Source organism: Diadema setosum, chromosome 20 (genome assembly GCF_964275005.1).
Source record: "Diadema setosum chromosome 20, eeDiaSeto1, whole genome shotgun sequence".
NCBI lineage: Eukaryota > Metazoa > Echinodermata > Echinoidea > Diadematoida > Diadematidae > Diadema > Diadema setosum.
This window is the reverse complement of record NC_092704.1, coordinates 35,077,490-35,332,941: the sequence shown is the minus strand read 5'-3', so window position 1 is coordinate 35,332,941 and position 255,452 is coordinate 35,077,490. Positions and strand designations below refer to the sequence as shown.

Below are 255,452 nucleotides of genomic sequence, written 5' to 3'. Positions count from 1 at the left end.
TGTATCTGTACGGATTCTTTGTTGGTTCTTCTTCTTTCTTTATTTCTGGACAAAATTTGCGTATCGATTAGCTCAGAAAGTGTTCTTTCTATCAATGTCAAAATTATACCATCTATGTATCATGTCCCAAAGACGACGGGTCAAATAAAATCATAGTGATCAGTCGACCGTGACGTCACTATGACGTCATTATATGAAAACACATTTTCATTCATATCTCATTAATGGAATGGAATTTTTCAATGAAATTTACGTCACATATATTTCAAGTTATGCGCATTCTACTCATATTATCAAAATTCATATTTTCTCTTAAAACGTGCGCGTACGCGCGTGTTGAAATATTTGTATGCTCAAATCGAGCTGAAATTTTTTTTGCACACGTTTCAGACCATTTGGAGCATTTTTTTGAAAAATTGAAAAAATCGGACGGACGCGTACGCGCGCACGCATATACGCACGCACAGCTCATATGCAATAGAAATTTCCAATTTTTTTCACACGGATCGGATGTCTGAAATGTCAAGGAATATTTCTACCAAGTTTCAAGTCAATCCGACTCAATATGACGTCATACGGGCCCGTCAAAGTTGAAATTCCGCGCGCGCGTCAATGGCGATATACAGTGCAAGTATGCCAAAAAACCGCCAATTTTAAATCCGATTTTACTCGTCAGGATGGACGGTGACCCCCCATTTTCTTTACATATTTTGAAAGCTGATGAGTTGTACATGTCATTTCATGGGTTGGCGATACTGAAAAAATGATTAAAAGATATCAAATTTCTTAATAAAGTAAAAAAAGTAAATTTTCAAAATGACGTCATCAAATTTCAAGTTCACTCGAGCGTATCTCACTTATCCTTTGTCGATTTTCACCCAAATTTCAATATGTTGTAGCTTATTAAATGTTCTTTCATAATTGTAATAACATAATTTTGATTGGAGGATGGTATCACCTCGTAAAAATGGATTGAAGGTAACCTTTTCAAATTTGACCAGTTTACGTGTAATCTCTATGGGAGTGCAGTTTTTCTGGAAATGAAAATTGACATGACTATCTTTATCGAGCACTAGCTCGCTTATGCTTCGGTGAATTTCTCCCAGATTTTAATATGTTGTAGCTGAGACTTTGTGCTATCGTAAGTGTTCCCTTCGTTTTTTCATACGATGTCTGCATCACGTCAAAAAACTTGGTTGAAATTAAAGCTTATCTTCGATGTATTGAAATATTTCTTTCTTTCTGCAACTTTCTTTGCAATAACTCAAGAAAAACATATCATATCACCCCCATATTTTGCACATGTTTAGTTCATGTCACGTACATTATTTGATAAAATAACAACTACTTGATCAGACGCCAGCTTGGGTATGTAAATTAGGGTCAAAGGTCATAAATGTTTTATCCTGTATCTTGGTGAATACATGTCCTATCTTTCCCATATTTTGCACACGCAAAGACCATGTTACAAGAATCATTTCACAAAATAACCACTTTTTGCTCAGATGCCACCTTGTCTGTGCAAAGTGGGTTCAAAGGTCAAATGTACTTTTTTCTCTATCTTCGTTATGACGTGTTATCTCTATGGGAGGAAATTTTTCTAGATGTGAAAATTGACATGATTGTCTTTATCGAGCACTAGCTCACTTACCCTTCCGTGAATTTCTCCCAGATTTTAATATGTTGTAGCTGAGACTTTGCGCTATCGTTATGTGTCCTCCATTTTTTTCATACAACGTCCAAATCATGTCGAAAAACTTCGCTAAAATTAAAGCTTTTTGCTCAGATGCCATCTTGGCTGTGCAAAGTAGGGTCAATGGTCAAACATACTTCATTCTGTATCTTCGTTAGTGTATACGGAATTTGGTACCAAAGATGGCAGACCTGACTCCATTTTCTAAATGAGAATCCAAACATCACACGGCCAATGTCCCTAAACACAGATGAAACCTGTATGGTCATGCCTAATGGGATCAGGACTCAAATCATTGATTTTCGAATACATCGGATCACCTAATTTGTCAACTTGATGACAAATTCCAAGTCTAGTAATAAACTAGAAATGTTTGTTGCCACTGTTTAAAGGAAACATATCCCCTGGGTCTTCAATTTAAGGGGTGATAGGATACCATAATGGTTATTATCAAAAGTTACAATGTATAGGCAGCAAGATATTTTACTTCTCAATGCTAAATAAAAATTTTGTTATGAAATATGGCCGGAGTTTTGTACAAAAAATGTGTCGGGGTACAATATACATGTACATTGTGGTTGCATAGCACTTCTGAATCCAAAATATAGATCAATGTTATGTTATTTTCTAGCACAGACTTTTATTCCATTTTGGGTACGTACTGTAGGGCTATTAGTATTAAACCCATGAATCAAGGGATTTTTTAGCACATGAAATATTACCTTTGGGTGCAAAATCTTTCATCGTTAGTATTTTCAATCATCTTTAATAAATTAATGTTTTCAATACTATTTTCTTATTGTATTAGATGCCATCAGACATGAAACCTTGTATGGTGATTTAGAATATAACAGTGACGAGGTTGCTGAATAGTCTGGTAATCTAATGACATGATCGATAGATATTGCTGTTTGTAAACATCAGTGGCACAAAGACAAAAGATGTCCATTTGATAGAGTACATGTATGTTTGTAGCTCCCACTAAATACACTGGACAGCAAAAGAAAGTACCCACTTCTGTCAAAGGCTGCACACAAAAGTTCACCACCTAGAAATAAACAATTTTTGTACACAGGTATGCTGCAATCGTAGTAATCACATACCCAATAGCAAGTGATTATCTTTATCACAAAGAAAAAAAAAATGACTTGCACAGCATCTTGGTCACTGAATCAAAAGTCACAAAATGTAACAGAATGAGCCTTACAAGCCTTACAAGACATGGCATAATTTTCCTGATGGAAGCTTGCTTAGAGCAGAGAAAAGTAATGTCCAGTCTCAAGAGCTAACTGATTTTATTCTGAGAATTACAAATAGCATAATCAGGAAGGATAGCATCCCTAAGTACAGAAGACACTCATTAACATCATTTGACAAAACAGGTGTTCACTTTGACATATTAGTTGTTTAAAAATGTTATCCATTCAGTGACCATTTTTGCATGGTGGAAAGTGCTGTTGTGTGGGACTTTTGATTCAATATCCAAAATGCTGTGCATGTCAAGTTCTTCTTTGTTATGAAGACATTCACTTGCTTATGTGCATTGATAAGTAAGGGGCATTGTAGCACACCTGTGTACAAAAATTGTATATTTCTAGGGGGTGAATTTTTGTGTGCGGCCTTCGACAGAAGTGGGTACTTTCTTTTGCTGTCCAGTATATTTAATTCAGCAGTTCATAAAAGCATTTCTTTAATCTGATCAAAAGTGGAAAGCAATTAGCTTTACAGAGAACACACAAACAGTTAGATTTGAAGATACACTACATGACAGTAGTGCTTTGAAAAATGATAAAGCAAGGGAGATTGACCAAAATTCACAAACAGCTGTAACAGTGTATTAAAGCCTAGATGAGGATTTTTTGGGTTTTCTCTTGCTGTCTGACATTCTTCTTTGTGGTTTGATGTCATCACCTACAAAGTGATGCATGTGCCCAGTTAATATGCATCCACAAGACAAACTGCGCCAACTCTTGTAGTGCGAGATCTGCTGAGCCCTTAGTTACCACCAAAGTCTAGCTGCTCAGTAGTCTCCATGGAGATTAGCGTGTCATCCAAAGTCACAGCTGCTTATCATTCAAGCATGCTTAATATCTCAAGGAATGAACAGAAAAATAAACAAACAAACAAACAAACAGATATGACTTTATTGCCATGCACAAAGAAAGGACACAGAACAAACAACATGCTGTGGTCCACACTTTGAAAGCATAATAATACACATTAGTATGAACAGATGTAATTCATACGATACGCATGCCGATATCGCACACATGGAATGCACAAAGCAGTGTTAAAAAGGCCATAGCATTCCAGATGCTTAACCCGGTGAGGACGAGTCACGAGTATACTCAGGCAATTGTTTATGGGAAATGCATGTTGTAGCAAAATCAGTTCGTCCTCAATGGCCCGAATTCACGAAGGTGGTACAAATGAAACCATGGTTTAAACCATGGACAAAATCTATGGAGCGCCAAGTGTCGCATGGAATATTTCGTTACGAAATCTGCCATTTCGTCAATGAAATGATTATTTTGTAACGAAATGACAACGTTTGGTAACTAAATGAACACTTCGTCCACGAAATGATAATTTCGTTAACGAAACGGTCATTTTGTCGACGAAATGACCAATTTCGTAGCGAAATATTCCGTGCGACACTTGGCACTCCACAGTTTTTGTCCATGGTTTAAACCATGGTTTCATTTGTACCACCTTCATGAATTCGGGCCATTGGGTTTTAAAAACAAAAGACCCTGCAATTTAGTGATACCATGGAGTGGGAAGGCTGGCCTGGCTCTGATTAGACCCCGTTTACAGTGCGAGGCTCGGCCGCGGCTCGGCTGCGGCCGAACCCACCTTCATTTCGGTGTAAATGCGCAAAAGGCCAAATGCGAGGCCAAAATTGGCCTCGCAAATGGCCACACTCTGGAGATGGTCTCGGCCACGTACTCGGCCACGGCCAAGCCCAGCCTTTTCTCAGTGTAAACGCAAACTGGGCCAAATGCACGGCCAATTTCAGTCTGGTTTCCAAACCCACTGCCTGTACTATTTCGCTATTCAGGATATTAACCCCCTAAACGTCGAAAACTAGTATAGTTTAAGATAGTTTTGTCCTGCAAAGGATTTTTTCAGTTGGCAAAGGGTCTGAAAACCAGACAATACCAAATTGCGTTTGTTTACAAGCAGAGCGCCACTATGACAAAATATTGAAAGGTTTGAATTAAAAGCGCGGCCGAGCCCAGCAGTGTAAACGGACAAAATTGCGAGGCTCGGCCGCGCAATTGAGGCCGAGCCCGGCCCCGCACAGTAAACGGGGTCTAATTTGAAAATCACTAATAGGTAGCAAATTGTGTACACTTAATACTGATCTCTGTGTGTGTACACAAATAGCCAAAAGAATCTCGACTAGAGTCTGGTTACCAATGACCTTACATTTCGATGTTCTAATTCGCTGACACATGGCTGACAGGCGCTATTAGCAGTATTTCATTACGAAATTGGTCATTTCATCGACAAAATGACCGTTTCGTTAACGAAATTGTCATTTCGGGGAAATGTTCATTTAGTTACAAAATGTTGTCATTTCATCACAAAATAATCATTTCATCGATGAAGTGACTGATTTCGTAACGAAATATTCCGTGCGACACTTGGCGCTCCATGGTTTTTGTCCATGGTTTAAACCATGGTTTAATTTGTACCACCTTCGTGAATTCGGGCCTTAGTGTACATTATGAAACTATTAAAGTCAAGCACAAAAATGAATCTTTTTAAAAAGAATTAATGATTGCAACATTCCACTATCACTTACTCTCTGGAAAATGGAGAAAATTAAAATCATACGTTGTATGTTGATAAAATAAAGCACAGATGACAGGGATATTAGGTACCATAACATCTTTGCAGGATTAACAACTGCAGGGGAAAGGTATACCTTTCAAAGCCAATTGTTTGTCTATAATATACCAAATCTTGCAATGTCTTGATGTACCATGAAACATACTTCCACATTTCCTCTTAGTCTGAAAGGAAAGCTCTCAACATATAAAGGCTGACATTCTGTTCACTTCTCTTGTCATATCTAGTGCTGAAAAGAAACCTGTTTTCCCCTTCTTTTTTTTTTTTTTTTTTGCAGAAAAGAAACCTGTTATCCCTTCTTTTTTTCTCTCAAGACATGACCCAGACCTAAAGATATTGAATCCCTGACAAAGAAAATATTTGAGTCTGTGCCTGGTGAACACTCTTGTTAATGATAATGCAGGCTTCCTCCTACGGGATCCACCAAGATTTCCTCTTCTTCTGAGGACAAAGCCTTCACAAGATTTCAGTCAGCCTTGAGAAATCCCCCTTCACTAAATCTCCCTTCCCTGACTTCAACACTACCCCTCCCTCTCTGGCCTTACGGAGGAAAGGAACGGCAGCTCTCATCACTCTCCCCTCAAAAACTTCTGTTTACATGAAGATTCTTTCCCATCACACAATACATGCACATAGTAAATCTTCACCTCTGGAAAGTTCTTCCTCCAAATATAAAAATCAAAATAAGCGCACTTTAGATTCTTACTTTTTTTTTTCTAAATAAACAAAGAAAAGAGTCTATTGTACTTATTATTGTTCTTTTCTTTTCTGAAGCTCCATTACTTACATTTACAATTTCTTTCTCAACTTTTTAATTTCTTTCATCACATGCAACAAACAGAATGAATCTACTGCATATACAGTTGTACTTCACTATCTTTTACAAATTAGTTTTTCAATATCTCTATAATCATAATTTCCTAATTTTTCAGTTCTAACTTTATAGGACCCTAAATCTATGTCTGTTTCTTCATCTTGTTACCATCTCTTTTATGCTGTTATACACCACCTATGCTGTTCCTGTTGTACCGGTATTTTGAAGTACATTTGTACATGATTACAGTGCTTTTCCTCACCTCTTTAGAGTTTTGAGTTACAGTAATATTTCATCCATTATCACTTTGTATCCATTTGTCTAATTGTCTTTATTTTTTACCTATTTTTTATTTAATTTATTAATTTATTCATTCATTCATTCATTCACTCATTCATTTATTCATTCATTCATTCATTCATTTATTTATTTATTTGGGTTTTTAAAATACAGAGATTTGTACACATGCAGGAATGGCTTAAACCTATCCTTTGGCAAGCTATCCAGGGGTTCCATGTCAGGAGAATGTGGGTGTTTAACAACATGCTTTACTTATAATCTTTATATTTTTTGCACACCATTGTAAGCACTATGCTAAATTTGATGTAATGCTGAAAATACAAATAAAATCCTTGTATTACAGTACGAGTCAAATTTGTATCCAAATTTGTAATATTAAGAATCTGGGTCATGACTTGGACTGCAGCTCATTCACCGAGTTCTAATATTAAAATAACACTAATACCCTTATACCTAGTACACTCTGGAAATAAAACACAGAGAATCACTCAAAAGTCTGTGGTAATCACAACACACATTGGATGAAGGAGGCATCCATGTGCCTCCTTGAAAGGCAATGCTTGAAGACCTCCAGGTCCCTCAAAATACTATTGTAACTCTTTGCTTGGGATGGGGGAATACTGTATACGTCATATATTTTGCGAGTCTAAATTTTTGCGAATCGAGACTTCCCGACGATTTCGCGAGTGGTTAAATTCGCGATCGTTGAGTCCTGTACTGAACGGAGAAATGTGTATGCGTACATCACATTCATATCAGGATCAGAGTCAATATTTTTGCGTGTTTTTAATTTCGTGAATAGCACCAGACTCGTGAAATATTCAGCGCATCACCGTATAACAAAACGATACAAAAATACACAATAACCTTGCATTACAGTCGCATATTATACACAGCATAGGACAGAAGTAGACATGTGTCCATCGGATACGATATGTGTGGGCTGGGCTGTGCTCTTACAGGGTTTTCTTTCAAACTTACAAAGACGTTTTAAATGAATTACTGCTTTCATCTCTCAAATATGTCAGTGGTGTAAACAATTCTTTGTTCTCTTGTTTCTTAGAATAATCATCAATAATTATAAAGAAAATATCATATTATCGGCAACATTGTCAATGCCAACCAGAAAGGGACAGTAGAATTCTTGGGCTTGGGTAAAGGGAAATGTGTGTTAGGAAAATTAGTCAGTCTTTCTCTTTATGTGCCATACCCCACTCAGTCGACAGCGTGCCAAGTTCGCATGTTCTGCTCAAACACATAATCCAGCCCAAACGGATTGACAAATCGCCAAATGACACAGTGCAATGAAAGCATCTCTCATGAATCCATTCCTGTCACACGTACCTTGCATATATGAGTAAATTCTAATTTTCTGTCACTGTTTTGTGTGCAAAAGTCATGCCTATTGTTAACCCCAGGACGCTCCGTGTACACAGTTACACACTGTGGGAGCGTCCTGAGTCAATAGAGTGCTATATCGGTAAGCTTGAAAAACATACACAGTCTGTCACAGATTTTCGCGCCTCCGTAAGTTTCGAATTTCACTAGAAAAAAACTTACTTTTATAGTATACATAAGATTCTTATCTAATTCCTACCATACGTTCACCTTGTTCTTGTTCACACTGGTCCAATGATCTTGAAAAAACGTTTTTTTTTACAGGTCCATATCCTAGCTCCCCATCCCATTCACCATTTTCGAAATCAGTATGCAGTACACTGCGCACGTAAATATTCATGAGCTGGGCGGAGTCACAATGCTTTTAGCCTTCTGACAAGGCCTGCGCGCGCGTACCCACCCAGAAAGCAACGCAATATACAGCGAGAGGGTTTGCCACAACAGTATGATACGGCCTTGCCATAAAGCTACAGCTGTACAGATGAATTGACGGCCAGCGCATGCGCACAAGTTTCAAATCCATTGACTGTATAAGATGTCGTTCTCCCAAGTTCCTTTCGACCGAGTCGTATTTAACTCATCAATTCGAGCAGAAATGGAACATTGGCAGGACCAAAAGTTGAACGCAGTCAGTCTTCAACATTATAACTTCACCTGTAAGTCTTCATATTACAGAATTTTTGCGTATTCATATTGATATTTAGGCGCTATACTTCGCCTGTCATGATCATATCTGCTACAATGCGCAGCCCCAACACTGCGTGTTGGGGCTGGTCACAGTTAGCCTATTGTATGAGCTACAGTAATGTATAATCACATGCAAATGTATGTGCAACAGAAATGGTCCCTTCGACCAATTAGGGCATGGCTTTAATACGTATGTACGTACATATTACATGGCGACTTACAGCTAGCGAACAGCGATGTTGTGATATTGCTCGATGTGGATACAAATTTCTGTGATCTAAACTCGTTACTGTATTTAGATTGCATAATGTGGAAAAGTTATCTCAAATATGGCTACATAATACAAGTATGTCATGTCATGTCAAACTTGTTTGAATGTAAAAAAGCTGTGCATGGTAATGTTTGGTCCATGCGTAACGGCGGACAGAGCAGCCCCTCGGGAGCATCACTGAGCCAGTACTACTTAGGTTAGCCTTTGGTCTGTATAGGACCATAGGAGGATATCCGTGAAGCCAGACGCAGTCTCCGCAGAACATATCCCCGACAACCAGATACAGCTAGACGCAGACCAATCTTTCGATCAAGCTACCGAGTAGATAATCCAACGTTAGTCTACGTACATTGTAAATACAGTACCACACCACAGCCCCATTTCTTAAAGGAACATGGTCCCGGTGGCTTAGTCGAATGCGTACACGGGCGCACAGCTCAAGTTTCCTATAGAGACCTACGCTATCGACTCCTCTTTAGTGCTTACGCTGTGACCCACTTCCCCGAGTCCTAAGAAGTCCGATCCACAGTGTAGTCAGTGGTCGATCACAGTTCGGCTCATGATTCGGCTGTGGGGGATGACAGCTTTAGTAAACTTCTTTTGTGATGTCATAATATTAAAGAAGCACATAAGCACGCACCCTGGCATTACTACAGACTGAGCGATGCGCAGAGAAGACGACAACAAAGGCAACGTTACTTAGCAACACCTACGCACTTTACTCTTGATGACAGCTCAACTTCGGTAGGCACCTAGGGTAAGGGCACCAGTATTCGGTCAGGCACCGGTATTCGGTCACTTATCACTAGTCACCAGCCAGTAAGTTCAACTGTCACAACACACGCAAATCACACTAATTCACATACTTGTACACTCATTCACAACAGGAAACTCCCTTAGCCCCCTCCAAAAATCCATCCAAAATCCCAAATTTTACCGTCAAAAGTGCAGAATCGGCGCTACTTTCCAAAAGCGCGCACGGATAAGGCCCAGTTTTAAGAGTACGGGTCGCCGAAAAAGCGCTAAAAATCGAGAAATACGCCGTTCTCTCGCGGGATTTTTCGCTTATCGCAAGCTTGGAGTGTAATGGTATCCTCAAAAACGCAAAAGAAAAACAAAATGTCCGTACGTGCCGATACAGTGTCCCAATGTACAAGGGTTGAATGCAAGTGCCGAGGCCCCAGTATTCGGTCACCAACGGTCGCCGCAACGTCCCCGATGCAATTTTGCGCCAACAAGGTAGCGCGCGCGCGCGTTTTTCAGCTGCCTTGAACACGCATTGACTTTGAACGCGCACATCGCATGACCGAATACTGGAGCCAATGACCGTATACTGGGGAATTTTCAAGGTGAAATATTTCGCTATTCTGTGCAATTCTGTGAGATATTTAACGAAATGAAAGTTGAGATTAAAGAAATTTGATATATTTCACATACATTGCTGTAGATATGATGTATGTATGTATTATTTTAGTTTGAAAAATATTGCAAAAAAGCTTAAGTGACCGAATACTGGGGATGTTACCCTATATCTTCATATCAATGCTAACAGTAGGGTGTCGGATCGTGCCCTCCCTACCTTCGGACCATTGCGCGCCCTATCTCACAACACGCAACTCCCATAGGACGCCGTGCAAACGCGAAGTGCGCCGATTTTGGCAAGCGATTTTGAGCCGGACTTCGCCTTTATTGAGTTTTCCACAGTCGATGCCGACCTCAAATCCTAACAAATTTGGTATCATATGAAAGAAGGAGTTTGTCTCCATCATGTATTAGAGCGCTGGTACATGAATCCGCCAATAAATAGGTGTAAATGTCGGTAGAAACACGTTTATCCCCATATCTCAGCATCTGCTTCGGTACTTGCACCAGCGTGTAGCATGTAAGTAGTTTAGGATATGCTGAATCCGATGGTGTGGTTAATTTTTCGCTAGCTCCACGTCTTCGACTGTGGATTTTGTCTTGAAAGCACCCCTTGCAATAATTTTTCGGCTGCAGCGAACGTTCGAGGCGTGGCTTCGTATGCAAGGATCCATGGTAACATTCGCGTATTTGGGGTCATGCATATTTAAATTCAACACGCAACGCAGCCACATGGCGTTCGCGGCGCGAAGCTGGATTGCGTGTGCATGATGTGTGTATGTAGGAAGCCTGCGTGTGTGTGTGTACGTGTGTGTGTGTACTATACGTATACATACGAGTGCGTCTGTAGTGCTACTCCTCGCTGTCGCTGCACAGCCAGGCCAGGCAGCGCAGCGGCAGGAACATGCCAGCTACGCAGGCATGCATGGCAGGGCACGCGCTGTCGACAGCTAGCTTGTGTTGCTACAGCGCTACCCCGGTCGAACAGCATGATCGTGCAACACTGATTCCACAGCTTACAAATGGACAATGCTAAATGTCACGTACCTTCGTGTAGACTCAATACATACAACCACAGTCACAAACAAAACACTATTGACAACATTGACTCTCGCTTTTCTCAGACAGCCGATGTGGCAGTTATCGCAAACAAATAAGTTGTATGCATACGTAGAGCCACAGATCGATCGTAAATGAGCAGTATTCCTTCCCAGGCTTACGCGTGGAAGACACGATTGAACAGGAAACTGTGAGTACGATCGAGTAGACCTATTACGAGGTTTTTTTCAAAAGATTACTATAGCCTGTAGGCTCTTTAATGCTTTTATGGATGGTGGTAATTTGGCATCATTTTCATGCAAGAAGCTGCTGGACGACATACTTCCTGTGCAGCGCTGGCATCACATACATGATATGAGGACATGATCACGGTGCGTGCGTGGCGGCGATCCGCGAGCTGCTAATGTACTGATACTGCCGCGCGATGGCAAGGCTAGCTGCCCGAGGTAGCAATGCGCGCGCTGTGAAAAAGGCATGGGAACGGTCGGCTAGCTGGCGCATATATTCTCGTACGCCGACAAGAGCATGCTTTCGCGCTAGCTTTATCGCGATGATTGGGGGTTGTGTGGGTCTGTAATGTAAACAACTGCGCTGTGTGGCACGGTACAGTAAGGGTAGTAGCGAGCACATACAAATGTGTACACACACACACACACACACACACACACACACACATACATTCACAAACACCACATGCGGTGTGACGACATTGTGGGGGAGTGGCTTCAGCGCTTGTTACGCGTATTTTCTAACCGCTGTACGCTCATTATCCGATTGCTTGAGATCCACACGCGAATGCAACTTTCCGGCGTAATGATTTGGACACATTTTGGAGCGTTCTCGGAGAAAAGTGGGGTAATATTGCTGTGATTTGAAAGTTAAATTTCTCGAGATAGAAACATCGTTTCGCCATGAAATTTGAAATGTGTCTTAATGATGCAATCCTCTTTCATATAAAATAATTCACAATTCGTTTTTCAGAGAATTTCAAAAGTTACAAAAATGCTTCAGACACCCTACTAACAGTGTTCGGCAGTATCATCAACAACGCCCTCTACGCTACTGGGACTATGCGCCTTTAAGATGTCAGGATAGCAATTCTTGCTGGAATGGCAACATCCCATACCAACGACCAATCAGAAAGCTGGATTCTTGTCATCACCATGACCATTGCCATTCCAGCAAGAGTTGTTAATACAATCTGGACAATCATATCAACTTTTAAGTTTTAATGGGGCCCAGCCCAGCTGGTCAGCTCGACACTCGGGTTGGCCTAGACTCTAATTTAGACTCTAACTATCAGTTAGTGGCTAGGCCTGGGCCCTACCACTACCACTACCAGTACTATTAACGTTAGGCCTAACGTTACCAGTTTTCCACAGGGCCTACAACAGACCGTAGTGGGCAGTGAGTGGTCATGCACACATGCTCCATTAGCCAAGGCCAAGGGAAAAAGAATTGGCGCTTGTCCTACAAACCACCACTGTCATGTCCTTTCTCTGACTGAATGTGAATCTCACGCCTGCGATGTCGCCTTGCCCTTATCTGGTTCTTACCATTTATCTTGTCCACACCCGTCTCGTCTTCATCTTCTACGGACCCTGGCCTGGCTACGCTAAACGTGACACCATGTAACGTAGTGCATCATGGATGGGTCATGGATGGGCCTAGCCTGCACTGTGTGGTGCTCTCTGCAGTTGTGTGTAAGACGTCAAGCTCAAGGCTTCCAGCAAGTTAAGCATGTGATATCGCTGCCTTATGCTCCACAGTCGTATAGTACACCCTCGAATATTTTAAATCAATGAACAGTACTACCGAACTCAGCAGAAAAAGAAAGATACTGTAATCGACATTAATAATTGATAACAAACACAGTATCAGTAGCCGCCCATTGTGGTTACTGGATGGGAAAAATCAAAGATCCTAACCCAACAGGCAGAGGATATATGTTTGCTGCCATCAACGTTCAGATGAAGGAAATGTGATGTGGGATTAGAAGAACACTGGACGCTTTATCTGTAACAAGGAGGTTCAAGAGATGGAGTTACAACAGTGTTACTAGTATTTCCTTTGATCCCATGTTGATGCCGCCACTAAGAAATATTTGAATTATGTTCTAAACTGGAGCTGCCTCACAGATAGTATGACAATTGATTCATGAGGCGTTGCATCAGGACTCATCACTCTCACTGGAAGATATGTCTTTATGATGATATAATTACTTTTCGCTGTCCCTTCTTATGACACATGAGCGGTACATAAAGATACAGACAAAGGGATGTGCGAATAAAAATTCCACAAAAAATTGATGAACTAAAAATTACCCGACTTTACATGTTTTTACACTAATCTAACATATGAATTAATAAAGAACTACAGTTGAAGACTATACCATATAGTTTCATTTGTCGAAGTGATCGGAAAGATGATGAAATTGACTTTCCAGTAAGGGTGCAGTTCAAATATTTTCACAACGTACGGCTCAGATTTACACTTTTTGACATAATCCTGGACAGGAGTTACTTTCTTCATCATATGCCTTATCATTAGCTGAAATTTAATTTCCTTTAATACGAAAACAAACAAAATATAGCCGACATCATGTTAGCGTTCCAAATGAATCATCTCTTTGCTCGGAAAGACGGCGGCATCGAACCCCGATCATGAAAGTCACAAAAATGCACCTGTAGAATTCTTTTGTACGTCAAAAGAAAACTGTAGCAAAAGGGGCTGCTGAAAACTGCTTATCCAATAAGGCGAGCCAATGGAGTAAAATGGAGTCAAAAGGGGCCTGTGCTTATTATGCCTTGCCTGCTTATCTACATACAATGTATACAATTTTCTCCCCCCCCCCCCAGTTTTTCATATGTGCTTTATTTTATTTCTTTTATCAATATCTTTTTCAATACTGTCATTTCATTGTCTTTATTATTACTGTGTGTGTATATGTATACACTTTGACATGTTTGATTTCTTCCTTTTGTTGCCTCCTCCTGGTACACCATTCAGGGCTCACTGTTTACTCAGCGCCCCCCCCCCCCCCTTCCCTTCCCTTTGCTGTTGCTTTTTTCACTCTTTCCCTTTCTTTATCCCTCTGGTGTTCCCTAACTTCTTTGATGTTGCCTCCCTATTCACCCTTTTCCTTCATTGGTTGCCTCCTTGATCCTCATGACCATCACTGACCCCCCTCTGCCTTTTGTCTGTCCCCTCTCCTCTGCCTTTTGTCTGTCCACCCTCCTGCTTTAATCCTCCTCCTTTTACCTGTTGGGCTCCTTGCCCATGACCTCCCACCCTCTCCTTTGTTTCTTTGTTCTGTGTACCCAGCTTGTCCCTGTCTGTTCTTGTTGTGTAAAGTCCTTATATGTGATTGCTTTCCCTGCATGTTTGTCATTTTGCCTCTGACGAAGATTCTGCTAGGATCGAAAGCTCAGGCCCCTTTCAAAAGAAAACTGACAGCTGTTTGAATGTTTACAGGCAGTTGGAACTCCATTTCTCAAACCTCCTTGATTGTACCAATTGAATACATGTAAAAACTCCTGTAGATCTGGTACATTGCACTGTAACCATGCAGTTATATATCGCAATGCTCTATCGCAATAATGTCACAGTGGTTGGTTTCATTTCCAACATGATGACACATTAAGTTGTATACCCCCCGCCACCACCCTTTATCTTACAGGGAGGAAGAGCTAGTTTCTTGTAAGCATCCTCATGACATAATCTTTCATAGGCCTTATTTCCAACTCTATTCTAGCCCAAGCCTATCAAATGCAGTCAAGTGATAGATACGTACCCAAAGTTGGCATACACTGTATAATGTTGCTTATTATTTTTTTTCTTCGAGGACACTTACATCATGAATGTCATCATGACACTTCTAAACAAATTTGTTTACTCGTATCTAATGATTCGTTTATAGGCCCCATTTTTCTTAAAAGCATGGTAAGTTGGGGTTGAGATGGAGATTGAAAATCTAACATTTTGTGAGATAATTACAAAACACTTATGAAACATGAAAGAGCATGCAAATAGAGGAATTACGTTTAATTGATAGAAATTGGTTTTGAAATGGCGGAGATATCCAAAAACGAAGATATCCTATTATAATAAAAGGTGGGACTCTTAGGACCACTTTTACATTGATTCGATACCTCAGCCATTTCAAAACCGATTTTTATCAAAATATTCCTCTTTGAAAGGTATGGTCTGTAATATTTCATATGTGGTTTGTAATTATCTCGCAAGAAGTAAAAAAAAAAAAAAAAAAAAATCTGAATCACCCATCCCAAACAAAGCTATCGCTCGCTTGCAAACAGCAAGTTCGACCTATATATAATGCATGATTCAGATGGTGTAATAAAAACAATTAAAGTGCTCCCTCCCTCAGCTTCTCTTTCAGCAAATTAAATCACGTCATCATCTCATTCAAGCATGCCTAGGAGCCGCGGTTTTATTTTCAGTATTTGTATTTGTGTTGTGCTGGCTTGTATTTGATGAACCTGCTGAGAATACAAAGTGCAGAAAGGACAACTATGAGTGAGGAAACGATCTTGAATACGAGCCTTTTTGATTGGAGACTCAGCCGTATAGTAAACATTGTCATGCATCAGAAAACAGGTCCACCGACAATGATGCAATATTAAAGAATTTAGCTGCTCTCCATCGAAGTGGGGAAAGTCTGCACAAGGTACCAAATACAGTCATGTATAGGTTCTCGTTATTCATTATATGAAAATACTATAGGAAACGTTGTCCTCACTGTAAAACCATGTTTTATAATAATCATTCATCCCATAATTTGTATACTATCAATATCTCTATCATCTTATTCCCCGCGAGATCTTCTCGCGATATCTTAAGAATTTTGAACAATATTTCGATATGATTAGAGGAGTTTTACATGGAGTCAAATTAAAAATGCTTTGACGTTTCTTTCAAAATAATGTATATAGTTTATCTTTAATTCTTATGTGCGTGAACGGACCAATTATTCTTCTTTCTCTCCCTCTTTCATCTATCTATCTATCTATCTATCTATCTATCTATCTATCCTTACATTCGATTTCGTCTGTCATTTTGAAGGGTGATGTTCGTTATTCCGAAAGTTTAATCCTATAATTTAGATAAGGATCGTTATTCCGAGGGTCCCTTATTCCAAAACACACAAATTCTGTATAGTTACCTGGATGTCTTAAATTCGAAAATGAAATAGGATTCGTTACTTCAAAAATTCTAAGGTTCTTTATTCAGAAAGTTCGTAAATTTCGAAAACGAAATAAAATTTGTTATTCCGAAGGTTCGTTAATCCACACAATAACATGAAAAAGGTTCGTTATTCCATGGGTTCATTAATCCGAAAATGACCCCCCTCCCCCCGAAGAGAGAGAGAGAGAGAGAGAGAGAGAGGGAGAGAGAGAAGATGGGTATGTGCCTTAGAAATAACGAACCTTTCTTCCATTTTCGGAATAATGCATTTTATTTCATTTTCATATTAACGAACCTTCAGCTGATAACAAACCCTGGGAATAACTAATTGGTAGCCTGTTATTCATGTTTATGTTAGAACAGCAGAACAAAAACGAATTATACAATTTTGAACTTACGTATAATAACGCATCAATCTTTTAGCATGTCCATAATTATGTTGTACCAACATTCCTTCCGTTATCCAAAGTTATTTCTGTTCAAAACGCACACCAAATACAAGCAAAAATGTTTAAAGAATTGAAATTGAAAAGTCTTTTGAGATTGAAAAATACATATGTTTTGTTTGAACAAAAAGTTTTACATTATATTATAAATACACTACTAAATCCATGCAGGATGGCTATTCTTTGTATAGATATGGATAACTGATACGACTTTCGTTGCAATTTCTGTTCGTTAAGTTGGTGTTTTCCCTTGTTTGTGTCCAATAATCAATCCCATAAACATCATTTATTTTTGTAATGCTCATTCTATGTTCCTACTAAGGAGTATTCGACCAAAAATTGCGTATATAAAATTTACAAAAGATATCGCATCATTTGATCTGATTCATGCCCATCGGGACAGTTTTTTTTTTTTTTTTTGATTTCAAATTGCTTTAAAATGAGAACGAGGAGAAGAATTACAGTGTTATATTTTGTTCTGATGTAATTCTATTCCCATTTACAGGGTGATGGTCCTCTTAGTTAAAAACTGACTGTTAAAGGGGTTCACGTAAAAACAAAATAGCGTTGTATAAAAAGTAAAATAACGAAGGCAACAGACATTATTATATTGTAGTATACAAAACAAGTAAACGAAACTAACTAAATAAATAGAAAGACAAAGGATATGTTCATATCTTAACTGAAGAAAAATAAGATACAACTAAAACTAATTTTGATAATATTTCTGTACAAAAAAAAAAAAAAATCATGAATATTACATGCTCTCACTGTCATGTGACCATGCGTGCTGTGTATACAACCTCTCCTTCTAAATCTAAAGAATGGGTTATTGCCTCATAATATTAAACTGTTAACTTCTCTGGCATTTTTCCACGCGCCTTTCACGCCTCTGATAAGATAACAAGAGCACAGTGCATTGCTTCGGAAGTGTAGATTAAAAACAATTACTCACGCTGGCTTTAGAATACCAACCGATTGTGTAAATGGCAACCTTCTTGAACTGCTTCCAAGAATATTGAAGGATAAGGGATCTTGAGCTCTTATGGCGATATAAAACGAGAGGTAAAAATCTGCTGAAAATGGAAAATGGAGAATGTTAAACATCAGCAGAACACAAACTTATGTAGCTGAATCTAAATTTATCATGTCAGAAAAAATTTTTAAAGTATTTAGATAGTTACTTATAGTTTGTGAATAATTTCAAACTTTAAACTTTTGCGACTCAATGTAATTCAAGACAGATTATCCAGTTTTTAAGCTAGATAATTTTTCTTTGGTTGTAATGCCATGCAGGAGGAAGAGATCACGTAGTTATAAACTGTGTTGGTGGTTTTTATTTCATTTCAATTTAGTTCACTGAGTGTTTTTCACTATACTTCCATCAACGCAGTTAGTTGGACAACAACAACAACAACAACAACAACAACAACAACAACAACAACAAACAACAAAAAGCAAATCATCCACTCTTACCATTCAAGCCCAAAAATCAACTTTTCCGAAGAACGTGCTTTGGGCTTCTTTTTTTTTTTGTTTTTTTTTGGGGGGGGCTTTATTTTTTCAATCTAAATGAAATATAATGTAGGCTTATGCATGTTATAAAAACCTTGCCTTGTAATAATCAACTGGCATGACAAAATGTCCTTTATTCTTGTGTTATCTTCATTATTTTTCGATACGTTTTGTGAAAGCATCTCTGGTCATCATGGTCATTATACATTGTAACCATGTTTTTTGCTGTCATTGTGAGACACAAAATACAATTGAATAATTTTCTCATTTATCTCATATCTTTTCATCTTCTGCGCAATCACGCGACAAGGAAAAGAAGAACAGGAACACGAAATTTCATCTGCCACATAATGCCAAAATATATCACAACGTGTATAGTTTATATTGCCATGTACTGTAATTCTAAACAAGCAAATGTTTCCAGCCTTTGCATTGTGGGGATTTTTTTTAATTGACACAGATATCAACGTTAAGAGAGTTGTCACAAACACACACATACACACACACACACACACACACACACACACATTCATCTCTCTCTCTCCTTCTCTCTGTCTGTCCGTCCGTCTGTCTGTTACCTTCCCTTTCTCTCCCCCTCTCTCTCTCTAATGAGTAGATTCTTCAACAAGATCATGAGGTACAGTATTCCAAGGTGGAGTGATCTACAGTTCAGTCAACCTTCTGCAAAAGTTTATGCTGCCCTCTACTAGTGGTTTCCGTCACATACTCGGCCTGTGTCATATGAGATAATCATTGCCAATACACAACAAAGTACATCCAAAATCAAATAAATGTGTATGAAACATCATTGCCCTCATTGTGTTGACACAGTCGTCAGTAGATTTTTCAAGGACCGAAGTAAGTGTAGATTGACAATGTTGGATGTCTTTCTCTCCTGCCCTTATTTTTTCCCCTGTTTGACACCGCGCGTGAATACACATATCATGCCGTGAGAGGTTACATACTTTTGTATTTTGGGTCTGCGGTATGGCAGGCCCGTAACTAGGATTTTTAGGGGGTTCAGAATTAGAAAGAGTGGACCTTTTTAGTTACAGTTTATGTTCAGTTCCGTTATTTTACACATACGGGGGGAGGGAGGGGAACGTTATGGCACATTTTGGTAAATCGGCACATTTTGGTAATTTACCAAAATGTGCCGATATATAGTGCACCTATACCTGACGGGATCAACTGTCACCAAAATGTGCACTTAAAAGTGGATTTGCCTGCACATTTTGGACAATCTACACATTTTGGTAACTGAAGTATAAACCCATGGATGGGCTTGAGATTTATAATACGGTCAACTGAACGTGTAAACTTTAATATCATTATCATATTGTATTTATCATCATTACTACTATTGTAAAGTAGTTGGAGTGGTACACATACACTCTGTAACTTTCCCTCTTCCCCCTATACCGTAATACCCTTCCCTATTTCTCTCTTTCTCTATTCCCTATTCTATCCAGAGTAGGTAAGCATAAATTATAGTCTCCATACCGTCAAGCCTCGGCTTATTTTGGAGACCCTTCTGTTTAAGTTCCATAAGCTGTTTGTATTTGTCTCGTATAATTGTACTAAAAACTAGGGGTTCGATATACTGTTTGTCATAAATGACATGTACATAATCATTATCTGATGTAACGGAATTAAGCAGAAATAAATCAAATCAAATCAAATCAAAGTCAAGGAGTTAAGGTGATATGGTCCTGCTGCGGCAGAAAAGACAGGAAAGACACTCATATAGCTCACCCGAGCTGAAGGCTCGAGTAAGCTTTTGCGATTGCTTTTCGTGCGGGTATGCTGTGTGACCTGCGTGCCAGGTGCGTGGGGCTGACAACTCAGTGAAGGAATTCCTCTGAAGGAATGTCACAAAGTATACCACAGAATGTCATTAATTTGGCCGTATACGGGGACTGCGAAATACATGAGTGGGAGTTACCTGCGAGGTGCTGCCGCTAAGGGCCTCCTACTGGCGTTCTGCGTGTACCTCTGCGGGCAATTCCCACGACTCACCTGGAAAAAGTTTTGGTCATCCTGTAAACTTAAATGCGGTTAAATCGGACTTGCGTGCGCACCTCCGGGCAAATACAGGTGAGATACGCGCTATAGGTACTGCCAGGAGCGGACCAACTGAGAGCTCAACTGCGGAGAGCTCCGGGTAGCAAATTTGCTTCCCCGCAGGTCAAACTTCCCCAGATACGGTATGACAAGGCCTTGAGCATGTTCAAAATATGTTCTGAGTGAGTTGCGGGGGTACACGTAGAACACCAGTAGGAGACCCTTACCGGCAGCACCTTGCAGACAACGTACTCCAACGCAGATACTTCGCAGTACCCGTAAGTTGCTCGTAACAGAAAACGGTTCGGTTTCAAAGTTCTCACGCAGGTCAAACGGAATACACGCAAGTAGAAGGCAAGTAGCACGCGTCTAGCAAATAAGACACAAGTGCGAAACTCGTAAACATTCTTGTCCGCCCGCAGAAAATTTTCCTGCCCGCTGAAAACATCCCTACTTTCAACAAGCCCGCGTAGCTTGCCCCGAACGGAAAGATGTGACACGGCCTGTAAGGCCGTGTCACATCTTTCCGGGCAAGCCTTGCGTGTGACTTGCGAAGAACAATTTTTACTACCCAGAGGTCCCCGCAGATAACCTGCACGTAACAGTACCTTGCACGTATCTCACCCGTAGTCGCCCGGAGGTGCGCACGCAAGTCCTTTTTACCCGTAACCATGATGTTAAGGCCTTGTCACACCTTTCCGGGCAAGCTGCGCGGGCTTGTTGCGTGTGAGGATTTACAGCATACCGGACAATTTCTGAGGGCGGACAAGGATTTGCGCCAGTTGTGCATATGTGTCTTACTTGCTGGATGCGTGCAACTTATGTTCTTCTTGCGGGTATTCTGTGTGACCTGCTTGCCAGTCGCGTAGGGGCTGACAACGCAGAAATTCATCTGAAGGAATGGCAGAAGTCCAACAGAAATGACAGAATGACATTATCTTGGCCGCGCTGACCGCATACGGGGACTGCGAAGTACCTGCGTAGGAGTTGCATGCGAGGTGCTCCTCAAAATTTGGCTGCGGGTAAATCGGACTTGCGTGCGCAGCTCCGGGCAACTACGGGCGAGATAATTTTCCTGCGTGCTGGGAAAACCTTACTCGCAACAAGCCCGCGTAGCTTGCCCGGAAAGGTGTGACACGGCCTTTAGGCTGCCGAACTCATTCGGTGGGGACAAAAACCAACTGCATGCACTTACAATTTGTTTTTGTGATGATTGTGGAGGAGCAGAAAGTTACCAAAATGTGCAATTTACCAAAATGTGCCGTAACAGGGAGTCTGCTGCATTCTTGGATGGAATGAACACAACATTGTTTCATTTACAGAAGTTTGTGATCATTGCACATTGCATCTATTTTGCAACTTTTTCATCCCATACAAGAAAATAGAATGAACTTTTCCCCACGAAACGGCAATAAAGAATGATAGAGAAAACACTGTTTTGAAGTGAAATACAACGTAGTACACCATACAGTAAAGACGAATGATATCCAGTGTTGATTGATTTTTAGTACCCCAGCGGCGGATCCGGGGGGGGGGGGGGAGGGGGAATCATCGGGGCGCCCCCTTTAATTTTTTTTTTTAATTAAAAGAAATATAGGCCTAAAGAAAAAAATAAAGGGGCGCACTGGGTGCGTGCCCCCTCTAATTTTTGTTCTTTTTATAAGATAAAAGTATGCATGAAATGATGACCAATATATAAATAAAAAAAAAGAAAGATATCCCTACCTTGGGAGGGGGACACCTCCCTTGACAGCCAATGTTGTAGTGGCGCCAGAATCTGTTTTTGTTTTTGTTTTTGTTTGGGGTTTTTTTCCCCTTTGTCAGCCGATTAACCCCGGAAGTGGTGCGAGAAAGTTCATGCTTGCTTTGCACCCCCCACCTTTATGGAATTCCTGGATCCGCTCCTGTAGTACTGACTGTTTTTAATAATAAACGGGTCTATTTCTAATCTCGGATGACAAGAATGTACTCTGAATGGGTGTGCATCAGATACCGAGTGAAGGTAACAAACATAACAGTGGTTCTAAATCGCTTGAATATTTCTTCGCCTTGCCTTTCGTCACCTGACTGGTACATGTACATGTATTGCATTTTCATGTCATGCAGCCACGTATGAGCTACCATGCACGAGAAGGCGACTCTGGGAGGTGACACCTCCGTGGTTATTCGGTACGAATTCACTCTTACTAGCAGCACCATCTAATACCCCCAGCGCCCTCTACGTTAGTATATCGGAAAGTGGCTGAGGACAACACCGCACTGAGCTATCAAAACATCGAGAAGTCTTCGTGAATTTTGAACCTCGTGATTTTCCGTCTTCACTCTTCACTGGCAGCCAAACTACTCGATACTTCAGTTTTCGAAGTTAGGGACCAGGTCCCTGCTGCGCATGCGCAACAAAGAAGGAAGAGCTTGCCGTCTGACAGCTTATGATTGTGACGTAACAATGCACACAAGTGCGTTCCAACGAGCGCGCACTTCGGAGGCATCGCCCGCAAACAGGTGGTGGATTGGTCACGTGACAAACTTGGCAAAGTTTCAGTTGGGAGCGTTCAGACTTGACAAACATTGAGAAGATGGGTCCGGGAAATATCTCTAGTTTGAGTGGGGAATTTCGCGAGAAGTTACGCGAGAAGTTTCGGTCACTGGCAAAACTTCGAGGTCTTAAACTTCGACAACTTAAAGTTAGCTATTTTTTTTCTTTTTTTTCAGCAAATAATGACTGTTCTATTTATATAGAGAGCAGCGCAACACTGTCAATCATTGCTTCATGCTTGGTGTTGTAATTGAAATTTAGAAAGGCATCTGCAAAGAGGGAATGCAAATCTAGAAGGGAAATAAAAATCTAGAATTTGCATCTAATTTGTACTGTCTTCTTTACTATTTGGGAGTTCATTAACAACATCCCGGCTATCTTTCCTGTTTTTAAAACGGTCGCCGCAAAATGTTGCTTGTCGCGGTAACTTTTGCCAAATTCTACCCTTTCCAGCTATGGTAATTACCCAGACATTACCCCCGACAACCCTTTCTATTAAGACGCTCCCGCGGAGGAACAGATTCAATAAAAGTTTGACATGTTATAAACCCGTAAAGTAGGCCTATTACAAGATTTATAGAATAATTGATTTTTAAACGGATAATATTTCTATTCATCTTCCTTGATTGCTTTTTCCGGATGCTCTTATTCCCATAGCAACTTAACTAAAAGAATAAACTATAGAAGGATAAACTTTGATACAAAGGCGATATAGATGCACAATAATAAACAATCGACGACGTAATATCAATCATTTAGGTGTATTCCTAAAACTCTTCCTGTATCGGTGAAAGCAAGAAATTATAATGTCATTGATAGACGAACAAAAATCATCATGCTCAAAGTTTGTTGAACGAGCTTTTCCGCTCCTCTGTGTTCCAACATACGAGGGCAGGTGTGTGGATGAGAATCACTTCCAAAAAATGAGAGATTCCTGTATTAAATCATTTTAAAAAGCTCATTGTGCAGTTATTCAAAGGATTTAAGTGACATATCCACACATTGCTCCTAGTTCATCAAGCGGTGCGTTCAGTGCTCCGTAGCCGGGTTTAATGGGTTTCGGTATACCTTTGAACTTTTGGCAAGGGAGATGTTAGAAACTCAAGAGGAGTCTCAAGGGATTACCGTCAAGGGTAACATGCATCTCCTTCTCCATCTGTCATCACACACCTTTTAAGAATGTGTGAAGTTGAATGAAAAGAAAAGGGACATGTGTGCGTGAGAGAGAGAAAGAGGAAATGGGGGGGGGGGTATAGGAATAGGCAAAGGCCCTGAAAGATATGATAGCCTTTAAAATACAATATTGATTGGTTTAAGTTGACTGAAACAGGCTAAAAGTAACGTCAAGCAAAAATACATATACGGTTAAAATCACGTGATTTCACGGAATAGTGATCTTAGCGGTAATCAGCAGTAGAAGTAGCATAGAGAAGATGACGATGTCATAACCTCACAGGTCCTCCATTAATTTGACACCAAAATATATAAGAATTGCCTTCTTTTTTCTTCTTTTTTTGTTGTTCAGTAAATTCAAGAACTTACTCTTTTAAATCGTTAGTGATATGTCGTTACAATGGTCCAAATATTCGATATGAACGATAAAGTTTCTTGTGTTTTTTTTATTTCATTCCTTAATTAATGTATAAAAAGTGAACACTGGTGAGCATGTGCACCGTCATAATAAACCAGCATTAGATATTATGTCTAGGATGATTTTAGGTATTATTAAATACGTTTGGTCTCAATGTATTCATGTGTCAACTCGATCCGACTCGACCCGACCCGACCAAGCCCTTTCAGCATGTTCAGGATTCTGACCAATCCGTATGGCTCGAAGACCTTTGTTTCGTGATGACTGACGGCTGAAGTTCGTCTCAATCGTCTGACCAAGGAGGTGAGAAGCTTTTCGCCTTCCTGATTTGACACGGACATAGAGAAACTGTGTAATCCTGACAACATGCATAGAGAAACTGTGTAATCCTGACAACATGCTTCCTTCATGTATATCTTTCTCATGTGAACGAGTGAGAGAGAGGAAACCACCTACCCTCTCCATCAAACCTGACTGGACTCGAGCAGCCTGATACCTGTTCACACGTGAAATGTGAACTGATCACCAAGAAGATCATATTCCCTTCAATAGCATATGTCCATTATTACAGAGGAAATTTCAGCGTACTATTTGCATCCAGCTTATACGCATGATTTCTAAAAATAATAATTATTGTATATAAACGCAAACTATTTTTGTAATTAGTACGCCTACGCACAGACAAAGTTACTTGTAATTTCCGATGAACAGAACAGGTCAAAATTTGAAATTGCAATGAGGTATATGAAGTACGAGGGATCATCTGCATATTCCCAGGCCTGTATATATGGCGGCGTTAAATCAATGTCCTCGGCAAGAACGATTAGTCATTATCGCCTGTTTTCCGGCTGAGTGAAGTCCTGTATCTACTGAAGTATATTATAAAATCATGCTTTTGTTATACGTTATATGCCTGGTTCAGTCTTCTTTATAGAGCTCTCAAGCTCATAGCTTCAATGACAGAACTTATAATAGAATGCAGTGAAAGTCACAAGGTTTTGCTTGTTTGTTTGTTATTGTTGGTGTTGTTGTTTTTGTTTTTATGGGAGAGTTAAACACAAAATGTCGTCAGCAAAATCCATAAAGGCGTTACTTATTACGATGAAATGACAGTTTCTTGACATTCCTTTGGTTCTTATGATCTTAACTGTGTCCATCATCGCAGTAATGACCATTCCTTCTCTCCGATTCATTACTTTTGCTTTTCAATATTTCACGTAAAATTTTGCAATAAGCTTCGGTAATAGTACTGCCATATAATATAGTAGAAGCTTAAAGTCCATTAATCCAGTCATACATACATACATTCATTCATTCATTCATTCATTCATTCATTCATTCATTCATTCATTCACCTATTCATTCATTTTCACTCAATAAAACAGGCATATACATATACATTACTTGTTTATTTATCCAAACCAGAGTTGATATCTTTATGATACTTGTATTCATGCTTTGTTGAAAATTACGTGATTGAAAGTTCCTCTTGATGTATGTACTCATGTAAGCGTTATGTATATTACTTTGTATTACTTTATATGGAAATAAAATCATTTGAATTGAAATTGAATTGAAAATGTGACAACAATACAACAAACATAATGACGATATAGGACAGAAGGGGCTAATGAGAAACAATGTATAAAACCTATAATGCAAACTAATCCCAAGTAAGATATACCCAGTGTTTTGGTTAGTGTTATCCTACATGTTCACCCATCATACAAATAAAAAGTAAAATAAACATTGGCAACCATTGTATGGTAGCCGGGCTCCGCAATATTTCATATTGCCCACAGAGGTTCATACACATCATCAGAGATATGGAGTGAAACTACGCATTTGTCCTTTCAGCATTACCATCGCCAACAGGGAATTAGTATACAGCTACTCTTCTTCTTCTTTCTCCTTTTTCTGGTTAATCTGCCTCCTTCAATAGGCTGGAGATTCTTGCAGACTGCAAGAATCAAAGACCCAAAGACTTTTTACAAGTATATGTAACGTGTATGCGTGTAACTCCAAAGTAACAGCATTGTTAGCTACTGTAGTTCATCTGCAGAAAAACAAAATGATGTGGGAAAAGGATGTGGGTTGACGGCAGACGTTGCTTTCTTCGATTTGTTAAATTCTAAAACTTTCGATCACGTGGCCTTTGCCGCGGGATCAAAATGTGATCATAATGATTGTGAATGTATCTCCAGGTCTATAACTAAGCGTACATACACATACATTATCATGTGTATACGTGCGTGTGTATAGTGTGAATGTTTATACAGATTGCATTGTGTCCTAAACAAATAAGCAAAATGGTTAACGGTTAAGGTACGTAGACATACATATTCATCAAATGACATTGCAATACAAATTGCGGTAAATATTATATATACACACGCAGACACACACACACACGTATATATATATATATATATATATATATATATATATATATATATATATATATATATATAGGGCCTTTGTATAATGATCTTCATTGTGATTCTGATCTATTATGTACCCTATTTTTGTTTTTCAGGCAAATTTCTGTTTGCTGATGCCTCTTCCACCTCACCCCAAAGATATGGCTAATTTACTAATTTGATAAAAGATAAGAAAGAAAAATTTCGAGTTTTTTTTCCCTCCAAAGAGTGTCATCACTGTAAAATGTTCATAAATACGCACGCACACACACACACACACACACACACACACACACACACACACACACACAAGCAGACATTAATCAACAAACGCGGGACCAGACGTGCTTGTAAATTAGTTTTTCGTTGCGTCTGCGTAGAAATGAACACAGCTCACGCTGATGTGATCATAATGACCATCAAACTTTAATATATTATTTATTTCAGCACCAGGCCTTCACTTTTCACATACTGTAATCCACCCCAGTGATATTCCAGCCCCCAAACGCGCCTTCTTCCGAATGTCGGAGCTTTCCATCCTTGACTGAACAGAAAGCCGGAAGAAGACTTATATTGGTGTCAAGGAATCGTCCTTCCAAATATTCAGAGGTCTCCTTTCTCTGTTCCTTTAGAATTTTGTCTGCAATCAGGGACTTCGTGGAAGGCACAAAGAAATTCGATCCCTCATTTGCCATGTGTGGCATTATGGACAATATATCATGCATCGAGGAAATAGACTTTGTTGGAAGATATCTAGTTAACCCGCAAATTGGCCACTTTCCTCCTCCCCTCAACCCTCTGGACGCTGTGTGCGGATACAGACTTGAACCTGGCTTTCAGGCTAGTTCGGGAGAATTGCGTGACTCAGAAATAATTTCCTATTTCTGGAATTCCTTCGAGAATCGAAACCCCATGAGATTGGTTTTCAGGAGCAGGTTTCCTCCGGGGTTTCTGGATGTCATGACTTCTTGACGGCTATCGTGACAAAATTTCATCCAGGATGTTTCATGCGAACCCTAGAATTTTAAGAGACAAATTGTCATGTGAAAATGCACTATATAGATTAGCGACCTATTTTCTCTGAGATCTCTTCCCGATATTGCATGAGGCAAGTGTTTCATAATAAAAGAAAGGCAGTCAAGCCAAACTGAAAGACGAAAATGAAAGGAAAATGACACTGTATATGAATAATATGATTTTGTTCCGATTTGACTTTGATATTGGCATCATTGAGAGTAGTCCCATTCATAAATCAGGTGTGTGGTTTTGAGTTGGACTAATGAAAACAGTTCAATTGGCAACACACAACAGGTAAAATACCTGTTCAAAAATAATATTCTTCTTTAATATCTTAGCACCCTCTTCCTCAGAAAAGTCATCATTTTTTTTTTCCATCATTACTTCGCTATAGGCCCAAATACTTTGATGCGAAGGATATATGTTTTTCCCATTTTGTATTTGGTTCAAGAAGGAAATTCGTTAAAGATGATATAGTATTTTGTTTGAAAACCAGCGGGATGAGTTTGGAAGACAACGACAGCATTAATCATCCCATTTATCCTGCGTATAACTTTGACCTGTTCTTGAAAAAAGTGGAAACAAGAATTTAGATTATGCTTACATGTCCTATTCCTCAGACAAAAAAAAAAAACAACCCACAACAACAACAACAACTCCCTGTAAAATCTACTCGTAGATGGAATATAAGACAGGCAGAAGGGATGAAAGGAAATTCAACGATCTTACTTTCTGACTCATTATCAAAGCTATATATGCACGAGGTTAAAGTGAATATCAACTCCACATTCAAATTGACCCCAAAGTAAAATAAAAACAAACAAAACAGTAAAAGATACATCATTCATTCATTCAATCATTTATTTTTCCATTTTCAAGAGAAACACATAAATATTTTACAGAAATTGAACATATATATTTAATCACAATGCATGATAAAGGATAGGTTTACAGGATATTTTAAGTATACGGTAATACTGGAAATGGAGAGGAATGCTAAAAAGCAGTACTTGTAGGGTACATTCTCCCCACACGTAATACAACAAATTATATGATTGCAATCAGGCATCACAATCAGACAAAAATCCAAGTATTATGGAATAGGAACATTTGACATGATTTTACAGAATTTTACTACCGGTGACCATCAAGGTGTTAGTTTGATGAAGTGTAGATGATTTTTTACAAGTTTCCCATTCACTTGCACACAAGTCTTCACTATACATTGCCAGTGATGTGAACTCAGAAGAAGAAGTCATATTCTTCACAAAGAGTTGTATTACGATTCAGCATCGATGAAACTTTTGTATATATGGAAGGGTTATTATAGTCGTTGAATTATTGACAAAAGTTACCTCTCTGTATTTCTGTGCTCAGATGTATAACAGGGCCTACAACTGGATATTGTAAGGCTAGGCATTATCACCTTTGTTTAACTTTAATCATGTGTGATTGTCACTGTTCTTAATAATTTCATAGCTTCTTTATCCATCTTGTTCGATTTCGATAGTTTTCAATGCTCTGTTTATTTGACGTTACTCTACCCATAAAATCAGGATTGAAGTCAACTTAAATACAAGTTAAAGTTCAAGCTCAAGAAACTAGTTTATTTTTCTCCATCTCCAACATAAGCAATAGCACATATACGTACAATGTGAATATAAGAAAAGAGATGTCAACATAAAAGAGGAATGTGAATCCAGATAGGAGTGTCCTTATAACATTTCACTAAATCTGCATCCAACAAGCCCTTGAAACTCAAAGAGAGCGTTTAATATAATTGCCCGTTTATAGTTTTATGCCTTCAAAAATGAATATACGTATAATAAAGGGGTCTACTTCATTATTATAGAGCGCACGTTCTCAACTAATGTTTGAAAAGCAGTAGGACCGTACTCATGAAAGTAACAAGAAATGTTGCAGTTCAGTTGATTTTTAACATAAATATAATGTGTTCATTGTTTTCTTTGCAACATTATCTTGATTATTAAGTGATTTCAAATAAGGTTCACAATTTTCGCTTGGTCTGATTCAAACTGACTGTACCTCAGAGCTTGTCCTCATATTGAGTGTATAAATCAAACGATTCCTGGAAAGTTCCATTTTGTTGATACCTTCTCAAAATGAATACCATGACCTGACTCTTATGACGGACTTGAATTCTCAATAATTCGCAGCAAAGTAGCCCAAGTGAATATCATTGATAGAGGTGCAATAGATGATAACGATAAAAATGATTAAGAAATGATAACCATAACTTACATAGTAACTTCGGTTGAACAAAGAATTCATTTTCTCTGGATTTTTATATAATTTATTATCTATATTTATTTTTATTCTTGTTTGTACTTTTTTTTTTAGGTGGGGATAAACGGCTGGACTGCATGTGTTTTACTAAGCGCCATCTTTTATACCAAAACTGAAACTGTTTTCATGAGTCCCATGCTAATGGTCGCTTAATAAACTCACTGTGACTGGATGATGACTGAGACTACGACGTAATTTTTAAGGCAGGGAACAGGACTACAGGTCACAGATACAATTGTAGTTTCAACACGTTATATTGCTTTATACAGGGGTCAGGTCATGGCTAGAATGTATTGCTCGTTTGGGAATTGTCTTTTGCTTCTTCTTTTTTTCTGAGTAAAGTGTTCAGTAAGAAAAAAGAAAGAAATCATCTTGAATATATTATTTCTATTTACTCGTAAGCTGCTGTGATGTCGTTGACCTGTTTACTATGCACGCACTGACGTTTTTATCAAGATAGCGCAACGTGGGATTTTCAAAGGCAATGTCGCATCGTGTGAGAATCTGTGGCGCTGATTGAATCGATTTACCCATGTATGTGTTTCTATCTATTAAAACGCATTTGGCTATGTCTCAACACACGAAAGCTTGACCACATAATTCAAACACAATGCCAACACTAACAATACAAATGTCCAGAACCTTAGCCCACGTACGACGATCATCTTGGCGAAATTTCCAAGACTGCTTTCTTAGCGGCCACGTACTACAAATTAGTTCGATTCAGTTCAATGAAAAAAAAAGAAGTTAAAGTAGTAAAACAGAAGTAAATAAAGCACAGCGAAAGTAGGAAACCATCTAAGAGACCTTTCCCCCAGTCAAGCGTGTGTCTTTTAAATGGTTTGAAAAAAAAATAATGTTATATATCATATACATATGCCAGGAGTCCTTGGTTCGATTCGCCCAGGGAGGTAGAAAGATTGATTCGCTCCTGATTACTGTAGTTCATTCGAGATGAGACGAGGGATCTCCCACCCATGTTCATACGAAGTGAAGCTGTACAAACACATAAAAAGCTAACTCTAAAACCTTTCTTATAAAATAGAATTTGATTTCACCTTTGTATATTTTCAGAAGTCACATAATTCTCTATTTTCTTCATCTAAAAAATGAATGCCCCAAAAGTAATATCCACAAACACTATCATTCGTCATTATTTTGGTTTCTTTGTGTGACTTTGAAAAGTTCGGAGGAAATGTTTGGTCTTTGTGGACATGTGTTTGAAGTTTACCCAATCCGTGCTTACACCTAACGCAGGGAGCTAGGTGAGTCCCGACAGGGGTGCCGAGGAACTCATACCACCTGACGCTAGATGGTTTTCCCAACACCACGGTAGTTTACCCCTCCGTGCTCCCCTTCCACTAGCCACGATAGGATATTGCCGTCACACTCTGTCTGGTCTCCTGGGGCGTGCAGTTCAGTGCAGGCGCGCGGCCAAGTTGCGGGAGTTACGATCGCGACAAAGTTAGCGACGACCATCCTGAAAAACTTTCGGTAAAGAAAAGTTTGGAAGTGTTGAATGGTCAGACAACAGTCTTTGAAGGCTGATGTTTCTTACTTCTACCTTCCGGACTCATCGTCAGGTACAATTTATGTCTCACTTCAGCTGCTTACGACTGACAGAAAACAGAACGTGACGTGCCCATCTCTTGGTGACCACTGTCTTGTGCATTTAAAGACCTGCGAGACTCTTCCAACAGCCGCATCAGTGAGTGTGTTTACCGTGATGTGTGGGTTTCGTGAGTTCATGGATGTTCTCGTAGTAGTTTGAAACGTGGATAAGTACCGGTATTGAACGTTGTCTACTGGACACACTCCATGTTCGTACGCCGACAGAAATTTCATCTCTGTGACGCCAGCAGTTTTGGAACACTAAAACTTATTGCAATGTGTTGACAGGAATTTGACCATTTAGAACGCTCAGGTATGTAAACATTGATTACAGTACTGACTCAATAGCAGCCGACAAGTCTACCCGAAGTGGATCACTGATATTCATGTAGGCCCACTTGTTTTGTTTTCTTAACTACCTGATCAATGATAGAGTTGTCTAGTTGGTAAATACGCAGAGAGAAGGAATATGTCATTACTTGAGATCCAAACTGTGCTGTGTATCATCTAAAGAGGAGTGTGTGGGTAGCTTTGATTGACCTTCCTGACAGGTGAGGAGGAATTCTTAATAAAGTTGGCATCAGTTTTTAATTCTCACCAAAGACAAAGTATTCAGGACATGATCACTGGACTATTCCCCTATCCTGCAGATCTGGATAATGAGTGCTTGGTTTCAGATTTTTGCTTTCATCAAATGACTACTTACTTGGAGTACTGCCTATGAATAGAGCTGAATTTGTTTTTACTCCTGTCAACCTGCGTTGAGTAATTGAAAACGGTACGTATCATATTAATTAGTGGTGCAAATTCAATAGTACTGGTAATGTATTTTCTTCATTGGGTTATTTCATCAATTGAATCCACTTCACTCAGAAAGTGTTAACGAAATGTAAGAGAAACTATGTTATTCTTTGTTTTTAAGAGAAAATCATGTGTGGGACAATGTATCATACTATTCACTAACCAGCAAGTTATAAAAAATGCCACTTAATGACTTTCTTAGCTTGTCATATCAGAAGAATTTTCATCTCTAAACATGAAACAGCAAATACTAGGCTTACTAACGAGTTTATTGAAAATCATTGCTTGTAAATCCAGCTTGCTTATAGGAAATAGCAAAAGTAGTTGCCTATCAATGGCAGTATCAGTCAGTTTTCCCCCAATCATTATGATACTAGTTAAAGCTCATTATGATTTTTTTCATTACTCATATTAGTTGTATCTAAACACTTTACAGAAAAAAGTTAAACAATTGATAAAGTAATGGTTATTGAACAAGAATACTGACGAGTCAGGATAACACCAGTCAGTAATCAAGCACAATCATATAAAAATAAATAGAAAAATTACAAGGTCATGATTAGGCCTTTGATTTAAATGTTATAAAAGCCATAATGCTAGAAATGGGTTACCCTGAATTTTGCCCAAAATAATGCATTGTCATTACTTTCAATGAGACTAATAGGTAAAAGTAGTATAACAGATGCTTCTCTCACTCACTTCAACATTTCATGAAACCTACCCTATAGAAATGGAGAACTCAGAAAAAAAAAAACACATTTCTCATGCTAATGTCAGTTGTTATGCTCCCATGAAAGAAAGATATTAAGAAAAGTAAATAGCTGATCTTCCTGACCAAGAAACTTTCCTCTATGTCCTGTACCCTAAGCACGTACATACTTACAGAAAGTTTGAAATGGTGGTGGTGGTGGGGGGGGGGGGGGGGGGCAAAGGGGATGAATAGATAAGACCAAGAATGCTGAAAGCAATGCTGCAGTCACTTGTACTTAAGATCTTCTCAAAGGCCACGTAGAATGTTACGTGACATAATCTACCTTTCTTCTTGGTATCAACTTTTTGTTGAAAAAGTTTTGTAAATAATTCATTTATTTACAGAACTTTTATTCTACATTCTATGAGAAACTACATTGTAGACATAGGCAACTTCCCGATCACTTCCCACAGATTTTAGCACACAATCACACTACCAACAAACTACAACTGTATGCATAGTTTGAGAGGTGTGAAACTACGTGTAGCCTTTTTTTTTTTTTCAAGTAACAGTGATTTTCATTTTGAACAAATCGTTTTATAAAGATTATGCACTTATTCATTTTCTCTTCCACTTTCTAATGTTTGTGTATGAATTTGTTATTACAGTGATTTTTTTGTAATTTTTATATTGAAAGAATTTGTGATATTGGAAATTAGATTTGTTTTGATTTGAACTTCTATGCCTATTTTCTCTAAACTGTTTCATGGATGGCTGTATTTTATTTTTATTTTTTGATGGCTTTTCATAAGTCAAATAGGACAAACGACGTATGTCATTGGAAAGTATGTTTGAAGTACAAATGTAAGTGTAGAAAATGACAGTGTGCATTAAGACACACTGTTTCACAGAGCATTGGTGATGCTGATCTTTGTTTCATCTTGTCATAAACTTGAGGGGACATGATGACACTGTTTCACCTTACACCTGATTATTGGTGAGGCCATGTAGCTCCATGGTGAGGCCATGGAGGCACAGTGTGATACCTCCTTGAAATGGTGGGACACACAGTCTACCTGTTGCACCTTTACTAGACCAGTAACTGTGATACCTTTACTAGACCAGTAACTGTGATGGTGCCAAACAAGTAGTTGAAAGCTAATTAGTCAATGACTATTGAACAACAAGCATTTTAAGCACATGACTGGGGTAGATTCATACTCAACTTGTCTGTCTTTCCATTGCTCTATAACAGCATCATATCTTATTTCCTGCCTGAATCTAGAGTTGATTGGAAAATTTCCCGTCAGTCACTTCATGGCACATATGCTGCTATACCAAAAGGGTGGAGTCCTCATAGAATTTCCCTCCTTTTTTTCTACTGCTTTATGATGGAGGTCAGTGCACTTTGTTGAAGGAGAATTTCACCCCCAGTTGAGTTGTTATGTAGATGATGTATGATGGGGAAGTAGGGTGAATCATTTTGTCAATATGCAGTACAATCCTTGGTGTCTTCCTTTGGTCTAATTTCCTTGCCTCTGTGTGGAAGTGTCTGTCATCACCTCATATTGAGCAGTGTGTTAGTAGGGGATTGTCCCTACTACTGCAAGGAAATTAGAGAAGTCGGTGGACTAAGAATTGAGTTAGGTGTCATTTTATGCATTGGTGTTACCTACGAACAATGATATCTGTACAGCCAAATCTGTCTGCAAGGACCACTCAAAGGTAGGCAAATTTGATGTGGTGGCCATTGTGATGAATATATTTAATGTTCATTATGATTATGTACACCATGAAATTTCATAGTTCTATGTATGCCCCTATATAAAATCATTTACATAAATGTGAACTACAAGTCTTGAATAATCACTGTTGCCTGTTTTATTTTCTATGAGTCAGTACAGTTGTATCACAGCCATCTCCACATAGGCTAATGAAAAGTACACATGCCAGTGACTTGTTACTGATATATAAGAGTAATATCATTTCCCCTGCCTTCTGAAAGAGGTATCAAAAAAAGTCAAAAAACATCTGCCCATATAAAAAAGAACAAACATGTAGTTTGATCTCCATACAGATGGTATGAGTAAACAGGATTTTTTTCTGTATTTCCACAATTCTCGCTATCGCCAATGACATAAAAAGTACCCAGATGTGGCTTTTTCGTCAAGATTTAGTGCACTTCATAGCAAGGGCACTTCCGGCGCGGGGCATAATTTGCACAGCGCTAGCGTGCGCGTACGTGTACCTTACCTATAGACCGATTCAAGCGACTGTTCATGGAAGTGCGCCCTCTTAAGGCGACGCCATAACTGGGGGCCAAACAGGCCAGGTCGGCAAGCGCCCTGCGTGCGTGACAAGGGCGCCAGCGGCAGCCAGTGCTTTTACCACCCGGCGCCAGCCGGCCAGCTAGCTATCTCTGGCGCTGGCAGCGATCGACGCATCTCACTGGCTTTGTGACAACTAGAGTCTACTTTTTTTTTTCGCTAGGTAATCAAAAATAAACAAAATCACACAACTTATACCGACTATGAGCCAATGGGTAGATGACAAACGGCTGTAGCCAAAACTTGAATTTCAAGGTAAATATCGGTACGATCCGTGAATGTTTGTAGACTATTTCTTTGGCGATGACTCGGGTACTCGTGTGTAAGCCCCGTATATTCCCATTTGTGTAAGAGAATAAAAACCGCTGGGGAGAAGTATTGCTAGGCGCCGGCAGACGTCTTGCTAATAAGCCTAGGCTGTTGACAAGTTAACTGATATAATTAAATACAAATAATGAATAAGAATCTTGAGCTAGATATGGCGCAATAAATTGCAAGCTATCAGTTAACTTAACCTTTTTAGGGCAGGCTTTTGCCTTTACTCGGGAGTGTCGGGCCCGCAGGGTAGAATCTGTCTAACGTTAGACCTTGTCTAGAAATCTAGGCAAGAGTCCAGACTAGATCTAGACCTATTGACTTCTAGAACCCTACATCCTATTTCATTTTCGGTTGTCGATAACTTTAGGCAAGCCTAACTAAGTAAACCAAACGGAATATAAATCTAGGCGTTTCTAGGCCGTATATGCCTAAACTTAAGTTACGACTACGTCGCCTGATGTCTACAACCAAAACTTCTACTGTTTTAGGTCTAAGTAACCTTGCATAACATCACGCTAACGCCTAATATTATAATCTACAAAAGCGATTTTAAATCATACTTTGTTAGTATGATTATGAAACGGATGTTTGCCACCATCCATGGTTTAATGTCTATAAGTATCACTTTATCAAAAGTCAAATTCAGAGTTCCAAGCCAAAATTGAATAGGCTTATGGTCAATTCAGTGCTGAACATTGAAGAAGTGAAAACAATATAAGAATTTAATGCATCTTGAAACATTTATTTAGCTGTAGTGTAGGCTGTAAAATGTTTGTCAAAATAATAAAGTCTATCCAGGAAGTGTATTCTAACTTTGGCAAATACAACACCAAGGATTTAAAAAAACAAAAAAACAAAAAAACAGTGAATTATCAAATTCTTTGATCTAAACTTGTCTTCTAAGATGAACAACATATTTTACGAATATGCAGTGATAACCTAATTAAATAGAGAATCTAGTAGACATAGTTTGTTTCGAAATCTGTGCATTTTTATACCGTTAAATTTCATTTAATTGTCTTTAATTTTGCCTTAATTTATCATGCATCAGCGGTGTCTGAATTTCACACACTGCCGTGCAGCTTCCATTTCCATTTTTTCTGTTATTTGTGCACCCAACAACTGCACAATGTGTTTTCCTTTCAAAGTAGATCAATATGTCTGAATCACTCAATTTGTCCAAAAGAAAGGTATTAAAAGCCGCTGAATGACTCTTCCACAATGAGTAAACAATCACAATATTAGCGCGGCGCCGGCGGTCGCTGGCCGCGGCGCAGCGGCCGCACCCGGCTAACTATGCGCAATGGGTACGCTAGGCTGCTGAGCTGCAAGTGCAACTCGCTGGGTAGCTAGCTCGCTGGAAGCGAGCGGCGGCGGTAGGTGAATAGGTCATCAAAATTGAATCGGTCTATAGCGCCGTGCCGACCACGGATACTATTACTAGTACAGTATATAGGCAGCTGTACCGCCCGAGCCAGCGAGTGGCCAGGCCTGTCATACTCGTACACTGTAGTCCCCGCATGCATTGCCCTGGGCCGGCGGCCGGCCTTGCATTAGCATGCACCATACACCACTGCACGCATAGGCTAACACATACCGGTACAGCGTACTGCTTGATCATGTGATCAATGTGCACATCACAGATCAGTCATCTCTGCATACGCTGAAAATATGCTGGAAAATATTCACCCACCTGGATATCGTCATGGAATGCCCATCTTTTTTTTTTATTTGTTCTCTGTCGAAATGTCGCGAACAATCAGGAACGAACTGTGATCTCAAACTTATCCTGTCTCCGAAGCAACTTCTTCCAAGTAAGTACGTACAGGCACTAGGCCTACTACCACTACTAGTAAGTCGCGCGTGCACGTACTGTGGAGTCACCCGTGCACGTACTGTGGAGTCACCCGCAAACTTCACCCACGCGGCCAAGTCACGTCTCGCATGCCAGTCAGGGTCCTATTTCTGCACATTTTTTTCATTTTTTGTCATGCGAACAACACATGGCAGCTTCGCAGCAACAACCAATAGTCGTATTAACAGCAATTTCTTAAGAATGGAGAAATTTCAAATCATATCAAAGCTGTAATTCAAGTCGAGAAAACAGGAAGTACACGTAGAATACGGTCGGTTGTGTGTGTAAATAGCATTAGTCACGTATCACGCGCGTACGAACGGAAGTGACTTTGCTACCGGACTATCCCATAATGCACCGTAAATGACGCTTAAATCAACATCCGGGTACTTTTTACGTCATTGGCGATAGCGAGAATTGAATTCTGAGATTATTAATTTGTAATTGATAAATCAGACCTACAAGTTTCAGACCTAACTCTGAGCAGACCTGTGGCAAAAAGGAGGAATATGAATCATGTTCAATACATTTACATTCAAGACCATGAGTTTTGTGTGATTTAAAGCAGTTCCCTTTAGCATTTTTTTTTTCAAGTTCTGCTCATCTAAAGAACTTAGTACTGCCAAAGTTACAATGGTACAAAAAGATCTAGTTCTTCAAAGCTCTAAACAATGAAAAGGCCTAAACCATTTTCCTTCGTTCACATCAATCTAACTATCACAACCTGGCAGGCACTTTGGCAGAAATGAATATATCAGAAGAGATGAGATGATCAACTGCAAAAAAAAGAAAAGAAAGATACCTCCATTTTTTTTACTGCTTTTTACTCATGGGGCCATTTGTTGCCACCTGGCTGTTGTCCAGGTGATGAAGGACAGTGGGGGACAACTGGTCAGAGAATTGACAAAGAAAAAGGAAAGAACAAATTTTTACCATGTCATGAGGTACTGACATGAACCATCCATGGCTGGAAAAGAATTTGTCCGTTATTGTCTATTAATTAAGAAAAGAAGTGGGGAGAGGCATGTACCAGAATGAAAAGAACCATGGATAGTTTCTTAGATGGTTCATACCGTATGAAAGTGACATCAATTCAGTGCAGGGGCAATGAGCTGGCTCATTGAGTGGCCCCCACTTGAATTCTATGTTATCAGTTTGTGCATCATCATACCAGCCCCTCTTTGTTACATAAATTAAATAGTATCCCCTGGATAAGACCATCAAAACCAGAAGTTTCCTGTCAGTAAAATTCATAACCCATTAACAGTGAAAACTACACTTCTTGCACTCTGTAGGATAAACACCAGGTGAAGCAGTCCATTTCACATTATCAAAACAAGGAAAATCACTTACTGCCTATTAGTATTTTGTCCAACATGTCCAGTCGATCATAGTGAACAGTGGGAAATAGACACTTGATGTGCTATAAAAGGAAGATGACTTCTTGTATTCATTTCTGGCAGTTTTGTATTTGTTTTGTTTTGTTTTTCTTTTCCACATTGAAAGTAAACACTTAGAGGAGCCTGTTTTAAATCTTGTAGAAGTTAAGTCTCATAAGCAAAGAAAACATATGATGAGAACAAATTGCGTCATGTATAGTTATATACAAAAGGCTGTTAAGTTGTATGTACAGGTACTTTCCTTCAATGATTTATTTCAGTTTGTATTGTTTATAATATCATATTGTATATTCTTCATGTAGTGAAACAAGCCAAATATCTAGTTGCAGTGAAATGAAATGACATACAGGAATGAATTAATGATGAATGAGCAAATGAAAAGTAAATATTTCTTATTTCCCCTTCTTTTGCCATGATATGACATATGCACAAGAATTTTAAATCAATTCTTATATATTTTTTGTGTGTAAGTCACTGCATGCATGTAAGTCAGTTCATAAACTTACCAGCCTTATTACAAGGTATGTAATATCAATAATGAAATATTTTTTTCAATTCAATTCAATTCAATTCAATAGTTTATTTATTTCCATCATCACAAAGAAAAGAAAAGAAAAAGTTGACATAATCCAAAGTGATACAATTTTTTTTTTCATTTCTCTTACACTCGTCCGATTTCTGCAAGTGTATAATTTATCATTTTCATCCCTTATAGTTGAAACTTTCAAAAGAGCATTAGGGAATTAAAAAAGTGGCAACATACCATTTTATATTAGTGTTGAATTGATATCATTTTTTTGTCTGCACCACAACACTTTGTCTACACAGCAAACAGTGGCTCATCACTCAGGAGGCACTTCTCTGGTACACACTTGTTCAGAAACTGTCAACCATAAAATCGTCATTGTTGCTTTTTGTCTGCTAACACCAAGCCATGAGAAGAAATTAGTTCATCTCACATCATCTGAATGATGTGGAAGTAGTTTAATGGCTTGCATTTAGATCACCACCTGCTTGTTCAGTGACTTATTCAATGACTCAGAAAGAAAGAGACATACTCATTATTTGGGGGGAGACTGGTACTGTGTCGCTGTTTTCACTTTATAAGAAATGTCGGGGTTGGCCTACAGAGAGAGCAGAATTAGCCAGTGAGATTTAGCCACTATTATGTCTCATGGTCACACGATCACATTTTTCTCTGTTTCTTTTTTAGACCTGTTCCATGTGAGGTGTCTGAGGGTACAGGATGTCTGCCTTGCAGCCTGCCCTTTCCCAAAGTCTCGATTCTTTGAGGATTTTTGAGTGCTTTACAAAAAAAAAAGACAAAAAAGACAAAACTGGTACAGTGACAAAATGGGGAAAGAGTGTGGTTACAAATTCAGGTTAAAATCTGGAATTTCACTCCATATGAAATAATCAAAGATATTACAAAGAACACAAATAACAATTTACCATACTTCAAGAATATAGTTTGAATAACTATCAAACAAGTTCAGATGTCGGTGTTATCTATACATACTTGGAGTTGCATCTGTATCGACACTCTTAACAGTTATACTGTTCTGCAAAGTTGTCTGATTTATGTTAACCCTTTCTGTATCAGGGACTTTAGACATTGTATGCAACTCTATGTGACCTTGTTTTTTGTCTCTGTCAATTGGCACCCAAAGTATGCAAATTAACTGTACAAGTCATGTTACACAAGTCCTAAAAAAGTGCAACAAAAAGTTATACATGCTTCGCTCCCTCAAACGTTTTAACCTCCCCACAACTGATTTAATTACTGTATACTCAGGATACATACGTCCTGTTCTTGAGTATGGCTGCCCAGTGTTCAGTGGCTCCCTCACAAAGAAACTTGAAAGTCAGTTGGAAATGATTCAGAAAAGAGCCTGCAGAATAATATTAGGCAAAAATTACACATCGTACATTACAGCTCTTGAAACCTGCAAGTTGGGCACTTTAGCCGGAAGGAGAAGACAGCCGAGTCTAGAATTTGCTTGTCGGATGGTTAAAAACCCGCTTGTATCCCACTGGCTACCTGCTAAATACCAAGGGAATCAATACACATTGCGTTCGAACACAAGGTACCAGCAATACAAATGTAAAACAAAACGGTTTCAGGACAGTGCAATTCCATATTTCATTAATCTACTGAATAAAAAAGATTAGAAGTTTTTATGCATTTGTATAAGTAGCATTTCAAGTATAATGTTTTCCGGCTGTTTGTTTATCAGTCTATTTGCCTGTGTTGTCTTTTGATATGGTATTATTTTGTAACAGAAAAATATATTGCGGATTTGAGTAAATGACCGGATATTTGGTATATATGAAATAATAGTGAGGATTTAACTGATTTTTTGAGTCATAATTTTCATAATTGTTATAGCAAAGACGGGTAGATTTCGTTTTTCCTTTTTTAATTTCGAATATTGTTTTGTTATGGTAACCACATTTTTTTATAAAGAAAAACAATGAGTGTGGATTGAGTTGATCTTTTTTTTCATTTCAGATTTTGATTTGAGATATAGTTGTTTTTTTTCTGATGGATATAGTTTTTTGATATGTAGGCCTAAAAGATGTGTTTTATTTATGTTGAAGGATGAGCTGTTATGATGATAATAGTTGTTTAAAAGAAAAGAAAGAAATATTGTTTATTTTATTGAACTTTGGCACATGTGATTAATGTGATGTGTAGGTGTAATTTTTTTTTTGAATTAAAATCAATATATGTAGATGAAATAGTAATGACATTTTTTTAATGACTAAATGTGTAATGATATGTTGACAGTCAACTTTTTTCCCCCTTTCCTCATTTCTTCTTTTTTGTTTTTCTTTTCTTTTTGAAAAAGTAATCTGAGTATTGATGGGCTGGTACCCTCACTAATTTCATTATCAGTTGTAATAGTAATGATTTTTTTTTTTTTATTCAGTGTAGAGCAGTGTTGCCATGTTGAGAGGATATTTTTTTATCCCCTTTTTTTCATTTTTGTAAAAGCAATTTCAGAATTGATTTGGCTGGTACCCTCATAGATTGATCACTTCTTGTGATTTACCACATGTGACCACTGTAATATTTGTTCTTTTTTTATATATCATGTCGTTATATCATTGTTTGTACAGAGCACCGAAATAATCTGTCTGTTTTTATAACTATGATTGTAAAACATGTGCAATTCAGCCTTTGGCTGCCAGACATGATTTTTAATAAAACCTGTTCAATAAAAAAACAAACAAACACAAGTACAAGTACTGTACAAGTCCATGCTGTAGAGATGTGCTACAGAAATATAATTTGAAATGCCCAATCGATTTAGTGACCTATTCTGAGGCACATAGGGACACATAAAGTGAATAAAGAAGTTCTCTTGCATATCTAAATCCCTTACTTGGACAGATTTTACATTTAGTGCCATGTTGAGGACGAGTCCAAAGTATACTTGGGCAAGCGTCTGTGGGAAATGCTTGTTGTAGCAAAATCAAAACGTCCTCAGTGGGTTAAAGTAGCCACATCCCTTTATGTAATTTTGAGCTGGGATGCCTTGTTAGTCATCCATACACCAGTACCCAAGAACTTTGGAGGAATAGGTTGCTTTTTTCATGTTGATAATGTATAATACTCAGGTTACATATTAATCGCAATGTAATGAAACAAAATACAGAGTTATCAGCATGGATATGATAGTAGCAATACATCATAGATCAAGAGCAAACATCACTGTACCTTGCATGAAATTGTACAACTCAAACTTAATTATAGAAATTATTGAATGATTATCTGCCTGCAATTGCAGAGAAGTCGGTGAAAGTTTAAGGTCAGAGGTCCTTGAAATGTTGATAAATGTGTTGTCCATGGATGTGACCTATTTCCTATTATTACTGTTGTTAGGGCATTGAAGACATTTTACCTTATTTCAAAGAAATATTTCCTTTGTGAAGAGAGGATTTTAGTTCAAGGTCAGTCCTCAGTCATTGTTCAGGTTTAATAAACTTCATCAAAGTGTAAGTGAAAGGCTGCTATAGTACATGTTGTACTCATGGCAGATACAATGATTGCAAGAGAAGCAAAGACCATTCACTCCACGGCCTTGGCATTGCTCTAGTTTTTGTCTTCCATGAATCATGCCCTCTGTCACAGTTTGAATACAGTCATATCATTGGTTGCTTTGTCACAGTTTGCTTAGCAACAAGACTTCTTCCCCATCCATTCACATGGTGTGTTACCAAGATTGAATACCATAGAAACTGGTCTCTAGAAACAGTTTTCTGGACATAGACTGAGCTCAGATCAATTGGGGTTTGTGAAAGATGAATAGATGTGCCTAACCTACAGAGTTTTGAACTAATTCACATTTTGACACCCCCAGCAATGCCTCCCTTGCACCTGTGAGCACTGGGGGAAACCCGGGAATGAACAGCTTCCCCTTATTAATCCCCACAGTCCCACTTGGCTACCACCCTTGCCTTCAGCCCGTCAGGTTGGGTCTTTTCTTTGGAGGTTGGATGGGTGGGGCAGAGGGGCTTCATCCAGGAGCATTGGTCACTCCCCTGACTCAGGTAAAAGGGAAAAGTTGGCGTGGATATGACCTGGATTCCTCAATATCCAGTGTTGATGAATGGAACATATGTTGAGGGCAAACCAAAGTGCCAAAATGGTGACACAGAAGTTTGTGTGATTAAATGATGCAACCAAGTTGGCAAGAGTTTCCCCAATGGAAGACAAGCTTTGAACAAGAAGATCTTGATATTTGTGGATACCATGTATGTCGATGATAATTTGCTTAACTGTATTCATAGCATGTCAGTTTCTCATTATTTGAGAGATAAAAAGTTGAATAGTGATCAGAGTGGCAGAGCTAGGGGTGAACTTGTCAAGGAAATAAACATTGTTGCAAGGACTAGTTTTCAAGAGCATTCTGTTTGTAGCTTGCAATTCATTCAAGTGGTTCCTTTCTTTGCTGTGGTTAGCTGTAGTGTCTGATTTGTTTGTTTGATCCTCAATCCCCCTGGCCATCCATCCATGCCTCCATATGTTTTCATTGTTTGTCATGATATCATATGTAGAGCGGTTACACAAGGTCAAAAATTCGTCATTTGAATGATGATTCCAGTGAAAAATAATTCTAATGACAAATTTTTAGCACGTGTGGAAGCAAATTAGAATCACGAATGCTAATCACAGTCACGAATTCAAATTCTATCTAGTCCGGAGGTGAATTCCAGTGAAGTTTCACTCAAATTACGGTGCGAAATTTGCATGTGTAATGCTTGACCTCCAAAACATCTTTTGAGGGGCGGAGCTGAGCCAGCTAGTATGAAAGTGCGCGCTATAGAACCTCGTTGTTTTGATTGACAAGTCACCAAGGATTACGTAACACCTTCGCTCGAGAATTCAAATTCTAATCACAGTTTTTGAGCGAGCGTGTGTAAGGTCCGATAATTCTAAAGACGAATTGCAATCATCATTACAATGATGATTCAAGTTACAAATTTTCTCTCGTGTGTAAACGATCACAAACAATGCCTGGAGATTTTAGCTGGTATGTGAAAACGATGTGGTAAAGACAAATGACATATTCAGGATTCAAGAAACACGTCTGTGTGATGATAGTATCAATCCATCCAGTTTTGATGTAGAACTGGTGTAGCTTGATTCCTATTCTGAATTTCTCTTCAAAGGCAATATTTTGCTGTATATATTGTAAAGAAAAAAAAATGACAAAGAATTGAATCTGCAGTAGTGCAACTGTTACAGGTTGATAAGTGATTCTGATATACCAGGTCTAAGGAAGGCGTGATTATACTCATGCACTGGCTTTATCTTATGATCACATCTTGTTCAAAGTCTAATTATATACTGTACATATAACCAGATTTTTCAAACCAGCCTCTCAATTTCTAATTCTTTTTTTTTTTTTTTTTTCATTAGCTGCCACAATATGAGATTTAAAAACACAGAACTCGGTTCCAAAGCTTTGGAATGACCATACAATTTCTCCTCCATATGCGCATTTAACACATCTCTGAAAATCTCTGAAATCCTTTTTATTTTGTCAGATTATTCTTGTATATATTGTTTTGTGGAAATAACAGTTTATTCTAACATTCTACTGCTACCTACTACCTACTACTACTACTACTACTAAAACTACTACTGCTGCTACTACTACTACTACTACTACTACTACTGCTACTGCTACTACTACTACTATTACATCTACCACTATTTTTAATCATTATAATTTTTATTTTCACAGTTTAGTCTTTCATTTGTAACAGTATATAGATGATGACTGGCGGGGGAGGGAACATACCGAATGTTCCACCTGAAGGGTTTGAAATGCTATTGAGGGAGGTTATAAGTCCCGAGACGAAGTCGAGGGACTTATAGCCTCCTGAAATAGCATTTCAAACCCTGAGGGTGGAACGTTTGGTACATGTCCTCGACAACAAAAGTCATCATCTGTTATATTGTATGGGTTAGTCAAATCACCAGCACAGCGCACTCGATCGCTCGCACAGAGCCAAATTCACTCTGCGCGGGTCCTTCAAATCACACTTTCGTATGCATCACAATAATTGGTTGTCATTTGTTACGTGAAAATATTTTCCCATGGGAAAACATTACAAAAATGTCCTGCCCATGGGCGAACATAACCAATGTGCCTCCATCACATGACTGTGTTTGGGCCATTCTCAGATTAAGTGTTCAATTCCATGTGAGTAAAACCGAAAAATCAACCACAAAGTAATACATTCAAAGATGTGTTTTCGGAAACTTCAAAACCGGTCAAATACGAAACAAAAAGTGGAACATTCTAAATGATGGCCATTCATTGAGTAAAAATGAATTGAAATAGAGCATCATATATGATTTTTGATCACCAATCAGATACGTTACTGCAAATTTACATGTTGTAATGGACTCCTAACTCTGAATTAAATTTATTGTTTTGATCCAATTTCTGTTTAGGAAAAGACATCTGTCCCCCCTAAAGATATTGGGGTTTTTCAAGAGGTAAAGATGTTGTCATCCCTTGCTAATTGGTAGAAATTATTTCTGTGTGGTAGGTTGAAATATGCTTTTTGCTGAAATGAAATATAACCTTAAGATTCACTTTGTATTTTTAGCAAATTTCGCTTACAAATAAAGTTTCGAATCCCACAAATCATGCAAAGGGAACGATCCAATTTGGAATTTCACAGGAAACAAATATGAATTGCTTTCCTAGGGAAATAACTATTTAAAAAAATCGAATCACCTTTGGTAACGTATCTGGTAAAATATAAGTAATAATTTTAGTTGTGTATGAAGTAATAAATATCACCTGTTTAATTATTTACCTCATGAACTGATGTAAACATGAATGATGTAAGCCCAAATTAACCATTTTAAACATTGTACGTAATATTTAAACTATCAAATGTAGTGGAAAAGAGCCCTAAATGTGAAAGCTGATTTCTTCATTCACAGAATATTCTCATCTTACGTCTGAATGTATTTATCCATCTGACTATAAATATTCATTAAGTTTTGATGGGTAATGCTAACAAGGTTTAAAAAATATATTTTTGCAGGCATTTAGAAGGAAGTAGGTACAGTCTCTATGAACTCGATATGCTAAACAGTTGTTTGACCTATGGTAACGTATTTGGCTCATCCCTTTTAATGAAAATGAATAAATAATTGTTCAACTTATCAATGAATCTTGAGTAGTTCTTCATATGTTGAAAAACACTAGAATAAATATGCAACAGAACACTGAAACTTTTCTCGGAAGCGTTTCATAAACTACTTTTTACTCTTTCAAAGTTTGGTAACGTATCTGGCGTACGGTAAATGAATCTGTCGGTGAAGTTACAAAGCAATTTCTACTGAATATTCTTCATTTGAACATAACTTTAATTTTTTATGGAAGCGTCATTCTATGCAGAATTGTTTTATGAACACTTTGTTTTACATAACATTATTTGCCACCGTGGGTGCCCAGAATTATACGTAACGTATCTGTTAAATCTGAAAAGCAAAAAACTGATATGCTCAATCTTAGCTTTGTCCTGTAAAATAAACGTTCAAAGTTGTTGCATAGAATATGAAAGTGACTGGGTTTTATAGAATAGAACTTTGGAGTTTATGAGCACACAACGATTTGTTTGTAAAAACATTTACAATTTCTTTTCAGCATTTTGATTATGTGGTAACGTATCTGTCGGAAAACTTGGCATTAAGTTGTGAGACACTGACGCAGCAAGAAAAATCATGTGGAAGTGTTGATCTTTTCACCTCTCTGTCCTTTGGTGTAAGAATATAATCCTGAGGTCCAACAAAACGAAGCATGTAATGTGTAGGGATGAATTTTGACCAGATTTGATCCCCAGAAAGCACAAGACCAATCATCAAAATTCGGTCACGTATCTGGGGTAACGTATCTGTGGTAACGTATATGGTCGATCATATTATTATGAGAGCGATATCTACCAAATATTTCTCACTGGTACTAAACTTTAATGTTGAATCGATGCGTCATTCCGAGGAGTAATGTATAACATACAATTTGTCTGACATTGCAATATCTGTCGCAGTGGGTGGCGTGAAAAGTATGTCACGTATCTGTCCAAATAAAAGTGTAGAAAACCGATATTTGAAACATTGTACCGTATTCTCAAAAAAGAGCTGTTGCACAAAAAATCTAAGTACTTGCAATGTATGAAGTATATCCTCAGGGTTTCATATACACAGGGTCATTGCATAGTCTTGTTATTTTCGCAATGCTGTAACACGAAAGAAACTGGTAACGTATCTGGCGGTGAATTTGGCGACAGGTTTCAAAAGGCTATAAAAAAAGAAGTCAATACAAATTGTGGAACTTTTTGAGTATTGTGATTAGCACATATGATATGCTCATCGTCCATGAAAATAATATTTGGAAAGTGTGTTTGTGGACGGAGAGGAGCAATAAAACATAATTCTGAAATAGCCGGCGACACTGCGTTTTGGGGGTCTTAACGAAGTTTAACAGCAAAATTTTATACAAAAAGGCAGACAACCGCATTTGATCGTGTTTATTTTTAACAAATAAAGTCCTCGTGATATATTATAAGCATTTAAATAGTATCTAATAGGTTTCAGGGAACCGCAAACTGTCATGGAATGTCGGCGACACCAAAATTCCGTATTTGAACGCTTTTACTGAGAATGGGCCGTTTAGCCAATTACTAACCAGTATTTGACTCACCCATTTGATATAAAAAAAATGTGTATCTTGTTGCTTGTGCCATACCTTGTGAAGAAGGAACATGAATAGATTTATCCACCTTTTGTGAACTATTGTGTTTAGTATCTGAAAAGAAATACTCATCTAACTAAGATGGTAACGAAGAGACTGTATAGACAGATTATTGTTTGAAACATCAATGGTTTGAAGAGATTACTTATATGTCAGGAGGCACAAAGAAAAGTAAAGTTATATTTCAGTTGAAATATACTCTCTAAAAAAGAATAGAGTGAAAATATTCACTCTTAAAAGAGTGAATACAAAAAAGAGTGAATTTTGAGTGAAATTGGAATGAATTTTGAGTGAAAATGTTCATTTTCACTCATTTTGGAGTGACCTCAGGGATCACTCGAAGATTTTGGAGTGATCCCTGAGGTCACTCTAAAGCAAGTGAAAATGAACATTTTCACTCAAAATGGAGTGATCCCTGAGGTCAATCTAAAAAGAGTGAAAATGAACATTTTCACTCAAAATTCACTCCCAATTTCACTCTTTTTTGTATTCACTCTTTTAAAGGTAGGGGATACCTTTTACAGACCTCCCAAAATGCAGCAAGACATTAAATATGAACCTCAGGGGACTTGTTTAGGCCACTGCTGAGAAATTTGGAAGTCAACAGTTATCTACAATTTGAATAATGCACAAAACTCAACTACTCAGTAGTTCTGTGTGTCAGCCACACTTAAGCCTTTTTGTTGCAGTCTTCTGTATTTTTTTTTATCTATAAATACAAATCTAAAAGTATAAGAGCTGATGTAATAACATATAGAGTGTGTGGCAAGAATGTATATAGAAATGTTTGTAAGTTTTGATGAACTTTCTTCACAAAATATACATGATGGACACACATGCAGTGCATGGGTCTGCAAAAGTAGCCTAGTAATGTAATGGAATTTACGGTGAGCCCCGAAAAAAATTCAATTCAAAATCTAACGGTCAATAAAAATGTACTAAATGTTACCTTCCACTTTCAATACTTTATGGGAGTTTCTAAAATGATACTCTCTTCAACATACCACTGTATTTATACAACTCTTCATTTAAGGCATACAAATGGGATTCCCTACCTTTAAGAGCGAATATTTTCACTCGATTTTTTTTTAGAGAGTAGATGGTAGTTACAATGATCCCCCCCCCCAAAAAAAAAATGTTCCGTATTCTCAGTATTAATGTGTGATTCAACACGATGTTATGAAGTTCATAATAATTGACATATGAATGACAGCATTCACTCAACAGCAAACCTACACATACCTGATTCACCAGACACAGGTAGAGAAATCAGTCCCTTTATGGGCCACAGGAGAAATCTGACTGTCAAAACAACTGAGTTAAACGTATGCTTTCTGCTTTCCAGTTTTACAATGTGAAGAAAACTTACTTCCTAAACAAAGCAGTTTGTTTTTGCTTTGAGTTTCATACTTTTCTGTTGAATAAAAACACATACTGGGTGAAAAAGGTACAAAGTACAACTTGTCTCCCCATATAAAAAAAACCCCAACTACATGAGTGATTGTTGTGATAAATACTAAACTGAGTGTCATAGTCTCAGATGAATTACAGAGTAAGAGAAGATTGTTGGATTGACAGACTTTTAGACATTTCAAACTTTTCTGCAGAATAATCCTCTGTCAGGGAAAATCCAAGATTGCCCTGAAGTCAATGAAAGGATTATTTTCAACCATTTTGTTGTGCCCAATAAGTTTTGATTTCATCTGTATTCAGTAATTCATCCAATCTAGACTTAGGTGTAGATTAACAAGCCCGTTAACATGTAGCAATTTGCCTCAGTCCAACAAGAGGACCATGGTGACATAAGAGATATCAATCAGATCAGGTAGTCTCTATTCATCCACAATTAGTTTTCAGACATCAGTGTGAGTCAGCAAAGAAAGCACACTAGCATGCATACCAAATTGGTGAACAAAGCATGATAAAGGGTTAAACCACCATTATTTCTCCTTACTATGTTCAGGTTGACATTAATGGACTAGAGAAGCACTCTGAGAGCGCAGACCTCCGCCAAGCATGCCGCTCATTTCCACCACTGATCTTGTTCTTCCATAGAGATTTCAGTAATTTCTACCCATATGTACTTCTGTAGCATTGTGTGCTGAAAGTCGCCCGATTTCCCAATATAGAAGCCTTTGTCATAAACCCTCAGCTGCACAGCACGCCTCACCCTAGTAGAAAAAACTAGAGCATGCACTTTAGTGCGCACATGCAAACCTCAATACGCGCAGCCTGAACTCCTAAGTTCATTGACCCTACCTGCCAAAATATCAAAAATCCTTCATAAATTCCCAAAAAATTCTTGGATCACTACCAAAATTTAATCATCTGTTACTTGTATCATTCTAAACCTTTCCTGCAAGTTTCATCCAAATCCGTTATCTACTTTCTGAGTTATTTTGCACAAGGACAAACACACAAACACACAAACCAAGTAATGAAAACATAACCTCCTCCCTTGGCGGAAGTAATAAGAGTAAAATCAGCAGAATCAAATGGTAGAAATCTAATCAAAATGTTGCATTTATAAAGTAAGGTAGTAGTGGAACTTTAACGTTTTAAAGTGTTTTTACAAAAACCTAACATTTTGTTGCAAATCACATGAGATGATGAACCCACACTCATTCTATTTAGTTTCACACATTCGTACTGTACACACTCAAATCATGTAAATCATCTTAGGGGGATTAACAATATAGCAGCAGAATAAACCTTTTCCCTCTAGAGTTATAATTACCAGATTATTACAATGCAACAAAAGATTTCTGTACACTTTTTTGGATGTTCAAACAAGAAAATGTATTGAAGATTTGTGTGACCAATCAGTGTACCAAGTTTGAATCCATGCTATCATCACATAGTGAAAACTTTTGACTAGATTTGGACAAAAAGTCCATTCGTGTCCGCTCCGTTCACCGCTCCGCTTTGTTTACTTTACTATACGCCCGACTGGCCACGGTCTCCTCGTAAGAGCGAGACGGGATTGCTCCATTGTTGGAAATAGGGGTAACCGTATCATCACATGCAGCGCACCTTTGTCACCCGTCTCTCCCGTAGACCATACGAGCACACACACACACACACACACACACACACACATTCCACATATATATAAAATATGATAAAACACGTACGTAAAGTTGAAGTTTGACGCTACAAAAGTACACAATCTTACCGGTTACCAATGCACACTGATGATAAATAAAGTACATAGTTTTGTACGTGTGGGACTATATGCAGCTAAGCGTTTATGCTACTTTCCCACGCAGAACAAAACGATTTCGGGATTTTATTTCACCAGTTAACTATACTATCCCTCATAAATGACAAAATTTTGTCGTTATAAAAACCATGAAATAATATATCTTATCTTCATTGTCATAAATATTCTGCTAAAGAAAGAAACTGGACACAAATCCGTCGATTCACCGAGTCGAAGCAATGGTTATCGTCAGCCTCTTTGCGCGGTAATGCCCAAGAGTTACTACTCCCCCGAACTGCGAATGGAATAGTCGCATTACGTCATGGGCCGTTTTCCTCCATTTGGAGGCATTTTACATTTTATGCAAAACTTTTCAGGACAAAAGTGCAACGAGATCTTTTGACCAATCGCAATGAGTTTTACATGGTGGTCAAGCTTAGTATATGCTCTTTCTAAAACCGTTCGCCCCAAGTCGATACGTGCCTGCATTCTCGAGTTATGGCCTTTGGCGTGTGGCAGGTGCACGTAAACTTGCTGGATTTGGAATCATTTCCCATAGACTCTTGCCTTAAAAAGTGAATGCGTAACAACTTTGAAACAAAAAGTGCAATATGACTATTGCCCCTGTCATAAACTTTTGAATGTCATCACATAGCAGACAATTTCCGCTTTCAAATGATACTCGCCCCAAGTGAAAAAGTTAACTGGAACAAAGAGATTTTATTAGAAAAGCGAGACATTGTCATATTTTGCCCTTGCAAATTACGTGTTATAGCGACGTACGCGTATGCACACGAGCGGAAAGGTAGCAAATGTCCACTAGTTTTCATTATGCTCATCTTGTATTGTGCAATATAGTATTTCCTTTCAATATCTTGATTTCATTCAAAACATGTACAACTTAAGAATTCCACAACTTTTTGAGTTAAGCCCAATTTCAGTGAAATCCCTGCCATTTTACATGTTTGCTGTTCATCTACAGCTGTATTCCTTAACCCATTGATGATGAGTCCCAATTATATACTCGGGCAAGAGTCTATTTGAAATGCGTATTGTAGCAAAGTCAGCCCGTCCTGAACGGATTAAAGCCATTTTTGTCCATGATGTGAATGTGTACTTTAAAGTCTCCCTAGAAAGTAGTGAGCACCTTTAAATCCTGTCTCACAGTCCCAATAAGCTTTCTAGGAGGTAGCACTACCTGTTACCTCCCTTACCACTGCCACGTTCTGGGATCCTTCTTCCTGAAAACTGCCACAAGTCATTAACCTTACCTCCCCTTACTACATCCCTACCTCTCAGTCTCACTGCATAGGGCATGAAACTTTTCATTTTGTAGACCCACACAATTTATGTCAATGTGACCTGGCTTTCTACACTGTTGTGGATCACCTGCCTTTATGTGCATCAATCAAAGTCAGACTCATGGAATATTTGGTATTCCTTGTCCACTTCTCGATATAACACACTTAAGTGAGAGTAATTCTCAAAATAGGCTGTAGCTGCTGTAGCCTCCACATGTATATGTAGTTATAATGCATTACCATAATCATGTAGTAATACCTCACCTCATGCATACATCAAAATGTGACAGGTGATATTCCCATTATATTTAATATGTGCTGTTGGACACAGTTATAGTCATCTACCATGACTAGTGCTCACAAGGAGATTTATCACTGATTACTTGTGGTTTATATCCACAGGATTATGTCTTACCAAGGAGCTTCAAAAAGCCCTTGGTCTTACTCATATTTTTGGGGACAAACCAGCAGAGTTTTAAAGTTTTACAGCAGCTTTACCATCACCTTGGTCCAGCCCCCCCCCCCCCAAAAAAAAAAGAAAGAAAGAAAGAAAAAAAAAAAAGCCTAAAATGATGAGTGACACATGCTGACACATACAATTCCTTGGTGGAAGCCCTCCCCATAGCAAAGCTTCTTTCACATCGGGGATTGATGATAATCATATTTTCAGGAAGCTAAACTACAGGTGCAAACTCCTCATGGCACATTGCGTTAGCAGGATAACCACAACAAAATCTTGTTTTGAAAAAACTTTTTTGTTTTTGGTGTGATTTTTTTCCCCAAAGGTATGTTATTGCCTTGTTGCTAATAAAGTAAGAGTCATAAGTTGTTTGTTTTACTTTGTGCAAGGTGCATGGTGATTAGGGACATGAATGTGTGGAGGCATTTCATCTGTTTAGATTTTGCCATCCATCTACAGGGCCAGCATGAATGATTTCTTGAAGTGCAGTACTACTCCTCAATCAAGTCTATTTTAAATCATAAAAGGGAATCTATATCATTGTACATGTAACAAGGAGAATAGTTTAAGTGTCATAAAAATAGGACATAAAATAAGAAATCACACAGAATATAAAAGTTGCACATACTTAAACCATCAGGAAACAGTAATGTTGGTCAAAATCATTAACAAAGAATATATGTTATGACTATGTTACAGGCTCACAAATCTCCCACTGATCTTCGCACAAAGTATAACTTAATTTATTTTTAGGTAGAATAAAAGTAATTAAGTCATTGTAGTGTTTTGATAAACTGACAATGTTCATGTTCATGAAATACCATGGTGTTTTTGGTAAGCGTTGTGTAAGGGCATATCACCTACAGGGAAAATATATGAAGTATCACACGTCATGTGAAAAACATACCACTGCACGATGGGTGGTATTTTGTTACACATTTCACTCTCAACTCTAACATGCATATTTTATGTGAAGGTTTAATTACTACCCTAAATACTATAGTGTGTCACAATGTATTTTGACATGTGTAAGACTTTTTCATGTTTTGAGTGAAAATGGTTACTTTCCAGTTCAGTCAATATTGCATCTAAAATATACTTCAGGCAATTATACATTCCTGAAATTTTGATAAAATTGTTGGCCTTCATTTTTAAGCAACCCGTAGTTAAACAAACAAAGACATTAGCCGGGTTCACACGTACAAAATAGCGGGATGACGATCGCGATGCACATCCCGAGTTTTTTTGCGAGCGTCCACACGTACCAAATTAGCGGGATAGCGATCGCGATCGGTATCCCGCTAATTTGGCGAGCGTCCACACGTACCGAATTATCCCGCTAATTGCCGATAGAGATAACAGCAAAGCCTGCAAACTGGGTCACTCAGCGCCCTTCTCTATCAATGCCTGCGCGCACTTACCTTTGTCCATTGTCTTTTACGCGTCAGTGGTGTGGTTCGCGCGCTGTTGTTGTTGTGCTCCAAAGAGGTGAAGGAGCTCTTCGCAGAGGTCTCGCTGTTGTGATGTGCGCATTGCATGATGGGATATAAAAACTCGAGATTCTAATCCCGACCGTTCACACGTACCAGCGCGGGGCCAATTATCCCGCTAATTGACGAACCAGCGCAGATTTCTTGGGATTAGCATCGCGATGCTTATCCCGCTAATTTTCGGGTTTTTTCTGTCCACACGTGCAAAAAACTCGGGATGGCGATCGCGATGCAAATTTCGAGATTTGTATCCCGCTAATTGGTGTACGTGTGAACCCGGCTAATATGACATCCAGTGAAACAGAAAGCTTGGTGTGCCCTTTGGTCCCACCTATTTGTAAATATGAAAGTAAGTACACCATTCAGTACTATATAAGGCTGACAAAACTGAGATTGCCGAATTTGAACAAATACTTTTTAATGTCATGGCCATGAAATGATTAACCACACACTTTTGAGTAATTGTTTTCTTTTGATTTGCCTTCCTGTTTAATTCAGTTTTATAATCCATGATATCTAATTTCCATTTTCCTGAAAGAAATAAAGAATAGCATCTACTTATGGCCAACCTATTCTGTAGATCTTAGTGGATATATTGAACGTATGAGCCTGCAGGCTAGATGCACACTAACTGCCAAGTCTGAAAATTTTGCTTCCACACACACAAAATGTAGTCATAGACCTCACATGTCCTTGGAACTAATTTCAATTCTGCTTTGAGATATACCCTCTGCCACATGGTATACTGTAAAAGTGGAAATTTTCGCGGTGTTGACATTTTCGCGCATTTCGCGCAGCCAAACACTAGCGCGAAAATAAAAGCACGCAAATGTTTTTGCTTGTCGTATGTTCCTGTCCTTGGTGTCTAGGTTCCACGGAATTAAAAACATGCGAAACCCTTCTTACCCGGCCAAGCGCGAAAAATTAGTCGCGCGAAAATATTCACTTTTACAGTAGTCTGTTTACATTTGAACATGCTATGTATTCTACTGATTGTTCCTGTGTTTGAAAGGGCCATAAGATTTATGGAACAACTATAGGTATACAAAAAACAACAACTTATAAGTAGGAAATTGACCAGGAAGCAAGTAGTGTACAGGAGGTATGTTGAGTACGAGGAGTTACTTGTGTATGGCTATTCTGGATGTACAAGCAACGGAAGTTGAAATAGATATTATTATTTTCTCAATCCAAAATGAAATGTAGATAACTGTAAATGGTAGTATATCACTTTTCACAGAGTCAAGTGGTTTTGATTTCCATTTTACAGAGAGTGAGATAGAGTGAGATAATGGGTGGGAAGGAAATAGAACTGTAGATTCCTAAGGGTTGATCAGCCCCATAGAATCAAACTACAGTGAGTCATGGCATTTTCTGAATCATTACACAGCTTTTAATTCTTTTGCGACTCACCGTGGTCACACCTGTTCAAAAACTGAACTTACTGTTAAGGCCTACATCAGGCAGCTAGTGGATGACAGGGTCACTCAATGTACAGTGTGTACAGGGCCATTCACAGTGTGACAGAGAAAATTAATGAGGGAAAAATTTGGTGAAAGTTGTAAAAAATGTGCATACCTATAAAAGCCACTTTAAACATCCCCACAAAAAATGGCATACGGGACTACTGTGATTTTTTTTTCTAACTTTACATGTGACAGTTTGCAATGAGAATGCTTGCTCAAGAGAAAATTACAATTTTGTCAAGTACTGGTGACTTTGACTCCATATTTTGAATCTTTCTTGTGATCATTCAAAAAAATGTGCAGCCAGCCTCCCACAGTATATGCTTAGTATGCCTGTAGTTGTGGGTTGCAGACTACCCAAGCCAATTCCACATATACTGCATTTACTGTGGCAAAGCCCCACAATTTTTCTCAAGTGCCATAACATTACATTTTTTCTTCTCGGTATGCAGAGTGATGGTAAATGATGGCCATGATTAATTAATTTTTAGAGGGATATAATATGCACCTGCAGATAAGTTCACTTCTAAAATGCAACAGACTTTTTGGTATCTCAGTGAACAGGACAGCAGATATTTTTTTGCAGTGTTTTAGTTCTTTTTTTTTACCAAAAGTACCACATGTTTCATTAAAAAAAAATGTGTTTCCCAACTTGTATGCTACTACTCATATCTATTGCAAAAAAGGTTAAATAGTGTTTTCCACTGAAAATATGCTATTTCAGCCCTCAGGATATTGCTGTTTACATGGTTATTATCCCTGTAGTAACATGGCAGCAGTTTTAGCAGCACTGATTAAATCATCTGACCAATGGAGACCTCTGTCATAGTCATTTAGTCCCAGATTACCTTTAAAGAAAAGGACAAATATGGAAAAGGCACTGAAAAACATGGCAGTTGCTAATACCGATTGTGGTGCATTCTCACCCCTGAAAAGCACATGTTGAACACTCTGTACATTATCCAGAAAGGAAGTCTCTTGTTTTTTTCCCCAAGTATTAGGAACCATCTCCATGGAAATGTAGTGATTGTGAAACAGTCATACCTAGGTGAGTGGTAGGCTGATTGTGAAACAGTCATTCCTAGGTGAGTGGTAGCCAGAGGTACTAGGCGAGTACCTCCTTGCTGGTAGGCCCACTGGGTGTATTGTTTTCACTCTGGCCTAAAAGTTTTGATGGAGGTTTTCCTGCTCAATGCCCACATGGAGGTTCTTAATGTCACATTTCATATTCCTTATTTTGTTTTAAGTACATATGCCAAAACAATTGCAATCCCTTTCATATTAAGGGAAAACTGAAGTCTTGAAAATTCTTTATAGATGTTGTACAAAAAGTTTACCAAAAAAGTTAGATGAATTTGCTTTACTGTGGGATTGGATAACTATTATTTATTCATTTATATTCTTTATTTATTTATTTCTCCATTTATTTACTTATTTATTTATTTATTTATTCATTTATTATTTTTTTGGGGTGTGTGTGTGTTTGAACAGATGTATTTAGTACTAGCAGGAGTCACACTTGATCATGAACTTTGAATCTCCCCTTGATGGAGGGCTGAAGGTCAAACGTACCTCTACTTTGCTGCCTTTTTTCTCTTTTTTTTTCTTTTCTCGCAAAATTTATTTTTCTTGTTTGTGTTATTTGTATACCATAATTAGAAATGATTTATATTAGTATGCCAATAGTTGAAATCAATAAAACATATAAAGAAAAAAACAACAACTTTGAAAACTGTATTCAGACAAACCTCTGACCAGAAGGGTGGGGGGGGGGGGGTAGGGAGAGATGCATTGTCAATGAGCTATCTACATGTAACCACAGGAGTTGTTGCTAGTTTCGTGGTAACTCCTGTGGAAGTTTAGACTAGAATGTAGTGAGCTACATGAGGGTTGATGCATAATCCTTACTTCCCTCAGTGATTGCAGAAAGTCACATGGCTCAGTATGAACTTCACATACAGTAAAATATGGCAGTACAGTAATACAGTAAAGTATGGCAGTAAAGTGATGACTGCTCATGCCAGTTTGGAAATGGGTTGTATGATTACATTAAAATTATTTTGCCTTTGAGACTCGTGTAAGCCGTCGTTTTCATCATACATGAATTTATCAGTGCTATTAGTTTTGAATGTCGCATCTGTACATTTTTGAGGAATGAATTAAAGTTTTTTTAATGTAAGATGTTCCTCATCTGCATTCCTGAAACAGTGATCTTTTCTCCATTGCAAATCAATCCCCTAGATCACAAGAATGTCATAATTTCATGGCAGTTGCCAATAGCAATGTGTGTTTATTTTTGTAACCTGTATATAATCATGATTGTGTTAAAGAGAGTTCACAATCACAATTTGAATACAATAAAAACGAAGCACTTGACCTTCCTTTGATGTAAATATTCAGCCATTACCATGTCTCTCTGCATGAAAGCTTTGCTCTGTGGTATGTAACCACTGCCCTAGATATGAGTTACTTTAAGATTTAAAAAAAAATCAATAATATCTAAACATAGAGCTCTCATGGGTCTAGTATATCCTCCATGTGTGAAACCACAAGCTAAACTAAATTTTTCAAGCTTTCATGGGAACATGGCAGGAATATCACACAAGTTTGAACTCGGTTGAGTAAGCTGCGTGTCTGTTTTCATGGTCATTGTCTGCTGAGTTTTACCTCAAAGTTAAAAACCACAAGCCAAACTTGAACAGCCTGGATGACAGCTGCTGTCAAACAAGAGACCTGATCACTGTACAGTGAAAAGTTTCACAACATGTGAAATGAAAAATGATTTTACAGTCATTTTTTTATTATGGCAGTATACATAGTCGTATATTATTATTATTTTTCTTTCCATAACTCTCCTTTAATTCAGAGAAAATATGAAATTGTTGACATGTTATGTACAACATATTAACAAGCTCTCCTTGTGACCATGAGGGTTACATATCAAAAGCAGTTATCATAATTATATTGTAATGTTCATCAGATGCTGTTTTAGATTCACTCCCAATAAGAGTATCTATGATGTCTGTGAATGAATCTGGATTTACAAGTGAAGTTCAAATTTTGACCAATCTATACTGCTCCTATCTTCTTGCTCATATTCAAATCAAACATTCATGCAAGTTGTACTTTCTTGGCTTGATATTCTATGATGACAAATATTAATTTATTCAATTTCCAAAGTCAATATCCTATTTTTTCCCATAGTGTCCTTGTAGCATGTATAGAGCATATTCAAGGGTAGAGCCAGATTAGCAGCCTATAGTTAAAATACACACTTGTATGGCTTGCTTTCCCGAAAGTCTAGGGACCTCATTAGCAAAATGTCATGGTGCTCAATCAACACACATTCCTCTGTTGGCAATGCCTCATGCATGAGTCATTATCAGATGACAATTTCTTGCCAATACTGAGTTGCAATTACAGCCTTTTCTTTTGGAAGTGACTTTATTTAAGGAAAAAAATTGGATTTTTCTTTCAAGTCATGCTGATTTCAGTATGAGAGAATACCCCCTATCCCCTCCCTCCCGCAGAAAAGGGGGGTGGGGTGGGGGTATAGAACAGCCTTACCTCAGACCAGGAGAGAAAAAGGTTATAAGGGATTGGTATCACTTCTCAGTCATTTTACTTCAAAAGATTGTGTGTATCATGGATGAGAGTCCTTTCTCTTTTCAATGCTATCTTAAAGGGGCTGTACAGTACTGGTTGAGGTGGGGATTCATATTTGGAACATTCCTCAGTGAGATAATGAGAAACCTCTTATGAAATATGAAAGAGCATGTAATTTTAAGAAGGATTCACCATTTATTTGATGAAAATTGGTTTTCAAATGGCTGAGATATCCAAAAAAGTGATAATAATAAAAGGCGACAGGCCACGCCTTTTATTAGGATCTCTTTGTTTCACCTTATTTTTGGATATCTCAGCCATTTCAAAACCGATTTTCATCAAATAAACTTTTGATACCCCTTAGAATTGCATGCTCTTTGACATCTTATAGAGTGGTTTCTGAATACTGTACGAGCTGAAATTTTCGCAGTGGTTTTATTTTCGCGAATTTCGCGAATCGCCTTTGAACCGCGAAAATAACAACACGCGAAAATAACAACGCGCAAATAGTTACGTTCAGTTAGAACGTCGCAACCGCGAAATTAACAACACGCGCAAATGTCCTCCAAGTAGCAATTCGCGAAAATATCTGTACGCGAAAATTTCAGCTCGTACAGTATCTCACAAAATGTTAAAAGCTAAATCCTCACCTCAACCAGAACTGTGCACACCCTTTGATCCTTCCTATTGGTATTGACTTTGGTCGGTTCTTATTCCTGCATCTTTCTTTCTCTCCTTTTCTATGAACCCGTTGCAGAATATGGTCTGATTTTGATACAACATGCATTTCCCATAGACGGGTCTTGGGCAATTATCCCCTGGGCAATTACCCCGGACCCTCCCCCTGACCCTAACCCTAATCCTAATCCTTAACCTAATTCTATCCCTAACCCAAACTCTAGACCCTAGACCTAACCCTAACCCTAATCTTTACTCTAACCTTATCACTAAGCAGTATTTAGCGGGGGGGGGGGGGGGGGGGGTTAATTGCCCTGATACGCCCATAGACACCTGCCTGAGTATACTCGGGACTCGTCCTCAACAGGTTAAGCCAAGTACCATGTAATTGGGGGGGGGGGGGGGGAAGGTCATGTAAGAATATGGCAAATTTAATTGTGGTGCAACATTTCCGGTCATGCTGAGCTGAAACATATAGTCCCATTTCTTTATTTCTCAACCTTGGACCTGTGTGTTATCGATATCTGTGTTGAATACAAATGAGAGTGACATTTCTATTCATTTATCGAATTCCTATCCTTTATTCCATTTTTTTTTTAAAGTTCATCACAGTGAGACTTCAAATGGAATGTGAAAGGGGGTGTATCTTTAAGTTTTACATATACCTTTGTCTCTTTTTTCTGTCTTATGTAATGATTTCTCTCTTTTTTTTTAACAACATTTCAGAAGGAAAAACTGTGATTCTGTGTCTGGCCGTGTGTGGAGATAATTCTTCCAGCAACGATGGCATCCAGGCAAGTACGACGCACGCAATCTGCACCTCACCTAACGTTAGAGCGAAGGCGAGTTCACATGGCGCTGGTAGAGGGCACCCTGTACATTCGACGTCGCCATGCCACGTCTCAAGAAAACGGTTTGATAGCTGAAGAGGAAGAGGAGGAAGTGGAGGAGGTTGAGGTGGAGACGAGGAAGGCCAAGGGGAGGAAAGCCAAGAATCCATTACTCTCTAGCATTGACAGTGTGTCTTCGTTGGTCAGTGACGGTAGCTCAGGCGGATCGGTTGCCAAGGAAACAAAGGAGGTCAACAGGCGTGTCAGGATACTCACCAGCCCACATGGTCAGTCAAATTCTCCTTACAAATATACTTCAAGCCCTGGTAATCATATTCTCTTTTCTGAGAGATTGAGAGAGACTGGTGAGGGTGTAGCAACCCTCCTTCCCCTCTCCCTCCCCCTCACTTTCTCTTTATCATGAATGAATGACTCTATTTCAGTGTGCATGGGGGAAGAGGGGTGGAGGGAAAACATGTTGCTTCCTATCTCTAGGCCTAATGTGATTGTTTTCTACCCCACTACTATCCAATCTGTCATAACCCCCTCCCAGCAAAGAAATACATAAAGAGGTGCAAGTCTGTTTGCACATGTAAAACAGTAGTTTGAGAAACGTATGAGGTGTGTTGAGCCTCAAAAAGGGTCATTGCAGCCTATAAAATTTTGCCTATTGTTGAAGTAAGATATTTCCTCATGAAGGCAAGAAGACTTGTCTTTTGCAGAGAAAAAACTACCTTTTTAAGCCACATATTTGATGTGGATGACATGTTATCCAGAATGTTTGTTATACTACAATTTTCCACAAATCATACTCACAAAAAAAAAAATTTATGTGGAAATAGAATTTTCTCAAGTTTGGATGCTTGCACAAGAAGTGTAATACCTCAAGATATGGTTTCAATGGTTAATTTTCCCTAGAGCTCCAATGTTACTTCTCTACTTTTACTTTTATACCCTGTAGCAGTATTTCTTTCAACCTGATCTATGTGCTAAAGAGCATATTAAAAGTGTATCTTATCTTCAAATGTAAGTGATTTACATGAATGTGATTTTTAGGAATTCACAGATAAAAGGGTAGGATGGTGTGGATTTTTGTGTCCTGAAATGAGCTTCAGTTAGAAGACACAACTTTGACTGTACAGGACAGGACATGTCACTCACCATCTGTGCTAGATCCTTTATACATCACACATTTTACAGACACGTCGAACTAATTGGTTCAACTTTATTCCAGCGACTTGTGTGTGCGTGTGTTAACAACAATGAGGGAGTGCTCATGAGCCTGTTCTATCCACGTAGTTTGAAGACTGCAAACTAATTGTCGTCTCATGAATCATAAACCACAGCTCACAACAATTGGTGTTCTGTTCACATGCGATGAAATTGAAGAGGGTAGGGAAGACGTACTATCCCCTTCTCTGTGACCAAACTCTCCAAGCTTAAGGAACCACTTTACCTGTCCTGCACCACTTCATTTCATGTGTATTGCTCGTCTTACCTCCCATTTGTTTTGGTTTGCCAAGTTTAAATGCAGGTCATAGCAAGATAAGCAAACACCTTCAGCAGCTGCTGTATTCTCCAAAGAATCAGAATTACTTTGAGGGGAGAAAACATAACAAGGAACAAAGATTTGAAAACGTTGCCTTGCTTCTTTCATTTTCTCTGTAAGAAGTGTACTGTTAGAATATTAAATTGATTTGAACTCAAATATATCTTATGGTGTAAATGAAGAGTGGATTCAATTTCTATTTTTGCAGTTGAAAGAATTTCACCAACTGATGCTGCCCTCTTGTGGGTTAGTGTCCAATTCCTTGGATAGTTCCCTTGTTACAATGCAGGGAGCATATAAACTTGTTACAAAATCAATACAATATTCCAATTCTGTGTGGAATGCATAAATAAATATATCTTCGATTAGAACAACTGAATTTTTATGTTTTACTTGTAAAACTGTACTGGTTATTTCATTGGAGCCTCATATAGCACACTGACCCTTTTTCTGAAAGGATAAGACATTTCAAAGCCCTTGACCTATACATGCAGCTGCCTTGCTGGTGTATCTGTATGTGAGTTTGGATGTTTGAGCGTGTGAGTCTGTGTCTGTCTGTATATGGGATGTAGATATTTGAAAATGAGGTGTTTCTTTTAGTGGTCCATATCACCATAACAACATTACTCTGCAGGTCAACTTCACACACAATTTGATAAGCCCTGCAAAGTGTGAAATATACCATTTCATTTGGCAGGTAGAGGTTATAGCATTGCCAGAAATGCCAAGGTGTTAATGGGTTAAGCTCAAGTTGTATATTAGGTTTAGAATTGGCCGCTCTGAAAGATTAAGTTCCTAAGATGCTGGATTCCCCTCATCATATCATTAATCACAGGTAAAGCTTGTGGTCTAAAGGTTTCTATCAAAACTCCAATACATAAAGCTCATTCTTGTGTTCTATATATAGCTACTGGTTGAAACCACCTAGTGGTGCTGGACAGTCAAGAAGGAGATGTGTTGGTCCCTTCTCATGAGGATTTAGTACGACTGGTCACCACTTGTCAATGACTTTGAATTTCTCATCAACCTCAATGTGGCATGCCATTGGGGTTGGGAAAATATTGAATTAGGATTCCTTCGTGGGGTATAGGCTATTTAGGGACATTCTGCCGCAGTGTCATGAAGTAAACTTTAATTCTGGATCATTAATGGACATGGTGAAAGGATAGCATGCGTGTGCAGACAGACTCAAATTGGGAAGTTGAGACCCTAATGAATGACGGATTTGAGACCCCCCACATGTTATAACCCCTTTAATTAGGAAGAATTATGTAGTGCGTGACTGCTAGGTGTGAAATGCCCCCTATTCAGACGCATGCCATTTTATACCAAAACTTGATAACGAAAAGGCGTATAAAGAATCATCGTATAGCCGACAGATTGTTCAGACACTGATTTCGACCATTCTGGGAAACGTCATATAGATGTGCAGTTTCCCTCTGCTCATGCTGTTATAGTCATGAGTGACAGCTGTGGGGTCACCTTTCATGCACGCTAACATTAAGCCCTGCCCAGTTACACCATTCTATGGTCACCATACGTTCAGACGCACACAGAATGCTGATTCGTTATCGAGTTCTAGTTCGAAATGATGCTCTGACCGTTGTTTCGCTATACGTCGTTCCGTTATACGTCATTTCATTAGTCAGTGTTCAGACGTATAAATTCATCGTATAGCTATACCGTTTTGGTATAGCTATACCGTTCTAGTATAAATTTTTTGTGTCTGAATGCCCTGATACATGTCCCTTTTACAACTTATCCCCTTATTCTCAGCTTCTGTGTATAGTATTTATGGTGAAATCCAGGACCGTACACACTAGGATGCTAGGAGGAGCAGCTGCTACTTCAGAGTTTCAGAGTTTCTATATATTTCAGTTACGACACAAATACCAAGCACTATAAGAAATTTGATATATAATTATCCTGAGTAAATTGACAAATGTTACGTTTCAAATTGAGAATCCCATGTATATTTTGAAAGTTTAGGGCATACATGGCATAAAAGAGTAATCTAATCCCCCCAAATCAAAAAAAAAAAAAAAAAAAAAAAAAAAAGGAGGAAAATCTGCATATGGCCTCAACAAATGAATTGTGATGTATGTCACAGGTCTGGTTTAATTGGAATGGCTGAGAAAGTATCCTTTTGATGTATATTGTATTTGCATCAATATCATGGCAGCAATCTACCACATTTAAATGCCTCTTTCCATATCATCATAATTATGATGTATGATTGTATCATGTGATGTATGTTTGTATCATGTGACATACACTTGTATCATATATAACAACTTTTAGCAGCTCTTCCCTGAATGCGTCAGGTTGTTATGCTTCATCCCTGCATTTTTGTAATTGACATTACTTATAAATTTCCTGGGAAGGCAGTTTCAAGTGTCTTATTTAGCTTCAAGTATTTTGTGGACTCAAGATTTGAAATTGAATATTTCACAATTTTGTTAATGACCAATTTTACTAAAGAGGCAACATTCTGTAAGTCGATAATTCCAGGCAGTGTTCTTTTGAAGATTCCTAGAATTGATGATAAATGCATGTATGATGAGATATTGGTATACACCATTATACATCATTATTGGTATACATCATTATTTCTGTAAATATCAAACTGAAGAGTGAATAAACCTTTTTGGTTTGCCCTGTTAAGTGCCAAAAAAAAAAAAAAAATTCCTTGCTTCATATACGATGTAATCTAAAGTCTTTGACATTAATTTTTATGATATTAGTGGTCACTGCTGTCCATTAAAATCAGCCTAACTTCATGTTCAGATGTCCACATTCTTGTCAGATGATTGTCTTTTTAATTCCCAGTACATGGAATTCTGACATAATTATCATGAAAACTTTCTTGTAACATGTCCAGTCTTGTTGTAACTTATACCTTTTGGTTTGTTTCATTCTACTTTATTTTCTTCGTCAATTAGAAGTTAGAATGAGATTGCACTCAGAGTTAGTTAGCAAATATTCCATCAGTGCAGGCGGGGGAATAACCTCATCTCTCCACACTGCACAAACTTGTCTCTGTCCTAGGAAGGGAGAGAGGAAAGGATTGGAGGAAAAAATGCTTGCCATGGCCAGAGGCTTCCCCAAAGCTCCTAAAATAGACTTCTCTCCTTCATTCTCTTTCCATAGTCCCACCTCTAATATTCTCTCTTCTCATGTAGATGTATTTGACCTTGATCTTTACTCTGACTTCTTTCTCTCCTGCACTCTGGCTCTTTTCTGGAAGCAGTGATGACAGATCCCACATTTTCCCCTATTTACTGCAATCATGAGTCTTTCCCATGATCCAGCTGGAAATTACCAATAGTTTATTATGAGAGTGATTTGCTAGTTATGTAGGAAGAATGTTTCTGCAAGATGCAGTTGCTTGAATTTCAAGACAAAAGTTACTGCAAAATTTCTTTTACTACATATTTTGGTGAAGGACATTTGTGTGTGTGTGTGTGTGTGTGTGTGTGTGCAGAAGAGTAAGAGACAGAGAGAAATGCTGTATCATTGCTACATCAATACTAATACATAATGTATACTGTTTACTTTTTAATAGACATTTAAGTACTGTAAAGCCAGACATTTTTATGTGTATGAAACTTTTGCTACTTTCATGAGGGACCAAGATTCACAAAATTAAAGTGCACATGAAAATATCTATTTTGTCTACACAGTGCGCATTGAATGATGGTGGCGATTTGCAAAACTTGGGACAATGGGGTCTGGTATACTGCATACACCATCTATAGCTAGTCTAATTTTTTGCTAATCCAGAGTTCCCGACCATTTTGCAAGTGGTTAAATTCATGATCATGGAGTAGGGGTCTAAAGTAATGAATGGAGAAACAAGTCCACACCTCATTCATGTCAGGATCAGATTACCCTTTCAGGTAATCGTGGATGCGGATAATAGGAGCACTAAGTCGTAAAATTTCGATTACATGAACGGGAGAGGAGTAGAAAAGTGCGCATTATTTTGATGCTGCTATTATGCGCATAATTGCAGCATGAGGAGTAGATCGAGAATACATGAACGCGTTTTACGACTTATCCGCACTAACATTCCACAGTTCGGTCAAAGGTCACTCGATTTCCCGCACAACCGCTGATTGCTGAGCTTGAGCGCGCGAGAGGTGTGCATACACGTGAGGATATTCACCGGAAACATTATGTCATTATAGAGGCGTGCGCCGTAACCATGACAAATAACTCCGTCCTTCGCACCATTATATGAACGGGTGCTCGTAAAAGTAGTGCGCACTTCATGGGATATATGAACGCGATTTTGACTACTTCATCCGTATTATTTGGATGCGGATAATTGAACCGCGAATACCTGAAAAAGGTAAGAGTTAATATTTTCAAAATGTTGGTAAATTTTTGAATAGCAACCGACTTGTGAAATTCACGAAAATGAAAGCTGCATTAATATGGCATATACAGTATAAGTCATTGCAAGATAATGCCATTTTATGTGCATTATCTCTTGTAAGCAACAGATGCAGTGGTTTTATGATATTTGTGGGTCAACTTGAAGACAGAAAAAGAAGTGGATGCTTGAAGCTTGCCTGGAGGAACATGTGTAGCCTGTTAGTAGCAAGGAACAGGTAGGCAGACAGGCTTCCTGCCTACAGTCCCCCTCTTCCTCACCAGTTTACCCTGGCTACCTTTACAGCCAATAAATCTCCCTGACTTCATGATGGATCAGTAGCCCAGATGTGTTGATGTTAACCAGGGGAAAGCAAGAGCCATTAAACTGCAATGATTTTATCCCATTCCAACATTTATTTGTCATTTATTCTTAAAAAATGGGCAATCCACAGCAAAAATATATTCAAGTAGCTGCACTCTTCTTTTTCTTCCTTTAGTGGCTCGTCAATCTGTTTATTCCCACAACAGGAAATTTATTATATAATAATGGATATGAGCAGGAACAATCTGTCTCTCAGTAAGAAATTTACAAAATTTGTAAACTCACCAAGTCATCTTAGGTAGCTTATGCGACCTTAAAAATCATGACATAAATTATCATAGCACTGCAGAGTATAATACTTGTGTGAAAAAAGAAAATCAAGGTAAGAAGGCAATGAAGCCATGAAAAACTGTAGATGGTAATGCAGAATTCATGCCCCTTATAATGACATGATTGCCAAGGGCTAAACTTGATTTATTTCAATAGATGAATTTTAAGACAGTCTACATGATAAATGAAAAATAAACAAAAATGCACCTTCTGTTCTTTGATCATCTAGATTGGTCTTCCAGTCTTACTTTTCTATATTTTCTATTATGTAAATACAGAGTGGGTAAAACATTCTAACACAGTTTGCATGGGTGTAAGTTCCCTTGTCAAAGATGTATGAGACAAATCTAAGAGATAGATCATTTCCATATGGGGGGGGGGGGGTTGCTTCTGCATACAGATTATTCAACAAAAAGGAACAATTCCGTGGTTCTCTGATTGTATGTGTTTCAGAGGAAATAAATTATTACTATTGGTATCATGATTATCATTAGGCCTATGTTATATCATCATCAATGTTATTACTAAAACTATCAATAAAAGTAATCATCATTTGTGTGAAGTCAATAATGACTGTAGCAGTATATTTTCAGTCCATCAAGCAAACAAATAATGATTTCATCAGATTTGATTTTTTTTTTCATCCTATTGCACATTCTGTGAAGAGAATTTTACAGTGAGTATAGTTTGTCATGTGTTTGTCTTAGTTCTTTAGGCATATCATTTCAAAATGCTAAGATTTATGTGTATCAGGAGTATAACCAGAAGGTGACAGTGCTTACATGCTATTGGTCCAAAGTTTCATCAGGCAGTCAACCATGCAATTGGCAATAGCCTGACTACAGAGGACGGCAGATCACTTCTGGTCAGGATTGGACATGGGCTTCAATACTGTATGGGATTATGACAGTCTTATCCAGGTTTGAATAAGTATGATACATGTTAGCAATTGTTTTGGAGTGTTGTATTGCCAAATGAAGCAAAGTTTACTTTGTTCAGAAAATAACAATCACTTGAATTTGAAAACATGTTATTCTAAAACATGTTGTGTTTTCAGGTCCATTGTGGAATATTGGGAAGTAAAGATTAAGTAAATTGTATTCTATTAATGGGATACCACTGGTCAGCATGATGTTGTTCAAAGCTTGCCAAAAAAAAAAAATGGCATTCATTTTGACCATTGTAGTGAGTATGTCAAGCAAATCATGATTAAGCCTTTCATGTATGCAAAATAATGTCATACTTAATGTCCATCACAGATAGCAACTTTGGTGCATTTGATGTCATCATCAATGTAAAATGCAATACATTATTGACATCATGGTAATGATAGTACTTGAATGTGTGGGAAAATGGAAGGCCTGTGTACAATAATTATAGGAAGGCATCTAGCTTTTATTGTACTGTGATGATATTTGTTTAAAACTTTTTAGATTGTGTAGTATAAAGCCCTTTAGTTTTGCCCATGAAAAACATGTTCTGCGAAAAACTTAGTGCACTTTATAACTCTCTCACTGTTATAACTTTCTCACTCATGAAAGTTTTCTCATCAACTGGATCAACAGGATATATGCAAACTTGAAATAAATGTGAGAATATTGAACTCCCTGTGTGCTGAACTCACTGTTATGGCAAGTAGGGAATATCTATAATGTATTGTACTTTTCTCTTATTAGTGCCCATGTATTTGTTGATGTGGTTTGTAGGCAAGATTTCTCTAAACCACACAGCACAGATAGTTTATTGTCTCTCCCACCAGACAGTAATGATAATATCAAAGATATCATTTTGTTATAAAATTAACAGCATCACTGTTCATGGGAATTCCCAATTTTTTTGTAGGCTTTGATGCTCTGCCATATGACACATTACTATCATGGATAGTAGGACAGTATGCATATATCTGACTTTCATTCTTCTGTACCTCAGGCATGAGAGTATACATGGCATTACTCTTGATATAATGCTGTGTAGTTTGCCTTTTTCAGTACTGACCTGAAAGTAAATTCATTAAGCATCGGTGATGCCCACAGTCAAACACCATTAATGGCTGGTAGAGCTTGTCTTTTTAAAAGCATCAATGTCATGTTGGGTTGATTTCATCTGACAGTTTCCTCATTTATGTAAACATCATATAATTTGCCCTTTTTTTTTTTTAGTTGCCTTGAGATAGCTAAAAGTTACTTTGTGAGATTAATGGTTCTTTTCTGTATCTTTCTTCTGTTGTTTTGGGTTCCTGGATTGACATTTTTTGGCAGTCACCCAGCCTGAGACCCTGCACCACTTGTTATCCTTTGGAGGCAAGTAGACCCTACTTGGAGAAATAATGAAGAGATAAAGAAAGCATGGCAAGTATTTTCATGAGAAATTATCTCATTTAATGGAGGGTTACAGATAGCAGCTGAAGTTTGAATCCCTTCCACAATTTTTTTTGGTGTCAAAAAGATTCTAGATGCATGTTATCAGAATGGGTAAATTAGATGAGGTGATGACAAGATTACATTACAAGGTTGCCGCTGGCATGCTCACTTATCTTCACTAGAGCTTCCATTTTTTGAAATGGCTAAAAACAACAGATTATTTCTCCAATATCAAGTTATAGTGGACTTGCAATAACTCAGCACTGCTGACTTTAAAGATGAGTCAGTTAATTGTAGGGCTAGCTGAAAGCTTGTAGTATAAGTGTATTGACAGCAGAGATTCTTGCCCATATCAATAGAAGAAGGAAGGTAAAATCTCTCTAATAAGTATCGAAAGATTTGACAACTTGTAGAGATCTGAAGGAGAGAATTGGTAATGTTTTCATGGAAGAGAGATCACAGTAAGAAAAATCTGAAAGCATGGCACCACTCTGTCGCCCTCTATTGATGGCCTTTGGCATCTATCCAATACAAGACACACCATGTGTTTCTTTGCACGCTACCAAGACAATTGTGAGTTAAAGGAGGTAGGTCTTCATGTGTTCTATGACATAAGCCATTCCATATCAGACAATTCAAGGCCCGTAAACATTGTACAGGCTCCAACAGGACCTATAGGCTATAGGTAAAGTGTCAAGTCATGCACAAGGTCAGACGTTGTTCCAGGGATGACCTGTTTATGAATTGCCAATCTGGATGATTTGCCAACACAATGACTAAAATTGTTGTTTTCTTGTATTTTTTTTTTTTCTAGTGAAAAAATGGAAAATAAGCAAAATTGATTTATGAAACAGTGCATGTTTGTATCATTAGAAACTGAGTGAAATCTTAAGAAACATATTCATCCAACCATTGGCTTCAAACAGCAAGAAATCAAGGTATATGAAGAAGAAAATACCTCCAGAAAAATAAAATGTCTTGAGGATGTCATGTCTACAGTCAGGTGTGAAAGACAAAAACAGAGACTGTTTAGATATCAACCAGTCCTTAAATATCAGATGATATCCTTTCAGCATTACAAATTGACTACTGCTGTTGCAATGATTAATTTCAATCAGAACTCATTCATTATTTGCAGCACCCATGTCTTTAATTAATTCATGTTCTCTGCAAGAACCATTTCTGTTCTTACTTTGCTGTGTGTACATCAAAGCCACCATACCATACACACTGTTCTCATGCAGGAAGTCAATTCAGTCATCTAAGTAATTTAATGTGATATTTAATTCTCTCGTTTATGCAGACAATTTCAGTTATCCTTTGCTTGGACCCACACATTGTAATTCTGAGGTCCCTAGATTTTTTTTTCTTGGTATCGTTGTTTATAGTAGCTGTCACATCCAATAATGAATGACAGGAGATAACATTTGCTTGAAGTCACCTGTAGGGGTTTCACACTGAAAAACATATATTGTGTGTAAACATGTTTCTGAATCATTCTTGAAGAGGTGCATTACCTTTAAAGGAACTTTTTGTGCTCATGATATACACACTTCAGATATCCTATGGGCAGTTTTGTGGTGTCAGAGATTGTGCTAGCCCAGATATGCTAGACTCAATGAAAGAATACAATTTTACAGAGAAATCAATGATTTTTACAGGAGTGTACGATATTGTAAGCCAGAAATGGAGAGACCAGAAGAGTTTTAGTGCACTTTCAAGACATGGGTTATTGACATTGGGTTAACAAAAACAAAGAAGTAACTTGATTCAAATAATGATGTAAGGTATTGCCATGTTGTCTGTCCAGTAACCCAAAATTGAAAACAAAAAGGTCAGAAGATTAAAGCAAAGAAATGCTGTCAGAATAATGATGACTCACTCAGACAAAAATGAGAGAATAATTAGAATTGATGAGTGAGTTCAAGCTTGTGACCTATGATGAAAGAACTTTAAAAATTAGCTTTATGAGAAGACCAAAGTTGATAGTAACATTTGGTTTTTGAATAATCTGCAAATGCGCTAAACTTAATCATGAAATATTATTCTAGTTTACGTACAAAAAGTTGCTTATATCAACATGCTGTGCAGTTCTAAACACATTTGACAACAGGTTTTTTTCTTGTCAGTCTGAACAGGTTCTAGATCTCCATTCCTCAGCTGAGTATCAGAAGATCTTATCTATTCAAACCATATTTCATGCGGTGGTCATAAGATCTTATCTATTCAAACCATATTTCATGTAGTGGTATTTCCAGGATATGAATATACTTAAATCTACTATCTTGAGAATTCCTGACATTTGTGTGAGGGTTGGAAAGGATTAACAAGCTTGTCTCAAAGTTTTGAGTATGGTTTGTGGGTAGAACATAAAATAGTTTTTACATCCCACCCCCATCCATACTCTTTTTCTCTCCCCTTTCTCTTCGGTCATATTTGATATTTCTCTTCTCATTTATTTTAACTGGGGTATTTTTCCCTTCAAACTCAGCTTATAGGACGCTGAAGGATGAATGCAGTTTTTAACACTCACAACTTGCGTGTGTTTTGTGACTAAATGCTGAAATGAAAATAGTCCCTCTGAATTCAAAGGTCCAGCCCCTAAACCAAGAGCATTTGATACAAGTTACCCTTGTCAAACATATCCTGGTAATTTTTGTTGAGCTGCCAGTGCATAATCTTTGTGAATTTCCCTTACTTAAAATTTTTTGTAGTGTCTATGGTATGATAAAGTGAGTGTTTTTGGGTTGCCTTTTCTATTGACAGGCATGAAAGCTAAACTCTGAGCCTAGGCCTGATGGAATATGTATAGCTCCCTCTATCGACAGTATTCAATCATTCCCTGGCAATCACACTTGGTTTAGTCATTTTAGGTCAAGCACTATGTATTGAAGAAACTTTGAGGGAGGTAACCCAGATTAATCTTTTTGTACTCATTGCTATAATGGAGTAGTTTTCAGGGGAGGTTTAGGAAAAGAAGGTCAGACATCAACACATGGATTTCTATGTGTTGAGATGTTGTATTCTACATCTTGCAATATCTGTTATTTAGTTGTGTTTTCTGTATGATTCGTTCTGAGCAGTCAAAGTTGATATCATTTTGTACACCAAATCCAGGATTTGAGATTGCGTACCAATAATTAATGCATTGTGTTGCTATGCTGCAGTAAGTTATAACTGCAATGATTAAGACCTTGAAGAATATTATCTGTAACAAAGCTCAAGCAAGATTTTAAAGTATTCTAAGGGAGAGTTGTACACAAATAAAAAATAATTTATTCCATTGCAAGGCTAGCAGGTAAATGCAACTTAATCTGCACAGTTTTAAGGCAATCTGTAAACCATAATGACCTCTCAAACAAGCAGCAGTGATTCACTAAACATGGAGTAGACTCAAAGAAACATCTTGCTCTTCTGACTGTCTCTTGTGAGCTACTGTAAAAGTGGGTATTTTCACACGACTAATTTTAAGCGCTTGGCCGGGTGAGAAGAATTTTGCGTGTTTTTAATTCTGCGTAATCAAGACAGCAACCATTGGAACATATGGCATGCAAAAATATTTGTGTGCTTTTATTTTTGGACTAGTTTCTGGTTGCGCGAAATGCGCGAAAATTTCAACACCACGAAAATTTCCACTTTTACAGTAGTCTAACATATTTGTGATTGTTCAGACTTTGCTGTACCATATATTTTTTCCGTACTTTCACCAACCTCCACTACACATGTACACACTAACTTTTTCCATGGTATAGATTATTGTTGACTTTGTTTAGTCTACTTTTTTAAAATTTGTATATACATGTATATATGAAATTGAGGAATGTCGAGACTGGGGAAAGTGTCATGTAGACACAATATCTCTGTGAGGTGTGTATCATCTTGCTTGTACACCAGTCTGGTAATCACAGATTGGTGGCTGTAATGAGAGTCTCATGCTATGGCTATCTACTCCTATCTCCCCCTCTAGAGATTAACCTGCCTTTTAGTAATTGATATGCCATGCATCGTTAGGTCCAGACAGATAGGGAGATGGGCTGAAGGAGGTTAGGATAGGAGAGAGAGAGGGGGGGGGGGGGGAATAGGGAATGATAAATGGCTTGCAGGAAATGCACTCATTAAGATCAGCAAGCTGGAAGCAAAGCGGGGTAGGTTAAATAAATATTTATCAAGTTGAATCAGAAATTTAGAGTGAGAAGAGGTGGAGGATTGTAACAGAGATTATTTTTTACTGATTTTGGTATCAAATAAAGGCAAGCTATGTGATATAAGTTCTCACATTTATCCAAATTCATGCCAAGGCTGTCATCAAGAGTTGAAAGTAATGATACAATCCTCATTGTTAATAGTTGTATTTCCTTGTCTTATCTTTGAGTGAGATACAGGTACCTTTATTCTTTCATCAGCCCACTGCCCATGTTACTCAGGAAAAGTCAAAGACCCCCATAACCTATAAGTCACAATAGGCAACTCCCATTACAACACAGTCCTCTAGACTGGCAGTTTTCTTTCATTATAATATATCAAAATTATGTTATAGTCAAATAGATGAAGTAATGAAGGTATGAAGACAACAAAGTTTGGACTTGACTTTTTACTTCATTGTAAAACAGGATATTTCATTATCACCCTGTTCATTATCACTGGAGTGCACTGTAGCAGTAGAGCTGGTTCATTCTATGCTTCATACTTTTCACTGAGGGAAAGAGATGAAGGGGAGAGAAGATGCGATGGATTTCAGGGCCAGATTGAAGTGATGAATGGAGAACTAGATTCCTAGCATGTTTCTCATGCTTTACTCACAGATTGTATCGTGGGGCCACATGAAGTAATCAAGAAACAAAAGAAATAATCAGCATGCTTGCTGAATGGGTCTGCCTGTTGTCAGTGGTTAATTCTGACTCTAACCTACTTTTCTTCACTATGAAGGCCATAAAACCAGAATTTCTTTTTACTTTTGTCAGAGTTCTGTGGATTCATTAAATAATCACTGTAACACTGAGTGAAAATTTGTCGAATATCAGATACTCTGCTTAAGTGTTGTAAAATGGGATTTTTTTTTCAATAAACTGTTTACAGTGTATGGTTATCACTGATTTTGTCATTGTCATAGTTGTTGTTGATCAATTGCATTTATTTTAATTTGTACAAGTTACAAAATGAAAGAAGCTAAAACTGAAAGTGAATCATTACCTTGACCTGTTAGTGAGATATATTGAGGCAAATATAAGCCATGTCTTCCAGATGAGTTAGGTCAAGGGCTCCTTCAGTATCATAGAATTTTGTTCTCTCTTTTTTTCTTTTTTCTTTTTTTTTTGGGAGGGGGGGAGAGGGAGGGGTATCGTTATTTTTCTTTATATTGTTCTACCATGGTGACATTACCAATCGTTGTGGAGTGCCAGTCTGGAGAGGGTGTCTACTGGAATCCACCATATTTCTTTCTTTCTTTCTTCTCCTAACCTTAAGACTAAAAGCGCCATGAGCATCTTTTGATGGACTGTTGCGCTATAAAAGTATACACTATTATTATTATTATTATTTTGATCCTTGATTGTAGATTGTCTGATTTTACTTTGATAGTAAGTTAGGTTCCTGCCGTGAAGTTCCCCAATATCTCATCTTAATATTCATGTGCAGTTGGAGAAACTTTACCTTACCAAAAAGCCAAATACCATGTAAACAGCACACATACAACCTTCTTGAGTTCTAAAAAGCAAGTTACATTATTATTCTCTTCTTCTCCTTCATTTTCACCTTCTTTTCCTTCTTCTATTTCTGTCTCTTTATCTCTTTCTCTACTCTCTTTATAGTGCTATTTCATTTGACCTCTGGTTCCCCCTCTCCTGTCTGTCGGCCTTTCTTCCACTCACTTCTCCTTCTCTCTCTCCCTCTCTCTCTCTCCATCTCTCGCGCTCCCTCTCTTTCTCCTTTCTGTCTCTCCTAAACCCTGCGTGTGATTGCAGATGCTGGTATGCTTTCCCAAACATTTCAATCAAGGAATTCATTTCATAACAAGTCAACCCTCTTGTCCTGCACAACTAGATTTGTGACCAAGGGGCCCAATGGGTAGACACACAGACCTTCATGCATTCTTATAATGTGTGTGTGTGTGTGTGTGTGTGTGTGTGTGTGTCTGTGTGTTTGCCTGATCAGAAAACACAGCTGTTGAAGTATGAGGCTCCAATTTAGATGACACACTGGGGTGATGTTGGCGTTCAGCTGAGAGATGAAGATAGGCATCACCCAGGTTGGCGTAGCGACCAGCTCCTGTCCTTTCTTCTTCTCTGCATCATATCTTTTTATAACCCCTTCAGGAGCATCATTATCATCATCATCCTTTCCTGACCCATATCTAAAGCAGCATCCATCCTATCCTACCACAAGAAGTGATCAAAGGAGTAGGGGGCCCTGATTCTATGTCATTTCCAGAAGCTAGAGAGAAAGAACGTGTAGGAGCCAGAGAGCTTTAAACACATATGAGAAGGAAATAGGAGAAGCTCATTGAAGTTGGCAGACAACCCTTGATGTTGTTTGCTCTGCACCACATCTTTCTTTCTCCTGGATGTCAGAGGAAGTGATAGAGCCGGGGCCTCTCCTCCAGTCTCTTGTTGCTGCCTGCCAGTGATCATACTCCGTGGGGATCTCTGGGCTACCCACTTGGGAGGGGCTTTTGAAAAGCTTCCAAGGTTCAAAGGTCAGTTCCATGTGTCCATTCCAGGGTTTGATGACAAGAACCAGGCTTCCTCTGGCAGTATGACAAACTTGTGCTGCAGTATGGAGAGAGAAAGCAGCAACGTGCCCATTATGATTATGTGTATATTTTCCCCCTTCTGATAGTCATAACTTCCTAGCATTGAAATTTGCCTGGGGTGCTTGCAAAGAAATTTAATTTTGAACAAATCATATGCAATCTGAACTTTCATCTACTAGCACTCACTACTTCTTTTTAATATTTTATAGCCACTCTTATCACAAATTCATTGATACAACAACAATGGCTGAATTTGATGTATGTTCTAGAAGATTGAGACATAATTGACATTTACTCATTGGTTTAGATAATTTAGACTTCAGATAAAATGATAAATGGCAGCAGTCATTGATTGAAATTGTGTTGATATCTAAGAAATTTGATCTTTGGAAACTAATCTGGTCTGATTTCTGATCTAATTTACTTCATTTTCTGAGATGTAGAAAAATTTAAAGCAAGTATTTACCTGGAAAAAAAAAATTGAATGAAAGTTGATATCAACTGTTCTGATTTATTAATTTTCAAAGGAACTTATCGTCGCTGGGGCGACAAGACCTCGTATCTCAAAAATGTCAAATGTTCAGGAGAGCCAAAAAACATGGCAGCCAAAGCACTATACTGAATGGGATAGCCGTTCCTTTGACATGCTGTGGTGGCTTCATTTTTGGGGTAAGACAGCTGGGATTTGGACAGGACATCACTTAACCGATTATTTGACCACTAATGCAAAAAAGTCATTTTCACCAAAATTTGAGATACAAGGTCTTGTCACCCCAGCGACGTTATGTCACTTATTCCACCTATGAGATAGTGCATCCCCAATATATATTGTGAGCATTGTGACACATTTGGATCACCATCTATAACCCTTAATGACTGATGCATTTGAATTTTGATTAAATGTAGGTTTTCTCATATTTCTGAAAATAAGGGAAAAAAAACCTTGAAAACAATGTGATGAATATAAATTGACATCCCATTAAAACAAAAACAAAAAAAAAACCCAGAAAATACAATACCAATCACCATAGCCATTCAAATGTAAAATGTGACAAAGCAAATAAACGGAAGTAAGAAATAATGGAACCTAATAGAAAGTGGACTTGAATAGGATCAAAAAATGAAAATGATCACCAAGTATGGAGAGTAGACACAATGTTCAAAGTGAGCATAGTACTATATGGCAGAAAGAAGAGGGATTCGTGGGATGATAGTAACACTACCATAATCCCATGGGTTGAAGTTTTATTGATTACAGATTGCAAAGGTGACAGTGTAAAGAAAGGATGGGTAGCGCCTAGAGAACGATCTCTAGAATGATGATGTCCAACAAAAGAATAATCCAGCCATCCATATTGTTAGGAGAGTATCAAAACTGCACCCCCTCTGTTAAAGGGAAGATAAACCCCAAGAACAATGTGGATTGAGTGAAAGCAGCAACATTAGTAGAACACATCAGTGAAAGTTTGAAGAAAATCGGACAATCGATGCAAAAGTTATGAATTTTTAAAGTTTTGGTGTTGGAACCGCTGGATGAGGAGACTACTAGAGGTTATGACGTATGAGTGGACTACAATATCAAGAAAATATAAAGAAAATACTACAAAGATCCATTTTTCATGAAAATTACAAATTCCATCAACTTGATATTGACATATGTTAAGGGTAGCTATTATCCCCCCTGCTTTCTGAAAGCGGTTGGTCCACTGCTCTTTCATAATTCTAGAAAAGTGAATTTTTGTTGAATATCCTTTACATTTTCTTTGTATTGTTGTCCACTCATACGTCATATCCTCTAGTAGTCTCCTCATCCAGCGGTTCCAACACCAAAACTTTAAAAATTCATAACTTTTGCATCGATTGTCCGATTTTTCTCAAACTTTCACTGATGTGTTCTACTAATGTTGCTGCTTTCACTCAATCCACATTGCTCTTTGGGTTTACCTTCCCTTTAAGCAAGATGTCTTCTAGTTTCCAAGGGCTCAGCAGCTTGGCAAACTGAGATTATGCAGAATTATCTTTTTGAAACATCTTGAGCCATATTGCTTACAAAACTTGAGTTCTGTTGTATACTCATTGAAACGCATAGATGCCTACATTTTAGTCATGTATGTTAGAAACTACAGCATACAGGTATACATTGTGAATTATTTTAGGGGCATGATTGTTATAACAATCAGGTCCTGTAAACCTTATAGTCTTATTTGCAAAATCAGTTTTAGTACACTGGAGGTAATGAGCTTACTCTGCCTGGGAGGATGAGAGTGATTAGATGCTCTCTTTTTTTTCTAATCTTTACTAAAAACTTCAGGTAGGTTTTGTTTTTTTTTTTTTATAGTAATTGATATTGTAATATTCCATCTTTTAAGCAAATAAATCCATTGCTTTCAAACTTAAAAAAAAAAGAAGAGGTATTGGGGAGAGAAATACAATATGTCATCATGCTTTGTTTACAGCCCAAATTCCATGTTTTTATTTTTCCCTTGCTGAGTTGAAGACAATTTGTGTTCTAAGTAGTGAGAGTCAGGTAGACTGAATGGATTGTATGTGGTTTAGAGAACACAAGGCAAGGCTTTGTAGGCTGAAATTATTGCTGTGATGGAGCTATGAAAGGAGGTCATAAATTTCACTGACCTCTGCATCTTTCAGCTGTAAAGCAGGTCATAAAAAGAGAGACAGTACTCTGATATTCTACGTGGGATGCCACAAAAGAAGGTCCTCTTTGCTTCAAAGGATATTATATTTTGTTGTATATGACTGAAGAAACTCCTCCCCCTTCTCACCATTCAAACTCAAGTCTGGAGGTGATCTAGATGACATTGACAATCAATGAATTTTTGGAGCTAGGCACCTGAAGGTATTCTCTTTATTTCAGCAAGGAGGTACTAGTACCAGGTGAGCATACCTCATTCGTTTCAGTAAGTTCTCTTTTCTTGCTTGCCAGCATTTGTTGCCTAGTGAAGAATATAACATGAGGCAACTCATACGGTGCTGTATGACAAGAACCTTATTCCAAGTACATCTAAGGTAGATGTACTGCTATGGTAAATTTGGTAATCATGTAGAAATGCACACCTACCGTTCGCTTCGCCGTTTGTCAATCAAATTTTGTGCAGCTATTGGAGATGCTAAATTGAACCGTATCAGAGATTTTTTTAATGAAATTAGAAAGCCAAAAAGGGAAGAAAAGTGAGAAATCGGAGCTGAAAAGTACGTCGGTCGCGAACATAATCTCCGACGTAGAAAGTAGTGCATCGATTTCGTAGAGAACGATGTCAACGATTATAATCGATTCTGGTAGTCTCTAATTAGCCACTCACTAACAATATCGAACACGACTTGTGCAATATGTGTAGGCCCTACTTTCTTTTTCGTATTTTTTTTTCTCATTGTTTTCATTGCCACTATCGTCACGATCCTGATTATCACTATTCAAATTATTGATACAGAAATTATTCATACCAGCATTTGGACGCCCTTTCTTTAAAAATTGTGGAAAGTATTGATTTTATCATGACAAAAGTTGAATAGTGTTGAAGAGAATAGAATGAGGTTGAAGGAAAAGTGGAAGAAAAAGGTAAGGCTATAAAAGGAGGGAGAGAGAGAGAGAGAGAAAGAGAGAGAAAAGAAGATGAGAAGGAAGTTGAATTCAAAGGGGATTTGTTTCCAGTAATCTACTGTACATACAGGCCTAATAATAATGAATTAATGAGAATAATGTTAGAAAAAGTGTACAATCATGTATTGATACAGTGGAATTCTTATAAAGTGCTCATTCTACCTATTAAAAAAAGATATTCATGGCGCTGAAGAAACATGATTTACATGGTAATTTGTTTTTAATTTATAAGCTTGATTTAAAGTATAGATTATTGTTTTTTATGATAGTATTTATTTTTCCATTTCATTTTTTTTAATTATATAGGTCCATACAAGAACTGCAAACTCAATATTTGCTTTTGTTTTGTAGTAAAGGTCCATTTTATTGTGCAGTAGTCATGATGGATAATTTGTATTTTTTATATATCTTTGTTTTGTACACATATTATCCTTCCATCATTTAGTCAGCAAAAGATGTTGACAGATATACAATCACACGCAGGAGAAAATTAACTAAAACGATAAAAAACAGACGTATCAAGATCACTTTCTTTCTTCCACAATTTACTGTCGAGTCGACGTAATTATTGTGGTTAAACACCAAACATGCGGCTGTATCACAGACTACAACGATCGATTATCATCGTTATATCGCTCTTCCACATAATCGATCATCCATCATGCTACGCTGACACAGACGTCGATCGGCGTACTCTTGAGTCAAAATTAGCTACTTTTCTTCTGTAATTGACTATGAAATTTCATGAAACCGTCAGATATGGTCTATCTTGACATTTCTGACAGCCACAAGAAGTTTTCATTGACAAATTCAGGAAGGAAATGGTAGGTGTGCATGGTGTGCATTTCTACATGATTACCGTAAATTTCACCACTGTGCATTTTGATAAAAAAATGTTCATTTGTTACACGGCAGTCTTATGGACCCTTTGTGAATATCATAGGCTTACAGTTATCACTATATGAAAAACTTAATTAAAAACAGGAATTTGATTTGTTATGCAGAGAGAAATGTAAAAAGACCTGATATGCTATTAAAGGAAATTTATGCCCATACCCATCTATGATGCAGACACTGCCTTCCTGCTCTGTGTTATTAAGATTCTACATCAGATCCAGTATTGTAGAATAAAGAATTAGAAGCAATTTACCTCAAATTTTCAAAAAGCTATAGTTTACTTACCATTACAATCTTATGATGTGAGATACTGGTTTGTTAGCAAAGTTGTCTTCTGTCAGTGTATCTATCAGATTTGAAGAAAGAAAAAAGAAAGGCTTCAGTTTGTATTTTTGAAAACAAAATACATAGGCCTATAATGATGTAAGAGCAAAAAAAAAAAATTAGAAGATTATTTGTAGCATAGACCTACCATAGATAAATTAGGTGATAAAATGTCAAAAAACAGTCTTTGATGTATTCTACAATATTTCTTGAAAGCATTTTCAGCGAGACATTAGAACTCAGTGGCACTTGACATGCTACACGTGTTCTCATTCTACTGCTCTCTGATAGAATGCAATATTGTTTGAAGTGCAGGGTTTTCCCAGTCCTCTTTTTGTCGTAAACTTCTGAGACTACCACTCATTACAAACACAAGTCCCAGTGTCCCGGGAGACAGGACTATTCGCTGTAGGCTGTGACATGACTCAACAAGTACCTTGAACCAGATCACATGACCTCAACTCTTCCCTTGCAAACTCTAGACCTAATTCTTACTCTCTTTTTATGCTTGAATTCTCTTCTTCCTCTTGTCTCTGTCAATTTGCAGTTTGTCACAAAGAGTCAGGATGTAAATCCATGTTATTCTGCTGTAGGTATTTTCTTGGAGATGATTTCTCATATTTTTTATCCAGCACAGATTGTATTAATACATGTTTTTACTCAAAGCAGAAGTCTGAAAGAGGAATATTCCCTATGGACATTCAAAATTGGAACAGTCTCTGCAATGATAAGCCCATTTTAATGCCATCAATTCATATTTTATAGTGTTCAGTGAAGACCCTAAAAGAGCAGTCTTGGTCCTCTGAGTTGTGATGTCAGCATCTCATATCTCTTTCTTTTGTTGTGTGCACAAAATAATACTGACTTTACATTTTGCTTATCAATATAGTCTTAACTCTTTATGTGATGCAATATTTGGTACCCTGGGGTACCAAATGAAAATTCGCCATTTTGTTGAATTAATTTTTTTTTTTTTCAGCGCTGTACCCTGGCTTACCAAAAAATGTGTCAGAATATTTTTTAGTATTATTATGCACAAAAATGTTTTCTTATTTGTGATTATGCATCAATAATGCATGCAAGTGTACTTCGAAAAACACCTATGGTGCTAGTTCATTGCGACGACTTTGCCGTATCCTAATTCAGAATCGGCGTACAATTTGTATCTGAATTCGGATACGCATTGTAAATAATGGGCATGAGATGGCGCTATACAACGCGGTACCCCGGCTTACAACGGTACCCCGGTGTACGGCGTGCTGAATCATGTGCCACATTCGTACGTCGGACTCAGTCGACGGCGTGCCAACTTCGCATATTCTGCTCAAACGCACAAACTCGCACAAACCGGTGGATAAATCGGCAAATACCACAGTAGGGCCCCTACAACAGAAGTGTTTCTGGCGATTCCATTCCTGTCACATGTAGCTTGCATTTTATGTGGTGAATGACTATCAAGCAGTTTGTCCTACTGGATTTGCAAGTAAATATTGCAAGTTTCTGTCACTGTTTTGTGTGCAAAAGTCATGCATTTATGATGATGTAGCTACTGGTCATTTGAAAGAAAATCAATCACAGATTTGTCAAAAGAATTTACATCAAAGCAATGCCTGGCCTTTTTTTCTACATATTTGCCCATTAGAGGCCCAGGATAACTAAAATGTATGAATATTACATAGATTTGAAAAAACAGAATAATTTCCCAAAGCATGACTTACGTTGCTATCTCTGAATAATGTGGCACATGGGGTTCACACCATATGGCACATAAAGAGTAAATAACTTCACTCATGGTATAGTCAGGATGAGATATTGCTATATGTTTTAACCTGTTGAGAAAGGACTGATTTTGTTAAAACATGCATTTCCCATAGACACTGCGCAAGTATATGCGCGACTCATCCTCAACGGGATAAAGACAAAGATGTTGGTACCATCATTCAGATTTAAGCACAGAAAATCAATCTCGAAAACCCTAAACATCTTTTGATGCCATTGAGCCGTGGAACATTGTAACCCATGGTGACTATATAAGAATAATCCATGTCCTCTGGTATCTCATTCGTTTGATGAATCATTCATCGATGACGCAGCCTCTCTAAGCTTCTATGCAAAGTCAAGGACATTGTGTTAATGGAGAACATAGAAGTCACAAAAAGTTTGCCTATTATAATGATTCATAAAATGCACTGTTATGATCTCTTTGAATGCAAAGTAGATGATAGTTACCAGTACCACTCCACTGACTTCAAAGTCATGCAATAAAAGATGGTCAATAGGGCTTTTGACATAAGAATCAGCATTCTAAAAATGTGTCTTACACTTTCACTGGAATTTCATACATCGGTTCTTTGTGTATCATAATTTTCTGTTTTAAATGTTTCATCCCTTTAAGTGTAACCCTACTCACTTCTGCCATCTTCCAATGGATTCAAGCTTACTGGAGCAAACAAGAATGTGGCAAAGAAGTTCGATATTGTTTCCATCAACAGCATGAAAGGAGTGCCTCCCTGTCACAATTCACCCCAGGTGTAAATTCTGTTCAGGAAACGTGCGTGAATGGATACGTGCATAGGAGGAACATAAGAGGGTAAAATGGCCTCATACATTACCAGTCTGTCTCCTCCTCCTCCTTCTCCTTCTCATTGAGGGAGGGGGTTGGAAGGGGCAAAATGTCATAGGGCACATGTTGGAATGCGCTAAGCCCTGTAAAGAAGGGGGCAACACTACGCGATGAAATTCGGCCACCAATCCACGGTCTGTAAGTATTCAAATGTGATGCTCAGGGGATCTAGGGCGAGTATCTAACGCAACAAAATGAAGGAATGAAAAAGTTTCGGGTGAAAATAACCAGGAAAAAAGGTATGTATATGTTCTAACTTCTATGGCTTGTGCACCTGTGCTGGTATTTGTCTATTTTTGTTTGGTGAGGAAATTTACTCAGAGTCTTTGCCATTTAATCATTCCTTACAGCATATTCCTAGTGTGGTCAACAATGGCAGCAGAACTTACATGGGAGATTTAGTGCCCATTCAACTTTTAACTGCGCTCTGTAATTACCCATTTTTCATTTATGAGTACCATCAATCAAAATAGACTTCAAAATCACTCTTTTGTCAACCTATGTGTGGACAGGTCTTGAAATATGGGGGAAAAAAAAAAACTACTTGAGCTTGCCAATATCATCGTACCTTTCAATCCCACTATTATAGTCCTGATATGCAGAGGACTTAATGGGATCTTTTTTCCTGGTTTGAGAATAATGCTTTAATGATTGTACCATTCTTTTTTCTTCTTTTTTGTGTGTGAAAATGACCAAAGAAGCTTATTTTCATTTACATTTTATATTTGTGGTCACTTTCCATATTTTGTTTGATTTTTTTTTTGTCTCGAGTTGATTGGTAAGAAATAGGAGGATAGGGCTCTCTCTGACTATGGACTGGCGTTGTAGGTCCATGGTCTGACTCTGTTCATTTCAAGAGTCTGCTGGTCCATGTTCTGATGGTGTTCTAGTGCCATATTAGACAATCATGTCCATATTCTTGTACCAATGATTCCCATAAGATATTTACTTCCTGTGTCCCTTGACAGCGACTTTCAGCCACATACCCGACATATTTTTCTTCTTCCAAGAATGTTGTGTATTATTGGAACCCAGTGAGAAATCTGCATGCCTGCAATCAAACCATTAGGGATAGAGGGAAAAGGCTCTCCCCAATCTCTATCCCCCGTGGGGGAATTACAGTCCTTATGTAGTCTTCTTGTATGCATGCTGGGAAGTTATTTACAAAGTCAAACAGTTTCTCTTGATTGTCAAATCAATAGAGCTAGCTGTTTGAACTATCAATTGCAGTGTAATAGTGTGGTTCTTCATAATGATTTGGAATAAGTTTTGATGCCTAGTCCCTTGTAATGGAGCCTTGTGATTTTGATTCTACCTGAATTAGATAGGTCCAGATAAGGCTATATAATGGATATGGATTCAGTTTCATATCCACAAAATTGTTGTGAGTCTATTTTAAGTTTTATAGTGCTGTACTCATCCTTATCCTCACCTATGAGACCTATATACATGTATGACTGTTTGAATATTTGGATTTGATTTTTACACATTCTCAAGTGTTTGTCAAGATCAAATACAAGTAAACCAATAAATGACAAACCTGAAGAATGTTTTGTGATGCTAGTATAATTGCTGAACTGTACTATTATTCTCTTTCATTCTGATTCGAATGGAAATATTGTAAATGTATTGTGTTTGTATCAAGAACTTGTTTTATAAAGCAAACAGCAAACAACCAGCAGGTGAATGATTGACATAGTACTTTTTGCAATTCAAACATTATCAATATGTCCATTATAATACCCTTATACTTTTTGTAATTCAAACATAAACAATTGGTCCATCATAGTAGTCTTTTTTGTACCTTATCTTCAGCATCTGAAATTATTTTGTCTTAACTAAGCACATAAAACTTGAGGATTATGTTTATTCTGCAATTTAGAACAAACTTCAGGTAATAATATCTCCAAACTGGACTGGAGCTATTAAGATGAGTTTTTATATAATGCAATAAAACTAATTTAGATATTCTACAATCATTTCTTCTATATCATGGCTTGAATAAATTGGAAAAATGTTGTCCAACCATTAGCAGTAAAAGACATTCAATTCCAATGCAAGGTTATATTTCTTAGTGGAATACCATTACATGCACTGTCAAGATCACATTTAACTGTCATCATATATACAGTGAGAGTGAGAGAAAAAGATGATCTCATTTCTGCCATCAGTGTGCATAACTCATGAGTCATAATTTGTCCACAAGGTTATCAAACCCTGTCTGATTCCTTTTGAAATGTCAACAATGTGGAGTGAAGGTCTGAGAGTTAAGTGGTTTTGACAGCTGATGGTTGTTGCATACTGTCATCAAGATTGGACAGAGGTAGAAGGTTAAGGGCAGATCCATGACATATTAGGAGAAGTTTGAAAAACAGAGACAAGGAGCTTGTAATAGTTTGCTCTAATCTATAGGTTTACTTGCTCAGGGTCAACTGCAGGGTCAGTGGTCAGTTTACTTGACTGGACTATGTTGTAGGCCAGATGAAAGTCATGTGCTTTTCTTCTTGATAACAAACAATATTTCATGGCACATTACAAATGTGAAAGTATACTTAAAAAAAAGAGAAAATGTTCCCTCTACAAAAAAAAAAAATAATGATTTTTTTTTTAAAATCAGAACATCTTTCTTTTTTTTTTCTTTTTTTTTCTTTTTTTTTTTTTTGGGGGGGGGGGGTAATGATTTCATGACTGGGAGTTCTTTTATGTGATCCTCATCACAGGCTCACACAGGGATGTCAACCTCTGGGACATGGCACCCCCTACTAGGGAAATGGCTGTGGCCGGTTTCAAAATATAGGCCCCCGATGCCCCCCCCCCCCCCCCCCACCTCCTTCCTTCCTCATATTCTCTCTGATTCTTACCCATGTCTGCAGATGATAGCACATCACTTACTCAGATAGCTGGCATTTCACATGCTGAGTTAATTTCATAGCTGGGTACATTCACAGCCTTGCTGGATCAGTAGGATTCCTAAAGAATATATGGGAGATGATTGCTACGGATGTCCATATTTAGGAGCTTTAAGGACAACCTCCAGAGCTGGTTAATTACTTTTTCCATTTTTGTGTTTTCTTTGATTAACTAGCTTGCCTCCCTTCAATCTCATTGGTCAGTCAGCTTGTATAAGATGCCAGTTTTAGTTTTTGGACCCAGGTTATGTCAAGATCAATTCACATTGATTTCTCCTACAAATGACATTTGTTGAAGATACCACAACCAATCGAAAATATGCTCACAATGTGATATGAAAAAAGTGAAGGTACGTGTCAATTCATTTTACCATTTTTATGCTTCCGATAACCAAGAATCTTTTGGTTTAGTTTAACATTACAAGTTTCGAATACATTGTTTATACAGTTTAACCAGAGAAAGATTTTGAGAGAAAAGTACCTCATAGATAATTAAAAGGCTTGATTTGTGCAGTGAAACAGAATTAAACACATCACTGACAAATAAAAGATGTGTTTTGTGTCTGTTTGTATACATAATAAGGTAAATTAAACATATGTAAATTTGTTCAATAATGATACAAACCTTTCACTATTTATACTTTCTCCATAATGGTGATTGAGGGTACATGTTAACCCCATAGCAGCCAGACTTCTTCACGCACCCCCTTAGATGTGTACATTATTCAAACTGTGTCTCAATCCATAAACAGGAATTGATCATGACGCTCACCTTGCCACATCAGCAGTGAATTTTTTAGGCAAGTTCCATACAAGTTGCTGTCATTTACTTATCCTTCTGGATTTCCACAACTGGCCCCCCTTGTTTCTCTTCTTTTTTTGTGTGTGTGCATATTTCCAAGAGATTTGGAAGGGGAATTGGATGAATACAAACTGATGATCTCCTTCCCTGCAATGTTCAGTAGAATATGTTAGTTTGGGGTAAAAATATATGTTCTGACATGCAACATATTCTCTCTCTCTTTGTTTGGTTTTCTCCTCAATTTTGAACCTCTGATTTCATTCTCTCCTTTGTATGGACTTTGAGACATAGTATGAGAATGCATTGATTTTAGATTTCATTGTAATGTCATAGGGCAACAACTTCTCATTGAAACCTTAACCTATCTCATCATTTTCTTCTTCCTCTTATATTTCAAAAAGTATGCTTATATCAAGTATCCATTTTGTATTGAAAACTTGAATGAATAAAGATGAGATTCAACACCAATGATGTGAATGTTATGAAAACACTCTCATTAGGTGTTGTGAATTGTTTTGTTGACACTTATTAAACCCATAACATAGCAATCTCCTAACAATGAATGATTTAGCTGCCTATGGCTTGGAGACAAAACAAAGGTAGAAGAAGCTACATCAAGGTAGAAGTGGGTTGGTACCTCCAAGGAGCACCTCTGGGAGTGATTAAGAAAGCCGACACCAGTTGACCTCCCTTCAACTCTCTTTCTAAACTTCCCTGGATTTCCTCTCTATTTTGTCTCAACCTGTCATGTAGTATCTGTAGAGTGAGTGTCAAGTATGAGCGCAAACATCTCATGTTTTTGGCAGTGAAACATGAGAGCATCTAAACCCCATTCTATTCTCTGTAGACATTCCCTTGACAGATCATTAAAGTCTGACCACCAAACGTACATGACTGTAAATGAACTCTTGTGACAGTTTTATTGTGTGATTTCTTCTGGTGAGTAAAACTGTAATCAGTCATTGTACAACTCCTTTCCCCTATTGTTTGGAAATGTTTGCTGCAACCATAAAAATCCTGAATGGAGGTATATTGGATAAAAGTATTTTGTTTTAGGATGAAAATACCATATCTGTATTTCAGAGAGTATTTTGTATTTTATTTATTCATTTATTTTTTTTATTTTTGTAGGGGGACGGGAGTGAAACAGCAGTCTTACATATTCTTGAACAGATCACTTGAACCTTTGTTTCATCTTTCATAGTTTATATGTAAAGTAAAGATTGACCAATTATTCTGAGTATGAAGCAACACTTATAGGTAGGCCTACATATTAGCTGAATTATCAGAATTCTGTTATAAACAAGCACATAGGAATTACATAGATGTGGCATGATAATCTGCCTAATAAATGGCATTGTTTTCACACATTTCCATTTATTTGAGGAAAATGTGATATAGGAAACTGCCAAGTTTTTAAAAAGTGAACAAACACATATGAGCCTGCATCATTTTATTTTCTGTGAGATTTAGATTCAAATAGAAATTTGTATGATCCTTTCCTAGCATATTGAACATGTGACTTAAAGCATTACAATGTTTGTGCTCATAACTTCCTTAGTATAGGACTGTTTGCTGTGATGATGTATTTGTACTTGACTGCAAACATACAGGCACCATACCAATGACTGATAGGTTGCCTTTGTCGATTCAAACATTCAATACTTTGACTGATTGAAGGAAAATGTGCACAATATGATATCATAAACTTTAACATTACCAGGATTCCACATGGGTTGAGAGGCGGCAGTCGTTGGTGAGGAGAAGAAGGGACAGAATTGCGCAGCAGATTTGGTAAATTCTTTAGGTTCCAGGAGGAATGCCCATCCTCCTCCCATTCATCATTCACATCAAGTTTCAGACAGTCCCCAAGCACTAGTCTCTACTCATAGCTACCCATCTCACATCCTTGTCATTTCCTAGCCTGTGTTCCAGTCTACTCTGTGTTTCTCCTTGAATTTGCTGCAGTGAGCTAATGCCATACCAAGAATATTTACAATGCAGTCCATTGATCCAATTTATAATGCTTTTACAGTAAAACTGTATTATCCTATTTGACTCCTTATGAGGTTAAATTAATCAATACCAAGCTTATCACATTGTGAGTTGGGTGGAAGTGAAAAGGAAACCAAACAGTCACCTAAAGAATGCAGGACATACAGAATGTGGATAGGAAATTCCTCCAGAACAGGACAGTATTTATTCCTGCATACTGCTATACATGTAATTAAGGAACAAAGAAAATCAATTTTCAGTACTTGATCATATCGTGATATATTCGTGGATGAAAGAGAAACAGAACGTGTGATCTGTGTCTTACAACCTGCATTTTCACTGTGTATGTAATGTCTGTGATGGGAGATAAATCATATCTTGTCTTGGAAGTGAGGCTATGTTGCTATATTGGTGCATCTTAGTAATGTCTCCCCTGATTGTGTACTGAATGAAGAGTGGAAAGATCATGTGTTGTTGTGTTATGTCTGCCAACGTGCGTGCCATGAAGATCGTACTCATGCAATGAGAGCCTGGATGCTTATGTGATGATTTCTTCTTCCCGGCGGAGGTAGAGTCAAATTTGATGTAAGGAATCCTGTGTGACTGCATTCACTTGGTAAGTGAAGCCTTGTCAGGCCAATGCATTCCCTTTGAGCTCTTGTCTTTTTTTTCTGTCGCAAACATAGTCCAGACTTTCTCCCCACCTGTGCCTGTATCACCTTTCTGATGGTCTCATTTCCATATGAAATGAACATAGTGCTGAATACCGTTTGTAGGTGACATTTCCAATTCTGAATCCCAGGTTCTATGCGTGTGTTCTGGATGACACCTTTTTTAGATTTTTTTTTCCCCCCACACCCCCTTTCTCTGTTGGAGTGGTTTTCCATCGTACAATTTGGAGAAAAAAAAAATGTAAGGAAATTTGTGCCAAACTCATAAAGTTGTTAGATATAGAATTAGTTTCAAGGAGATAATTCTAGAGCTTATATTATTCAGGTTTTATCTGCACTTGATTTGAAACATTCATTTATAGACGCTTGTCAAGAGCAATGATTTCTGTGAGTTTGTTGAATATGTGAGGTACTTACTGTAGGAATGCAATCCATTATTATTTGATCATTCCTCTGTTGGTATCATTAAATTAATCCATGAGATGAGTTATAACTCACAAAATATGTTTGTATATCCGCTGAAGAAGGTGCCAAGAAATTGATGGGCATTTTCTTAGTTACCATACTAAAATGCACAAATCCCCTCAGAAAGTTCCTTTAGCTATATGACAATGTGCCCTGATTAACGTATGCTAACATTTTAACTTGCTTTTAGATTGTAAAAGTGTGCCACTTAAAAGGGTGAACATGGAAGTCAGACCTGAGTTTCACACCCAAACAGTGCACAGAAGGCAGAGGAATGGTTTTACAGGTCACTGCTGGAAGCTGTTTTCTTTGTATTTGCCAAGATCAGCGATCAAATTCATTTTGACCCACTTGGAGGCAAGCTACTTCTTCTTGAGATGGTCTTACCAGCTCCTTCTATCATTTCTCATCACTCCATGGAAAGTGGAATGCAGCGAGGATAATATAAACGCTGGGTGAGAGACTTTGCCATCATGGCGTACGTAAGATAAGATGCAGACATTTCCTTAGACCGATATAAAGTTTCAAGCCCCTATGGGCATGTATACAGGGTTCATGGCACAGGGCCCCTCCCCAGCTCCCTCCATGTGTACTTACAAGGGACTCGTACTCACAACCCCACCCCTTACTACCTCCCTTCCCCCTGCTCTCATCTATATTGCATCTTAACTCTCTAAATCCCACTGTCCTATAAATGCCCATTGCTATCGCACATTATAGTCCTGCCTTAGTAATGATAGGGTTAATCATTTCCATGGATGACATGGTAACCCCCTCCCCCTACTGTCTCTCCTCTCACTCAGTTTTAACTTTGTTATTCACTCTTTAAGAGGTGTTTCAACACATGAAATATCAATTAATACATCCTCTTTCCTTTTCCTACTTAGGTGTTTAGTTCCTGTGTCCAATATTCTATTGCTACATTTATGCATGATTTTTTTTTTACCCTTTTCCATCTTCAACAAACTATAGCATGCAAGAAAAAGGAAGGAAAGTGGCCACTTTTTTCTTGTATAATTATTTTGATGATGAATGCAGGTAATTGATAGTAGGTTTAATTGAGATATCTTATGAAGATGTTGAAAAATTCAGTGCATAAGAGGGTGGCAGATGGGATGTTTTGAATAGGTTGTCTTAAACCAAGTGATAACTCAGGTTTGACCTGTGATGATATGTTTTTTCTTTCATCCTGCAGAGGTTAGTTTCAATTCAGGTAAATACACAAAAGCCACAATACATTCATAGTGAATGGTGTAAGAGGGAAGCTTACAATACTTTCATGTACAAACTTGTATTCATTGCAGCATTTATCAATGTCATTTTAAACTTGCTGTTATGTGCTGAATTCATTTATTGGAATGTAACTTTACTTAATGATAAGGACTTCTGGTTCAAAAAGATACTTTGAAATTTCTCTGCAATATTTGAAGGAAGAGCTATATTTGAGAGAATTATAACCTATATCTCATCTCTAGATTTATTTCTGGACTAGTGGTCTAGCTCAAATGTAAAACATTGTAGGCTTGAGGAGAGTGTGGAGCTATTTTGACATCAAGTGGCCGATTCCCTTCGTCCTGGGTGTCTATGAAATCTCACGCCTTCCGTCATGTGTGACATTAATCCATGGAAGCCGTCACTGCACACCACGCATGGCCCGGGGCTATTGACCAGCCAACAATGTACATACATCGTGGTTCTGACTCTCCTTAGGTACAATCTAAACATCCATGCAGGAATTTCTAGCTTCTTTCCTCCTTCAATGCCGGCAGCTCTTTTCATTCATCCTATTTAATTTCAAAGGTTAATGTAATGGTCCCCTTGGAGTCTGTTATCAACTAAAAAGGGGAATTTCATCACTTCCACCATAACCCCCCCCCCCCCAAAAAAAAATCCTGGGTGTCAAATTATGTTTCTAATGTCACTGATACCTACCACCCTTGTTGCAAATAAACATAACATTTCTGAGATCACTTTACATACTATCCCATTGTTGCTGCATTCTGTTGATACTGGTGTGTCTGTTGTGATAACACTTTGAAAATATGTGAAATTCTGAGCACTGTTACACACAAATCAACTCAAAGATCAAATTTGATGGCATCCCATATAATATATCTGAACCTGTGATGCAGAAATCAATTTGTAGGGACTCTTGTTTTTGTAATTTGGTGATCTGTCAATATACTGTACTAGATACATGTAAAAATCATTCCTCATTCATATCCAGGTGAAGCTAATATCACACCAAATCTGTTTTTCTTTCTGTCTTTTAATAAGAGAGTGAAATTTCTAATGTAATTAATTTGCAGATTAATGTTAATTGTCAAAAATGGCAATGATGCATCTTTTTAAATATATTCCCATGTGAACGATGAGTCAATGAACTACTTTAAAAAGTTAATTGTACTTATATTCTAAGTTCATAATGCTGCTCAGGTAAACATATTTTACTGGACATATAAAAAAGTATGGGCAAAAACTGTTTTCCATGTGACTGTTGAACAACTAGGATTCTCATCAAATATGAATCATTGTGAAGGAGGCACACAGCCTGATAATCCCACGGCAACAGTGGTCCTTGGATGACACCTCCTACCATTTTCCTTGTCCTGGGAACCACTTATGCAGAGACTCCAACTCACCCACTTTCGATGGGAGATCTCCTGCCGAAAGCCCATTTTTGCAAAATCTCCTGTTCTCCCGCTTGAGATTTAATTTCTCCCACCCTGGCTCTGTGTCTCCTGCTTGAAATGATTTCTTACTTAGTGTCATCATGTGTTGAAAAATAAGCCTTAGATAGCACGAGAGAGGATCTAGAACCCTAGAGCTTCCACGGCCCTTAAGCGGGCCCTGGACCCCGGCAGCAAGAAACTTCACGTGATGTGCGCCTTGCGCACATCAAGTTGGAGTCTCCCGTTTGCTAGGGGTTTCAGGCAGGAGAATCTCCAGATCAGAAGGTGCTTGGGGTTGGAGTCTCTGCTAATACTGGTGGAACAGTATTTTTAAAAGAAGAACCAGTAATTTAGTCTGCAATTACACTATATCTGTTCCTCTTTACCAGATGTATACTATTTATTACTTGTTTTATTTCAGCCTTAAGCTTTGTTCATCCTTGAAAACAGCTACCATAGATAAAGCATTCATTTCTCAGTCAAGTAATAGACTTGGTGGTCATCTCAAACCAACTGGTTTTAGCTTGGACACACATTCACTTTGAAACTTTAAACTCAGTAGAATCACCAATACCTCTCAAACAAAGTGACGGCACATTATGTGTGCACCTTGTTCAACGGTTCTGTTTTTGCCAGTATAGTGTACTTCCTTTCTTGCCCAGCAGCCTGATGGCTACATCTCAACCGATTTTTACCCAAACTGTGTGTGCGTAGCTGGTGTGCCTCTCATACTGCTTTGTTGTAGGGTATGTAAACAGAGTGGGACTAATTAGAGATAAGTTGTGTAGAGCCTAGATGTTGCAACCTTAAAAAGAAGATTATTAATTTAAAAATTCAGATAGTGATATTTGTAGACTATATCAGTTTTCCATCATTATGGGTCACATACTTATTCAAAGGTCATTGGTATTGACACTCTCAAGACACCAGAGATATGAAACTAGAATGCTGGAGTAGAGAGATAATGTATTCTGCTCCATTATTAGCCGGGTTCACACGTACAAAATAGCGGGATGACGATCGCGATGCACATCCCGAGTTTTTTTGCGAGCGTCCACACGTACCAAATTAGCGGGATACCGATCGCGATCGCCATCCCGCTAATTTGGCAAGCGTCCACACGTACCGAATTATCCCGCTAATTGCCGATAGAGATAACAGCAAAGCCTGCAGACTGGGTCACACAGCGCCCTTCTCTATCACTGCCTGCGCGCACTATACCTTTGTCCATTGTCTTTTACGCGTCAGTGGTGTGGTTCGCGCGCTGTTGTTATTGTGCTCCAAAGAGGTGAAGGACCTCTTCGCAGAGGCCTCGCTGTTGTGATGTGCGCATTGCATGATGGGATGTAAAAACTCGAGATTCTAATCCCGACCGTTCACACGTACCAGCGCGGGGCCAATTATCCCACTAATTGACGAACCAGCGCAAGATTTCTTGGGATTAGCATCGCGATGCTTATCCCGCTATTTTTCGGGTTTTTTCTGTCCACACGTGCAAAAAACTCGGGATGACGATCGCGATGCAAATCTCGAGATATGTATCCCGCTAATTGGTGTACGTGTGAACCCGGCTAATGATTATATACTTTTCTCTGCTGTCCAGCTTTGATAACTCAAATCTATAGATGTATATTGTATTAGCTCTTAGTTCAGATAACAACTGATATGGCAACACAAGTGTAAGTAAGATAAAAGTCCTGTGTCACTATTGCATATATCTCAAATCAAGTGAGTTGATGATGGAATGCCCTCCTTATCTCAGTTGTTTAAAGTTCAAAGAGATGGCAAGAAGTGCAGAAGGTATGTCCCTTTTATATCATGTCATAGAAGACTAGTAATCATACAAAGTCTTTCAAAGTTCATAAGATGTCAATTCTAGTTGGCATTAGATGAACATTCTCCTTTGAAGTGAAAATTCCATTCTCTGTTCCAGTTGCCATTATGAAATGCAATAAAATCAAACAGAGAATGGTAGATGCATCATGAAAATATGGGACATTACTGGTGAAGATGTTGAACATCAGAGTTACAAGTTTTCATGGTTTAGTGATATCTGTTTCAACCATGTGCCAATATGCAAAATAGATGAGACAGTTGGTTGATTGCCCACAAATCTCATATTAACCTGCACACAGTTATCTAATATCTAGAACCTTAGAAATGTTACATTCATGTAATATCTTACTTTAAGTCCAATTTATTATTATTATTATTATTATTATTATTATTTTATTTGGCATAAAATATACAATACAAAATCAATTACAAAACTCAAATTAATCAATCGATACAATAACACAAAAATACTTAAACACTGGATGTGCCTGACAGGGCTGCCAGGCATTGGGCAAAGTTAACTAAATTACTGTAGTCCACGGACCGCCAATTTTTATGAAACATAGATCTCTGCCTTTCTGTTTGTTGGATTTTCTCTGTTTACCAAAGGCCACCTTATACATGAGTAGGCATTTCATATTCCACAAAGCAATTATTATATTCCAACATTAGACAGAATACATACCTGTTACAGCCACCCAAATTTAGAAGTGAGTGTACACTGGATCTTACTTTGAATGGTAGTTTGTCGCCTTCGATGGAAATTTAACATCAATAATCTGTAACCAGGATATTTCAACTTACCACCATATCATTCATCCCCTCCTTCCACAGTCATTCCTCAATTTACACAGGCATCAGTTAGTCAACAGACCTAGAACTGCATGCCAATATTTCACATCTGGTTAGGAAGTTGCATTCAAACATGCCAAATAATGAACAAATGATGGGACTTCTGACATGAAAGATACAAATTACTATTTCCCCCACCACAATACCATTCATTGAAAATTTGTGTAAGCAGCAGTGTGGGTGCCATATGTAGAACTCCTACACTCAACGCCCAGACAAACAGCTGTGTTTATTCCATATTTATATCCCCCACGCTGTGAGAAAATGGGGAAAGATCTCCAGCTGTTTAAGTAATAATGCATACTTTCGTCACTCAAATCCTACGAACTCTTTTTTTTTTCAGATTTCCCCCTCCTACTTCCAACTTTCAAATCCAGTTCTCCCCGCGTTCACATTGGTCCCCGCGACGCGGGGACAGCCACAAGAGATCTTATCTTTTTTACGACTGACCGTTCACATTGGTATCTCATCTGTCCCCGAGCTGTGGGGGCATTTTGGGGCTTGGAGCGAGCTCTGCCACTTGAATCCAGCAATAGCGCATGCGCTCATTTGATGACCACAGCTGGACGCTATCAATTGCGCCCCAAGGTCACTCTCCCCTCCAAATCTTGTCCCCGTACCCGACTTGCTTCGCGGGGACGAGGGGACAAGTCCCAGCGAGCGTTCACATTATGGTTTTGGAGGAGAAAGTCCCACAGCTCGGGACTTTCCCCGCGTCGCGGGGACCAATGTGAACGCGGGGATAGTGACAGCTCATTAATTCTACCCTTTTTGTTGTAATTTGCATCGACATATGAGCCTCGTCAGTAGGCATTTGGCAACAGGCAGAGCTATCAAACGAGGCGTCAGTCCACACATTGTACTGAGAGGAAATTTGTATCCAGCAGTCATATTAGAGCTGTTACCTTTCACGAGTCAGCTCATAGTTTTCAAGAAAAAGGTGGAGAAATTCACCTCATCTGGTAGAGGAGGAGTGTGTGAAGGGGAATGAAGACCACCTCTAAAGACTGATCTTTTTCCTTAGAAGAACCCAATATTGGACTACCCAAGCAAATGGATAACTGACTCTTGATACACTACGAGTAGCTATACTGAATATACAGCTGGGAGAATAATCTATCTACCTCCATTTCTCGAGGACAATTTCACCACACCTCATCCCTTTGGATTATTACATAGCACAGCTGAGTGGCTTTCTCTCTGCTGCTGAGGTACATTTCATCTTGCTGTACAGAAACAGGTAAATGCATTTCCCCCCCCCCCCCCCCCCCCCGTGATTTAGTTTTCACATAATGTTGATCTTACCTGGCCCAGCACAAAAAAAAAACAAAACAAAAACAAATGCACTGAAATATTCATTTCTAAAGTAGTATAGGACAGAGCTCAGTGATTTAAAAACAGTCTGTGAAAAACAATTCACATGCTTAATTATTTATCCTTTATTGAGTGGTATCCATGGCTACAACATTTGTCCAGTCGTGTATTGCAAATGATTAAAAATAGAAATCACTTTTGATTTAGAAATGCGCAAATGTCAGATCTGGAAAGCACACTGAACACTGAGGCCTGTCCTTATTCTTTGCATATATCAAAAGAAGTGAAATTCATTAGACAAGTTGATACAGACTTTGTGGCTTTTACCAGTGTTTGTTGATGATGGCGGAAAATCCACTCTGTAGATGCCAGGAAAAGAAAGGAATAGAAAATAGGATAGAAAGTATCTTTCATTTGTGGATTCCTACCGAGTTGTCCCTGTCTTTCAGCAAGGAGCTTGGCTAACGAGTTTGAAAGAGTGGATGTTAAGCCACAGCACTTGACCTAAGCTGGACTTTCGGAAGAAGGAAGAGGTGTGATAACAAGGGTGTGGATGACAAACCTACACTCAGGAAAAAAAGGAAGAAATTCACTTTCTCTGTCCCTGACCCTCCAGTATTCTCTGTACAACAGCCTGATAAGACATTAAACTGTCATTGGTCAGACCAGTTATAGTAAAAACATCAGATGAGTCTGAATTCCAGGTGCTGTGAGTTCAAAGCAACACTTTACCAGATTTATTTTATGTGGGTTAGTTGCATGACAAGACATCCTGCCTTTCTTTTTTTCTTACTTTTTTATCAAGTTTTCTTTTTCCGTCTGTTCTTCTCAATCATCTTATTTTCTTCTTCCCTCCTCACTGTATTCTTACATTTGCAATTATCTCTCATATTCTCTTCTTTTGCTTCATCTTTCTTTTTTCCTTGTCTTTTCTTAGTTGTCCATGTCATCCTGACCTTTTTTTTTTTGTTCTTGATTTGTGCCAAGTGTTTATCACATCAATACTCTAAATATGTTTGTAACAAATTTCATTACCTGCTTACTCTCCTGTTTCCATGATGTATTCTACAACCAGCCTTTGTACACGTTGAATATTGCATTTTTCAGGGGTTCATGAAATAGCTTTTGGTCTAACAGTATGACTGCGTGTTCAATGTCAAGATGACATCGTCTTGGCAGGAATCCCAGAGAGGAGATATTTTCCTGTGTTTGTCACTACAGACGATTATCATCTGAGAAATATCTAGAACCATCAATCATCCTGGTGTATATTTTAATATGACACATTTACATTTGAATGTAAACTGTCCCATCTGCTGACTCCACAGTGTGCTGTTTGGGCTGATTAGCTGACAGTCACAACTTCTCATCGTGACTATATTTTTCCCATGCAGCCCACAGGCATTATTCATCATGTGCGCTATATGCAACTGCAAATCCTCATCAATGGATAGCATCCATGTTGCCATGGAGACAGCTTATTCTGATGTAACACAAAATTATGAACTACTGTTCAAACAAATCAGTGCCATAGAAGAACTGTCACAATAACAAACTACAGTCTGTAGACCTCAGGAGAAAAATCTTCAATCCTTGATTTTGTTTATTATTATTATTATTATTATTATCATTATTTTTTTTTTTTTTTTTGGGGGGGGGGAATTCTATTTTTATCATTTTTTTTTTTTTTGGGGGGGGGGGGGGGGAGGGGGGAGCATTCAGATATCTAATGGTACTTACCAGAAGAAACATTTTCCTTGAGAGTTCAAGGATAAGTTTGCCTTGTGTTCATGCATGTGAGTCTTTCGGTGCCTTCGTAGGGACCCCTGTGTTTGCGTATGAGCAGTTGTTGTTGTTGTTCATTTTCCATCTGTGAAGATGGCTGGATAGCCCATATTCAGCTACACTAAGCTGGTCTTCCATGGGGTCCATTTGGATGTGGGGTGGGACCACTTCACCGGGTTAGACACCCTGCACTTTGCGATGAATGAATGAAGCGGGATCTTTTACGTGCATGAGCTGTGACTCTCTCATACACGGGACCTCTATTTTATGTCCTATCCGAGGGACAGAGTGTTTCGCCTCTTGCTAGAGGGGACGGTATGTTTACACACAACATTGCTCAGTCCAGACTCGGGTTCGAACCCGGGCCGCGTGATCGTGAGGTAGACGCGCTACCGACTGAGCCAACTCACCGCCCTGTGAGCAGTGAGACTTGTTGAGAGTGTTCAACAAAGAAAACAGGTGAAAGTTGTGTGCCTCGTGTAGGTTACGTATTAGCATACAGAAGTTTTGCTTACCAGTATGTCATCATATAGGGAAACACAAGTAAGATTCTGAAATAAGAGGTGCCTTCTCTGATCACATGAGCAATATGATTAATGTCAAGTCAGGTAGATGATAGCCAGCACTCTTGGTTGTCACGGGGGAGTTTCAGCCTCACTAAACATGACCTCTTTGCATTTACACACATCTTCACAAGTGATGCCCTAGGATGTGATTATGCACTCATTGGTGATGTGGAAGGAGCAGGGATCATTCAAGTTACTGTGAGCTATTCAAATACCTTTCCCACAGTTTCAACATCTCCCAGTATGCTGTGACAGAGAGGTATTGCCACAGAAGTCAACAGGTATAGAGAATAACATTTGAAATATATGTAGTAGACAAGGGAACAGGTTGTACTTTATGCTGTTTTCATTTATGTGCTACCAAATGAGTCAAACTTTAACACAAAATTAGTTTATTTGTTATGATGAGGAACAAAACAGATGCATGCACATAGACCAAAGACAACATTTCTTATCAGCAAAACTTTTTACAAAAGTGGAGTTCTGTCATTGTTAGTTGTCATAATGATAAGCCAAATGATTTATTGACTTTCCTCTAATTTCATAATACTGCTTAGGATATCGACCATTTGACTTTGGAGAGCATATTCAATGCCTCATGTGACATATACATGATGAATATGTACAGCATGCTATGATGTGTGTTCACTCTTTCAGCATCTAGTAAGAGCTGCAGTGTCAGGTGAATGTTAGAGACCACCCAACATATTTTATATCAGTGATGATACTGTGTAAACACGGGCCAATATCTCTGACGTGGATACCGTCCAGACGACATCTATGGTAAATACATCAAGGAGAGAAATGATGATGAGACTCTCAGAGTTTGAGGAGCAGGAATAGATCAGATCAAACCACGCTGTGTATGATGGCCTAATATCATCTCTGCTCACCACTAGCATGCTTGTGACAATTAAGACGAATGATTTATTAGCATCGTCTGTTGACTGATACCGTCCAGCCATGATAGATATAACCATTAAATTATTTGATGTTTGATCATTGGTAACATTCCATGGACATCTGGGTTTTTTTCTCTTTGACAGATGTTCTATCATTTAAAAGTATACATGCACCACATCAATATTAGAACTGATATAGTTTGGAAATCGCCATTTTTAAGTAAAAAGTATTAATGCTACCAATAAATAAGTTTTGGAAGTGAAGATCAGGCCTTTGCTTTAAGGCTTTAGAATGATATTATTCTTAGAATTAAAATCCAAATTCATCTTCGTTTTACTTTCCATCTCTCTTTGGTAGTAGACATTGGCCATGCATTTTGTTTCTGTTGCCTCCAAAATAATCACAAGTATTGGTTGACATAGCCCAGCATTTTTTTTTCTCTATGAAACATACTAAATTATGTAACAGTGACACTGCTATGCTCTGTGTATTGCGCAAGTTTACATGTGAGCTTCTTTCTTTTTTTTTTAACCATAAAAGGTTGATATTGAATATTGTTTAGTACCTTCATGCTCTTGAGCATTTGTGTATCGTTCATTATCATTATTCTCTTTTTTTTTTTTGGCTATTGCTTTGTATAACACTCCCAAGCAAGAATTAAAATATAGTATATGCTCAACTTATGGTTGGATATATACGCCAGACAGGAATTAGAAAAGCAATTATCTATAAGAGCTTTGATGATATCCATAATTATTAATCTTATATACTGTGGGAATTGAATTAGATATAGCGCATCTTATCTCTCTTTGTCAAAACTTAGTTTGAGGTTTAAACTGTATCCCATAAACAGAGTTCTTATGAGTGCAACTGTTTTGAGGCTCAAGGACCAGCTCTTTGAGTTTCATGTCCTCATCTAGCAAGAAATAAAGATATGAAAAATATTCTATGTCTCCAGACTGTTACCTTTTACTGGTGCTAAGGAACACATGCTGTATGAAAGGATCTGATGCTGTGTTAAATGTCTGTTAACACTGTTCACATCATTGTATTCAATCAGGGTTACTCACATGAAAGCCACTCCTATTTGGTAAGTGTGAAGTGGGCTAAAAGTTGTGACAGTTGAAGGGGGCCCCATGGTTTGTTCGCCTGATGGGGTGCCATGGCTTTAGACTGATTGAGGTATGGTTGGATCAGGCACACATCCTGTGGTGGGGATACAACTGTCATGACTCTTGTCTGATGCCATGCTGGTGAGACGTGAATCCCCTATAACTGGTCAGCACCTAGTGCTCCTCTGATGAGCTGTGGAATCCTGTAAATTTTCAGCATCTATTAGTCCTTTCTTCGTCCGTCACTTGTCCCAGGTTTATTCTCCCGTTGTTTTACATCAACTTTCTATTCTCCTGGCATCAAACACCATCATAATTATCTTCTTGTGCCACCAAGAATGAAACTGTGACCATGTGTCTTATTCCATTGTATTTGCTCCTGTAAAACATGGATAAAAAAGAATACAATATAAAAGATATTCATTTATTTTAATTGAGTAATCATACAAATTGTTTGGTAATTACATAAATGTTGATTCTGATTGCTTTATCAATATATGTTACAAATTATTTGGATTTTTATTATAGATTGAACTCACAAGATGCAAAAATCATCGCCAACAGGTTTGTTGGCTAATGCACAAGTATTTCTTTTTTTCAACTCATTTAATATATGTTTGGTATATATCTGCTATGAAACTTGATCCTAAATGGCCTTGCTTCCCTCATGATAGAATTAGGTTGTGGTATTTGAAACTAGGCCTGACTGATGCTAAGACCAAATATCTGTGATATATATAGTTCTGTATCTCTGAAGGAAAAAAGCAAGAAGCTTCCATCGTTAAATGCATGCGGACTTCAAAAGCAGCCACTCACATGAAAAATGGCGCCACCCCAATTTCCACCAGATATCCTCAGTCCATCGGACCAATGGACATCAGCCATTCTCGGCTCCAAATGAAATGCCTCCCTTTTCTATTCAAACAGGTTTACAATTGATTCCATGCTGGAAAGTGAGTCCATATACCCAAAGTAGCAAAGGTTCCCCCCCCCCCCCAGTCATTTGGCAAGATTTATATGTCCTTCCATCGTTGCTGTCAAGGAATAAGCACACATCCATTTGCTCACTTATTGGATGCACCTCACAATTGTCTATAAATATACCTGGAAGGAGCGCTGCAACTGATGTTGCCCTTGCTCCCGGGTGATCCAAGTATGCTTGCTCTATGACGAAAATAAAAGAGCCAGATGATTTCATCTAGTGGCCTACTGACATGATTGTGTGTGCTGTGCCTTTTGTTTGCATGTCTATACGGAACTTTTCATTTTTATATGGAAGCAGGAACAGGGGATAATGATTTGTAGACATGCGAATAGCAAGCTCCAGTATCTATGCAAATTATGCACTTAGCTCTATCTTCTTCCTGTCAAATATTGATCTTTGGTTGATGAGGTCTTGTCAGAAGCAATTTCATCAAAAAATGTTATCGCTGAAAAGTAACTTCCTGTTTCTTTGAGTTGTCTTGCTTATGTATGAAGCTCACCAAAGTGTCCATTATTTGCTATGTGATATTTTGAAAGAGGATTCCAAGAAATACAGTTTTGTAAGATTTGAATTTTGACAGCCATCTTGGAAGTGGAGTCTGTTCCATGGCTTGTGCCAGGGTAAGCAACCTTGTATGTACTAACCAGCTCATTTATTGTCTAATATTCTGAATTCATTCTTTCCACCTGCTAAGATCAGTCAGTGTGAGTAGTAGAGAAGGCCATGCCTGCATTCTGCTATCAGCATGAGATTGGAATGTACTCTAGATGTGTCATGGTATTCGTATGTATTTCCCATGTAGATTTCATCCTGGAATATTTCTGCGTTGATCTCCAGCTGGTTAATTTCTCCTTATCTTTCAAGACAGAAGGCAAGAGAGGTGTTATGTAGCGAGTTTGACTCACTGCTCTGGATATCAGAAGCTGTGTGGAGAGTCGCATTAGGAAACATGATTGTTGTAGGTGTGTCATACACCCAGTAACCAATGCAGGGTAGCTAGGCTATGAAATAGAGAGGTACTACATCCGAGTTCTTCCCCCAACCATTAACCTTGGTGCATTTTAAACTTATATGCTCTTTTTATTTCTCTTCTCATTCTATTTTTCCATTTTAAACAAATACAAAATAAAAAAAGAAGAAGAAGATACATGATCAGATTTGAAGTTGAAGACAATCTTGTATCATTGACACTTTTGAACATTAGTAAATGCTGGATATATAGACCTTTGTTGAATATAATGGCTATGGAAATTTTCTTTTTCCATTAATTAAGTGCAGTGCTAGTGACATTTTAAATAAACATACAGAATAGGAAGGTGGTATGATTTTGCCACCTCATTGTGCTATTGTCACTTGGCAAGCAGATATTGTTGAGACTATATCAAAGACCAAACTACAATGTTAAAGTTCATTGCTATCAAGGTTGTAGTGCCATACTTTCATGATAGTTTGTAGAATGTAGGTAGATGAATCTTAATAACATAAGTACCAGATGCTTTCATTAACACACTGTCGTCACATGCTAAAGTACAGTTTATCATTTCACATATTCAAACTGTATTCTCTTCTAAACAGGTTCAAGGAAATATTTACGTGGCACATAGTTTCCCCACAAATCTAACCACCCCCACCCCTCCAAAAACCATGATTTAACTGTTTGATGCATGAAGGGAAGTGTGCTAGGCTGTGAGTAATTCAGGTCATGAACTCACACAATTCACAACACATGGGACTGAGGGTATGCCAGCAATCTCATCTCCTGTCCCCATATGACTCTCTGACTGGCCCCACAAGACAAACAGGGAGATATGCAGCTTTGGCAAAATATCCAAGTCTTTAAAAGATTTGTCAGTATTCCATGATCCCCTGGTAGATTGAGTCTCCTGTCTGTCTGAGGAATACATTGTGAAAACTAACAGTGCTTTGTTCAACATTGCATACCTTGTTCTGATCAAGGTCAAAAACAGTGACTCATTCAGTTTTTGCTTGGCATCATTTTGTACATTATAGGTTACAGAGAATCACAGTTGACAGACCAATACATGAATGGGTGTGAGGTTAGCATTACTTGGCAGGCTTAATGTGGCCCCTTGAAATGGGGAAAAGAAAGTGCAGAAAAAGACACATGATAAGAACTGATATGCCTATAGAGTGTGTAGATATATCAAGGAGAATCAGTTTGATATACCATTACCATGGAACCACTTGATTCAGTGTCCTTGTGTCCTATAGGTTGTTTTCATGCTAGTACGCTGAGCCATAATATGAAAGATGAAGAGTTACATCATAGGCAATATGAACAGGCCTGTCATCTTATGTCCTGGTTCTCTTCTTCTCCATCTCGCTGTCCCTGTTGGTTCTCCTCTCTAGATTCATCTTTCTTACTTCTGTTCTTTCCCCTTCCCCTTCCCTCCTTCCCTCTCTCTCAACATCCTGTGTAGCCTTTTGTCAAGGCCCTCTCGCTGCATGGGCGAGCGAAGCGAGCCCAGCCGAGCGCGCCAGCGCGAGGGCCTTTTGAGATCTGCTTCACACATTATTATTCATGACACGTGAACCCTTCTGAATACTCATTTTAATGGCTTCCGGTCAACCAATGGAATGGCGCGCTCCCCGCATCCTCAGCCTTGGTGGTCATGCCTGTTCACATGCATTACTGACCACCCGAGGAGGTCTGCCACGGAACTCTACACACTCTGTGTGCAGAGTTCTGTGAGAGTGTGTAGAGTTCTGTGAGGTCTGCGGCAGCGGCGTGCATTCGCTCTATTCAAATCGGGTTCGAGCAGACAGACACGCTGATTGGACCCCGACTTTTGCTCCCGAAATCGGGGAGCAAAAGTCGGTAATTCAAAGGGCTTACAAAAGGATGCGAAGCAGATCTCAAAAGGCCCTCGCGCAACCCCACTCAGCTGGGCTCTCTTCACCATACAGCGAGAGGGCCTTGACAAAAGGCTACATCCTGTGGAGAGCTATGCCTAGCTGAATGTAGTAGGGTAGAGGACATTAATCATAGACCAGGGACGATTGATGAGGTGACTCCAAGTTGCTACTACAACAAGCGTGGGTTTATTTTCCCTGGCCTGTCCCCCTACCAACTCCATATTGGGTGAACTTGGTGTGTTCTGGGTGGTTTAGATGTCACCATACACACACAAACACACACACACACACACACACACACACACACACACTCGCTCTCACACCCCAGCACACAAATACCAAACCAACTCATAAAAACCCAAGGTTACTGTAATGATTCTGTCATTAAAACATGATGAATGCATTCATATACCAATTATAGTTTATACCTAGTGTATTTCCTTCACGTTAATATGATGGAAAATGATGGCATTGATGTGTGAGATACTTATGAGATAAATTGAATCGGACTGGTTGTCATGAGTAAGCCTCTAGTGTTCAGGGACACCACTTTTGTGATCTTTTCTAATTATCTTTCTAACCCGTTGAGGATGGACTGATTTTGCTATAGCACGCATTTCCCATAGACACCTGCCCGAGTATACTTAGGACTGGTATTCAATGGGTTAATATTGAGTGCAAACAAACAAGAGCCTGAGAGAGAAACCTATACAGGTTTTAGTCTTGGAAAGCTTTAGTTCCAGTTAATTTGAATAAATTGCATAAAGTTAAACCACAAGATTGAAAGTTTCATTTAAATTGAGCACAGAATAAGAACATGATTGGGTTTTGAAATAATTGTGTATGGAAATCACAAAATTTTTATATTAGTTACAAAGTAGGCCTCATGACGTCTGAGAGGTTATATATGATGTCATCATATCTGATCTATCCCTGTGATCCATCTTGGTTTGTAGAAATGTTAAAAACTTCTGAACGTTCTTGTTTTGTTTTGTTTTGTTTTGTTTTGTTTTGTTTTTGTTTTTGTTTTGTTTTGCAATGAAACCTGCGCATGTCTGTTTGAGTAACTTTGATTTGATTAAGTAAACTGAACTTTGAGTGGATGCCAGGTTGATTGGACAGAAAACGTAGCAGACATACAGGTAGGATGAGCTGTTGTGGTAGTCTGGAAACAAGACTAGCTGACTGCTTGAAGTCAGCTGAACACCTGGAATTATGACAACTGATTGAGTTATAGTCGCCCTAGAATTCCCTATATACTACAGTCATCAGGCCTCAGAGTAAGAGAAGGGGGACATCTAGTCTGTTGATCTTCACCAAAATTTATGCCCCCTTCATGCAAACTTTTGTATATTTCTGTTGGAGGCCCTATTGTATTTTTTGGGTTGAAAATACAGGATAATATTTTTATATTTGTTTATCTTATCTTATTTTGGTTTGAAATTTGATGAAACCTTTACAATTCTGTCACCTTATATTTAATATTTTTATTGACATCAATGGAAAGATTGGATGAAATGGCACTGTAACCCATCTTTGTATTTTCTTTTGTCTTTCATCATCATTTGACCTAACTATCCTTTCAAATCTATTTTCCTATGCTGACTTCTTGTGTAATAAAGTGGGTCACAAACTACAACAGAACAAGAACACATCATTAAGTCAGTAAAGCAAGCAAACCAAACAATGTATGAAAACAATAAAACAAAATACTGTATACGCCATATATTTAGCAAGTCTAAATTTTCAGGAAACAGGACTTTCCAATGATTTTGTGAGTGGTTAAATTCTTGATTGTTGAGTACTGAACTGAATGTGGAAATGTATTCGTGTGCATCACATTCATATGGGGGATCAGAGTCAATATTTTTGCATGTCTTTAATTTCGTGAATAGCACCTGACTCGCGAAATTCGCAAGAAAAAAAAAAACCCTTAAGTGGAATATTTGGCGTATACAGTAGATATGTAATCAAGGAATGAATCTCAGTATCTCTGTCATATATAAAACAGCAAACTGTCATGACAGTGAGAGGAGATGGAGAGTGGGTGGGTAAGATGAGTATGATGAGGATAGTGGTAGAATCTATTCTTCCTGCTGTCATGATGGAGAGCAGTGAGATGTGATCTCATCCTAGAAGTATGCTGTCTCCTACTCAACACCGTCTTGCCACAGTTTATGCAGACGATTAGTTTCATTAAATACAGATGGGTTTATTTCATCTGATATGCTTTACTAGAGGCTACGTGTCTGGGGCCCCAGTTCATTTAGAGTGTGGACATTCCTGTTGGTTATGATGATTGTGGCTGCCATGGTGATAAATGAAATAATCATAGCTAATTGGTTGATGCCTTTTTGCCAACATGGGAACTGTGTGTATTGTGTGTTGCAATTGTTGCAATTGTTGAAAACTGCTCCATGAATTGAGGGCCAAATCTGTGACTTGTGAAAGTAGCAGGTTCATGTTGTCAATACATTACTATATCTTAATCCTACAGATTGCAATATAAGCTTCAGTGTTACATCATTATCGATACTGCCATATTATGCCAGTTTATGACAAAGCTGTCATTGCATTACTCTGATAAAATTTCATGGAACTGCAAAATAGCCCTTTTTTGAATTTTGGTCAAAAGTTGAAGGATTCATATCTTACTGAAGTCGGTACAGAGATGGTGCTAATACTCGAACTCATCTAGATGCCTCTTTTCCTTATACTTTTTATGGTATGTTTGTGGTGTTTGTCTATTTAAGAATGCTGCGAGTCAACCAATATAAGTGAAATGAAAAAATTAAACAAAAAAATGCTTCCCCTTTCACATATGTACTGTATTGTCTGTGAGTTGAAAAATTGGTGACTTTTTTGAAAAAGGATAATACTTGTTTCCATTCTAGCAGTGTGGGTGGTTCTCACTTGTAAGTTTTGTCACTCACAAAATTGTCTTACAGGTATCAATTTACAAAATGTCATATATACCCATGAAGTATATTAGGCTTATACAGTACCAACCCCTCCTTAATTTGCTCTATTCCATAGCAGCACTCACCCTATATTGCAATATGGCTTACTGAAAGACAGAGTGTAAGAACTTTAGAACAACTAGAATTTCTGGAGTCCCATCAATCAAGTTGACTACAAGGGTAACACACACCATGGAGCTACCAATCTAACTGACATATTGCCCTAATTTAATCTTTGGGAGCAAGCTGGAAAGTCTAGACTTCTCTGAGTGGCTCCTGATAAACAATGGCCGACCTTAATCAGGTCAACACCATAAAGAGAACCATGGACCAGAAGAATTGTCTCATTATCCTGAATTAGTAACCATACCTGTCTCTTGTCACCAAAAATCAGCCTCAGGATTTTTGTCTACAGGCAGGATACGGTTAGCCAAACAAATACTAGAGTCAGGTGAATCTAGCCAAATGCCATGCCCTCCTTGCCATCTGGTGAAAAAGCAGTTTGTGAACATGGCAGAATTTCATTGAAGAGAAGAACAGAGATAAGATTGAGAATTTTGTGAAACAAAGACTCAGTAAGAAAAATACGGTAAGGGAGTAAGTGATCGCTAAAAACAGAAAATCATTGTGATATAAAAAAAAAGTTTCTTTGATCCTCTATCCCCTCAAGCTTATGATCTTTTTTTTTCTTCAAACTTTATATATCTATGTACTTTTTTTTTTCTGCCCTGTGATCTATGTTCCTGTCAACATGTATGGTGGTAGATTTGCAATGGCTGTCCCTGTGTACCAGAGTGCCACATTCATTCAGTCTCATCACTGTGAAACAGTATTATGCAAATCTTTTGTAATGTCTGAATAACATTGTGCATCTCCATGCAAGAGTGAGGCCTATTGTTTCAAGCACACTATTTTTTTCTCTCTCTCTTTCACCTTGGCTATCTATAGACAATTGGAAAATTAAAACTGCTTGGGTCAAAAGGTAACCCACTCTTTACTTAGATGATAAGGTGAGAGAGTATTATGGTTCAAGTTTAGATTGATCAGATCTTTCTTGTCAAAGTGTTATATATGTGTGTGTACTTTGGAGTAGATGTGGAATCAAGCAAAGAATCAATGTGCTGATTCCATTTCGTATTGCTTTCAAAGGAAAAGGTTGTATTCATGAAGTGTCTATGTGGTCTTTCTGATTTTGTCACTCCACATAATCAAGAATACATGGAAAATTACCATGAAAATATCTAAGAATAAGTTTAGGTATCTTTTAAAATATTATATATCTCAAGTAAATGACACAGAATTATACATTCATTTGTCAGCTGAATATCAGCTTCCTACCTGAAAAAAATATCTGAAAGGGATGGTACAGTTTTGATTGAGGTGGGGTTTGAGGTTTCCAACGTTTTTTTGTCGATGATTTTTTTAGATAATGAGAAGCCTCTTTTGAAATATGAAAGATGATATAATGCAAAAAGTAATTCAGAGTTTATCTTATGAGAATAGGTTTTGAAAAGACTAAGATGTCCAAAACAAAGCAATCCTAATAGAAGGTGGGACCCGCCTATTATTAGGATTGATTTGTTTTACTTTGTTTTGTATATCTCAGCCGTTTCAAAACCAATTTTTATCAAATAAACTTTGAATTCCTCTTAGAATTGCGGACTTCTTCACATTTCAGAAAATGGTTTCTAAATATCTCACGAAAAGTTAAATGCTAAATTCTCACCTCAATCAATGCTATACCATCCCTTTAAAGTTATTGGAGAATGCTTTGGCAGCAAAGACAGACATAAAAAGATAGAGAAAGAGAGAGAGAGAAAGAGATGGGCTGTTTGTGGAATGGGGGCAATCATTGATAAAGAGTTAGCATTCTCAACCACATGAGTCTTTATGTCAACATGACTCTCACAGCGTGACTTGATACCTTACTGCACTGAGAAAGACAAATAAGGGCACTTCATGTTGAATCTAACATGTTTACAGTCTTTTAAGGGCAATGATCAACCTGTTCCAGCTGATCATCTGTTATTTCCTATTTCAATATGAATATTATGTGAATAATGATTGACTAATATCAAATGCTCAATTATTTTGCAACTGGCAAAAGTTGATGTTATCAAAATCATATTTACTTCATTGCATTAACTTGAATTACATATGAAAAGGAAATGTATACAGGCAGAAAAAAAAAACCCAGCTTTTTCTGACATTTTAGCTATCAGTGTAGTTGGCTGCATGAAAGCCTATAATAAAGGATCCTCCTAGGATTTTTTTCCCATAAATCTCCCAACATGAGGCAAACAAGCATGAGATGTAAAATTGGCTAGTTCTGTAGATTTTTTTAAAAACCTGGTTTATATCCTATCCCTGTTATATACCTCACCACCAAGGAGGGCATATAGGTATGGTCAGGAAAACAAAAATGTTTTCTGCCAAGTGAAATGATATAGATTTTTTTTTTCCTGCAAAAATAAATGGCATAAAATCAAAACCACGTTTGTTTGGTTTACTTTTCTAGTGAGTTGTTTGCAAATGTGAATGTACCACAAATAAAGTCTAAGAAATTGAAAGTGGCAGTGATGATTATTTCTTAAAAATGTACGTGTATTTGATGATTGTAGATCATGTACAACAAAGGGTTCCAAAGTTTGTCAAATTCATTTTTTTTTCATTTGTAGCATTCAGACTTTTCATTCTAGAATATTAACAAGGAGATAATGATCATGACTAGAAATCTTGTCTCCCAGAAGTTCTACTTTATCATCATAAGTCAAAGCTGATGTAGGTCGGTGTCAAAATTTTCCCTTATCAAATCAAAATTCCTATGAAGCTAGATTGAGAAGAATGTCTGTTTCTCGTGAACGTCTGGTATGGGAGGGGGTATTTTCTATTTTGACATATTTCATGACAATGAGAGATACTGATCACATGTATGGGACAGTAGCTGAATACCCCACCACCCCCCCCCCCCCCCCCCATTATCCTCACCTCAGATACAGACAGAATTCACTGAATTGATGTGGTCGTTCTGCTTTCTAATCAATATTTGTGCAGCGTCTCTTTGTTCTGAAGTTAACATGTTTGCCAAATCAATTTGTAAGAACAGATATGACAAGTTTAAATCAAAACTGTTAAAAGGAATGCATTAAAAGTCTGATGTGGAGACTAGACTTGTGAAATATTTTGTGGGTGAGGCAGGAAGTCTCCTAGTCTAAAATCAAAATCAAACATAATTTTTAGGACTGAGATAAAGGAAGAAGGAACAAACAACACCCTTTTATCCCTATCCCTGACTTTTTTTTTATAAGGTACGTGTATCGAGGCATTTTCTATCTCTTTTGGTCCTCATTGAATTTAACTCTATAGAGCTAAACACATTTATATTATACGCATTACAGTCTTTAAGGAATAAATGAAATCCGTTTTTTTTTTCTTTTTTTTGCGACGAGTTATATTGTATGTGTAATCTGATTTTAAACATTAATCAAAAGCTCTTTACTTTTTGGCATAATTTTGGCCGATTGAGTACACTAGTAGTACAAGATTTTATCCAGAATCCTGACCTTTTAACACCTATGACTTGTTGTAATTATCTCCTAGATTTGGTGAACATGTGCTGGCATCATGACTGTAAGAGTAATTATTTTTGGTGATGAAGTAGCCTTTTTTTATGGCACCAAAGGCCTTCAATAGACTGCTATATTCTGTCAGTCATAAATTTTATAGATTGACTTAATGTACGCTTTCTTTCACCCATTTTGGGTTTTTGTAATCAGTGCTTTACTAAGCCAACCAGTTATTCACACATATTAAGATCTGAAATCATAGCTAACATTCCTGGGCTAGTTACCAACAAAAAACTTGTCATCAGGAGCACGTGGCTGATAACGATGCATCACGTTGGTCATGATGCCTGGGAATGGGGACAAAGCTTAGAACCATCTAGGCCCAACGACGACCGACCCTTAGGGGTATGAAAATTGCCAAGGCAATTACTGTCCTCCAGATTTTGTATGGCTTTTGTTGATGCTCCCTGTAATAATGGTGGTTATTGGGGTAAGTGGATTGGGGCAGGGTGAACTCACGCACAAAGTAATCACTTCTCAGACATCGGACGGAGCTGGAGTGATGTTTGCAGACTAGCTCCTCTTTGGGGTAAGGGGTAAAGAGAGTGGGGATGAGCATTTCAATGCTGCTCTGAATAACAATAAAACTGCATGTCCTTGTCCTATTGTGGGGAAGAGTTTTCCCCCTATTGTGAGTAAAGATGAATTTGGGGAGATGTTTTGACCTAGGACAAAGACAGCTGTAACGCACCATATTTTTTACTTCTTCAATAAGCTGTTTTCATTTCTGTGCAATATGTCTGCTTTGTTTTGTTCCTCAGAATGGGATGGCAGCTTGAAAACAGGTTAACAAGAAAATGAGTTCAGAATGAGAACGTACAGATCATTGAGGTGGAGGGAGTTTGATATCGAGCCATGCTACAGGCTTTGGTAAGATATATTGTGTAATGCAAGATGGCTAGTCTACAGCTCACAGACTGCTCAAGACCCCTTGACAGATTGTTATGGAGAGGAGGAGAGGATTCCTTAGGGATGTTCTTGCCTGTTTATAAATAATCTTTGTCACAATAAAATAAATCTCCCATTGCCTAATTCTAACTTGCAAAGATTCTCTGAAAATGCATGCACTGAAATAGAAATAATTAGATTTTACAATAAATATTAGTTTTTCATTCCTTTTCTAGACCACTGATCAGATCTGTACAAGATGTCATCACAGGACACTTATACTCTCATCGATGATAGTCTGACCTGTATTCCCTTCTATTCATTTTCTATACATAGTCTTTACAGCTGCCTGCACTTTTATTTTGTGATTGTGAAAGATAGTTGATTGAGAGGTGATCATGTTAATAATGATACCAAAGTGTGAAGCCAGGATGAGTGTCTGTTCTCGTCTTTATATCTTGATGTACTTTATAAGAGATTACAACACTTTTCTTCCCACATTATCATGAGAGTGAATGCAAGCCAGATTCCATTAGAAAGTATGGGATTGAGAATTAATAATGAACTTAATGTGAACAATCCAAATCCTGTCTGTATTTGGCACTGGAACATCGTCCAAGTACGTTGTATGGTTCATTGCTAGAGTGAGGCTAATACTCTGTTTACTTAATGATCAGCGATCATTTAACAAAAAGAGGGCATGTTCCCTGCCCTGCCCCTATTGTCATCACTAGGGGTATGGAAAAAAGGGGGTGACAAAAGCTCCCCCCCCCCCCATTTTACAAGCTCTAAAAACCTTTACAATTACACCTTCTTTGTTCCTTGCAAATACACTTGTCTGGCCTGGGTGTGAGTGAGTGTGTATTGGGCAAACCACCGTGAAGGAACGTAGAAATCGAAGAAAAGGAGTGTTTGAGCTCGCCTTCTTTTTGTGTTGTCGTTGTTTCTCTTCCCATGACGGACTCTGACTAACGTTTGCTTGGCTAGAGAGGAAATGTGAGGGTAGTATAAAAGAGGAGAAATTGTTTAGCCTGCCACATGGGCTCTGGTGTTGAGTTCATTCTCAAGTTTAGCTGCTCTCCATTCTACTCAGGATTGCCTGCATCCCTGCATATATGTTCCAGAAAGATTGACTACCACTCTAGTATGCCTGAACTCCAGTTGGACAGAACTTAGCTTGGAAACTGACCTCCAGTCATCTTCCAAGGTGTGCTGTGGAGAGTGACATCCAGGAGAGGATTGACATTAATCCCACTGACCAGATTGACCCATCAATAATCAGGAGTGGACATTCAATGTGCATCTTGTCTCAGCAGTTCCTGAAAGAAGTGGTTTTCCTTTTCAAGACATCTCATGAATATGTATGAAGTGTTCATACAAGCTGTATATTGGAGAATGTAGAAAGTATCCATGAAAAGGAAATTTGAGCTACTCCGGGGAAACAGATTGTTTACGATGCTCTAATTATTGCCATGGAATACGGGTATTCATCACAGATTCTCTAAATCTGATTTCATTTAGCTTGTGAGAATTGAATCTTTTCTGCCATTTTGCTTCCAGATGATGGTAATGTTTATACTTCCATTGTCAAATTCCAGACTGACAGCAAACACTCTGATGACATACTTGGTACCTGGGATAGTATATACAGTATGTCTGCAGCTAATGATATGACTGACAAACAGATTAACATTAGGTGAGGAGGGCATTCTATGGTGTCTGGAAGATGGGGCACAAGTGTCAACTTTATGTCTGATAGAAAACAGTGGCATCCTTATCTTGATACATGCTAAGGATTGGACTTCCAGCTTTACGAACTTGTTTCCTGTCTTGTCCAATCAGTGACAGGGTCAGGGAACTTCTATGTCACACGATCTTTGATTGGCTGTCCATCTGTAGACGATTCGTACAATGACCTCCTAGTCGGCGGGGGAGGATGCTACCTGTTAAGCCTTCCTGGTCATCAAAACAGAATGTGATATCTAGCTCACAAGCTCTCCCGCATTGATTTTGAATCCATACTTGTGACCGTGGTTGCAGTGGAGTCTCTGTCGACAGAAGGGTAATACAACTATTTGGGATTTCCTGCCTACATTCATCAGAACTTATTGGATTTATTAGCTGATAATTCAGTGCTAGGAGCTTCTTTACTTTGGAATCACTGGATTATGCCACATCCCAAAGTGATATCTGTCAAACTTCCAACAGAAATTTGCTCATAACGCTAAAAATAATCCATTTGATGACATATTGTGACTACTGTGACCTTTGTTCATCAGTTGTTGTTTTATGAGCATCTGCAGCAGAATATCTTTTTTTTTTATCAAACCATATTGTAACTGTCACAATCGCCTGAGAAAATTGTTCGACGCTTCACAATGGATGCATGGATGAATGGCCAGGAGTGAAAAATTGATGAAAATGTGATGACACGAAACTATTTCATATTTGAGATTTTGTCGTCTCAACCCACAACAATCTCAGCTTGAGTCAGTGGATATTACATTTTTCCTTCGTCGTGCCTCTCTGTCCAGACCTAGTTTTTGGTTTTTGGTTTGTTTTTTATTGGCACAGAAAAGCCATCTTCTCTTTTTGTCAACTGGATGACATCACCTGGCCTGATCCTCATTGAGTTTGATCTATTGCTTTCTGCAGGCACATTGGCCTGGGATCATAGAAGCCAAGGGGAAAATACGTATTCACGCTATGCTAGGACCAGGCTTTGAAGAGAAGCATACAGTAGCCTGCCAGTTCATTTGTCACCTCTGATCAGAGTCGTGTTATTCTGCAGAGCTCTCCCACCCCTACCCCAAAACTCCAAACGAGCGTAGAGACACTTTGGCCTTGACAAACTTCTGTTCTCTTGCGCTCTCTGAACTTGCATTTCTGCATGAGCAGAGCTGGTGAGATCGCACCTGCAGTTTGCACTTGACAACGGTAGAAGCCACTTTTTCCCCCCTCAGTCTCTCCCTCCCCCTCTTTCGTCGGGACGACCCTGCTGGTCTTTTGGCATGTTCAAAGTATTGGTGACAAATGCTTCCCTGTGTATAGTCAGCTCCTGCCTGACAACAAACTCTGACTGTGATGAGCTACAGGGAGGGAGAGCAGACTAGACTACAATAGGTAAAGAAACATTGAACTGGAGGAATGCTCATCATATGATCAGCCATCTAACAATCTCTTTCCCTGAAGACTGCCATTTTGTGGAGGAAAGCAAGACAACGTATGCAAACTTCTTCTGTGTATGTTTGCCTGAAAGTGTTTCTACACTCATGCTGTGCATGCTTGTCAGTATTTAGAGAATTCTTACCACAAACTTGCTTGGCCTGATTTTCTGCACTTCACCGTGTGACTGAAGAGGAGTAACCCCAGTGGAGAGTGAACCACTTGAATGTGGAGCCAATTTTGTTTACCCTTGAGGTGGTACTCTGGATTCATTGTTTCCTCTTTCACCTGTGATTAATGGTAACACTACAAACAGAAATATGGAAGGTGAGTGAGATGGTAGTATGATTTCCAAGGCCTATTATGTCTTGTTCATCATTCATAATCTGTGTTTCAACTTTATAGCATTTACTGGATTAACATATATTTTGTTGCTGCAATATTTCCAGAGTGATTAGTACTTTTGTGTCCACATGTCTGGTACTATTAGTGGTGAACCTGTCGAAGGTTATCATTTTTTTTTTTAATAGCTAGGAACACATCACTCAAGATAAGATGAATGAAAAGTTTGCAACCTGCTAGTTTGATAGGAAGCATCCCAAAGGGAACAGAACACACATGCTCTTGTGTAAAGATGGTCGCTCTATACAGGTGACAGGAGGCAGATAGAAGTGGTAGTTTTATACTAAAACCAAGTTTGGTACTTTTGTCAGAGTACTTTGACCATGATGATGCTTATGAATACACAAACAACTCAAAAACATTTATTCATGTGTGCATGATGCTTACTTTCAGCTAACAATAGAAGCCTGTCTGCTGAAAGTTCATGTAAGGTCAAATCAGCAACACCAAAAATACACAGCAATAATCTTTATGTTCCTGAGTGAGCAATGCTGGTGATTTTAATACTCCTGTTTAATACAAAGAATTTGATAAAATTCATGATGTCTTTGGATTGATTCTGCTTTCTTCTTCTGTGAGAAAAGGTATGAGGAAACTGTCTTTAGAAAACTGTCACAAAGAATATTTGAGATACTTGTGGTTTGATAGGGTCACATGACTGGAATAAATAATTCAGAACACACATTGGATGTCATAAGATGTTGCAAGTGTGCTCAGATGATCTGTACTTCATAGCATTTACCTGGTTTCATTTAAGCTTCAATATATCTGCCACTTCTATATCACCTTGGCAGAGCTACCAAGTCTCACGCATTCTGCGTGAGACTCAAGCATTTAGGGTCTGTCTCACGATCTCACGCATGGCACCCATTTTTCTCACGCATTGGGCGAAGTCTGCAACTTGGGCCTATAATAAGGAGCATAGCTCAAAAGATTAAAGTGATAGTTGCAATTGAAGGTATATTTCCCTTACGTCTTTCAAAATAAGTAAAAATTGGTCACTTAAGTATGCACCTGATCGCACCATTAAGAGCTAAAAACTGAAAAAGCTCCCTACCGTGGGAGGCCACAGGGGGAAAAACCCTTCCTACATCCTCGCTTGCGCGCATATTCGCGCGCCGAGATGCCGAACGATGCCGAGTCATGAAAATCTCACTCATAAAAATTTTTTGAACTTGGCATCCCTGCTTTGGTCATTATGTTCATTTCTGTGGAATGAAATAACTTATAGCAAAAATAATACTTTATAGAAATATAAATATTTCTTTTACCCTTCTGATCCATAATGTTCCTAGAACCAAGCAGGTTGTTGAATGGGATCTTATCATGCAGGACATCGCACAAGACAACTTGTTTGATTTTACTGACAAAAATGCTCTGTGTTCCTGTGATTTTACTGATTGTATTTGTGAGTAACTTTGTGCTTGAGGGTTTGTTTTCTTTTTCACAATCTCAATGATCTCTGGTGAACATTTGAAGACTGTAAATAACTATTTGAATGGGTTCCCATAGTTCCAACCAAGAAAAATTTGTGTAAGAGCATGCTGTTCGCTTCACTGTCTCTGTACCTTGACAAGCCACACAGGAGTTTATTGTTAGGTGTTTGTTGCTATGACAACTCTACGGATACCCTGCATCAATCATTGAATGCAAGTGTTGAGATGTCAGGATTCTGTGTGTACTGTTGAGGAACCTATTGCCAAAAACTGTTCCTTGTAATCGTACACTCCCGTCTTTCTCTACTGCCGTGCCTTGAGCTAGGGGGTGTGAGTGCATGGTATATCACCATCCCAAATCCTGCTGAAAGACTGCCATAGTGTACCAGCTAGAAGAACCGTTACCCTTTGCTTATGTATTGTTGTAGTGTCAACTCAATAGACTCCTTTTGATGGAGGAGATATGTTCCAAGCCAGACAACAGGGTTTTTCTGATATTGAACCTCATTTTTTGCCAGTTCTTTATCCCACAGAATTAGGATATATGCCCCAAAAGAGAAGAAGAAAAATAAAAACAAACATGAAAACAGTGGATGAGGAAAAAAAAAATCATTTTTCAAGTGGCAGTAACATTCTCTCAGAATGTGCATTTCAAAGTGATGCTCTCATACAAATATCCTTCCTTCGGAATTCTACAAATTATTTCAGTATTGCATGTTCTGCATCTTATTGCTGCTGTAGGGAAAGAAAAATAAAACTTGATTTTTATTATTAAAGTTACTCTCAATATATCAGCATGGTCATGTCATCTGAAACACATAATACAAAGTATGAATTGTCATTGGAAGATGTTAGTAGTTGATGTTAGTAGATGTCATTAGGAAACCTTTAAAGTGTTCTTCAAGGGAAAGCTTCTATTTGTACACAGATGGACAAACCAGTCTAATTTCCCACCAAATAGAATTCTGTCTCCATGATGATTCCAACTCTAACAGAAGATTTCCAGCAGCAAACAGAGAGGGGCTTCATTCAGACTCGAGAAGAATTTATCTCTTATCATGTGCTGAAACACATTTCCAAATGTGTTAAGAGTTATGGAGTGCTCTGACAAGCAGTGAAACGAGTTCCTTTACCAACCACAAACTGCAAATGACATTCGATAGAAAGGCTGTCACAAACTCCCTGTCTTTTCAATCAGACACTCAACTCTCAATGCACTTACATGCAAGAGTACTTCATATATGTAGGCATCGTGGTGGTGGTGAATACAAGGTCAAGTTGAGTTCCATCTCCCCAATCATCTTCAGTATGTCAAACCATTCAGATTACATACAAACACCCAGAATTGAACAAAGCTTGATGGGAAGAACTAGCACAGTATTGCTGAAGGAAATAAGAAAGTAAGCATTTGATAGAAGTTTGCTTCAATTGTAAAATAACTTGATCAGCATGAAATGTGTTTTGAAGCCTGTTTACCAAAAAATAAGAAGAAGAACAAAAAATCTTATAACTGTGAAGTCCCTCGGAGAGCATTACATTGGTAAAATATCATGGTACATGTGTTTTATTGCGTAGCCAAAGTGTGAATTGAGCCGATCGAATGCTGAAATTTGACCATTTGACCATCTGTGGTATCTTGCCTTCAAATATCTCCAGAGTTTCATAAAGAAGTAAAAGAGGCTTCAGTAACCATAAAAAACAACAACAAAACAACAACCTGGAATGGCGTATTGGAGAGATACATTTAGCCGTAGATCATGTCATCTCATCAAGTCACAATATCTGAAGAAAATTGAATGAATAGACCAGCTAGTCATGGAAGGATGTTTTATTTCCTTTCTAAATTTATCTCTGTCATATCACTCGTCAGTCAATAATGTAATTTGTTGTGTGAGAATTCTCTTGTGGAGAAGTCTTTGAGGTAGATACTTGACAAGGGTTGATATTTAAAGGGTTCATGAAAAGTACCAGTGGTGCATATGGTCTCTGTGATCATGCCTTTTGATTTTATATAACGTAATCCCGTAGTGTCTTAAGTAGGCCAGTTTACTATTAATGTATTCAAATTCAAATTTAAAGTCAGAAATATATTGTTTCTATGAGAGGTTAGATACCCTGCACCTGTTTGTTTTATTACATGTGAATATCTTGAATCCAGTTTTCAGCCATGTCATCAAGCTTCAGACATGCTTAGGAATTGTCAGCAAAAGTCTTATGGTAGAATTGGAATATGATAAAAAACTTTTCTATTATATGTAATCTCATTTGACATTTTAATGCATTGATTTTATTGTAATGAGATGAATACAAATACAATGGAATATTGATATTGATTAGAGGTAGGAGAAATCTTCAGAGATTGCAGAGAGTAGTCAGTATGCCATGGAGAGCAGATGGTCTTTCTACACAGGTCTAATTGCACACAAACACCTACAACTATAGAAAATCAAATCTGTCTTTGAACAGATGGTCCTTGTACACAAGTTGCCCCTATCTCAGGTTTGACTGCATGTACTTCACGACACCTGGCACTGCAATCATCAGCCAAGTTCAGAAACTCAATTTACACTCCCTCACCCCCATTAGGTACCTGGTCCTCATTTCCTGCTCATTAAATTGATCCCCTGTGATGCTCAGTGGGACCTCCCATTCACCAGGTCACCTGGTGCAGGGTAGAATTTGATGAATTACGAAGGAAATTGTGTTGATTTCAATGGAAATCTACCACAGTCGTCTCGGTCACATCACGCTATGCCAAGTCGTGACGTGCAAATTTTGTTGCATTATGAATGATAACAGTAGCTGTACAATTTAAAGGGAAGATAAACCCCAAGAGCAATGTGGATTGAGTGAAAGCAGCAACATTAGTAGAACACATCAGTGAAAGTTTGAAGAAAATCGGACAATCGATGCAAAAGTTATGAATTTTTAAAGTTTTGGTGTTGGAACCGCTGGATGAGGAGACTACTAGAGGTTATGACGTATGAGTGGACAACAATACCAAGAAAATATAAAGAAAATTCTACAAAAATCAATTTTTCATGAAAATTACAAATTCCATCAACTTGATATTGACATATGTTAAGGGTAGCAATTATTCCCCCTGCTTTCTGAAAGAGGTTGGTCCATTGCTCTTTCATGATTCTAGAAAAGTGAATTTTTGTTGAATTTCCTTTATATTTTCTTTGTATTGTTGTCCACTCATACGTCATATCCTCTAGTAGTCTCCTCATCCAGCGGTTCCAACACCAAAACTTTAAAAATTCATAACTTTTGCATCGATTGTCCGATTTTCCTCAAACTTTCACTGATGTGTTCTACTAATGTTGCTGCTTTCACTCAATCCACATTGCTCTTGGGGTTTATCTTCCCTTTAATGATAACAGTAGCTGTACAATTTGATAACAGTAGCTGTGCAATTTGATACAGGATATTTGATAATCAGCTTCAGTGCCATTTCATTCATTGTGCAAATCTATAGTAATTATCAATGTGGCCAAATGTGTCATAGTAGCTTTAGTGGCTACCTGCTCAGAGTGACCAGTACAAATTTCTGAAGCAGAGAATAGGCACCACTGACAGCAACCTGTCAATAAAGGGCATTTGGTTGTACATTTGTCACATCTGTTTCTTTCTGTTTGTTGGCTGTTTTTGGCAGATTTGACTCTTCATGAATCACCTGTCATTTCTTGCTGTGCATTTCTGTAAAACATCCATTCAGGGACTGTGTGGAAACTTTCATGTAGAGGTGAAAATGAAAGGCAGGATGTTCCTCATGTAATGTTATTATATCTAGATTCAGCTCTTTTCCATTCCAGAAGTATTACTTTAAATAATCTTGTTGGAATTAAACTTGGTGGATAGTGGCCATATTTGTAATTATGGGTGTTTAATGTGCTTTTCATATTTCAAACTAATGAATATACCAACTACCAACTCTCCTTTAATAAATTGGATGGGATCACTGCTTAGCAACAAATATTCTTTGTTTATATCACAGAATATGTAGCAAAGAAACTATCACCAACTTGAAATAAATTGTGATAATTATTTTTGAGTTGCATGTGAGTGGTTGAGATATTTGTTGATTTTATGCTACTGTATTTTTTTTTATATTAAAGATCAAGGCCTACACGGTACATTTTGTATTTTGATTTATTGAAAGAAAACAAAATTTGAAAGAATTACCCTTTTAAATAAGAAATGCTTCCTTTCAAACACATTGTTTCATTGAGATATACTGTCAAACATATGTCATGATGTTAAATTTGTGAGACGTTGAATCTGGGACAGAAGGATCCCAATTCCCTTCCTCTCATCCTGTCACTCAAATGGGTCATATACCAACAACAGGTGCCCTACCAAGGAACATGCCTTTACAAAGATGACTGGGTGAATGCTATTGTTCTAGGTAACTGAACCATCTCGTCTGAGAAGGTGTTCTCTTTTTGGTGGGAGTCTTGGTGGTGTCTTTTACATGCAATGAACCGGATGCAGGGCACAGAGGGAAAGAAAAAAAGAAAGAAAGAAAAAACCTGAGAAGGTAGTGGAGTGCCAGTGTCTGGAAAGAACAAAAAATAACCACAGCAAAATCAACAAACCACAGACAAAACTTCTCTTAGCACACAAACATCTCCTGAGACACAAGAACTGCCCGGAACAAATCCAGGATGACTCACCACTCCCTCTGGTATTAGTGGCTGCCCAGTGTCTGATGAAACCCTCTAAGTTTAAGAAGACTTGCCTTTTGTGACATCAGATGAAGGCACATCTCTTGAAAAGGAGATAAGTGTCCGAGGTCATTCATAGTCTGCTCGCTGCAATGCTGCTACAAAGTCATCCAATATTGCTGCCTTTCTCTTGACTTGTCTAGGAAAAAAAAAAAAGGAACTTTATGCCTCCAAAAAGGAACATTGCATACCACATGTAGGCCTAAAGCTACCCTTAATGCATTTAATTGCAATCGAAGAAAAAGGTAAATATATTCATGGACACACAACAGTATGGGAGCGAGCAGTTTATTGGATTGTTAACATAAATGTTTCTGAACATGTTCTCTCATTGTGCATTCATATTGTAAGGAAATATTATCATTAATTCCATGAAGTTAGGGACAGCATACTTCAACTATGCTAACGATGAATACATTCATTAACAATCCAATCATACTTTGTGTATAGAAAGTGTCATAATGATAATATTTCAGGCCTATTTTGAATGCAAATAGTTATACTTTGAAACAGTTTCATGTTTATCGAAAATCAAACCTTTTGTTTGTGATTGTTACCTTTATGTTGTGTGGCTTAATGACCAGCAAAGTATTGTGCAAAGGTTATAAGAAAAAAAAAACTTCCAGCTTTTTATGTCAGGACTATTAACCATCATTGTGATGTGTTTGATAGCACTATGTTGTGTAATGATATTCTGTCATCACATATATTTCATGACTGTCTCAAAAATAACATCAAACATCTGAGCAAAATGTACTGGCATGAATCCAAGAATGTAACCTGCATTCCAAGATATACCAGCATAAACCATCAATGTATATAGACACATTTAATATCTCAGTTAAATTAATTATGATTCACAGCTCATAAATGTGATATACCCCGACTGAGGCTCTTCTAGTTTACCATGGTTGCACACTGGCAATGTGTTGTGCACACTACTGAACACTGTACAGACACAAATTGGCTGTGTAGATATTTACACTGGGATAATAGAGAGGTCAAGAGGTCTCTGTAAAAAAGAAAAGAAAAGACATTTTGTTCATGCCCTATTCTAGTGTCATTTGTGTCGCAGACTGTTTTCAAGGGTAAATATTGACTAGCAAATTTGGAAGCCAAGGTCAAAGGTCAGTGGCAGCAGGATCTGAAGTTCTCTTGAGGTTGCTTCGCCTGGGGCACATTCCTCAGGCATGATGCACTTTGCTTCCAGGTAAAAAAAGAAATCGAACACAATGAACTCATTCAATGGGATAATAAGATCAATCATTGATTTTTTTTTCTTCTGTACGCACCCTTCCTAGTAGATCTTTGTTGTTATTAGAATTTGTGTTCCAATGTGTGGGAGATTTCACCCCTTACATGCGTCATTGCAAGAGTTCAAATGACTGAAATTAAATTTTGGTGAAGCAAAGTCGTGGAAGCCTGGGGAGATCATTCTCAAGTGGATTGTAATGGAACTGTGCATTTCACACGGCAGTGTAAAGATCCCATGATTGGTTTACTGTCCATGAGGTATGACTGAAAGCAGAGTTTTGTTTTCTAGTGTGAGGATAATAGGTCTATTTGCACTGCTTCACAGCACGATATATGTATGACAAGGATTTCTTATCACAGACATAATTGATACAGATGGCTGCATATTCAAACAGTATGAATCATAATCACAGGGTTTGAGATTGTGATACATTACATGTTTGTCACTCTCCGAAGGACATCGTTTCTGTGGTTTTTCATGTCATGAATTTTAATACTTGCATGTCAAATTTAGCAACACCAACTAGATGAGAAAAGTGCATCATCAGATTTTTAATGCATCATCATTTTTGTTTTTCACAGAATATGATGAGTGTGAACTTTGTGAACTTTTCTGTTTGCTTTGCTTTTTGTGAATCCAGTGGATTTGTTGATATGTTTGATATGATGATTCCAGAAAGCTAATGAATATCATTATGAAACTGTTTGCTTTGATATGTTACCAATAATTATTTGTGACCTTTCTGAGCCTTTGCTACATTGAGTTCTTCCCGATACCAGGGTGAAGATGATGTAAAGAAAAGAGGAATCACTAGCAAGGAGATAGAGAAAAGGAGATTAGCTCTAAATATGTCATGTCAGATTATTGATATTCTTAGCAGGTTTGCTTGTCAGTGACTGGGGTTCTCTGGGGACTCTGAATCTAGTTTAACACTTGCTGTAGAATTTGTGATTTTTGTTGTGACTCCATGGAGGTGGCCAAGGTTTCGACCTGTGTAGTCAACATCCCTGGTGGCTGTCCTTAAAAAAATCCCAGCTTTATGTGGCCTGCAATATGGCATTTACAGTTGGGACGTGTTTATGAGTTTGAAAGTGCCTGAACTTCTCAGTCTACTATTTTTTTTACCCCCTTGGAGAAAGAACAGACAGTTGAATGAAGATGGCAGTATATGATACCATCATTAGTGTATAGCTTCTGAAGTTGTTCACCCATTCTGAATTCACAAATGTGTACTTTGTGCTTACAGTGGAAAATATTTAAGTCCTTTGAAGCTGAAATTTAGGTGTAAAAAGAGACAGTGAAACTCAGATGTAAAATCCTGTATCTTCTCCTAAGCAGCAGTGACGTACGTTGTATACATCAATGCCGTGTGACCTGGGACGCCATTTTTTTCCCACTGTGTATTTTGTGAAACCATTCCACTGTGAATAGTATTGATTATTTTCTCCCCACTATTTGATCGCATCATTTTCTCCTTCTTTTCTTCCCGTCCTCTCAAAACTGGTCTTTATTGTTCCCATTTCTATAGTGTCTGGCTGTATTCAAAGGGTAACTATATTTATGCAAATAGCAGTGACAAAAGCGGAAGGATTGAATTTAAAGACTGCATGTAGACCTCCCATGAGTCGTCAACCCCTTGCTCCCCACTAACAACAATGTTTTCATTTGTTCTGTAAAAAAAAAAGAAGGAAAGGATGGAAAAGAAAGACTAACAAATGTGCAAATTACCCAAGGAAAATAGGAGTGATTTCTAGTTTAGATATCTTATTGAGTTGTTGTTTCCTTTTCAACATTTTAAGCATCACTTGGATGCCTTAGAGAAATAGAGAGTACATTATTATCATACCCAATTTTTAAAACAATCCGTAATCAAGTTTCACCGCTGAAGTAGTTTCACTAGCGTTCTGTCACTTCAGGTAATTAAAGTTTACCATCAATACTTGAAGGGCATTTGATTTGGGGTTTATCCATGAATGTGATTGCTTGCAAATTGTTTACTCTCCAAAGAAATATGACTAACAGGCAAGTCCTGTTTGTTTTAAGAATGACATATCACTGGAATACATTGTTTCATTTCCATGAATCGATGTCTGTATGTTTGATTTTGAAACACCACAGTGCATTGCCATGAAGTCTGTAGCTCTTGGCCTGGCGCATGATGAGACCATGTTTGTCAAAAATGTGGAATTTGGCTGGCTGACAAATGTTTACACAGGAAATGTGGTCATGGTTTAGTGATATTCATTCTCATGGTGGTATCTAGCCTCTGTTTGTCTTGGGTTTTGTGCAGGAGAAGAAATGAGAAAACCAGGAAGGGATGAAGTGGCAGGTATGAGTATTATTTTTTTCTCTCTTCTGTGAAATTCAAAATTTACTGTATGCTTGTCCCATTTCTCCTTAAGATATAAGGATTAATCAAGATAATGACTGGCATTATTTTAAATATTTAACTTAAAAAAAAAGAGGAACTGTGTGAGCAGATTTACCGCAATTTGTGAAAATACAGTCTATATATTCAATAATTTTGAAAAGTTATGAAATGCGTAATCTACCATATCAATCTGATTATGTCAAACCTGAAATGACCATAAAATTGGAATTCTGTTAATGGTTCCTCACCAGTAGATAGATATTTATCAAGTGAGATAAAATGCTGGTAAAATAAATCTGGTGTATACGTGATAGTGTAAAGATAGTTAATTTCTAGTTATCTGAGTGTTAGTATTAAAATCATTAGTGTTTGTAATACATCCAAGTTGTCAAACATCAATTATGGCCCATGTGTAAGTTCATATTCCTTAGACAAAATATTTCGGGACACATTGATGTATATATTCATTTTTTTTAAATGGAATTCAGTTGCTAATTAAGATACTAAATGAGGATTCAATGAAATCAAAGTTTCTTCCTAATTCACTTATAGGGAAAATCAGCATGATTGCACAGCAGCACACAGAAAGTTCATTTCATTTACAGGTGTGAACTTTCTTGCATCAAGGATGTATCACAGTGGCTGAGGCATTCACCAATCAATATCCCCCAGCCTCATGAATTATTCATGACTCTCTCTCTTCCTCTTCAAAAGCAGCCAAGGTGTCAAGATTTAAGGATTAGAGAGCTCTGAGACCCCGTTTACAGTGCGGGGCCGGGCTCTGCCGAGTCCGGCCTCAATTGCGCGGCCGAGCCTTGCAATTTTGTCCGTTTACACTGCTGGGCTCGGCCGCGCTTTTTATTCAAACCTTTCAATATTTTGTCGTAGTGGCGCTCTGCTTGTGTACAAACGCAATTTGGTATTGTCTGGTTTTCAGACCCTTTGCCAAATGAATTCCGTGGCGACGAAGTCGCCGTTCGGGCAAAGGCCTTTGCCGAAGGAAAAAATCCTTTGCAGGACAAAACCACCTTAAACTATACTAGTTTTCGACGTTGGGGGGTTAATATCCTGAATAGCGAAAGATACAGGCAGAGGGTTTGGAAGCCAGACTAAAATTGGCCGCGCAATTGGCCGCGCATTTGGCCCAGTTTGCGTTTACACCAAGAAGAGGCCGGGCTCGGCCGCGGCCGAGACCACCTCCAGACCCCGTTTACAGTGCGAGGCTCGGCCGCTGGGCTCGGCCGCGGCTCGGCCGCGGCCGAGCCCAGCCCCGCTTCAGTGTAAACGCGCAAAAGGCCAAATGCAAGGCCAAAATTGGCCTCGCATTTGGCCTCGCTCTGGAGGTGGTCTCGGCCGCGGCCGAGCCGCGGCCGAGCCCTGCCTCTTCTTGGTGTAAACGCAAACTGGGCCAAATGCGCGGCCAATTGCGCGGCCAATTTTAGTCTGGCTTCCAAACCCTCTGCCTGTATCTTTCGCTATTCAGGATATTAACCCCCTCAACGTCGAAAACTAGTATAGTTTAAGGTGGTTTTGTCCTGCAAAGGATTTTTTTTCCTTCGGCAAAGGCCTTTGCCCGAACGGCGACTTCGTCGCCACGGAATTCATTTGGCAAAGGGTCTGAAAACCAGACAATACCAAATTGGGTTTGTTTACAAGCAGAGTGCCACTACGACAAAATATTGAAAGGTTTGAATCAAAAGCGCGGCCGAGCCCAGCAGTGTAAACGGACAAAATTGCGAGGCTCGGCCGCGCAATTGAGGCCGGTCTCGGCCGCGGCTCAGCCGCGGCCAAGCCCGGCCCCGCACTGTAAACGGGGTCTCTGTCACTCAGTACTGACCGTCCCACGTCAAGGTGTTGGTGTATTGATGTCACAGATGCGTGCTTGACTTTGCTGTGCATATTTGCTGTTGTTATACTTTTAATTCTTCTTTGACCTGATTTAATGATTACAGTCACACCTGCCTTAGTGGCCACCTGTGTATAATGGCCATCTGTTGTGTACGACTACTTAAAAGAATTCCCCTAAGAAAGAGGCCATATTAAAGACATATTCTTCATTTCATTCATTTCAACTGAGTCAATGGAATATTCTTTCTTTCTCTATTATTTTTTCAATCTGAATGCAGCAGTCTGGTTTTTTCTTACATGCCACATTACTATGCATACTTTTATCACAGAGGATTTCCATGACAACAACAAGTCTTGTGTAAGAGGTTGTCATGGCAACCTGCACTTTACCATCAAGTATGTGCTCATAAATGATTAATTTTACTGCTGTCACCTGTCTCACCTGTGTGAATCTGAGATAATCACATTCTTTGGTTGGATTACATTTTTGGATTTGCTTCTTATGCCATCAAACTTGAATGTGCTACTCTCATTGTCTTTGCATCTGTCAAACACTTGTTTCTTATGTGCTGTGTTGCGCAAAAGCTTGCTTAAAAAGAGGAAAGTTCATTATAATTCACTCTATTTGAAACTTTCTCTACTGTTCCTGCATTTGACGATGGAATGTGAAATACAGTAGCTGGAGTCCTGTGTGCTGAAAATGTTCAGCTTATGTTCAGCTTTCAGCAGCCAAACAATGGCTGACTGGTACTGTTGATACAGCCTGTCACATGACTCTACGTCTGACCCCAAGGCATATCCCATGTGTCAAATCATAACACAGCTGACATTCCAAGAAATCTACTCATGTTTAGTAAAGATGGGGAATGTGATGTAGTATGGTGACTCAGCTTGTGATGTTAGTAAGCTTTAGGTACCTGTTGTTATTTTCTGTCAGATCTATTCCTTTCCCTTTGTCAAACAAACAAACATTATTTTGCAATAGAATGTCAGATAAGTATCAGATAAGCATTATTTTGCAATAGAATGTCAGATAAGTATCAGATAAGCATTATTTTGCTATAGAATGTCAGATAAGTATGATGCCATTAAATAGCATAAGGTTCTTGTCACAGTAAGGACCATTAATTGTTATAATCAGTGTCCATCTCAGAAGTTTTCAGAATACTTCCATAGGTGTACTTGCTGAAATAATGAAGTAATCAATTTGAACTAATATATCATGCTGACCTGTTTAGCCAGTTTCTCTCCAAACAAATGATTTGAGTGTAAAAACTCATTTGGAGCCTTGATATGTCTCACTGAAAAAGATGACAGTCAAGTATGACATACTTCTTGTGACTTTTGTGATAGAGCTGTCTTGAGTGCAGTAGTTACCTTTTCTGTGCAGAGACTTGGGTATTTGTCCATCAGATGTTAAAATACTAGTGCATAATTATTCATACATAGTTGTGAAGAGAAGATTGTAAATAAGATGACACTGTTTACTACAGTGAGCTGCCTTTATCACAGTTATCAAACAGATATTTTGTCCTTGACAGTCTTGTTTTCCTTGCAGATACACTAACCCCCCCCCCCATCATCTTCTTTTCTTAAAGCTATGCTCTCTCTTTTTTTTTCCACATCAAATTCAAGGAGAACAGAACATTTCCCAGCAATAAAGTCAGTGTCTATTCTACTGTTTATATTCATCTAGGACTTAGGCAGTCATCAACAGAAAAAGAAAAATTGTTCTTTTCATCTTTCAGTTTATCAAAGCCTCCAGCATCTGGAAGTAAAATTAATCGTGAAGGAGTGTAATTTTTCAAAATATTGTGTTCTTGCATCAAGTTGGGTTTTTGCTGCAACTTTCAGACATATTACCTTCAAACAACTTTGACAAAAATATTGCTTCCCATAACAAAAAATACACTGTATATAACATAATCCAAGTTGAAAAATCACTATAAATCAATCACTTGCACTTAAAATGCATGCAAAAGTTCTTGTCAACACTATGCATTGAATGCCAGTGGCAATTCACAAAAATTTAATGTCGTGAAAAAGGACATCTGCTCCAAGTCACGAAAATTTCATGCCACGAATAGTTCTGGTTTCGTAGTAGTGTCACCTGAAGTGTGATGCTTTGAGTCTTTGATTTCTTATTTGATTTTCAAAGTATGATTAAATGTAGAAGGACAGTGATATTGCAAGACTTCCTTTAAATGGAGGAGTGTCTGGTATCAGATGGCCAAACGTGAGTCAGTTGTTTTGGTTGTATTTGTGGCCTAGGAACGGGGACAAATTGTTTTGATCAGCCCCAAGTGTCTCTTAATGGTCTTTAGCTAATCTTCCTTGGGATGCCATCCTTGGTAGGGACTTAAATAGTGGACTCAATAGCTGACTCTCCAGACGTTCTTGGAATATATTCCAGGTGATAATGTACAAGGCCCTGTGATGTATAGTTTTGCAGGACTACAGGGGGAACACAATTTTTTTTCTCTCTCTCTCCTTTCACCTATAGATCAGACAAATACATGCTATAGGTTGCCTTGAGAAGTAATTTTTTTTTGGTGCTTTTCAAGTGCTTTTCAATGAAAGAAACCCAGCATAGGACTGAATGAGTAGAAAGAGATTGATTTCAGACATGCTAATGATATGCTTTCTGATCCTTGTCTTATAAACCAGATTAATTCAGGGTCATCTACTGTTAGAACAATGTCACAACATCTCTCACACTTTTCATGACAGCTTTAAGTATACTATTTTGTTCAAAGTGGTTCTCACAAACTACATTAACTATAGTATTGGAATGTTCTGATGTTCAGTTTAGAAGCCATATTGTGCTTCTTTGCTTTTCTGTTCTTGGATTGGGAATAACAAAAAGAAGAAAAAAAAATCAGTTTTACAGTTTTCACAATGATTGCTACAGAATATCGCTTTGAACATTCATAGGTATCTTGAAAGTTAATTACCTACACATGCCTGCATAATAGACATGTTGTACATGCCTGCCATCTGCTTCTTGTATGATATATGAACACACACACATGCCAGCATACCTTCAGTTCTGCAGCCTTGATGATGCACCATTTGTGCTTGTCAGCTCATTAGCCTAAATTGCACCAGAAAAGGATTCTTTTTTTTCCTTTAATTGTCAGATTGTGTCAAATTTTTAGGTTTGTTTGTTTGTTTACTTCTGCTTGTTGTTAGTGCAACTTGGTTTATGATTATAGAAGAACAATGTAGGCCCTACATTCCATTTATGAGTAGACATGGGTTTACTATCTAGAGCTGGAGTTAATTTACATCTTGGAATGTCACTGATTCAAATACTGTATAAGCTGTTATTTTCGCGAGGGTTTAATTTTCATGAATTTCGCGAATCACAGTTGGATCGCGAATTTAACAATACGCAAAAATGTCTCCATGTTCCCTTTTAGTAGTGCATTAACCTAAGCATCAGTGTCAATTCGCGAAAACAACATCTCACGAAAATGTCTATGGCCTCGTCATTCGCGAAAAATATCTGTATGCGAAAATAACAGCATATACAGTAGCTGATTATCATTTGAAAAAAAAAAATCAGCCATATTAAAACTCAGTATCATCTAATTGCATATAAGGAAAAAACAAAAGCCCAGCAGCCTGTTATGGTTAGCATAATTCAAGTACTGTATTAAATGCCAAGCATGAAGAATCTCAATTATGTTGCCATTCAGAAATAAATGTAAATTCAAGATTTTCCTGTCATCTTCATGTGACAACTCTTTCAAGTGCTTCAGAGTCTTTACTTCAGTACACACACTTTGCCATGCTTATCATGCCTAAGGATTAATTCAAGCTGTAGGGCCAAACATCCTCAATACCATGTATACTTTGTGTCCATCTTTGAGACTGTGGATATTGAGAGATTTAATCCCTTGGATTAGGGGATTAAGGAGTTAGGGTAATAATCAAGAGGTATCCTGTGGAGCTACCAGGTGATGCTTCACAAAGGAGCTGACAAAAAAGGGATGATGTTAGGGACAGCTAGACCATTGTATCCTTTCTCACTCAGAGGTCAATGAACTCAGGCAGCCATAAAGAAAAGAGACAGTAAGAAAAGAGAAGGGCCATGGTAGTATGTGGTATATGAGGGGGAATAAGGGCTTTGTGGTTTTGATAGAAGAAGGAAACAAAAAATGGTCTTGGGCCATCGCTTTCACTCAGTGGAAGGCATTTACAAAGAAAATCACTGGGGGGCTTGTAGGCTTTAATCACTGGACCATGGGTACTCTAACTGCTGCTACAATGTCAAAAGCAAGCCCTTTCCCCACTAGCCTGTTCAATTTCTGTCAATTCTCATCCAAAAAGACACAACTTGCAGAACTTACAGGTACAGATGAGCAGTAAACAGGACTCTTGGTATCAGGGATGTTTTCATCAATGGGTTTGTATTCTCTTCCCCCTTTTCTTTCACAGGCGATATATACAATTGTAAGATGAAATGAATTTCATATGATGTTTAAAGGTTGAAAACAAATTTCGTATCAAAATGATGGATTGATATTTTTAATTATTGCAGTACTTATCAACACAGACAAGTTTGCATGCTTTAAATTGTATTATGTTCATGGTTGTTGATATACAGAGCCTCCACAGAATTCAAAGAATATTGAATATTCAGGTGTCAGTTTCTTCAGTTTGTCTCCCTCTACAAATTTTTAATTTGTTTTAATTTGTAGAGGGAGACAAACTGAAGAAACTCACACCTGAACCTTCACCCCTCTGAATAATATCTTTCTTTCAATATTGAACATTGTTCCTTACCTTTTGAAACAATTGGCATCCTCTTACATTTCATAGGTGAGATTAAAAATGGGAGATTTTGTCAGGATGGGATATAACACTGTAACCATCAGCCTTTGTGTTATGGTACATTGGTCTATATCCTTCTTTTTGACCACAGTGACGTGTTATTTTTGTGGTTAGTTTCAAAGTACAGTAAGATAACTAAATATACCAGTGGTACTTGATTGTAAGCTTCAGCAGATTGAATAACACACTTAACTTTTTATTCATAACAGAACAGTGTGCCTAACATAGCAACAACCTGTATTCAATTAGACAAGTCTATCAACTTTGTTCTCACAAAATGTATTGACGCTTTGACTTTGCAGGAGGTTGTATCACAGTGTGAGGTTAAACTGCCCTATCAACACCTTCTCTAATGATCTAAATTAAAAAGAAAAACAAGGTTCAGGTGTGATAAAGGTTCATGGTTTAATGAGTGATTCATTAAGGTTGAGTCAGTGGTCACTGGGAGGTAAGAGGGCAAAGTCTGTGTTTGTAAAGTGTAAACACACCACTCCGGCATGCTTTTTACCAGCCTGATCTATGTCCTCTACGCTATCATTCAAATCCTGATCTGTACTCCTGAACATCATTGTTTTTACTTGCTCAATAACCTGCACGGATTACAGCAGCTTTTCCCAATACCAACATCTTACTCCATGATTCCTAAGGATCTCCCCTTAGAATCAGTGCGGGCATGACCACACGTAAGTGAAATACTGTAGAATGTACTCTCATATTAAAGTTTTTCTAGTTAAAATATGTGCAAAAACCAAGAAGCTATTTACATCAACTGCATACTGTAAATAAGCATTGCCCAACTGCAGCTTAAGCTAATGATGCCAAACTTATATTATACTGGATTGCAGGGTTTTATTTTCACAAATTTTGCTAGTCAGGATTTCCTCATGAATTTAACAACTCACATAAATATTAACTATGTTCCTAACATGAATGTGAAGTGCACACATATATTTGAAGAGTTTGTTCGCAAAAACCGATAAGTCCATTTTTGAAGATTTTGAAGTACGGTCTCTGTCATAAAGTACAAAATAATACATTTTAAATGATATATTGGTCACTACATATAAAGGTACATTTTTGAAGTTATGGTCAAAAGAAGCAAAATTTTCTTATTATTCTCTTTATTTTTCTTGACCTATAATCGCAAATATCTCCATTTGGCAAATATGGACTTATCGGTTTTTGCGAACAAACTCTTCATTTCTTTGTTTATTACTGTACTCCATAATTACCAATTTAAGCATAGTGAAATTGCCGAGAACTCTCAATTCACCAAAAATTTGACTGCTAAATATATGGCTTACATATACAGTATGTAATGTATATTTGACATTTGTTATTTATATGATATGACATCAAAGTAAATGAAGCTTGGATGTAATGGAACTAAATGATTTCTATATGCACAAAAACTGCTTTTCCATGGTTACAAATAACAATCAGTAACTAAGTCAAAGTGTAGTTTCTACAAAAGGACATTGAAGTTATGCATTTCTTGCACATCATATCACATGGATTTATGTTGAAAATAGACCAGAAAAAAAAATAGATGGGGACTAACATGTCAAATGTGTAATATTTGACATAAGGTCTTTGGAAACAAACTGAAGTATACTAGTCCTTAAGAATAGTTTTCATATTAGTATATTTTACCAAACACATGGTCTAAAAAGAAGAATATGTTACTATGCTTTGAATTTTACTGGTGTAAATCATCAAGAATATGATGAAAGTTGCATAATTAGCCATTAAGAGTCTTCATGCCAAAGACAAAATCATTCCAATCAAGTATAGTGTCCCTTCGAATTTGTTGGGAAAAAAGTCCAAAAGAAGTAGACTAATTGTTTGGTTAGCTCTGAAAAAAAAATGATAAAAATAAAACTTTAAAAAAGCCTCTGAAAGAAAAAGCACATAGAGAAATAGGTGAGAAAGTGAATGTGTCATTTATTGCCCTAAATCAGAAGCATGGTAATCTATGTTGTCAGTTGGTTCATTTCAGTTGTGAAACACCAAGATGACAGATGGTTGTGTATTATCATAGCTCCCAACCAAGTCCTAGGCAAAACAGAGGGAGATATGATACTCACAAGTCTATCATTTGTATCTGCAAGAGGAGATCTTTGGTCATGAACCCTGGATATTAAGTTATAATGTGGAGCATCTCTCAGCAGAAATGGATAGGGCAATGAGAAATACTAGAGAGGATAAAGACATATTAGCCTGGTGTAAAGAAGTGAATTTTGGAATGTTCATCTTGTTAGATGCATTCCATGCATGACTAGTAGCATGGAGAACTAAAGTATTCACTTTGTGGGTCATTGCTCTATCAGGTATCGCATTGATTTCAACCTCTGGAGGTAGAGAAAAACTTTTTTTTTTTCCCCTAGTGATATTCTCCTCAAGAGAGAGAGAGAGTTCTGCATACTTTAGGTGCATTCATGTCAATATTGCCATGTTATCACAGGGCTAGACACTAACTTTTTTTCTCATGTGACCTGTTTGGGCCAGTAAAATCTTTGAATTGGAAATTTTGGTGGCCCAAAATAATAGGAAAGATAAAAATTCATATTGGATATTATGTACCAGATCGGGCCACTAAAAAAAACATTTGGTGGCCTTACATCAATTTCTATCGGCCCCAGGCCACTGAGCCACTGAAATGCCAAGCCTTGTATAGAATACCACCATAGTTTGTTAGCACTGTTCCAGGGGTGTATCCAGGATTTTTTCTGGGGGGGGGGGGGGGGGGGTCATGATCACAATTTTTTGGACCTTTTTGCAATGAAATTCGACAAAAGATCGATTGCAGCGCGGCTTGAAGCGGATGGCAGACTCAGTGTCAGAGTGGCTGGAATTGGGTTAGAATTACGTCACGCAATTGGCAAAGGTTTTTGGACTCTTTGCTGGTACCTGGTCAATGCTTTTTTCATTTAGGTCATTGTGGAAAGGCCCTCAGAAAAAATTGTATTTTGCAAAGTGGACCTTCTGAAAATTTTTTTTTTTTTTTTGGGGGGGGGGGTCGTACGGCCCTCACGACCCCCCCCCCCCTTGCATACATCCATGTGTTCTCATTAAAATACCAAGGTAATACACGTATACCAAGGAAAATTCACCTGGTACTGTTTTCATTCAGATACCATAATATTTCTTGTAAGCATCATTATAGTTTTTAGGAAAATGAATGCAGAACTGACTTTGTTCTTTATTCTGTGCATCAGTTGTTTGATTTGTGGCTTCTTTTTTTATTTCATTTTGATAGAATTCAGGGCAGATCATTTGCCAGTTTGGCCAAACTATACCACAATGCATAATAAGTTACTGCACAACTGTACAGACAGGTGAGGATGATTGAGGCAGATGGTTTAGAAATCTGCTAAACTTGGCTGAGATCCACACTCTTGACACACGCACAAAATGCTGATGCTTTCTGGCCAATCTGGTAGAGAAATCTTGGACACATCTGGCTACTGCATCAGCCTACATTGTCAAGATGATGGTTATTACCCTCAAATTGAATTTTGATTGATCTAGTGATTCTTGTATTCTGTCTGAGAGACAAACACAATGACAAGAGATCACAAAGTATTCTTGAAAATGCATTAACTACCATTTAACAGAAATTACATCTTGCTCACATCCATGTAGACTGAATGGGGGGGGGGGGTGATGCAAAAAACAACAACAACAACAAACAAACAAACAAGACCCAGAAATTCTGGAAATAGGCAGGAAAAAAAATCCAACCTAGGAGCCTTGTGTAGTCTTGATTTTTTTTTTTTTTTTAAGCAAACAGACACACACTGAGTGAGGCATACGTAGGTGGAGAATATGACTTGAAGATTGTACAAATATATATGCATATAGGGTCCTAATTCATGTTTATTAAGCCTTAAGAGATTAATTTCTTTTCAAGAAAAGCTTGAATATATTATGATACTAGTTCATTCATGTTTGTACATCCTCATCAGATCACTGAATATATATAAGCAAATATATTTCTGAGATAAAGATAGAATTTTCATCTTTTATTCCCAGGATAATGACAGGTTGTATGATATTTCTGAGTGCTGGATTACTGTGGGATTGTTGTTTCTTTTTTAGCTTCAGTTCACTGCAATCTTGCATGAACAGGACAAAGATCCCCATTGTTTTACATCAGGTTCAAGTTTGTCTTCACTGCATTTCAATCTGGAGTGGGAAGAAGCTATTAGTCATAGACCATCAGCTTGTCCTTGTAAAGCCACTAGACCATAGGCACACAATAGGAGCCAGCAAGCTTGCTTGGGTTTACCTCCAGACTGGCCATTGTCCTTTCTTTCTTTCAGATGCATTCAGCCATTTCAGATCACAAGGTAATAACAGTAGCCCAATCTCCTCCCAAAGTGGATCCTGGTTGTGGTGTAGATTGGATGAGAGTTGCATCACACACACTTGTAGTGTGTGCACATATCATGCAACAGAACACATACACACACATTTCAGCAAGACAGCAGGGGGAAAAAAAATCCATCTTTGCACATTAGGGATGACATCATAGGGGGATGCACACACATGTCAGATACACACAACCCACACACAGCATACAGAAATGTGTGATGTGTGGTGTTTCAGTACACAACGCTTACTAAACAAGTGCCTCTTTCATTGCTTTGGTCAAGGGATTTACTTCTGATGAATGGTGGACGGCAGAAAAAAAAGGTGAGCTGCTGGGAATGACCTCATTGTTCATGTACTTCAAATTTGCGGGCAGCAATTTTAGGACAAGAGCTGGAGTATGAGGTGCGGAGTCTGAATTTTACTCCTGTCCTACCCTGCCTCAGGTTCTTTTCTCTCATTTGTTGATTTGAGTTGTGTATGAATGCTCTGCTGCATTTCCCTTGAGCTCTGTTTTATTCACGGTTTAGTGAGCCTGGAAAACCTTGGCTGCATGCTTGGAATCATTACATACTAGACAAAAACAGCATTGTTGGTGGCAAATTACATGGCTTCGGTCGTGTAACAACATCAACAGTTTGATTACAGTTGGTGCTGGGAAGTACACAATAACTTTATGATTGATGACTGTGTGGTCTGTGTACAGTTTCTGCTTCGTTGTCATCATACTACTGGTACACAAGAGATGGATAAAATTCTCAGGTTGAATATGTATTGGAGGCAAATGGTTTTCCCCCTTTAGCGCAGCAAATTCCTTAAACGTGTTGTACAAAAGTGCAAATATCGGATCAAGAGGAACACATGTGCTTGTTGGATTTCAGACATGGATTACGGCGTCCTTCGTTGTGATCATCAGCTTGTGTGTAAGTGGATTAGTTTGTGGGTTGACTGCAATGGGTCTGTGCACAAATGTGGAAAATACTGTCATTCTTAGAAAACAACCGTACAGTGGTAGCCAGGGCCACATGCAAATTGTAGTTCTGCGTAAATGTTATCGTTATTTTAGTGCATGGGTTGGAATATGGAAGATTGGAGTGTAAGTATTTTAAAGGGGATTCTCACGGAGGGATTTAATGGTCGCGCATAGCAAGTATAGCAAGCAATATTACGCTTGGGACTAAGCGCAAACTTTGCCAATACGCCCATGGAATAAACATACCTGACAACCGCTAAACATGAGAAGGAAGCAGGTAAGAAATTTTGATTTCGAACAAATTTTTCTCTAAATTTCCAATTTTTTACCTTTTAATTTACCTACCTTAGCTTAGTTAAAATCTGTTTAAGGATGTTGTTGTAGCCTAGATGTGTCGTCTCGCTTGTCTCGTTCGTAGCTGATATAGAATTCGTAATTTGTTCGATCAATCGTTTACGAAAGCCGAAGCACGTTACAGCCGCAGAGGGGCAGACACTTTCACGCATGAAACTACAGAGGGCAGCTGCGCGACCTACATTGTTGATACCCCGAGAAATTGAACGCAGAAATTCAACTCTGACATACAAATGGCGACAGCGCACTACTCGTCATCGTATCATCAGGAGATTCTGGGAGGTGATTTTTCTGCATTTTCGTGATATTTATTGAGAAATTCACAGCATCACAACCTTTCGTGCGCGATGTAGACCCCTCAACTATACAACCCCCTGTAAATGACAATGTGTGTAGTGATGTTGATTGCCCGCGGTAGTAGATTGATATACCGGTACAATATGCCATGTTGGCTGGCTCACAGGTATGTATTTAATCTTTGCCATATAATTGATTAATCCCCTTTTCACTGGTTTGTTCTCCACTGGCAGTAATGTGTTTAAGGATGCTCTTTTCAGTCATGTACAATGTATACATTATGTGCATTTAAGTTCAAATGCTTTTTATCATTGTAATGGAGCTCTAATCTGAAGAAATTCATCTTAAACTTTCAAAATGATCCAGAAGAGTTCTAGCTTGATGATCATTAAGCTAGAATTCTTCTGGATCATTTTGAAAGTTTACCATTATGTTGTCAACTGATCTTTTTTTTCTTTTTCTTTTTTATGGCCAATAATAGCCTTTTACAGTAGGCCAATACTGTAAAAGTGGAAATTTTTGTGGTGTTGAAATTTTCACGGATTTCACGCAACCAGAAGTTAGCGCGAAAATAAAAGCACGCGAATATTTTTGCGTGCCATATGTTCCAGTAGCTGATGTCTTGATTTCGCGAAATTAAAAACATGCGAAACTCTTCTTACCTGGCCAAGCGCGAAAAATTAGTCACGCGAAAATATCCACTTTTACAGTAGTTGTGTTTAGGTCTGTCTGTTTGTATGTCTGTATGTGCCCAGTGTTTGTTTTGTTTTGTTTTTGTTTTTTGTACATATAGCCCAAATAACTCCTGTTTCGCAAATTAGATTGTTGGGGAGGATGTTTGCCATATCATATTTTTGTTTGTTTGTTTGAAAATTTGTGTCAAAGAACACTCCTTTAATCAGAAGATTGGAATACTGCGAGTAATGTCAGGTTACCGATGTAAAAGCATACAAACAGTGTGTAAAAGAATTTGTGTGAGTAATTTTTCGTGCTCGGCCGGGTAACATGAATTGCAAGTGTTTTTAATTCTGTAGAATCAGGACAATGATTGGGCCTACTGGAACACATACAAAAATATTTGCATGCTTTTATTTATGTGCTAGCTTCTTCTGGTTGCGCAAAATGCACAGAAATTATGCATCATGGTGAAAATTTCCACTTTTACAGTAATTGCAAAACATCTGGTCAGTACATTTAATAGGCCTATAGTTCCATCTCTGGATGACAATGCTGTACAGAGATTCTGGATGAGATCCCAATCTTTCTTTTTCTTTCTGTGTTATGATATGAATTTCAAACATTTGAAATTGAATTTAAGCATAAAATTGTTGTTGATTTGTAACTAAGATTTTGAATGAGAGTCAACAAGTTTGAGGTATTCATTTTACATAAATTTATTTTTAATAGACGTGATGCATTGATTACATTTCGTAAAGTCTTTGAGCTTGATTTCAACATTGTTGAGGGAAGCATCTTTAGCTGCACTGACAATATATATTGGCACCTGTGCAGCTTGCAGACTCATCATGTATGTATACTACCTTCTTCCCCTCACCCTTTTCATCCACATTTCTTGTCTTTGTTCATGAAACAAGCCCTTAGAATTGTGGGCAGGTCATTTATGGAGAAAGGTAAAGCCCACACACTTGAGGCTCTCTGAACGAGGCTTGCTTTCATCAGTGGTGCAGTGTAAATGGAGCCAATGCAATGTGTATCAGACAAAGGATGAGTTGAGTGAGGAGGCGATAGAGGGATCCCACAGGGTGTAGGAATACAGGGCGCTCTCCCTCAACACCTGCCCTGACTCACTCCATGATTTGTGTACAGGGAGTGCTTTCATACTGAAACTAAACTCGTTTGGAATGATGTTTTCAAAATGCAACCATTTGAGTGTCTCTTGATATGCTTACATGCAAGAGTAGTAGGTGTGTGTGCGTAGGTACCATGGCTGTATCAAGTACAAGGTCTTGCTCAGCACCAACTCAAGTCTTGTTTTAGGCTGCGTTTGTGTAACTTGAGAGAGAAAATCGTGTTTCCAAATACGTTTGGAACGGTGTTTGCAAACGTGGTTTGAAAAGCGATTCTCGGGGTGCCGCGTTTATCTAACCATCATACAATTGCGATTCGAGTGGTGTCAATGCGCAGTTGCTTTGCACTGTTTGACCTGGGAAGTAAATGTCAACTGCATGTTATGCCACCAAACATGCCTCATCAGTCACACACAAATAATGGGTAGAGAGCACATACCGGAAACAGCTGGGATTTGACCTTGAGATATAAACGCATTTCAAAACGGCATTGCGTTTATCTACCCACAGAACTGTGATCTTGCTTCAAACGTGTTTCAAAACGCCCTTTGAAAGGCGTTTTAATTTGGCGTTTCTAAATGCGTTTGAAAACATGGTTGCGTTTATCTAACCCCTGAAAATGCCTCAATCGCGTTTAGGATTGTGATTCGATCTGCCTCAGAAAATTTTTAGATAAACGCAGCCTTAGAGGGTTAGCGTTCTGTAAGAGATACATAGTGTACATTTGTATGCACTGGTACATATTTGAGCAAACTTGATTTAAAAACACCTCTGAACTGTGACTAGTAAATATGATTTGAGAAACACGTTTTGAGGTATGATTCAATTTTTCTCACAAAAGAACTGTTGGTTGAAGGTTTGTAGTAGTAAAGCTACAAAGTGTACGTATGTTTAATCCAGCAAGTTGTCAGTAAATGTGAAAGCCCTCTCTGTCCAGTGGAACACTGATTAACTCTATGCAGAAATTGGATCTGTGTGGGTCAGTGCCTTCCTCCATCACAACCTCCAGCTTTGTCTTCTTACCTTCTCTCTCTCTCATACACCCTCTTCTTTCCTCTCTTGTCTCTTCCTGTTTCTTCATGCTATGCTTGAAAAATCATCCAGTTTAACAGGTTCTTTTCATTCACTAATCTGAAGCTTGCGCATAACATTCAGTTTATCAATACTCTGTATACAAACATTAAAAGTTTAATTTTTCAAATTTTACAGTAATTCACAGCTTATAAAAGTCAATGGAAGGGTTAACCAGTGATCAAAACTTGATGCAGTTTGTATCAGATGAAGTCTGTGTGTTTATCAGGATGGTGGAAAAATTGAACGCTTGATTACATATGGTGATGTTGTAGTATGTACAAATTGTAGACGGTGTCAAAATTTTATTTCCATTCATTCTTAGCAAGTACAGTTAAACCTGCCTTAGCGGCCACCTGTCTATAGCAGCCACCTGCGGTATGAGGCCACTGACAAATCCCCCCAAAACAAAAGCCCCATTAAAGACCCTGTGTATAGCGGCCACCTGTCTAATGCAGCCAGCGGCCACAAATTTTGTTTCCCGCGGTAGATTTTAACATGTCTATAGCGGCCACAGACCCACATGGAACCGCAGCCAAGCCGATAATTTATTGTCTGTTTCTGCTTTGTAGCCATGCCAGTCATTCATGGGTAATGTTCAGTGAATCACCACCACTGCATTCATCACTTTAATATCAGTCATAATAAAGCTTTCTTCACGACTGTACTTGTACATAATATGCTATTGTGCAACAACTTGATCAATACTCAGTATTTTTCAATGCATGAAACGCACGTGTGCGTACGTTATACACATGTACAGTCAAACCTGTCTATATAGCGCCCACCCAAGGGAGGCGAAAAGAGTGGCTGTTATAGACGGGTGGCCGCTATACTAATAGACGGGTTATCCGACTTTTGTGTGTACATGCTTTAACATACAAGTACGTATAATCATGGTTGTATCTAGTATGCATAAAACAGCTGTACTTATGAACATGTGTGTTTCATACATTGAACAATGCCGGTATTGATCAATTTGTTGCACAGTAGCATGTGTACAAGTTGTGAAGAAAGCTTTACACTTGACTAGTGCATTATTATGACTTATGAGTGATGAATTCAGTGGTGGCGATCACAGACTGAACGTTACCCATGAACGACTGGTACGGCTACGAAGCAGAAAAGCATGCTAAATTATTGGCTCGGCTGCTGCAGCGGCTCTGAAGGGCTTTTTACACTTGAAAATTTTTGCTTAGTCCTGTACCAACGGTGGGGCTAAGGGGGGGCCTTAGCCCCACCGTTGGTACGGGACTATCCTTAGCCCACTTTCTGTTTACACTCGTTTTTGCCAAAGTGGGCTAGCCCCACCGATAATCCCGTACTATCTGGCCCTGCAAAATAGCAGGGTTAGCACCGCAATTGCGGTGCCAAGCAAGTGAGTGTAAACAGAACGATAAAATAATCCGGGGCTAAGCGACGGAGACGAAGTCCGACCCCCACTGACCAATCAGAAATGAGGTAATCAAGTGCTGCTGGTGCGTGCGTGTACGTGTACAGTGCACAGCGTAATCATGATTATTCATGTGGTTTGGAAAGTCCGGGGCTAAGAAATACGAGTGTAAAAAAGGTCAGTTTTCTCCATAGCCCCGCACTAGAGATAGTACGGGACTAATTGGCCAGTGTAAAAAGCTGAAAAAATTGGTACGGGACTAACGATAGTCCTGGGTCAGAGAAAGTCCGGGGTTAAGAAACACAAGTGTAAAAAGGGCTTGAGTGGGCCTGTGGCTGCTGGCCATGTTAGACAGGTGGCCACTATACACAGGGTCTTTGACAGGATTTTTGTCGGGGGGGGGGGGGGGGTGGGGGATTTTTCAGTGGTCGCATACGGCAGGTGGCTGCTATATACAGGTGGCCGCTATAGACAGATGGCCGCTAAGGCAGGTTTGACTGTACGTGTAAGTACTTGTATACAATGATGATATGTATAGGAACTACATAATAGTAGGTCCTACACGTATCATCATTGTTAGAGACAGGTTATCCAACATTGCCTATATTATAGGCAATGCATAGGCAATGCGCACAAAAGTTGGATAACCTGTCTCTAGCGACCACCTGTCTATAATGGCCAATCTTTTTGCCTACCTTGGATGGCTGCTACAGACAGGTTTGACTGTAAGTAGTGACAAACTGCAGAGAGAGAGAGAGAGATCTTTATCCATCTGTACACTCAACTGATTGAAGTCAGCAAACCTTTTATGAATAAATTGATTTTAGAGATATGAATTTGAATACATGTTGTGTACAGGGTTAAAAAGATTCTGTCTACTCCTCATTCATTTAAGGTCCATAATGTATTTTACTGAAGAGCAGAGAAAAGTGGAAAATGCAGGAAAGTGAGTCCTGAAAGCTCTCAGTGGGTAATTTCCTGATTTTGAGTACATTGTTAAAGTCAGAGTGACGGGAAAATTGTAACTTGTGCTGTCGTCTGTCCGTCTCCAAAAGTTTTACTTGGCAGCATCGCTATGGTTGTGGGTGATGATTTTATCAGGCATGACTCCTGACGGATGTAGAATAAGATGAAATTTTTTTCTGAGATGTACACGTGTCGCAATAGCTTGCTTAAATTGAATCAGAGATTTGACGATCTGCCCAGGGATGCCTAAGGGTGAGTCAGATGTAACGAGAGCCCAGAGACAGGCAGATCCAAGCAAGATGCATGCAATGTGCCAGAGAAACTCATGCCATTTTTATTTTATTGATATTACAGTGTACTCCCTTGTGAGGTAAAAAAATCTGTTTAGCCATTCTGTACCATACGTGTCTGCATTTATGAGATACAAATTAATGTTTCACTAAGCTGCAAAATAATTATTCAATTTTATTCCAGTATGACTCACTGAAGCCAGTGCAAGAAATATGACAAAAGTCTATTTTAATTTCTTAATCAAGAGACAGCTTTACTGAACAATATACATGTACATTGTATGTGAATTATTAACAGGCTGTAGGGAAACCTTTTTATCAGAAGTTAGGGACATTTTACTGTGGAAGTCTTGAAAGAGATCTCAATGAATACATACATGTATGAGCAGTAATGAGAGAGTTCGCATGCTTGATCTACTTTTGCCTTCCTCATAAAGTATGGTGTAATCTAAATTTCAAAGAGGTCATTTCTCATTCAAATTTAAGTTGACTATAGCAATTTGTGTGAAATGTTTTGTTTAAAGAGTGTTCATTCTCAGGCTGCATTAAATGTTCATGTCTGTTTATCTGTATTTTGTGGAATTATGTTAGTTATACTCAGAGTTCAAAATAGATTTACTCGTGTTTGCTTTAATTGGCCAACTTGAAGTACACAACTCATATAGCCCCTTGACCCTATCAAAAGAAGGAAGAATAAAAGGAAACCCAAACCCAAAGAGCAATGTGGATTGAATGAAAGCAGCAACGTTAGTAGAACACATCAGTGAAAGTTTGAGGAAAGGTCAAAGTGATCTGAGAACAAGCAGACATCTGGTTTCAAATACTTCCCTCTCATTCCTGCATGAATTTTAAATGTTGTATCATGACATTTGAACAGACAAGTGTGTGATGTGTTTCATGGTATTAGAAGGCATTGCTGATATTTTTGCTGTGACATACAATGTACATGTAGTTACTGTAGGTAGCATGTTATTCTCATTCATGGTCTGTAGGCCCTATTTGTTGTTTTTCCTTGTTGAATAAGTCCAGTGCCATTGAGTTTTCAGAGTCCCCTTCCTGAGGTCCACTAATCTTCTTTCAAGGGAAAAATGGCCTTTTGATCCTAAGATGGATTATGGCTAGTCTCCATGCAAGGATTATTATTGGCTGTCTGGAAGAGATTACAAAGGAAATCTTACAGAACTGTTTAGATGGAACATTTCAGAGAAGTAGATTGTGGTGTTAATGACAGGATTTGCAAGAGGGGAAAAAAAGTCTGACAGTGCTTGTCAGTATTTTAAAGGTTACAGAGTAAGGTTGTATTCAATTGATTAGTTTATCATACCAAAGCTGCTTTGTGATGCTAAAATAAGTTGGTCATTGCCCATATCACGTCTGGTCACTGTTGGGTCTGTAATACAGTACTATCAGACTACAAGTTAGTTGCTGTTATGTGCTGTGTTCATGTGAGAAGAGAGACCTGTGATGTCACAAGGATGACTTCTTATCAACACATAGTCTCCTTGCACTGACTATTAGTATTAGGAATGTGATGGAAGAATAACAATGTTCGCAGAAAAACAAACAAACTTTACAGGATTGAATGCTACTTAAGAGAGACTTGAAATGAATGGAATTGATACTCCTATCCAATATGATACCATAGGCAGTCTCCACTATCCTATTGTGACCTTTAAGTTCTTAAACTGTAAAAGTGGCAATTTTTGTGGTGTGAAAAATTTGCAGGCATGTCGCACAACCAGAAACTAGTGCCAATAAAAAGCACATGAATATTTTAACTTGTGACAGTTTGTACCACTGTAAAATGTCTTGATTTCCTAGAATTAAAAACACACAAATTTCATCTTGCCTGACCCAGCACAAACTAATACTCACACACACACAAAACCCCCATAGTGTCCACTTTTACCATACCCTTTTATATGTCGTCCATGTAGAGTATGGAGCTTCATCTATTTCTAAGTGGATTAGAGTTGATAAAGTTCATTGAGATTCTGATATTGTATCTGGAAGATATTGATTTGCTGAATCCTCATGACATCTACAGTAACATTCCAAAATGTTTCCCGGCTGATACAGTGGACTCCCGTTATGATGTCCTTGGGACCGACAGTTTTCTTTCATTAAAATATTGTAATTTCGTTATAACCGAACAAATAAACAATGAAGAATAAAGAGCAGAAAATTTTGCGGCCTGAATTTTTACTTCGTTGTAACTGAAATTTCGTTATGACCGTGTTTGTTATAACTGGAGTGCACTTTACAGAAATCTTATGTCTTATCTTAAAAACAGTTAAATAGGGGTCACTGGATATTAAAGTTGATGTGAGAAAATGTTGACATGGATGCATCAGGTCAGTGACTGTTTTGACATGGGAAAATTGATGAGCAAGTTTGACCCATAGTAATGTTTGTAAATCCTAAAGATTCGGCTGTCTTCGTCTTTAAAAGTATGGTCATGTGATGGTCATTGGACCAAGACTGGCCAAAATGGTCTATTTGGTCAATTCCACTCAGAGGTTTTATAGTTTTGTTTGACAGTGTGTTTCTTTTATCGTTAAGACCTACTGACTGTGGGATAAATGAACTTAGAGAAGAGCCATGTCTGTTTTGATATGGTGCTGTTAATTTCCTTGTCATGGGGTGTTAGGTTTAAGCTCACTATAACTAATGATGCATGTAGCATATCTGCTCTATGAGCCAATTTTAATTAAATGCTGTACAAACTATATGGCCTGGCTCACTTACTGCCTACCCATCAAACTCATCCAAGCAGACACCTATGACAGTCATGATGATGAAATAGTGTAGGGGGACAAAAAATGCTTCATGTCACTTCAAGCTATGCACAGACTGTAATACCTCCCCCCCCCCCCTTCAAAAAAAAAGTAAAAATGAATGATAATAATAATAATAATAATGATAAATTAATAAATTGTGGTTAGGAGCATTTATGGTTTTAAAATTGAAATTCGCCAAAGTTCTATACAAGTGTGTGTCTGGTCCTTAGCAAACATGTAAGTTTAACTCTGTGGGGGTCACACCATTATTATGCATTAGTTACCTTTACAAATTTAGTTTAAACCTAACGAAAATCTTATCAACTTGAAAATCACTTTATAGAAATCTTTTTTTTTTTAATTTGTAATGTAGCAGTATTCATTTGAAGATAAAAACTGCCTCTCTCTGAAAAAAACCCAACAACAAATGTGCAGATGTTGCTTTTGCTTTGTATGCTATACTTGTTTGATGTCCACATTTTGAGCAATCCCATAAATTGTTTTACATAGTACAAACGTATGGATGACATCACTCTATGAAGGTGAATCTTTGCAGGTGGAAAACTATTTAAAAACATGCAGAAATCCTGACTAGCAATGCATCAAAGACCCTTTAATTCCAGGTCTTTGTTAGCGACAGGCAGTAAAGAAAGACAGACCTGTACGGGAACAATAGTGGGAGAACAAGAGAAAGTGAAATGGAAAGAAGAGGGAAATGGTAATCTTGAGAAGAAAATAAGTCTTGCATTATACAGGAGCTAAAGAATTAGGCTAGTTGCATGGCTAGAACTGTGAAAAGTGATGAGAGGTTTTGAGATGGGAAGAAGTGAATTGAGTGTGAGCAAAGATCGTGGTGGTGAGGAGCTTTAAGGAGGCTAAACGCACCCCTTAGATGGATTTAACGGCAGCATTCTCCACTACAACCAGTGTGCTCATTATCTGGTTAGCTGACTGGAATTCCACTCAGAACCCAGGGCCTGACATTTCTCTCCAGTCATTCTTGTGCCTTGTCTTCATCTGTACAGTCATGTGAAATTGTAGGTCGCGATTGGAAGTGGTTTTCATGATGGTTTTGTGACTTTTGTGTGAGGTGGCCCTGTTTTCTTCGCCCTCCCCTTGTGAGGAAAACATCCATTTTACATGCAGCCAATATCTCTTCAGGCATGGTTGTACTTTGCCTGGTTGCAGAATAGCTGAGCTCACATCGTGCCCTGGGAGAAGGGTAAAGCTGTCTCGAAATGCAAGAAGAAAATAATGAGAATATTGAGGAATATCTAGTTTGCTGTGGTGGGAGTGCCTCTGTCGGGATGCCGTAGTCGTCATAACGATGAACCAAGCTGCTCCTTGCAGGTGGATGCAGAATTACTGTCAAGTTGATTGTTGAAATTGACAGGATTGTAGCTCCATCTGGCCTCCCTGGACGAGTGTATGCTGATTTCTGTGGATTTCTTCCCCACTTAACCACTACAGCCGTGATTTATTAACCCGTTTTGGGCCAACTCTTTTTGTTGAAGTTGTCTATTTACATGGAATATGGAGCGTAGGGACAAATCTTGGTTCTGGAGGGTTTTTGTGCCCTGGCGCAAGAGGAGAGGTAAGCTGTTTTATACTGTCATACACAGAGAGGGTTATTCGTAGGCATAGGTTCTACAGAACGATCATGTCTTCATTTCCTTGTTTGCTCTGTGTACAATGTCGATGTGTTTGCTGCAAAAGGAATCTGGAGGTTGAAGGTTGGTGGGTACTATTGTAAAGATGATCCTTTTGTTCTTGATGAACCTTCTGTCCTCTTATTTTTTTCCTCATTCAATAGTTATGTAAATGTTCACAATCAGACTGCTTTTTGTGATCAGTCTTAAATAATTTGCGATTACCAGATATCTTTAAAAACTCTTCAAGCATATCAACATCGCACTGTGATCACTCTCTTGCTGAACAGTGCCACACTGAGAGGTCAACAAGTGTGCACAGGGTCAGTGAACTTCTTGCTCAGATCTTGAGGAGTGTTTTTTTTTTTTTTCCTCCCTGCCCTTTGGAGATGTCATTTATGGAGGGTTTTATGTACAATGTATTTCAGAACAATGCAGGTATCTGTTGTGGTATTCAAGTTTTGGTTCTTTTTTTTTGTGTGTTTGAAGAGTTTGGAATAGTACTTTCACAGTGCCTTGTGGTATGTGTAGCCATCACTCCCAGCTATGTGTTTGTGGGTAAACTAAACCATGGACCTACCTACTGTGGTTCATGGTAAGTCGGTGGTTTACTGGCAATGTGAAGTGGCTGATGACTCATGAAAGAGTAAACTGTAGCAATGACAAACACTTTATAGACGGATGGATTGTTTTGTCTCTTATCAGTGTAGGTAAATACTTTGGTTGTAGGGTTTTGTCATGCAGTGTGACATGTCAACATTAAATCCTCTTCTTCCTCTTCTTACGTTATGATATTGGACACAGAATAAAAAGAGAAGGCAGATGAATTTTATATTATAAGGTTTGCTTCTAAGGGGCAAAGTATAAGGCAGCTTCAACTGAATATCCTCATACAATGTACCACATGATGCAATTCAACTCACTCTCAGATATGTTAAACATTAGTTGCACTGATGTGTTTCAAACAGTTCAAAGTGGTGCTTTATATACAAGAGATAAAATCCTAACAGCAGTGTACATTGTATATCTTCAAGATTTCAGGAGTTAATAAATAGAAGTCTTTGTGTGTCTCTGCATAACCTGCAGCTGATGTTTACATTGAATACAAATCTCAAATTGAGGACTGTGACCACCATGAGATGGCAGGATATTTGATCCCCAGAGAGCTAAATAAAAGTAAGTATCCCAATGCATGGAACACATTCTTTGGAACACCCCATGAATGCCTGACTCAGACCCCGTTTACAGTGCGGGGCCGGGCTCGGCCGCGGTTCGGCCGTGGCCAAGTCCGGCCTCAATTGCGCGGCCGAGCCTCGCAATTTTGTCCGTTTACACTGCTGGGCTCGGCCGCGCTTTTGATTCAAACCTTTCAATATTTTCTCGCTGAAAAGGTTCATCTGATTGGAAATTCAACTGGATGAGCGTTCGTTTTATCACAATCAATGAAAATTACCTTTACTTGATAAGACTTTCGCCTGCTGGCTCTGCAGGCTTCTTCAGATCGAGCGTTGTGAGAAGGACTTCCCACGAGCCGACGTAGCTGGCTCGTGGGAAGTCCTTCTCACAACGCTCGATCTGAAGAAGCCTGCAGAGCCAGCAGGCGAAAGTCTTATCAAGTAAAGGTAATTTTCATTGATTGTGATAAAACGAACGCTCATCCACTTTCAATATTTTGTCGTAGCGGCGCTCTGCTTGTAAACAAACGCAATTTGGTATTGTCTGGTTTTCAGACCCTTTGCCAAATGAATTCCGTAGCGACGAAGTCGCCGTTCGGGCAAAGGCCTTTGCCGAAGGAAAAAATCCTTTGCAGGACAAAACCACCTTAAACTATACTAGTTTTCGACGTTGAGGGGGTTAATATCCTGAATAGCGAAAGATACAGGCAGAGGGTTTGGAAGCCAGACTAAAATTGGCCGCGCAATTGGCCGCGCATTTGGCCCAGTTTGCGTTTACACCAAGGAGAGGCAGGGCTCGGCCGCGGCTCAGCCGCGGCCGAGACCACCTCCAGAGCGAGGCCAAATACGAGGCCAATTTTGGCCTCGCGTTTGGCCTTTTGCGCGTTTACACTGAAGCGGGGCTGGGCTCGGCCGCATCTCGGCCGCGGCCGAGCCTCACACCGTAAACGGGGTCCTATACTCTCCCTAGGCTAGGGGGAACACTTGTGTGTTTGAGGTTACATACTACTCACACTCCATACAGTGTACAGTTGTACAGTGTAATGTGTGCTGATGATGTTTTGCACATTACATTTGTATATTCTTTGCTCTCTTCTTCCCTCAGTACATGTGTCACTGATGTTTGCCAACCTTTCATAGTTTTCAAGTTTTAGAATCATAAATCAATGTAAATGTTATTGTCCAAATAAACTTGTAAATCGGATGTCTCTCCCTAAACAAAAATAGAATGTCAAAGCAAAAAAAAAAAAACAAACCCATTAATGGTTTGATGTACTTATTTATACCAATGTGTGTATGCTTTGAATGTTGTGAATTTACTGTACAATGTACATACATTGTAGTTGAAGTTAAACAGCAATTAACATGTTTGTTCCCTCACCCCCCCCCCCCCTCGTATTTCTCAGTGTGTCTATTTGATCTAGTCACAGGTAGTCCTGCAACAGTGTATCAGCCACACATGAATCTGTATGTCTTCAAACAAAATTCCTCTCAAAGTGTCATCAATTTTTGGCACATACTTGTACAACTGAAATTTCAGATACTTCACTTGATTGAAATGAAGTTTCAGGGCCCAAAATTTATTGTTTCTGGAATCTTTATGTTAGTGTCTATTTTCTCTGGCCTGGCAGATGGATAAAATATTTTTCTTGAAATGTCACTAGAACCCAGAACAGAATCATTTCTTCTTCTTCTTCTTCTTGTATTCTAAATATGTGGCTGTAAATTCAGTGAAGTTTACTTGATTTTGGTCCACTTTTATATTTATTTATTACTCTCACATGATGATGATGCTACACACTGTACCTATATTTATCCTCTGGATTAAACAGCTAAATATCCTCCAAAGTCATGTTTACATGTTCAAACATCTCTATTCTCAGCATTCATTTTTAATGCCGATCATTCCCACAGCTTCACTATTTATCATCAAACTGTGTACCCCCCCCCCCCTCCTTCCTCCCCCATACCACCACAATGACTTTCAAACTGAAACTATTCATCATGTTTTGTGATACTGCTCTAAATGTAGCAGAAGTACATCCATCATGCACTCGCATGGTTGTTAGAGAATCCAGCTCATGCAGCACCCAGAGCTCAAAATGTAGGACTTGTATGCTTGTATGCTTTTTATTTAGCTAAAACAATAACAGTTAGGCCAATAATTTGTACATCTGTAGCTCTCTCCTGATATTTTGGGGGTTTTATTTTGTTTTCACTCTCTTATTCTTGGATATTATTTTTTTTTCAGTGTAGAGACACTTTAGGAATGTAATAGATGATGCTATCAAAATCACTGTTGTTTGGTGCATATCTTCAACCTTTGGGACAAAGACGTACAGTAGGCCTATATATTTTCTGAAAGCCACAGGGTATTGTGTATGGTATCAAAGAGAAAAGTACCCTAAAACGTGTTGCGACACCATCCATGTAGGCTACGTTTTCCATAGTTCTGTTCTGTAGTTCACTCAATCTGTACACTCTTTTTGTCAGCATATTAAAAAACACAGGTTTGTGAATGATGTTGTTTATTCCACAATGAAGCCAAAAATCTTTTTTATTGATGTAGGCCTAGCCCTAGATGCTACAATTTCATCTTCAACAAGTGATGACAACCTGGTGTACATGGTACTCTCCCTTTCTCTGTAGATATAATGTATTGCCCCTTTTACAGTCTCTGTGGATTTTTGTGAAGTGGAGTAGAGTAAAGAGGAATGACTGCAGTGTACTGAATATGAGATGTAGACATTGTTTGCTGCCACCGACCTGCTGGAAAAGGAGCTATTTCCCCTCAGGTTCCTCTCCCTTCATCAATTCCCACCAAAGGGCATTCTGAATTATGCCCAGATCTCCTGAGAAATCAGTCCTAGAAAGGTCACACTTACCTTCTAAGTGCGACTCGCTTCTGAACAAAACTGACTTGGCACACAGGGCCAATAAGTTGGAACAATGTGTGAGTACTTTTCCTCTGATGTAAGCAAACTGTGATTGTCATAGACCAGGGAGGTCCCTGCATAGACAGAATCTGAAATCTTTCCACACTGCTCTGAAGCAGCAATTTACCCAAAGCTCACATTGTATTTAAAGTTTGAGGCACCTGGAACTCGCATGTTTTGAAGTCCACGAGATGCACCAATGCAAACTGCCAAATCATGCATAATTTTATGTAAAAAGAACTTTGTGCAGCATGTCCAGCAGACTGGACAGGGACAACAAAGTACCATTATACAATGTACACATTGTACCACCATCAGTCATGACTTATGGTAAAATAATTGACAGTAAAAGAAAGTAAGTAAAAGAAAGTACAATGTAGAACGCTAGACCATCACAACATAATCTGTATTGATACAGTTTTGTTTCCTGAGTTTTCAACAAGTTTTTATGATTTTATTTTAGGCATTTTCTTTTTTATTTGATTACAGTCCCAGTGATTGTTAAACTGATATGCCTAAACACTCATTTTTAAGTAAAATGTAAAGAAAATTTGGCCAGCTGCTCTTAAAATATTCCCTTCACTCTTTGGTCTCTAGTGTTCTCATTTTTTCTACAGAACTTTGGTAGGTGTTGCAAATTATAACTCCTTCCATTATACCATGAAATTACACTATGAAAGTGACAAACACACAAAGATGTATTCAAATTCTTCTTTACCAGTACTAGTGTGAATATTTATCAGTCTTTAAAAGCCAAGATATGTAATTTTACCACCCTCTTCTTTCTTTCTTTCTCTCTCTCTCTGTCTGTCTCTGTACCATATGTGTAGAGTTAGAAAGCATACAGTCTGTAGGCCTACTGTATATATTTTTAATGGGGAGACAAAGTTTTACTATGCACTTGTACGAGTAAACAAGTTTATTAGTGCATATGAATAATGAGTAATGACGGGGCAAGGTCATCTGTGTGAGATAAAATGGTGAGAAATTGATCAAGTGATTTATGCTTCATTTGATGTGTCAAACAGAAGCCAGTAATGATTGGAAGTTGATTATAAATGTCCTTGTGACAGAGGTGTGTAGAAATACACAGAATATGATCATTTGTGTGTGCGTGTGTGTGTGTGTCCACTGCTGTGGCGGCAGACTTAGTGTATAGACCTAGATGCTTTTTGTACAGCATGTTTACATGTATATCATGTTTATTCTACTAAGCATTACCACCATATGTCCACATATTGTAGGTGTATTCACCTGCTGCTAGGCAACTGTAAGCTGTGCAAATATCATTAGTGTTGATGCAGTTTTACACTGATCCGCGATCCATTCCGGCTAAAATGAGCAGGTGTACTCATGTACTTTCATACAATGTGTTTATGTTTATGCAAATGTAGGCAACACTTTTTGGTCTGCCGTTAGAAGTCATGAAGCATATAATACGAATATTAAGACAACAATCGAGAGTCTTTCACCAATGCTTTTGTGTGTGTGTGTGTGTGTGTGTGTGTGTGTGTGTGTGTTGTTTCAATTAAAACAGATCAGGACATACAGGTCTAATGTAAAACTTGAATAGATACAATGAATGAAATCATTGTCATTCCAACTAGTAATCAAGTGATGATACACCTTGTAATACACTTATATTGTCATTGTTATCAGAAATGTTTGGAATGCTATGGAACAGTTATTGATTCAATACTGTGTGTATTAAGTTGTCGTTGATGTAATATCTAGTCCATACACCGAGATCATCTTAATATCATGGATATCAAACACTCAAATCTGATGCAAAGGTACAGAGGATTCTATTTTAAGTAAGTTTTTAGCATTGAAATTAGAATACAATACTTAGTTAGATCTGAGACTTGCCTATATGTGAAGGGGGAGGCCTGTGGTCTGATCTACTATACTGTAGACTCTGTCTTTCAGAATTGATACACAGGAAGCCTAGGCCAGTTTGATTGACGTCAACCGTGTCATTTTCCCCTGACCAGCTACATGCACATAGTGTATACATACCACTTCTCAGCTGCCAAGTCAAATGTAATACCAAACCAAGGCAGCCATGTTTCACTCCCATCATGTAGACTAGAGATAATCTCTAATGTCTTCCACGTAGTTTTTCTTCTGCTACAGCACAATGTGGATAACAGAATCATCGGCAGAGAAACTTACCCATTTTTTTATTCTCCTTGGTTGAAAAAATACTCTATACAGCTGTTGTACAAACATGAGTCTATGTTGGCCTGCAAACAGATACTTACAAGTGTATACATGCAATATGCATTTAGGTTTAAAATAGAATGCCTGCTAAAATGTACTATCAGAAGTGTGAAAGCATTTACAGTGTAAAATTATTATGGAATCATATTTTTGTATGAAGTGGTAACATCCATAAAGTGGAATGGAATTTATGTAAGCCTACTGTGTCATAGTACTTTCTTACATGATGCAATTTTTTATACCAGTGGATGTACATATTATCTACTGTAATTTACAGAATTGATTTGCTAGGTTGTGGAGTTTGATTCAAGGATGGTTAGTGTACGATAATATTCACCATATGTACAGGTATATGTGTGAAAATACATACTGTACACTGTAGGTTTGTGAAACAGTGTGGTATTGGTGTTCAGCAGGATATGTCGCTTTCAGGTAAAGTGTACAACTGTAGGATTATTTATGAAGTTCACAGTGGTGTTTGTGGAGTACATAAAGCAGCATGTCTGATGTACAATGCTGTATTGTGCTAAATACACTGTAGGAATTTTGTGCCTTGCAGCCAAAGATGTTTTCTTTCTCATTTAGTCTAACAGTAGATGAATGCCCTCTGAGGATGTTTTCATGCCGTGCACAAAGGTCTTATGAGCCAAACATGAAATTGTATCCTGAATCCAGAAAGATCCTCCCCCCCCCCCATCCCCAACTGATGTAAGACTACAAATACATAGGAAAGTACTCACTAATTTTTTTTTTTTCGTTATTCTTCGTCGTGTGTTGTGGTGTGTTGGTCGTACATGCACGTGTGTTTATTGAAGTTAGACTAAGCCATGACATATGGTGCTTTCATGAGATATGTTTTATGTCTATTCCTGGAAAGTGAATAAAAAAGTGGATTAAGTGTCATCAGTCATACATAGAAAGTAAAGCTCCTTGAAAGGAGCCCATCTCTACTTTCTCTCTCTCTCTCTTTATTCTCTTCCCCTTTTTTCTCTCCCTTGGTGAAATGATTTTTTTTCTCCCTATTCTCCATTGGAAACACACTTTGAGCAGGAGATGATATTGTTGTGGAAGTATCAGCTTTCTTGGGAACCCACCCAGGTCCAGGGATTGGGTAAAACTTGTCCTCAGCGACTCTTGAGAGTTTCCCACCATTAGCTGGGAGCTCTGAGTGCTGGCCATCAACCTTGAAATCAGAGATGAACCTTAAAGGTGGAATGCATCCTTGAAAGGATGAAAAAAAAAATGGAACAAACTAGTTTTCATTCCTCCCCCCATCAAATATTAATATCATATTGACAATATTTTGTCCAAAATCCTTTAACTCATTGCATGGCAATATGATTGTATGTGTGGATATGTTTTATACAAGTAGCTGGGGCCATATTTTCGGCAGTGGGTGTAAAATTAAACTTGCAAAGAAAATGTATAGTATTGAAAGGTTGACCAGGCAGGAAAATACAATGATGAGCTCCTTGTAAAAGTGTGATTGTGGTATTAGCAAAGAGGCAAAGAAAATAATTAACATTTGATGGGAAATACGGATAAAATTTCCTAATGATGGAGGAAATGAGATGAGTAATTCAATTCCATGCACAACATTATTCAGTGAGAGTGACCATAAAGGGTCATATGCAGTGATGCTTACTTATACTCAATCATTTCTAGATTACTTATGTCATTATATGCACTACCAATTTATCAATGTAAGCTGAATTATGTTTTTTTTTAACTTTAATATTAAGTTATTGGATGAACTTGACTCAAAACACATCAAACCCATACCCAAGTTAGAGGCTTTTTTGCTCTCAGCCAATCAGATGCAAGGCTTTCAGTAGCTTGTCACATCTATGACAACTTGTCACTGATGACAAGTTTTATGAAAAGGGCCCCAGGTCTAGTCTTTGCAAGGAGGTACTTCTGTGGAATTCCTAGGAGATTCTAAAATGTATCAACCAGACTTATACCACCCCTTGAGTAAATATTGTTAAAGTTAAAGTTGACCTCACCCTCCATCATTATTGAGTACCCATTAGAATGGCTCCCCTTGTTTCAAAAGAGGGAGAGAACAAAACAAATCTGTGACTTTATGGTGCACCGTATATTAAAAATTCTGCAAGTACATTTACTTGTATGTCCACATATTGTGTTTTCCCTTGAGAACATGCCTGCTCTGTCTGTCACATGATGTGCATGTTTTGCAAGTTTACATGAGGTTTTATTTGTTTTTGAACTGAGTTGTTGATCAGGACAGGAATCCACCTTGTGTTTTTGATATTTACTGAATGGGAAATTCCATTACAGATCACTGCACAAATGTAAATATTGCCCTTAATTGTACAGAAAATTACAATGGTTTGACCCTTTTGCTGATTGCTTGATGAGTTTGGGAGCAGTAGATTTTATTTTGGTTCCTTCAATACTCCAATAAGTAGAATTGAATGAGATGAATTGTATCACTACTTGTTTTCTAACATGTTGTTGTTATCATTTTGTTATTATTTCTGTCATTGTCATCGATAGTATTTTCACCATTTTCCTCATCAATACACATTGCAATCATCACTTTTGATATCACATTGAATTCCTTTTCCTTTTTCAACGTAATTCCTACAGAATTAATGGGGTGTCTTTTGAAAATAATATAATATTTTTTTTTTTTGCATTAGATGTTTCTGAAATTTCTCTTCATACTCATATTGTATGTTTACCTTTCCTTTCCCCTACAAGTATACCAACAGTGGCATTGAACTGAATAATTGCTGAATTATAGTCTCTTTTCTCTTTTCCTCTGATTTGTTTCATTATCTTATGAATGAGATATCCCCTCCCGTCCCTCTGTTGCATAGAAACTGTTGTCATGGTAATGTCCTTCAATTAATCAATGGTGTGCTATGGTTTTCAGGATGATGAGTGGGGAAATCCACGCTGTAGTAGTACAGGCATGTTTGTTATATTGTTCTCCTCTGGTGGAAAGTGACTGGTGTTTGTCTTATGTCCTTCAGTGCTGCATGGTTCTGAATGACTGACTCTTCATATAATCTGACTCTGACGGCCTTTGACGGATATTTGCTAGTGCTAGAACAATGTGATGGACTGTTGTGATGGACTGATTGTATTGATGCTGTCTACATGTATTAGTAGGATATTTGTCTGTTTTTGCATACGTTACCACCCTGAATGTCTTTTGGACATGTTGCAGGATTTGTTTAATAGATTGTTTGTTTGTATCCAGGATTTGATTTGTTTACATTTGCTGAAGATTTCACATTTACTTCCCATTTTACTTTTTTTTTTTTCATTTCAGTAACTGTATGTAACCTTGTATTCTGTTACTTGTCTAGGTTTATCTCTCATTTTGCAATTTACTCTGACATGTACATAAAGTATACCTCAGATTTGTGCTTGTAGGCCTATTTATTGCGAGGAGTTGGACTTCAAAATGATATCTCTGAGTGATGGAGGCTTCAGTTTTTATGATATAGCCCCATCTTTTGACTACATTGTACATCATCTAGTGGAGGGCCTCACCCCCAATGTACACTGTCTTCACACCTCAAAATTTGAATCATCTTTAATATTCCAGTTGTTGAAGGATCTCACTCTCTCAAACCTCCAGAACTTAATTCATGAAAATCTACCTTCATTACGCAGTGTCTCTTACATGTTCCTTTTTCTACCATTTTTTTTTTCAGTTTGCTTTTATACCTGATATGATGTGACAATTCTCATTTTAAAGCACTTTCTCTGTTTAGTAGATACAATAGTTTCTCCTGCGAGCATATTGAGATATTTACAAGCCATAAGACTTCAGCCATCTTGTCTGTTTTTGTTCATCCTCTATTCATGCTCCCTCGTCTATTGAAGCCATTTTGCACAGGGTTTGCAGCATACACTCATTTACATTATGCCTGAGAGTATGAGGCAAACCTATGGATAAGATTTTGGAGTCATCATGAATGAGGTTTTCTTAAGGTTTCCTTGAGGTTTGCAGGACCACACTGGTGGATGTGCGATATGATGCACACGCAAGATGTTGTTAGACAGTGATTATATACAGCCACTCTGGAGATGTTCTGTCATGGGTTGAATTGCTGGTGCGTGGATATCTCATTGCCACTTAAAAGATGTAGGAGGAATTTACCCTCTTACATTGCAGCATTATCACCTTCTGGCCATGTAGAGATACAGGGATGATAGAACAAGCATATCAGTATGAATGTAAACAAGAGAAAATCTAAAGTCAACATCTTGTGGTTGAGTCAACACTCCAGAGATGCCCCAATGGCTCTCAGAGTTCATATTAGATTATGGCTGAGTTTAATTTGTTGTAAAGCTATAATTGAGTTTAAATATTTCATGTCAATTTGCAGGAAAAAAGGGAGGACTGAGGGCGAGTCAGAGCTATAACAGCCAGTCTTCACTGTCAGCTGACTGTGAGAGTATCACTGCCAGTGAGGTACTGAGGCGGAGACAGCAACGCAAGGACTTCAACAAGCGACACACTCTGGTTGGCATTGAGAATGCAGAGGACCTAGAGAACTTACAATTTTCACCACAGGTGGGTCTATGCAAGATTTGGGTAGTAGTTTCAGAGTGGATTATATGCAAAAGCTATTTATCCTTATAATGCACTGTTGCCTGCCATAAAGCATGGACTTAATTAGAAATCTCATTAAATGATAACATAGAGTAGACCATCTCCAGCAGTGCATATTGCTGAGAGTTAAAGCAGGCCAATGTGTCATCTTTACATATACTTGGGTACCTAAGGGGGGGTCACCGTGCATCCCCCCCAGGACTCCTCGAAACTTACATTTTCAGGATCCTCATGACATACCAAAACATAATCAAGATGTTAACAGGAACGAAAAGTGGCTGTTCTAGGTGAAATTTAATGTATTCTATTGTTTTTCATAATTTCTTATGTATTTCTTTGTTTTTCAACTTTTTCAACTTTTGTTTTTTCTTTGTTTTTCTGTTGGAAATTGTCACTGACCACTTTTCTACCATAATTAGCACAAAACTAATCAATGAAAGTGATTAATTGTGAAAATAATCAATTTTTCATGACTTTCATGACAGAGCACTGTTTTCCATAGGAAATGTACACAAAAGCACAAAATTGTGCCGGTTTTGGGACGACATTCCGTTACAAAAATGGGCGTGACTTCGCAAAAGTATACGCGGATGTTGCAAATTTGGTCTCAAAAGTTGTGCGAGACTTGACCAAACAAAGTCAAGATGCCTCGCGACAGATTTATAGCGCGAAACTTCGAGGGGGGGGGCGGATCCCCCCACCCCCCATCCTTATGTATGTATGTAATATATAATATGTGCTTACATGTAGGGCCTACATAGTAGGGTACCTAAGGGGAGGAGGGGGTCACCGTGCACCCCCCAGGACTCCTCAAAACTTACTTGACTTTGTTTTGTTCAAGTCTCACGCAACTTTTGAGACCATATTTGCAACTTCCCCGCATACTTTTGCGAAGTCACGCCCATTTTTGTAACGGAATGTCGTCCCAAAATGGGCACAATTTTGTGCTTTTGTGTACATTTCCTATGGAAAACAGTGCTCTGCCATGAAAGTCATGAAAACCTGATTATTTTTACAATTAATCACTTTCATTGATTAGTTTTGTGCTAATTATGGTAGAAAAGTGGTCAGTGACAATTTCCAATAGAAAAACAAAGAAAAAACAAAAGTTGAAAAAGTTGAAAAACAAAGAAATACATAAGAAATTATGAAAAACAATAGAATACATTAAGTTTCACCTAGAACAGCCACTTTTCGCTCCTGTTAACATCTTGATTATGTTTTAGTATGTCATGAGGATCCTGAAAATGTAAGTTTCGAGGAGTCCTGGGGGGGGGGGGGGGATGCACGGTGACCCCCCCTTAGGTACCCGACTAATAGAGATAAACTTCACATAGATTTCCATGTTTGATAGTCTGTTTATGTTAGATACACATGCATCACCTCACAACCATGTACGCATATCAATGTATGATTTGCTTCAGTAATTCAAGATGAATTAGGCCACTAAATTCTCAGTAGATTTGATACTACATGGTGAAAACCTGTTCAGTGCCTTTCTGTGTCCACTTGCCCCCCCCCCCATTTTAGCTTGTGATAAAAATATGTACAATCAAGCTCCCTTTGTGTTTTAAACTCTTTTTAAAGATGAAATTACACACATGGATAATATGCTTGCATACATGTACAAATAGTTTAAATGGAGGAAGCAAAGGTAGATCTCAGTTCCCTGTCTTGTAAATTAAGTTAATGTCTTAATACTGGCTTGTAACTGATGAGAGATAAATTCTCTTCCACTACTAGCTATTATGATCACAGTTCTGTTTTATGGTAAATTGCAGCTATTGTGTTAGACATTATCATGCGATGATATTGCACATTCTAGACTCAGTGACATTTCTGGGTCTTGCAGTCAAATAATTAGTGCGTCTTTGCATTACTACTCAATAAGTCTATGGTACCAGTAAACCCAGCTTGGCAGAACTGTTACCCGGGTCTCGGGTAACTGGGTTGAATTCACAATCCAATATCACTTTGATCTGTATGCAGAGAAAGATAACACACGTCCAGTCAAGATGGATGCAGGGATGAAAGTGTCTCTCTTTATTCTGGTATAAATCATACCGAATTTCAATGATCATATTAATCACAATCAAAATAATTATCAAACACTTCTTCTCATCAACACAATGTGAATGACACATGCAATTTGCTGATATGAATATCTAATTCTTCATCAGTGTAATTGATAATTTACCTTGCCCAATATGATGCTTGATTTATACCTCAAAGAGTCTCGAAAATCAAAGGTTATTTATAACACTTACTCGTAACAATCAATCTTAATATTCCTTTATAGTAAGCATAATCAACTGTAAGATTCTCCTTTAATAAAGCAATCTATAGCTTTACCTTAACCAGTCATTTAAAATGTTAATGATTTAATCAAATAAACGCAACTACCTATCATTTGATTAATCTCCGTTTGTATCGATGAACTGAAACGCAAATGATTAAATAAACCTAAACCTGGAATGTATTCACTTCTTTGGCAAGAATTGTTTAAAAAGCAAGAAGGAAAACCGGTAGTCTTAATACACTGCAAAACAAATCTGACTTCCTTAGTTTTCCTTTATTTCTCTAAAAGCCAGGTTTTCTCTCTCTTTCCTGTTCGATTCTGTATTTTATTCCTCTCATATAAAGCCATGGAGTAGCTCCATGATAAAACCAAACGCTTCTGTAAAATCTTTTACAACATAGACTTTAACAACATTTGAGATGATCCCTGCCGTCAGGCAAAAGCGAAAGTATTTCAAGAATTTCTCGACAGTCGTTCTGAACACCAAACTTTAGGGACGATCCCTGAATGATTCCCTTTTGATTTCTTTATACCAAAGTGAGGAACTGGCCAAAAAGTGAGGAACTGAGGAGCTGGGAAAGTGAGAGAGACACTGACCACAACTATAAACACTCCGTCCAGAGAACTAGTGGTCAGAGCTCTGGCCGATAAGGTGTGGAGGTTGGCGTGAGTCACCCAAACTGTGTTCACACCGACTCTCTGTCTCTACCTCTATTCTACATGTGTCTACAAATGTACACTATTATCATCCGTCACTGTTTCCATTCTGCACAATGCTACACTACTATTCCATTAGCATCATACCAAGTACTATTTACAATTAGCACACTCGTTAAGGCATTTGGGCTTTCAGTCAGAATAACATATATATCAGTCACTTTACAGTCATTCCCAAGATAGCCTAAGGTCAACGGACTCTTGCACGGTGCACCGCCTAGGAGAGTGTTTAGACTGACCGTCCTCCTACACAGGGTAGTACGGCCTATGGCTTGTTCACACTCGCACTAACAGCACTTAATCCGGAATTAAATCAGCTTAAGTTGTAATTTTCAACTCTTACAGCATGAAAACTACTCAATCACTACACAATTATAACAGTAACACAATTTCTATTATTCACCAACACTAGCATACCAGTCATATCCAGTCGTAAGTGATAATAGGTCAATACAAATACATATATTCAATAACTTCGCTGAGAACACCACTGGTGTTCAGAATTCCTCTTCTCTGAAGGAATAACCATTCAATTCGTCTACAAAACACTAAATATCACAAAATCACCAATTATAACAATCGGAAGGAATGATTTTGAATAGTTGAAAAGGGGTAAAAGCAAGATTTCTTACCTGTATGCAGAGAAAGATAACACACGTCCAGTCAAGATGGATGCAGGGATGAAAGTGTGCTCAAAACCACATCCATCTGAGTGATGTCATTTTTCTCTGAATTTCAAGCAGTTTGGTTAACTCCACTCCGGGTTTTAGGGGTGGATGGATCAAGTTTGTGAGGGTATGTTCTTGTCATTTGAATCAGTGCAATTGTCCAAACTTTCAAAAAATGGGGGGGGGGGGCTATTTTCTTGGGGTATCACATCTTTCCCTCCTGAAAGAAATGTCGTCCTCGACATTTACACAATAACTATATATTGACACCATCAATGCATGGATTACAAAATACCTTATGTTCAAATTCATGTCAGTTAAATCCGTACAATATTATTACATGCTGTCATTATCTTATCGCTTTCATCGTCTGTTCATACAGCACAGTGAACAAATCACTTCAATTGTAACATCATATTAACATGTCCTGACACATGGCGTTCCTCCATATCACAGTTTGCATTTCAATTTCGCGGGGTTAAACCCATTATATATGCTACATTGTATAGCACACTAAGAAAAAATACAGCTTCCCAGGCGCGCGCTTCTGAGAGTGTATTCTTCTGATCCTTTGAGATCCACGTGCGAAATATTACATAGTATTACTCTATATTCATACAAACATGATATAGCGAAAAGAAATGACTGTTGACCTGTAGAACTTCATAACTAGCAAACAAAATAAAGTTCTTCCACTTTTACACTGCGCAGTGTTTCTTTTCTGTTCATTTCTTTTACAATTCATCTTTGCCACATGATTCAGGGGTACAATTTCTGAGAGAAACTGCTTTCCACAGAGGTTAGAACTACTGGTTACCTAAATTACAACTACCTTCATTTGACGAATCATCGTCTTACTCAGCGTACCCCTCCACTATGGGGCACACATAATGTTCGGCGTATTAGTCGACTGCATAGTTCACTGTTGATTTCCCACCTGTTGTCCGTGGTCATACATTGTTGGGAATGCAAACGGCATTCCGTAAGGTACAAAAGGGTTATACAAGGGGTAGTTATAGGTCGGGTTCATAGGTAAATTGGGAGGATACATATTAGTATTTGGTGGCATTGGTACCTTGGGCATGGCAGGGTTTATGTCATTAATGTACAGCGGCATGCAATGGGGGGCAGGATTTCCGAGATTGTGGTATGTTAGGGTATTTGGGGGTTGCCTGTTTCTGCGAGGGCGGCCTGAGCTGAAGGATGCATCGTCAGATGGCGTTGTCTGGGGTGCAGCGGGGGGTCCCTCAGGGTTCGTCGTCGTTCCTGGCTCCTGGTTGAGAGCAGCCTGTTGTGGTGGCACCATCGTCTGCTGCCCATCTCCATCAATCGGGGTGCCCTCGTTATGATGACCCTCAGTATCCGCGTTGATTTCCTGGTCTGGCTGGTGGTGTCCCTTAGAGGCTGGTACCGCGGTGATTTCCCGGTCTGGTTGGTGGTGACCCTCAGGGGCTGGTACTGCGGTGATTTCTCGGTCTGGTTGGGGCTGGGTGTCTGGTGGTGGTACTGGTTCTGGCTCTTTTAGTAATTGCTGTGTCTGGTGACGGGTTTCGATGAGGGTCTCTTGACGGCCTTCCTGCTCTCCATACCCACGGCTGTACCATTCATGATGGAGATCATCGTCAGAGCTTTCCTCCATGTAGGCATTGGAGGGATCTGGCGTCTCATTCGGGCGTTGGTCAGGAAGGTGTCGTTTTCTTCGTCTGCCTCTCTCCAGTGCTCCTCGCCCACTTCTCTCTACAGCTGGTCTCACAGGAGGGGTTTGTCTTTCAGTGAGTAGTGTATCGCAGGGGAACAGGAGACTGCGATGGAGGGTACGAGTCCTACCCTTGCCATCGTCTGGCTGAATGTCATAGACGGGGAGGTCACCCTTTTTGGACACAACAGTATATACTCTGTCCTCAAAGTATGACCGTAGCTTTCCAGGTCCTGATTTCGGGGAGCAGTCTTTGACGAGAACTCGATCGCCCGGCATCAGCACCGTACTCGCCGGTCTCTTGTCATGGTACTTTTTCCCTCTTTCTGAAGCCTTCTGCGCATTCTTACGTGCAAGGTCATAAGCCTCTTCCAGTCTTGTTTTCCACTTCTGAACATACTCTGGAAGATTTTGACACTTTGCCTGTTCTGACGTGGTCAGACCGAATGCTAGGTCGATAGGGAGCCTTGGTGAGTAGCCGAAAAGTAGGTAATGGGGTGAGTAGTTGGTAGCGTCATGTCGTGTGTTGTTGTAGGCATGGACGACTTTATTGATGTGGCGTTTCCAATCGTGCTTCTGCTCCTCAGCCAGGGTTCGTAGCATGGCTAGCAGGGTCCGATTGAACCGTTCCACTTGTCCGTTGCCTTGGGGATGGTACGGGGATGTCCTAGAGGCTGTGATCCCAGAAAGTTGTTGTAGTCGGGTGAAGAGTTGGTTCTCGAACTCCCTTCCCTGGTCGTGATGAAGCCGTTTCGGGAACCCGAACTTCAATATGAAGTCATTGAAGATTCGGTCAGCAGCGGTCTTGCCAGACTTGTTTGTAGTTGGATAGGCCTGCGCAAACCGTGTGAAGTGGTCCATCACGACCAGCACATACTCTTCACCTCCTCGACTGCGCTCTAGATGGAGGAAGTCAATGCACACAAGTTCAAATGGTTCGGAGGTGGTGATGGGGACTAACGGGACTTTGGTGTTCTGTGCGGGTTTCTTCTGCATGATGCATTTACATTGCCTGGTGATATAGGCCTCGATGAAGCGCTCCATATGGGGCCAGTAGAACCGTTGCCGGGCGAGGTCAACTGTTCTATCAGTCCCCAGATGGCCCATCTTGTCGTGCAGCTCAGTACACACCAAATTCCGCCACTTCAAGGGGAGAACAAGTTGTGTTTTCGTTTTTGTTCTACGCCTGAGAATTCCATCATGTCCAACCTCTAGTCTCCTCCATTCGTGCATCATTGCTCTGGTTCCTGGAGATTCGTCTGTGCGTTCATCTGCACGTGGCCACCTTCCCTTTTGCTTGTAGAGGAGCACTCGTGAGATGTCTTGGTCTTCCTGCTGGGCTGTTTTGATGTCAGCCATGGAGAAGGAGGTAATGGATTCTGGAGACATGTCTGTTTGGGTGTCAGTGGGCTGTATGAATAGTGCCTGGACCAGCGCCATTTCATCCTGGGTCTGGTGAAGGGAACCTCTCAGCGCGGCCTTGGTAGTCGATGTCGTGATCTCCTGCGTACAAGATTCCTGTCGTTGGGTGGGGGTCAGGGGCATTCTAGATAGAGCATCAGCATCACCGTTCTTCCTTCCTGGTCTGTACTTGATTGAGAAGTTGAAGTCGGCGAGCTCACCAACCCATCGATGCCCTGTGGCGTTGAGCTTTGCCGTGCTGAGGATGTAGGTCAACGGATTATTATCCGTATACACGGTGAAAGACTCAGCGTAGAGGAGGTAGTTTCGGAATTGCTCAGTAATCGCCCACTTGAGCGCCAGGAACTCAAGTTTCCCTGAGTGGAGATGGTAGTTTTTCTCCGCAGGTGTCAGCGTTCGGGATCCGTAGGCGATTACCCTGAGCTTTCCATCGCTCTCCTGGTACAGTACGGCTCCCAGTCCCTCCTGTGAAGCATCAGTGTGTAGGATGTATGGTGCACTGAAGTTCGGGTACATCATCACAGGGGGCTGTACGAGGTCATCGATGAAGGAGTTCACGATTTCCTGATGAGAGGTTGTCCAGGTGATTGGGGTGTTGGAGGGGGCTTGTCCGTGGTGTTTTGTCCTGTTTGTCCGTTTGGCAGGTCTGTGTGTCCGTTTTGCATCCCTTGTGGTCACTGGTGCTTTTAGGAGGTCGTAGAGGGTTTTGGCACGCTTTGCGTAGTCCTTGAGGTATCTTCGATAATATCCAGTCAGGCCAAGTATCTTGCGCAGGTCTCCTACCGTCTTCGGGGTGTGGCTCTTAAGTGAAGTGAGGGCCTCTGTTTCACTGGGGTCTGCCTTGTACCCTTCCCCAGAGATCACTTTGCCCAGGAACTTCACTTCCTGCTGGAAGAAGCTGCACTTTGCTGGCTTCAGCTTCACCCCATTCTCCCGGAGACGCTGCAACACTGTCTGGACATGCCTGAGGTGATCATCGAAGGTCTGGCTGTAGATGACAATGTCATCCAGGTAAACCTCACAGATGTTGTGGTTGAGGCCCTCGAGGATTGTCTCCATGCACCTTTGATATGCAGCTGGTGCATTCTTCAGTCCGAATGGGATTCTATTCCACTCGTGGAGACCCCATGGAGTGATGAATGCAGTCATCGGTCGGCATTCCTCGGCGATGAAACCCTGGTGGTACGCCTTACCCTGATCTAGGGTGGTAAACCACCGATTTCCTCCGAGTCCATCGATCAGGTCCTGCATTCTAGGTATGGGTTGTCGGTCAGGTATTGTCTTCTTGTTAAGCCCGCGGTAGTCGATACATAGACGGAGGCTTCCATCTTTCTTTCGCACACACACGACTGGAGAGGCATAGGGTGATTCAGATTTCCTGATCCACCCACGGTCAAGGAGGTCCTGTAGGTAGAGTTTCACCTCTTGGTAGAGTGGTCGGGGAATAGACTGGTAGGTCTTCTGAACCGGGACGTTGTCGGTGAGTCTGATGGTCATCTTGAGGTCGGGGATACATCCCATGTCCTGGTCACCCGATGAGAAACTCTCTATTTCCTGGTGAAGGAGTCCTTCCACAGCCTTCTGCTCCTCTGCTGCCAAGTGGTCAAGCTTGAAGGCGGGTCCTTCCATTTTCTCATCGGTACCTGACACTGAGGCGATGTAACTGTCGGTTTTGGGTTGGTAGTTGGCGGGTTGTGGGTCATGTGGATAGTCAGGGAGTATCGAATGCATTGATTGCAATCTTCCCAATTGCGCATACCGAGGGACTACAATCGTTTTCTTGGAGTAGTTGTACACAGGAATGTCTAGACGAGGGGACTGACCTTGGGAGACTTGTACAACACAGGAGGGAACTTCAACATCTTCGGGCAGGTTGCTGCTGATCCCTGGCTCGAACAGTAGTGCCTCATCCCTCATGTTCCCAAGTCTCACCATTACTGTCACCTTCGTCCAGGATTCCGGGCGCAAGACGATCGGAGAACGACCAGTTCTTACGGTGCACAACTCTTCTGGTGGTCCTGTCCTCAGTAGGGAGATTACCTGGTCAGCTGCCCTAGGTGACACTTGCATTGAGCTCCCAAGCTGTCGCGTGATGCCAGGAAGGCTCCCAATTGGTGTTGCTTGGACCAGCTCACTGATTACATTGTAACCAATGATGGTCTCAGGCAGCTCCTCAGGTGTCACTAGAAAAGGTACGAGTATAGTTGATGATGTGTTGGTGTCAGGGTCGAGGCTAAACCAGACTTCTATCCAGCCTTTGTATGGTAAGGAAGTGCCGTTGGCCGCCTTGAGTTGGAGGTCAGTATCTAGTATTTCCTGGACTTCCCTCAGTTGGACTTGTGGAAGCACCTCTCGATAAATTCTCTCTGGCATCACCGAGACCTGTGCTCCTGTGTCCCAGAGAGCTGTAGAAGGAATCCCATTCAAAGAGCATTTAACTAGACACCTATCACCAACAAGTTTCACAACCCGTCCCCTTTGTTTTGATGTGGTGACATGGCCAGGGCTTTGTGGGAAAATCTGGTTTAGTTTTGGTTGTCCGGGTCTGGTCGTGGTTGGGGATCCTGGTCTTGGTTGGGTTACACCCTGTCCCCGCTGGGTGCCCCCTGGTCGTTTCCCTGTCGTTTTCTGCATCCCCGAGCGAAGTGTTCACTGCTACCACACTTGTAACAGTGCTGACACTCATCTCCTGTCCCTTCTTGGCGGCATGATGGGCAGCCCCGTGGTCGCTGAGGTGGTCGACGCCCGGCTCCTTGTGGTTGTTGTTGTTGTGGGGAGCGCTGAGATGTCGACATTTTCCCCTGAAGAGCTTCAATACTCGCTCTCAATTCTGCAATCTGGGCAGCCATCTCTTCGCGCAGGTCTGGCTTCCGTTCCTTAGGGCTTTTAGATGGGGGCTCCTCCGTCGTGATTGTGTTGATTCTTTGAGGTTTTACCCCAACCTTCTGGAGGCGCTTTGCTTCTAAGGATGCAGCGGCAGTGAGTTTCTCCAAAAGTTCTTCATCAGACACTCCTGGGGTGAGGGATTGCTTAATGTCCTGCCGGATGTTATCGTTTGTTAACCCCGTGACCACTGCATGTACAAACATGCTCTGGACGAGGTGGGGGTCATACCTCAACCCAGCGGTGGAGTCTGCAGACGCGAGGAGAACCCGCTGTTTCAGGTCAAGTGCCCTCATTACGAATGCCTGTGGCGTTTCACTTTTAAGTTGGCTAATGTTTGACAGTTCCTGATAGACTTCCGTGGCATCCTTCTCCTGAAAATGGGCCTTCAGAACCGTCCTCAGAGTGACCAGGGTCAGGCAAGCGTGATTCTCGAGGTAGGACCTAAGGCGAAGTCCTGGGGTGATGGCTCTCACCACTGCCTCTATCACTTCCCTTTCGCTGTAACCCTTTGAGAGGGCAGCCTCTATCTGGTGGTTGAGGCTAGTGTAGGTTAAACGATCTTTCTGGTTCGGTTCCCCGATCTGCCCACTGATCCGCAGTTCCTTCCGGAAGAGTGGAGGGACAGTTGAGGGAGGCATAGTCGTCATCGCGTGGTCGGGGATGGTAGCAGCAGGTGGTGGCGTGGAAGGAGGCAAGGGGTGCGGTTCTTCTTGTCGATGCGTGTTCTCATCAGCACGGGCTTCCAAAAGTCGCAACCTCTCCTGGAAGTCACTCTCCATCTGGCTCATCCTGGCCTTGTGAGCCTCTATTAGAACCTGCATCTCGTCCTTGTCATCACTGGGACCTTGCTTAATCGCATCAATCCGCGCTTTCAAGGTCTCCAGTTTTTCCTTGGCTCCCTCCTCCTCCGGGCTTAATTTCCGAAGGGAAGACTGCACCATCCGTACTAGAGCTTGTCGGGACCGATCCTCGGCCGGTGTGGGTATGCCCAAGAGAGGACATACCTGTCGTAGCTCCTCGATGCGAAGACCAAACAGCTGCTCTTCTATCTCAAACTGAGCTTCCTCGAAGGCTTCCATGTCGAAAGTGTCGAATTCTCGGATCTGCAAGGTCAGGCTCTCCGGCAGCTACTTTGCTGATATTCTGCCCCTATCTGGCCTTGTAGACTAGCTTTCCTTCACTTTCACCCAAGCCTTCGCCGTGGAGTCTCAGTACGTATAGCTGTTAGCCAATTCGTCGTCGCATCACGAGGTTAACTGCTCATACCAGGTTCAGTGTCCAAGGACAGCAAGTCGTCATCCTTCAAACCCGTTGATTTGCCGTCCTGGCAGGGTCGCCAGAAAATGTTACCCGGGTCTCGGGTAACTGGGTTGAATTCACAATCCAATATCACTTTGATCTGTATGCAGAGAAAGATAACACACGTCCAGTCAAGATGGATGCAGGGATGAAAGTGTCTCTCTTTATTCTGGTATAAATCATACCGAATTTCAATGATCATATTAATCACAATCAAAATAATTATCAAACACTTCTTCTCATCAACACAATGTGAATGACACATGCAATTTGCTGATATGAATATCTAATTCTTCATCAGTGTAATTGATAATTTACCTTGCCCAATATGATGCTTGATTTATACCTCAAAGAGTCTCGAAAATCAAAGGTTATTTATAACACTTACTCGTAACAATCAATCTTAATATTCCTTTATAGTAAGCATAATCAACTGTAAGATTCTCCTTTAATAAAGCAATCTATAGCTTTACCTTAACCAGTCATTTAAAATGTTAATGATTTAATCAAATAAACGCAACTACCTATCATTTGATTAATCTCCGTTTGTATCGATGAACTGAAACGCAAATGATTAAATAAACCTAAACCTGGAATGTATTCACTTCTTTGGCAAGAATTGTTTAAAAAGCAAGAAGGAAAACCGGTAGTCTTAATACACTGCAAAACAAATCTGACTTCCTTAGTTTTCCTTTATTTCTCTAAAAGCCAGGTTTTCTCTCTCTTTCCTGTTCGATTCTGTATTTTATTCCTCTCATATAAAGCCATGGAGTAGCTCCATGATAAAACCAAACGCTTCTGTAAAATCTTTTACAACATAGACTTTAACAACATTTGAGATGATCCCTGCCGTCAGGCAAAAGCGAAAGTATTTCAAGAATTTCTCGACAGTCGTTCTGAACACCAAACTTTAGGGACGATCCCTGAATGATTCCCTTTTGATTTCTTTATACCAAAGTGAGGAACTGGCCAAAAAGTGAGGAACTGAGGAGCTGGGAAAGTGAGAGAGACACTGACCACAACTATAAACACTCCGTCCAGAGAACTAGTGGTCAGAGCTCTGGCCGATAAGGTGTGGAGGTTGGCGTGAGTCACCCAAACTGTGTTCACACCGACTCTCTGTCTCTACCTCTATTCTACATGTGTCTACAAATGTACACTATTATCATCCGTCACTGTTTCCATTCTGCACAATGCTACACTACTATTCCATTAGCATCATACCAAGTACTATTTACAATTAGCACACTCGTTAAGGCATTTGGGCTTTCAGTCAGAATAACATATATATCAGTCACTTTACAGTCATTCCCAAGATAGCCTAAGGTCAACGGACTCTTGCACGGTGCACCGCCTAGGAGAGTGTTTAGACTGACCGTCCTCCTACACAGGGTAGTACGGCCTATGGCTTGTTCACACTCGCACTAACAGCACTTAATCCGGAATTAAATCAGCTTAAGTTGTAATTTTCAACTCTTACAGCATGAAAACTACTCAATCACTACACAATTATAACAGTAACACAATTTCTATTATTCACCAACACTAGCATACCAGTCATATCCAGTCGTAAGTGATAATAGGTCAATACAAATACATATATTCAATAACTTCGCTGAGAACACCACTGGTGTTCAGAATTCCTCTTCTCTGAAGGAATAACCATTCAATTCGTCTACAAAACACTAAATATCACAAAATCACCAATTATAACAATCGGAAGGAATGATTTTGAATAGTTGAAAAGGGGTAAAAGCAAGATTTCTTACCTGTATGCAGAGAAAGATAACACACGTCCAGTCAAGATGGATGCAGGGATGAAAGTGTGCTCAAAACCACATCCATCTGAGTGATGTCATTTTTCTCTGAATTTCAAGCAGTTTGGTTAACTCCACTCCGGGTTTTAGGGGTGGATGGATCAAGTTTGTGAGGGTATGTTCTTGTCATTTGAATCAGTGCAATTGTCCAAACTTTCAAAAAATGGGGGGGGGGGGCTATTTTCTTGGGGTATCACAGAACAAAGAGTCAATGCACATGAAGACACGGTGCATTATTCACTGTACTACACTCCAATGACTTGCGTCATGCTCTGTTGGAATTGCTCAAACATAATCCCCTGAATTGTGCGTAAACAATGGTATATGAAGACAACGTTTTGGTGGCTTTTCATTATAGGGATCTAACTAGACTGAAATACACAGTGCAAACCTACATTGATAATCAAGGTGCAAGAAGAATGTTGAATATAAAGAGATTTTGGCAATATTCATCGTTGTTTAGTCCACTCCTGATAACTGAGATTTTATGTAAATCAAGACGTATTTTGAGTGGAGCATTTAGTGTAATGTAATTTGAATGGGTCTTATTACAGTAGGCCTATATTCACATATTACAGTTCATTAATCCTGTTTTCCACAAGTGTTGTTTCTTGAAGACACTTCAAAGTGATAATACAAAGTACTTGTACAGCAATATCATATGTGTTTAAGGTCTTATTAATTTTTTAACTTGAAGATCATAAATGCAATATTTACTGCAGTTGAAAAGATTACTACTTGAGTACATGCTTGAAAACTTGTCAGTATTTGCACAATCCTTGAATTTTGATTCTTAGAGCTCACAAAGTACTGCGTATGTTCCAATGTTGTTATGTTTGCATCGTGTGGTATTGCTACGCTAGAGTTGCCCTAAAACAACTGAGACATGACACCTGCAAACATTTCGCCAGTGATCTGAATTTTTCTGCTGTTACATACAGTGTAAGAGCACTCTGTTTGGCTATATGAATGATGACCTTTTTATGCAGGTTAATTTAATAATGTGGCCCTGATACAAAAGGATAGGGGAAAGCATAGTACAAGGCAGTCTGATATTTTGTTAGTACAGTGATTATGTGTATAATGCCCACAATTTTGGTCATGTGACCCGAGAAAAATGTTAAAAGAAAATGATAAAAACATGCTATGAAATCTTCTTTTTCAAAAGCTACCAACTTGAAATAGGGATGTTGGACATGCATTGATGATGGAAACTGGTTTGGTGTGGAAAAAAAAAAAGTGATTTACAAGTGGCAATAAACAGTAGATCTGGTAATAATTTTGAACACATGTTACTGGCATTTTACTGGCATGAATATCTCCAGCACACCATTGTAAATGTCCTAGCTGTCTTTTGATAAAAGAGCAAACTTCATTGTCATGTTTGTTTTCTTTTGTGGTCGCTACCAGACTGATAATAGCTGCTAGTAGATACTGTATACAATTCTCAGAAATATCAACCAAGGTTGGCTTTTATTGCATGTAAAAAGAAGTGCATAAGTCACAGCCAGGAATGTGCTTGTAGGTTGATGACCTGGCATTAGATTCCATTCACATTATTTTTGTAACATTCTGTATGAGGAACTCCAGTGATTTCAGTGCCAGTCTGATCATCATGTCTACAAAGAACTAAACTCGTTTAGCAGCAAGTAGGCCTATGTAAAACATGCAAAAAACATTTATGTGAGTTTGCTTTTGTATAGACAAAGAAGACATCATGAAGACTAGCCATACACAAATAAAAAGAAAATAAAAGCACACATTTCAAAAGACTTATTTTCAAAGAAAAAAAAGAAGAAGAAATCCCATCATTATAGAAAATAACTGTGTAGGTTGGCTGAGGTATGATTGAACTACATCGTATTTTTTTTTTCTAGGTTTTATGTGCATTCACATCAGTTATGTGACTTATAATGCAATTCTGAACAAAGCAATTTTAAAATCCAAAGTCAATACTTGCACTCACAGTGTATTCTTTCATACTGTAAGCCATCAAAATAAAAAGTGAAACCTTGCAATATGTTTGCAAGGTGCTCCTTGTGAAAACGTTCTATGCTCCAAAGTTCATGGGATGTGGAAGGCCTGCCAAATGCACAGCTCCCCTGTTTGTTGATGTTGCTGACTCTCCTTGTTTGTCTTGTTCAGCAGTAAAAGTTTTGACATTCGGTGTCAAATGTCATACTTTTATAATCCCTCATCCCAAGTTGGTGGGTTTTGTTTTATGTGAAATCAGTGTTCCACATCACTTCTCTTTAATCTCTTTTATCTGATCACAGACTACCTCATCAGGGAAAGTAAAAGAAAGTCCAGTCATAATGGACTACCTGAAGAAGAAATACCCTGAACATGCTGAAAGGATTGATGGAAGGACCTCAGGGGTAAGTCTTCTTTTCATCCTCTCCATTCATCAAACAATCTATCTGATTTTATTCTTCTATCCATCCAAGTATCAGGGGTAAGTCTTCTTTTCATCCCCTCCATCCATCAAACAATCTATCTGATTTTATTCTTCTATCCATCCAAGTATCAGGGGTATTATAGTCTACTTTTCATCCTCTCCATCCATCAAACAATCTATCTGATTTTATTCTTCTATCCATCCAAGTATCAGGGGTTGTAAGTCTACTTTTCATCCTCTCCATTCATCAATCAATCTATCTGATTTTGTTCTTCTGTCCATCCAAGTATATATTTACCCATAAAAAGCAATATATTATATTAACCTTTATCTATCTTTTTTGTCATCTTTTCCTAATGTATCAATTTACCAACCATCCTCTCACTAGTTTATCAATGTATCATGTAACAGGTTGAATCCATCTGATCATCTACCATTGTTGTATTCATCTGTCTATCTACCTATCTTTCTATCTATCCATCCTTTATTTATCATCTATCTGTCTATTCCTCTATTTGTCTGTTTGTCTTTCATTAGAAGTAAAACCCCTTGTTTCATCCGTCTCAAGTCTACTCTCCTTAATAGCATAAAATGATGTCAATGAGTTGTCCAAATCACTGAGCCCCTCCACACTGGAAATATTTACCAGACTAACAGCAGTGTAATCAGGACTGTGATCAGGACTAACCAGTGTATTCCTGTGATCAGGATGATACTAACCTGTTTGCCTGCTTGCCCAGGTTGACAAAATGTAATTCACAAATGTTGAATAGACCATATAATGAATCAAATTAATGTAATTGGGGCAAGTGGGAGGAATATCTTGTGTAATGACCTTCTGTTAATACTGCGTGCAAACTGAGCAAGGAATCTATGCCAGTTGTAGGTCAAAGCATGATATTTTTTTAAGCCTCATGTGGTTGATATCCATGGGTGCTTATCAAGTATTATCAATGCTTTTAATTTAAACATGTGTGGGCATTCTCGGCCAGTGCCAGGTTTGTGCGACCCTTGATCTTGCTATTGGACAAACAAGGAATTAGCTGCTGTGCAGTTTTCACTATTTGATGCAGAAAATCTCATATAATACATTATTACCATACTCCTAATAGATCATTTCTTGGTTCCGTGATATGTTTTGGTTTGATGGATGTTTTATCATTACAGAAACATTCCAATAGAATTTTGAAAGTAAAATTTTGGAGGTTTTTCATCTTGGGAATGGCAAATACTTTTTTCCCCAGGCTTTTGTCTTTTGTGGGATTGTTTTATGTCAAGGATGAGATCATGAATCATCAATACTCCATGTTTTGAATGTGTGTGTACACTGTATGTGTGTGTGTGTGTGTGTGTGTGTGTGTGTGTGTGTGTGTGTGTGTGTGTGCTGGAGAATTTTCTGCACATGGAGCATGCATGCATTTGTACACAAAGATATCTCAGAAGAGTGGTGCTATTGTAGAAGTGCTTGGGAAATACAAACAGTGGCTCCAATACGTGACCCAAGATTTTTGTTCTCTTCATGGGAAGTCAAGCTCAAGTGAAATGTACACATTCTACTGAATGTTTATTGGGAGGACTAATGAACCATCCTATTCACCTGTGTTGACATCAACTATCTAGCTGTGAGTAGGAGTGGCGAAGGTCATATATGATGAACATTTGAATTTGACACCAGAGAGGCTGTAGAAAACATCTGTATGTTTACTAGAGAGTAGCAGTGTACATTACGGAATAACTAAGTTTGTGACCTTGTGCTATCCATCAACATTCATTACATCTAAATATTTCAAAGTAGGCATAGATATGGGACATGCCTGGATTTGTCATGAATGTACCCTAAAAGTGGATATTTTCACACGATTAATTTTTCGCGCTTGGCTGGATAAGAACAGTTTCGCGTGTTTTGAATTCCTTGGAATCAAGACATTAACTACTGGAACATATATGGCAAGGAAAAATATTTGTGTGCTTTTATTTTCGCGCTAGCTTCTGGTTGCGCGAAATGTGTGAAAATTTCAACACCATGAAAATTTCCACTTTTACAGTACTTGTCAAATCATCACAATATGATTTTACGCATGTTAGGTCACAATGCTGTAATGCTCTCTCCCCCCCCCCCCCCTCACACACACACACACACACATGCACACATAGTAGGCCCCTACATTTTTTTTGTTCATTTGCTGTACCATTTTTAATCAACCTGCTTGTTCACAACCTAAAGTTCAAAGTGAAATAGTGGAGAATTTGTGAAAATTGGTTGAAATATAAATTCCTCATGTATCCTCACTGATTTTTACACTGTGATGGAAAAAGTGTAAAAATTTAATTTACAGTGACTTAGGAATGAGCCCAAATATATGGAACGTACTTCTGTGATACTGTGAGGACTTTTTTTTTTTTTTTTTTGTATTTTGATTTGTACAAGACCACTGGATAATTAATCACCAAGACACAAAATTCCACATTGTCGCGTGTAGCGTATGTGCGATACTATCTTTGTTTTAATTCTGATTTAATTTGTTTGAGGAAACTGCTTTGAATTCTCTGCAGAGTAGAACTAAATTTGATGTCATTTAGTGGTTCCATTAATTCCTTTCATTAGGGAGACTCCAGAGACACATGCATAATGAATAAGAGAGATGAGAGAGATTTGACGGCATTGCTGTACATCACATAGTGACAAGTAAAATTACCTCCATTCTGTGCATGCTCCTGCTCACCAATTCACAGATGGTGTTCTGCTTAAAGCTTTCGCTACTTTTAGTCATACCATTTTACTATCACCTTACAAGTCTATTGTAGACAACATACAATTTGTAAAGATTATAGGTGGTTTGCAATATCATGTGTTTTACATGAAAATGTCTTTTGAGGTACGTATCTAGGAGAATTGCTTTTACTTTGGATCTACAAGGCACTGATAATAATTGAATTGAGAAATACAAGGGAAATGCTGTTACTGAGTTTTTATGTAAATTGTGTATGATTTTAATGAAGAGCTGGTGACCTAAAAATGTAAAATTAAGGTTGAATAGCAGTTTGAATATACATGTAGCTTAAAGTTATACCGCTGAATAATTGCAACATACATGTGTACATCGTATAATTGCTTTTATGAGTTAAAGATCACTGTATTCAACCACGAATGTGCATGATTGAACACACCTTTAATTGTTTGGTTACATGACTCGTGAGTACTTTATATACCACCATTCAGTGACTCCTATGCATTTATGTTTATCACTAAAACTTAAAATGTTATGTTTCCTTGATTTTTGTGTAAATATATATGAAATACTCAATGTTCATTATACAGTACATGTATGTCATAAGCAAAATAGGGTATACTCTCTTGGCAGATATTAAAAATAAGTCAAGGATATCTGGTGTAGAAACCAAGAGTTTAGAGGTGATGATATTAAAGTCATGGGACACAGTTTGTTCTTCTGCTTACAGGGAAGCAGTGTCACAGCTAGCCAATCAACCAGTGGCACCTTCCTTTAGTGTCTGTCTGATTAGTTTGCATTTTCATCATTCTGTTACCCTTTGTGTGTATGGTTGTGTTTCTTTTGTTAGTTTTATGCAAAATGACACATATTTTCCTTGATTGAAAGCTCATGAAAATGAATAAAGACAACAAAGCAATAGTTGTCGGCAACTGCAATAACTTAATATAGGCATACAACTTTTACATGCTCCTAATGTAGTGCATGGCATGGTGTATTAACTGTGCTTGCATAAGTATGGGGTTACGCCATTTCCTGACCCACTTCATCTGACACACTCTTTCTGACACACTTTTTTTGCCATTCATTTTGTACACGGGGCAGTTTTCATGAGACGGGCTCTGTTATTGGCTACTGTGCTAATGAATATTCAACAGCCTTACGATTTCTTTTTCATAATGAGTCACTCGGTCTGATTCTGTGTCTGTGATTGGCTTTTAGCTATTGACTTACGCGTGGTATCGTGATATCGATCTCCTCAAGGGGGTCCATGACGATATCTGATTACCTGTGTGCGTGTGTGTGTCGAATTGCGTTTTAGTGTCAGTGAGTGTGGCAGAACTTCTGCAGGTCTCCTGTCCATTTCTCTCTCTTTTTCTCTCTTTTGCTTTCGTATCATCTTATCTCTGTTATTCTTAGAGTACAATCGTATTACCACAAGTGTTTTTTCCCCATTTTTGAAGTGATTATCTCGTTTGCAACAATTTAGAGGTGAGTTTTTGTTCGAGTGTTTGTTGAGTTTTTGTATTGAACACGATGTAGATTATCTACGTATGTGCGAGAACAGTCATACTTTGTGTGGTACCCACTCGTTTGTTTTTCGTGTGCATTTTTACCGTACAGTATCTTCATTGGAGACCTGCATTTCATCATTTTCTTTAAAACCTTTTGGTTGTTCACTTGGGTGAGTGCTCCAAAAATTCGTTTCTCTAAAGAAACTCAACCAAAAGCTTGACAATATAAAAAGGTTGCACCAGGGCTACTCTTTAGTAAATATTAGATCTAAATGGCGATGCTAATTTAGTTTTCATTTAGAACTCGATGATATCCCACTTTCTTTGCTCATTTTTCAAATAATAAATTATTTAGAACTGTACTTAAATTCTGATGTACTGCATTCACCATTGTAAAAATCAATAAAAAAGAGCCCGCTGAGCAGGTGTTTCATTCTATCCTTTTCATTTCCTCCCTATCGTGTTGGTTTCCTTCCTGTCACTTCCTTCTTAGTTTGACCCTGGATGGAAGAAAAAAAATCCCATCTTGCCATGTAAAGACAGAACACATACCATCATGAAATATTATGACATTAGAATAGTTTTAAAAGATTATGTACGTCATCAAAATTCTTGTGCGTGAAAATAAATAATAAATGAAAGGTGATTTCTTACAAAGCAGTTCTTTCAAATGTCCAACAGCCTCAGAACAGCTTCGATAATGAAGCTAGTGAAATCTGAAAACTATCGTCATGGCAACAAGTGATATTGATAGAGAATTCTGACAAAAACTGTCACAAATTTGATGTTTACATTTGTCTAGTTTTATTGGATTAGGTCATGAAACTATAAATGCCACCGATAAAATCACAATCGCTCTCAATTTGAACAGAGGCAGTAGGGTAGGAATGACTCAGCAAACAGCTGATTATTTATGCGTCGTATCCATGGGCAACTGCGGGGTAACTGCAAGAAGACGCACGAAGTTTAGACTTGAGTCAAGAACTATCATTTATTATTAATTTTTATTCAAAATATTTTTTTCTTTGGATTGCAAAAAAAAAAGTCAAAATATTTCATATTACGCTTCTAAAATGTATTATGAATATATGAAGTATTTTTATGGTGATTTCATGAAGAATTAGAATTATCATGAATATATTATAAATACTAGACGGGCTGAACAATGAAGTCTAATTTTGCCCCAAGAATTTGCAGCCCACCGTACCTGCTGGTGGTGCATTCCTAGCGTTCTTGCCGCACTCTCCCAGCCACGTGCACGCATGCATGCAACGGTCACATAGAGTACACGTTTAGCTACTTCACCGATCTCACTCCTGATCTCTTGCAAAGAAAACTTTCACAAGTGCAGAAAATTCTCTCGAAACTAAGCCAGACATGAATTTGGAACATACATTACAGTGTCAAGACCTTTTCAGTGGACTTTGATTTCGCTATTTGTCTGTTTAGCTCTTGAATGTAAGACTTCTTACGTCCGATTTGTTTTTTTAACTCACCACATGGTGCTGTTTTTTCAGCCCCATGCTTCCTCCATATGCACACATGTTGTAAACACACACAAGCCACGTACCACCGGCACCGCGATCGAAGTTTGAGCGATAGCGATAACATGTGTGGAGCAGACATGCGGATTTCAGCACAGATGAGTAGTTGAACGTATCACGATTGTAAAACAAATATTTTTCTATGTCTCTGCCAATTTGAATTAGGTTATCTAAGCATAGATCGATTACGATTTTATTCTAAAATAGATTAGCTATTTTTTCATAATTCCTTCACAGTTTATTATATCTTTTCATAAAATTCACATGAATAGTGCTGTACTGAGTCAACTTAGTGCACATTCCCACAAGTGTACATGCATCATCCCTCCTGTCGTGGGAATGACACAGGCAGTTTTTCAATGACGTATGAATACCCTTCGCGTGTAGATCGTGCCGTAGGGAAGATCGCGCCCAAGTTCACTGCCGACTTACTAGGCAGGCACGAAATTACAGATTACACAGAGGCCCAAGGGTACTGGAAGCGCACGTAGTAGCAAGGCCTACACGTGGATGAGGTTAGAAATTGCCGCGCGCCTCCAGCTCACCAGCTCCTGGCCGCCTCTTATTGGCCGGCTTTGAGCGCGACGTTCGACAAGCCATACCATAGTCTTGAATATTCATTAGCACAGTAGCCAATAACAGAGGCCGTCTCATGAAAACTGCCTCGTGTACAAAGTGAATGGCAAAAAAAGTGTGTCAGAAAGAGTGTGTCAGATAAAGTGGGTCAGGAAATGGCGTAACCCATAAGTATGCTTTCAGCTACACCAGGTCTCATGTATATGCCCCATAAATTTGTGCCATTTATCTCCATTCTAAAGTCAGCCAGGATTCAGGGTTGACGATTGTGACCCTTGCTGATGTGTCTGTGAGCATTGTTTGGAGAAAGATATGCCATCTTCCTTCTCCTAACACAAACAGGATTTGAGATATTTCATGGGAAGATTGGCCATTCATACCACACCAGTTTGTTTGCATTTGCCAGTGGCTGAGTTTCTGTGAATATTTCTTTCATTGTTGGAAAAGAAAAAAAAAAAAAAAAAAAAACTTCAGAGGGTATGAAAACACCATCTTTATCTCTTTGCAGAAAAAAAAAAATCACATTTTTTTTTACATGTGCACATGTGGTTTATGAATAGTCGTGTTTAATCTGGCATGATGTAGAGAGTTTTGTATAGTGCTACATTTTTTTTTTTATTGCTTTGCTTAAAATGTGTTGTGGAGATTCACAAAGCATATCTGTGACTAGACCCCCACGTGCACCTGCAATTCAATGGATCTTATCCATAGAATTTAACCTTGATAATGAAACTTCCTGTATCTCTTCTCCATATAAATGTTGTGGCAGATTATGATTTTTCCTGATAGTCATATGACTGTTGTCTTTTTTCTACCCAATGAACTATCTTTAAAACTGACAAGTCAAATATTAGATTTTATGTCATTATTTGCTGTCTTTTTTTTTATATCACACATAATAGTTAATAAAGAATACATTTTCTTGAAATGGGTCATATGGGGATATAAAGCGTTTTGATGCCTTGTAGGTAGCATACATTTCTATGTTAACATGTTAGCTAATGTTTTAAATGGTGTTGCACTCTTTGTCGTGTATTTTATGAACTGTCATATGCCCATACAAGGAAGTGCCCTGAAACATGCTCTTTATCATGCTAATATAAAGGTTGTAAAACAACTCTAAATTATTAAATGTGACTGCTCCAGTCCACAGGAGTATGAGAAGGAAAGTTATCCAGAGCCTTGAACCAAATCTAGAAAAAAGTCAAAATACACTTCATGACTACTCAAGCAGGGAGTATAAAGCATGGCTTCTTTTCTTGAATTCTCCTCATGATTCTAATTTTTATGATACTCTACAAATTTATCACGTGCTTAAACATATAGTTACACTGTATTCAGTTCTTTTACAGGTGAGACTGTTCAATCTGTTGACAATGTGCTTAGAGGTATTATCTGGTACATGTATCCTTGCCTGTTGAATTGTGATTCATTAATTGTCCTTCAGGATTCTATAGAGCTCTATGAATCAATGTCTGATGCTGGTAGAATAAAAATGTCAATAAAAGAATAAAAATATAGGGCCTACTGTTTGTGTTTATGTGATATGATACAATGTTCATAATGCTGATGAGCACACAAGGAATTACTCAAGAAAGAAAGAGGGGAAAGCGTTTATTCAATGGCATTAATCATGTATATCATATTATGTTTAAATATGGACATTAAATCTGATATTATTCAGGCAACAACTTTTACAGTAACAGATACCACAGCTACAAAGGCTGCATGTTGACATTTATTTTGAAGACTGCCAAAGAAACCACAGGTCTCTCCCAAACTGAGTTTTGTTTGTTTGTTTGTTTGTTTGTTTTCTATTCATTAAAAAAATAGAGCATGGATTGATAACAGGCAGGGCTATTGTTTACTGTCAGATTGTCTAACTTGTGGTGATACTATGACACATTCAGTGGTTAGTGACTGATGCTGAGAAATATTCCCTCCCTTCTGAAGAAAGCAAGAGTGAATTTTAGTTTTGTTTACAGGAGGGGGTAGAACTCTTGAGAGAAGAATTCAATTAGTTGTCTCTTATGGAAGGATTGTGTAGTACGCAAAAGCCTTATTCGAAAGGCTTGTGCGGTACTTGACAAGTCCAAATAAGAATTCATGCGTATTTATAGCAGGCCAGCAGCAATGGCATCTAGCAAGCTAGGCATCTCGCGAGCAGCTGGGCATCCTGAATGTCACTGTAGAAATTCAAGTCACTAATCTGGTTCATTTGGGAGGGGAAGGAGAGAGAGCTGGCTCGGCTCACCAAAGGGTAAGGAAAGGTTGGAGGCAGAGGTTTGCACAGTGGGTGAGGAGGTGGTGTAGGAAGACTTGGGAAAAACAGAAGGATAGAATAATGAAATATCTTCTACTGATGGAAATAGAATACAGAGCTAATGTTTCTAGAAACATGGTATCAATACTTGCTGAACAATGTATCTGTTAGAGTTTCAAGGAAATTTTGTTACAGTGAAGAATGACTGTATATCTGCTGTCTCTACATTGAGCAATATTTACCCCCCAAAAATGTGACTGGAACTAACCTCAACATTAAGATATGTTTGTTTTTTTTAGCGTAATTTTTGCGATAGAAGGATGTTGAATCTGGAATTCTGAAAAGCTACATCAATGTCGCTACTTGAGAAAATGCAATATCTATAGGAGGCATAGCATACATTGTAATTGATACAAGTTAAGGTTCACAATACTTCACTGGTGTTATGGAATATAATGTGTGCATTTTAAAATTCATAAGACATCCCTGTGCAGCAATCTTCCTGGCATTTTCGCCACAGAGGCAAACATATTGCTTTAATATCACAAATAGGAAAGCCTTGTAGTACTTAATTTGGGGGTTTAGCTAAGGGAAAAGTTTGCAAATATTTTGCTATGGCACATTTGCCTTGTGGATGATATTTTTCTTTCCTACACTCAGTTATTTCCATAGCCTCTAAATTGGGCCTTCTGACTCAATTAAGTGTAAACATTTTTCTCCTCATTCAATGCAACTGCGGTGTTTTTAGAACAAATATCAATGGCGCTAACTTGAGGAGGAGAGGAAGACAAAATATATTCTTGTATTGAAGTACTCCTTGTAAACGGTGGGAGACTGTGGGTGGAAAGGCATTTGTCTGCATACTGAAGTGTACTTGAACTGGCTGACATGACCTCAGGGCTTGTGTGCACTTTTTAACCCAGAGACAGATGCTAGCAAACCTAGAAAAGATGGAAAATTGTTTATTTTCATTTGATTAAAATGGTTATTTATATAGAATAAATGGGCTTGCATTATGTCAGTTTGTTTTTTCTTTTCTTTTCCTGTTATGGAGTTTCTTGCTAGGCCTCTCTAAATGCTTGTTTTATACACTTTTTTTTTTCCTTAAAAGGACTCTGAACTCATTTTTTTTTTTCATTTTTAATACACTGAACTAGTATCCATCAATACATGTCCCTCTGCTATTTAATCCTTCCCTCTTTCATGTCAGAGATTTCATACTATTTCTTATAGTTGGTAATTTTCATACAGCTCACTCAATACATGCTCTGCAATGATAACTGACTGTAAGTCATATCCACCATGTATTCAAATAAGTTTTAGATACTCCTCCCCTGGTGAAATCCTTACAAACAATCCAATGAACTTTGTGTCAAGAATGACTGTTCTCTGAAATGATACACATTTAGGAATATCAATTGGACTCCTGACTCAAAATCTGTAGAACAGTTATGAGGTTGCCAAGTTAACCACATCAATGGCAAAATTACGACAGTATGACTTGCATTATATGCAGAAATATTCCCCACAAGTCACATGTCAGTAAATTTGTGGATCTAGTTGATATTTGGTATCAGGTATAGTATGTGTGATGACAGATGAGTAAACTGTTGATTGAAATTATGCTTTGCTCGGCAACTTCAGATACAAGTGAAATAATTTTGTTTTTATGATATTGGGAGTGAAAGAAAAAAAATTATCTGAACTTTATATTACCTTTATTAATGTATGAAGACTAATTTTGATGGATCAATCAATATGAAGACTTAGTTGAATATAAAGAAGTACTTGTATTCTTCTTAAATGTGTGATGCAAAATAATTGATTGTGCAGCTTTAAATAAACATATGACGACTGTGAGGATTTAAGATAATTGCACGTAATGTTGAGTGTCTGATCACTTAACATACTCCTTGTGTAAAAAGGGAAAAGAGAGAAAGAAATCTTTGTGTCTTCTACATTTTACTGATGCCCAATAAATCAGCTGCTATCAATCCAAGGAGAGGATAGATGTTTGTAAAGCTTCTCCACATAATGGTGCTTCCGCCTCTGTCCTGAGGAACAAATTTATTGCAGCGTGAGCCCTCTTTTATGGACTTTCCAATCACACCTAACACTTACAAGAAGTGTACTCTATCATTCATGCTCTTGGTTGTGCACAGTCTTGTCTCTTTTGACACTGGTAAAAAAGTCTCCCCCAATGAATGCAGCTGTTATACTTCCGTAGAAAGTCAGTTGCCTGAGATAACTGATTTAATCTTTGATGATGATGTTTGTAGTGAGGAAGATTGTTAAACTTTGAGAGGAGGGAAAGCATTGTCATCCCATCTTATTTTGAAACCGATGACAAAGAGGTGAAAAGAACACTTGGATGTCAGGATTCATTGTGTCTTAGATTGGGAGATGGTCTTCACACGGTGTTAATGTTTCCTGGGATCTCGTTTGTGATTTGACTCTCCCCTGTAGTCAGTGATGAGCAACGGCTTCTATGAGACGGATCTGGATAACACGGACACGATGTCAGAAATCAACACGGAGGCAACGGGATTCTCGCGAGGGGGCCGACTGAGGTCCAGCATGCCGGTCGTGAGATCTGTTGTCAACAAGACCAAGGAGAAGCCACTAGGTAGGACCAGTACTATCTTTATTTCCTTTCTTCTTTTTTTTTTGGGGGGGGGGGGGAGGGGGAGGGACCTCTCAGATGATATCTTTATGGAGTTTTGGTGTGTCTGCTAGAGACTCTCAATCTAGTAAAATATCAGTAGAAAGCATTCAGTATTAGAAACATATTTGTCAAATGTGTCCGATTGTGTATGAGGTTTGTGTAGGAGAAACAAGAGTATCTCATAAATTGTCATCTATGTGATTTCCTTTTAAAAGTTAACTATATCTCCCTCTGAAAAACAAGTATATGTACAGTAGTATTGTAAAACATAGGCAACATAGCCCATTCATTGCTTAGTTTGACTTTGTGTATCAGGATTAGAAATATTGTACACATGCCACAAATATCTTACTCTATTTCCTCTTTCACGTGTGTTTATGCCATCTTACAATAGAAACCTTGCCATTTTAATTCATTACAAGCTTGCAGTTATGAAAAAGGGTTTTGTGTTTTTTTCCTACAAAAGTCCCACGAAAATCAGCTATTAAATATGACCACACCATGATGTATATCATTGGGCATATATCTTTCCCCATATAAAGAAAGGAAGGTATGTGTTTTTATGTTGTTTTTTTTAAATTTCAATTTTTATTGTATTTTTTTTTTTTTTAAAGTCTGATGTGAGTTCATTCTCTTCCCTGACTACTGTAGGTCTCATCTTTCTTCAGTACAAGAATGAAACTAAACGTGCTTTGATGCCCAATGAGGTGACAGGAATTGACACTGTGAGGGCACTCTATGTCCGAGCCTTCCCAAAACAACTCACCATGGCCATGCTAGAGCAGCCTGCCAGGAAAATTTACATCATGGACCCTACCACGGACATATTCTATGAGCTAGAAAACACAGAGTTAGTAAATCAAGTCTTGCAAAATGTGTTCATATGCACCCCAGCATGAACAACTTAGAAGATATGTTGGCATTGCCAATTTGTATGACTCTTTCTTTATATTAAGGCATAGTTTTAGGGAATAAAACATATATTTAGAGGACCTCATGTTGGATGCAAAGAAGATTAGTGTTTCATATTAGCATTTTAAATACTTACAGGCGTTAGCACAGTGCATGGCTACAAGCAGCAGAGATATTTAATGAAAGATAGTATAAGACTCAGAAATATGCTTAGGGCAGCTCCAGCTTCAAAGGAACAATGAAGTTTCACTAGCATTGAATAGCTCTGTGAGGTTTTAAAGTTTGACACTGGAAGCATTCATATGCAAGACCTCATACACCTAATTTTTTTTTCCAATCAGTCAAAACTTCTAGGCAGAAATCCATGCTTTTATTTGATACTGTATGCAGACATTTGTGTGGTATATTAATTTTCATGCATTTTGAGCTACTTTTAGGTAGCTTAAATTCTAAAACCCATGAAAATATATTCACAATTTTTTCTGCACATTTTGAATGGGTTGACAATAGCAGTGTAAATGCAATAACTATCAAATACAGGTATGTTTTTGAGCAGCTCAGCATGAAAAATTAATTGCACAAAAATATTGATGCTTGCAGTACACTGATGAGTTATGAAAATAGCAGAGATGCTGTCATACATGATAATGAGAAGTGACCTCTCTCGTTTATTTACTCCTGCCTCTTCCTCCCGTTGTGTCCTGTAGTGAAATCATCGACAGAACAGTGCTAAAGATATACGAGCCAGGGTTTGTGGAGGACCCCAATGCACCGGGTCCCTCATCGCCCAGGAGCACGACTTCCACCCCCGTGGAGCTGGACTACTACTCCGAACCAGAGGTGGATCACCAGAAGAAGGACGTACGTAAGAATCGCTACAACACCATGACGCTGCCCCGCAGTGGAGCTGGCAGCCTGCAGCCTGATGGGGGCGCCAGACAGCAGGCAGCTATGGGGAACCTTAACCCTTCACAGGATCGGAAACACACTGGCTCCTTGGTAAGATGGAGTAGACACGACACCTGTCATCAAAACATCAAACCTGTGTTTGTGGCCACCTCTCTGTAGTGATCGCCTACTGTATGTAACATCAAGATATTCCCCCATTGAGCAAAGTTGGGTGAAGATTCCTTTGTACAGAGGCCACCTGTCTAGTGTGGCTGGCGACCCTTCATCTGTGTCCTGGGGGGCGTTTCATCAACGAGTTCGTCGGAGATTTCACCGACAAATTTGCTATCAGCCAATCAGACCAAGGATTTCATTAGCTTTTAACAGTTGTCAGTGTAAATCCTTGCGTCTGATTGGCTGATAGCAAATTCGTCGGTGAAAACCTCCGACGAACTCGTTGATGAAACGCCCCCCTGAAGTCAATATTCCATTCCACTGTGTATACTGACTACTAACTGAGACATCCAGCACATCATTGAGGTTTTTTGCCGATTTGCAAACTCATTCATTGTAGATATGATAAAACTAGTGACTTGATATTTGAACATTTATGAATGACATGAGCTATGCAAGTCATGAATATTGAGATGTGATAAAACATTGCTGTCAACCTGTCTATAGGGGCCACCTGTCTATAAAGGCCAATTTCTTGTTTCCCCATGAGTGGGCAGGTACGACTGTGTCATATCATATCATTCTTATCTGGATTTCTCTCTTGAGAGTTGGACATGTATAGTTGGAATGACAGCATGGACACACAAGGGATAAATCGTTGCAATATACTGTAAAACGAGGAATGTTCGCATGCATTTTAATTTCACGAGAGCCAAGATTGGCGAAATTGAAATGCACGCAAAAGTTCTTGTCTACACTATATGCATTGAATGTTAGAGGCAACTCGTGAATATTTCGTGCCGCAAAAAGGCCGTCGACTCCAATTCGCAAAAATTTCATGCCGCAAAAAATATTGTGTTTTACAGTACCCATGTGACCTACATCTTTAATTGAACTTCATTGAATATCAGAAGCATTTATAGAATGCAAATTTTTAGGAGATAGTAACATAAAATCATATGAATTTCAGCAAAATGATACAAATCACAAAAGTTTAATGTATAGGATTCAATTTGCGCACCGGACATTGTAAGAATGATGAATTAAGATGTCAATGTGAGTACTTATAGCCAAAGATCTTTTCGTACAGGAAAACTTCAGACGTGGAACTCCTGAACGAGCAAGTGCCACACTACAGCGTCCAGTGGCACAAAACCAGGCCTTTCAGCGTCTGGCCCCTGAAAGGGCCACCCTCAGTGGACCTGTCCAGAGGGGTCCTGGTCCTGGTCATGGCCCAGGACCCCAGGGCCCATATGGACGAAGGGGCCCTCCACCAAATCAACAGGGCAGTGCCACAATGCCAAGGAGAATGCCCCAGCATGACCCACACCATGGACTGGGCCCCAGGCCCCAGGGGAGTGCCACCATACCCCGATCACAGAAAGGGGGAGGGCCCACCATGGTGGACGGGAGGCCCTCTGGTGGTGACATGAGACGTTTGGATGTCACTCCAGGTAAGTTTGGTAGGAATTTTTGTTTTCGTCTGTTTTCTGAGGGAGGAGTAATCCACTTCATATCTTATTTGTGACATAAACTTTTCATGGTTTGTATCTCAGTTTTGAATTTCTTATTTGTTAACATTCAAAATACAGTTTGTGTAATGGAAGATGTTTTGAAGTCATTGTGAACATGGCATTCTCAAGTGTTCTTTGGTTCCCTTCCCTCTGCGTAGTGTCCAAACGGCCCCAGCCCCAGGTCATGTCAGCCCCCATGCCCAATGGCCATCCCCGCCAGCGTGGCCCCCCTCCCCAGCAGCACCCTCACCACCAAACACCACCTGGCCGCCCGATGGGTCCCCACGGCACCTTGCCCAGGAATGGTGCTCCTGGAATGAGGCATCCCATGCCCAACGGCACAGGACCAGGGCCTGGGCATCCTCGCGGTCAGGCCCCACTCCGTCGCCATGGTAGCCATGATGGAACCTTCCAGGACAGGTAAAGACAGCCATCTTGTTTCTCTCCTTCTCATCCTCCCTTTAATTTCTCATTATGCTGATATTGTTATTGTGTTTCCTAGTAATGCATGTTTGTATCATTTGTAAAGCTGTTATTGTGCTTTTGTGAAAGTGGGGATTTCTTGGGTTTTTAGTGTACACAGGCTTGAAGGTCAGTGCTACAATATCTTCCAAATCATTAATATTACTAAACATTCCACAAACTGAATATCAAAGAAATGCTTTCTTGGAAACATATAGCATTCCATAATCGTAAAGTCATGTCCAGAGATAACTTGTCATTATTAATTAAAATAGTATGCCACTAATCATTGCTTGTTTGGATAGTTTGATTAACTGCTTTGAATATTCATGTGTGCAAATGGCTCAGTCTCTTCTTCAGAAGTTTAGACCAGAAGGTCATTAGATCCACGGGCTTCAGACACACTTAACTCCTTCTGACTCTCAACTTTGCAATCTGAATTGAAAACAGTCTGCTCTCAATCATCATTTCCATGAGCATATATAACTAGAGAACGTAGCATTGTTGACATTGGGGTATCACAGAAGTATCAACAGTAGGCTTATTGATTTCCAAAATCTACATTTAAAACGAAAGTTGTAAGCTCCATATTTCAGGGTATTTGTTGTAAATGAGGTCTCAAATTTGATGGGAAAAGCAGACATTTTCAGTCAGAATCTTGCTGTGACATTGGTGCCATTTGTAATACTCTGGATGTATGTGAAGCTTGAGTTTGATGAAAGAAGAGCATGTATCAACTCAATATCAAAACAAGAAAGAAAAATTGTAATCAAAGCAGGACTGTCTTTGTTGGTCACATTGGTTTTACATGCTCTTCCTTCATCAAATATGTTTGTAGTCTGTTTGTCTGTTGTCTGTCTGGCTGTATTGTGGTGAACTAGTGCCTGTTTGGTTTGTTTGATGTTTATTGCCAAATTTCCTTAAGAAATTCTTCCAAAATCTGATCACAAATTTAGGAACTCCTTGTTTACTTTATCAGACTGGAGTAAGTAAAGAAGCCAATATTTATTGGGCATATTTACCACAGACATTACCAAAAGGAGATGCCTCTGGTTTTGTGATGTAATGGAAATGTTCTTCATCTTGTATATGACGCAAATTTATACAATCAGAATAGCAAAAATATCTGAGATGAATCTCATTTGAGAATTTTTAGGCCAGTATGAATGTTTTGCTTTGATTTTATCTACTGACACCTTCTCATTTGATAGTTTCTGAAAACTAGTGACTTTTTCGTTTTGTTACAAAACATCCATGATGTGACTTCAGGAACCAGTACCAGTAGTCAGTCAAACTTCTAGTCATTTATGATATAACAAATGAAAAATCCTGCTGATGATATCATTTGCGAGAGAAAAGAGCTTTAGAAGTCCAAAACTTAAATGACACATCCCCATGAACAATGACTTACCCAAGCCTTGAAATGTTTACAATAGATATTAACCTCAGTTTCCATATTATAACTTCATTGATTCCAGTATAAGTTTTTGAGTGCAAGCCAGTTTTATGCAATAATGACAATGATTCATTGACTGATCTCTTTATTTCTGCAAGAGTGTCATTCTTTCTTTCTCACAAAATTGTACTTTTTGTGGAGCTAGTGAGGGGCACCCTCAGAGTCGCGTCAGTAATACTTGCTGTTGATGTTAGTCGCTGCCAGTCTCGCTATATGAAAGCACTTATACAGTATAGCCATTGAAAGCTAGGGGGCGCTATTTTGCTTAACTGCATAGTCATCTAACAATGCCGAGATATATAGATTAACTTCATGGCAAGCACTGCAAACTTAACATTCAGATAACAACATTATTAACAAAAAACTGACATTAAATCATCATTTTTATCGCAATGAAATTTGACTGAGATTGATATTTGATGGTCACTATACAAACAAGGGCTTGTCAGTGTCAAGATCTCTGTGGAGGTTGCAAGAAATTGAATAGTGCCCTCTTTAGTCAAAAACTAGAAAGGCATTTCGTCTCCAAGATGCATAACATGGCTGGAAACAGTATGCACTGTTTCTGACATTATGTGTGTGAGAGACGAAGTGATGACACTGTGTAGGTTAAGTCCAGAGCGGCTACTGCTTTGTGAGTGTAGAAATCACTAATACCCTCATCCACTGAACAGAAAATTAACCAAAAAGCACAGGATTTGTAGAGAGAAAAGTGCATTCAGATAGTAAGAATGGAAGCCATTGTAAAGCTGTTGGTCTGTAGCTTAACCCTCTTTTTACCATGTGTTTGGAGAATGACTGACTCATACAGCCAGTCACCACCTACACCTGCTATTTGGCCTGTTATAGCTTAAACAGCACCTTCTGGCCATATCAGATATATACATGTACAATTACTGTATGTACTTCAGTGAGAGATATAGCTAAAAAAACCAAAAAAACAAACCAAAAAAAAAAACAAAAAACAAACAAAACAAACAAAAAAACAACAACTAACTAACTGAAACTTTTGTAGATTGGAACTGATGACATTTTCTGTGGCATGAAACTTTTGCAAATTGTCAGTGCATTAAACGCCATGTGTAGACAAAAACTTGATGTACATTTTACTTCCACGAATCTTAGCTCCTCATGAAATTTGCAAAAGTTTTGTGCATGAACACATTTCTGGTTGTACAGTATGTGTACCTCCAGGTAGTGTTCAAATGATACTGTGGGGTTAAGAGGGTTAAGTCTTTCACCTTTTTTTGTGCTGCCATCACTTCACTAATTGCTGTACACACATGTATAGGCCTCACAGCGCTCCCTCAGTCGATGAGGTCTTGGGTATGCGGGCCGGTGGCCACCAGGCGGGGCCCCAGCGGCCCTACTCTCAGCCTGCACCACTTCCACCAATGAGGTCGCACTCTATGGAAGAAAACACAAAGTATGTGTGTAGCTTGGGGGTTTGCTGAATCATACATCCAACCCATCACCCAACCCACCCATCTTGCATGCTTTGAATGTATATCCACATATCATATGAACTCATATATAAAATTGATTTCTGTTTCATTTTTTGTTTCCTCCCTTCCACTTTCAAATTTGCTGTCAGCCTCATTACACCAGCTGTTGGAACTATCTTAACAACCAAAGGTTGTTACTAAATTTGACCATGTTGATTCAAAAGCATGTTCAGTTCAGCTACTTTTTTTTTTTTACACAGCAAATAATCTTAAAGTAAAAGTGAGTTGTCATTTCCTGTTTGGATCTGGACTGGTTCAGTGAAGGAAATACCATTTGCTGTGACTCTGCTTTCAGATCAAATAATACAATCAAAACCAAGAGGCATAATAACACATAGACTGTTTACAGTTGAATGATGTCTCTGAAGTGGTACAGTGTAAATTCTACACTTCTATTCTTTGGCAAAGCTTGAGGGAAAATCCCCTGATGTGGACTCCTGGTACAGTATGAGTATGATTACAAAGGATAATTAGTTAATAAAGCACAAACATAAAAAATGGCTCATATTAGGTATACTCAGGAGCTGTGTGGAATGTATAAGTTCGGCATGATCAATAATGCATGATGGAGCCACTTATAAATGCAGATTTTATCATCCCAAACGCTATACAGACTGCACACAGAGTGTATTATTTTATTCCCAAGCACACTATATTACTGCAATGGTATGGCTAGCTTCCTCTTTGTAGCAACATATAGGAGAGGTTTAACACCCTGCCATAAATATCCAGACATTCTTATCAACCTTAGAGCATGTTCAGTAACTAACAATGCAACAGCATGACAGTCGCTTGCTGCACCCATAACTTTTGACACAAAAATTTAACAGTTCTAGGACATATCTTGTGCTTTACTAGGCAAAGAAAATGCAACAGTTTTCCCACATAATTTCAAATTAGGAGATAGCAAATGTATTCAGCCTGGTGAAATATTCCATTATATATATTCCATATATGCTGTGTTTTTAGGCTAGAGTTCTTCATTAAAGGCAACTTGAAGGGTCTTTAAATCATCATAATGGTATAAGAAGACTTCTCAGGACAATGTTCACTGTTTTTGAGTGATGGCCCTAATGAAACATGTAAGAAATGAGATGAAATGAATTCTATGATGATTGACATGTTTGTCTTCCTTCTGGAGGAAGACAAATGAGATTGCTCAGACACATCAATGTGAGAAGAGTTGCCCAAAAGGGCCTTAGACCACTGGTTTGGCAAAACTGATTGACTGTATTGACCACTGGTTTGGCTAAACTGATTGACTCTTTAGACCACTGGTTTGGCTAAACTGATTGATTCTCCAAGTTACTGAACTAATCATGGCATGAAGTGAAACTTGATGAAATGCTTTGGCATCTATTGAAATAGCACTCTGTCACGTTTTTGTTTTGCTGCTTCACCAACTGCACAGTGAACGAATCTCAGCCATGGAGCAGCAGATTGCCAATCTTGCAGGCATGGTTCGCTCTGTTATTGGTACCCGTAATGGCTCCCCCAGGAAGGGGCCACCCCCACAGGTGAGACACAACATCACACATAACTTTGTAATCTTATCACATTGAATTCCACAGGCTCATGTTTCTGTTTGTAGTAGTATTGACATGTTATTTTTTTTTTTCAAATAATGTTATTTGAATACATGTAGGTGTTGTGATGTACATGCATACTCAAAATATCATGAGTGGGTGGAAATTACCAGCACTTGTATAAATATCACAGTTAATGGTGAGACATCTGAGCTTTATATTTATCTTTGTACTGATTGAAACAAATAGGGATACAATATCTAAACATCACATGATGATGTTTAACATGTATTACGCCTTGTTATGTTAAAGGGATGGTATGGTATTGGTGGAGATGAGGATTAGGCTTTGGACTTTTTTGTGAGATACCAAGAAACCACTTAAAAATAATACAGAGCATTCCATTCTAAGAGGAATTCAAAGTTTAGTAGATGAAAATTAGTTTTGGAATGGCTGAGACATCCAAAAACAAGGTAAAACAAAGCGATCCTAATAAAGGATGGGTCCCACCTTTTATTAGGATTGCTCTGTATTGGATATCTCAGGCATTTCAAAGCCAATTTTCATCAAATAAATGTTGAATCCCTCTTGGAATTCATGCTCTTTCATATTACCTAAGTGCAGTTTCTCATTATCTCACAAAAAAAATGTTAGAAACCTGAAGTAAGGTCTCAACCAAAACTATACGATCCCTTAAAAAAAAAAAATGGTGTAACTTATTCTTAGTTTGGTAAGAGTCATATCAAATTCAATCAGGTCATGATCCTAATTTTGCTTTCCTATGTTTTACATAGCAGGATGGCCAGAGGCCGGCAGCTGACCACAGACCAGCACCTCCTGTACGAGCAGGTAACATTCTCATGGCTCCTCAATCAAGCAGAAATTTTTTTTCCTACTCCATCTCGTGGGAGGCAGGTAACATTCTCATGGCTCCTCAATCAAGCAGAAATTTTTTTTCCTACTCCATCTCGTGGGAGGCAGGTAACATTCTCATGGCTCCTCAATCAAGCAGAAATTTTTTTTCCTACTCCATCTCGTGGGAGGCAGGTAACATTCTCATGGCTCCTCAATCTAGCAGAATTTTTTTTTCCTACTCCATCTCGTGGGAGGCACCTGACAAATGTGTTGCGACAGCAACACTCTTGTTTGCAACATGGTGTGGGTTTTTGATCTGTTAAGATATTTATTTGGATGAGAATGTTATGTCATATAATGTATAATGATGACAATTAGTCACAAGAAACAGAGCATGTAGACTGGAGCCCCAGCCCACTCAAGAGTGTATAATATTACAGAAAACTTTAAAAGTTTACATTATCGTGTGGGAATAAGATATGTAATAGTTGATATCTGCTGACTCACAACCATGAACTCTTCCCTGGTGAAATATTGTTAATGTTGTGAAGGTTACATCTCAAGGGGGAAAGAATTTTGTATTCAAAGAGCTACATTTTCTACAGGCTGTAATTGTCTCCTGAACTTTATTAGAAGAAATGTTGCATTTTTATTTTCAGTTAATCAGAAGTAATGCTGAAGCAGTGAATGGTTCTTTTCACCTTAAAACATTACTTTTTGACTGCGTTTTTTAGATGCAATGCCCATCACGCAGCAGCCAAGGACCCCCACCCACCAGCCACCGCTCCACTCCCGCACCCCAGAGGGTCACTCCCGTACCCCTGATGGTCACTTGAGACCATCATCTCACCCTGGAGCTCCAACAAGCCCGAGAGGACCAGGGGTCAACCTCCAACGTAGCGCCATGGTGATGAAACATCGAGTCACTGACCTCCGCATGCAGCTCAAGCAAGTGCGCAAGATGCACCTTAATATGGTAAGAAGCAAACTGTCAATGAAATGATCTCTGGATATTTTCCTCCCCATTTTGGGTTTTAACCCATTGAGGACAGGCTAATTTTGCTATAACACGCATTTCCCATAGACCCCTGCCCGAGTATACTCGGGGCTTGTCCTCAACAGGTTAAGTGGGTGAGTGCTAACTTCATTTTGAATGTAAAGCTTACTTGACTGTATGTACAAGTGAGGATAGTCTTTGCCCTAAACTGTCAGATTTAAAGGTAGAGACAAATCTAGGCAAGACCTTATTTTGGCATCTCACTGTCTTCTACTTTGTTGCATAGATGAATAAGTAAGAATAGAAGACTGAACTCTTGATCCCTGTATGTTATACTTTTCTGTAGCAGCTATCAAGTAGGAGTTAGGATGTTTTGTTTTGTTTTTGTTTTTGTTTTTTTCAAGCAGGGAAAGAGTTGATGTTTATCTTTTTGCATATCTGTATGTTTTTGGAATGTACGTGTACATCAAAATATACAGATGCTCTTCCACATCAATCATTTTCCAGGATCGGTAGCTGTGGTGTGACGTTGATGAATATATTTCATATTCCCTTGGATTCATTAGGTTCAACAGATGAACAACAACTTCAAGTCAACATCGCACAAGATCCGTATGGCCCTAGAGGGCGCCCCAGGTTCAGATATCCATCCAATCAGGAACGAGCGTGCCAAGGTGCACCAGGATTACCTGCGATATCTTCAGACACAAGAGACCATTGAACGAGAGCTCAGGTAAGCTCACAGAATGAACCAGTGTTACAGAAGAATAGTCTCCATGGTGTGTATTATATTATAATGGGCCTATACCCAGTGATGAGAGAATGAGAGATAAGAAAGATGAGCAAGAGAAAAGAATAGATGAACCGGGAAAGATGAGAAAGAAAGGGAAAAACACATGAGATAGAAAAAGAGAGATCTAAACAAATATCTATTACTGTTGTAAGCAAATGTTCAGATAGCACATATTTCTCAAATGACCCCAGATATTGAGAGGAAAGTAAGTTTTGGACTCCTTACTCAATCTACTTTCTGAAATATTAAACTAGTTATATAATCGTATACATATACGGTATGTGCTGACTTCTAATTGCTTCTTCCACCCATACAAATTGTACATTTGGTTTTTTGAAGTTTTCTTGCTTTCACAACATTTTGCAATGATCAAAGAACATGTTGCGACACTGTTTTTAGCATGCCCTGCATTATGTAAAATATGATATGTTTCATAGCATTCTTTCCATTGAAAGGCTTTCCTTTGTGATACAGACATCTGTTTTTTTTTTTTTTTTTTTTATTATATTTGGAACTCAAACTAATGTGGTCATGTGTTTACTTCTGTAAGAAGGTTCTTGATGAGAAAAGGTTCTTTTCTCTTTTGCAGCATACAAGTACTTTTACTTGTGTCATGTATTATGTGACATAATCATTACTTCTCTGCTGGTTACTGTCTGATTGCACTTACATTGTATAATTATCATGAAATTAATCATTTCTCACTTCACTCATTTGTAATGCCACCACATGCAGGGAGCTAGATGAGAATGTGGAAAAATTGAGAGACCACACAATCAACAAGCGTGGCAATGTGAACCTTGAAGAGATTGACCTGTTAGCACAGTCGCTAGGCAACAGCAGCAGAAGAATCGCTGAACAGAAAGGTATTGATGCCTTTGGTCTCAGAATCCTCATTTCTCCAGAAAAATAGTCTTCCTCTTTAGTCTAAATGGTTTTTATATGACCATCTTGAGTAGGCTTCCACAAAAGCATTCCTGCGTGTTGTAATAGAAGAGTGACAATTAAAAAATGACATTAGTCCAGTCTGAACGTATTGTCTTAATTGATGACATATAACCCTGTTTCTTACTGTTTACAATACAGAAAATTATTACATCATTCTTTTACATTGATTCACAGGATTTTGCATTGGATTATCAAGTCTGAATTGTCCTTCAGCAAATTAAAAGAAAGCAACCAACATATACATCTGAATAAGTTACTAGTAATCATATCTGTCTATATTCTTGGAGTTGTATGCATAAAGCTCATGTGCCATTTAAGCTCTGATACTGTCTTAAGCTCGGAATCTAACACTCTATGCATGATAAATCATTGATTTTAATAATCATGACCTCTTGACCTCTCTCTACCTTGCAGTAAACTTCCCAGTGTTAGCCGAGAAGCTGAAGACAGTGCAAGAAGGAGAGATGGAGATCGTTGTGAGAGAAGAAAAGTAAGCTGGTGGTAGAAATCACTGTCATTGGAATACAGCTACTGCAGAAACCCAGAGTCTTTGACACATCTGTTTGCTTATTTGCATTGATTCTGTTTCTCAGATCAAAACAAAATGGAATCATATTGCTGCAAATCATCAAAGTATGTGTATAACTACGGAAAAGTACAATTTCATGAAATACTGTAGCATAATTATTATGAAAATTTGTGTTGGTATAAATCTTGAAAGGCAGTGAATTTGATTCAACAAGGAAGCAGGAGACCAACATAAGAAAGGCTTGACTTGGCTGATGGCCTAGTGGGGAATTTAGCTCTGGTTTGCTTCTCATAGATGAATCTGTTATTTCCAGGCTTTTTTTTTTTTTTTTTCATACAGTCCATGTGATATATTGTAGACATGTTAAAGTTTGTGTATCTAGCATTTTGATGTGATGCTGTACAAGAAAATACACTAAATCATTTCATAAGTTGTATTTGAAATTATGACAACAGTATGTGAGCATACATGCATGCAACAGTGTACATTCCCATAAGAGGTTCGTGGACATGCATCTCCATCCAGACAAATAGAACACAAATGCCATTAATGGTGTTTTGAACATCCACAATCTGGAAGAACAGAAATGAGACAGACAACTAATAAGAAGCTTAGTAATCATTATTATGCCAAGAAACATTAATTAAACTAGAGGTAGGCCTATTAGCAATACCTTTGTATGGATTTAGCAGCTTTACTTTAGTGATTTATTAATCTTTTTCTATTAATTTGTGGGTACACACTAAGAAGAGGAAGAGGAAAATGAAGACTTGGAATTGTTTAACATGATGTTTGTAGGTCAGCCATTATAGGTCAGCCTTTCTAGGTCAGCCTTTCTAGGTCAGCCTTTTACAGACTGCTTTCATATGAATAGATTGAGGAAGATGTTGACAATTCTTTTATTTCTACTGTAATATATTCATTTCTTTCTTTGATCTTTCTTCATGGCTGTGATTTTTACATGAAGCTGGATGAAGCATGAGCCGCAGCGACTAGACGACCATTTCAAGAGATGCAAGAAAGTCACCAGCACTCTCTACACACTCAAGAGGTCAGGTTTCTCACAGCTCTCATGTTGCAAGCTCAAGCCAGTATTCAGGGGACTCTAATTAGACAGTCCAGGGGATTGGCAGTTTTCTTTCGTTATTTTGAAATTTTGTTATAGCTGAACAATATATATTAATATGTCCAAATTGTAGATAATCAATTTGGTACCTGACATTTTACTTTACGGGCAGAAAACTTTGTTGGAGCTGTGTTCATTACAATGAGAGTACACTGTAACTACCAGTAAGTTGCCATCTTTATTATGCATTTGCAGAATTCATTGCCCCCCCCCCCCCCCCCCATCCTGGAAACAAGTTGTATATGTGGCATTTTGCTCTCTGAAGAACATATGTATCCTAAACAGTGTGTTTTTATTTTGTACAAGTTGACTCGGTTATCCAGTGTTCAATGAATAGTCTTGATGATCTATGACATAAAATGGCTGTTAGAAATGTCAAAAAAAAAACAAAAAACTTTTGGCTGTGATGTACATACCTTGTAATAGAGAGCCATGATTGTTACATGCTGCAGGATGGCTGCTACACATGATGAGCCATACGTCATCTCTCCGACATCAGCCTCAGTCTCACCATCCTCCACGTTGACCAGTAAGCATGTGGTCAGAGTGGACACAGCACCCTACCCACAGTCTGCTGTGGTCCAGTGCCAGACCATTCTAGATGATGAGGTAAAAATCCTAGGAAGTCTCATTTTTACATCATTTCAGATGTTTCAGATAATGACTTTTCATCGTTTCCATTCTGCCTTTTGTAATCCATTTTGCGTTTGCAGTCATAACTTATGTATGCTAGCCGTATTTGAGGTAAAGTTTGCCAAGTTTCATTTCATTGTCTTGTTTCATATATTCAGTGGTAAGATTAGGTTTTTTTTTTTGGTTTTGTTTTAATCATAACGCTTGCTTTATTTTTACTATGCTGGCCATATCATGATCATATTCGTGCAAGTATTGTTCTTAATGTCATTATGCTCTGCTCCTGACTGTGGTACAGCATTGTCTTGTTGTCTTGGCAAGTGTATTTGAGTGAATTCTGGAGGGCAGTAGAGGTTTATAGATAATTAATAAAAGTGTGCTTGAGCAGGGAGGTGGGTCCCACAGCTCCCTGGTTTAAGCTATAACAATTTAATTTTGAATGAGTAAATCATATCATTAGCCCATTTACAATGAGAACCCACCATACAATGATTAATCAACATCAGTATTCAAATAATTAACCACTAAAGTACTAATTGGTTATTTTCCAAGGAGGATAACTCATTTCCATTTTACAAAGATGTAATGCAATTGTAACTTAAAGGTAATGTATACCTTCATCCTCGTAGATATATTATACAATAGATGATATATTCTGCAATGCTATGTCAATAATATCAAAGACGAACACATATGCTACACCGTACTTATTATCTATGCATAAGTGAACAATATAATGACATAACCTATTAAAATTGTCTGTTGTGCTCTAAACAACCTGTACTTCAATATCACCTATTTCTGAAAATCCAGAGCTAACAGATCACTGTGTAACATCCAATCAGGCATTGATGATGGTTACTTAAACTGCATCAAGAAGGTTTTACTACATCTATTCTAGGAGCTGTTACATCGTACATATTTGACATTGTAGTTCTTGCAGGGTTATTTGATAGTATTTACCCCACAATCAACCCCCCCCCCCCATCAATATCATTCAGAAATGATTTGCTTGATCAGTTATTCATTTACCTTAAAAGTTTCCAAAGTATGTCCTTGCTTTTCTTACAAGCCTGTTTAAGATCTACCACAATGAGAGATATTGCAATGCCTTTTTTCTTCTAGTGGAAAAACCAGAAATACTACTAGATGAGCTCTATTCACCAAATTTATTGAAATACGACTGTAATCATACACTCACTGTTTGCAGATTAAGTACAATGAAGTGAAAATATGAAAATCCCTTTCTGATTTAGTAACATTCTGTTTCCTTGGGATGAATTTGAGTGAGTTTATCACCTCAGTGTTGTCTTATGGCCATGATGCGTTGTTTTGTTAGGGTAAAAGTTAAAACCATATGATGTAGTGTTATTTATTTATGTGGTGCAACATCCGTTTGAGTCACCATGACCCAGTATCCGTTCCAAACTAAACTTTCTGCTTAGTTTGGAATCTTCACCACAACTTTTCACCTGTCATGCCAGAAAACTATAGGGTCAAAGGTCATGGTTGGCCAGGAGCCAATAGGGATGCAAGGTGTCACACTCACTGGCACGTAGACATCATTAACATTGAGGGATTGGATTTTAGGGGCAGGGAGATTTTAGGAATACCAGGAAAATGGGGGGGGGGGGGGGGAAGGGGGCTATACTACAAGTTCCTGGTATACAAATGAAATGACATGCAAAATATTCAGATGTATGTGATTCTGAGCTAACACAAAGTTTGATTCAATTCATTTCAGTCCAGTGTATAAATTCACTTTACAGCCAAGGCTGCGCTGCATGATAGCTGCCAGTCAAATGCATGTCAGTACAGTAGCAGCATTCCTGATACATTTGAATTTCTATAGAAACATAATTCCTCATTTTTACCCAACTCTCAATGTGTCATCTGTCATCACAATTTTGACATATTGACAGATTTATGGGCCAGCTGTGTTACTGATGGTACATGTATTTGGTGTCATGGTGTAAGATCCCAAAGTGATCCTAGACATTCAAGTTCAATTTACTCCTCTCCCTTTGTGATTTGCCTGATTCACCCATCTTGATTCAACCATCTTCACTGAAACTTGAACCATGGCAGTCAACCCAAATTAGCCTCACCTCTAGGTTTTGCCTCCACCCCCTTTCCCATTTCCCTGTCCTTCTAACTCTGTTCTAGTTAAAGTTGAATGAGAGCCAGTGGAGCATACATAGCTTGACTCTAACCTTTGCAGGAAGATGAAATAAGATTCATCCACACCAGTGCTTGCCAAGTTTGCTTTAGGTGTTTCCTCTACAACAGAGCAGACAATATTTATGACATGATCACATTAAGGGCCTAGGAAGAAACAAGTGCAATGATATAACATGTTGTCCAAGCCAAAGAATAATTTATGAAACTGGTATAAACTTCCAGCTTCACCACCCTCTTCTCACAAGTCTGAAGTTTGTTTGGATAAGCGTAGTGTTGTCATAGTGTGTGCTGATTTTTGAAGATGGGACTTTGCTAAGGATAAAATCAGAAATACATTTTGTGGCTATGTTTTGTGATTTCGCTTAACCCATTATTGAAGACTTGTCCCAAGCATACTTGAGCAGGTGTCTATGGGAAATGTGTGTTAAATGTATAGCAAAATCAGCCTGTCATCATCAGTGGGTTAAAGGGTTAAAGGAACATAGTTGCCTACATATGAAAACATAGAAGGAAGTTATCAACACAGATTTACAGCTGTTACCAATACTTGAAGTATAATTTACAAAATTTCATTACCTTTGGATCCTTCCCCCCCCCCTCCCCCTTCCCACCGACACACACATACATGTTTGATTCATGTCAAGTATTAGAAGGTAGGATCCTTTGAATTGATGTTTCATCAAGTACAATGTATTTACACATGTCACTGTTCATATTGCAATGCAATGTGTGACGCGTACTCATCACTGATTTACTATTTCCTATTCAGTCCCTTGAAAAATTCTGTATGGCTTACTAAAAATGTGAGAGAGATAGAGAAAATGAAGGAGATAGTGAAACAAAGAAAGGTTATTTCCATTTGTCTCAGCTAACATGGTGACAAGATCAAGTCAATTTTGAACATGGCATATTCTCATGTTCAGCAGTGTCAGTAGATAAGACTTTAGGGTAAATTCTAAGTGTATCCCATTGAAGGCTCTTCAGGTGGATGATAAAAGTCAATATTTACCTTGTCCCATAGCACCATTGAGTCTACTCATCCAAAATAGGACGAGTTTGAAGGTGCACAAGTTGTAGGCAAGTTTGCATTGTATTGTATCATCAGAAACTCTCTGGCAGACAATGTGTATTGTTATGACGTCATGTCCCATAGATTCATGTTATTTGAATGACTGGTCATGATGAATGAACAGAATATCCAATTTAGAATTTAGTATTCACTGCCTTTTATGTATTGCATTGTCAGGGCTTTGCATTGAAAGTCTATGGAGTGTATGACACACACAAAGATGAACATGTTACTTACATTTGTCACTTAATGCATGCAATTTGTCCATCATGCAGGCATGTATGAAATCTGATGGATGTTATCAAGCAGATATCGGATTATATACCTCTGCAATACATCGTGTAGCCTTCTGATTCATACCTGTATTATACTCTGTAAAATTAATATGATTTCTCAGTAATCATGTAATACATGTGCAGCTAGATGAATACATGTATGTAATGAAGAGTTTTCCTGTCTGTGTGTTTTTAAAGTCCATCATCACTTTTGCACCATTAAGCTTTTCATTATAGCGGCATTTTCACATTGCAATAGATCATCACCTTCATTTATATGCCACACATGTACATGTCAGTATACTAGCGCATTGTACATTGAGGCATATGTTATATATTGCCACTTATCAGACTCTCTGATACACTGCTTGGTGATTAGCTGCTCTCTCTCTCTTATCCTCTAACTGCACTCTTTCAACTAACATTTTCATCCCAACATTGCAGGCTGAGCCAGTGGTCCGGCATGACTTACCACACCGATTCAAGTCCCCTCTGGAAAGGGACCTCTTTGAGCAGACACTGTCTGAGACAAAGGGAGCCCTGCGCCAGACGCACAACGTTGACGCCAACACCGTGCGCCACAGGCGTACCCTGCGAGAGCTGTTTGACCAGGAGAATCACGACACCATGACTCCAATCATCACGCCTGAGAAGGCAGCCAAACGAGAGGCGCAGAAGGAAGCTGCCGCTACGGGTGCCAGCAATCAGAAGAAAGGTCCACCGCCTCCTCCTCCACCGAGGAAACACTTCCCGGCATCCCCCGTGCCGGAGCAGAGCAACAAGAAGATCACATGGTCCAGCACACAGACCACCCCCACCAACAAGGTGCCTAGTGATAGGGTGGAGCCAGTGGCCACAGCCCCCCTTGAGTCCAGGACTGAATCTGTGACCGAGTCTGAACCTGATGTGGTTGAGAGAGTGGCGAAGTCTGAGAGGACTGTGGGAAGGAGAGAGATGGGTGAGGTGGGTGGGTGTGGGGGCGCTGCTGCCGGCTCTAAAGTGTTGTGTGCCGTCCCAAGTACCTCTGCTGATTGCCTGATTCATGCCGTGTCTGTTGATCCCCCTCCAATCACAAATACAATCAAATCACAAGAGACATCTAAATCCACTCCATCCCTTGGTGTCAAAGACACCCCTCAAGAAGTCAATGGATCCTTCCATTCACAGAACTTTGAATCATCAGTAGGCAATGGGGGTGTTGCACATTCCAGTGATAAGGTAGCAAAAGAACCTGAGCCCCCCGTGACCAAATCACAAAGCAAAAAGTCCTTTCTGAGTAGAAGTCCTTCTAAAAGTGGACAGCAGGGTAGTAGCAATTCAAAGTCAAAGTCCAAGAAAATGGGTGGAGCCCTGGCCAGGCTTCTTAGGAGGGACCATGAGAAGGGAGATAGTGCACAGAAGGCAAACAGTCCCAATTCCAAATCAGATCCCCCTCCCAAACCCCCTCGGGGCTGCATGGACTCACCCACACAGCAGACCAAGAAGCTGTTCATCCGCAATGATGGTAATGTCAACAACAATGCCAAGCAGGTAACTATCCCGCAGCGCTCTGGTAGTGTGGCCAACCAGGGCAGGATGGCGAAGTCTGCAGAGAACCTTAATCTCTCAAGTTCCCCAGAGGATCACGACCTCCACCCTCCGGAAGGCATCTACAATGTGCAGCAGCAACAGATCATCCAGGACTCGCGCTCCCTTAGTACCTCAGCTCTGCGCAATACGGCCATGACGGTGGCACCTTCTTCTCCTGTAAGGACACTGTCGGAATCATCGACTGGTGAGTCGCCCAAATCAGTGCCTTCCAGTGTGGAAACAAAAAGACGCGATACCGAGCCCTCTGTTCGTCCCAAAGCAAAGTCAATGTCGGCTGGGCAGGAGGACTCCAGGACGTTACAACTCAAGGCCCAGTATGCCAAACTTCGCCAGATGCAAATTGAAAATGACGCCAAGGAAAAAGCATCATCTGCCCAATGTCATGACAGCAAGGAAGCGGAGAAGAAGGTGGCCTCTGAACCTACCGTAGCCATGGTAACGCATCCCAACCCAGAGGCAGATCGCTCAGCAGCAGAGTGTAACCAGACTGCACCCAGTGCACCACAATATGAGGTGATTTCATTTTAGTAGCAAAAATTCCACTTAAAATGAACAAAAGAAAAGCATCAAGGCCCCCCTTCCTTGCTCAAATTTGCTTTCATTTTCCAGAAAATGTTATCTTTAGTGCATTTTCCCAGGTGCCCTACCCCAGGTACCCTACCCCAGGTGCCCTGTCCCTCCTCCCGAGGCAAGACTTCCTGCAACCACTGCTTCCACCGCATCGTTCTGCAGAAACATGCTCCTTATCAAGTGAAGCAAACTGAAATTAGCCAGCAACACTTTCTCTTTTCTCGCCACCCTCCTGTCACAGCTCTCTTAATTTGTTGCTTAGTTTGTTTTTCATTTCAATTATTTTTTTGTTGTGGTAACTGGGCTCTACTCTGCTGTCTCTTTTTCCCCCCATTTCTTTTTATAATAAGCTTTTTTTCTTTTGTTTTTTTGCCAATAAAAGACACCTTAACATGCACATTATAGATATCCACCTTTGCTCCATCACTGACACATACATGTATACACCGCATCACAGGCTGTATCAGTTCCACCATACAAAACTACCACATATTTATTCTTTCAGCCGTTCTTTATTTATCAGTAATGTTTAACAACACTAGCATTCAGTGAGCATTGTATTTCTTGTCAGTTAAACCTCATTCTCCTGTCAGCAGCTTTCACTCATCCATTCCACAGTGTCAAAACTCTACCTGTGTTGTATGCTAAAGGCAGCTGTGTAGTTTAAACATCACAGGCTTCACAAACTTCACAAGAAGCTGTTGGAGACTAGACTGCAAACAATGCACCATTGTGTATCTGTTTTCATCCAGTACTACACGAAACAAACAAACAAGAAGATGAAGAACGTTAGACACAGTCAAATACTGTAGTCCATTTAGTTTAGTTATTATTATTCAATATGTGGATAGACATTTTCTGCATTTTGAGCAAGTAAGGTCATTAAAGAAAAAAGCTGAACTAAGCATTTTTTTTTTTCATTACAATGAGAACATTTGACAACAGATACTATATATGTTATGGTAGAGAGATTTAAAAAAAAAAGAAAGAAAAAAGAAGGTCCTTTTTATGTTAACACGATTGCAGATTTGAAGGGATTATGTTTCCCCCTTTCATCTTTTTCTCTTTAATTCTATTTGATTCAGTTTGATCATAATCTATTGGAGTGTATAGCCCAGCATTACGTAATAGAATTATTCATGAATTATTTTGAACAATATTTTTTTAAAGAATGAAAAATCCTTAAAAAAAAAACAGGGATTTTTTTTTTGTTCCTTATTTAGCAAAATGCCCAAAGAAAAGAATGAAAAAGCTGTAACAGTGGTATAGCAACACACACATACATTGTAGTTTATGAAAAAAAGCGGAGCCAGGATTCTCCAGGAAATACAATGTAGCGTGTTCCAAGAAAACTTGATGTCATTTGCCCACATTGGGATTCTCAGTAGGAGCTAAATGACTGCTTCTAGAAATGCACTGCTTGCCAACAACTTGTCCACCAAACCATTTATTAGCCTGCTTGCATCTGAGTCATGACAGTTGGTAGATTTCAAACGCATGTAATCAAATTATCACAGGGTGATCATCTGTATGCTTACATCCAGCCAAAACATTGAAACCAACTTTAACTGCACACATCTACACTACAGTATACACTTTGCTGCCAATAATTTGCAAAGCAACATTCTCACTAGGCTTAAAGGTATACTCCACTTCATGTTCAAGCTATAAACTGTGATAAAAAAGAGGTTATTCAGCGAGTTACAAAGCAGTCATTTTTTTGTTTTTATTTGACAAGTAACAAGAAAATGATGGGCCTTTTTCTGCAACATTTGACATATTTTCACACCACAGTGGTATATTGGTCAGAGCCATGTTTCCAAATTTCATGAGGTGATGTCATCATTTCACAATTTTCTCTGTGATGAATACATAAAAATGATAAACCAAGAGTACACAATTCTTGGTCAATACCACTCTTGCAACTATACCTACCCCTCAACTATCATATCACTTAATTAGAGCAACTCCATAATGATTTCTTGCAAAAGATGTGATCCTTTTCAATTCACTTTGGACAAATAAAAATTGTCATCACCTTATCCAGTTTGTATAATTTCTGTGAGTGATTTCATTTCAACATGAAATTTTAAAATCTCATACTTACTTGTTTTCCAAATTTGAATAAAACTGTAATTGTTAGTTTCCTTTGATTTTACTCTATTTCACGTTTAATGTTCACTTGAAGTGGAGTTCCTTTATAGCCCTTTTGGCCGAAGCCATATATATGTATGTAAAAATACCATCAATATAAATAACCTTTTATTTGTATTTCCTACCTGATAACTAACAAGCCATGTCATCCCTTTTCTTTGCTGGTGTGGGGAGGCTAAGTTGGTTGAATTTTTATACTTGTACTGTAAAGTTCTAATGATTTGTCGTTAATGTAGAATGTGTTGCTCCTGTGATAGAACAGTGCTGTCAGCTCTAAAGCTTATCCCTCTATGGAAGTAACACTGTTAAAGTGATATAGTGAAGACTTAGTAATGGATACTTCACATCCCTATAATATCTTAAATTGCCTTAAAAAAAATATTAAAAAAATCTCTCTCTGATCTGATCACTATGAAAACGGTTAACACAACAATGTGTTTCCCTCTATTCTGGAAAAATTGTTGTTTGGTTTTTTACAGCCCAAAACTGGAGGCCAGTTACAAAATCTTATAATGTTTTGTATTTTGAGATATGGTTTTGAGTTGGTTTCGAGATGGTTTCGAAATGGTTTCGAGATGGGTTTTGAGTTTCAGACATGTCCAGACATGCTTTACAGTCTGGAGCTAATGCATTGAGATGTTATGGGACTTCCACATTCTATATGATTGGTTAGATAGATTGTTTCTTGGATTGATTGATGGATGGATGGATAGATGGATGGATAGATGGATGGATGGATGGATGGATGAAATGCATGATAGACTTATAATCTGATGGCTGCCAGGCTTGGTGATTGTCTGGATGAATGAAGAAATTGATTTCAACATGTTTCATTGACCTGCACCTTGACCTGTACAAGCTCTATGGTTATGGTGTTAACGTGTCACAAAACCATGCAGGTATGTTTTTTCTTTTTGTAAATGTGTTGTGTCTCTCATGAAACCTCACTACCAAGAATATCAGAGACATTTGTGTTTTCATTCTTTTGATGGCTTGTGAGTCTGTCTGTCTGTCTGTCTGTCTGTATGTCTGTCTGTATGTCTGCCTGTCTGTCAATTCGTCTGTCAATTCATCCGTCTTGCTCCTCTGTTCAGTTTTCAATTTTGGTTCCTATAGGAAGTTTGACAGGACACTGAACGGATTTGTTTTCTTTAACTCACACAAATGTCATGACAACTTAATAGGGGATAGAAAGTGAAACCAATTTCTAGATGTTCTTTGTGCATGTGGCCACCAGAACATTGCAAGCAATGTTAGACACTGAAATGCTGAATGTAAAATCTATTCCTTGATATATTTATGAATGTTCTGCATATCAGTGCATTTATCATCATTCTCTCTGTTTGTTGCTGAAGACAGGTAAATTTTACCTTCTTTAATTTGAATTTTCATATTCCTTTAAGAATAGCTGTGTCACTCAGTTTTACATGAGTCAATAAATTAGTGCGCACTCCGTGATTGTTGAAAGGACCAGGATATGAATGAACAAACTTTGAATTTGGGTGTCTTGGTTTTGATGGAAATCTGACATACCAGACATATGACTCAACAAATGGGGAAATCAGAAACTCGACTCCAGAAACAAAACACTTTCACTTGGTGGGTGCTTCTTCTCTTTCACGTGATCAAGCTTCAAGACTGGTCACTTCTGCTCTCTAGTCCACAGCCAGCCTTCCCTTTCTGTGGGGCTTAACATGACGTCATCAAAGAGGAAGTGAAGATATGACGCACTGCTTGGTGATTTATTTTCTCTCTTAGCCTGAGGTGTGATAGAATTTCAACTTGATGCCCCACTCAGCCATGTGCTGATGGTTAAAGACACAGCTTAGAATTGTGACAGCTCAATTTCACACTCTGTTGGAACTCGGCTGACATAGTTGTTCCTGTGACTTGAAAAACACCAGAGCATACAAAATGTTTGAATATTACACTGTCACTATTTTATCTATCTATAAACAAATATCACCATGAAAGTATTTTCCCCAAAATTGTTTAATTCTCATGCTGCTGTCTTTGAAAGTATCTTGTTTGGCAAATGGAGTGTCTCAGATTAGCAAATTTTTGAAACTTTTGGCAGTCATTTTCAGCAGCCAGGTACTCAAGATCAATGAATGTCATCAAAATATAATGAAGGGTCATGTTATGGCTGATATTGTGAGTGTATGAGATGGGGAGGCATCCCAGTCCAGCCATGCACAACAGTTGAAAAGTTCTTGTTCAGATGGGAATTGTTAAACAATACCTACGAAAGATTGATTGGACAAATGTTATTCTATAAGTGGTGGCAAACAAGTATGTTTTCTAACATTCATTTGTTTTTCATTAAGATTAAGAAAAAACATGTTTTTTTGAGATTGAAAAGACAACAACAATAACATCGACAAAATGTATTTTTATTTCATTTGTTTGTTTTAGGGTTGGGTTTGTTGTTTTTGGCGAAATTTAACTTTGCATGCTTGGCACTTGTACATGCAATATTACAATCTTTTACCTGAAACAAAATATATGCCTTTTTTGTAAAGCATGCATCATTACATGTCTTATATGCAGAGGTGTAACAATGCAGAAATCGATCTCTATGACACTCACTGATATTCAATCCTAGGAAATTTAGATACCTCATACATTATGTATGGATAGAGTGAAAGCTGGAAATATAAAGATAAAGAGGTAGCTGGATAGTTATACCTGGAATATATTCAGCTATGTAGCAATGTCTGTACTCTATTCTTTACATAAATTCATTACATATGCTAGTGCCAGACTTGTTATCCTTGTCCCACGCACCACCCACGACTCTGAGCTTGTAAAAGTCTGTCGTAATGACGTTAGAAATTTGCTATCACCCTATTTCCAGGAACACTGAAATGATTTTGTGGGTGTTAATAAAAGTAGGCAAAGACTCGGTCCTACCGCGTGGGAATACATGCTCCATAGAATGACTTCTATATACATATATATGATCTGAAAGGCTGACTTTTTTCATTTATGCAAAATATAATTTTGCCCTTTATGCTCATGTGGGAGTATTTAATTATGTACATGCATTTCTGTACATATTTATCTTTATATATGACAGGCTTTTTAAAGTATTTATGAATCCAGGAAAAATGCAAGGACAGATAATGTGCTGCCTGGTAATAACAAGTTGTATGGAGACTGTGCAGTATGAAGGGCATATCTTCACATCCTGTTTACAAGTTGTCTGTCAGATGATACGCTCTAGTTCACCTCAGACTTGACTCCAATCAAAAGGCTGTTAAGAATTTTACAAACAATATTCAAAGTAGCTCTGTGCATGTGAACCAGATCAGATTCTTGGCAGCTTTGTGCTTTTAATTTTTTTTTTTCCTTTTTGAATTTCATGTTGTACAAGTAAATGATGACTGGCGTAGGAAGCAGCATACAGAACAATCTGTCTAAACAGCTTGATATAATTTTGAAGGAGATTATTAGTTCCTCATTTTCATCTTAAGTCTTTTAAACTCACTGAAATAGCATATCAAAAACCATGGGCAGTAAGTTCCCTACGGCAAGCTAACTGTCATCATCATCATATTCACTGCAGTACCACCAAGACCACATTATGCACAGTGTTGTCTATGCCTTCATGCATACAGTGCCTACCTAAAGAAACACACCCAAGTCCCCTTTGAGAAAACTTGGGATATTGTTTCAGTTTGTTATCAATAGTACATGGACTTCAAGGAATGTTTAAAAAGATACATTAGAAAAACAAAAACAAAAACCTGTATCACAGAGTTTTAAAGTGAATATTGTATATCATAGTTAGGAAATCCCGTTTTGATTATTTCTTCTTTGTTTTTCTAAACCGGCAATCTTGTAGAAAGGAATTTGTTTGATCGCACTCGTGACTAGCTTCTCGATAAAACGTAAAACAGTCAGTAGGGCATTAACTCGGTTTTTCTTGATTGGCATTGGAGGGATGTAAGTGGGGAGCAATTGTTTCTCTTATCATTGATCATAGCATTGACCATGACACCTACTGGACCATGCCAAATGATATACATGTGTAGTCATGTACAGAACTTGATGATATTGAATTGTTTCATTTGTTTGTTTGTTGTTTGTTTTACTCTGTAGTAACCGTACGATGTCAATTGTCGCTCCTGACCTCTGAACCACTTTGTCCTTTATAAGGAAGGTCATGTTGTTTGGTAGACAAAAGAAGGCGGGGACCTTCTAGAAGGGGAATTTACCTGCGCAGAATTCTTGTTTATTTTTTCAAAATTTATCTGGCTGGCCCACATAATGGCAAAAATTGCTATGGAAGATTAAAAGTTTTGAAAGCTTGTGCAGATATACTGTAAAGTACATGGAATTTATGAGGACTGTAGGCCCTTGTGTTTATATCCTACATGAAAGGGAAACCAGAAATGTAACGGGCATGTTGACATATGTAGAGAGAACCATTCTCTGTTATTATATGAAACCCAAGATCTGTGCAAAAGCTAATTTGAAAAAAAAAAAAAAAAATGCTACAATCATCAGTATTGTCTTACTACAGAAATAGTTGTGTATCAGATTACAGCAAAAACAAAACAGCAAACAGATTTTTGTTTTGTTTTGTTTTGTTTTTTGGTTTTGTTTTTTTTTTCAATTTCCTGTCCTGGCCATCTGCCATATCCTTTCAAATAACATAACATTCCATTCATTATGATTGTTTATTTGGACATGTACATACATATTTGTGGGAATAAGTTATGAACATAAAGGTCAACAGTTCTTTTGTAGAAAATTAAAAGAAAACAGTAGGCCCTACAATATTACTATATTCATGTACTGGATTTAGAGAGAATTGACAGCAGAGATAATCCTGTGAAGAAAACAGTCTAAAAACAGCATGGTAGTCATGGAAACCACATGTCTTCTCTGTATGTTGATATTATGACATCACATAGATCTAGGAGTTTGAGCAGGTCACAGATTGTTCTCATGGCAGCTTTCCAAAAATGTATGGAGAAACTCTCATTCAAATTCATCAACAAGTTCAAACATTGTTTTGGATGTGTCAAAGGGTAGGAAGGAAATAAACCCTGAGTTATTTATAACCTAAATATTCACAGCCAACATTCTTCTTAGGTGTCATGTCCTACATCTGGATAGAAAAAAAACTATTTCTTTTAAAAAAAGAAAGAAAAAAGAAGTATGGTCGACCAAGAGAGGTTTTAGGAACTTATGAATTTCACATTGTTATGACTTTCAACATAGGCTACACGTTTATGTGGTATTTTTTTTCCTCTCTCTCTCTGTCGCTGTTGGGATAATTTCATAGCGTACTTGGGGAAGACTGCAGGAATTGTAATTTTTGTAATTTGTACTCTAACATGTCTGATGGTTGTACACAATGGCCAAAACATCATCTTATTTTGCATGTTGTTTTGAGAAGTGGTTGGCCTTTAGGATGTCTGAGATACCAGTGACATTCAAGACAGCAACTCTTTTAAAATATTTCCTTGCTTGCCATGTAAATGATTCCTCACATTGAAATGACCTCAATGTTCCTAATGCTGTTCTGATTCTATTCAAATTTACACCAAATGTTCCTTTCATTCATAGCTTTTATTAAACTTGTCCCCAAAATGAATGAATTCATATGTTGCATGAATAGATGAAATTGACCAACTAAGATACAGATCTTGCATATGATTGTACTTATAGAGAGCTTACAGCAAAGCATCTGATCATGGGGGGATGTTATGTATCATTTGATGTAGAAGCACTGTAGGTTGGCTATGATCGAAGTCTAGTCCCATCACTTGCTTGTAGGGGAGCAGCCTGAAAAAAAAAAAAAAACCAAAAAACATGATCTTAATCAATGCACATGAAACATAAGCAAATAACCAGTGAAGTGGGAGCAATATCAGCTTAAATGATAAGAGAGGTATGGCATTATGAATTAGTCATGAATCACTGATGGAACATCCTGTTTAGTAACTCTACCCATTCCCTCACCCATATATCTTACAGCTGTACCTTGAAAACACGGGGGAAAAAAAATCACATCCGTGAAATTTCTTTACATGGAATAGATCAACTTTATTTTTATGGATTATTGCTAAAAAGGAAAAAGAAAAAAAAAAGAGACTACTAGTATAAAAATGGATATGTAACAAGTTCTGTGCATATTCTAGGAAACCTGTTGCATCAAGAACTATTTATTTTTTCACAGAAGGAATAAGTGACAAATCTCAGTAGCAGAGTCATGTGATAGTAGTCATGTGACAGGAGTCATGTGACTGTAAACTTCTGTAGGATACCATTTTAGAGGCTTTGTGACTATCAATGGATAAGGGCAAATGCGTTTCAGCATAATTTTGTTCTTTATTTGATGTGATAAATCAAGAGAGAAATATTATACAAATATCGACTGCTGCAGAGGGAGATGGTAAAACTATTTGCACCGAGGTGATTTCTCAACAGTGCTATGTCCCGAGACGAAGTCGAGGGACATGGCACTGTTGAGAAATCACCGAGGTCAAATAGTTTTACCATGGCCCGAAAGAAAGCAGTCGATATTTGTTTTATATCCCTCTCGAACATTTTACTAGAGTGATGACGGTTCCCTTTTGGAAAAATGTGCAGGTTTCCTGAACGTTAAATCTAACGTTAGACCGTAGCCGTGCAGCAGCAGTGCGTGCGTGCAGCTGCAGCGCGTAGCGAACGACACCGTTGTTGATTCCCACACACGAGCTACATTACAGCGTTACTGCAAAACTCCGAAAGATCGAGGAGGTCCAGGACTACGTTAGAAGTAGGTCTAAAGCGGCTTGGTTACCCAGATCATCTTCAAAATCGCTGTTAGTTTATTCCTAATTCGTACCTGATCTGATATGGTGTCCTTCTGCTGCAATTATTCCTCCGTTACTTGAAGCGCAGTCACTCTGTCAATTGAGCTGAACTGCATTGATCACACTAACGAATACACGTACACACGTGTACACACACGCCATCGCACCACCACAGATTCCTGTAATGCCGTCGCGCAAATCGCTGCTAGGTAGCGCTAGGTACAAGCCACGCACAGGACTGTCACTCAAAAGTATCGCTACTACGCGCACTGCGTACATTCTTAAGTGAGAAATGTAGATATCGATCACACGATCACGATTGGGTGCAAATCGTGGATTCCCAAAAGTACTATATCACGCTGGCTAGTAACCAATTGCACCGCATCAAGCTGCTCGTAGCTAGCTAGTAAAACTACACCATGTTCGTGCTCTGTACAATCCTATGGCAAGAAGCTTTACATGAGGGATATAAAAGTGGATATAATGAATGCAGACCTCTCAACCATTCTGAGTTTGGAGGAAAGAATCTGAATTTTGACCATTCCCAACCTTTGTTTCAATAGGAATTTCTTATTTCTCGAGATAATTCTACTACGCACTTCTGTGGGAGCTGTTCTTTCTTTCCAACTTTTGAGCCAAATCATCACTCCTTTTCAGTGAGAAAAGTTAGGAGGTCTCAGAATGAAATTGTTTGAATGATACACACCTTGTAATAGCTGTGTTGTATAAGATCCCCGTAATTTGCTTTGGATATTCACTTTTTATAACTCTGTGTTCTTGTGATTTTGGTCCTAGAACCTCAAGGATCTTATTATTACAAGTTTGAATGCAGAAACCAATGTAGCAATTTTCACATTTTTTAAAAGGAAGGTCATCATCAAATGTATGAAAGTAAAGTATTTTCAGTGATACTGTGCTTGTTCCATGACAAGAAATGTTTTTGAAATCATTAAAATCATCACAAATTTTAATTCTATTCTCAGGTTTTTTTTAACAGATCTAATATCGAATATCTCAAATTGATACAAATGGATATATTGGTTACTGCAGTCAAACTTTTGTATGTTCCTAGCCCAACGTTTTTAAACAATTCCATGGAAGTCCAGGTGTCTTTGTGTTTTTCTTGTGTGGTTTTATCTTCTTTTTTTTTTCTTTTTTTGGTATGTGTGTATACACATGTGTGTACTCAGCAAATAAGAGGTACTAGCCACAAGCTATCTCTATTGTGTTTAAGGTAACTCTCTGTCTATCATAAGAGGACACGTAGAGTGCTGAGTCATTGGCATTCATAAGACTGAGCACCACCCAGATGCAGTCAAACCTGTCTTAGTGACCACCTGTCTTTCATGGCCACCTATCGTATGCATGTACAACCACTAAAAATGATTGCCTCTGAAAAAGTTATGTTATAGAACGTTATTATCATGGCCACTTGTTTATGATGGCCACATTTTTTTTTTTTGTCTCCCTCGTGTGGCTGCTATAGACAACTTTGACAGTACGTTGTATAAATATACATTTTGTTGTTGTTGTTGTTGCTCTATTCTGTAGGCATCTTCACAGGGTGGACTAGTCTTTAAATGAATGTGGTGTATTAGTGTTGTTCTTAGTATTTCAGATTTCAAACTTGTAATCAGAGCTTTTCTGTCAAACCCTGAATCCTCTATTTTTCTTTCTTGCTACTCTTTCTATATTTGGAAATTCTTCATTTGAACATTTATTTTGCACGCTTTGTGCTGTCATAAATTATCTTTTTATAAGTGGCAAATTATATATATATATATACATATATATATATATATATATATTTTTTTTTTTTTTTTTTTTTTTTTTTTTTTATAAGTAGACACCCATAAAAGTAAAAGTATGGTATATGCTCATTGATAGGAGGCAATAGTGATTAATGTAGTTAATAAAACACCGGGGCACTTTAGGGAGGTTGCACCGAGGTCAAATCTTTTTGGAAGCAAACATCGTATTTACACAGTATTCTGCCTTACCGTCATAGCAGGGGTTGTCCTGTTGTTTTTTAGTGCGATGTCATTGTGACCAGTAGGCCTACTATTCTGGTCCATCACCTCGTAGGGGCCCATTTTTCGTGCACGACCAAATGTATGTCTCGTTCACACCGCCCTCCGATGCAGACTCCGTAATTTAGTCTGTATTCTGAACAGTGTAGGGCCCAAGCCAACTTGTGAAGCATTTATTCAACTTTTACTTTTTGCATTTTCCCATAATTTTATGTATTGCCTATGTCTGATGTAGACCAAAGTCAAGTTAGAACTACAAGTGTTTACATGATCACACCTCATCTGTTGGGTGATGTGGAACTTTACAGTGTTGATTGACAGATTGAGAAAAAGTTAACAACCATTGCACTAGGTTTACAGCGAGACTGCTTTTAAGGACCTGGGGAAGATATTACAGCTGCCAGTACAAAGCATGCAAAATATTCTCATTGAATAGAGCACTGTTTTGTGGTGTGGTAGGTGACCGACTGCATAGCATCTCAAGGTATGCATGAGAAGACAATTAGCAATGTCTGTTCCAGAAGTTGGGTCTTCTCCACCAGTGGGACAGCCCCAAGTCTCTTTTCAAAAACCCCATATTGTTGTTAGTCTGAACGGTTTTGAGCAAAGATCTGTAGATCCGAAGTGGAGCACGGTAGCATGATGTTGTGATTAATAGGGAGCTTTAGATTTGTGACTCGGACGTCTGAGAGGATGATTGTGTTGGATGTACTCCTCTCTCCCTGCGTCATGTTGAAAAGTAGCTTTAGCTTAGGACGCACGCAATAAAAAATAAACTGGTGCCCTCATAAGATCAGTGCACGTGCTTCAAGTACACTCTCTACGTTGTGATTTGAGCAGACGTAAAAGTAGTCCAGAACACACAGTGAAGACTCAGATGATGTGAACTATAAATACATCATTTTTGATAAAGAATTTTGCAAGCGCATGCTCAGAGAAGAGGTTTTTATTTTTCCTCTGAACGTCCCCATCATGAAAATCTAAAGCTTCCTATTATCAGTGACTGGGAGAAAGACTAACCAAGGCATCACTCCTATTGAATAATTCAGTCATTAACTAGTATCTTAGTCACTTTGACCATTGATCGAATCACACAATTTGGCCTCCGCTATCAGTGCGAAACATGTAAGCACAAGCTTTTTCAGAGGGTTCTATGCTGGTTGGGTTTGATTTTTGTGACCAAGCACAGGTAGTGGATATTTGGCATTCAAAGGCGTATGTTGAGAAATTCAGACTGAGTTCTAAGTGTCCTCTGTCTAGGTCTGGGCTCTTCTTGAGTTGGGTTCACAGTGGCAGTGATCTGATATCACTTCCGTAGTGAAGTCTCCTCGACAGGAGGATAATAGTTTTAGAAGGTGTGTATGCGGGACTGGACCACACAGCCTAGAATTTATATGGGATGTGAGTGCTCACATTGACATCCATACCATGCAAGTTGCAGACGGCTGCTTCAATGTGCCACTTGTGGCCACTGAACACTGTATTGGTGTCGTGGTATGCAAGCTTTGTGTTCTGCTGTTTGTTTTATTTATTTGTATTGCATCGTTTCAGATGACCTACCTGCAAATGTTGATTTCTAGTCCTCAAGAGAGCATGGTTTCATGCAGTTATAATGCGTAGGAGTATGAATTAATCAGAGAAGCGTCACAAAGCTGCTTTTTAATATCTTAACTATTCAGTTGGCATATGCTGAAGCTATTGCAGCTTTCAGGATATCGTTTTTCCATTTGACTTGTAGAGATGAGACATGTGTCTGCTAGATGAAATAAAAGAATATATGTCTGAATGTTATTTTGTTGTGTGAGGTAGCGCTAGGCAACAGATTGAGCAGATATCCCCATTGAAAACTGTGCACTCATGCTTATCTTGCTATAAATTAAGGCAGCGTGCACGGTGTGAAGGTCGATGTGATGCATGGAAAGGGGGAATTCCCCAATATTTATGTTCATTGAGATCAATTTGATCCATGGGGAAGATGATTGGAATATCTCAATAGTCACATTCACCTAATATATTGATGTGGGTGGGGGAGGAAAGGGAGGGGAATAAGGGAAGAATGTGACAGGAGGAAGCCATAAAGACATGCAGACTTTGACAGACAAATTAGCCATGTTCTCTGATACCCCTTTCATAAACTCACCCTCCAATTATCCGCATAAGAATAAAGCTTACATTTCAATAAAAAACGCGTTCACAAACTCTGAAAATAATCCGCATTATTTTGACGAGCGCCCGTCCTGAAAAAGGCGGATAATTGTCATGGTGACTGCACACATCCCTCCTGCGGGAAAGACGTTTGACCGCACCCTGGCAATTATCCGCATTATTTGGGTTCGCGTTCATAAACTCCAAATCTGGTCCCGATGCTGCTATTATGCGGATAATAGAAGGGTTGAAAAAAAGCACATTATTCTGCCCCCACTCCGATTTTACGACCAAATGTTGCGGATAATATCCGCATTATTGAGTTTTATCGAGTTAAATTCTTACAAAGGACAGAAATGAGGAATCGGTAGAAACCTTTGCTGTCAGGTTGGACTGCATAATCACTTTAGTTTATCTTGTATGATATATTACAAAGGTTACCAATTGTATTTCTATCAATGTCATAACCAAGTAGCAAGATTGAGCAGTTTCATAACGTCGTTGGGGTGACAAGACCTTGTATCTGCAATTTTGGTGAAAATGACTTTTTTGGATTAATAGTCAAGTAATGGGTTAAAGGACAAGTTCACCTTCATTAACATAAGGATTGAGAGAATGCAGCAATATCAGTAGAACACATCAGTGAAAGTTTGAGGAAAATTGGACAATCGATGCAAAAGTTATGAATTTTTAAAATTTTGTGTTGGAACTGCCGGATGAGGAGACTACTAAGGCTCGTGATATCATATGAGTACAACAGTATAAAGAAAATATAAAGAAAATTCAACATATTTTCACTTTTTTCGCATAATAAAAGAGCACTTGACTTGCCTCTTTCTAAAGGCAATGGGAATAATATTACCCATAACATATGTCAGTTACGAGTCTAGGGAATGAATACTTTTTTCAAAAGATGAAATTTTGTGAAATTTTCTTTATATTTTCCTTATATTGTTGTATGCATGTGACATCATACACTGCAGTAGTCATCTCATCCAGCAGTGACTGCACAAAAACTTCAAAAATTCATAACTTTTGAACGGATTGTCAAATTTCCTCAAACTTTCAATGATGTGTTCTATTAATATTGTTACATTCTCTCAATCCTTATGTTAATGAAGGTGAACTTGTCCTTTAAGTGATATCCTGTCCAAATCCCAACTGTCTTTAATAAAAACTCCAAAAATGAAGCCACCACGGCATGTCAAAGGAAAGGCCATTCAATTCACTATAGTGCTTTGGCCGCCATGTTTTTTGGCTCTCCCGAACATTTAACATTTTGTAGATACGAGGTCTTGTCGCCCCAGTGACGATAAGCTTCTAGAGTATCATAATGTGAAAGAGGTGGTGCTCGAATGGTAATAGTAGCAGTAATGATACTTACAAATGTGATAATGATATTATTGTTATTATTGTTGGTATTACTATCATCATCATCATTATGATTATTACCCTTGTTATCATTATTCTTATTACCTGATTTTTTCATTCATGATTATTATGATTTGCCCTGCGCTGTGTGTCTGAAGGGCAAGTGGAGACATTATTTTTTTTTCTCCCATAATGCAATTCGTTACACTAGTCCCCATACTGGAATGCCTGGGATCACAGTCTGGTCACTGGCATTTTTTTATTATTTTATTATCATTATTATTATTTTTTTTTTTTTTTGTGGGGGGGGGGTTAACTTTGATAATATGCCCTGTGCAGTGTATGTGAACAGTGGCAATTAAATTGATGCTTGCATCCCTATGCAAACCATGAACTTTTGTGTGTGAATGTGGCTCACATGGTCTCAACAGGCTATTGGAACAGAATCATTTAGCTTGATAGGGATTAAGCATATTCTCATTATAGCCATGTACATGAAAAGTCTTCTATCTTTAAAAGTAGGATTTTTTTAAAGAAAAGGTGTGATGAAGATCTTTATTTCTGCACGGTAGGAGTTCAACATTCTGTTAGCCCTATGCATTGCCAGCCTTGCTTTCAAGCACTTACTTGGGATCAGAGAACATCAAGACCTTTTGTTGCCTTGGATTGGTTACTGCACAACCTCTTTCCATTGGCTTGCTTAGCCCTGCACTACATTGTATTTCTGTTTCTGTTCTCACTGGCTTTTCATTGCGGTGCTAACTCCAATCTTTCCCGTACTATTGGTGGGGCTAACCCACTTTCCACTAAACCAGTGACAACAGATGCAATGCTAAGCTTAACCCTAGGAAATTGGTGGGGCTAAGGGTGGGGAGGGGGCACCTAACACACCAATTACCAGGGTTAAGCAAAAATGCTGTCAGTAGAATTGGTACTGTTTAAATTCCAAGTTATCGATGATCTATGTTGGCCCACTAACAGCTCTTCAATCAATTCCATACTGCCCTCTGATAATGGTGCCCATAAATACAACCAGTTTGCTTTGTTGCTGTGAAACAAACTTTGACAAATAGATCATGAAAGCTAAGTGTCTCTGTTCTCGCAGCTTTTTGCCTTTGCTCAAGACTTTCCAGCTAAATTATTTCATTTCATTTGAGTTTATATGCAAACCAGAACTACTCTGCCATCTAAATGAATCATCCCTCATTACATCCCCCACCTCCATAAGAAATACAAGCTGCAAACAAAAACAATGAGCAAAAACAGCAAACAATTCATAAAACCAACCAAGAAACTAACACTTTGTGTGGGAATAAGGCCTTTGTACAACAAACTTTTAAAGTTAGAATTAGATTCCCAAGCGTTATCATCGTTGGGATTCCCCCATTTCCTGGCAAAATGCCCCTAGTGCATATATTTGCTCAAGGTGTTCAAAGGTCTGTATTCTCTTTCTATATCTATTTCTTTCTGTGCAAACAGTCTCCCTTTGTATACCTGTGAAGTGATAGAAATAGGAAAATCAAACAGTGACCCTTAAATTGACCCACCTTGGGTGTGTTCTTTGGGGCAAGTTAAGAGCACAGAGCTATTTTAGTTGATTTCTGACCCGTGAAGCTTTTACCTTCTTTGATTCCTTTTATCTCTCAATGCAGTGCAATGAGTTAAAATCATGCTGATATTGTTTTTACAGAGATTGTTATAGAAAAGTCTGTCACTTCTAGTTAGCATTTTGCAAGTCCAAGATGGGGTGAATTCCAGTCTTGTGAGGCTCCTTCTTGTTGTTGTTGTTGTTATTATCATTATTATTATCATTTTTTATGAAAATGTAAGAAAAGGTCTGCCATCAAAAACAATGTGACTTTGCAAAAACAATTACAATGCTGATGTGAAAAAATAGCTTGAAGATGACGGACTATACACAAAGACCTTGTATGATTAAAAAAGTGTAAATTTGGGGGGGGGGGGGGGTTCACACTAAAATATTTGTTTTTGCATCAGGAAACATGGCAGCTGTTGGCTTTATGCATCCCAAGACAGGAGAGTTTAGTCAGTGTAATTCTTAACTCCAATTAGAATCACTCCTCTGTAGATTAGACTTACAATGATTGCTCTGCCTAGCAGATGTTGACTGCTTTCTTCTTTTCTTTCCTTTTTCTTTCAATTCATGTGAGGGGAACTGTCAATGTGTGTAAGTCAATGTAAGTGAATTGATTATAACATTAATGCTGAAAGACTTTTTTTTTTTTGGGGGGGGGGGGGTTAAATATCAAAGGTGTCTGTGATCACAGGCATTTGATAGGAGACTAGAGACATTTCTCATTATGGTGTAGTAAGTTTGTGCAGCTGTAGTGCTAACAGGTACATAAATCCATATTATCTTACCCGTCAATGTGTGTGTGTGTGTGTGTGTGTGCATGCATAGTCTTTGTGGGTCTGTTTTCATGCATGTGTGACAGAAATGTGTGTATGCCACTATATTTCCATTACACTCAATTCCGACAAGAAACTCCAACTTTTCTGCTTTCTGACTCTCCCCTTGTAGAAAACAAAACTGAAATCCCCTCCACCAGTTGCTGCCAAGCCACAGTCGATGAAAACCACGACAAGGACGACAACGACCACCACTACTACGAGGTCAGCCTACCAGGTTGAGGACGTGAACCAAGCCCTGGATGAGTTGGAGAGCCTTGCATTCAAAGCTACTGATACTGAAGATCCCCTGGACTCCCAGGCTATCAAGGACAGGTAAGATTCATCAAGGATTTAAAGGTCCTGTTTACCTTTGGGAGCAGTGATTTTAAAAATGTTTAAGATATCACATTTGATGCATAATTTTTATGTAGGTCAGTTGTATCACGAAACATCCTAACGTATGAAATTTTTGCAATGAAGCCTAAAATATAAGGAGATATCACTATTTTTCTCAATAAACCATGACTGTAGACGGTTTATTCTGGAAACATACTTATCATAACTGTTGTTCACATTTTGTATATTAAACAAAACTTAACATCACTTTTACTGATTCAAATTTTTACATTGGTTGTTTCTATTCCTAACTCGCATTTTAGAAGTATTTTAGAACACTAATGCTGGGTTTTTGTTTCATCTGCAAATGGTGAATTATGCCTTCAATACTGTTCACACACACCCAAATTAATGCTTTTGAAACTTTAGTTTTGCAACACGACAAAAATACTGTTAATTTATGTTGATGGACACAAAAGAGAAATTGTTTGTTATCGCTGTCTGCATTGAGATCCAAAAACCAATCCTGCTTGATTTTTCTTTTTTTGAAACATTGCCATAATTTGGCCTGGGCAGTGCGTTAGAACAATACACAAAAAGAAACTTCTTTTCTTTCTTTTTTTCTTTTCTTTTTTATTTTCACAATGCAAACCGCTACAATAGATCCACACTTATGGAATGCCAGGGGTTATGTTTTCAGTCACTTTAAAAAAAAAAAACCAGAGTGATAATCTTTCCTGCACAGCATGTGTTAATGGTGACAAATATAGAACTGATTTTGCATTGCAAACTGACCAACAGACCAAAGGCCCATTCACACACAGGAGTTTATTTTTTGTATTTATTCCATTTTATTTTCACAGGTTAGCTAAAAAAAAAAAAAAGTGATTTACAAAGGGACCCTGCATAAAAACAGTACAAAATACATACAAAGTTACAAACAAAAGTACAGTAACTCAAAAAAAAAAAAAAAAAAACACCACACATGGCTTACAAACTCAATAAAAAAAAATGTTTATGTTATGTATAAAATTATAAATTACAGGCAAAAAGTGTTTCACAAAAAGGCCCAGAAAACATTTTCCACCGTTTGCAACCTACATAATACATTGAAAGGGCCTATTATTAGAGTTATTGGTCTTCAGAGTACGATACGAAAACCGTCAGTTTTATTTGGCTGGTTTACATACGATCATAAACAACCAACTCTTTTTGAGCAGAGCAAGTTGAGACTTTGACCTGCCCATTTCTAATCTCAATCTCACCTTGACCTGAGTGCAGTGAGATTGAATCATGGAAATTTTTTTCAGAATAATGATTTAATTGTTTCTTTAAGTGCTATTCACACACAAGGGTTTTTCAAGGACTTGAAAAGAAATGAAGATGGAACATTTTTTTTTTTTTGCATAACAACACAGATTGCTAGATTTATTACATTTGTTTGTTTGTTTTGTGTGTGTGTGTACACAAGAATTATCAGTTTTTGCATCACTTTGAAAAAAAAAAGAATCTGTGTTTAAAACCATTATTTTGGGTGTGTTTGAATGGGCCTCAAAACACTATCGTGAAGGAGATTGATTACTGCCCATTATTCTAGTAGGCCATAGGGAATGGTAGAGGTCTGATGAATTACTAGTATGATCCTTGTTTCTCCAAGTTGGGACTTGGACACCAAGTGAACAATCCTGCCCAGTAGAAAGTAACCTGATATGGAAACAGTGACAATTTTTTGTAGGAGATGCCAGTAATAAAGTTTGAAGGAAAATACACTTTGCCAACACTTTTTTCTGTGTTCTCCTGACTAGTAGCTGCATTACCAGATTCTTGCTTCCAATCGTTTGTGACAGTAGCCTCCATTAGTTAGCACTACACCTGTCTTTAAAGGGGAAATCCAGTCCAAATGTAAGTTAGTCTGATTAGAAAGAGTAAAATAGGAGTTCCACAGTAAAATATTGATTGAAATCGGGTAAAAAATAAGGAAGTTATGACATTTTGAATTTTTGCTAATTTTTCAGGAAACAGTTCTTGAATGGTCCATGTGAATATGCAAATGGCAACGTGAGAATGTCATACCCTCACAACTTGCCAGATAGTTTGTACATAAAATTTAGAAATTTCCAGTTTTTCATTAAAACGCATTTATGCCCGCGGCTCAAATCCTCATCTAACTGATCACTATTCTGAAGTTATTCAACCAGGAATAACATCATGTTTTAGACTTCAATTAGAGAAACATTGAATTTTTGTCATTTTCGTGTACACGAGGATCAATGGAAAATTGTGAGGTTATGACATGGTTAGCTCACTCATTTGCATATTCATATCAGCTGTACAAGGACTGTTTTTGCAGAAATAAGCAAAACTTCAAAATGTCATAACTTCTTGCTTTTCTTCCAATTTCAGTCAATTTTTTTACCATTGAACTCGTAAGATTTTACTCTTTTTTTTTTATCAGACTAACTTACATTTGGACTGGATTTCCCCTTTAAGTCTCCTCTGTCTGAATAAAACTTTCTGAGGTCATGTAAAATATGACAGCAGGATTTATGTGTTTACCTTCCCAGAAAAAAAGGGTAAAGAGAAAAATGAAAATATCAAGAAATTGTTTGAAGCACCCATGACAAAGTTGATCCTTAAGGTCATAAACAATTTATGGTTGCTTATTATGATGTCAAAGGAAATAGCGTCATTTGGATTTTAAATCTTCTGAGAAGTTAATTGGAAGAACTCACTGCTAGTATTTATTATTTATGAAATATGCCTTAAAACGTCATTTTTTTTTTTAGGAAGCAGCAAATGGGACATGATCTCTAGAAACTATGAATCAGTCGAAGTCTGCTGTAACTGGAGTGCTGTATTTACAGGGATTTAAAAAAAAAGTGCGAAGATAGAAACTATTCTACATTTAAGGAGTAAAGCTCAAACCATCATGGATTTAGAAAATAGATTATTGATTAAATGAAGACGAAAGCATTCAGTGTCATTACACAATTACTGGGAGTACTAGAGGTAAAAATGACAATGAGTAATATCAGCAGTGATGATCATAATAACATTACCATATCATCAGCATTGCAAGTAATACTACCAGCCATGCATATTCTTGGCTTGTGCTCCTGTGCACAAGAGGGAGCTCATGTCAGGTTTAAATTTAAATCACATCTTCATGAGAACTAGTGCAACCACATCAAAAATTCAAATCTAACTAAATCATATGGAAATCACATATTTCATTTCAACACTTCAGAGAGAGGGCAGCCCTGTGGTGCTAATATACATATATTTTATGAAAAATATGTAAGGATCATATTGCTGTGTTGAAATTTTGGAATGTGTGAAGATAATGTTATCCTATTAGGATTCTATTCAAGGCAGTTGTAGCCTTAGTGTATTACCACTGAAAGATTGCATTTTCTCGAGAAAAAGAGAATGTTATAAAGTGATGAGAAGTGATGCTGTAGGTACCACTGTTTGTGACTGCTATGTTCTATCTTGTCTTTCACTCTCTCTTGATTCACTGTTTTCATTTGTTTGTTTTTTTAGAGTGTCATGTGATCTGCTATTCTCTTCTTTTGTTTTCAATCTCTATTCCCACACAGGGCATAATGTGTTCACTGCATCACACACACAAGTAAATGACTTTTTAGTCCTCAGTTTAGCTTAATACCAAGCCTACCTTACCCTATCCTTTGATTTTTTGTGGTCTTTTGTTTGTTTTTGTTTATTATTTTGTTATTTTTCCAGTATCGATTTGTGACTTTTTCATTTTATTTGCATATTTGCCACCTTTGTAAGTTTTTGTTTCTTCTCTGTTTGTGCAAGCTTAGAATCTTTCTCCTGCACGAATGATTATTTATTTTGTGTGTTATGGAATGGATTTTGTTTACATGTTGCCTAAAGTTTGTAATGATATGAAAGATTCTAATATGAAGGGAATAGACTGTTCATTTCTGGCAAACCAAGAGAAATGAATACATAATTCAGATGACAAATTGGATACATTATTGTCTGACAATTTGTTCTTTTCTAGGCAAATCCCAATCTTGAATTATAAATAGAGTGATCATCCTTCTGTTTTGCTATTTGAAAAAAAAAAAGATGAAAAGCATGGTTGGCAAACTGACTTTATAAAAAAAAAAAAAAAAAAGATTTTACATACCTAATAATGCAAAAATATTACAATTCAAGACTGATTCCTTTTTGTGTTCAAAGTCATGGATGAGTAATTTCTTCCAAAGCTCATTAAGTCTATCATACAAATTGCAAATCAGTATCTCAAAATTTATGAAGATTATCTTTTGTTTGAAGAACAATTGTGCAGACAAACACTAGTGATTATCATTTTTGATGGTTAATAAAATATGACACTGAATGGTCTGTTTTTATGCTTCTTTTTTTGTCTTTTCCTCCTGTCTCACATGTTCCTGCTGCTGTTAACCTATTTCATGTTACCCCATTCCTTAACACCATCATGCACTGCATGGTTTGTCCGTAGAAGAACTCACCCCAAGTCATCCCCTCAATTTTTGCATCACAGTTCCCCCTCCTCTCCAAATGGAACCATCCAGAAACCTGTGCATGCCCATATCAGGTTGCCACAGTCCCCATCACGAAGCTTTGCCACCAAGCCTAAACCACTCTCTCCTAGAGGGGACAAGTCCACTACTCCTGGCAAGGTGGGTGGAAAGACATCTGCCTTTGTGCCCATCAAAGCCACTGGACCATCACCAAAAAAGAAGGAGATCAAACCATCTCAGCAAACACCTCCAGCATCATCATCTTCATCATCAGCTGCAACATCCTCCCCATCACCACAGCAACCATTAGCAACATCAACACCAGCAGGGAAGACATCATCCACCCCAGCTGATCCTTCAGTGTCGTCCCCCACAGCGAAAGTGGAGGAGGCGAAGCCACTCAATGTCAGTACTGAGATGAAACCAGTCGAGCCGAGTACAGTGTCCATTACACTTTGCAGTAAACAGGTGACCAGCCGTTCCTCCCAGGAGCAGAAAGGGACAGTGGTTGTCAAGGAGATGACGACATCCTCTACCCTGTCACCATTTGCCAGCACAGATTTGGACGACTTTTGCAATAGCAATAGGGAGGAAGGTAAAAATGTTGTAGCTAAACCCGAATCCCACAGCAAGAATGATGAGAATGGTAGCAAGTTGGATAAAACCAGTCAAGATACTGTAAACCAGGGTGCGTCCGATGAGGAGGTCCCTAAAGTCAGTCAGTCAGTAAGCACTAGTGACAGAGATAAAATGAAAGCTGAGGTTGCGACCAAGCTAACCAATGGGACTCATGTGGAGAAGACTGTACCTCACACCACAGAAATTAAGACTATCATTGTAAATGGCATCATTGAGGAGACTTCCTTCGACTAATCACACCACAGGTTGTGTGTCCACTTGGATGACCTTATCCCCACCCCCAATCATGTGTCAACTTGAATTGATTATTCATGAAATTTCAGCATAGAGTGTTCATGTAGTGTGGTAGTGTGGTGGTTGCAGTCAGAGGTACACATTGAGGAAAAAGCTTAGTAGCAAATTTTGTGTATTAAAACAAAATGGCAGAAATATGTGGAAAACAATTCGTATGTAAATAAGTGTCTGTAAAAGAGTTAAAATAGGTTAGATGATTGTTCTAATAAGGAAAAGAACAAAGAGTCATTCTACCTGTTCAATCTAAAATGCTATCAAAGACTGCCTTATATATGAAAGTCTTGTGTACAGTTTGCACATAAATTCAATGTGGAATTAAACTGTACAATGTTTGTAGTGCCTTAGATTATGTAACACTGAAATTTTCACACAGTGAGCAGGGAGTATTTTATAAAGTTACCTTCGGTTATGAATCAGAAAAAAAAAAGCAATGATGAGTGGTAGGACCTTAGAACAAATGGCTAAAAAGAAAATGAGCATGCTCTTGACTGCACAGTAGAAGAAAGAAAAAAAAGGAGTTATTTTGACTGCAAGAAAAAAAAAAGATGATAATTTTGTGGTGCTATAATGTTTGTTTTCAAATATGTGAATATATTACAGTTTAGCTCAAAGAATTATGCAAGTTGTACATGAGTGTGTTTGGGGGGATATTTTCAGCATGCATCATGAGTAATATTGCCTGTATGTCCCAAATGTGAAAACAAAAAGAAGAAAAAGAATTTTTAAAATGATATTTTGAGTGTCAATTGCATGAAATTCAGGAAACAAATGTTGTTGATTGTATGAGGTGGCTTAAGTGTCTTGATTCTCTCTTCATAATCATCTGAAGCTTTTTTTACTCTTAAGTAAACAAAAGACCTGTGTGGTCACCCAAAAACAGCTTTATAATGATGTTAACTTGATGTGTGTTGTTATACCATAAAGCAGGGCTCCACACTAACTTTTATTTTTGGTGGCCCAAAGGCAAACATCCGACCTTTTTTGGTGGCCCGATCAGGCCACCAAATTCTTCATTTCTGAAATTTTGGTGGCCCGACGTGCTTTTTTGGTGGCCCCGGGCCACCATTAGTGTCGAGCCCTGCATGAAGTGATAGAAAAAGTAACTTCTTTGGTCTGCTTTACAAGACTTCCCTCATGTTGCCCCATATCATCATCCTCCAAGGAAAATTATCATTTCTAAACCATGAGGCATGTTTGCGATACTCAAAGGCCTCAGGCATGCTATACTGACTGACGAGGTGCAAAATGTGTGCATTTATGCATGCAGTATGAATAGACGGTCTAAAAACCATCATTTGATAATGTTTATATTTTCCTATTATGGCCTACAGAGTGCAGATATTAGATTATGCCAAGTCCAAATTTAGACTTCAATTCAAATGAGCCCCACAAAATAAAACAAACAGCACAAGTAAACAACCCCCGAGTTTCACTGTCAATTTCATTTGTATATTCAAATAGAACTCAGAAATGTCTAAACAGTTTAGACTTTCCAAGACCAAATAATACATGGTTTTAGGCATTTGACTTTACAGCTTCCTTACTTTGTTACACTCTCTTTATATATGTCAACACAAATTTTGTCATTATTTTAGACAATATCCCTTTATCTCATACCATTTTCTCTTTTTTTTTCATGGTTTAGCTGAAATTCAAGTTGAAAAAAAAAGGTTTGAATAACTTTGTTTGCTGTTGTTGGGAGTGGGCAATCTTTTCTTTCTTGGTATTTACATGAATTTTCATGTGTAGAACTCAAGTTTTCAACAAAGCTAGTCAATCCATTAAAAGGTTTAGGAAGTCATGTGTTGTCTATTTGAAGAAATACTAATTCATTGCAGAGAAATCCCTCTGTATTTGCAGATACACAAAGACTGCGATGAGAAGTGTAGTGATTTGTTCTGAACTGTCATGTAAAATGCTGTCCTTGTACATGGACTAGTTACCTTTCTTTGTCAGATTAGTGTGTTTTGAATGTCTAAAGAGTGTTATCCATGAGATTATCTTTCATGTCTTGAGGCAATGTGTCTGTCTTCCCTTTGGTACACAAATATCTCTTATAACACAAACCAATGTTTGAGGCTGGCTAGTTACCTCTCAAGTGGAAAACAAATGTTCTGGATCTGTTCAACTTTCTAGATGTGTGCTTTTGCTATTGAATGTAGTTCAGTTGAAGTTTTATATCTACTTAATGAAGAAATAAAAAAAAAGAAGAATGCTTACATACAGCACTGAATTGCCTTTTCTTGCAAAATTGTTAACTCAGAGGCACCATACATGAAATGCCTGTTGGTATGCATTTGAGAGTGTAAGTCTCCACTCCTGTTTTGTTCTTCTTTTCATTTTTGAATGCAAGCTGCCTCTGATGCACTGTGAAAGTGTATGTAACTACATTCTACTCCTGTTTGATTTGCATGCACATGTGTTGGATGATTTAAGTGAAAGGCTGTATTCAGGCATAGAAATTCACATGTATGTTATACTAAAATGTATAGAAAACCCTGAGTTGGTGTTTTTTATCTTAAAAATAAGCAATAACCGACTCGTCAAAGTGTCAATACTTTTTTTTTTTAGGGTGATATTTCTTTAATTGAGGTTTTTGTTAATGTGAAGTCACTCCCAGCATTTTCTTCTCTCAAATGTTTGTTGTACAGATAGTGTGAATTCAGTTTAGGATATTTATGGAGGAGTGGTATCTTTATTAAGTGTAAAATGATATCAAAGTTGCATCTCATTCTGTTTATTCTGCCCTTTATATTTTTAAAGAAAATGGACAGGAAGAAGTGAAAGATAATGATATAAGATTATTTCTAACTGTATTCATCATATTTATGAATTTAATGCATGAACTGGTCCATAGCTAATAAGTCAACTGTCTAGTCATATAGAGACAGTATTGCACCCTTGAAATCTAGTAGAAAAAAATTATCAACTAAACATTCTTGATGATACAAGTTAATTTGCAATGCCTGTAGATACAATATGTATTGTCACATGCACAACAGTAAGCTTGTATCTCTTAGCCACAGACTGACTGAGGAATCTGTACCATTGTCATGTATATTCTTCAAAGATGCAGTCCAATATTCACTCTGAACCTTTGTAGATTTTCTTGTTCATAACACTAATGTCTATGTGCATCTGTTCCATTGGGCTTCTACCAAACATGGGTATGTGGTACTTCACATGCATACTATTTGAAATGAAGAAAAAGAAGGAGAAAAAAAAATGCATTTACAGTTGTTAAAGGAAACTATACCTGTACATGTCTTTAAATATGTAAATAGAGAGATGTGTTCTGTCATAGCTATTTATTGTTAAACACATTAGTTATCTGCATTCTGTGGGTATTGCACTGATTTCATTGTTTATATGTTTGCTCCTTTTATATCATGTAAATTGCAAGTGCTTTGAGGTACTAACTTAACCTTGTCATTACCACCAGCAATCCGTATGTGCACAACATCCATGGCATGTTAGTTGGTGAGGCTTGGTGGGTTAAATGGGATGTTAGTGTTTTTCCTTCTTATGTTTCTCTTGTCTCTTACAGTTTTGCAATCAGAGTGTGTTGCTTGGTGCTTGAGTAGATATTGTTTAGCATACCCCAGGATAACAATTAAAGATAGCCTTTGCTCAGCACAGATTAACTGATGTTACCATGTAGGTGGAATCAAGGCATATGATTCTAGGAAGATTTTGGATGTCTATCTTTCCTGCTGTAGAGTCACACAAAGAATGAAGAAGCATTAAAACAAGCAAAACGTGTTTTCTCTCTTCACTTTATATTCCCAGTGTCATGTTATGTTCTGTGTGTACTGTCCAATGGAAAGGTTGACTTTATGGAAACATTGACTGGATAAAATATTAGCTGTGTGTGTGTGTGTGTGTGTGTGTGTGTGTGTGTGTGTGTGTGTGTGTGTGATGTCTGTCTGTCTGCCTGTCTGTGTCCGTCCAGGTCAGGATTTGTTAGGCTTACATACAGGCAACCTTGTCTACATCACCCTGGCGCAATTGAAATATTGGCTAAATCAAAGAAAAATTCTACCCCAAATGGCTATAAACTTTTGAATTCTATTTGTGTGATTTGAAATTTACATAAGTCAAAGGATTTTATCCGGTCCCTTTAGATTTGACTTAGACGAGGTTGGCTGTGTGTCTAAATGCATCCAGACTTAGTTTACAGCAAATTCTACTAATCATCTCGCATTGCTAGTATGTTTGTGTGTATGTACATAGTATTTTCAAGAAGAAATGAGAGAAAGAAATAAAAAATCTGATCAAAATGAGCTCACACAAATGTATCACATATTATATTACCACCCAGCTCTAAGATGAACCTATGAGGTCACAGATTAGAATTCTCTTTAATGGACTGAAACATGTCATCTGGGTTGACAGACTCCAAGTCTTTAAAGCTAGCCTTACCTAGGAGAGTAATCTTTTCTCTATTTAATGTCAAATTTAGCAGCTTAAAACACAATAAAAATAGGGATATTAGCAGTTTTTCTGGGATATATATATATATATATACACATATTAATTTTTTTTTTTACAGGTGCAGCCATGCTGCTTTCACTGTGAAATAGAACATGTTTTCATAGATTCTCGTGCATAGCACACCTGGGTGACCCTAATCTCTAAATCCTCTTTAAATTTCTTACTTTTGTATGAAACTGCACCCCGTGACTCTCTCTTATTTCAGTCACTTTTTGAATGGGTTAGGATTGTCCAGTTGTGACAAGTTATATATCATTTTAAAGCTTTGAGCTTCCTCTTGAAATTTATAGAAAAGTGTTTTGTTGGTTTTGAGCTAGTGGTCTCATGTATGTTCTCATTTCAGAAAAAAAAAAAAAAAAACACTTGGCATGTTTAAACAGCCTGCTTGTCAGATTCAATCTTTAGCACAAAATAAACCCCAGCTTTACATGGTGCTGTTCATTGTACAGTGTATTTTGTTTATACACAAACCACAGCTTTTGATGGTAGTAGGTGGGATGAAGTTGAATGAACTTCCTGAGTCCTCTTGACCAGGAAATTGGTCGATTAGGCAGATTTGGGAAATTTTGGCTTACCTGTTTAGAACCAAACCAGCCATGCATGGTCACTATCAATCTTTGTGACAAAGGACCTTCTTCCTCTTACAATCTCTTCTAGACAAAGGGATGTACAAGGTGGATTGTTTCTTTTCAGTTGGAGGTGGAACAAGAGGTTCTACCAAAAAGAGATACTTCTAGCTGTAGTCACAGCAGGGAGTGTTTTATCTCACCTGCTAATTCACAACGGCCACGTAGCTGTGCAAATTGTTCACTTTTTACTTAAGATTTTTAATAACAGGAAAATTCATGACCAGTTAAAAGTTCGCCTGATTAGAAAATGTAAAGTGTTAAAAAGCACAATAATGAAAATTTGATAAATATTGGATAGAAACTTAGGAACTTAGGAAATCATAAAGTTTTGTTAAATCTTACAAAACAGTTATTGAAAAGTCAAATCACATGCAAATGAGTGAATTGATGATGTCATCACCTCACAACTTTCTTGCTATAGTCTGTCCACAAAATCCTGAAATTTGCAAGGATTCATTTTTTTTTTTCAAACGCAATAATACCCCAGTCTGAAATCCTAATTTATTTGACTGATCATTATTTGAAGATATTCAGCCAAAACTAACATGTTCTATATTTTTGTAACAGAATTTTTATCGTCATTTTTTGTTCATATCTAGGATCGATGGAAATTTTGTGAGGTGATGAGATCATCCAATGTGGAATCATGCTTAGTCCATTGACTATAAATTTAGTTTAAAGTTATTGTGTGAAATGGGTCAAGAAGGAAGAGACTTTGGATGTAATTCTCTCCATGAGAGGGAAAAAAAACCCATTTTATAAACAAAATTAATCATTGCCCAAAAATGCTGATAAAAATCACCAATACAGTACCGATATATGAAAAGTTCTCAGTTTTGACACATTAAATTTTGACTCTCCTTATATCCAATAACCTAATACCAGCAAATAGTTTTACAGATTTACAAAATAGGTACTTGGCTGATATGAAGCTCATGTCAGTATGTAGGCAGTTCAACACAATACGTCAATACAAAGCCACCATAATAACTTGCTTCGTAAAGAGAAGTTTTGAATTGCAAAGCATTCTTAAATTTTGAATTTCAGTCAAAAAAAAGACAGTACAGAAAGGAGTTTAGAACATAAAATGGAAGCCAGACACTTTGTAACGAGGGGCAAAAGAAAGTGAGATTGCTTAGATGTCTGATGGGTAGATACGACTGTATAGTTACCATTTGATTGATTAATCATTAAATTTTACAAGTGGCTTCGACCCCTTTCAAACTCACGTGACTAAAACAGAAAGTAACAAGACGTATCTTATTAACATGGTTCATAATGCACTTACAGTGACTACTTTGCTTGCTCTGTTTGATTTTCAATTTCGTGGCTGCAGTAGAATGCATCTAAAGACAGAAATTATTTCCTGGACTAGCAATTTGTCTACACTAGAAAATGCTTGTGTTCTTTAAGACAGAATTTCATCGCCATATTATCTGTGACATTAATTGTAATTCTTCATGCAACATGCAATTAATGTTAATACAATACCAATATTCTGATTCTAGTGAAAGAGTCTGTGTGTGCTCCTATAGTGCTACTTCGAGTTCAGTATCATACTACGGTGAATGTATACCATTAAACAAATTCAGTATCATTTCACTTCGTTGTGTGAATAGTCGGAGTCTTTAAACTATGTTTGTGTATAGTCTGTCATGTGACGTGACGTCACATAAATCCTCATTTGATTTGTATACCTGTACACACACACAAACACACACACGCATAGTATACAACACTAAGACATGATTTTTTTTTTTTCACATTTGAACAGTATAACGCAGTCGATCGTTTCTGTCTCCATGGGTGTGTTTTAGCATGGAATATAATCATCCTTTACATGTACAGTACAATTGTATATCTCTTCTGCACAGTCATAGAAAATACCTTTTGATGCGTACACTTTAAAGGTCCAGTTTATCTTTGGGAGCAGTGATTTCAAAAATGTTCAAGATATCACATTTGAAGCATATGTAGGTCTGTTGTATCATAAAACATCCTACCATATGAAATATTTGCAATAAAACCTAAAATATAAGGAGATATCAGGGTTTTTCTCAATAAACCGTAACTGTATACGGTTTAGTCTGGAAACATTTTTATTATAACTATTGTTCACATTTTGTGTATTTAACAACACTTAACATCGATCATACGGATTCAAATTATAACAGTGGTTGTTTCTATCCCTAACTCACATTTTAGAACAATGTTAAAGCACTAATGCTGGGTTTTTGTTTCATCTGCAAATGGTAAATTATGCCTTTAAAACCAGTGAAATGGTGCAACTGCGGAGAGAGGAATAACGCCGAGTTATGTCTCCGTCACCAGGCCAAGGAGACATGACCGATGTGTTCACTGAACCACAACCACAACTTCACTGTCTCAGACCATTATTATTATTTTTTTTTTTTTTTGTTATAGCAGTCACAGTTCGTTATTTTGCATGTTCGCCGTTATTCTGAAGGTTCGTTGATCCGAAAATAAGATAAGATTTGTTAACCAGAAAGTGAAATATGGTTAGTTAGTCAGGAAATGAATAAGGTTTGCTATTCCTAGGGTTCGTTAACCCGAGAATGGAATTAATAAGCTTCGTTACTTAAAAACAAACAAACAAACAAACCACACACACACACACACACACACACACACACACACACACACACTCAATTCGCTTCCTATCTCTCCCTAATGCACATGCACAGTGTAACACATCTACACGCAATGCCAATGACGTTTACTTAAATTTTGTTTAAACGCCGCGAGTAAAACTTCCATAATTCATATAATCAAGTTCACAGAAATGATTAAATTCCACGTTATTCAAACACACAAAGTATTTTCACTTCAGTATTAATGCCACGCTTAATTCAACAAATGAGACAGGTTTCAAGAATTACTTGATTGTACTCCCGACAATTCTATAAACTTACCTGCACGCAGGATGTTATAAGATTTCTAAGATTAATTTTCTATCGAAGTCAAATGAGACTAAATAGAATGTGTCTTTTGCATCAGCGCATTGTATTGTCACTGCTCCAATTACTTAGTCATGAAGACGTCACAGGGACAGGTTATAGCTACTGACTATTAATGAAATATTAATTGTGTACATTTTTGGAGTAAGCGATGACATCAGCATGTACGAGTTGACGTGATAACAATAGAATGAAACTAGACGAACAAGCTGGCATGAAGAAGAGAGTTACGCATCATTACATAGTTTCATATATTTTCACAGAAAAAGTACTTTTGGTATCAACCACAGATACAAATGGGAAGAGGCTACCATATATCGGGTGCTGTTCGTTATTCCGAAGGTTCGCTATTCCTAAGGGTCGTTATTCCGAAGGTTCGTTAATCCGAAACACGCAAATTCCCTATACCTAGAGGTTTGTTAATTCGAAAATGAAAAATGGTTCGTTAATCCGAACATTTGTGGCGTTATTCCTAAGGTTCGTTATTCCGGAGATTCGTTAATCCGAAAATGAAATTCGGAATAACGAACCTTCGGAATAACGAATCTTCGGACTAAAGAGCCTTCGGAATAACGAACCTTCGGAATAACGAGCTGTAACCGTGATATCATCATTTCATATCTTTCTAATTGTATTGTTATAAATTAATAGATTGACATCAGATGATATCATGTTTTCGGCCGATGATTTAGCAACAGTGTTTCTTTCCTCTCAAACTCATTCGTTGCTTTATATTCCAGATTTATATTCCCAGACAAAAATGACTAAGTGTGAAGGAAACATTATAATCTTATCGATTTCATGTCGTAATGGAAATTTAGCTCAGAATTGTGTTCAGTTCAAAGGGAGACTGTCTCGTAAGCTGATGACGTCATTCTTTCGGCGACAGAACGCTGTATAAATGCTGATAATTACATCTGATTCGCTGAAGCATTATGAAACTTCAATATCGATGTTTCCTATTTACATTTGATTTCATTGGAACATCGATCATTCTGCTTGCCTGACATAATTCTGTCTAATTTAGTCAACTGAAACAGGGAACGAGTTGTGCTTTAATGGCTTGACGTTATAACAACATGGCAATACCATTGCTGAAATGATGAGCGAGATAGCAGAAATTATGGTTCCATGACATTTTCTCCTGCGACAATTGCTCCCATGAAATATTTGCACGCCTAAGCCAAACATGTTATAATAATCTGTACCGTCAAACTAACTCTAATCCTATTCCTCACATCAAACTGAACCTAAAACACTATCACAGCCCTATAAAATCTGGTAAGTCCTTGACCGGAGCAATAATTATTGTCACAGGAGAAAATGTCGTGTCACCAAAATTGTAGTTGCGGTGTTCGTAAAATGTTTTCCATCCATGAACATGATGAAACTGAACCGATCAAAAAGTGTGAACGACAGTACCTTGATATTGTATTTACAATGGCTCATTTCTCACGAAAATAACATTCTGTGACATATGTGATGCCAACTGTCAACCATAAATCAGTCGTGGGATTTTATCGTTCAAAATCAAGTATCATGTTCAAGATACGATTGTTTGTAACAAGAAACCGCTGAAGTTGGCCCTTTACACTAAGCGTGGCTTCTTTCCAAGGTCAAAGCAAGGAGTATCATACGGGTTCATAATCATCGAAGCGAGGCTGATTTTTTTTTTTCACATTGCTCGAATAAAAAATACATTAAAACTTGCAAATTTATTACAGGCACTTTCGACTAGCTCCTTCATAATAACAAAAAACAAAACAAAAACAAAAACAAAATGTGAAAGAGCGCTCGCTTCTTAATCCTGGTAACAAAGTTTTAGAGCCTTTACTGTGATGGAGTGTGAAACAGGTGTGTAAATTCGTCCTCTCCATATCTTTCTCAAAATGATACTTTTCGCCGAAGAAACTTTGATCGATACCATAGGTCTACTTTTTTTTTTATTTCAGTGAGCTGTAATTTATTGTTAGATGTAACAGCAATGATAATAACTGGAGGAAGGAGGAGGAGGAGGAGGAGGAAAACGCAATAGAACAGGAAGATGGCGATTATGGGAGGAAGAACTTCATATAGAAGAAGAAAGAGAAGCATACAGAAGAGCAGGATCAGATAGAGATTGGTATCATTTTCTTATTATGTTTGATGGTGGATTCTTGCTGTATAGTTATAGCTCTCTTTAGACTTATTCTATCGTATAAGACATTAAGAGGGAAACTCCTTGTATACAATCCATTTTGATGTGTTACCAGTTTAGTGATGGCGATTTCCTCGCTGAATTCCTATCATTCAGGGGAGATATTACATCAAAGTTTATGATTGAATAATCAAAGCATCGATCTCTTAACTGTTTCTTGACATGAATAGGTCTTACATACGTTTGAGGGTGTGGGACTGGGCATTACGATACAATTGTTTGTAAGCTTTATAAACGAGGAGTTTGACCGGGCATTTTTATCTTATCTATAAAAGGACATCATCAAAATGGATGTTAAACACGCGACAGCATAAAACAAGATTTATGTCAGAGGTTTTCTTTTCTGCTGTTACTATCCGTGAATAACATCGTATATGCTTGATCTGTATTAATCTATTCAACAGATTGAGCATTATTCAGTATAGAACAGCAAGGAAGAAACCTCTTTAAAGGGAAGATATATAGTTTGGTTGAGATGGGGATTCAACTTTTAACTTTTTACGAGATGATTAGAAACCACTTATGAAAAAATAAAGAGCTCATCTAAGAGGAATTGGATACTCTTTCATATTTCATATATACTTGGTTTCTCATCTCACAAAAAAAAGTTGGAAACCTGAAGCCCCGTCTCAACCAAAACTATAATCATCCCTTTCACTACACTCTCAACACAAATTTCCTTCATTTTAAGAATCTTCTCTTGATCAAGATTAGACTTAACTTAAACAAATCCATTCATCCCCATGTCAAAATTCGGTTACAGTTCGTTATTCCAAATGTCCGTTATTCCGAAGGTTTATTAGTCCGAAAATGGATAGGAGTTCGTTATTCCGAATGTTCGTTAATCCGAAAGCTATAGGGTTCGTAATTCCGAACGTTCGTAAGTAGACCTACAGGGGTGCCTACGCATCTTCTTTTCATATTAAGATCAACGAACCTTCGGAATAACGAATATCACCTAAGAGGATTCACGTTCAAGTCTCACGACCCGATCCCGAGTGTCAATACGTTCACACCCCTCCCCCTTCAAAAAATAGATAAAGTCCAGTGGCAGCAATCATGCTATGTGTAATATAGCAGTGACCACTGGGCAGATAACTGTAATACTTAACATGGTAGTTAACAATTATTTCCATTTAACGCCGTGGTCAAGTGTGTGTGTGTGGAGTAACAAGAATAACATTCACTGACTATTTTTCTGAATCCTTGTCGATTAACTATAAAATGACAGCAAGCACCCAATATATCATCATGATCATACAGTCTCTACTTGACTACTTATATGAAACTACGACTACTGGAAACAGTTTTTATGATACATGGCACAAGGAAGGTTGCTACGGTTGAACTACCATGACTGTTGGTGATTTCTGTCAATACATGTGACTGGGCCCCCGTTTTATCAAAAGATATAATCGATTATAAATTCCCTTATCACACACAGGCTGCCATAGACTTCCATTTAAATGAACTATGAGATAATCAATTATAGCTCTTCATGGAAAACAGGGCCTTGACCCATCTCTTAAAGCCAATAATAGGCCTAACTTTAGACGCGCTGAGTAGTTCGTGACCCATTAACTTTAACTACCTTTTAATACACTACACCTTACTCTTCATGTACCTGTATTTTTATGGAAATAACTGTGTCCCAAACGGTAATTGTAATACTCATTGATTTCTTTGCATCGGACCCTACCCATATGCGTTGAATTCGATAGCTTGCTTTGAAAACTTGTTGAATACTTTGACTGAACACACAGAAAGGTCAGTTACAATGGATGCCGCGGGGTTTTCCCGAACAGCAATAAACGGAGAAGGAGAAAAAGAAGAAAACAAAAATCTTAAGACCGACATCACATCTGCCACGGTCCAGGGTTAATTTGTTTAGCTCAAAGTAGGCTTCTCAAATACGCTTACTGCAGAAAGAGGTACAATGCACTGAAGAGCAAGGCTGGAGACAGCTAGTTGTACTATGGTATATAAAGATACAAATCACGCATACTCATGCATGATGACTGCTAATGCAAAATGACTTATTTGATAAACAGTCCATAAGAAGTGTTTCTAACCAAACGGGGCGTGTCTTGCATTTTTCAGTATCATATGGGTGACAAACGGCACGCTCTATTGATAATGCACAAAGATGATCTGCCGTAGTTTTGATACGTTTGTTGTGCGATGAGTTCAAGTCGCAAGGCATCATGTGTAGATGTATTGACTTCCGCTCCACAATGTCCACAGTGTGTTTCTGTTTTGATGGTGGATTCCCGAATCTAACGAAACAGTCTATGTCTAATTACAGTGAGTTAGAAATGACATTCAGGTTATCAGAAACATGTGGTTGCTACTCAAGTGCGTGGTCAAGCATCGATTCACAGTTAAGACATTTGGGGTAGGAATGCGTCATCATTATAAGACAGAAATCAAGAAGCGAAAATTGTGGTTGTGCTTGTCTCACTTTATCCAGGGTGGTGAAATACTTTACGTTTGCTCGACCGGCAGTCAAGCCATGACAACATGCAGCAAGATATTAATGAGCATTAGACACCACATGTTCCCATGAAGAACGTCGTCTGCTAAATGCATGCGGATGGTGTGTCCAGGTACTTTAAACAAACCAAATCCAAATCAGTTAAAACAAACAGGCAAACCTTTATAGGCACAATGTGGATGGCCCACTTCGTACTTTCAAAACAAGAGAAACGAAGTGAGGAGGAAACATTTTAATATATTTTTTAGTACTTACACGTCATTTCTTCCTATGAATGCAGTATTTGAATTAAATGGAAAAATTCCCACGAACGAGGTTTAGGAGATAGGCGTGCAAGCAACCAATTTTAAAAGGTGATTCCCAATTAAAGCTTTATACATATTCTTTGCATTACCGATTGCAGAAATTCTGAAAAGATTTCTAGAAGAAGGTCGCTTTCTGTCACGGTTGCATAGCGCGATTAGAGAGATAAAGTTTGACTCAGTTACGTCCATATATAAATACCAAATTTTGACAAGTTAATGTCATTACTCCGGTATTGATCGCAGTTTTCTAATATTCCCTTATTAATTAAACATTTGCTAATATACATCATGCTTTAGACTTCTTCTGACAACTTGCAGCCTTCATTTATTTTCTGTATGTTACATTTCTGTGCGATGCAGTGACGAATGGGACTTACATCATGACTTACTCAAATACTTCACTGATTTTTTAACTTTTAATCCAGAATAAAGGATTACACTGAGGAGATTTCAGGGTTGAAAACGCACAATCCCAGATCGAACGTATTGTTTATGTGGCAGTTTACTGACGTAAGCCCTCCATTACGAGTATGCAAAATGAAAGCACGTGTGCTATATTTTTTTTTTCGCATGCGTACCGCTTGAAGAACCACCCTGTAATATTATGTGTTGATAATACAAATACCGTAACATTCGTATATTAACACCGAGAGGGCGTGTGTCCTTCAAAAACATATTCATGAATCACATGTGCTCGCATGAATAATGCCTGATACTCAGTACATGATGTACCGGTTTTGGTTCTCTTTATGTCCTACTGCACTTTATGGAAACGGATGGTAAAAAGAAGGGGAAATCCCTCGTAAGCGTTCAGCGATGACGTAATAGAATCGTGCTCCCCAACCGCGTGAGTGCATTGAGTGCGCATGAAGTTTGCATGCTTGCAATGCATACGTTGTGGTGCGGTGGCGGGCATAGACACGGGGTAATCGTAGATCAATTCACTACACCACCGGCTTGAAGCTGATAGTCGAACTAGTCGCGGTGCAAAATCTACAGCGGCTACTTCGTTGCGAACACAGCGGAGGGTATCGGCCTGAGCCTACCATAGATCGCGAGCATACGGAGAGTGCCGTGTGATTCTGCGCGAACCAGGCCGAATACAGTCTGCTGTGCACCCGCTCAAAGCGGAACAAAAATCTATACGGTGCTGGTATTAATAGCTCTCCTTATTTTGTCTGTTCAGTGTGACAAAATTGAAAGTTCCTTCTAATTTTGGTCGCTGTCGCAATCTACCACAGCTAGAATCAAATGCTGAAATATGTCCGTAATGTCAATGAGAACTCCGAGCCAAAAAGGAAAGTCAGCGATTCTTGTCATATCATTTCATATTTGACTCCACATCTCACCATTTTACTGGACTGATCATCTACTGGTGGGTAAGTTAATCTATGTCCTCCTTGTTCTAGTTTTGTGCCCCAATTGCCTTTGTGAAAGGTACACTGTACATGTACATGTAGGTCTATTGAATCCACAGTGTTTTACTCACCCGAGACTTCTGTAGCTCGATCCACACACAATGAAGCAAGAGCCTAGGTTTTTGTCAGCCCATCCACCATAGGCCCTCATCACTGCTCCGGTACCCTTGAGAAGCAGTAGTGCCCGAGTTGAGATGGACAGTTTTGTAGATCTTACATGTGTCTTTGCAACTTTCTCATTTAAACGGATCCCCTACCACTGCTAATTTGTCGCTTCCACTGTGTCCATTTAGATACGTGGAATTGCTTTAGCTTTTGACCCCTCTTTTTTTTCCCCTTAGGTCTATGAATCTGTCAATCAGATGTCGCAATAGACCTGCCATGTGGATATCCCTCTTTCGATTTTGTATCAAATCTCTTTTCTTTATAGCGTGAAGTTAAAAGGGAAACTAGTCGCAATTTATCCATCCCTTCCCCTTTCTCTGTGGTTTTTGCCTATTTTTTTTTTCTTTCTCTCTTAGGGACACAATGTGTTCAGGCATGGCAGTGAAAAACTTTTCAGTTATAAAGGTTTCAAGCCTCACTGCAGCATAAGAATAAAGGAATCACTGGCCTGCTGTGAAATAGCCTCTATAGTGCTTGAGAATTTGATAGGTACATGTGATATTGTTTAGAATGACAAGCAACTAAAAGAGGACCAGCAATGTAATAATCCTCTTGTTGTCTTTTAATGCTCTGTCAGAGACAGGATCTCATCAATATCTTTGGTATAGGCCTAGATCCTATAAAAAAAAAAAAGAAGCTAAAAACAGTAAGACTTTAGCAATAACTTGTTGTGAAAGTAAAAAAAAAAATAATAAATTGTCTTATTTGGGTTTTCTTTTGTTGATTTACTGCAGGAAATGCTTGGTCAAAATTAAGAGCAAAGACAATTTGAGCAAGGAAATTTTGATGAACTACTGTCGTTTACCTTGAAAGAGTGACACCTGACATAGTACATGTTGAAGGTCAGATGATTTGTGACTTTATTGACAAATAAAAATTTGATGGTTTGCAAACAAAAAGTACTTGGTAAGTTGTGTTTGCAAAGACATATTTTTTTAATCAGTGTAGATGCAAATATTGAATACTGCTCAGAGAAAGCTAGCTACCCCACTTAGGACTAGTATTTTTAGATATCAGTGACATGATGTTAGGCATTGTAAATGTGAGTGAGAATGAGCTAGTAGCTGCTTAACCAAAAGTTTAATGGAAGGAAGCTATTCCCAACACCACATTCACGCACAGAGGTTAATATTTTACAGCATAAAAATGCAAAACTTGATTTTATTTGCTACTGTTCACACATGCCCACCCTATATCATTAGATTAGAAGAGAAACATGTCCAAAAAAAAAAAAATGCACATGCTTGAATTGATTTGAATTGAATTGAATTGAAAACTGTAAAAGTGGATATTTTTGCATGAGTGATTTTTCTTGCTTGACTTGGCAAGATTAATTTTGCATGTTTTCAATTCCGCGGAATCAAGACATTAATTACTTGAAGATACGGCATGCAAAAAAAAAAAAAAAAAAAAATTCATGTGCTTTTATTTTCGCACTAACTTCTGGTTGCATGAAATGCAGTGCAACAATTTCACACTGCAAAAATGTCCACTTTTACAGTACAAGGGAGGTGACTGTTGGCACCCTATTGTGTGGCCCTAGTGCATCCAGTTGAATTATGAAACTTGAAACTTCAGTTTTGTTTGCACATCTTCACACACACTGAGTTCAGCAAATTATCGTGAACTCGTGTCCCCCCCCCCCCCCAAAAAAAAGAAGATTTGTGCATCGTCAGGTTTGTGTTTGTGTGTGTGTATGTGTGTGTGTGTTTTGTACATCCACACACTAGAATCAATGTTTTTCCCATCAAGTTGCAAAAATAGATTTCCAAAAACTATTTAGGTACATAGTATGTACAGTAACTAGGACTAATTAGTGCTTTCATAATGCATGCTAGGCTCTCTATTGTTTTCTGGCAAGCCCCTGCTTCCTTCTCCACAAGAAACATACCCGGTGGGATATCCTGATATTTGATTGAGGATAATTTATAATGAGGGTTTGAAAATAGATCAAGGTTGTCTTTTTACTGGTGTTTACAAGCTACACCCCTGAAGGCAAGGATGTTGCTGCATGGTTTGTGCTGCTGGGACAGATTTTATTCAATTATTGGCAGAAAAGAGGCTTAGAAGTGTGTGAATCTGCAGACCCATTCACATGTTAATATCAGTTTGACGATCACACACCCTCACGGCAGGCTTCGTACAGCAAAGTAAAATCACTGGAATTACAACAACAACAACAACAAAAAAATCTACAATAGATACATTGTACTTATGCCCCATCTTCGAAGCAGACTTTACTCAGATGTTTTCCAGGCGTTCTCTGGAGATGAAACAGGGTATCTTTCCACTAATATCAAAACATGCGGTGAATAACAAGTGCATCGTCTTAACCCATTGAAGACGAGTCCCAAGTATACTTGGGCAGGCGTCTAGGGGAAATGCGTGTTGTAGCAAAATCAGTCCGTCTCGAAGACCTTCTGCAGGTACGTTATAGATTTAGCCGTCCTTTTAATAGGGTTCCTGGATGGCCAGTTCATTACTTGCATGTGAAATACATTGTATGCAGGAAATGTATCATCGATGCATATCACATCATTGACATTGCAGATACATACGGTGTATACTGTGCACATGTGTACTAATACAAGCATGTATTATCTACAAAGATGTTTGAATTACTGTTTTCTTCATCAAAATATGTTAACCATGTAAATGCATGCTGGTTGCAACTAAGTGTAAGATTTGCACCAAGGTTCTCTGGGGGCTACCCGGAGGGTGTTTATACTGCATTGCGTCTTTAACCTGTTGAGGACGGTTTGATTTTGCTACACTTACACACATTTCCCTTAGACGCTTGCCCGAGTATACTTTTTTTTTTTAAATTGTATGTTTTATTAAATCATATCACAAACATAATCAAATTATTTACAAATGATTTGTCATGATCAGAAGAACATATGAATAAAAGGAAAACCCATCGCGAGGGTTTAGTTTTCGTGAATTTCGCGAATCTCGGTTGGATCGTGAAATTAACAACATGCTAAAATGTCTCCATTCGCTGGGGTAAAGGCACATTTACGTTAGCGTTGGCGGCAATTCGCGAAAACAACATCTCGTGAAAATGTCTAACACCTCATTCGCAAAAATATCTGTACGCGAAAAAACAGCATGTACAGTATGATATTGCAAGCATTTCCAACCAAAAATGGGGAAAAATTTTTGATGAACTGATATCTGCATTGTTATATAGACATTTCAATTTGTAATAGACTGGTATCCACACAAAAGTAATATCAATTGTTGCATGGTGTTTTTATTTTTGTTTTTTATTAAAGTTTTAAATGATCAAAGTAAAAACAATACAGGGCAATTTTGTAATTTTCTAAATATTCCCTTATGTGGGAATCAACCAAATGTCACTGCCAGCAACTTGATGTGAGATGAGTGGTGTTAACAATGCGGGAGGACGGTGTGGGGAAACCCCCAAACCACAGTCAAAATGCAAACATCTACTAGCAGAATGTACAGAGCCAGTCAAGTGATGATGATGGGGGCTCATGTGATACTTTGAGCAGTCTGTAGTTCATGTTTGGTCTATGTTTGATTTTGTTGATCTTGCAGTTTTCAGTATCCCCCATACTCGCAATGTCAAAACAGTACATCTTGAATGTTTAGTACAGGTAGTCAATCAGGGCTATACTAGTATACTTTAAAGCCTGTAAGAGGGCTGTAGGTTTGCAATCTACAATAGTGCTGTTAAATGGGAAAAACAGAAGGCATTTCATTGAAAATTTATTTTATCAATATTTCACTGCAACTTAAGCTTAACTTAGTTCTCTTATCGTTGTGATTGCTGAGGTACTGTCCTTGATGAAATTACTCCCTTAGATATGAGTTCATTCTCATAATGCTTGTCAAATCATACATGACGAGATTAGTAGTTTTATGATGTGAAAATTGATGTATTAGAAAAAAAGACAGAGAAATAAATCAAATCAAATCAAATTAAATCAAATCAAACTTGAATCACTTAAAAACGCAATAGCAAGTATCGTGTACAGTGCCACTAACAATTAAACCCCCATTTGAAGTCATGCTTTGGCAGCATTGGTGCAAAATTTGGAAAATTGTGAGAAACGAGGAGGGCTGCTTCTACCAAAACTGGCTAGCTGTCATTACAGCAGACTGAAAACGCAAAATTATCCGCTGTACATAATTGTAAATGTACAGTGCCCAAACATTTTAGAATGTTTCGTTTATCAGTGATGTTACAGCCATCTCAGGGGTCAAGGTTCACCACAGGCCCACAATAGGTCAAGTGTGATGCATGGACCCCTGAAAATGGTGCTCTTTGATAGTATTGAGCTATCCACAAAAAATCATATATTTAGGAGTGTTCCTGGCCACATTCACACATACCGGAAATCAATGTTGTTGTTTTTTTTTTTGAAAATTAGCAACGTGATTTGAAAACTGTTAATTTGTGTGTGTAGGCCTACACATATAATGTAGTGGTACACACATATACACACAAAATGTTAAATATTGTGATCCGCATTACAATGCCAAAGTTAGTCCAGCTTCATTTCTTTTTTTGAAACTATTACAATGATTTGTGACTTAATCAATTTTTTAAATTCCATAATGCAAACTCATGGAAGTATTTTTGTAGGTCCGCACACTCAGATCATGATGCTCATTAGGTCTTGTTCCTGCCACTGTTGATACTTTTTCAAACTCTCCTGATTATTTGTCATGTGCAGCATGTGTGAATAGTTGCAAATAAAATCAGTTATTGCATTGCGATACAAAATAACAATAACTCCCGTGTGGGAATGCAGCTTTAGAGGCAAATGGTATGCATTGTACATTGAGTAATTACATAATAGCACTGTCCACTTGTGTGAGTGGGTGGAGATCATGGTACAGGGATTGACCACAAATGATGGTTGTCCAAGAAAAGCTGATGGGTGATTCATTGAGGTCAGAACAAGACTTGACCATATGAAAGCGAAAGATGATAACCACAAGTCACAAATGTTGCAGAATTATCAGGCAATGATATTGTTTTTTGCATTCCTAAAATAGGCATTAAAGGGACATTCCGGTCGATTTTCATAATTTGACATCATGTAGTACATAAATCAACAACTCCATGTATAGATTCGTGGAATTTGTTGTGGTCCTTGAGCAGAGAAGCCAATAAATTGAAAATCTTAAACAAATTACACTGAACAGTGTTGATGACATCAGAGCCTCATATATTTCAGAAATGTAGTGCTGTGCAATTCCATTACAAGACCACTTGCTCAAGAAGTTCACCTGTGAAGAATCTATGCATGCCTTCTTCTTTTGTTCTGCTTCCGTGAGCCCCGACTCATGCATTCTTATGGTGAGGCTGCCATGTCATCATCCTTGTTCATTGCACTTTGTCATAAATTTTGAAAACATTCTCATTCCTCATCCCAATCACTATAATTTCTGAAACTCTGTACTCAGTTTAGCTGATTTATAGCTGTTCAAATGTAAAAGTCTGAAAATCACCTGGAGGTACCCTTACAGGTAGTGTGTTTCTAGTACAGGTGAATTACTCAAATTCAGTATCCTCCAAAGTAACATGATATATAAGATGTTCTTCACAAATGTTATGCAAAATAAACTATGCATGTACAGGTGAGCCTGAAGGCTTGATATTGTAAGAGTTTGGAAAATGAGCATAGTAGCTACATAAACACTTCTATATGTTCAAAATTATAATAAAAAAGATCCCTTGCCAGATAACTTCTATATCAACTCTCTTTGCCTAGAATTGAGTCTCAGTACATAGGAATACAAGGAATAGATGCACAAATGTCACAGTATCATTCATTCATTTCATCAAAATTTGCAGAATTTCAACAAAGTCTACAAAGATGCAACCTGGTGCAACAAATCTTATCTTAACGTTTCAAAGTAATTGAATTTATAAATTTTATGTGTGTTTCTGTAGTAGCATACTATGCTGGTAATGGCAAAGAATTGCCCAAAGGGGGAAAGAAAATTCTTAAACCTTTTATATGTACATCATCTATATTAGAATTACAATGATTTAAATACCATGGTAATTTGGTGCCACTGTTCTCGTTGACGAGGTACTATGGTAATATATACCATGGTATTTCAGCTGGTACCCTTTTTATTCATGAAATACCGTGATATTTCTGGCATGAAAGTACACCTCTTCGAGGTACTGTAAACATGGCTATTTTTGCGCGACTAATTTGTCATGCTTGGCTGGGTAAGTTGAGTTTTGCATGTTTTTAATTCCGTGGAATCAAGACACCAACTACTGGAACATATGGCAAGCAAAGATATTCCCATGCTTTTATTTTTGCGCTAGTTTCTGGTTGCCCAAATGCGTGAAAATTTCAACACTGCAAAAATTTCCACTTTTACAGTACATGTAAGCGCTGCGCATCATGCACATCTCCCATGGGACAAGACAGGAAGTGTGACAGGTCAGGTGTGAGAGACAGTGCAGTACAGAGTAATGGGTGATATTTTGTGACAGGATTTACACTCAAATATCACATGTGTAATTTGCAGGAAGTTTGAGTTCCCACCCTAAATACCACAGTATTTCACTATAAAGTGTAAATGGCCCATATGTTGAAATCCTGCCGGTTATACTGATTGATTTTGTGGACGGATTCGTGAAGTCTTCCAACTTTGTCACTGAACTCAAAATTTCATGTCATCTGTTGCCATTTTGCCAGAATGATGTTGCAGACAACGAAATAGAGAAAACTGCAAAATAGGTGATTTGTCTCAATAAACAAAGATATTATCTAAAAGTTTTGTGTTTGACATAAACTAAAGTTCCTGTCAAAATTCTAGTGTCTGGAAATGAAACTTTGTGGTTTTGATTCAATAATACCCCTTTCAGGTAATCGCGGTTCAATTATCCGCATCCAAATAATGCGGATGAAGTTATCAAAATCGCGTTCATATATCCCATGAAGTGCGCACTACTTTTACGAGCGCCCGTAACCGTTCATATAACGTGCGAAAGACGGGAGTATTTGTCATGGTTACTGCACACGCCTCTATAATGACGTAATGTTTCCGGTGATATATCCTATATACTCACGTGCATGCACAGCTCTTGCTCAAGCTCAGCAATCAGCGGTTGTGCGGGAAATCGAGTGACCTTTGACCGAACTGTGGAATGTTAGTGCGCATAAGTCGTAAAACGCGTTCATGTATTCTCGATCAACTCCTCATGCTGCAATAATGCGCATAATAGCAGCATCAAAATAATGCGCACTTTTTTACTCCTCTCCCGTTCATGTAATCGAAATTTTATGACTTATTGCTCCTATTATCCGCATCCACGATTACCTGAAAGGGGTATCAGTCAGTTTGATGTTATGAATGGACCCATTGTGCTTTACTGCCTCATGTCCAGTGTGCCTGACAAAAACTAGATTTTAAACCCAATTTTCCCCCAAAATTGTGGTTGGGCTACTCACATTGCCAGTGACAAAAAAAAAAAAAAAGAAGAAGAAAAATAGAAAAGCAACGTCACCAAAGTTTGTGGCATATGAGTGAAAGTTGCTCAACGATTGCTGTAAATGCCCTCTAAACATCACCAGGAAATTGCATACCAAAGCACAATAGACAATATAATTTCCTGTGAAACTTGCTGTGACATTTTGCCATGAGAATGCTAACTGCAGAAAAATTGTGACATATTTGTGGTCATGTGATCCCCTGACATTTTCTTAGACCATTCTGATGGGCTCAGTGATATGAAGACACACATATTTTTTCTAATATTGTTCAAAGTTTCATTGAATTTTTATTCTCTTTCACTGCAAAAAGAGACTTGTTCTATAGAATGGTTTCTCTTTACATTTCAGATACTGAAATTTGTTCATGAATTGCCAATAGCATTCAATGCATATAAAGTGTAGACAAGAAATTTTGTGAATCTTAGCTCCTCACAAAAATCTGGAAAATTTCTGGGTTTATGGTATCTTTCTCTCATCTTGTTCCCTCTGCATATCTCTCCTTCTCTCTATCTCTCAATCTCTTGCTCTTTCTTTCTCTCTGTGAAAGTTGTTTTACATTGGCAGCTTTCAATGTGCAGAGATACATAACTGTATTAATTGCTGAATTACAATTAGGATTTAACTACAACAGTCTTGTATCAGAACAAGGTGAGGAGGTTTGACAACTTTGGACCATCATTTGAATTACCTTCCGTGATCCTAGTTTGCATTCACATGGCCAGAATGAGTCACTTGAATGATGATTCTAGTGATGAATCACTAGAATGTGCACCTGTGAAAAAAGCTCAGATTAAAGGCATTATTTACCATTTGCACATGAAACAAAAACCCAGTTTTAGTGCTTTAAAATAGGTCTAAAATGTGAGTGAGGAATAGAAACAACCAATGTGAAAATCTTAATCAGGATGATCAATGTTAAAGGGAAGATAAACCCTAAGAGCAATGTGGATTGAGTGAAAGCAGCAACATTAGTAGAACGCATCAGTGAAAGTTTGAAGAAAATCGGACAATCGATGCAAAAGTTATGAATTTTTAAAGTTTTGGTGTTGGAACCGCTGGATGAGGAGACTACTAGAAGTTATGACGTATGAGTGGACAACAATACAAAGAAAATATAAAGAAAATGCTACAAAAATCAATTTTTCATGAAAATTACAAATTCCGTCAACTTGATACTGACATATGTTAAGGGTAGCAATTATTCCCCCTGCTTTCTGAAAGCGGTTAGTCCAGTGCTCTTCCATAATGCTAGAAAAATGAATTTTTGTTGAATTTCCTTTATATTTTCTTTGTATTATTGTCCTCTGATACGTCATAACCTCTAGTAGTCTCCTCATCCAGCGGTTCCAACATTAAAACTTTAAAACTTCATAACTTTTGCAACGATTGTCCGATTTTCCTAAAACTTTCACAGATGTGTTCTACTACTGTTGCTGCTTTTACTCAATCCACATTGCTCTTTGGGTTTATCTTCCCTTTAACTGTTGTTAAATATACAAAATGTGAACAATAGTTATAATAAAAGTGTTTCTTGACTAAACCATCTGGTTTAAGGTTTAGTAAGAAATATAGTGATATCTCCTTATATTTTAGGTTTTATTGCAAAATGTATATGTGATAGGATGTTTTGTGATACAACTGACCCAGTGGCGGATCCAGGGGGGAGTGCACCAGGCGCGTGCCCCCTTTATTTTTTGTTAACAAAAAACGGGTGCGTGTGCCCCCGACTTTAATTTTGTAAAGGCACCCCCTCTTTACTGAATTCCTGGATCTGCCCCTGGGACCTACACATTAATGCATCAGATATCATAACTCAAACATTTTTAAATTCACTGCTCCCAATGGTAGACTGTTCCTTTAAAGTCCCATTTCCCTGGATCGAATTGAGATGTCATTATAGTGACAGCTTAGGACTGTCATTCTATTATCTCTTCCTTCCCCTGTCTGCAACAGGAATGACAAATGACCGAAGCTGCATTTCCTAGATTAGGCTGAAGCCAGAATTCTCATTCACACTCTCATGGAACCCATGAATAAGCCTCTGAAAGCAACCTGTTTTGTCAAGAGTCAATATCAAACTGCCCTTTTTTTTAGCTGTGAAAATGACTCTGCTTTTTAATAAAATTCTTTCTGTGCAATGTTCACACCTGACTCCATCAAAGGCTTGGCAACTTCACTTATTTTGCATATAAATCACAATATACCATAATATTATCACAATAAGCTTATCAATAAATCATATTATACAACAGTACATTGAAAGTGTAATAACAATAGCCCTAAGATAAAATTGACATCACAGCAAAGCTTTATCCATAACTTTGCTGTTCTGCATTTCTAGAATATATGTTTCAGTAAAAAGTGAAATGGCTTTGAAAAAACAGAATGTTTTCCAAGAGCACTCATGAGCTGTGCTCAAAGGGTGTGTTTATGCTCAATTTGCAAAGGTAGAATCAGCGTTTTGAAACGCTGATTCAAAACGCTGATTCAAAACGCCGTTCACGGGAGCACTGTTTATGCTCACTTTCTTCGAGTCTTGGAAAGAGCATTTGCGATTGCTTCACTGACCTCAGCAGAGGCAGGTCAAATTGGGGCGCGCGCTGCGATCGGTGGCCTGGCCTGGGAGAGCAGCTGGGAAAGACATGCGTATGCACAGTACATGGGAAAACTGCACAGGCAAGGGTAGCTGGCTGGCCGGGTGTGCGCTTTTTCACGTGAACTTGAAAGGCGTTTAGATGACGTCACTCTAAATGCGTTTAGAAATGCTGTTGCGTTTATGCTTCCCCGTCAAACGTGATTAGTCAGAAACACCGATCGTAAACGCACCTTTTTGTGCGTTTTGGATCAGCATTTTGAATCAGCGTTTCTATCGAAGTGAGCATGAACGCAACAGCGTTTTGCA

At 38.3% G+C, this 255,452-nt stretch overlaps 1 protein-coding gene across 1 annotated transcript; it reads left to right on the top strand.

Annotated features, from left to right (window-relative positions):
- The first annotated feature begins 61,771 nt into the window (after window positions 1-61,771).
- Window positions 61,772-234,154, top strand: LOC140243852 (uncharacterized). The gene is made up of 19 exons (XM_072323526.1): window positions 61,772-62,153; window positions 160,942-161,129; window positions 176,249-176,350; window positions 187,463-187,622; window positions 188,313-188,511; window positions 189,281-189,572; window positions 190,726-191,089; window positions 191,308-191,569; window positions 195,984-196,089; window positions 196,896-196,947; window positions 197,688-197,929; window positions 198,517-198,683; window positions 199,479-199,609; window positions 200,106-200,181; window positions 201,188-201,271; window positions 201,799-201,955; window positions 205,949-207,607; window positions 224,719-224,921; window positions 229,420-234,154. The coding sequence occupies exons 1-19, from the start codon at window positions 61,820-61,822 to the stop codon at window positions 230,312-230,314; spliced, it is 5,673 nt and encodes a 1,890-aa protein (XP_072179627.1). The 5' UTR covers window positions 61,772-61,819; the 3' UTR covers window positions 230,315-234,154.
- The last annotated feature ends 21,298 nt before the right edge of the window (window positions 234,155-255,452 follow it).

Excerpts from the sequence above, each read along its gene's own strand:
- LOC140243852 (XM_072323526.1), top strand. The coding sequence starts at position 61,820 with ATGGCATCCAGGCAAGTACGACGCACGCAATCTGCACCTCACCTAACG. Across the intron at positions 176,351-187,462 it reads TTGATGGAAGGACCTCAGGG|TCAGTGATGAGCAACGGCTT; the intron begins GTAAGTCTTCTT and ends TCTCCCCTGTAG. Across the intron at positions 201,956-205,948 it reads AGACCATTCTAGATGATGAG|GCTGAGCCAGTGGTCCGGCA; the intron begins GTAAAAATCCTA and ends CCAACATTGCAG.